This window comes from Odontesthes bonariensis, chromosome 10, assembly GCF_027942865.1.
Source record: "Odontesthes bonariensis isolate fOdoBon6 chromosome 10, fOdoBon6.hap1, whole genome shotgun sequence".
Taxonomy (NCBI): Eukaryota; Metazoa; Chordata; class Actinopteri; order Atheriniformes; family Atherinopsidae; genus Odontesthes; species Odontesthes bonariensis.
In genome coordinates this window covers 17,287,697-17,556,637 of record NC_134515.1, presented here as the reverse complement: position 1 = coordinate 17,556,637, position 268,941 = coordinate 17,287,697, and the positions used below count along the sequence as shown (strand labels likewise).

At 41.6% G+C, this 268,941-nt stretch overlaps 5 protein-coding genes and 1 long non-coding RNA gene across 14 annotated transcripts; 3 read left to right on the top strand and 3 right to left on the bottom strand.

Annotated features, from left to right (window-relative positions):
- Positions 1-51,054: 51,054 nt before the first annotated feature.
- Positions 51,055-103,012, top strand: samd11 (sterile alpha motif domain containing 11). Of its 4 annotated transcripts, XM_075476560.1 has the most exons (14): positions 52,243-52,300; positions 53,095-53,166; positions 53,394-53,485; positions 64,731-64,900; positions 72,743-72,852; positions 80,302-80,394; positions 84,687-84,851; positions 90,415-90,568; positions 96,837-96,952; positions 97,716-97,794; positions 97,967-98,751; positions 100,003-100,136; positions 100,971-101,081; positions 101,301-103,012. In XM_075476560.1, the coding sequence occupies exons 3-14, from the start codon at positions 53,414-53,416 to the stop codon at positions 101,583-101,585; spliced, it is 2,274 nt and encodes a 757-aa protein (XP_075332675.1). In that variant the 5' UTR covers positions 52,243-52,300; positions 53,095-53,166; positions 53,394-53,413; the 3' UTR covers positions 101,586-103,012. The 4 variants fall into 4 exon arrangements, with proteins under 4 accessions (XP_075332672.1, XP_075332673.1, XP_075332675.1 ...); XM_075476557.1 differs by lacking the exon at positions 53,095-53,166 and having other exon boundaries at positions 51,055-52,300; XM_075476559.1 differs by lacking the exons at positions 52,243-52,300; positions 53,095-53,166 and adding an exon at positions 52,323-52,579.
- Positions 103,013-103,987: 975 nt separating this feature from the next.
- noc2l (NOC2-like nucleolar associated transcriptional repressor) lies at positions 103,988-120,247 on the bottom strand. The gene is made up of 18 exons (XM_075476552.1): positions 120,180-120,247; positions 119,689-119,808; positions 119,409-119,592; positions 119,086-119,329; positions 117,897-117,987; positions 117,720-117,798; positions 117,376-117,486; positions 117,166-117,279; positions 116,806-116,994; positions 115,553-115,692; positions 114,802-114,913; positions 113,001-113,114; positions 112,111-112,212; positions 111,740-111,883; positions 107,309-107,422; positions 106,936-107,071; positions 105,080-105,181; positions 103,988-104,292 (listed from the first exon to the last, which is right to left on the bottom strand). Exons 1-18 carry the CDS (start codon positions 120,197-120,199, stop codon positions 104,150-104,152), a joined length of 2,259 nt encoding a protein of 752 aa, XP_075332667.1. The 5' UTR covers positions 120,200-120,247; the 3' UTR covers positions 103,988-104,149.
- Positions 120,248-120,508: 261 nt separating this feature from the next.
- On the top strand, positions 120,509-133,994 carry klhl17 (kelch-like family member 17). Of its 4 annotated transcripts, XM_075476555.1 has the most exons (13): positions 120,509-120,690; positions 121,343-121,479; positions 123,089-123,353; positions 123,991-124,112; positions 124,226-124,447; positions 128,022-128,138; positions 128,283-128,496; positions 128,626-128,770; positions 128,994-129,161; positions 129,326-129,414; positions 129,564-129,637; positions 129,784-129,965; positions 131,439-133,994. In XM_075476555.1, the coding sequence occupies exons 3-13, from the start codon at positions 123,140-123,142 to the stop codon at positions 131,665-131,667; spliced, it is 1,776 nt and encodes a 591-aa protein (XP_075332670.1). In that variant the 5' UTR covers positions 120,509-120,690; positions 121,343-121,479; positions 123,089-123,139; the 3' UTR covers positions 131,668-133,994. The 4 variants fall into 4 exon arrangements, with proteins under 4 accessions (XP_075332670.1, XP_075332671.1, XP_075332669.1 ...); XM_075476556.1 differs by lacking the exon at positions 121,343-121,479 and having other exon boundaries at positions 120,549-120,690; XM_075476554.1 differs by lacking the exon at positions 120,509-120,690 and having other exon boundaries at positions 120,820-121,479.
- A 7,256-nt stretch (positions 133,995-141,250) lies between these two features.
- plekhn1 (pleckstrin homology domain containing, family N member 1) lies at positions 141,251-154,405 on the top strand. Of its 2 annotated transcripts, none has more exons than XM_075476551.1 (16): positions 141,251-141,461; positions 143,038-143,128; positions 143,302-143,463; positions 144,387-144,467; positions 144,948-145,038; positions 146,842-146,975; positions 147,648-147,797; positions 148,790-148,870; positions 148,974-149,049; positions 149,790-149,935; positions 150,260-150,412; positions 151,034-151,276; positions 151,746-151,901; positions 152,213-152,455; positions 152,688-152,748; positions 153,560-154,405. In XM_075476551.1, exons 1-16 carry the CDS (start codon positions 141,388-141,390, stop codon positions 153,742-153,744), a joined length of 2,127 nt encoding a protein of 708 aa, XP_075332666.1. In that variant the 5' UTR covers positions 141,251-141,387; the 3' UTR covers positions 153,745-154,405. The 2 variants fall into 2 exon arrangements, with proteins under 2 accessions (XP_075332666.1, XP_075332665.1); XM_075476550.1 differs by having other exon boundaries at positions 152,210-152,455.
- Positions 154,406-156,943: 2,538 nt separating this feature from the next.
- On the bottom strand, positions 156,944-163,532 carry LOC142390251 (uncharacterized). The gene is made up of 4 exons (XR_012770446.1): positions 163,444-163,532; positions 159,508-163,070; positions 158,212-158,328; positions 156,944-157,803 (listed from the first exon to the last, which is right to left on the bottom strand). It is a non-coding gene; the product is annotated as an uncharacterized LOC142390251 (long non-coding RNA).
- Positions 163,533-226,183: 62,651 nt separating this feature from the next.
- Positions 226,184-228,116, bottom strand: her9 (hairy-related 9). 2 transcript variants are annotated; one of them, XM_075475642.1, is made up of 4 exons: positions 227,797-228,116; positions 227,542-227,637; positions 227,346-227,433; positions 226,184-227,235 (listed from the first exon to the last, which is right to left on the bottom strand). In XM_075475642.1, exons 1-4 carry the CDS (start codon positions 227,902-227,904, stop codon positions 226,652-226,654), a joined length of 876 nt encoding a protein of 291 aa, XP_075331757.1. In that variant the 5' UTR covers positions 227,905-228,116; the 3' UTR covers positions 226,184-226,651. The 2 variants fall into 2 exon arrangements, with proteins under 2 accessions (XP_075331757.1, XP_075331758.1); XM_075475643.1 differs by having other exon boundaries at positions 226,184-227,232.
- Positions 228,117-268,941: the final 40,825 nt, after the last annotated feature.

The following is a 268,941-nucleotide window of genomic DNA, read 5'->3' as shown; positions in this document are numbered from 1 at the left end:
CTCTCTTTTCTTTCGCTCCACTGGGCCTGCCTGCTGCAGAGCGTGATGCTCAGTGGCAGCGAGGAGCCTACACGCTATTAGTGCATTCAGTCGGAAGGTAGCTGTGCGGCAGCTCTGAAGCCGAGCAGGTCCCCGTGTGTCTGAAAATAAGCTGTACTGACACAAAAAAAAGCAAATCTGCTGCTGTCTGAATTTCATCTAGAAGAAACATGATACTGTGTCTGATATTCTGCCGAACACCATCATCCCGTTTGTTAGCTTCATTGCTTGTTGTAGAAATAAAATCTCATTCACATCTGGACCAGCGTTCGGACTTTTATAAAACAAGCAACCTGGTATTTATGTGAAAACTCCCCTCGATAAATGAAGCCCAGCTGTAGGAATTTGATGAATGCGATTAAGGGCAATTAACAGCATCTAAAATGCAAATGTCTTGAATATGCAGGTGTGTGGATTATTTAAAACATTATCCCTGCATTTCAACAAACTGAATATATCAATGAAGCAGCCTTCGTTTTTCAAGGAAAGGTCAAAGCGATGTTTTCCTGTTTAAAAAAAAAAAAATAAATGGTATACAGTAAAACTGGGAGAGTGAATGTTCAGAGACAAAAACATCTAGCAGGCCTGCAGATCATTGACCTCTGAATTCCAGCCCTGCTCTCATCACCACTTTCTTTTCATCTATGTGAAGCTGAGCCTCCTCGAGACCCATTTGTGGAAAAAAAACATAAAAATGGAGAAATCTTACCTGAATTTTAATGGTCAAACATTTTGGAGGGGTTTCTTTTCCACTCAACAACCATAAACAACTTGTTTCGTTCCCACCACCTCTATCAATCTTTCAATTTTTTTATTTTTTTTAACATTCTTGTGGTAGCTTTTATATTCCCTCTATTCGCCTTGAGGGCACAGTGCTATACAAAAGCCTTGAGCCACCGCTCATTTCTTTATATTTTGCTTCTAGGGAGCCTGATTTTCTTTTTTTCTCTCATCTTTTAAAATGGTTCTGCAGGCTTTCCGAAGGTTTTCTTTGGGCATTATAAATTTTCAGTCCAGTCCTCAGACCTTTTTATTAGATTTTTTTGTGAAGGGTACCATTCAAGCATAATAAAGGCCTCTAACTTAGGGGAGGAACTAGTTTTGTGTCTGACATAACGGACGGACTACTCTGCAATAAGCTCATTTAAAAATGTATCTTTCTGTGCTTTGTTAGTAGGAGCTTGACACAAAGAAATTTCATTTGTTTCAATTTCTTAAGTTACATTCGTAAAAAAAACAAAACAGTTTTTATAAAATAATATCTTTGCACTAAGGTGATTATCGGAAAGCTGACCAAAAAAAACTTGACACATCTCAGCATGGTGTGCAGTCCGTGTGCAATCTGAGGAACTGGACAAGTGTAGTACAAAACCAGAGGCAGAAATCTCTACAGCAGCTGAACATCATCTGAAAGTGATGTCTTTAAGAAATAAGAAAAAAATCCAGCAATGAAGCTGAAACAGGACCTGAGAGATGCAGCTCGACCTTCAGTTGATCCATCTCCTGTTGGCCGACGCCTCGTCAGAAATGGTCTCCATGGAGGGGTGGCTGTCAAGAAGCCGTTCTTAAGGAAGGAAAACGGGGAGAAAAAGGCTGAGCTGTGCCAAATGACACAAGAAGTGGGCTGAAAATCAGTGGCAACAGGTCTTTTGGAGGGATGAATCCTCCCCAGAGCCCGGAGCTCAACATCATTGAAGCAAAGTGGGATCATCTTGACAGAGAACGGAACAAAAGGCAGCCGACATCCAAAGAAGAGCTTTGGGATGTCCTTCAAGAAGCCTGGAGAACTATTCCTGGAGACTCCTTAAAGAAGGACAAGAAAGCTTGTCTTGAAGGTGCTCACACCAAATATTTACTTTTTAAGCTTGTTACTGTTGAGCAAACTGTTTTTGCATTTTATGATGTATTTACATTCAGATTTGCAATTACTTCACTGCACATTTCCTGATTTACTGGCAGTACATAAAGAATGCGGGGTGTCTCAGGACCGTTGCAGAGTGATTAACATCTTTGTTTTAGATGGTAGTTTATCGCTCCAAGGTTTGCTCCAGTTCAAGCTCGGTGTTTCAGTGCATTTCATTTGAAATGAGTTATTTGATTCTACATTAATGTGCCAAGTCCCATCTTTGATGCAAGTTGCCAAACATTAATGTAGACTTTATATTTTTTACCCGTGATGCTCTGCAGCTGTTGGATTGCAGCTGAGTCAGGTTGAGATATTTCAACTCCTCAACCTGACAAGCTCTTTAGTTCTACATTTAGGATCGTTGACCTGCTAAATGATTTAATGTCATCCAGTGAGTTTGATGTACATGGCTGAATATGAGCACAGAGAATACCTGTATATACACAGTTTCTTTATCCTGTTTCCACTACAGGCAGTGACACAATCAATAAATAAAACAGTGTGCCAACTCTGCTGCCAGCATACATGCTGAAACGATACCAAAGCCGTGTTTGACAGATGAACTGTTCTGCTTTTGGTCATAAGCTGATTGTTTTTCCACCATTTTTACGAGAAATTCAACATCAACATCTAGTACTGTCTTCTTTTTTTTTCTTCTGGATGTCGAGAACTGCAGCCTGGAGTTTCTTTTCCTCACATACATGAGGACATCACATACTCCTCACATACTCCTCTTTACTTCTCAAGTTGACAGACAAATCCATCTCAACCTGATAATGTGAACTTTCAGGCTACTCTGAGCCACACGTGAGCGCTCTGAGCCTAAACTAACACAGAGACCACACAGCTGTCTGTTTCGATTGAAATTAATTACCCAGTTTCACACAAGTCTTTTTTTTTTTTTCTTAAACTGATGTAAACCTGCTCAAATTCATCACTTAATTGTAGTGTCTGTTGTCTTAAACGGAATGTACTGAAATGCTTTACAGTGACTCTGAGGTACAAAAAAAAATCAAGAACCCAAGGCCAATATATTTTCTCTTTTGTTGAATTGTGCATTAAGATTTGCAGTTCTTCTTCCCTTTCTGATTTTATGTTCTGAAAAGATCCGTTTTGTTGTATTATCTGAAATGCTGTGCTTCCCTTTTTTTCTCTCTCTCTTCGTATTCGTGTGTGTTTTGCACCTCAGGGCCACCACGGAAGAAAAAAAGACACCAGAGGCAGGCAGAAGTCCATGAATCCTGTAAAGCTTAAATGCCAGGCCTTTGGATGTACACATAAAGACGAAGGTGAAACAATTCAGAGACCAGGCACAGAAACAGGTGACAAAAACAGCCAAAGGATATCGACAAAGAACACAAACAAGAAAGTGCAGAAATAACCAGCAGTAACTGTCATGCTCTTGTTTGACCAACAACAACATTGTTGTGTTCATAATAATCTTATCTGATAAAATGAGAAATTGGGTGACACGTTACTGTGGTTCATCTTTTAACTATAATGTGTTGTTTTCTCCACTCAGAGCAGCACCGAAAGAAGCACGAGGGAAGTTTTGTTTTGTAGATGTTTTAAAGAGGGATTTTTACTTCACACCCGATAATCAGAAAGATCACGGAGCCCTGCACAGCGCACCATACTATCCTGTGTCTCGAGTTAGGATCTGCTGCCATTTTGACCAGATTAGATACTCATTTTGTCCCTGTGTGTGTCAGTTTATCTGTTTGCGTAGCTGCCTGCTGTATGTTTGTGGCTCCTGTGCTTCTAATGATATCCTAGTCTCACATTCCTATCATAGCTAATCTGGATTCCCCCTTGTCTAGCGGATCAACCCAGCGCGGCCACTGGCACGGCCTGTGCATTCCTGACCCACTCCCAGCACACACACACACACACACACACACACACACACACACACATAAACACTCTAAAGAGGCCTCTGCTAACGCCTACCACAAACCTCACACACCCTGCCTCTCACACTCACACACATCCTCTGCCGTCTGTCTCTATTGTCTTGAGTTTTATTTTCAAGGGAACGGCCTGAAGTCAGAGGAGCTCTTTGTTCAATAAAGAGTGCCAGGTTTGGTTCCTTGTTGGCAGAGGAGAGGCAACGCAAAGCTCAGTCACTAGACTTCCAGGCTCCTCTTTAATGTGTTGTCATAAAGCATGCAGCTGGCAGAAACGTAACGTTCAGTGGGACTCGGTGCCGCTGCAGCTCACTCAGCCCCAGGTGGTGTCCCTCCAACTGTCCTCTTATATGTTTCTTACTGAGGCATCTGTACACTGTCAGAGTTACAGAGACCTGACATTTCAGCTCCTTCACAGCACGGCATTTTGATTCACCATTTCCACAGCAGGAAATCTGGAAAAATAAGGGGCTGCAGTCTTCAAAAAAAAAGTCCTCCTCTGTCAACTCAAAATATTGGGACAGTGGAGGAAAATTGGCTCTTTTGGCAGCGCACTCTGTCATAAATTCATTTTTTGAGGGAAAATGAGACTTCAGGCTGGGATGTGATTTACTTCCCCTCCTCTCAAAGGGGAGAGAAACCTAAAACAGACTGTATACTGCCATGTGGCTAACCCTAAGCCCTTTAATGTGTAGTCATGTGGACTTCATAACCCTGTACAACTCAAAAACAGATTTGTTTTAGTCTTGCATTTGCAAACACGTTAAGTCCCAGAGATGATACTGTATCATGCATTTCAAACTGCTTGATTCTTTGTGCAGGTGCAGTATGTTTGCTGCCCTTGTGGATTATACAGAGAACTTTCTGGATAGATTTGTTTATCCCAGTCATTCAGGTACTGGTGAATATAGGAACTTAAATAGAAGGTGTATGGTACATTAAGATCATGTTGTCACGGGCTTGTCTTTGACAGTGATCTCATCTTAATTCAACACAGAATTATACAGAATTGTTATTCAGTTCATACTAGAATAATCACTGCCTCTTCAACGTGAACGTGAAGACAACAGTCATGTAATGCCTACATTTGGGCACAGCTGCTTCCAGGTTGATACTCATATCAGCATGGTAACAGGCTCAGTGTTAACATCTGAGCAGTGATTTTCTTCATCATGTTCCCTATCACAGCTTCCCTCTGTAGTTTATTTGGCAAATTGGCAAGAAAGACAGCAGAGCAAGGGCGGGAAAACCATCTTATTATTTTCATCTCTCTCGGTGTTAAATCAGAGCGAACAAATCAAAGTTATAGCTCATAATCCAGCACAGGAAGCTCATAGTTTAGCCAGACATGAGTCGCATGCATTCCTTTCTATATCAGCTTTATTGACTGTATTCAGCTTCCTGTCACCAGAGCAGATGCAGGCCAGAGAATTAAAGTGTGTTTGACCTGATAGCAAATTATTTTTAGCCTACTGTTAGAATACTTTTGGAGATAAAGATCTCTCTTTGCAGATGAACAGCATTTACTCTCCGTGTTTTGATCTTAACTGCCTAAGGGAGCTAAATACATGTTTCACTATCCTGTTAACAGACTTTTGTGTAATTTAAGCCAATAAGGCTCTTTGCGGCTGTTGTCTCCAGCTGTGGATCATTGGTAAAGACGGTTTTCATTTGTGAGACTCTGGATGCAGCGTCTAAATGTCTGCTTCTTCTTTGATAGAAATCACACTGGGGCATCGAGGTTTAGACACCCTGTGATGGACCCAACACATCTCTGACTTACGCTGTGAAGCAGTCAGATTCTCGAGAGATTCACATGATCACAATGACCACATGAGAATCAATATTGCCAGTCTCCAAGCAATCCATTTGTGGAGGATTCCAAAAGTTTGGACTACTCAGCGTTCTCCAGTAGTAGCTGCGATAGGGTTTTAGGTGTGAAAACCATCAACAATGGTTATTCACTAAGTGGTACATGTGGTTCTGCTCGGTTCATCAGATTGGTTGTTTATCCAAACACTTGATAAGCATCTTTTAAAGCAGCTGTCCTTTTCCAGACAGTTTCTATGGAGGACTTAGCAGTTTCTCTGAAACAAAGCATTCTGAGCATCAGGTTACTCAGCTCAAAAGACTCCTATTCAACAAATGTCAAATTCTCTCTACTCAATCAGTAAAATTTCCCCATGACATTATGTAAGCCTGAAGACAGATTTACTCCTCCTAATCAGTGGCTTTTCTGGCAGTCACCATGGTTACATGCACAGCTGAGTTGAGCTATATTTGGAGTTTGACTTGGCATTATGGGTAAACCCTAACCCTGTGAACTGTGTGAGAAAACGTTCAAGACAATCTGTCGCTTTTAACTTTCTCTGTGGCCGATCATCATACATGTAAGTAAAGTCGGAATCACTGCACAGATGATGTCTTAAAGTTACTTGGACGATGATTGTGTCAGATGAGACTGCAGTTATAAAATCAATATTGTATCACAGCAGAATGACAGAATGTCTGGCAATGCTTTAAGCATGAGTTGACAGATAGTATTAATGGGTTCTGTCACAATTTCTGATCTGTATTAATATACACTTAAAGTGTACTGTCTTTTACAAAGATATGCAAAGAGATGTAACTTTATAGCTTGTGTGGAGCTCCTGGGCCCTGTTGAAGTCAGCCTAAACTTGTCGCCCTTGACACTACTCGGGCACCTAATAGACTCACTTCTTGTGTTCCCTGTCTCTGTGAGAGTAAAATTCAGATTTGCCCGTGTTCTTTGAACCATTTATAAACTACTCAATGCACCACACACCAGCACAGTTGCAAGGGAAGCTGTCAAAAGATTGTGTTCACCCTCTATCAAGTCTAGACGCTTGTGCTAAGTCCCCCAGCATAGGAACCCAGCATACATCACAGTGATAGCTAGCAGATTAATGAAGTTTATGAATAAATTGATGGCTCCTACAGGGCCACTTGTGTCTGGTTAAGTATATAAATGCAGGAGTGATTCGATCTGCAAACACATTATCTGGATGTGTTAGTCTGGTTTTTGAGAGCTTTGACTTTTCGTCCAGACTAAATTGTTTACATGCGTTTTAAAGTCGGTGTTGGTCTAACTGACAGAATGATTAGCTTTCCTTTTGGTGTCATGTACTCGTGCTGAGTAATCACATGACTGATACCATTTTTTGTCAGAATAGAAACAATTTTTTTTTGGTGTTGTTTCGATATCTTATCGCTCTCAAGTAACTCTCCCTAGCTCCGCCTCCAAAAAGTAAGCAGGCGACACTGAAATGTCAAACATACATATCTTGCTTAACCAATTCAAACAAGTATTTATGATATAGGATACTTGGTTAAATGAAAAAAGTTGAGTTCCTGCCCATCGTCAACATCAATTTCTGACTGATACTCTTTATCTTTGCTGATGTCCATTCTGCTCGTCAGTTAATTCCACAACAAATCCCAAAAGTACAATATTAGTGTGAATATCTACGATGGAAAACTGGCAAAGCGAAACATTCAGTCTACACACTAAAAAGACTTGACTTTGAGTGTGCTGTTGGTGGACTCTGCTGTCACGTGTTGATGGGTTAAACAAAGAAGACGGGGGAAGCTGCTCACAGCTGGACAAAAAGTGGAGCAAATTGTTGATGGTGCTTCAGGAATGTCTCACTAAGGCAATAAATCTCAGGAAATATTTTGGTTTGGTACCCACAGTGCATCGTTTACTTTCAGAGGAAAGTATGTTGGCTGAGATTTGTCCATCTGAGCTCATCTGATATTATAATAGTAATTTATTGTCTGTCTGTCTATCTATCTTTTTTTTTGTATGTGTGTGTGTGTGTGTGTGTGTGTGGGGGGGGCATTTAATCCATATACTCTTTTTTTGGACCATGAATTATGATCATTGTCATTATTGATTAAATATTGATTATTTGAGTGGTACGAAGACCTTCCCAGCAAACCCTCACAAATGAGAAGTTGGAACCAGTGATGGTTTAACCTGAAATCACAAGTGGGATTAAGCCTAATGACGAGCCTCAGTAGCAGTTATCTTAATAAAGTATTGGTGAATCTGTCATTTTGTCATTGAGTGCATAGCTGTATAGCTATTAGCTATTTCCTCCGGATTAATTCAATAACATCAAGCACGCTGATGTGATCTGGGGATCAAATGCCTCCATTAATACCTGACTGACCTAATGGTCTCTCATTATGCAGACAACCCTGGTTCAACCCATGCCTGTCATACTTGTTGTGGTGGCTCTATAAAGCCTGCCTGTCTCAGGGTAGCAACAGCACCAAACTGGATAAATCACAGCCAGTAAATGGCTTCTTCTCCTTAGCAATTTCCTCAGCTATCATCAGTCTGTGGGCCAGGACTGATAGCATGCTGTCAGTCCCCTGCTACCTTGAAGTAACCCTGTGCTGGCTTTCCCTGTGGTGAGGCGAACGGTTAGCCTCACCACATGTAGTTCCGTAGAATAAAACCAGAAGGAAAAGGTGGTCTGATGGCCGACCAAGGGTTCTGAGGTGCAACCGGGGCTGACACACTGTGCCTAGAGGTCCAGCTGAGGCACGGAGCACCCTGACCTTGTGTTTGTGTAATGGCTGTCCCTGTGATAGATGGCATTGCCAGTGTTTTCACCTGCCGCGCCGTGGGGTTGTCCACTTGCCCTGACACAGATGGATCGGCCTTTGTTTTTTCCCCTCACCTCTGCTACGTAATTAATCTTCAGAGCGACTTCATGGAAGAAAGTGCTTTCCACTGTGGGCTGTCGGCAGATAAACTCACCGGCGGGCGGGCGAGTCGAGGCAGCTTTCAAGGCCCCGAGGACACACACCACCAAGGAGATGGCGAAAGAAGATGTTTAAATGCACGCTGCCCCAGGCCTCCTCCCACACCTTTGTTATCAAAAGCAGAGGCGGCGAGCACAATATTTGTCCCTGCTCCTGAGTACAATTCATCTTGGATGAAAACAGCGTCTGTGGGAAGATTCAGCAGTAATAGACCATCTCCAGCACCACTGCCATCACATTTTTTCACTGAGGCCTGGTTTTTCTCTGTCTATTGCTTCACCCCAACCACACGTTTTCTGCTCCATTTCACAAGATAATAAGTCTGTGGGCTAAAATGGCTTGAAGCAAATGGACATATCTGTGCTGCTACTTTTTATGTTCTGTTTGAACGTGTAAGTATAAAAACTGAAAATTGGCCGTATTACACTGAAATAGTTTGGTTCCACTAAGGCTACAAAAGCGCAGCTGCATTTTTATGGACAGCCATACAAGAAACATAATGATATATAATTCTTATAATACATTTTCCCGATAGATTTAACATTTTAATATAGCTTTAGGAGCTTAAATTTCCTTCCTGCGATAGGGGTTCTACATTTATAGTAGTTAAAGTCTAACAGATGTTCCATAAAGTCAGATAACTACTGAAACGGTGTGATACTGTATTTATTTATGTGATTATCCCAGATTATATGAGTACTGTGGTTTTATAGATTATTTGGTTAAATAAAGCGATCCAGAGCTATAAATATTCATATAAAGTGAAATGACAGGAAACTGTGTTGATGTCTCTATAACAAAACTAATGATTGTTGCATCTTTTTAGCACTGCGATCTGTCAGTGTTTGTGATTTGAGTATAAAATCCTACTTTGGGTGCAGTGGTAATCAGAGGATGTTGTTAATCCCTTGGCTGTGGAGCTTTTCACCAGCTGAAATGTGTGAGGTTGTGGACCCTTGAAGCAAATCCGGGCAAATCACTGAGCCTCAAAATGAGCCACACAGAGACAAAATAGAAGAAGTACACTGCACATTTCTGTCTTTTTTTTTTTTTTAAAGGAAAGTCCTCATAAAGCTGTTTTTAATAGTGTCCAGAGGGACAGGTCAGTTTAATGAGGTGATGTGAAGCCTGGAAATGAACAGTGCTATGATATCCTGCTGCACACCAAATAGAAGCACTGGGAGCCATTGAGCTCCAGAGCCTGAGGTTCAAGGCAGCACTGCAGAGCAAACAGACAGAGTGTTAGTTCATGTAATGATGCAGAATGAATGTTGGATTATCACCGCACTGCTCATATACTCTCCTCCAAAGGCACTGTGTTGAGTAGACGGACGGCATTTTCTTTATAGCACTTCACTTTACAGGCAACCATTATTTCATCCAAATGTTATATTGAGCCAAATGAATTTGAACAAATAGTTTGGTTTGCATTTTTCAAACAGAGCAAACTGGAAGTGCACCCTCACCCTGATGATCTATTTCCATGTTGAACATTTCTCTGGAGCAGCTCCCAGGGTTACGGTGGAACAGTGCACGGCTTAGTCGAGCCCTTCTCCCTCCCTGCACGCCCTCCACTCTGGTGGCTGGCTGCAGATTTAATGGGCTTAGCAGCTGTTGAGGAAAAGCAGTGAGGGCTTGTGGCATATGCTTTGGTTAGAACAAAGAGCAGCGAGCACACCGCACGAGATACAACTGCCTGAGCTGCCACAGGGGCTGCAGCCAAACATTAACCTGTTTTACAGGCTGCGCTCATTCAGTTTATTTGATTGACTTTTTGTTAATCTCCTCCTCTGCATTTGGCACGCAATAAGAAGTCTTTTTTAACCTTTCCCCGACAGTTTACTGAGAAGAGAAAAGAGCTTTATCATTTTTTAGGTGTGAGGTAAATGTTAGCAGGACAGGACGGACTTTCTCTTGACTTATTGTGTAAGCTGTTGATTCATGAAACAAGAGCAGAAGATAGTGTATCTGAAGGTACTTGACAAGGCCGCCCCCTTCAGGGGACGCTGTAATCCTCCCAACACATCTGCTTTCAGTGTGGCTCGTGGTGCCATTTGGATAGAAAGCGGTGCACAGAGTCCTCTAGTGGAATACACACACATATGTCTGTCTTTTGTTTAATGCAACATGAAAGTACACTTTTCCTCAGAGGTCTGAGCAATACAGTGACACTTTACTTTGATTTTACTATTTTCAATGCAACGGAAAGTCGTGAAACTTAACTTGCACTAATTAACATTTTTTTGCCTGGAGCATTATTTGATTTGATTTTGGCACGGTGCTCTTTGCTGCTTGCAAATATGATCAGATTATTAGCTGAAAACTAATTAACTCAGGCAAATATATGATCCTCAACCCTCACACACTGAGAGCATGGGGCAGAAAATGTCCCCCTCCCATCTCTATTCATCTTGAAATATTTCATACAGTGTTTCATGGGCATATAAAAATCTTACAGATGGAACAAATAGTCTTTCTACACATAAATCCCACCCACGCAGTGTGGTTACTCTCATAATTACCAGCTGTTAAGGACACACACAGGCTGATGTAAGTTTTATTGCAGTTTGCACAGTTCCTCAGTGCATATATGAGCTTCAACAGGCAATATGTGTAAACAGTGATAAGGTTGTGAAGTGTGTGTGTGTGTGTGTGTGTGTGTGTTTGTGTGTGTGTGTGTGTTTTGCCGCGACAGTTAGCAAACACGCTGCAGTGCCGTGTTCTCCCACTCACTGCTGACAGAAACAGCTCAGTGGCTGTGTGGGAGTGAAGTGTGGCAGGTTCCACTCTGTCTGCGCTCATAATGTTACATTATAAGGTCTCTAAATCAAGAGGCTGCTTCCTTGTGTATGTCAGTAGGTGTATTATGACTAAGAGAAGACAGTGAAAGCACCTGCATTACCTACTTGCTGGAAATGTCCTGGCTCAGCTGCAAGAAGTATGTTTGAACAAACCAAATGGCTTTCAGCAGAGCAAACTAACACAGTAAACACTCTACTTTGTGACAGCAAGAGATACAACAGGGCCGAATGTGAGGGAGGGAAAATGATACAGAGCGACTGGGTGAGCCAAGGCTTATCATGTGTAATCTCCACCAGTGTTGCTTGTTAGTCTCTTCGTGGCTGACCTTGTCTGGAGCGCTGCTTTATGCGTGACTCTCTGTCACGGCTTGTCTGAGCGAACCCGTCACACCTTGTTTGTCTGCGATCCTCTCACCGCAACACCAACCAACCAGCAACATGGCCTCTGTGCGCGCTTCACTTACTTCAACAGTGTAACACATTGAAGTGTAGCTGAGGAGAATAGGTTACATGGGAAAAAAGTGTCTCAAAACCAAGATTGCACATAGTATATGTTGTTGTTTTGTTGCAATATGGTATAATCAAAAGTGCAAAAAGAGCCACTCACACTATAGGGTTAGAATCAGTGTGAGTGCATTATCTGGGACTTTTTCTGGTGTGTTTTCCTGTGTATGTGCATTGTGGGTGGGTAGTAAAGCTAAATGGAATAACAAGAAACAAAGAGTGAAAAAAAAATCAAAACAAAACTGCTATGTTGTTACTACTGTAATCCTGTAAAGTCACGTTGATCTTGTTTTTGCAACACAGCCTTACACCAGAGTGTGGGATGGCTATACTCGTCCACAGCTCAGGTTCAATATGAAGGCTCAAAAATGGTAGAATTACTCCACTTTCTGGGCTGCAATGTTGTTATATGCCAAAGCCAAAAACATAGTATCCAAGAGCAGACTGTGTAGACTATCAAAATTGATCTTTTTTTCTGACATAGCTGGTAAATACAGTATTTAGATAAATATTTAGATGGGATTTTCACGCCTATTAAGATAGAATATTTCCAGAGAGACTGTTCATGTCCAAAAGTGAATTATAAGTTAGTTTTTAATTTACTAGAAACTGTTTTTTGTCTGGTAACAGCAGCTTAATAAACACAGTTACAATACATCAAACTCCTTTCAGCCCTTAGTGCTCATTAGTTCATCCATTTTCTATGCCAGCTTCATCCTGTTAAGGGCCACAGGCGGATGAAGCTTATCCAAGCTGACATCTTGCGTGATGGTCTTGTGTATCGCAGGTCCAACAGAGATGGACAACCATGCATGATCACACTTTAATGTGGAGCTAATTTAGAATCGCAGATGAACCAAGCATGCATACCTTTGAAACGTGGGAAGACAATTGTAACCCTGACCAGAGAAAACCCATCCAGGCACAGTGCAAACAAACTTCTTCTTCAGGGAAGTGATTCAATTTCAATTTGGAGTACAATGATACAATCCAGAATAAAATGGGTCAAAACCAGCACATTATTGTTAAAACAGAAAGGATAACATGCTGCATGCCAGCATCTGTTGAGCGAGTTTCACAAAGCTGAACTGACAGAGTTAATTATTGATCAAAGTATGCATCTGTGCCATGACTGCAAAATCGACAAAAATTCAAATTTCTACTGTAATCTCCTCCATATTTGTCACTTTGTCAATTCCTGCAATTGAGACCCACTTCAAGGTAATTGCAGAGTGCATCGGTAAGTGCTTTAATCATATTTATGGCACCGCTGCGGTACGAGGTATAGGAAACACTGTCTACTGCAGCATGAATCACTGTAATGACAAAACCGTGTTCTGTTGTTCACAGAAAGAATGACAGTAGGCTCTTCGGTAAGTCTTGAGAAAAATTAGAAAAATCAAGAAAACCTCAAAAAAATGTAATGCTTAGTGCTCATTTCACTTTGGGAACTTTGGATAAGATGATTGTGCTCATAAATGATTTCCACACATTTTTGAAGTTTTGTTTTTAATGGCACACCGTTCAGGTGATGGAGGTGAAGGTGGTTTGATCCTCAATTCCTCTGTATGCCAAAGTCTATTTAATCGCCAGCGTTTTTTGTAAAATCCGAAACCTGGCTAAACGTTATACAAGGACACACCTTTTATCACTGAAGGGGAGTCAGCTTGTTAGACCTTTTAATTCAAATGAAGAAATAAAGAATGAAAGAATAAATGCCCATTTTTTCTAAAGCAATCAATTCCAGGGATACAGAAATGATCAAAAGTTATGTCAATTGGCTCGAGACAAGTCCGACCACATGAACAACATAGATGTTTTATTGATCATAAGCCTCAAACCGAGTACCTTCAAAGAGCTGGTAGTGGTTCAAACCTTGCAACTACTCATGAATTAGGATTGGACAGATCTCACACGGCCTGACATACTTGTACAGTTTACAAAGATTTTCGTTCTGCATTGAAAAAACACCCACTATTTCTCTATCATCTGAATCTCCGATAACATTTTTGGAAATAATTTGTGCTGTTATCTAAGATGACCAAGAGCTCTGATGTTGCCATAGCTGTCAGCTGCTTTCAGTGCCGAGTGGCCAGGAGAGGGTGCCAGACCACCATCTGTGACTCATGTTTGAAATGAATTGTCTCTGTACATCAGTGACAAGAAAGAGGGCAAAAGAAGAAACATTTGTGGACTGTCAACTAGACCTTTGGAGGTTTGATGAATGATCGTTTATCAGCAGTGGGTCAAAAACAAAATGAAAGACCAGTTACTAGATAATCATTCGTCTCTCAAAGGTGACAACACTTGGGTTAATGAACAGTAAATAGAAGAAAAATATTGAATCACCACACATGTAAGATGTTGATTCAGCTATTTTTCATTTTATTTTGCAAAATAAGATAAACAAAACACAGATAAGGCACAAAACAGTTTTATTTTATAGCTTAATTATGGAGTCACCTTATAATTTACATTTAGAAACAAATACCTGGGCAATTCTAAAGATGTCGAAGTCTGCTGGTAAAATTGAGTGCTTAGAGCTTGATGAGCTGTTGCACCTGGCTGACTGGCTGGAAACATCCCCAACAAAAGAGCTGTCAGCAGAAAGAATGAAAAGGTTTTCAAGACTCCTTCAAGAGGGTAATTTACCATGAAGTGTGTCATAAAGATGTTGGTTGTATCTAAAACCTAAAGCAAGTATAAACAGAAGGTGAAGATTTGAAGGGAAACATTCATGTCGGGACAGACAACTCAAAGCAGTATGCCTTAAATTTAGAAAATGCACGACAAAGGAAATTATAAACAGATGAAGGAAATTGGATTTACATCCAGAAAAGCCACAGATATATGAACACTTAAACAGAAGAAAACAAGGTTACAGTGAGCTAAGGAGAAGCAGTCATGGACCGTGGATGATTGGATGATGGTGATATTCAGTGATGAATCATCAATCTCCATTGGACAAGGAGATGATGTTGGGATGACTGCCTTAAGAAAACAATAAAATTTCCACAGTCATTGATGATGTGGGTTGATGTCGGGTAAAGGACCAGAGGAGGTGGCAGTCGTTACCTCTACAGCAAATGTACAGGTGCACACTTATCTCACTTTTTTCATTTTTCGGGAGGATGATGAACCTGGCCACAGAGCAAAGAGCGTTGGAACTTTTCTTCAAGCTTTTCCTCAGGAAAAGACATATCATCTCAATGACACGGGGCAAAAAATAGCTCAGACCTCGACCCCATGGAAAATCCACGCTGGAAATTGAGTTCCATGACATGGCTCCATCCTGCAAAGCTGATCTGCCAGCTGCTGTACAGGAAAGGTGGAACCTGATTGTTGATAAATATTTTTTTTCATTCACAAAGTCCACAAAGAATTCAAGCTGTCAGGAAAAACATTCCTTATTGTTCCTGTTTAATCAGGAAAAAAACAAAAGACTATTTCATTTGTTTATTTTTAGGCAGGCCTCACAAAGCCAGCATGTTCAGCTATTGAATTCAATTTTTTTGTGTCGTTTTGTTCAATTTTTTGACAAAATGAAAAAGCTGAATGAACTGATCCTGCAAGACTGGTGATTCCATTATTTTTGCCAGGGACTTTCTTTTACAGCAGATGCGAGCATCATAATGTCTGTACTGTCAGGTTGTGAGAGAGAACATTTGATCAAAATAAAAACTAACCTGTCGGTATCAGAAGAAGTAAGGCACACATAACACAAAGATTTGGGTCATTTTGAAACACCGTCATAAATATCTTGCTTGGCAGAGCGACTCAGTAGAGATTTTTGCTGAAAACCTTATGAAAACCATGCACTACCATATGTTTGCAACTTGTCAGTCCTAAAGTACCCGTAATGTAAAACATACCGTTCTCTCAAGTCTATTTTACTCTGAATGGAAGTATAATTTACAGAATAAGTGTTGTGCTATATTGAAATAGACTCTAAACTAGAAATTGAGAGTATAACGTTCATGTAAAAATCCTAAGAAGCAAATCATTTTCTCATCTGTTTCTATGGACTTTTATAGGAGTCGCCCCCTGCTGGCCATCAGTAATGATGCAGGTTTGAGCTTTTTATGCTTTAATGTAATCTCCAGCTGTCACCAATATGAGCAGATTGTGCAAAAATAAAAAAAAAGGAACTTGCTCAAGATTTTGGTGTGCGTTGTTTATCAATACAGTATAGTACACACACTTTATTATAAGTGTTTGTCCATTTAAGGTGCATTGATAGATTTGGTATCATCACATTCTTTAATTTTGCCAGCTTGTAACAAAGGAAGGGCTTTCTGCCACTCAATGGTTTGATTGGCTTTATCCAATGATATCTTCAGACTACTCTCCCTGTGTTTTAGTCAGCACACACACACACACTTTTGAGTATTTGTTTTCATGGCGCTCATGCCGCTTACATTGTAATTTACATACAACGCTGTCCAAATAAAAATGAAATAAAAATATGTATAAATAAAAATGAAACCTTTTGCTATACAAAGGAAGATAACCTCATCTTGTATTCTGTCACTTGTATTACCCAAAAATGAGTATATGATATCATACTTGGAGATAAGATATGAGCAGGTGTAAGTTACAGTGATATTTGCTGCTCGTCTTCAACCTGTTAAATCTGTTCAACAGTACCTGATAAACTTGGAATCATATATTTATTGAATATTTTCACATTTTCATTATTCTGCAAATGTTTGAGCTGTTGTTCACAATTGATCAATTCTCCCTGACAAGTATAAAAAAGCTGTTTTTTTTCTGTGCAACTTTTAAATTCCCCAGTAAGTTAATTGCAGTTAAGGAAATGTGACTTGATCTCATGATTACTACATGGAGATGAGATGTCTGGGTCTCTCCACAAGATGAGGCTATAGTGTTGTATTTTGTTTTTGTTGTTAAGGAGGTCCCTCCACTTCACTGTAGCTTGGTCATATTTTAAACAGCAGGTGGTGCTGGTGCTTTGTTGTGTAAGTAAAAAACATGCAATTGGGAGTTTAAACTATGAATAAGCAGAAATGTTTAGCACTTAATATGTTCCTTTTGAGTAACTATAACTTAGTATTCAGGAAAATGAAAGCTTTTGCCCTGCATAATGTCACTGAACTGAACTCTGACTGTTGGTTTGTCTCCACTCCAATTAATCTGTAACCTCAGCCCTTATGTATTATTTTTATTGTATAGAAAGTTTTTTTTATTATATTCTTAATAAATCATTACAGCAACAAAACATTTTTTTTTAACAATGAAATGTTTAAATATACCTAAGCAAATATACATTTGTTATAGACTGTCCCAGACCTACACAGTCTGTCAGAGGGGACCTTAAATGGCCACCCTACTGTCATGTAGGCTACCCAATGCCCAAGAGACAATTATAGTCATTTCCACTGAGATTGGACTGTAGGAGGAGAGAGAGGCGGAATATGTGTATGTGTTTGCATGTTTATGTGCGTATGAGGTACCGGGGTCATCATTGACATTCATTATAATGAAGTCTTCAACCTTTCACCTCTCCCACTGTTGCTAAAAGCATTGTACCCAATGCTGGTTTCAGTGGGGGGAAAGTCCATGGAGATCTGCATTACACATGGCCTGACATCTCACACCCTAATTCATCACACTCTAGAGGGCTGTCGTAATGTACTGCATGCTACACTTTATTCAGTTCTGGTCAGAGGTTTACACATACTCACTGAGAACATGGATTTCATGGCAGAATGAGGTTTTCTCCGATTCTTTTGAACTGTTCTCTTTGTGACGCTGTGTGATTGTTCAGCATTATGATTTGTTGGAATAAAGAACAAGAATTTACTGCGTAAAATTTTCATTCATGGTGGGATTTCTGACATTAAAGATTAAATTTACAGGCTCCAAAATATCCATACACCCACTTAGATTATTAATTCAGTGAGGCAGAGAGTCCTGTAATGTCTTTTAACTTGCCAAGGCCACTTCAGTTCCAGTTGGTGATCATGATTGACTGCAGCTGGTAGCTTCCCTGTGCCAAAATAAAAAAAAAAGATTTATCTGACAGCACTTATTAAGCTGACCAACACAAAGCGCAATACAACGAAAAACTCTTGAGGAGCCTAAAGGAATGTAGATTTGCACAAGTCAGAAATATCTCTCGGTGTCTTTCTTAAAAACTGCAAATGTCAAGACTGTCACAACACAAGGTCAGTGAGTGAAGGAGCGAATGAGTTGATTGATGAGTAAATAATGGTCGGAATTATGGTCAGAAGAGATGAATATTTTTTGTCACCTACTACGCTGTGAGGAGTTCAACTTTAAGAACACCGAAGCGACTGTTAAACATGGTGGTGGTAACATCGGGTCCTGGGGCTGTTTATGCTGTTTATTATGGGTAAATTGCATAAAGTGAATGGAATAATGAAGAACACTGAGCAACTCTGACTTATTCATAACCAGTACTTGAGCACAGTTTAGAAGCTTGTTGACGGCTCATTTTCTGGTGCAAGTTGCACTTGTGTTTTTATAGAAAAAAGAACAACTGGGTGCCGAATTTTTTAAAACCTCCGATTTTAGGCCTCATTTGACATTTTACACTCGGTGCCACTTTGTATTTTACAGCCAAACGTGGCTTATTATTGAAAATGACCTTATTCACTTGATTTATTCAAATGGAGCTTGATTACATCGATCCATGAGATAAGACTGAATGGCTCATTAAATTGTGGCTGCAGTATTGATATACTGTATGTATAGATGGTCATAGCCATCGTGTCATCATCATTCGCTAATTTGAAGCCTCAAGTTCAGTATTTAGCCGACACCACCTTGGTTTTTTCCAGCTAGGAGAGACATCTGAGTGAGAAGCTGAGGACACTATGAACATCCACCAGGTCACTTGCGTGTCATTCAGAGCGCTTGCTCTGAATAATGCGTCATTCTAAGTTTTAACATTACTTAAACTGGTGAGTTTAAAATTCAATTAAAATTGACCCTTGAGATACATATTTGAAACCAGCCTCAAACGACTCTTCAAGGGACTGACAATTCTTAACTCTTCACTATTAGCTTCATGTTTGTCACTCTGAGGTTACCACTTGGAAAGTTGGAAAAACTCTAAACTCTATATCTACCTTTTACTTCAAAAGTCTGAGCTCAGTATCAGTGTTATGCCCAGTTAAAGTAACCAAAACTCACACCTGTGCATCAACAGGCAGTTCAGATGATCCAAACCTGCTTGTCCACAATGGTTTAAAATAAGATAATGTTGCCTACCGAGACCTGTGTCATCAAGGTGACAGAGCTTAGCTGCACTTTTGGAAAGTTCTAAGTTGTCATTTATTGGTTTCTGAGTTAGAAAATGCCTAAAAATCTCAGGCTTTGCTCAATTCGCCTTCTTCATTGTGGACTGGTGCCGAGCTCTTTCCTGTTATTTTACTGAATATCCACTACATCTCTACTTTTGCCTCCAGAAGTGTCCATTACTTTTTTTGGGACTTGATTGAGAGAAGTTCTCCTACTAACTACCTGAAAGTTATATGAAAAAAGTCAAACTTTTCCAGAGTAATACAGAAATGTATTGAAGAATTGGCCTGAACTCATGGTACAGTATATTGTATGCAGTACTCTTATGGGGTCCTGTGTGTACTTCAAACATCACTAATGAGGGATTTTTGCCTTTAGCTACCAAATATCTGAGAATGATATTGATCTTTTGTATGCCATTTATGTTATCATTAAAGAGGGTTGTTTTCTTTCTCCTCGGGTTACAAGATAACTCTTACCCTTTTGTTACATCTCCCCAATTAGCTGTGTGGAGTTGATTCACTGAATATGGGTGTTTGGTTTCTTCCTCTAACAAACGTATGCATTTCCCTTTTCATCCTTGTGCGTGTTTCTCTGTTTTTTGTGACAGTGTCCTGAATGCATGCATCGTTATATTGCAGTGCATGCTTGTGTGTGTGTGAACAAGTGTGTGCTTGTGTGTTGTGGGTGATGTTGACTTCCTGAGGCTGATCACCACCTTCTTCCCAGCGTCTTGTTTTTGCCCGTCTCTCCGCGCCTCTGTGGAAGTTGTGTGGGCACCCTCTGGATTGCCTCACTGCCGAAGCATGCCGGACCCTGTTATCCAGCTATCCATCTGTGTTATTGATTTTTCTTTTTTTTTTCCCTCTTTGTAGAGTTTCATCTTTCCTCCACTTTTCTTTGGAGCGATGGAGAGGGAGGGGGTGTAAGAGGGAGAGGAGGGGCCGGCGAGGGGGCAGAGCAGAGATCTGAGAGCTTGTAGAAGAGGGGGGGGGGGGCATTGGAGGAGCAGCGGTGGGGCTTCTGAGCGTAGGGGTGTGAGAGGTTGGGAGGGGGGGCTCAGCCTGGACTATGGATGAGCAGAGAGAGCGACTCTTGAAGTGCTGGTGCTTTTCTCTCTCCTAGTTTCTCTCCATTCTCATGGGAGCCACCCCCCCTACCCCCCCCACCCTCCATCCTGCTCCGAGGCGCCTCTGGTACACACGCTCCACTTGCCACCCCCTTTCCCTTCCTCCTCCTCCTCCTCCTCCTCCTCCTCCTCCTCAAACACCTCCTCCTGCCTCTCACTCCGTCCGCCTGCCTGCCGTCTTTGCTTCCCGGGGGGCCCGGGCAGTGCTGGCGGCACAGCCGTGATTTGCAGGAGATTTGTCTAAGTGAGAAGCAATTAGTGTGCCTAAGCACTGCTAATGTATGCATGCCGGAGCCGCCGCCTTACCCGCTTGGCATTGCCAAGAAGCAGGGACAACCAACATCAATGTCTCTCCTTTAAATGTTTAGCTGTCATCTAACTCCCACTGCCCCTCATATGACCCTGTCCTGTCTGAGATATGGCCGCTATACTTAGTTAACCAGTGGTTCTGAAGTTTGTGTTACCATTTACCCAACCCTTTATGGCAAGTACTCAAAAGTATGCATCCTGCAAAACATGACAGGGTATGGAGAGGCTGTGAATCTTCTAAAACTTAAAGTAACTTGTGTCCCTCATTTTCTCCCACCTAAGTTTCCACTGTAGATCCGAAGGAGGCTTGAGTAACCTGTAAATTTAAGTCTGATAATGATAGTGAGAGGCAGCATTATTTGAGCGCAGTAAGCCATCCACACACTAGTGTACACACTCAACTGAACACGCACAGATCACAAACACACGCATGTCAAAGTGGAACAGTTGTGGGTGGTAGGATTCCCTTTGAAACCAGCAGGGTAGAAAAGCTTGTTTGCAGTGAGCATGCATGAGGGACGTTCTGCATGGTGCAACTCCCAAACTACTTGAAGATGAACTTTGCCCTTTTCTACACGTTCACTCTCTCTTACTCAGACAAAAACAAGATTAAGTCTGCTCATCCTTACTGCTTTCCAAGTGGGAGCCAGCATGGGCCGTGGGTGGTTTTGAAGCGAAGTTCTCGTTAATTAAAGATAGGCTAATTACTGGCGCTTCTCAGCCTGGCTTTTGGGGTGCTGATAAGAGGATAATCCTGGAGAGAAAGGCGGAGATCGAAGTGGTCCTGGGTAGACCAGGCCTCCTGCTCGACTGGGCCGGAAGAAAACACAGCCCCATCCCTCCTACCCTCGTTCTTCCTCTGCCTCTTTAAAGAGCATGCCCAGCAATCAGAGTATAGAATATTCAAGCAGGCAGCACTTCAGCGGGAGGAAGCCTACATAAAAGGCTCAGAGACATTGGCCATCCCTTGTTATTTTGATGGCTTCTTTTTTATGCCCACTGGTCCAGCTGAATTTGGCTTAAAAAAGCATAACTATGTGCTGTGACTTTTTTTGATTCCTGTTTCAAAATTCCCCTGTCACTTTTTTTTCCTTTGTGAAAAAGTCACATTAATCATTGAGCTTCATCCCTCTCATTTTGTGATTTACTGGCTTAGACACACAGAAGAAATGTCGAAGTCTGCTAATTCTGATGCTTGTTTGTGGTGAGTAACAAAATCTCACTTGTATAGCCACTGGATAAACAAGCATGTGCACACACAAATGCATACATGTAAATAAACACATTTACAATCCACCTCACACCCACATGACTGGAAGGTTTCATGACCTAACTGTCATTCACGTGTCTCTAACCCATATTTTGTCGTGGGGAGTTAGCCATTAGTTCTCGCTGGGCTCTTCCCATATGCTGGATCTCCACAGATCTATAATTCAGAGGTGGCAGATGTCTACATGCATAATTCATTAGTGTCGTTGCATGCCGGGCTAGCAAGCGAGCAAGCGGTAGAACCGACTCAAGGTCCTTGCCTATAGAGGATCTGTTCCACGTTGACCTGCGGGTGCTGCTTTCCTGCAACAACTTCTTGCAGACGTTTCACTGCAGACTCTTCAGGCAAATGGATATTGATATCCTCATACGATTAGATATTAACAGACATCGGTGCTGTGGTGATTGGGATTGTTATGAAACAGGAATTTTCTTCTTTATGAAGACCTGAATGGCTTTTACATGTCAATGTGAGACCTTATGCAGGAATGATCAAACTGTGCTGATGTTCAGTAAAACAATTCTACAATCACTGCTCATTAGTTATCAGTCATAGGCAACAAATGTTATGTTTTCTTCTATGTTATGTTTTCTTTAATTATTTAGTCAACTACACCAACACAGAAAGTTCAGCACTTGGACTGTTATGAACAAAAATAAGCATTTTTCTGCAAGCTGGCTACACTGTTTACGCCTAGAAATGATCACAGATTAGCTAGTTATATCGAGCACATTTACAGTGCACAGTGAAAATGAGTACACCCCTGTTGAAAAGTAACATTTTGAACAATATTTTAATACACACACAAGTTATTCCCAAAACGTGCATAGAGTAAGTTTAATACAACATCTGTTCTGCTTACAACAGAAAAGAAAGGTCAATAATATAACTTAAATGACATATTTGTCCATTTTTGTGAAATTATGCTGGTGCAAAAGTGAGTACACCCCTATGTTAAACTCCCTGAGAATGGGCCGTGTTGGCCCGAAATGTCATGAAATGAAAAGGCATTAAAAGGGAGGTCATCGTTGTGCGTTTCATCCTTGCCTTACATTGAAATTTTACATTTTGAGTCTGCACCAGGCTAAAAGAGATGTGTGTGAGATTTGACTGAAATCCTATGGAGAGTATCATGATCTGCTTCAGTAGTCACAGTACATGTTGACAAGCATGTTTCTTTTGGTGAAATTCAGCTTCCTACTGTTGATGGCATCCATACAGCCCCAAACCATGTCACTCCCACTACTATGCTTGACTTTAAGCATGGGGCACTTTTCTTTGTACAAATCACTTTTTACCACCACACATGCTTGACACCATCGAAAGCAAATTTGTTTATCATTGTCTCATCAGAGACAAACAAACTAAGGATATGGATTGCTGGAACCATGTCCTGTGATCTGATGACACCAAGATGAACAAATTTGCTTTCGATGGTGTCAAGCCTGTGTGGTGGTAAAAAGTGATTTGTACAAAGAAAAGTGCCCCTTGCTTAAAGTCAAGCATAGTAGTGGGAGTGACATGGTTTGGGGCTGTATGGATGCCATCAACAGTAGGAAGCTGAATTTCACCAAAAGAAACATGCTTGTCAACATGTACTGTGACTACTGAAGCAGATCATGATACTCTCCATAGGATTTCAGTCAAATCTCACACACGTCTCTTTTAGCCTGGTGCAGACTCAAAATGTAAAATTTCAATGTAAGGCAAGGATGAAACGCACAACGATGACCTCCCTTTTAATGCCTTTTCATTTCATGACATTTCGGGCCAACACGGCCCATTCTCAGGGAGTTTAACATAGGGGTGTACTCATTTTTGCACCAGCATAATTTCACAAAAATGGACAAATATGTCATTTAAGTTATATTATTGACATTTCTTTTCTGTTGTAAGCTGAACAGATGTTGTATTAAACTTACTCTATGCATGTTTTGGGAATAACTTGTGTGTGTATTAAAATATTGTTCAAAATGTTACTTTTCAACAGGGGTGTACTCATTTTCACTGTGCACTGTATATGTTTATATCAAGTTAACCAGTGATGTAATAGTTTGGTGACAGGCAAGTTTTTTGTTTGACTTTTTTTTTTCGTTTTCCCAAATTCCTTACCACAGCTCATGTTGTAGCCTCTATAATTGTAATAAGAATCTCACCTTCGCCCACTACCATCTCTAGCTTCGAGCCCTCCATCAGACAGTGTGGACATGGCGTGGTCCTTCAAGCTGTGCTTTGTCTAAGAACTCTTCTCTTAATTCTGTTCTTGTCGCAGAGTTTGCACCGGTGTGACATACTTAGTAAGAGTAGTGATAAGTTAAGTGTCTCAGACAATATTATAGTTTCAAGGTAAACAGTATTAGCTCAGTCTCACTCGAGATAGTGTCCTAAATAATACAATAAAGCAACAAAAACTGTGGGATAGTAATGTTTTATGTTGCCTGTTGTTTTGTAGAGGGCAGCGTCATGTGACGTGACCCCAAGCATGCATTGTTTTCATTTCTGAACTTAAGTGTTTTGTTTATTTTGCTCGTTGCAACTAAAAATGACAATAAATGAATGAATCAAAGGCATTGTCTTTGTAGAAATAATGCCGCTGACACTCGTTTGTCTTACATTTTGGGCATTCTTACGCAGATGGTGTTGTTCAAAGTAACTTTCAATATACAAATACTAACCATAAAGAAAGGCTAGATGTCAGTTAAAGTGGTGCATCTCTTACAAAAAATCTTTCTCAGTGCTACATTGAAAGTGCCTGAAAATAAATGAGTAAAAGCTCTTTATATTTTACTGAATGAACATTAAAAACAAAGCTGTATGTATTGCTGGACACACCAAAGTGACGAAACATGTTTAAAATTCCTCATTTAGTCCTGTTTCCTGTAGGGCCGGGTAACACAGGGTAGATAATAGGTGCTTTGCAGCAGAGGAAGAGTTAGATTTTGTGTGTGTGTGCTTTAGAATGAAGGGTCTATACTGCAAATGACACCTACATACCTGGAGAGACATCAACACTGTGTGCCGATACAAGGAGTGGGAGATAAAACACACACAGGCACCCAAGATCACAAGCTGCCGCCAGCGCCAAGCCTGGCCGGCGCTGAACCGGCAACTCGATACCTCCTCCGGAGCCCTGCGGAGGGGGAGAGTGGGTGTGGGAGAAAAGCTTCCATAAAGTCTGGTCGGCCGTAACCTGAGATCTCAACAGACAGCCACGGTGCCTCGCAGTCATGCACGGAAGAGTGTGTATGTTTGTGTGTGTGCATGTGTGTGTGTGTGTTTTGAGATGGGATTGGTGACATGCTGCCACACGCTGGTTACGGCTCTTGGGATTGGGCCCTTGTGCATATGGCCATTACAAACACAACTCCACACTAAGACCACCTTGATTTTCTGTCTTTCTCCCAACATATCATGTTTAAATCCCCATAATGATAAATGTATTAATACATTTAATATTTTTCACAATGATCCTCCCCCTTGAAATTGATACAGATCATGAGATGAAGGGATCTATGTTTTTGAGTCACTGAGCCCTTCTCTCCTTGGGGCTTTATCTTTTCCTTCTTTACCCTCAATTAGCTTCCAATGTGACTGTCATCCAAAACATCCAAAACAGACGTCAGCGAGCAAAAAGCTGCCATCAGCTGCCATATTGCTCGCTGATCTTGCCAGAGAGCTGCCCTTTACACATGTAAGCGCAGTGCGTGTGGTTTTGGAGAGAATTTTAAGAGGAAGAGAAGTGGGGTGGGTGGAGGGGTGATTTGCTTGTCTTTGGACTGGCAGAGGGACAGGAGCCCTTTGTGTGGTTGCAGCGGGAGAGGAGGTTAACTGAGCCACAGCAGAGCCAAGATGCTGCCTGGGATATTGACAGGTTGGAACCTGAGGGCTCCTGCAGGATAGGAGCACACTGCCAGAGGCTTGGTTACCACCACCTCCTGCCTGCCTCAGAGGGAGGGAGGGATGAAGGAGGGTCATTTGGAAACAGTGGGTAAAGACAAGAATCTGAGATTTCTTGCTCCAGTATGGCAAGGTTGAGGATTATGGAAAGGGCATGAATTTAGAGTAATTATGATCGGTGATTATTATTTTGTTTTTTGCGGTTAATATCACATTTCATTAAAATGCTAATACACTGTAGCATGCAAATCTGTTATTTAACTTAAATATTTAACTACTTGGAAAAAACACAACACCTTTCTGGGCATTATTGTAGATGATTAACCCTGCTGGCTTATAACACTGCTGAACTAACATTGTTTTTTTTTTTTTTAAATAACCAAGCAGCTTCGCTCCACTTTTCTGCTTTCACTTAGAAAACTGAGCTAAGCTGAGTATATGGTCTGTGCAGTTCAGGGTCATTTACCATGGTAACAGTGGACCAGGTCAGAAGGTGATTGGCTTAGCTGAGGAGGGTGCTGGCGGCTGTTTGTTGATTCTCTGATAGGGGTGACCTACCCCTGACCTCCACATGGATCAATACTGGCTTCTTAAACTTTCATTTGTCCTTGTTTTGCTCACACTCACTCCCAATTGCATTAAATTCAAGTGGGGATTTTTTCTTTAAAAGAAAACGTCTCTTTTGTTCAAATTTAATTTGGATGAAGAAGTTATAATGCAAAGTGACCCTAATTATTATTCTTATTATGTTGTTGTTGAATTGTGTAGAATTGCTGTGTGTCTAAAGGACATTTCGGGTTAATTCATTCATAAACTAGTCTGATGTTTGTTAAAGTAGGTGAATATGAGGTCAGTATATTTCCATCGTCACTGTGATTTCAGAGAATAATCTTCGTGCTGTGTTTTGCGTGTGATGCAGGGAGTCCCTCCGACGCAGGAAAGCCTTTGAGAAGCTCCTTCCTGTCTGTTTACCTCCTCTTCATTGCACTTTCATTTCCTCCCCCATTCTCACCCCCTCATTCTCACTTTCACTACCTGTAATCCCCAGTGTTGTCTAACAGGTTACGATGCTCTTGTGCAGAGCTGCAGGTCTGTGTGGGCGATTGTTTTTTTTTGTTGTTGTTTTTTTTTGGGTACCTCTCATATGTATTTCTCCATTCTGGGGTCACCCTTTTCCACTCCCCCACACAGGGAATCACCTTGTAGAAAGGCGTTTTGGTTGATTTAGTGGGCAGTTCCTGTGAAACATGAGTCTTCCACCGTGTGAGTGACATGAAATGTAGCACTGTCAGTTCCCAAATCCGACAATTCAAAATACTAGCACAGTATATCCCTACGAGCATTCTTATTACTATATTGGACTCGAGCTGCTGCACTGCCATATCATTGTAACTGGCAGGAAGTTGCCTCTGTGCTGCTCGGGTAAAAAATGTCAGCAGCAGTAGACGTTATCAGCACAGTGTCACTCATTTCTGCTCAACAAATACTTACCTTGGATTGTTGTCATTATAACACGTTTATTGGTGTTTTGCATTACCCTTTTGTCAAAAAAGTACGAAATCTGAATTCTATTTTACATTCACTCATTGCTCTTCCTTTCCTTACAAACAAAAGGAAGAAAACTCGGCACTTTTTGGTTGAACATTCACGTGGGAATGGTTGCTGCTTAGAAAAAAAGATATTGTCATTGATTTCATGATTTCAGTGTCACTCACTTCTCGGTTGTCAATGTGTAGCTGCATAAAAGAAGACACCTATTTGGGAGGCCACAGATCATTAATGTATATCTTGTTATGGTGTCATTACCCCCACTATTTGTTGTTTTTGATCTGTAACATACCGGGAATCCATTTTAGCAACATTACAGCCTTATTGATAATCAGCTGGTCTGTCTAAATGTACAGTAGATAAATGATCGTGCATTTGGGTGTGTATGAGCTGCAGTATATCACCTCTGGAGAGTTGAGCTGTCATAGCCTTGGGAGGGCTGTGTCGTGGCCCTGGCTGCGTGGAGCAGCAGAACAGGAAACGCGTCAAAGCGTTCAGAGCTAACTGGAACCAGATGTTTGAGGCTACCGACCGGGGGATTCTCACTGTGGAACAAGAGCGTCAGCGGGGGAAGTTCACTTCCCCTGACTGTCTTGCTGTCTTCTCTGCCTGTTTGTATCTCTAAATCTTTTGTCTTTGGGTTGTTTGCCTATTTCTCTGTCTGTTAATCTACTCGACAGAGAATGAATAAAATGGACAGGAGGAAAAGGAAATTGATTTTACTCATCACTTCTTGAATATCCTGCACAGCTGAAAAAAGGACACCTTCCTTTGATTCTCCTCATGGAAACCAACTTAGAACTATTACATTCACAAATAAATGAACATATTGGTGCTATGAATTGAATTGTGTGGCAGTCAGTTTAGTAAAAATCCATCGTAAAATCTCTTGTTATACTGGCCCCTCTCTTCATAGTGGGAGATAGAGTTGGCCTCCTTTCTGTGCCTGGGAGCATTGCCTGCCCTCCTCTGCTTCACTGCCCCCCGACTTTCTCTCACATATACTGTACACACGTGCATTTCAGCACACAACCCCCCCCCCCCCCCCCCCCCCCCCCCCCCTCCACACACACACACACACACTAATTCACTCATGAACAGCAATCATGCATGCCACTTGCACATGCATCATGACCCATGCACTGCTGATGCTGTATGTGCATGACTCCAGCTGAGCCCCCAGTCTACCAGGGCTGCTAAAACTTTGCCTTGGTCTTAGCCTGGCCTGTTTGCTATGGGTGGATCCCCTAATGCCGGCCACTACGTGGCAACAACAACACACAACCACACATCATCCTGCGGTGACAAGTGTTCTATATCAACTTCCAACTGGTAAAAACAACAATGACGATCGCCAATTTGGGGCATTTTGTGACAGGAGAAAAGTTGCATAAACACAAAACACTTGTGTGTGTAAACACAAGTCTATGAATGGCAGTAAGACAAATATTCCATCGGTGTTTGGTCAGAGGTGCTTTGTTGGCTGCTTGGAGGTGAATTGACAGCCTGAAGGTCCTGCATAGCTCTGGGTAAGAGCAGCTTTCAGCAGGCTGTTAGTCTTATCATCACATGCACACGCTCACACACACAAACGCTGTCCCCTCTGACCTCGGCCATTTCCTGCCCCTGGCTGATCTATTGGCTGATGCCTGCCCTGTGACTGTAGAGTGGAAGAGAAAAAGAGGAGGGGAACAAGTGTGTGTTTGTGTGTGTGTATGTGTGTTCATGGCCTGTCCCAGTGAATCGATATCCGTCTCGTATCCGTGAGCTGTGCCTGACCCCTGGCCGACCTTGCTCAGCGTTGGCAGTTGGAGATCGTTTTTTCTTTTTTTTTGTTGGGGTCTGAAAACGTGAGAGGCACATTGAGTTGTACCCCATCACTAAAAAAAGGTCTGGGGCGACTGGGGAGTGTGAAAATTCCTGCCTTAACAGCAGCAGTCTGAGATGGGACCAACGACTGATTAGAAAAACACTGAAATACGAGAAAATACTTCTTGTAGTTGCTCATGATTTCACAGTTGGTCATTGGTCAGTTGGTTAGAAGTTTTATTTAGTTTTATATAGTGATTTGCAAGACACAGTAACTAGCTGCAATAATGAATATTACCAGTGTGGTGTATCGAGGATGGTCGCCTTCAAACAGCCTATAAATGGTACAGGAAGAACTCTGCTGACACAGCCTCGGTCGAACACAGAAACCTTTTATTGACAACCAGGTCCGCAGCAGAATTACAGAATGATGCATCAAGTCTGGAGAGATCTTCAAAGCCCAAATGTCCCTGCAATCTTGTTTCTTCCCTGAATTAAGATAAAACCTTTCCCTATTTGGTGACCCTGAAGATGATGCGCAGCCCCGTCCACAGGAGCATAGCCAGAAGATAAGGTATAGATTACATATCTGGTGAGCCTGCCCTGGACGCACTAATGAGGTGTGTTATTCTCAAAATGTTTCATATTCGACTTTATGAATTTCCTATCTTGAGACGCCCAGTTTCCTGCACTCCTTCGCACAGCTGGTAAGTATCAGACACAACACCGGCATTTCTCTTTGGAGGCTGAGTTTTAAAGCTGGCAGTAGAGTCATTCATCCATGCTGGGAGAAAAAAAAAAGTTGAAACAAAATTCTATCTTTGCTTAGATTTTATATGAATGACCGTGTTGTGCTTATAACTGACACACTCAGTTCGTGTGCGTGCAGGCACAGAAACGTGTGTGCGCGCCTATATGTGAGACGTACACAGAAGTTGCTTTGACGTCAGTTTGCTAGTTGGACTCAGCCTTGCGTGTTGCTGTGTACTGATAGAGGCTTCAGCTCCCGGGCTAAGCAGGGCTACGGGTGCTCGCAGCCGCCGGCACTAATTGAACCCTGGCGCGAAGGTAAGGGGGGAGGAGGCGGCTGTCAGCAAGAGAGAGAGAAAAGGAGGGAGAAAAAAAGAAGGCAAAAAAAAAAATAATGGAGTGAGGGCGAAGTGCCCCTGGGGGGTTGGGTCCCTGCCTGCCTGCCTTTCCTTTTCCAGCTCATACCCCCTCCCCGTCTAAATAGCCGTGCCGGCGCTCCAGGGCTTCCTGTGCCTTATCTGCTGATAATTGGGCACTGGAGCTCCACAGCTCGCTTATGAAATATAGATTCCTGACAGAGGGGAAGGATTGGGGGGAGGGGGAGGGGGAGGAGGTAAGGTGGTGGAGGGAGTGTGCAGGCAAAGAAAAGCCCCTGGTCGTATCAGCGAGTGTAGAGCCTTGTGGGCTCCACAGTGCTGCTCTGGCTCATTTAGCAAACACAGCCCCAATAGTTAGGGCGAAAGCCTCTGTGTTGAGCAGCCCACTCTGTCTCAGACAACTGAAACACAAAGCTTTGTTCCTATTGTTCGTTGTACCTACAGGGTTCAAAGAGCAACACAATGTGGGGGGTGATTGCTTGTTGTGCAGTTTATGTCAGAGCCAGTAAAACTGAAGGCATTTCAAACATGTTGCTGAGAATCATCGCACATGTATCAAAATAAATGAAATTTTTAATTCACATTATTTTAAGTGTGCTGTACTGAAAATAATAGCTTCCACTGGTACAGTGTACGTCCTGATGATGAGGCTATGTTATGAAACATTTTATTCCTCTGTGTATGAATGAGAATGTTCCTGTAGTTAGGTTAGGGCGCTATCCACAGTCTCTCGGGGGTAACGCTATTGAATAGCAACGTGAACATTGTATTCCTGGGAGAGAAAAGCAGGGAATGCTGGTTGTTCAACACAACATTGCTCCTTTCCAAGACTACCGTTCTATCTTTCACTAAAGCTGTTCATATCAAGTTTAATTTCACAGGTGGTCCAACGTATTTGAAACAGATTTTGTCACCCCAAGAGGAAATCAAATTGTTCTGCTTGTAAAAATGACGCACTCTACAAGCAAATTGTCTATAATGTGACTCGCAATCATGCTCGAAGTCTGTGAAGTTGGTTTTTCAAAACGCCTCATTTCTTAAAATGAAGAACTACTTGAATACAGGATAGTTTTGGCAGGACAGCTTCAAGCCTACACACCTCCTTACTTACAATATGCATGAAAAATGAAGTTCAGCAGTACAAAGCAAATCAGACAAAAACAAATAATGTGACTTCCTCCACCTGATCTCTGCGTCTTCGAATTGATTTAAAACACACATTCTCGCACATCCACGCTCCAACAGGTCTGTGCATGTCCTGGTTAGTTGGAAAGTATTTAGTTTGATGAACGGGAAGCTAACTGTGCTATTGTGCCAATGAACAAGAGGTTGGAGCACAAAAAGGATGTAGCTTCCCTACAACAAAATGGCATAAACATGTCGAGCTCATGTCTCAGTTTGGCAAAAAGTGAGAGAACCCTATTCTCACATTTTTGTCTCCCATCATCACATTGAGCAAAGTTACCACAAGGAAACCAGCACCTGAAACACATTTTACCCCCAAACCATCTTTACTTAAGAGACACAAAGACTGGCAGTGGGTACTGCATTTGATTTGCCAGTTACTTGCCACGTTCTTTGTTTCATTTTGCTTGAGCAATGGGGCTTTAGTGGTGTATAGGAAATGCAACTCCCTACACCATGGCCCAAACTAATTCATTTCAATTGCAATTAGCATTGAAGCCCAGTAGCTGATTTATAGCCTTGTTTTCCTTCCCGTGTGTTCCACGCACATTAATCACCTCCTGCCTGGCCCATTTGATCCTCAGTTCATCTCCCCGCCAAAGCAGCAGCCTTGCTATGCAGTCCTGGATCCCATCCCCGCCTCCTCCCCCCCTTGATCTCATGTCTTCCTTTTCTCTGACTGCAGGGAACTATGGGGGTCCTTAACATGCACCTGATGCAGACCGGAAAGCAGTGCTGCACTTGACTCGGTGCTGAGATGTCTGATCAGGTGGTCATTTACTGTGTGCTATAAGCAGATGCTCCCGGGGGGGAAATCCATGAGAAGCTGTGGTTTGATCTCAGTATGGTATGATTAGATTTTCTTGAATTTGAGCCTAAGGATTGAGACTTTTTAGGTGTTTGCAAACACACGTGAAGGATACACATAAATCAAGTCCCATGCTACCACCTGACTTATGCTCGTGTTACAGGATGGACATGCCCATTACATATTTATGAATGCTGGGCTTGTGCTTCGAGCCAAATATGGAAGTTTTCTGTCTCGACAAGGAAGTTGTGTTAAAACCACCAAACACCCTGATACCTTACCTGACATTTGGTTACCACCAGTCTGAGTTTTGGATAGTCTGGAAATTGTTTGAGACAAAGCAATGTCTGTCTAGTCCTCTTGTGCTGCGTTGGAGGCTGAGTCATCTACGGCCAGATGTTTCCACTGGGATAATGTCCCAATTCCTGGTGGCAATCTTCATTTTGTTTATACTGCTCCGTCCGTGGCCCCGTGGATCTGGCAGCAGCTCACTTGCTTTCAAAGGTTGTCCCACTCTCTGCTCCTTCATCCTTTGACGTTGTACCTCAAAGCCTCGGTGTGTGTTTGTGTGGGGCATGTAGGGGTGGTGGTAGTGACCAAGGCAAGTGGTACCTCTGTGGAAAGCCAAGACACTCAGAGTGCCAATTAAAACAGAAGATGGTGTGCTATTCCGGACAGACAAAACATCTGCTCTACCAGTGTCCTTCCAAGGAAGGTTTCAGAACATTTCTAGATATTAGTTAGGTTTATATCTGTTCTGAGATGCAGATTGGGCAGCAAACTCCTTTGGTCAAAATGTGAGTCCCATTGCTGGCCTTGCACTTACCCCTGTTGGATGGAAATCAAAGCAAATTGACTACATATACAGCATTATATTCTGTCTTTTAGTGGTACATCAACAACATGAACAACCATTGTAAAAAAAAGAAAAAAAGAGAGTTTTCTGATATTTTATTTCATGGCCTTCTCTTCTACAGTGGAAAAACTACCCTGTTTTCCTCATAGACCAGAATTGGGGAAGGTTTTTAGAATTTTTGGGGGTGTATCGATTATTTTACCGTGGTTTATGTTCATGGGCAATGTAGACACACTTAGTGTGATGACAAACAGAAAAACACATATGCAGAGGGCTTCATATTCTCAAACCATACCAGGAAGCTTGTAATACCATTACACTAATGGACTGCATCTGCTTTTAAGTTACTTGAATATATTTATGTATCAAAGTAGCCCTGCTACTATTGTTTTGGGAATTCTAAATATTATATAAACTGTCCATAATATTGTTTTCTTCTGTAATTAATACATTACAGTTTTGCAAAAGCCAATTACAGGGTCTATAAACCCGAGCAACCTTCCTCCTGTGTAGATGTGTAGTTGTCTATGTCTGTCTGAATCCCTGACCTCTAACCCTCCTGAAAGATGACCGCAGAGGTTCCACATTTACCTTATTAATGACAAACTCATATTCATTAGCTGGGCACTTGATGGCTTCATGTAAAGTGGAAAAGAGTAATTAATATTTGATTTGGTTCCCCACTTTGCAACAACCCGTCGAGCCCTCAGTTCTGAATGTTAATAAGCATTAATAAATTATTGTTGACTGAGATGCTCTGTAGCTTCTTCTAGAGGCTCGTCCAGTGTGTAGGATGTTGCCTGATTAGAGTCAAATTAAACTATGTAAGAGACACACCAAAAATATCTTTGTTCCTTTGTTACTCTTGTATGAGTCCCATGTATATTGGTTAACTATATATTGTGATACTTTGCCTCTAAAGCCAGGTGTACACGGTGGGATTTTGGGCGCTGCCAGACCAAGGATTACCAGCATGAAAAATTCGTAGCGATATCTCTGGCCATGGCTCAGAAACTGTGTCACAAGGTTGAAGTCTCGCAACCAAAGAGAGCCTCAGGCAACATCTTCATTGTTTAAGAAATCCAGTTTTAAAATCTATGAGTGTTACTGTTGCTTGGGCCTAAATCTGGGAATCAACCAACAGGAATGCAGCAAGCCCCTCAACTAAGGAGTGTTTCTGGTTTTAACATACAGGAAAAAAGCAAACAAACAAAACAAAATCAGTATTTGGAGACTGAACTGTACGACCATGGATTTAAATACGACCTTCAGTTTGTCTCAGTACGATTTAAACGTAATTTTGTTTTATTTTTTTACTCCTACGTGCTGGTTAGGTTTAGACACCTTAACCACTTTAATAGATTTAAGCATTAAATCAAGAATCCAAACTAGTTTTTACAAAATAATCAGCTCAATAAGGAATTTCAAGAGCTCCGTGTTTCAGTTTTGGTGATGATAACGCTCTAGTGTGACACCCAGAGGTTGTCATACATTGTGTATCAGACCTTTTAATGTTTTTATGGAGTAAAAGAATGTGCATTTGGACACTAATGTGAAAGGTGTATTATTAGTAATGTCATAACACAGAAAAAGAAAGATAGATGCGTTGTAAAAAAGAGTGCATTTTAGCACAAAACATGATGATTAGTTTTGGTTTCTAACCCCGAACTAATAAAGTTGCTGTCTAAACCCAACCAGGATGTGACAAGGTTGTTTTTTTGTTATATTAACAAAAATTAACTCAGAAGTGAATAAAACTCATCACGAGTTGGTCTTAGAACACATGACTGATTGAAAGCATCTAACTGTACTATCCAAACTGGGCTATGAAATTGTTGGTTACTGCAGTTTTAAACTAGCCTGACTACGTCATACTCACGATTCTAGTCAGAATGTGAGTCTGATACTGCTCAATAGAGTTTTGGGTATGGGGCATGTTTCAAACAACCAGGAGAAAAAATGCCTCTTCGTTCAATTGGATAGACCTACAACCAATCAGAGCAACGTAGTATGTGACGTAGATTAAGCGACACACACTTGTTGTAGGAAGGACGGCACAAAACATATTTTCTATCGATAAAAGCCTTTATCGCGTTCCTCTGTTCGTCTTTCAAAATGAATGCAATGTGGAGATCCTGTAGAACAGACTCGATGGCAGAATCTACACACCCTAGCTCTGCAGCGGCAGCCATGTTTGTTTCAAACAAATTCAAACCAAGCGCTCTTTAGTGACGTAGTCGATAATGTCCCTGTTGATCATCTGTCCATCATCTTATAAAGCCCGCCCTGGCAATCTGATTGGGTCGACTGTTTTGATGTCGAGCATAGAGATTTACCAACTGAGCAGAGCCAGACCAAACTTCCCGACCAAAAATTTTATGGGCGGGGCTATGTTCGGCTGGCACCCAGGCTAGTTTTAAACAGCAGCCTCTCAGTAACCTCTAAGTGTGTTCGTAGTTTGGTTACTACTTACAACAAAAGTAAAGTTGCTTTTATTATTTTGGTGTCAGTGATGGACAAAATGATCATATTTATACTATTGGGCCGAAAGCAGGTGAGTGAGTCTCTGTGACGCCAGAATGTCACTTCTGGGGATTATATTGGGTTTGAGCTGGGCTCTCAAGGGGAAAGGGCTTTTGGCCTCTTCAAAGGTGAGGTTTTTCTTATGGGTTTAGAAAGAGAAACCGGTTGCTTTAGAATAAGGAAATTCAGTGTCTCACCAACTAATTTATTTCTGCTTTAACACAGTTTGAAAATGCCACAGCAATGGAGAAGGTGTGCTGGTCATCTGAGGATCTTGACAGAATATGCTGTCTTATAATACAACTTTGGATCCTCAAAGAGTTAAATGTGTTGCAAAGTGCCAGATGTCAACAGTTGTCCACATCTGGTTTGATTTTATTCTGGGAAGTGATGCTTTCACCTGACCTCTGCGAGACCTTGGCAGCCTCCCCTCTTTAACACCTGGATGCTGAGTGAGAAGGATCAGTCTCACCCTCTTCCACACAGGAAATAAGCTTTCCCTGTCTACAAACAGTACAGGAATCCATAGGATAAGCAGAAAGAAGAGTGTAGCTAAGACTCGCAATCTTCAAACAACACAGGAAGGTGATATATAAGTGGAGGCGAGAGCAAATGTTGCTTCTCTTTCCTTAAAGTATTTATGAGGATCTTCCACTAAGACTGGAATTGTCTGTTATAGACTTTAGTGTCTTGCATTGTACAACAAAGTTCACCTGCTCAAGCTTATAGGGAGAATTTTTAAATTCCATGTAGGATTTTCTCTGAGAGCATACTCGTCAAAACGAGCAGATAAATTCTAAGTCAGATGTATTGTCTGGTTCTTCCTCTCCTTACAGTAGAGCATCACTTTAAATCTGTTCGCATATTTTAATCGGTACATGTCATTCATATCAATCATAATCCAGTCAAACACTCAACATCTCTCTTTCTCTTTTAGGTGATTTATCACAGGATCGGCCAGTGCACACAAACCCCTTCCTTCTCTGCTCCTGTTCCTCACCCCCACACATTCTCATTGACAAACAGATGAACATGAAGACAGGCATCACACGCACAGAATAAGCTGAGAGGGAGTGCTGTATTGGGTTTTCTTTAGGAAGCGCAGCTCCTCCAAAGCTCTGGTCAGATGAAAGGCGAAGAGTTGTATCGATCGGCCCAGAGCGGGCGGGGGGGGGGGGGGGGGTGGAGCAACACTGAGTGTGTGTGTGTTCTGGTAGGGGTTGGTGGGGGGGCAGAGCCTGTGCCTGTGTGTCTGCATGATGCAGGGCTGCCAGCCAGGCGAGGAGCAAAAGGCCAGAGGGGTATGGGGGCTGTGAGGGGAGGGCAGTGAGTTGTCGCAGTGGCCCTGTTGTTCCACCGTAACCCCCTGGCCTCTCCGTGGAGAATGTACAGCTCGCACACACAAACATGCCTGCATGCGCACACACTTCCAACACCGGTCGGCTGTTGTTGATGAGAGCTGTCAGAGAATGAAGCAACATGGCTATGAGCAGGAGAGAGCAGGCTGAAAAGCACACAGAAGCATCCAGTTATGTTGTGTTGCGCTTAGCTGGGCGCAGAAGATCATTTCAAAATTTTCAATACTTAGCTGTATGTAAAATTGATTCTTTACTTTGGAAAATCTTTAATAAAATCTATACCTACAACATTTGATAAAAAAAATATATATATTTTTTAAAAGCTGAAATTTTCTGATTCTGCCTGACAAGCAGCTGTAGAAGAACTACTGTTTGAATTAAACGATTCAACATGGCCACAACTTTTTGAACCGGGAGCTATCTGACTGCAGATAATTCATCAGAATCTTGTTTAAGATTATTAATCTGACCACACATTTCATGTCAGCCATGAGCACAAGATAGAGGTTATGCCAGTACAGCTAACTCTATTACTTTAAGCAACTTAAACACAATGTAAGTATTTGATTTGATATGGCATTTTGTTGTCATATGGTGGTAATCTGACATCTGAACACGGAAGCTGTGTGAAACAATAATCTGCCAAAATTCTGTACCATTTCTTTGTCTTTTCTGCAAAAATAAATTAACTTGTTTCATTCTCCTTTCCCTTGATTAAAAAAACAAATGACACGTATCCATGCAGGCATTTTGATGGGAGCCTTTCTAACCTACTACCCGAAACAATTTTAGTGTAAATGTTAATATCGTTTTAATCAGCTATTCGTTTGTTATAGCCCTACTCAAAGAGATACAGTTGTAAGTGTTATGGTTTTGTAAAACTAAACATAACTGAGCTATGAATCCATACTTCTCTCTGCGTTAGACAGTGTTGTTCTGGATGCACTATAGAATAGAACCACTTTCTGTATATGCTGTTCATATAAATAAAACTTACACCATTGATAAACCATTATTTGTCTTCCAAATGATGCCATGTGTGCTGCAGGTGGCTCAAGTAGCAGCAGTTACGTTTGGTCTCCCTCTTTACAGGCAATTAGAGTCTAAAAACATATGGTTTAAGTTTGTATTTTGTATTGATGGAATGTATCTAGAAATGGTCCAACAGCCAGCTGTGGCATGTATAAATTCTCCCCTCTGTGTCTTATCAGATTCATTTGAGCGAATGCATGACCATATGCTGACTTGGGTTAGGTGTACCCGACCCTGTGTGCTCTGTGCCCCGGGGGAGAGATCGGCCTGGGCGGCTCGCTAATTGAAATGTGTTGGCGACTCATTGACGTCTCGGCTCCAGTTTCAGGGCTATTTCGAACCGCAGTGCTGATTGCTGGTTTCACATCGCACGGGGAAAAAAAATAAAATAATCAATAGTAGCTGGGGAAGCTGGGGTTTATTCTTTGCAAGCAGACATTAATGCTTTGCAGAGGAAGGTTTGACATTTATCATTTGTCATTTTGTCTCTGCAGATCAGTCTTAACTGTAGAATACATCTAAATTGTAGAGACTGATAGCTGACACTACCAGTGTGAAGAGAATAACAAAAAATAGTGGCTTGAAAGTGCAGATTCAGGACTGTGTTCCTGGCCAAGCCACTATTTCACTGTACCTGGAAACTTATTCTTTGTTTCTGTTTGAATTTTTTACTTCGTTTTTCACTGACAGGAAATTTCTTGACCTCTCCAAAGCACCAAAATGGCCTTGCAAAGGAAAAGTGGTTCCTGTAATTTAAAGTCTTCACTTTTCTAAGAGCGGCATCTTTGGCCATCTTCCAAGGGCTTCGCTATGCTTGTAGTCTATTTTCTTTGTTTAATTTTGCACTTCATTGGACAGAAGATAGCTATTTTAACATTCCTAATCAGACGTATTATTTTACGACCAAAAAGATCTAATTTGCCTAATGTTTAAACAAAAACAAAATGATACTGCGAGAATAAGAAATTCTTTCAAATGATAGTTTGGAACACACTGTCCACTTTGGTCTGCCGCTAAATGTTGTAAAATACCTGGAATATTAGAGGCCTTGTGACTTGAATCTGCAGTTACAGTGCTTTGTATTTTACTTGGTGATCTCAAAAGTCTGCCCTTATTGTAGTGGCAATCATTGCCATTTTTTGATCTTTTGCTGCATTCCAGAGGCCTAATTTGGTCGTAAATTATGGTCATATATGGCACTGCCCATATCTATGTGTTCTGTGCATATTGCATTGTTTGAAATCGCTAAGTCGGATCTCTTGAAGGCTAATGTAGCCTACTATCTGGGCTTTGGCTGCCGGCATTGCTACCCTTCAAACACAGAGTGAGCCCTTTGAAAAATGGATTGCGGAAGAGATAAGGAATAATTTATGTTCCTATCACTGCCTCGCACAAATATGGTGGGGAATACTGTGCCAATAACTCCCACAAACTCAGAGAGGCACGCTATCTTTTACTGCACAAATTATTAACGGCGCTTGGGAGGAAGGGGAGCCGGTGTGCATTTTTTGCTAGATAGACCTGGCTCATTGCTCGTTGAAGCTAGGAGTTCACAACAGAGCTTTACAATAAAAAATAAGGACTCGTGAACTGTAGAGTGGGTTTGAATACAAAACTGGGCAAAAGATGATGTTGAATTTTAACTTCTACAGTTTTTATCAACACCTTAATGAGTGAAAGTTTCATTTAGACCAGATGAGAGGCTGTGAAAGCATTATTTTCTGTGTATGTGCGTGCAGTTTCTGTGTGCTTGTGCCTGAACAGGGGATAGAGGGAGGAGGGGTGGGTGTCCAAAGGGGAGTGTTGAAGGAGGATACTCGGGGTCGGGTGTCCGCTCGCCTCTGTCGGCTGGCGTTGACAGCTACAGACGCTGGTCTAAAATGAGAATCCTCTTGGGCCGCCTGCCTGCCCATCCAACAAGAAAATAAATCCCATGTGGAAGAGCCGCTGTGTGGGATCAGAGACAGCCGCCTGACCCCCCAGATCCACTGGGGGAGGCCAAGGGCGCCAGCACGACAGCATAACCCCTCCTCCCAGCCCTTCTCCTCCCTTCTGGTTTAATGTTACGCTGCCTGCTTGCCAACTCTGAAATTCTGGAGTAACAGGACTGTGTTCAGAACACTGGTTCAGTTGAAAAAAAGATTTTTGGGCTTGTTTTTGGATGAGTGTTTGTGTGAAGATTTTGCTTACGGCCTAAAACTACAGAAATAGCAGACATGTCCCACTGTGCTCACAGGTCTAAACACTGCTAAAAATGTTTTCAAGCTTAAGGTCAAGGGGGAGCACACAGTGGCCAACAACACTGTCTGATGAGCAATTAGAGACAAACTCTTAGAAAAAAATATATTTTTTAATTAGTTTAGCACAGATGGATGAAATTGAAATGCCAAATCTAGTGCTTTCCAAAGACCCTTGTCTGAAAATCAGCTCTTCAATCCACATATTTCCCCCTTCTTATTTGTGATGTTTCTCCATGTCTGCTAACATGGTGCACTCAAGGTCGAGAGACTGTATCCCCTGAAACGTTTTCTGATATTAAATTCCACAAATTCCAACTTTGGAGTGCTAAACTCCCACCACGACCCCTGAGAAGTTTCATGTCATGATAAAATGAAAACGGGTCAGCAAAGGTAACGTTTTAAAGGCGCACGCACATCTAGTATAAACGAAAACAGAAAGTTGATCTGAAGAAGAAGCACCATGAACAAGGATCAAAGCGATTTCTACTGTCTGTGTACATTTTATCAGAGCCTTGATATGTGATTATTTAGTTATTTCACCTTTGTAAGCAGCCCAGTATCACTGGGAATTACATTCTTTGTCAATAAGTAAGTTGTATGATCTTACTATGTGAATGTACTATAATAAATGTATGGCTTTTAAGATCAACATCAGCTTTAGCTGTCCAGATGCAATATTTTAAAATCTTAATATGTTTTCGTTTTCATCATATAATTGGAAATCCTCTAACTTGTAGTAAGCCATTGTTGTTTACATCACAATGCCCTGTGGGCAGCAGTGACGTAAAATATGTTGAAGCCGTAATGACTCAGGTCTCCGGAAGCTGCGGTGGGATAAATGACTTCTGTTTGGCCCTTTGCATTTGATCTCAAGCGCAGTGAAAGTGGTGAAGACGACACTCAAAACATTGCAGGAAGCGTACGCCAAGATGAAGAAGATCAGAGAAGTGGAAATGTGAGGCTACAGCATAGTCTTCGGTGTCTTTCAAACAGCTTCATTACAATCCCAACAGATAAGCTCCGCCTTCAGTCATCAGCTGTTCAAGGTAAACATTATAAGGAGCCCACAGTTTCACTATGGTTATGACTTATGGCACTTTCGGATCCATTCGTTCATCAACTTAATCCTCTTCAGGGTCATCAGGGGGCTAGAGTCTATCCCAGGCGCCATTAGGGCGAGAGGCAGGCTACTCCCTGGACAAGTCCATTGCGGGCACGGTTAAATTCAAGCCCATCGTTGTTGTTCATTTGGGATGCAAAATATGCAAAGTATGATTCTCTTAGAGCAGCCTTAAACATAACATTGGGTACCAGTACCAAAGACTCTTAGGTTTACAGTATACTGTGAGGAACAGAATCTTAATGATGGTGTTATTGCAGCTGTCCATGAGCAAGAGCTGCTGTTTGTATTAACTTTGTTGAAAGCAGAGCTCCCTCATCTATTTGTAGTAATTGTCCCCGACTGCAATAAGAAAAATCCGAGAGCTCTTTCCTGTTTGCACCAAATGACACAGGTATCATATAAATAAGGAAGTAGTGCAAGCACAATCTTTTCGTTATTAATGAATCTGTGAAGACCTGTTTTTTATTAAATGTTGTTATCTTTCGAATACAAACCACAACCAAAAGAAGTACAAAGTGGCATTCAATCAATGTCATACCTTTACTTGTTACAAATATTGGTTGCAACTTAGTTGAAACAGTATTTTTGAGCTTGAACATTTTACATAATCATCAACCCAGAAGGGCTTTCTGCACACGCGTCTAGTGAGATGATGTCATCGACGCGCGCCGCTGCAGCACAGCTTATTTACTCCGTGCACGGTCGGCTATCTTCAAACGGAGTTTGCTGCTGCTAGTTTTGTGCAACATGGCAGAATATTTATCAGATTTTAACGACGTGGATGACAACTTTGAGTACAATGGAGTGAATGAGCTGTGCTGCAGCGGCGCACGTTGATGACGTCACCCCACGTGTGCAGAAAGGCCCCGATAACGACAAGGGCAGCCCTGAACTAACAGTGCAATAATACGCATTCATTCATTCATTCGTTCGTCTTAAAGTATTGGTGAAATAAAGACAGAAAATACATGACAGTATTGTCGATGCCCGGTTCACTCTCGTTATATGGATATATACACGGATCTCGCGTGATCTAAATAGCGTCCAAAGGACGCCGACTTCCACCAAATTGTTATCGGTGAGTAGATGAACGTTTTTTATGCCAGAAATAAGGTAGAGGTTGAAAAAAACCGAACTCCCCCTTATAGGTAACGTGCTTTAAAGGGTCAGTGAACTTTTCTGCAGTAATGCTGCTATCACAGAAGCGTAAATGAGCATTGACAAGAGCACTGATACATCCGCGTACCATCAAATCTACCAAATCTTGCTTGCTGAATCATGTGACCACGATGGTGGTCCATTCCAGATGCATGGACAAGTCGATGCTGCCTCTAGACAAGGTTTACGTAATGCTTCTGTTTAGCACAGTAAGCATTTAAGTGGCATTTGTGATTTTAAATCTGTATCGTAGTGCTTGACAAATATTTCCCACAGGAATCCTTTGACCGTGTGGTCATATCAGCTGTTAATGAATGACAGTTACTGAGGGGTCATCTAAGGTGGTGGAAATTTAACACCAGCATGTTGACACAGATTGATGTCATTTGTACTGAAATAGTTCAGATGAGACATGCAGATGCTGAATTTTGTGTATAATCCAAAATTACATGGGCGTTAATTATGTAAAATATAGAGGTAGAAGTTGTTGGTGATTTAAAAAAGAAAAAAGACTTATTTTTCTTCTTTATGCCCTGAACACAAATATTCTGTTTACATTAATTTCATTTGTGTGGTGGCAGAAATCTAATCACATTCTTATTAAACTGGTTACATTTTTTTAAACGAATCTCTCAGAAAAAGGTGTTCTGTGAGCGACACACAGGAGGTGTCCAGAGACGGCGTTGGAGCTGTCGGTCATCCATCTGCTACGCTCTACGATTAACACTTCTTGATGGGAAAACAACTGGTTACTGTCCGGCAGATTAAAGGTAAAGAGACGATGTTGTAATTTTTCATCAACCAGATCCTTATTTCCCCTTTTGGGATTCTGAACACAATCCACAACTTTTGGATCACAGTTTTTCTCGGGGCCAACCTTGACATTTAATGGCTGCCAGCAGGTATTTCTCAACTGCAACTTGGCTGTGCTCCGCTGTGTCCCTCCAACCTCGCTTTCCAAAACAACTTCCCAAAAATGCTGCCTTCTTAAAAGAAAAGACTCAACATGTAACAGTACCGACTGTCAAGTGCTTTTAGAAACAATTGCATTGAAATGGCATCCAATTACAAAATGAAATATGTTCGCAGTTAACATACTGTTAATTGTGATCAAGTACTCAGAGTAGTTAATAAGTTGCTGTTAAAATTTTACCCAGCTTCAGTCGTCTCAGAGGAAAAAAGCCATAAACAACAGCATCAAGGTGACCAAAGGTAGCAGGGAGATTGAATTAGCACATAACGTGTCAGTAAGCCTGACACACCCAGATAATGCAGCTGGGGATCAAATCACTCTGAATGACAACATCTTTGCTCCACCCCAAACAGACCTTTCCTTTAGAGCAGTGATACTCACTATTTTTTTCACAAGAGCCACATTGGCAGAGCAAAATCAAGCGAAGACCCACTTTTACGACAACATACTGAGTCCCCTTTTGCAAATATGCATTTCCACATATAAAACATCCCACAAAAAAAAAGAAACAACACAGCCAATACATTTTCAATTAAGACCACATTTATCTTAATACTGGGATGAGCTGGCATGCATGTCCTTGAATTTCTTCATGTTGTATTTGTAGTTTGTTGTTGTAATCATAGTGAGACATTCAAGATGTGCATGGTTTTTGCCCTTTTCTAATTAAAAACCGACCCATTGTGCCTGCATCTCGCGCTGGCTAAAGGAGCTAGCGTGCACTGCAGTCAAGTGTGACGGTGGTTTAAGCGGGCTGCGTTGCCAGGTTTAACAGTTCCCCCTTTAGGAAACACCATTAAGCCTTAATTTATACTTAATAAAAATACTTAATACTGTGCAGTATTCGCTGTATGTTATTTGAAAAAATGTATTGTTATTGTTACCATATTGTAATAAGCTACTATGCGAGAGCGAGCCACCAATTAGAGCTTGAGGAGCCGCATGTGGCTCGCGAGCCGCGCAATGAGTATCTCTGCTTTAGAGCATTTCTATCTTTTCTGTGATAGGGTCCAAAACACAAGGATGACTACAGCTCAGGTTGTTCCACACATTTTTGGGAGCCCCCAAGCAACAAATAGCAACAATAGGTAGACGTGTATTGGCAAAGCTGTGTGTATCACCAGCACAGAGCAGAGGCATGACAATCAGTCGGTTTATGTTTAGTTATGTCAAGCTTTGGCAATTGGTCAGCCGAGTCATCTATTTGGACTACTGTCCAAGTATCCAAGCATAGAAGGGGAATCTATTGATAGTATAGAAAGTATGTGTGACACCACTGTGATAGGGGGGAGTGTGCCCCCTTTAAGCTTGTTAGTATTGGGTTGTCTCTGGTTGGCCTATTACATCATGGACAAACAATGTGGGTGGTAGCAAGTTAGTTCAATAACGAGCAGGTGAACAGTCTCACTCAGAGCACAGTCTGATGAATCTCTCACGTCTTCCTAAGCCATGTTTGCACCTGTTCTCAGGTTTCACCCTTGCCCCCAAAACTGTGTTCACCCCCCCTCTCATCTTTTTCTTCGCTGACTGGAAACATGGAGACATGAATCTTAAAGAAACGGTGTGTTGACAAATAATGGGAAAACTCTGGTGGGACCCAATAGTGTCATTAAGACGTGTTATCTTATGGCGCTTTTCCACTAGCTCGGCACGGCTCGGTTTGGTTGTGTTTCCATTACAAACGAGTATACTTCGTGCCTCCTCGACGTGGGCGGGGTCGTCGTAACACGGCTGTGCGTGTTGCTGCTCACCCTGTGGCTTTTTGTCGCACAGAAGGCAAGAGAAGAGAGCCAGAGAAGACTCCTGGCCGCCAGAAAAACAGTATTGAAAAGTACCGGAGAGTTTTGTTACGAGCTTCAAAAAGACGACGTTTGGAGGTAAGCTAACAGTTGCTAATGCTAGCTTTTATTATCCACGTTATGACGCTTCCAGTGACGACACTCATCGCCCAATCAGTGGAAGGCAGTCGGCTGATGTCACGTTTTAGTAACGCTTCGGCCCGCTTGGAACCAGGGCTGAGGTGGTACGGAAAATCGTCCTGGTTGCAGGTACGGCGTGCTAGTGGAAACACGCAATAGCGGGCCGAGCCGAAGCGAGCTAGTGGAAAAGCGCCATAAGACTATATTTAAAGATAGACCACTGAAATGCTCGCTTAAAAGTAGCGCTAAAATGTCTGATTCCCTCTCTGGTGCCTGGCTGCAGTTGAGGCCTTCTCCTCTCCAAGTTAAGAGAGGACACATTGGCTAAACTTAACTATTAAATAAATATAAATAAATGCATGCATTGTATGATGATATGACACTCCATAGCTCTCCGTGTCAACATTATTGGTTAAATGTCATCAGAAAATTATGTTTACATGGCATGTCTTAAGGCCCATTTATGCCCTACGTTAACTACGGAAACGGACGCTTTCACCCGGTTCCGGGGGTCGTTTCATCCGTCAGTTTGTCCGTAGGTCAAGAGCTTAGCAATCCGGTGAGCTCCGGGCAAAACGGAGCAATACCAGAGGAATTCGTGGGGGCAGTAGAGAGTCAGGTGCGTGTTGGCTCCGGAAGTTATGGAGGAAGAAGAAGAACGAAGAGTAGGAGATTAAAACATTTTAAGATTTAAAAATGCCAGGTAATGGAGGAGAGGATTTGTGAGATGGTCAGGGGGTATATACATTTGTATGACTGCAACTTCCTCAATTGACGCCATGTTTCTCAAACCCGCGGCCGACAATGACTCAATATATAATACCGCCCTCTAGAGGATTTCTTACGGACGTGCGCAATACGGACGGAGGCATAAACAGAAGCTCCGGGAGCAATGTATGGACCGGACAGACGAATTTCGTCCGGTTCCGTAGGGCATAAATCGGGCTTTAGGCCTCACTATGTTTCTCCGTCGCTATCCGTCAATGCGTCTCCGTAGTCCGTCCTTTCGAAGTTCTCCGTCGGGCTGTCGGATACCCAAGGCAATTCACCTCCCGATCAGTAGGTGTCGCCAACGACCCAATCTCCCGAGTCTATCGTGAAAGTCGTTGATTGATTGTTTACCTTCCGGCTCGTTCCACTCCTCACAGTGAACGATGGCAACCGAGAGAAAAATACTGTCGTTGGAGTTGGAGCTTGTTGAAATTGAAATACAAATAATTTTGTTTAAAAAATGGAGAAGGGAACGAGAGTGTGGGAGTGTTGTTGTTGTGAGTGGAGGGTACTAACTAACCGGAAAAGTGATTCCGGAAATGATGTTGTAAAATCAGCCGACCAATCACAACCCTTGCGGTCTCCGTCGCCTCGATGGATAGATAGAAATTTTGGCCGACACACGCAAGCTACGGAGAGCGTCTCCGGGAGGGTCTCCGTTGACGGAGAGGGCTCTCCGTAGGCGACCATAAATCAGCCTTTATTGAGAGAAAGGTGTTATTCCGGTTGGTATTGGAACATTGTAAATTTAACTGTTGATACAAGCCACCAAAGAGTGGAGTCAAAACAGAGGCATTGTCTTTTTAGGGATGAAGCAAAATCTGTGTGAAAAGGGCAATTATTCTCTCAGGCGTTTCATCGTGGACTGAAGGCTCTTCGAAAAACAACATGGAAAGAATAATCTGGATCCAAGAATAAGTGTTTTAAGTATTCATTTCAGTGAGTTAGCGAAAAACTAATGGCCCTTTAAGAATTCATTTTCAATTGAGAATCTTAATATTCACAGAGACAGTCGTATTTACACTAATAATTTACAAGTTTCAGTCTTTTAATGAGTTCAATTAAAACTCGAGTTGCTGTTTTTGTCTTAACTCCTCGTGTTTATGATGTCCCATATTTATACGGCGGGATTTGACAAGGCGCAACCTTTCAATAGAAATTCATACTCTGCTTTAAATAGTTAATTAGTCTCGGCGTGCAGTCTCCGACGGTGTCTCGATGTGGATGTCGGGGGGGGGGGGGGGGGGGGACGGAGACGCTTCTGTCTTCCTTTCCTTTTTCCAGTAGGGGCAGGCATAGCCTATATATTTTGCAGTTCATGTCTGAAAGGCTGGCTCCAAGCGCTAGGGGTGGGCTCTCGCTCTCTGATGGTTTTCCAGTGAGTATTTGTCAGGTCAGACTGTGCACCGCCCGGCGGTCTCCGCTCCTCTCCCCGGGTTATTTATTACCTCTCTCCCCCGCCGGCAGCGCTGCGGCTCCGGGGCCGCTGCCAACAACGGCGCAGAGGCGGGGGCCGCGTTAGGGGGGTTCCCGATGGACGATGAGGAGAAGCAATGGACGAAAATTGCACTTTGAGGAAGAAGGCAGTAAAGTTGTTGCTTCAGTTCATAACTAGGCAACCATGCTCCGCATTTTCTGTGGATTTATTTTATAGTAGGATAGGGGCTGATGTCAGAATGATTATTTAAATTATTGTCATTGTTGCTGTTGTTACATTATAGTCCAAATTGTAGCACTGTGGTAAAAGAGTAACTTATCCACTAAATTACCCTCTCACTAGTGGATCAACAGAAAATAACTACCAGCTTTTTTTCTTTTATTCATAAAAGTCTTCCACACAACTTCAGGTTCCTATTTTTCACATGCAAATATTGTCGTCTGAATGTTTATTTCACATTTAACTGACATTTTATAGGTTTAAAGATATTCAGAACTAATCATACTCATTCTATGTATTATTGAAGGATTATCCTCTATATTGTCCATCAATATTTACCGTCTGAGTGAAAATGATTGGAAGAAATCAGATCATAGAAGATCACTGACTGAAAGAAGATTTTGGTAACAAAAAGTCAATTATGTCAAGACATCAAAAATTGAATATTAGTATGTTCATCTTTTTTTTTTTTTTTTTTTTGCAGGCTTGATCACTTTTTGCCTGTGAAACCGTCTCCATCAACAGGTAGAATATTTGGCTGCCGGGTTATGTATCTGCTCTAAATTGGTCCACAATGTAACTACGGTCTTTGACTAGACTAAAGTCTTTTCAGTTTTAGCATGCAAGAACACAAACGCAATATGATCTGGCTGTTGGGATACGGTAACATGATTCATCTTTGCTGCAAAATTGTCATGTTAATGTTGGGGTTTCCTATTTCATTGTAAATTTGCAGGGTTTAAGAGCAGCTGTGGGTGTTTTTGTGGTTGTTTTTTTTTTTTAAACTTTTTTGCTGCAGAAGATTCTTTCACATTGTAGAAAGAGAAGTAGGAACTATGAAAAGGTTAACAGGTTAAACAAGGTTTCCAAAAAATCACAAGGATTTTTAAAGAAGCTGCAAAATGCTGATGGAAAATGACACTCATTTAACACCAAACTAAGTTTGAAATGAAAGCTTGAGTGTCGTCACCATACAAGTTTGGGGAACCCCTTCGCGATGAGCCATCGAGAGTGACTCACGACCAGGGAAGCGTCGTGGGTGCTGCCATGGGTGTCCCCTTTATGACTAGTTTCATCAGGGCTCTCCTGATGGTGCAACATCCAGCGCCAACGCTTTTATCAACGAGGTTTCCACTGAGACATTTCGATGTGGTTTGATAGAGAGAAATTCAGAGAGCTTCTCATCTGAAATGTAGTGTTCCACTTCCTTGAAACGGCTTTGTCAACACACTGTAAATGTCAGCAGTTCGTGATTTATGTCAGCACGACCAAGTGTACCCGACAACACGTGGAAAGTGACTTTATTGTTAAGCTGAAACATGGTGCCTTTCAGTTGAATCTTTCAGACTTCAGAAGCTATAACTTTTGTATGAGTGACGATGGTTCACCTTTTTGGTCACTCTTGGGTGGAAAATCTACTTGAGTCTCTTCTTAATGTGCAAACCCTTTAACTCTATACATTATCTTCAACCATCACAGCCTCTCGGATCCAAAAGGAAAACTCTCAGTCTTTCAGTCCTTCGCTGTCTTTGGTGAGGCAGCTGCTGGCGTGTGTTTCTGCACATGTGTGCTATGTGTTCGTCTGCCCGGCTCGGGCATTGTACCAGTTCTGGCCAAGCTGTGGACTCTGGTCGTCTCATGCACAGCTTCCGCCTGCGGTGTGGCATGCCTCCTTCCTGTGTGTGTCAGAGGCAGTTTGGCCTGATTTATAGGCTCTTGACACACAGTGCTTTGGACCCCTCCTCTGCTCCTGGAATGGCTATTCCATGTGTTGGTGGTAGATCCACCTGGGTGGTTCTCCACTGATGGGGGTCAGATGTGGTTTTTTCTCACAAGCTTGAGGAGCTCAGGGGACCCTGCCCTGCAGACAGCGTGGAGGAAAAAGTACTTTCAGAAAACGTGTTGAAGGTTCAGGCTTCACTGCAGTTTAAAGCAACATGTTTGCACGGGCTGCTCATATGATCAGTTTTTCTTACATTTTCTGTATCTGCTTGTAACCCAAAATTCAATCAAATACATGTCACAGAGCATAAATTAAGTTTAGTTTTTTCTATTTTAAAGGTAACCTTTGCTTACCAAAGTGTTTTAGCTATAAGGAAAACTGTTGGATTAAAAATAATTCTTTGTAATAGTTTGATAAGTCATGACACATAACCACACCATCCATAGTTGGATTGAAGTCAGGCTGGACCTTTTCCTCCTCCGTGTCATACTCCAATCTCTTTTCTTATATATATATATATATATATATATATATATCTCATGTCGACATCACCACCCCTTTATCACAGAAAAAAAATAAAAATGCGAGTAATTCAACAATATGAAATAACATTCTGTAAAACAAACACATTTTCGGTCTTTTTGGCCAGTCAGCGGCCCATCTTCATCAACAGGACATTAGATTGACAACAAAAGAATGGCTAATTCACAGTTTGTGATGCTCAAATGTAGCCTTTAACGTAGAACATGTTTTAAAGTGGATTAAGTCTGGCACCGCTGCACTGCAGCAGCTGAGTAGTTCTGTGTGGCAACACAGGCCAGGGTGAGGTCATGGTAGGTGAGGTTTAACAAATAGATGGTTGAATTCAGACGCAGGAGGAGAACATAACACACCCAGTGCGTGGACCTGTGGCTGCAGCCTTTCAAGGATATATTTGGTCGGCTGTGACATCTGTTCAACGCCTCACCTCTTTGTGTGTGTTCAGTGTTGAATGTCTGACTGATTTAAAGCTGTTGAATTACTGTATTTGATCAAGTGTTTGTACATTTGTAGAAACTGTTGACTTAAAAGGTGAAGGCCCGAGCTGGGGCAGGCGTTACTGACCTTTACTTTAATCTAAGATGGCATCTTTTTGTTTGTATTTTTACGGAAACTCATCAGATCTTTGTTGTGCAGAATAATCTTAGAATCAGAAACCATTAACAAGAAGATGGAGCTGAAATGAGTTTTAGATTCAGTTGAGTAGGCGGACGCAGGTTACTTCCTCGTGCACAGAAATCATGGTTCCTCCATTTTACGCACCGAAGCGCCGTCCCTCGCAGTCCCCCCCTTCTCCTCCTCCTCCCCCCTCCTCCTCTGCGGGGCTCTCGCCAATCCTCCGCTGTTTAAATGGGCCAAGTTGAGAAGCGGCGGAGAGTGCAAATCTTGTTTGGTCTGGGTCTGTGAACTTCAGCGTGACTTCAGCTACACACAGGAGTTTAAAAAAAAAAATCTAACAACTCTTTCCAAACTTTAAACGGTTTTCATGTTGCAAAAATACTCTGGAATACAACACCTCGTGTTTTCGGCTAATGATTCAGTTAAATAACATATCAGGATAGTTAAGGTTGTGTCAAAAGTGTTTCTTGATCTAAATTGGCAGGGAAAGTTATATATTGGCTACATTTAATCCCCAACTCCCCATGACGGAAGTATTTTGTTTGGCTTTTGTTGAGACTGTACAGCTAATTAAAAATGTTGCCTCATCTTTATTAGAATAATATTAGAAAATACATAGATTAAAAAAAAAGTAAACGTTTCCTCAAAACCAAACAAACCAAAAAAAAAAAAAAAACAAGAGATAGTACGTGTTGCTTTGACCGGTAGTGATCGCAGTAAGTAGCATAATGTAAGGGGCTCAGGGCTTCGCAGCATGTCAGGTATTAACAGAGCGAGTGAGATTAAATGTGGGAGGTAGGAGCTGTGAGGCTGGCGGAGAGCGCTGCTGCCGCTGCGAGCTGGAAACTACTGAATGGGAATCTATCCGGCAACTTCACCAGACCGCTGTCTCACGGCGACACGGGGACTCAGCGTAACACCAAGCGGCGCGTCTTCAAGTCTGGGTCAGCCCAACTCACACACGAAGAGGACGCTCAAGTTGGATCGGGCGAGCAGCTTTTCACTTGTTACCGGCGCTCGGCTCCCACTAACATGCCTGCCATCAAAAAGGAGCGGCTGGATGGGGACGACATGGCATTGACCGCGTTCAACCAGTCCGAATACCTGGCCCCTTTAAATGCCACCGCCATCCCCGTGGTGACCCCGCATCCGCCGCCCTACGACCACATTTTTGCCCATCACCGCGCGTACTTGGGGCTCCACGACTCGGCGCTGCATCACCAGCACCTCCACCATCACACGGACGACTTAATGCTGGAGAGGTTTTCTTCCATCCCCGACTTTCAGCCCTTTTTCGACAACGGGGAGCCGTGCATCGAGGTGGAGTGCGGGGAAAACAAGGCTTTGCTTTATATCAACAAACTGTGTCAAGGCAGTAAGGGACCCTCAATTAAATACAGGGGCGAGTGGCTCACCCCCAATGAGTTCCAGTTTGTCAGTGGACGAGAGACTGCCAAAGATTGGAAACGGAGTATTAGACACAAAGGTAAGAACAGCCTTCACTTTTCTCAAGGTTCACGGATGGGAGAGAAGACTTGCAAGACTACTTCCAAGCTTAACAAATGCCACTTTCGGTGGGTACTAACTTGAGCCTGGCGGTTCGGTACTGTGTTTTGGAGTGAAAGGGTTACAGCAGTGCAGTCAGTGCGTAAGGAGACAGATGAGTAGATACCCTCCACATGCCTCCGAGTCTTTGACATAGACTTTGGGCTGCTGCGATCAGACACTAAATGGGGGCATCTGGAGTTGGCTGCACGCGACTGAGGTGAATAGTTAGACATAGATAATTAAACGGGAGAGACTTGAAATATTTTTTCAACCCTAATGGGATGAAGCAGCTGTTCTCGTGCATGGCTGTTGACACTTTTACGCGTTGCATGTTGGGTTTAAGGAAACTTTAGATGGCTGTATTGTTGTTTTGTCTCTTTAACATAACTGTCAGTGCTTGTTGAGGGCATTTTCTCAACTAAATATCATTTTTTAAAAGTGTAGCTTTCAGACAAGTGCTGTACACGCTTTGTGTAGGTTTTCGGTAGGTATTTTCTGTGAAACAGCATTACCAGCAACTTTGTTCCGATTTTTTTTTTTTTAAATCTTGGTACGCGTAACTGAACATTTTAATGATAATTACGCCCGGGTGCACGCGCTCTCTCGCCTCACACTCACGCACACAAGGCTACTCGGGCAGAACTGATGCGCGTGAAGATGTGTGGGGGGAGGGTGCTGCCCCCAGGTCAAAATGATAGCCTAATAGTTTATTATACCGATTCTTCTGGGCAGATGACAGAAGGTTTCTGTCTCTTCAGCTGTCCATACTGGACCGTGGGCTCAGTTATTGACAACATTATAGAGGTTAGTTAAGTTGGTCTAGAGAGACTCACTCTCTCTGATTGCTTTTTTGCTGTTTGTTGATTGCTTTAGTTTTTTTTTTAAATAAAGATTTTGAGTTTTAAAGGTAATTATAATGTCAAGACAAATGCCAGTTAATCAGGTGCTTTGTCATGGTGGAGATATGTGTGTACTGCCTGGAGAATATTGGTTGGTACATGTCAACTCTCGTGTCTCTTGTTTGTTTCCAGGAAAAAGTCTCAAGACTCTTATGTCCAAAGGAATCTTACAGGTGCACCCGCCAATCTGTGACTGTCCTGGTTGCAGAATTTCATCTCCAGTGGTAAGAATGCTTCATCCGTCATACCAACGTTACTGCTGCTGTGCCATTCTCTTCTGACTGTGTTCTTATGTTGATTAGGAGAAGCTACTTGGAAAATATCTATTCTATCTTGTTTGAAGGGAACTTCTTTGCACTATGTATACAAGGTGAAAAGATTGGTGCTAACTGTGGTGGTCTAGAATCCGCTGCCCTCACTCATGTTGAGGGTTAAAACTTCTCAGAGAACAATGCAACCGGTCAGATTACAATACAAATATCTACGCTAGAAAAAGCTATTTTCAATTATTCTGAAGCAAGACAACTATTTTATATTTCCTACATTCACAGGGCATCTCGATTTAGTGAACACCCCCCTTAGCGGTCTTATCTTTTAATATTTTTTAAGCTTATTTTTAAGCTTAACTGGTCGATGCTAGTGTTATGTTGTGCTACCTTTTGTGTGAGCCTCAGCCCTTATACACTTCTGAGTGAGTGTGGAAGACTGAATGAGTGCATTTTGATTCACTGTCTTTGTAACCTTCACGGTGAAGACCCCACAGGCACACATGTCAACCCTGATGGTAATTTTTTCGCAGCATGAATATCAAATCCACTTCCAGCCTTTTACAGATGCAGAGTACCAACAGCGTTTTAATTAAAAAAAATAAAAAAGGACTTTGAACTGTCCATTATGGCCGCCTGACATCAGGTGAATTGTTGGTTGGACTCCTCTGTCTCACTGAATCAGCTTCCTCACCTGGCAGTTGAACTCTTGTTTGCCTAGTTCTCTCCTCGGGGCTTGAACCGAGGGCACAATGCCAAGCCTTGGGGCCTTGCAGGTGTGTCACGATTATGGCATCACCGCGCTGTGTTTTTGTGTGTGTATATGTGTGTGTCAGCTTTGAACGAGAGCACTGCTGCCAAATCTGTTCACACAGGTGCAGGGGGCTGTGAGTGTGTATCTTTGCGTGCGTGTTTTTCTTTTTTTTTTTTTTTATCACCACGAAGCGCATCTGTCGTCGCTCCCAAGCACTAATCTTGAGGGAAGGGTGTAAGAGGCTTAGCGGGCTACTGAGCGTGGCTACTGCTGATTATTGTGTGTGAGGCACGCAAGGCAAAGGCGGTTTTGATAAGCTGGAGGTGTTTGAGTGATACAGGTAAACTGGTGACATTTCTCCCAGCCGAAAATGAAGACCTGCACCCTGACACAAAGGTTTCAGCCACAACAAATTGCACCACGGAGTTCGGGGGAAAGAGGCAGCCAGCAGAAACGCTCATGTTTTATTTTTTTCACTGAAGGATTTGCGATTCAGAGCGTGTTTGCTTATGTTTTGGCTCATTACAGATATCAGACTGATTGGCTTTTGGCTTGCCATGGCTTGTACGGTTCCACTTTAATTACAGCAGTGACGGAGAAAACTTTGTTATTGACGCAAGCAAAGATATGAGAGCCTTAAGGTTGTTGTTGTTATAGACAACAACTCTCGTGCTCGCCTGTGTGGTGATGATGCCGAAAGCCTTACCCACTGAGTGAATATACCTATGACACACACACATCTACACACAGGCTGAGTATGTTGGCAGTTCCATGTGAGGCTGTGAGGGTTAGGCGGAGGAGAGAAGGCTGCAGGACTTGTATGGCCTGTACTGGCGTCTCCTTCTCTCCCCACTGACTTCCCTCAGGGCATGGCAGCCAGCACTCCCTTACTGATGAGCTCTTACATGTACACACACACACTAGCATGCATGCCTACTAACACAAATTACCTCATGCCGACATTTATTTCTAAAGTTTGACGGCTGAACTTTGAGTGATCTTGTTTCACTTATAGGCGTGAGGCAAGCGATCATAAAGTACAGCAGCTGGTGGGAAGACGTTTCACCTGCCTGTGTGGAAATCAGGGAGGGTTCATTTGCTCTGTGCCTGTGGACAAGCTGCTCATTGTGACTCGAACTGTTGTAGAGTTTAAAAATGTTGATTATCAATATTATGAAACTAAATCCATATTTCATGCGATAATCAGGAGCTTCAATGATTCCTGTTTGATAGCAGCTTTAACTGTTATTGCTCCTTAAAGTCATTAGATGGAATATAATACCCGATCCTCTCTGTGCATACGTTTGGGTTACTTTGGAACTGTGTCTTTTGTCTGTGATTGTTTGTAAGTGCAATGCTGGCTGATTTGCCAGCTTGCCAGCGTGTGTGTGCATCAGTGTGTTTGTGCATGTGTGTCTCCTCCCGGGAGAGCTGGGCTTCCTCTGCTCTGTTATTTCAGCGGAACTGGCGGAGGCCGGGAGGAAATTACACTCCCCTCCTCCGGCTCGTAAAGACCTCCTCCAATCAAGGCTCCTCTTGCAAAGTGGAATTAAACACGCAGTTGCACAGATCTGCACGAACACACAAAAAATGTTTTTGCTTAGAACTTGTGGTTGGTCTTAATACCTTTTTATGATTAAAATGTATCATATTGAATGAAGTTATAGATGCTGACTTGGTATGTGATGGATTCAGGTTTGAAGATTATCAATGGATTGCGCGATGCCTCAGTCTTGTGTACATGTTGCTGTTCCTGTGTTGCTATGGTAACACTTGAATTGGTCACTGGCCCATAAGTGTGCAGAACTGTGGTGATGCCAAGTGCATTTGTGCACTTTGTGTGTGCCTCTGTGTATCAAACAAACTAAGGACTGAGCCAGCCTAAAGTTATATATGTGATGCATCACTGTGCCATTTTTGTACCTATTTCTATCTTTTTATCCATGATTTGTTCATTTAAAATAAACTTTTTAATTGAGCAAATCAGCGATTAGCCTCTGCTGTTGTCCTTTTTCAGTAAGATGCTAAGCTTTAAGAAGTGAATGTGTATGCACATGATCTGTAGCACACTGTAAGAGTCTGTGTACTTGGGAGTGAACCCTGTTGAGATACAGATAAAAGATGTTGGAGCATCTGTGTATTAGCCAAATGTGGTTAATTGAAACTACGCCCGTGGCGTTGTTTCTTGAAAACCCTCCTCCCCAAACATCTGTGTTCACAGAAATATGTTTCTTTTTTTTTTACCATGTGATTTTCTAGCATGTGGTTCACTCTGCCAGCACAGACCTATGCAGACAGCAAGACACGTATATTTGTTTGTAAGAATAGAAAAGTCATACCTACTATATGTGCAAGTATTTGTTTAGGCTTTAGCAAAAGTTTGGGGCTCACTCAGATGCCAGCTATTTTACCAATTCAGTACATCTTGCCACTTCTATATCAAAATCCCTGTTAAGTCCCTTTCCTGGTTGGGCTTTACCGGACCCTTCCACAATTTCCTCACTGAAGTTAATGAAAACTCTATTTCCTGAAATAAAAATGGTTTGGGACTCTCCCAAACCTGATGTGCATTAACTTAATTAATCCTGGTGCATTTATGAACCTACTTCTAATTTGCTGAGCTTGAATTGAAATTTTTTTGTACTTGTCAGGATCAAATTAAACTCTTCCGAGGACCAAGACAAGAGCACATTTTAGTTTAATTTACCAACCACAGCTTCATTCACGCCTCCACTTCCCCATAGTATGTCAGGGGAGAAAAAGGCACAGTCGTTACCTGTCTGTAAAGCTTCCTTGTGGCAACCTCAGTGGGTCTGTACAAACACACAGAGAGGGAAAGAATAAGGGAGGAAAGAAACGAGAGGGAGAGGGGAGAGCAAGAGGCGCGCTTGTACGCCTGACTGCACCAGCGCTGACCTCCCAGCGCCGAGCCAGCAGCCTCCCCTCCACCTCGCCGCCTCTCGCCCTCTGTGCACCTCCTCCCCCCTTGAGCCCCCCTTGTGCCGCTCCACTGGGTTGCAACTGCCCGCTCGGCTCAGCGCGTGGGGGCCGAATGTGCAGGAGAGCATGTACGTTTGTGTGTGTGTGTGTGTGTGTGTGTGTGTGTGTGTGTGTGTGTGTGTGTGTGTGTGTGTGTGCTGGTGAGACGTGGGTCTTGGTCGCATGCCTGTCTGCCCTTCAGCGCCTTCTCACTTTTTTTTTTCTCTTCCCCTCACATGGCTTCAACAACCAAGTGTTGCCTAAAGTCTGTATACATACCACGCACACTGCTATCTGGAATCAGATTTATTTAAGCCAAGTCCATTTTCACTTTACGAAGTTGGTTCATTGGTGCATGACCTCACGGCTGACTTATAGTTGCATTTCTGAACCAACACATGTTCCTTTTACAATATGAATGAAACAATGCACACCATGTGGATCTGCTCAGACTATAGCTTAACATCAACCCAGAGATCTTACAAGAAAACACAGTCTGTTTGTTTTTCTCTAACCAAAATGAATCTTGAATCTTGAAATGAAATTCTGTCAAATTTCGAGAAAGTATATTTATTCATCTTTATTCCAGCTCGAATGTGTTGAAACACCCCAAATCCCAGTTGTTGGCGTTGTTGCTGTTACTACAGTTGACATTTTAGAATGAAAAAAAATACTTGCTGTGTCAGGCTTGATGAGGAAACTGGTGGGTTTCTTCCAGTCAGAATAAATACATTTGTGTTCACTTAATTTGGGACTGCTGGAAAAAAGCTCTGCTGCAAACCAAGAACAACAAGGCAAAAGCCACTCAGGGGGGTTAAAATTGGACCCATTTTTTGCTTTATTTGACCTGAACTTTATCTGTTTGTCACCATAAACAATGACGTTGCAATATTGACAGGAAATGTTGTAAAAGTAACTGTCTTATGTTCACATCCTTGGGACATGCTGAACATCCAGCAACAGGCTGGCAGGTGGACAAACACAAAATCTTTAACTTTATTACTCTACATGGTAATTTTAACAGAAAACAGTTGAGACTTATTGGGTTGAGAGCACAGCTCCAAGTTGGAGTGAGTGTGTTTCTAAAAAATAAAAAATGAAATGAAATAGCACTGGAGTATAAATACGAATATGAATAAACATGTAAAAATCTGTGTGCTGTAGCACAGTAATGGGTTTGAAATCAGACATTTTTCATGCTGGTACACAATAACATGTTTCAGCTGTCAGCTATTTGTAACGCGTGTTTATCTATACTCTAATATTTGGTAAAAAAAAAAACCCTATTAAGCAAATATAAGGCTTGTCAGTGTTTCTGGGGCCGGTACGGCATAGTTAGCTTTTGCCTTGTGACTTCTATCTCGGCCATCTCTGACTGTGCACCAGAAGGGTCGTGGAGTACATTGGATGCAAATCGGTGTTGTGTTATAAGCAAAATTAGGTTTTGTTGTGGCTTCTGTTGAAGTAAAATAAAATGGCAAAATTGTAAAACAGCATTCATGCCACGAGTAATGCCAGAAGTAGTAGAGTTTGCATTGACACGATTTGAAGCATATAGAGTAAAAACAATAAACAGCAGCGTGGTCTCTTCACTTTAACCTTTTGTCTCCAACAGACATCACCCTCACAGTCAAACAAGTCACATAAACTTTATTATTGAGTTATTGGGAAAATCTGATTACCGTGAAGCTTGTAAACACTCAAATCAAACCATTACTTAATCTGATTATTCACAGTAGCCAGGTTGAAATGGGTCATGCTGAGGGATCTCAGTTTGACAAAAGATGACAAATTTGGGTCAAATCACCTTTCACAGATGCACCTGTGACAGCGTTGTGTTTGTGCATTTGATTCAGAGATTGAGGTTGAGGCTGAAGAAAGGGCGAATTAGGAGTTTTGGGATGGGTTGGATTTTAGGCCCATAAACACACAGCAAACAAAAATCATTTTGGCTTTGTTTCACATCTCTTATCGCTGTAATGACCGCTTCTCCCAGCCTCCTCACACTTGTTTCTTTCCTTCTCTGTAGTCTCCTCATCCACCCCCCCCCTCCCCCAGTGCTCGCGCCAAGTCGGCCCGCCATCCAGCCTCCACACACACACAAGTACAAACACACACATGCTGCGAGGTAACGGCAGACAGGCGCGTGACTCATTAGGCATTCGTCCCCCAGGGAGATCGCTGGGGGGGCGCGTGCGAGGGAGGGAGAGCGCCGCAGCTGCAGGAATGTCACGGGCAGCTACTGCTGTGTACGTGTGGGTGTGTGCTTGCTCATGCTAGTTGGAGCCAGCGGCAGGGCGCTGCACCTTTCAGGAAATAACGCAAGGAGAAAGGAAAAAAAAAAAAAACACACTCATTAGTTCACTTTTCCACCAAGAGTTCTTTGAAGAGTCTAAAACATTAGATTGTCTAACAATTTCTGCCTGCATCTAAACGGCTATGTTGGACTGGCTTACTTGTGCCGTACCTCTGAGTTGTTTTTCCACTGCTTTTCGCTTTGAAATCTCGAAATCTTGCTTTGATTCTTCGCAGGATCGGCATTAAAACCTTAAAAATGCTGATTCTAAATGTAGAATCAGGCCACAGACCGATTTATGGCACTTAGTGGTCAACGGACCAATGTAATATCTTTCATTTTAAAATCAGATTCTTATTTGTATCGGCCACGCTTTATGCCCATAATATAAACCTTACTTTGGCTATCCATTGATGCATTCTCAACTTAACCCAGATGAACCACTGGAGTACTGTATGACTACATATATGGAACATTCTTCAATGAAGAACTAAAGCTTTATTGCCCATGTTGAGCCATTAAATCAGATTCTAAGGAGCGGTTTTAGCCATACCATGCTTTTACTTTTTACCATTTATTCAAATTAGCTAATTCTTTTGAAAAAACTCTACTCATGTAAATCTCAGCCAAGTCAAGTGGAAATCAGAGCCTTTTATGCCTTTTAAGAGATTTTAATTGGTTACGGCCCTCTACATGACGTGGCGTACTTGACATGAGCAATTTGTTTCGGTTTTACCCAATGAGCAGTACCTTGTATAAGGTATTTTTTGTAGTGCTACCTCTGCAGAAGGTCAAAGCATGCTGAGTCGATACGAAACAATGATCTGAAAACACTACAGAACAAAGAGAGACTCCTCATCTGCTAGCTTGACAATGTAGTCACGTCCAGCTGTTTCATGCAATGGAAGAATGATATTAGGAGGTTTGCGGTGGCTCTTGCAGTGGAGCTGGGATATCAGTCTTAGAAAACATCACAGTTTCACATTATCATAGCTTTTTTTTTTCTTCCGTTATTATCAATGATAAATAGTTTGGTTTGAAAGGCTTCATTACAATTGAAACTGAAACAATGTTCTTCAGTGGAAATGTGTGCGACAGTTGAAAAGGAAACAAGGTGTGAAGTTAAGGTAGATTTCTCACTTTGTTTTTTCTTTTTATTCTGTATCATCGATGAGCAATCATAGACAGTTACACTGCCACTTTTCACACATAGTCTCACATTGCATATGGAGAAATGTTATGAATATTGATACAAAATCTGTCATACAGTAAATTACTTCTCAGCTGTAGTTATACAGTACTTGCTTACAATTAAACGTAATAAAATTTTAAAATGTCTATGACATTTGTCATTTTTAAAAAAAATTTGTCTGAACTACTTTTTCCTGGCTCAGATTTGACATGTAATCCACAAATTTGTGTAGAGTGAACATGCCGAATCTCTGACAAACAAGGATATTTTACATTTATTGCCCCTTTTTTTTAATTAGATTTTTTTTTTTTGTAAACTAACTGTACAGAGTAACACAAGTTCACCTACTGCTTAAACTAAGCAGTAACTGTCGTAACGTAAATAATCATCTCAGTCATCTCAGCTTCATAGTGTGGAAATGTAAACCTGGCTAAGTTCAATGAGAAAGTTCAATAAACTCGAGATATTAAGGCTAAAGTCTCATGGTCAGCTGTTGGAGACTGGTCCTGTTGATGTTTTTTTCTCAGTTTTTAAGGAGTCAATTCTTCATCTGGATAACTTGAGCCAATCTGTTCTCACTCCTAACTCATCAGAGTATGTCTGGCTTCGACCTGTAGTTGGATCATTCAAATCTGCTGACATCCACTTTGACTGATTAGCGATAGGGATGGGGGCAGTCGTCATGCCTTCTAAAGCTACATGATAAACAACTTAGACGTGGGCAGAGATGAATGATTCAACTCCACCTTCCTGCAAGTTGAAGCGAGAGGCTGCTCAACTCGTCTTATTTTGGTGCTTGGTCAGGAAGCTGCTGCATCAGTTTTGAACGCCGAGGATACCCCCGTTGCTGGGTTTCCCCAAGCTGGTAGCACGGCAACGCGGAACATGCTGTTGAAGCTTTCTGTCTAAAATATATTTGACTGTGTATTGTAACAACCTAACCTTAATCAATAGCTTTAAATGAATAATGAAATTCTACAGCAGTAGAGTAAAAGAAGTGGAAAAAGAGTGAAAGTTGCCATTGTTGTTTTCCTTTCTTCGCTCCTCTGACCTTGTGTGTCCAGAAACTAAAGAATAATGTTTTCATGTTGCCATTTACTGTTGGTTCAACCGATGCGTTCCATTGCAGACAGAAAGAAAACTGTCAGAACGCAGCTTTAGATCATATTAGATATTTAGTTGCATTTGCCTTTAATTACCGTAGTACATTAAAAAGAAGAGATCAGTTAATTCCATTAAATCCTTGTTTGGCATCCCTTTCAGCATAAATAGTACTGGCTTTATCTTGTGTGTGGTAGGTTGAGGTAAACCACTGCTGTATAGGCTAGGTCCGATAAACAATCATGGGTAAGACAAAAAGGTTTGTATTTAGGTCAGTGTTTAATGTAGAATACGTCTCTTGTTCGGTCTGACCTGTAATGATAAACATCTGTGATACACTGTTTTCCCTACCAGCTTGTAGTAATCTTGTTGAGCCATTCAGTCTTTCGTATCCGCCTCAGTTCATATTGTATGTGTTGAAAATTATTTTTAATTTATTTAAAGAAAGGCCCTCTGAATGTTCAGGTGTCCAGATATGATCATTTTACTTGTTCTCTTGTCAGTTTTGTTAATATTAGCTGATCAGTATGTGCATGGGCCTCCGAGTGTATGTGTCTTTCTTTTTTTGTGTGCAAATGTGAAGCCCAGATATATTTCTTGGCCGCCTGACTGTCAGACAGAAAGCGTGGGAGGCGATATTCATAGAGGTGCTTTTAGTGGGACTTTTATGAGACACTTTTTTCCATGGCTGAAAGGAGGTTGACCACACACAGTAAGGTTGCCTCAGTTCAGCACACACCCGTGTGTGTTTGTGCGTGCACGTATGAGCCTGTGTGCTCGACACCCTTCCTTTGAGCGCTCCTACGTGGGCTGCCAGGGGTGTGTTCTGCTTCATGTTTTGTTTCAAAGAGCCGTCCCCCGTGCTGCGGAAGTGTTGCCGGAAGCAGTGGGAGCTCACCCCCAGTTCTGCGTCAGTGCCACTAAAGAAAGGACTGGGGCTTTCCGGGAGGAGAGAGGAGGGAGGAAGGGATGGGGGCTGTCAGCCTGGGTATGTCATGGCCATGTGGGTGGTTGTCTACATGCGCACACAGGCGCAGTCACGACTGCTCATAGACGAGCTATTCCTGTATACACTGCATTACTGGCCTGCTCCAAGTAAATCCCCTGCTTTGGAGGGGAATTCTAAGGAAGACGAACAGTTGTGCGTGTTTTTATGTGAGGCTACGTCACATGTGCTCATGGTTGTTTTCCCGGAGAGTTATGACTGCAGTGAGGAGCCTTTGAGGCTGAGATTTTGTATCGAACAGTCTGTGTATCTGACTGCGCTTCGGTTGCGTGTTCATTTGCTCCGACGTGATGTGTCATTCCTGTTTGTCCCCTCTATCACCCCGTTTGGGCTCCAGGACTAAATTCCTTCATCCAAACCTTGTGTGGAAGGACCCTTGCTTTCAGAAAGTGATCTACAATTCTCAGATGCTGGAGTACAACTTGTAAAAAGCTCTAGCAGGAGAGGAAAAAAAAATGAGGAAGAACCTCTTATCTGGCAAGACCCACAGAAAGGAAAATGAGTGAAATGTGCAGAACTCTGTGGTCTGCTCATCCTGAGGGATGTTTTCATCTTTCTCTGCTCCCCCAACTCGTTTAATGTCTGCCATTTGAGAGACTCCAGAGGGGCTGCACCTGTTTGCCTCTTGGCTAGGAGCCCCCAAATCCCTCCCCCAGCCCCCGCCTGCCACTCAAGCTACCGCACCTCCTGGGATGGATGGAGCATAAGAAGGAGGGGATGGGGCTGAGTGAAGGAGTGTGGGGTTGCGTGTGGTGGAAGGGATAGCTGGAGGGCTTGAAGGCGTCCGGGAGTCAGAGCAGAGATGTAGGCAGGCAGAGTGAAAGAGAATATAGTTTCAAATCCAAGTCCACTCTCCCACACTGGACAGACCTTCCCTCTGTGGAGCTTTCTCTGTTTCATGTTTTGACCCACCACATTCTCTTTTATTTCTGTATTTTCTCTCATATTCTCTCTCTTGCACAAACCCACATCTGCTCTCCCTCTCCTCCGTGTTAGCCTATTGTTCCTGTGCTCTTCTCCAATTTCTGACTCATTCTCTTTTACTCTCTCTATCTCCCACCCCTCCCAGCGAGGTTATTCCTCTGCTCCCCTTTTCTCCCCCTTTGCCTATTTCTCTGTGATAGGCCATGGTAATCTGCAGTGACCCCTTCAGGTCACATTAAAGGTCGCCCAGCTTCACTTCCTCGCTCCCCCAGGGCCACGCTCTTTTCTTAATCCCTACTTTTCTCTGCTTACTCCCGGCAGCTTTGGAAAAAAATAAACACTGGATGCATAAACCCGGGGATCTTTCTCATTAGTTTATTTTTAGACTACAAAATAGTAATGGGACTTCTCTTTGTTGCTTAAAGAAAGCTGATTGATTACAGCAGAATTCATTTTTAAAACAGTATGTCTGTTTTTCATAATTTCTTAACTGGCATCACCCTCAGTGTGAATTGATTTAGAAAGTATTAATCCATTACATTTAAAAACTTACAATTTAAACTATTACTTTTTAGAATATTAACTGTTCATTCATAACTCTCATCCAACTAGTTAGGTTGTGTATCCTTCAACAGTTGTGATGTGTATTTCTAGTTAACTTAATGCTCAGGTGTAACTCAGTACAGGGTTATATGCATATCTTTTCTAAATCAAATTGCCGTTTCTGGATTTTCAAACCAGTTCAGCCCCTCCATGCCGAAGATGTTTCAATTGCAAAATGAGACACTGGGGACTTTATTCGTGCCTGGAAATTTGAAAACTGAGCCCAACTATCTCACAGCTTTGTTAAGAAGGGGTATTTTGAGGAATAGTAAACTCAATGTTTGCACCTCAGTGCCTGGCGAATCCTGTTGCTGAAGTGTCTTCTGTTCTGTATGACATGGTTTGCAGAACCGCGGGCGCTTGGCAGAGAAACGCACCATACCCCTTCCACCCAACCGGGTGCCCAAGAAGGAGCTGGCCTTCAGCAGTGACGACAGTGAAGGCAGCGAGCGGGCCAGTGGGGATCATGCCCACATCAAGCAGGAGGACGAGTTGCATTACAGTATCATGAGAAAGAGGTAAGGCACCTCTGATTTAAATGACCCCGTCTTCAAAGTGGTACAAGCTTCTTTGATATTTGTCTGCTTTTTGTGGTGCTCTTTTAAATGACACTTTCTCCTCACTTGTTGGATTTGTGCATTGGCTTCAATGCAGGTGTTGTGTAGTGAAATCATTATGTAAAGGAAATGTCACGTCAGCAACCGAGGTGTCACTTTTGTTTAAAAATAAATCCCAGGAGTGATTTGTCTGTTTGTTTGCTTGCCATGAGATTGTGTCTGATAGCAGATGAATACAGCTTTAAGAAAATACCAACAACTCACACGTGTGTGTTATTTTCATCAAGGGCAATGTCTCAAAAACACACATCTTACTTTTACTTTGGGATGTCTCATAGAAACCATTGAGCTTTCAAAGTGTTAATTGGTTTGTAAGTTTGCAAGTCTCGTGTATCTGTCCTGACTTGATACTGAAAGACTTCGTCACTGCTATCTGCCTCATCTCATCCTGGTCTCTGATGGGAAGGGCTTTGATCAGAGAGTGTCAAATAAAGATTTATCGCTTTTTTCGTTTTTCGTAATATTGCACCTTTTTAGCTGGTGTAAACATTTTACAAAATGTTACATTTTACACATATGTGTACATATATGTAAATGTGTGACTATATATATATATATAAAAATGTGTGACTATATGTATATAAATATATATATATATATATATGTAAGTATGCATGTATGTATATATATCTACATACATATAAATGTATATAATCTTCTGACATATCACATGGATTTTCTGATTGCTTGTTATGTCCATAAACTTATTTGTATCACTCAGAGAGATTATTGACAGATATAATGCAGAATCTGTCCATTGATTAACCTCAGAAAATCCCCTGCTGCATTATAAGCAGCTTGTGCAAACTCATTACAGGAGGGGATGTTTTTCATGTCTTGAGACTTGCGTGTGACACGGCAGACAGCACAGCAACTGTGAAGCTTTAAATGGATCCACTAACCTCGTTTAAGAGAGCCTCCCCTCCCCCTGACACTTGTGCCGCTGGCGTGTTAAGATGATAATGAATTTAAAGAACACTTATGAGTAATATGTCAGGCTTTTACCCTTTGAAAGGCGACGGACTCGCTGGAGCCGCAGCTCCGGTCTGTCGTGGGCATCCGTCTCAGCCCTGCTTTATCCCCCGCTGTGGGTCTGGACGAACAGGATAATGGGATGTCCAATCATGGAAATGTGATTTCCATTGACCACAGCTTCGTAAGTGAGTCGTAGAAGGGTCTTAACAAATTGGATTTGGCCAATGGATGTGAAAAATACAGGGCATCTGTATGCATGTGTGAGTGTATCTGTGCTGTCTCATCCTCACATCATCAGGGCTGACGGCAGCAGTGTCACACCCACTTGGCTTTAGCAACCTGCCCATTGTAACTGTACTGTAATCTACATGGGCACATCAAACTTGTCATGAGTCAGTTTTTAAATTTTATTTTTTTTAAATTTCATTACTTAAGCAGCAATTTAACTTCCGGTAGCATTACATTAAATGCCCACTGTAGTTTTTAGTGCAGGGTTAGATACAAATTACATTGATGTGTAACATTAAGAGTGATCGTTGTCCTGTTAAATCAGGTGACTATTGTGAATTAAAATAATTTGATCAGTCAATGTCAAATCATTTTTCATCCATCGCTCATGGTTTGTGTGTGGACAAAAAGACAATCCATCCTCTTTTAAACAGAGAATTGAAAGTTGTTGCTAGGTTTTTAGACATAGATCGGAGTTTGTTCTGCTGAATAAGCAAAGACAACTGACAGACCAAAGTACCATCGGACAGGAGAATCAACCAAATAATTGTTATCACAATAAGATGCATATAAGAGCATCTAGGGATGTCAGAACCTCTTGTGATTCCTGGGAAACACACAGGAAGTGGAGGATGGTTTGGTATTGCTTTGGTGGCTGTGGTACAAATTGTTTTGATGGATGCATATCATCTTAGGAACTTTTGATTTTCAAGCATTCCTCATGTGGGATGGTCATGGTTGAAAGGCACGTTGACTTTTTTGTTGGAAATAGGGAAATGCGCAGCGGCATCTCCGGTGTTTTGTCATTCATCCTGCGCAACTTCCTTGCCGTGTGGACTTTGCGGCAGTATAATTAGTTCACCTCACTTCCTCCTTTTCTCATATCACAAGGGTTAGGGTTACTGAGGTCACTGTCACAATGAAAGTCCGCTGTGGGTTAAATAAAGTGCATGCACAAACAACCTGTTTGTTTTTTTTTTGTTTTATTTCATGGGAGGACAGTCTGAAGATTTTAAGAGTCTTACTCAAGGGCAAAACAAAGCCGTCTTCAGAGTTTGTTTCAGTTGGCCATAGATAACAAAACTCGATCAAGAAATGCTGACTGAGAGTCTGGGTAATTACCTGGCAGCCATCGTGGATTTTATAACTTACACCTGCTGACGTCTGTCTTTCAGCCTGCAGCCTCCCTGGGAAAAAAAAGGAAAAAAACTCACTGTACCCACAATTCCCCTTTATCAAAACAAACACAGACAGGTTATCAGCTTTTCAATGAGGCCATTTACTTCTTGATCACTTTCATGCAAATGCTCTCTTTCACAAAGGGTGAGAAAATATTCACTGTGTGTATTAAGATTAAGATCAGATTTATTGGTCATGCATATATTACCTGACTCCCGCCCTCTGGTATTCGCATACCATCTGGGACGAGCCCAAAACCAACATGATTTCAAATGGGGCTATTTTTTCTAAAACTCGTGCATGTGATTGGATGAAGAATCTGTCCGTCATCTTGACTGACACGCCACTTCAGCCACTCCCAATGACTCAACCCGTGATGTAGCTCAGAGCTTACCTGACTCCCGCCCTCTGGAGCATGAATGGGCGGCCATAACGCGGCCATTCATCCAAAGTCCCACCCAGCGATTGATGATTGGCTCTGATTATTTTCTAATCGGACGAAACACATATGACTCCCAGGCTCCTCAGATGGTTGTGTGAGGAAAGGGAACGCCCCCGCGTGTAGTTGGTGAATGCAGCCAGATGACGTGAGTCAGGTTAATGCATATATGCATACACACGAAATTTGTCCTCCGTTTTTAACCCATCCGGGTTGTCACTACACACTCAAAGACAGATGCCAACCTGGAGCGGTGGGCAGGCATTCCTAGCGTCCGGGGAGCTTGGGGGTACGGTGCCTTGCTCAAGGGCACCTCGGCCGTGACAAGGAGGTGGACTGACACCCCTCCAGCTGTCAGTTCCACCAATCTTTTTTTGAGTGGCGAGAGTGGGAATCGAACCTGCCAACCTTCTGGTTATTGGACTCTAACCACTGAGTGACGGCCGCCCTATTATTATTATTGCTGTCTTTGTGGATCAAAACATAGCCAGTTGCTGAGCTTAAAACCAGTACTGTTCTGGTGAGAGCCATCTTTTCAGATGTTGATATGTTTAGGAGACCAAAAAAACCTGATTGAAGGAAGCAACATGTTCAATTCAACTGAACATACTGTCGTCCCATCTTATTTTCTTCACATATATAAAGATAGATAATTTACAAATTTATATTATATTTCTCTGCGAGAAAAAGATATTTTCATTGAGCAGCACCAGGTCACATTTGTTAAAATGTTTGTTTTACTCACACAGAGGCGCATTATTTGGATTGAACTTTTCCTCTGGATTTATTGGACAGCTGTGTCATTACCTTACGGCAGTTAGGGGTCACGGACAGTGTGATGTAACTGGAAATGGCTCCACCGTGACGCACTAATTAGTGAGCTTCGAGGGTTTAGAGCTTTTTGTGAAAACCTTTTCACTTCAAAAACTGTTGGTCTTGTTTGCATGCATTTACCATGGTAACAGAGTCGATGCATTTTAGTGGCTGTTTGGGCGTTGGCTAGCAGCAGAACGTTCATTGTTTCCACTTAGAACAGTGTTTTGTTCATGAACTCCCCATCAAAACTTGGGATTAACAAAAAGATGGTCCGCAGTGTTCCAACGATTTAGTCTCACATTTGGCTCGGAGCGTGAGGTTTATCATTTCCACCTGTAAAAAGCCCAGTGGTTATCATTCACCATGTCCCGTCATAGGGTATGCTGAAATAAGGTAAAGATAAGACTTTTGGCCTCATACAGTCTGCTCTGTGGAAGCTCAAAGGTATTACATCATATGTTGGCATAAATTAGACTTTTTTAAGCCAAATGTTTCTTACAACATAACGAATGTCTCTCCAAATTAGAAAAATCTGGAAGACAATAGCAACTTATAAAGTATATCTCACATGAGAAATCAGGATTAAAACTAGTTATGCGTTCAGGAGAACCTCAATACAGCATAGGAGTGTTGCTATATATATTGTATTTCCAATGTACTTTTTTTCCTCCCGTGGCTGCTTTATTGACCTCATGTCAGTCTGTATAGCGGAGGAACAACGGGGAGAGGTAAAGCTGGGCTACTCTTTCTTATTTATGTATCTATTTCTATATTTATTCATTACCCCCACTGCTTGCAAGGTTCCCAGTTGCAGGTTGCCTTTCGATTTGGTTGTAAGAAGCATGACAATGGTGTGCAGGTTGCTCAGGAATCAGATGAAATATGGAAAGGAAATGGAACGCATCTATACTGTGTCCAAGCAGACCAGTTCTAGGATGTGTTCTTGTTGAGCTCTAAGGAAATGCTGCCAGTGTCCGTACCTTGCTGTGCTCTGGTTGTTGAATATTACATCTTGCCTGGCATGTTTGATTGTTGCTGTGGGCCTCCTGCGCAGATTGGAGCAGGGTGTGTGTTCCAACTGTTGTCTTAAGCAGACGAGTGTAACAAACCTGCAAGTGCCAGATGTTACACAGCACTCGCAATCCATTTCTCTGTCTCTTCTGTCTGTTTCTCCTCCTCCGACTTCACATCCCCGCTGCCTGTCTGTCAGCGCTTACCCAGCGGTGGTGTGAGACATTGCGTCAGGGTGCCTGAGCCGCCAGCTTCTGCCAACTCACACTGTGACCTCCAGCCCCGCCACCTCAGCTTTATGTGCCAATGCCACAGCAGGGCACTACTGGGCATTTATACTGAGTGAACTCCCAGTGCCAGCAGAAGAGCTTTTTCATGTTGTTAGGGTGTACTATATTGTAGAAGGGAGCACAGCCTTTCTAACAAAAGATGGATTTCCTGGAATACTGGACGTTTTTGTCGCACTTTAATTTTAGCATTAGATTATTGTGAACATTTTAAGACACTGTCACAGAAAATTTTAAGATTAAGTATTAAATAGTGTGTGACATAATATGATTGGATTTTAATGGTAAAGGACATGATATTTTTCAGGAACCACACTAGCACCAATATTCAAGATGTAACACATGACAGAAAATGATCACAACGTTTGATATAATCAGTGATGTTGAGTAATAACACATATTTGTTACTGCAGTGTCTGGGGTCAGTGCCCACTGATGAAGGGGCAGTATTGATCAGTTTAGGGATGAGCTGAGCATGAGATGATTGTCTATGGTGCACCTGGGTGATAAGAAAGCGGCTCATGTCCTTCTTTGCGGCTCATGTCCTATCAGGCCCAACAGCCAAGATATAACCCCCCTCCATCCTCTCCGAGGCCCCCGTCCTTCCCAGCTAACCCTGGCTTTAGGAGCTCCTTAGGGAGCGCTGACTCAGGTGACTGGGTTTTAAACAGCGTCCCCATCCCCCTCTCCATCTTCCATGGCTGGAGTGTGACCTTGCCTCCACCCACAGGAAAGAGAAGAGGAGGAGGAGGGTTTGAGGGAGGGCAGAGTTGGGTGGGGATAGGGCTAAGCCCTCATTAGCCCAAGCTGAGGCGGGACAGCTCAGGAGAAGTGCGCTAATTACTCAACTAACAATGTCCTTGCCGTTCATGGCTTAGAGCGGCCACTTCGCCACGGGATAATAACCCCATCACCTCTCTGAGAAGTTCAGGATGGCATTATCATGATCACTTTAAATGATGGACAGAGGGTGGTGTTATAATGCAGCGAGCTGACTGATGGATTTGGCTGCAGCTTCTTAAACTGGGGACATATAACTGCAGTATCTTTTTGATTAGTAGCATGTTTGCTGGAGTCACTGGGTGGCACACATACCTTATTATATGACTTTGAACAAACTTTGAGCAAACCTTTCCTGTATCTCATTTTCTTTTTGAAGAAAATCGTTGGGCACCAGACACAGATAGCTACCAATTTTAGCAAGTTACACCCTAAAAGAGGAGTCTATCATTAGTCTCAGAAGTTTGCAGTTGCAGTCCAATCAAGCGTCTCCTTGCCTAGCAACCGATGGGGACTGTTTTGTCTGGGGCTTATTTCTGAGTCATTGGTTCTCGGTGACTGAGAGGTGACTGGTGAGGCCAGCATGAGGCCCTCAGCACTACCCTTCATCTTTTCTGTTAGCGTGTGGAAAACAGCTTGGCGACCGACAGCCTGACATTACAGCAGGAGCCTGTAATCATGGGACTGTAAAAACCCAAATCCAGCAGCCACAAACAGTGTGGCCTCGTCACGGTGGTGGCAGCTAAGAACCATTCGCCGCTTCTGTCCCATAAACTGTGCTTGCCGTGTCATACCAGACCCCCGTCACAGATGACCGAGCTTTCAATAAAGTTGCCAGTTAAACCTATAAAAGTGATATCTGCTCGGAGAAGAGGATGCTGATATCATGAAACTGACATGTGTAAACGCTGCATGCATTTAGGCTTATAATGTAAACAAAATTACTGTATGGAAGAAATTTCACGTACATGCAAGCTTTCTAACAGTCTCTAGTGTAACTTATGTGTCAAAGTCACGTAACAGTAAATTATGTTTAAACTATGAGTTAGGAAATATTTAGCTTTCTAGCTCTCTTACCATACAAGCTTTTGCCATTACACTGACTATACTTGTGCTGCCCGGCTGCCATACTCCCCTCAAATGCTAAGCGCCTATTTCCCATCATTATTCCTCTGTAATGCGATCAGGATGGTAATCAGATTGCAAATGAAATACCTCCATGACACAGTTGTGTGGGTCCTATTGGTGTGGGGAGTCTAGAAAGACAGTGGATGGAGAATTTGGAAGGACAGAGCGGCTCCAACCAAATCTAGGACTAATCTGTAAACCCTCCCTCTGCTCCTCCTTTGGGTGCTGAAGGGCAGGACAGGGTGTTTGACGGATTCTTGTGGCCTGTTTTTTTTTTATGAAGTATTTTTTTTTTCAAGTGTAGAAATAAAGAAAAGAATTCCTGGAGCTCAGTTTCTTTCAATCATCAATGTCACATGCCACAGTTTTAGTGTTAACCTCAAGATAATACACCTTCTGCAGTTAGTAATATCAGTCCAAGGCTGCTTTGACATGTATTTTCTTAAATATTCTTTGTCTGTTTTTTACATTATTCAGCTGCCACATATTTTCAAAGAACCGCCTGCGAGCAGTACAGTTTGAAAGGAGGCACAATAAGGTTTTAAGCTGCTAAACTACTTATGACTTGTGAATATGTTCATTAATGCATCTTAGTGTAGAAGATGAGTGAGGATGAGACAGGAAAGTGCTGGATACAGTAGTCTGTCAGAGTGTATTACACACAGAGCTAAGAGCCAGTTGACAGGACAGCCACTTGTAGTTGCGGGGTCCGGGTGGCAGAGCGGATTTTATAGAGAACAGGTCTGTCTTGATGAAGGATTTCTGTGGTAAGTAGGTGCAAAATGGTTTGACGTGATACAGTACTACTTGTTTTACGTACTGGTTTGGATTTTAAGGTGAAACTAAATTGCTTGTAGCTGCTTTTAAATATCTTCTCTTTCCTGTGTGTGTTTCTTACAGTCGTGACAGTGACCTCTCTACAATTATCTCCAACCTACACCACACCAGACAGCACGGCATGCCCGAGGGCCAGTCAGCTTCTGACCACAGCACCAGTACCGGACACACAGGTAGGATCCACATAACGCTGCGAGTGTTTGTGTTTAAAGGTTTGTCACTATGCATATGTGATGCAGCTTCTCATTCTCTCCTACCATCCTTCCATTTGTATTTCCTCCTTTGCATCTAGGGTGATGATATATGCCACCCTTACATCTTCTGTAACACATGTACATGTTTCATTACCCATAATTAACTCTAATTTGTGCAATGGGGGGGAATTAAATCTAAGCGTATTACTCATTCCTAAAGGTCGCTCTTAAGTTGATTACTTAATATTCTTCCCACATTCTCTGCCGCACTCCAGGATTTTTGGTTAAACCCCTTGTTTTAAATTACATCTGAATAAATAGCTTTGTTTGCCTTTAATCCAGTTTCATGTGAGCAGAGGAACCATAGTGTGCATTTACTAAGCTAAGAGCTTTAAGAACACAGACCACATTTAATCACAGCTATTTGTCAAGTAGCCTGTTTGAGGATATTATGGAGCCATCTGTATATCACTATTCACCTATCAAACCCTCTATTCTCTATGTTGCTGCCACACTGACTTAGTTGTACATAGTTTCATGGCAAATATTATGTTTGTGTAGTATACTGTATGATCCCGAAAGTAAATGATTGATAGCAGCGACGCTACACAGGAAAAACAACACTAGCGACTCAAACAAATTTCTCACATTGTCACATTAAGATGCAAAACTACAAACTTTCTCAACGTTGGTTTTGATGCTGAAACAGCACAGTCAAGTGTGTTTACAGACAGATCAATAATATCTTTCTCAATTTGTATAAAGTATATTGATTATAATGTTTTTTTAATCTAATTAATGATAGCGGTGGCTGTCATCTATATAGACCATACCTGTTCTCCACTGTTGCCCGAAGTTCGACCCTGTCCACTCTTATCCCATTAGCTAGAGGCACAGCAAGTGGCATAATCACCCCAGACTCAACACCTCCAAACCCTCTCCCTGTGTGCTCACCTCCTCTGTCTGCCAGATTAATTGTCCATACGGTGCCTGTGATATCGGGTAGGGTGGGTGGAATGAGGAGGATATTAGACTGCTCAACAACGTGCTCAGTATCTCAGACCTCAGTTTGGGACAGATTTCCACCAATATTCCAGCCTAATCAGCTCCTAAACTTAGTTTAAAAGTCTGAGCCCTGAATAGTTTTCTTAATGTCGGAGGACAAGAGCGGATAGAGGTGGTTATGGGGTTATGATGGGGGAGGGTGTTAGCATACTGTGGCCAACGCCATAGGGGGTCCAAGACCCTAAAATCTGTCCGTTTGAGCATTAAAGGGAGATTTAACAGGCTGCCTAAGCGGCTCGCTTCGTGTCTGTAAACAAGTCCAATCCGATCAGCCACTGGCTCTAATTCTGTCTGCCAGTGAAATTAGACACACGTGCATTCTCAAACACACAATTATGCACAAATAACACATATTTATACAGATGCATGCCTACGCAAAATCAACACAGGTTGAAATTTGCATCCAAACACTTACGTGGGTGAGATGTGAAGCACAGCAGTGGATTATTTGACTTTGAGATGGATGAGATATAAAAAGAAGCGTCCTGCAATCATATTGTCTGTACGTTGTCAGTCAACTGTACCATTTGACTTATTATCCTAAAGTGTGTACTGTGGAGGCAAACAAGCAGTAGGACAGGTGAGAGGTAAAAGAAAAGTCTGAAAAGTAAGACAGAGATTCACAGTTGAAGAAATGTTTGAGAGAGAAGAGAGAGGGATAAAAACTAGTGTGGTCGTGGTATCAGAGGAGGGCAAGTAGCAACTATGGCGGTGGATTGCATGTGTGTGGGATGGAGGTCAGGAGCAAAGGGAAGCAAGCTTGCCGGGCTGTCTATGTGCCGGGGTGGGCCGTTAATTAAATTTGAGGAACAGACAGGAGGGCTGCCTCCCTCCTTCTCCTCCGCGCTACATCCCTCCCTCCACAGCCACTGGCGATTCAGAGCCTCTGGGATGGAGGAGGAAGGAGGGGGGTGCAGGGCGCCGACGCTGACGCTAAGAGTCTGGCTTCCTGTGGAGACTGTAAACCGTGGCTCTGCGGTCAGACCTGAGACTCAAACAGGCAGATAAGGTGTTTTGGGGCCGCCACTCTCTCCCTCTCTTTCGCTCCTTATGCTCAGGCTCCCTGAGCAGGCTCCCTGAGCAGTTATAGCCTGTTGTCGTGTATGTGGTTGGGGGTTGCAGCAGCGGTTGGGAACATTTTTGTGTGTGTCTGTGCATGCGCATCTTTGCGTGTGTGGTTCAAAAAGCCTGCTTTTAGATGTTTGCTTGCGTGTGAATCTGCAGCCTGGCATGTCCGTGCAAGACCTCTCCTTTCAAAATAATTGTGAGTGAGGATGGTTTTTAAAGTATTACCAGCTCCTTATTACATGATTAGCATAGAAAGGAAATTCTGCACCAAAGTAAACACTCGATGTTTCTGCGCTGATGATAGCTCTGTCTTACAGAAGCAAACAGAGAAATGTGGTTGTAAATATTTTAAAACTGTTAGCTGCTTAACGGAGATGTAATTACACGTCATATTAAAATAAAAACAAATTGGTCAAGCCATAGAATAATGTGAATATAAAGTGGTGCAAAGAGTGGACATTTTTTTTCCCTTATGCTTATAGGAAACCACTATTTTATGTTTATAGTCTTTGCCATTTTCTTATTTTTTATTTTTGGGGTGTCTCTATTTTTAAAGACACCCCCACCACACACACACACACACATTTCTGTTTCCCATACTGTTTTTTTTTTTTTACATTTTTCTTGCATCCACCTTGTCACCTTGAGAAAATGTCCCTGCACATGTCATATGATTATTTGATGATACTTTTAAAACATAAATAGCCTATGATAACCCGTGAATTGTGAGTTGTTTGACAGAAATATTATACATATTCTGGCATGAATCGTTGCTTAGCAACAGTTGCTGTAATTGACAGTAGACAGATGTGTGTTTAGATGACGAACTGAAAGATTTCTCATAGAAAGCAGTAAAACCAAGAATGAGAGAGGACAGATAATTAAGCATTCATTGTAATTTTGTTACGCAGAATTTATTAGCTGCAAAACTTTGATTGTTTGATCAACATTGGGATGAGGTCAGAAACATTGGCTTGCTAAGGTGCTGACGGGTTTATTTTGCCACCATGCATGCTCCTTCAATTCTATCAAAACATGTACAAAAGATTTATATAATTCTGTAGAAGTTGTAATCACTGCTCCAAACTGGTATGCAAAGCCATTTGAAAATATAAAGTCTGCACTGGAGTTAATGCCTTCAAGAACATTGAAGGCATTAACTCGCCACATGGCGACATTTTAAAATTCAAATGCTCTTCTTTTGTAAAAAAAAAAAAAACACTTTCAAATCAAAACTCTGGCAGCACACATGATAAGAACTATTGTCCTACGTCAGGAGGGAGGAACTTTAATAGAAAAAATGTTTTTTAAAAAGACAAAAAGTTCATTTTAGAGTCCAGAGTCAGAGTCCAGGGCTTATTTGAAAAAGCCACTGTTACTGCCGATGGAAACATTACTGCTTCTGCAACACTACATGTGCAGAAGAGGTGATGTTTCACTTCATTTTAAAACAGAGGGCTGATTGTACCGATGGGAAGATTGTACTGACAGAAGGCATGTAGGATGATGAAAACAAAAGCTTACATTTCTCTGTAAGTTTTTATATTGTAACAACCATGATGTGCTTCAAATGGGCCATTTAAGTGTATATAAAAGCCACAGATGTTCATTTTAAGGTCAGTCGTGATTTTCTTATATTTCATTCTTTTCAGTTCGTCTCTCATAATTTCCTTCCATCTTAACAGAAAGACTTAGATGAACACAGGTGCTCTTTATGTATAGCAGTGTTACTGTTTCATTTGCACAGAATGGTGGTGGTGCATCCTACTCTCAGCATGATCAGAGTTGGCTCTCGCCTCAGCTCCATCAGCCGCCCCCATCCATTCTTCCCCCCGCCCTCCCCTCCTGTTCCCAGCTGCATCGGCCCGTAAGCCAATCAATGGCAGGGCTTTCAGGGCCGGCGGAGGCCCCGACGCACGGAGGGGGATCAATAAGTTATTAGCACCATTCTGTCAGCTGTAATGTGGAGATTGATCGGGGGGCTGCGGCTGGCGGCCCACCTCACGTCCCCACCTGTCACGCCCCCGCCCTTCAGCTCCTCTCTCCACACAGCCACCCCCCCTCCCACCTCCTTGGCCTGATAAAGATGACAGATTAACAGAGTAAGAGAGGAATTAAGGAGTCTGGCTGTCTGAGCTGTCAGCACGCTCCATGGGATGGAGAGAGGAAAAGGAGGACGACTGAAGTTTGAGAGAGAAGAGGAAATCGGAAAAAACTGAAAGCTCACCTGCCCGATGGGCGAGTCGCTTATGTCCTGCTGTTTCCTCTTTCTCTTTCCCTTCCTCTGTTCTCATCCATCTTTCCTCTCTGTGGGAGGAACAGCAAATAAGGAGTAGATGCAAGCGAGGAAGAATTGAGCAGAGGCTGAAGCATAGTGTCCTAATATGAATAAGAGTATATCATTGCTGCTTTCTGCATGGAATAATTGCACTTATTTGACAGTGGAAATCGCAGCCTTGAAGCTAAAACAAAACGCCTGACTCCACAATCACTAATTCCTCTGTGAAATTAACAAGCAGGTGATAGGAAAAGGCCTCGGGTCGCAAAGTTGACTGTAAGCGGTGTTAGTCGGAATAAAAGGGTTTGTATAGATGCTAGCAAAGCTCAAAGTTTGGCATTAAAAGGGAGCGCCGGTGCTCTGAGAAGCCCCATTTAATTGGCTTTAAAAGCTTTCCACCCTCAAATCTCTGGCCCTTAGGCACTCGCTCAGGAGACGCGGTGTCTTAAGTGAGGTCGGCTCAAGAGATGTCTCGAGTGTGTATGTTTGATCATGAGAGGCTGAGTGTGAGTGTGGGTGTAAATGTATGTGTGTGTGTGTGTGGTGGAAGAGGGGTTTAACTAATGGGGGATCACTAATAGGGTAGATGGAGACAATCAGTGATTTTTTTTTATCTCTTTTTTTTTTTGTATAGACCAAAGAGAGAAACGAACTAGCATTGGTTTGAAAATGAGAAGGAAAATAGAATGAGAGATCATAAAGGAGATGACAAAAAAGTAGAAATGGTGAAAAACATTGTGTGTCTATACGTGCTGTTATCCATTAGTACTCATACCATCTTCCCCTCTCTGTCTCTTTTGGATGGTATGGGGAGTGTATCTCCTAAGGACCTGAGTGACAACATCAAACACTGGATCATTAGTGAACCTCCTTCCTTCCTCCCTCTCTTTCTGGCTCAGTTGCCCTCTCATCAACACCAGTGGTCCTTTAAGAGCACAGCAGAGTCCTCTGAGTCCCACCTAAATCGCTGTCTCCTTCCCCTCTCGTATGTTTAGAATTTTTAAAGAGATTTAAAGTAAGTTATCCAACCCACTAATTTGTCCAAATGGAGATGCAGAAGGAGACCATGGGTATACCATGCTAAGGCAACTCAGCAAGGATAGCAGCGATCATTATTGGATACATTTTCATCTCTGGCAAACATTGATCCAAACAACCTGACCGCAAAAAGTTGGAGTGCTGACCTTGCATTACAGATTCCGAACAAAGTCTCCATAGTCCTTATAATGTCTCTACTCCAGCCCTATACATGGACATTACTAACTATTTTGTTTTATGATATAAGTAAGAGCTGAACAAGCTTTAAACTCAATGAAGCTCAAAGATATTTCAACAGTTGTTTCGAAGGACTGCAACAGCAAAAGTAAGATGACTGTAATCAAGGAAACTTGTGCCTCATATAGCAGGCTTCAATTTCCCCCACTATAGATGTTATAAACAATATGATAAATAATCCAAATGTATTGCATATTTAGGCTGTAACGATGTTGGTGAAGACATCCTACAGTGTATCAAACTCTGATTATAGTTTGTGTTTATCTTGAAAATGAACACGTCGTCACATGTTCAATCAGAACTCATAAGACACAAAATGATGTAACCCCACCCTTTTTGAGGTATATCATTTCACGATCACATAAGCATACCATTTTACCAATAAAAGGAAATACTAGAAAATGCTCTAAATTGCATTAGAACTTTATGGACCATAAAAGTGCCTCCAAGATGGCATTTAAACCCAAAAGGCACTTAAGTTAACTTAAGCTTTATGTCACCTGTCAAAGACTGCCAGGTTAGAGGTTAAAAGGCAGATGCCAGAGTTGGACACGTAACACGACACTTTGCCACTTCGAAAAAACATATTTTTTAACCCCCTTTTTATTTTATTTTTTCTCAGTGCTGTTTACACATGCTGTGCAAATGATGAAACATTGCTTTGTTGAATAGAAGAGCGTGCGAGAGAGGAACCATTCTCCTTGAGGGTTGAAAAAAAAAAAAACACTCCCCCATCCCTAAAAATATGCATTGTAAAGTGAGAAAGAAGAGAACCAGTCGCTGTTTTGGCTTGGCTGTTTCTGTGCAGGAAGAAACAGAAGAGTTGGAGAAAATCAGAGCTGCATGAGAGAAAAATAAGTGGAGATAGACAGAGCGATGACAAACGGCTCTTTCCTTCCTGCCGGCGCAACGCGCGATGCGCTCTGCATCCCCTCCCTTCGCTGATTAGGCCTGTATTGATTTGAGGCGTGTTTGAGGGGGTGGAGGTGAGGTGCCGGGGCGGGAAGGAAGAGAGAGATGTGAGGGGAGGAGAGGAGGGGGCAGCACTGGGGGGTTTCTGTAATTGTACACTAGATGCTCCTCTTTGGCGGCAGAGGTGGAGGCAGGGGGACAGCAGGAGGAGGAGGAAGAGGGTGTTAATGGGAGGGGAGAGGGAGAGCTCCTGGTGGGAGAGGGGCTCAAACACATCGAGATGAGAGCACAGGGAGATGGAAGCAGATGGAGAAATGAGTGTTTATGAGGGGAGGACAGCAAGGGAGGGAGGTAGAAAAACTAAAAAACACATGATGTAGCCATATTATCAGCTGACAGAAACTTATCAAGCAGAAATGGGAGAGGATTTCATGGAATTTAGTTCAGTCAAAGGCTGCTAAAAATCCGGAAAAAAGAGGACGAGAGAGAGATTGTGATAACGCTTGGGGACAGACTGTTGGATAGAGACATTGGAGGAAACACAGGGAGACAGAGCCTTGCCTCAAACAGACAAACACACATGCAAGTTAGCTGGGCTGGTCTGTCATCCCCCGTACTACAAGCTTCCTCCTCATCGCTGACAGAACAGGCACATCTCTAGATGCCCGTGGCTTGCTTCACCTGCTTTGTTTCTCTTTCTCTCCACCTATTGCTTTTCTCCTTTAGCTGCCATGTATACCGGTACAAACAAAGAGTGGCAATATCAAACCCTCTCTTTGGTCTTTTGTTTTCTGACTGCTCTCTTCCCCTGTGTGTTTGTACATTTACAGATGGCCTTCTAGGCAAAAGGAGAAGCTTTTCTCCCAACAGAAGCAGTGAGTGTCCCTCTGACAGCAAGAAGTCACGCAGTGTATCCCCAAAAGGTAAGGCTGAGCATGTACGCAATGTCCCAACATACAAACATGCTGCAAAGACTGAAAGGAAACGCGTAAAAATGGCAGGGATAACAGTAGTATCAAAGTGACAGAAAAGATTGAATTTGCAGAGGGAAGAAGATGCTTCTCTAAAGATACATGAAAACCTCTGCAAATCTCTGCAGATCTGTGCCAGCAAAGGGGTTTTGAGTAACAGCCGGCCCAGAGAGCAACCCCATGCGAAGCTGTGCGTCAAGTAATGTGATTGGTTGATCCACCTTCCTGTCGGGAAGGGAGGCAGTTTGACATGAAGAGGAGAAGCTACAGTTTCTATATTATTTCTCTATGAGCCAAATCCCTTATCCCTATATAGGTATAAATTGTACTAACATGGAGTAACACTTAAGTCCTTAAGTTAAATGCTGAATTGTGTTTCTGCAATCTTGATAGTCACATGATTATGTTTTGCTAACAGAAAAAACCCCATAAAAATAAGAATTTCTGGTGCTTAGAACATTACAGACAGCAAATATTCTTTCCACGTTGGAATCACTTAGGTCAACCAACAGACTTAAATTTGAACAATTTTCTTTCAGAGATGAATAAAAGCTGTTATTTGAGGGAATAACAGGAAACCAGGACATGGTTGACTGTCCTGCCTGCTTTCTTCCAAGCACACAAGCGTACACTGTCATATTAATATGCACATATTTTTATGTAAACCCTGTACTCTCTTCGTATGCTCGCCAGGTTAGATTAGCACGGCAAAAATGTCGGCGCACACCGTGGCGAAACAACGCCCCTCTGTAGCGCTGCAATCCCATCGCTGTCCTCTATTATTCATATCTCCCTCGTGTGGTGTGAAACCAGGCGCCCGGCGTGGGGCCGGTACCGCCACCGAGTCTGTCCCTTTGGGCTCCTGAGGAACACTTCCTGGCTGATGCATTATACAGCAGGCAAAACCAACGGACACAAGCGGTCCCATCTCTGCAGACACACAGACTCCACGCATGTGCTCCACACACATCTTAGAATCTGAAATGCGCATAAAATCTTCAGGTATGATGGTTACATTTGGTGTAAGACTTTATTAGGATAAAGTATTTGTGTGAATGAATCTGGAGGTCGGGTAGAGCTGCATACAGCTAGGCATGAGCCCTGCTCTGACCTTTGCCCTCTGGGTGACCTGTGACCGGCAGCAGCAGCCCTGCCTGGAGCCTGTTCCTCTCTCTGTATATAGAAGCACTCACTCCGGACCATTATCATCTCAGACAAACTTCTGAAAGATGCATGGGTTTGTTACTGGTTGGAAGTGAACTTGTGTGTTTAGAAGTATGCGGCTGTTTGTGTACTGTGCCTGAGCTTTTCTATAATGGCTAATGGGCTATGTGTGATTTTATTTTGACTTCGTGTTTTTGTGCCTTTCAGAGTACGTGTGTTTTTTTTTGTTTTGTTTTTTTTGCTTTGAAATCAAACAACCGCCGTATGTATAAAACTTTTCCTTGCTGTATATTCACAGCATGGGAGAGAGAGATAAAGACCGTGTTTGTGTGGCTATGTGTGTGTGCGCCGCCTGCTGCGCTCAGAAAAGCCATTTCAAAACATTGCTGATCCTATGTCTTAACCCTGAGCTCTGTCCACACCCAAATCCTGACTCGGCACCTGTATGTGTGTTTGCATTTGTGTTCTCTGGGCTGGATGTTACTTCTTGCCCTTTAGTCTGGCGACTGACGCTATCCTTTAATGACTTATGCAGGTAGAGAAATAGACTAAAAGAGAGCCTGAGAGAGTAACGTATAGATGGAGAGAAATTGGTTGTCCCTGTTTAAATGATGTTTGTTTTTCTTTTAGCTGCAAAGTCGGCACCTACTGCTGTGTTTAGAGAGCAGGAAAACTTAAGGCAGGCACTGACTAGTTTCTCACACACACATGCACACAGACACATACACTTTAGGACCTTGGGTGGATTAGCAGGAGCTTGGCGGCGGAGACAGAGATGCCTGCATGTTGGCTTCCTCCCTCACCATCTCCACCCCACCTCCGCTCCTCAGCGCCACTCCTGCTCGCCTGCCCGGGGCCAGACTCAGGTTTCAATAAGGAGGAGGTGGTAAAAATAACCCCTGCTTTCCTCTGCTTCTCCCTCCTCCACCTCGTGCTCTCTCTCCCTCTTCCAACTCCTGAACCACCTCCCCATATATCCCCGACCACCCTTACCTTAGATCATGTTACTATCGACAGAATGAGGGAGGAGGGAGGTCAGAGAGAGATTAAGTATGTGGACTGACAGCTAGATAGATATACACCACATCGTTTAAACCCTACAGTACAACACACATATCATATATTATATACACACGTTATTATTATTATTATTTTAGTTTTTTTTAATCTTTACTATATGCAGTCAAAATACAGTATAGCACTGTTAGCTTAGAAAGTGCCATGCTTTATGTCAGAGAAATTGTTCCTTCATGATGGGGTCAGGCTCAGAAGACTGCATGGCTGTGTGTGCACAACTTCATGTGATGAGGCTTCCAGGCTTCTCAACGAATGATCTGTGTAGAGGCTTCTGACTGATATGTGGGGAAGGCTGAAGGTCAATGATGGCAGCGGTCTAAAAAAATCCTAAACTGTAGATGTATGGAATATTTCTTTTGCAGTTTCTTGTTCTGTGTCTATCATGTCTCCCTTCACTGTTTTGAACTGCGATTTCATCCTAAAAATACACCTGTCTCTTCAGCTCAAAAACAGAAAACCTATTCCTTCTCTCAGATTTTGGACTGAAATGCAGGTGTTTAAGATGGAAACTTTTTAGAGGATTCAATCTGAATGTAACTTAAAATGGCCTTTTGGCTGCTTTTCCACCAGTGGTATCTGTTACTTTTATCCCTGGGGCTTTCACCAAGGACGTAAGAATATTCTCTCCGACCACGGCTGCCTGTGTTTCCACAAATCCTTGGAAGATGAAGCAAATCAGTCCAGGAGTCTCAGCTGCAGCACACTCTGAGCAGGGAATGGATGAGTTGAATGTCGTTTACAAAAGCAACTGTTCATGCAGTACACCTTAAAGTTAACAGAATTGGTGACGATTGACTGTGAGAAGACTGAGACAGAAAGGCGGAGATAAAAAACAGCTGGCATTACTTGACCAGTAAGTCATGCTTAGAGCGACAAGCTCTACCCTCAATGTAGCAGGAACTACAAAAAAAGGGTCACTTTTGATGGATAAAATATGTTCCCAGTATTCTCTTAAGTGCTTTGTTACCACAGTGGAGTTGAAGAGGATGAGGGAGTAAAAGAGATTTCCACTGAAGAAAAGTAGGGATGCACTATTTCATTTTTCCGCATCAATACTTCAGTGTGCATATTCGGTCTAATTACAAGGCAAGGAATGTGAAGTAAAGCAAAATAACAAGACATGTTATGTTGTGTTTTTTTTTTTTGCCTGATAGAACATGGCTCCTGTTTTCCATCAGGAATCTGTAAGAAAGTCTGGCATAATATCATTTATTTCAGCTTGGTTCTTAGATAAACAGAGCGATGCTTTATTGCGTTGTTCCTCTTGTCACAACACAAGGCAACATCACATATTTGTTTAAACATTTAAACGAAGCTGTGAATGAGTGTTAACTGTAAAGTCAAGTCTGATTGCCATCCAAAGAAAAGAAAACTATCATGGCATAAATAGTATGTCGGATTACTCTCTTTTGTATGGATTGTCAGATTGTCATTGGATGTCTTGGTGAGTCAAGTTTCGCTTTCAGTGGGTTAAAACAGTTTTAAGCCTAAAGTTCAAGAACGGTTAAAAAAATGTCATCCGAGTAAAAATTGTTTTTCTGTGCCGCTGCACTCGCCCACAAAGTGATTCATGTATTCTGAGTAGGTCCCTTTAAGTAATCACTGTTTTCAAGAAATTGAAATATTGATGTCATTTTTTTCCCAACATACTGCAGCCTTAAGTCCCTTTGTCTACGGGCATTAGATAACTTTGTGTTTCATCCCTTCTCGGGTATATCGTGTTTGCCAGAATGACAAACAGCAGTTCCTGACATTGTGATTAGTAATGTCATAAGATCCTAAGATTGAGTTTTTCAGCTACAGATCTGTGAATGCTGGTTACCATTTCAGGCCACTGATGGTCATGACTGGTGGGGAAATGAATGTGGATGTGGGGATATGCTGAAAATGCATTTTTTTTTTATAAAACACTCGATCAGGACCAAGTTAATAGTGCTACTGTATCAAGCTAGTATTTATTTACCAATGACTTGGACGCTGACAGTTGTTTCTTCCTTCTTCAGAAAACTCCCAGAGCCCGGTGGTGGAGGCAGGCGGCAGCCACGGCCACATGAGCCCCGAGGAGCATTACAGGCGTATGATGTCAGCGCTCAGTGAGCAAGGGTCCTATGAGGAGCAGCAGCAACGCCTCTACCAGCTAGCGAGCAGCATGGGTCTGCCCGGCCACGGTCAGTCTAAAGGCTCTGCATTGATATTTGTTATGTATGTGGTTATCATCATCCTCGCCATCGTAACACGCACCACAGATGCTTCAGTTCACAATTGATTCTTAAATAGTTCTTTGGCAGTGAGAATTGATTCATGAAGGCTCTAGATGCACTTATTTATTTCAGAGCAACTTGAGATTTAATTCAGACTGTAAGAGCTTCCTCTCGACGCACTCAACAGCTTCTTTAAAAAGAAGAAACATCTCCCATCACCTGTCAACAAGTCACTGAGGTGCAGTGCTGCTTTGTAACCCCAGACCGAAGCACTGTGTTCAGAGTACCGTGTTAGGTGTGCCACCCTGCTGCTGTGGTAAAACCCCAGCCATGGAGACAGCTGACATTTCTATTTGCAGTGCTTGCCCACCCAGTGTCAAAGTGTCACTCCGGGTGATTTCTGACCACCCTGGCTCCCCGCTGTTAACAACACCCACATGCATCAATGCCATGATTGATCCGGGAGCTCTCATTGGCTGCCTGCCAACCCTGTGAATCTCCTAACACCCGGGAAACTGCCAGCTTGTCACATATTTACTCAGTGTCTGCAGGCATAAAATTTACTGGTTTTAGCTTGAGAATTGTTGTTTGATTGGAAAAAAAAAAAAAAAAAAAAGAGAGAAAACTTTCCTCATTTGTATTTTATAAGTTGGCGTTCTATTCATTTCATTGTCACTGCCATTAAATGTTAACATTTCCCTCATATTTTTCAGTAAGAATGTAACATTAAGTCATACCCATCTTTATGAGCTCTTTCACAGTAGCATAAATCCAATCGATGCTCTGGCTGAATCGTAGTTTGAGCTACTTTTATTTTTATTTGATTAGTAATGATTTTTAATTGCTGGCTGCAAATCTAGGGGGCGAAGCCTATAAATGCTTTAATTGCCTTTTGCCTGTGTCTTAGAGGATTTACAAGCAAAATGCGGTGGATTGTGAAGGTTTTATGGCTCAGGGCTCAGTCTGATCGCTGGCTTCCTTTCCCAGAAGCCTTGCCGGTTTTTAGATAGGCACTCTGGCACAATGCAGAGATGCTCCCCCCCCCCCTTCACTTCCATTTCCAAATTGTTTGATAGTTTCCACTCTGTCCTTTATTCTGCTCACGTGCGTTCTTCTTCGAAGCCACACTTAAAAGATGCCTGTGTGCAGAAGAAGAAGAAGACGCGACAAAGGTAAAGAGACACCAGGAATAGGACTAAAGAAAAAAGAAAGAAACTAAGGAGAGAAATGGTCAAAGAAAACGACGTGGGAACAGAGATGTGGGAAAAGTGAATAAATAACTTCTCTTGCAGCAAGAAATCAAAACTACACAACAAAAACACATAGATACAAGTTTGTCACATGCTTAAAGACGACTTCCTGTCAAGATTTCCATATCGTTACATGCAGTGTGTGTGTTTACATCCTGTCAGGTCCTTTAAGTGGTAGAGGCGCCCTGTGCAGCAGTCCTGGCAACTTCCTCCAGATATCCCCCAACTGTTTATTTACAACACATGTGATAACACTACCTCCACATCTTCCCTTTCTCCAGTAAACAGGTGGAGCTTGTTAAAAAAGTGACACTCACACACACCAACGGTGTATGAGCTGGGACAGGGGGATGTTTTGTCTCTCGAGAGGCTGATCCTCAGTGAGAGCCCCTTGACATTGACCTGGTGTCCAATGGGGCTCTTGTGACCTCCCCCTCCCTTCACCCTTGTGCCCCTCATCCCTCCTATACATCTCTCTCTCAAGCTTGCCTCTACAACCCCTTCCCCTCCTCCTCCTTTTCCTTACCGCCAACTCTCCCTTTAGCCTTGGTCCCCGCAGAGCATCCTTTCATGTGTTTGAAGTGTAGGGCACAGAAAATGAAAGTGCGTGTGCGCCAAAGAGGCGGGGGTGAAGAGGATCTCTGTGTGCCTATGTGTCTGGATGTGTGTGTGTAAATGTGTAGGTGCAAGGTGTTGTTTGAGAGACTCTCTCTGGACCTGATGGGCAAAGGAAGAGCTGGGAAAAGAGTGTGTAGGGGGGGTGGAGGTGGAGGGCTGGCTGGGTTGGAGAAATGGCCAGGAGGGCTCTCTCTCCCCCTCCATATGATGAAAGGAGACTGAGGGAGAGGGAAAAGAAAATGAGAGGTTGGGGTAGCGATCCAGATGAAAGTGAGAGGAGGAGCAGGATGGAGGGTGTGTTTTGTTTTGTCCGCTGCAGTTCAGTTTGCACTGAAACACGGAACTGTAGACAACATCTCTTTGTATCATAAAAAAGACGAGATTGATCAAAGAACAAAAAAAGCTCAGAGAGACAGACTTGTTACATTGCAGCCATGCAGGCTTAAGTGAATGGCTAAATACCACTTCCTGAAAAGATAGCTAATGTTCTGGTGTATGCAGAGCTTCGGTGGATGGTTGTTGCCTTTTGTGCATCTGCCAGTCCTCAAAATCCAGCACTAGGCCAGCCAAGCTGCACCAGCGCAGCGCTCGCCTGCATTCTTCTGCTGAGGAAAACCCAGCTTAACTGAAGGGATTTAGACCCAATTCCAGGAATGATTATAGTGAGAAAATGGGACGGCACATATAAAGGGATTGGGTCCAAATGGCAAACTGGAACTTCCCAAAACCCAAAATAACTCATGCAAAGTAAGAGGTATGAAAGTACGAGAGTGTTTGTCCTCAATTAGGACTCTAATTTGCAGTCAGATGGACTCTCCTCATGTCCCAGCAGCTGCAACACGAGACAAGAGTTTTAGAGGGGAAAATTGTGAGTCTGACTATATACCCTGTGCACACAAACACGTACACAGAAGGGCAGAGCCCCGAGTGACCCTGCTTCTCTCAGTTCACATAAAAGAGAATTAAAGGGAGGGAGAGAACAAAATATGGACCCAGTGCCGCAGTGAGGGTTTTATAAGCGTGGGATGAATGAATATAGAAAGGAAGAAAGAGAAAAAGGATCATAATAGTTTCTACATTTTTTCACAGGTATTGTTTACATTTAAAGCAACTCTTTAGCTGTTTTACCTCAAATTCAAGGCAAGTTTTTTTTTGTCATATGCACAGTTAAAAACAAGTTTTCTTGTACATGGAATTCTTTGCTGTTCACTCTAAATGCCACAGAAAACACACAATATAGTCATAGAATAAGAAAATATTTGCACTTTAATTTACAAAAAGTCTATGAATAATACCAGATATTTGAATATATGCAATATTATACTGTTATAAGAGCATACATTCAGTGCTTCAGTATTCAGTTTTTTTTCTTTCTTAGACAAAAGGGCTGGGGTTTAGAAACCAATTAAACAAAATTGCATTACCTAGAATAACAGATAAAATGGGGGGGGGGGGGGGGGGGCGCTTTTTTGTGGTAGGTTATAGTTTGGTTAAAGCTAATTTAGCTATCACAGTAAAAGTAATATAACTAAGCCAGGATATGAGGTATCTTGGTTTGAGGATTTTGTTAAGTTTATTGTAAGACGAGAAGGAAGAATCTTCAAAACACCATGATGGTAAGTATCCCTTTTTGTCAGCTCTGTGCCACACTGGTGCTAAAAACTCAATGCCCTGCAATTTAGGAAAACACGTGGTAAATAGGAAGAACACACAAAATATTCTTTACCAATCTGAGAACACGTGCTGCGTTTAGAAACCACAACTAGACTGAAAACACTGCAAGGGTAACTTGAATCATCACCAAAAAAGCTTGTAGCTCATCCTCCAGCATTAACCAGCATCAGTATCTTCCTGTGTCACCATGGCAACAACTACAAGCATGTCCAGCTGTGTTCATCCCTTTTTAGTGTCCCTAAAATTCTGTTTGTGCTGTGACATTGGTGACGACGTCTTCTTTGCTTGGTGATGTTTCCTAAATAGTTGTGTGTGTGTGTGTGTGCTGTCCTTTTTAAGGTCTAAAGGCAAAAGTTAGTCCAGAGGCTGCCGAGCGATCAGGATGCCTTTGCCTCTGCAGCATCGATTCTTCTTAAATCCGTTACTTGGAGGTCCCCAGACTTTATGGAAGTGCCATATTAAAAATTGCTAAAGCTCCCCTTTAACTGAGCCAGTCATACAGAATAATTGGTGAGGTGGGATTCTGACCATAGAAGACTCAGAGGTCAACTGTTCCACGCTGTCACAACTGCACAACAGATTGTGTGTGTGTTTGGGTGTGCACTTTGGGGCTTCAGTTCCCTCTGATCCCTCTCTTATCTCTCACCCCCCCCCCCCCCCCCCCCCCCCCCTCCCCCCACTTTACTGCCACACACTCACACACTCACACTCACGCACACACGCACACCCTTGTCTGCCGCCAGCCGAGTCCCCTGCGGCCTGGCGCAGCAAACAGATCGATACACCGGAGCTAGGCTGCATTAATATCTGTCGCTTCATCCTACCCCCCCCCCCCGCCCTGGCGCCCACTCAACTGCTTCAGCACACACAACACACAGTCAGGCACGCACACGCAAGCACCTAAATCACGCAGACACACAGAAACACACATCACACCCGTACCGGCGGCGGAAATGGCCCCTAGCTCCCGAAGGATCTGTCTAATTAAAAAAAGGGTGGTGGAGGGTCGGAGGGGTGTGTGTGTGGTGGTGGTGGTGGTGGGGGGTGTAGATAGATTGAGGCAGGGAGCAAGAGGGAGGAGAGAAGGCAGGATGGATTTTTCTCTCATTAGAAGCCATGTCTCCTGGTGTGGCCTGGCCTGGCTGATAATGATGAGTCCTCTTCTCCTACGAGGGGGAAAGGAGGATGAAGGAAGGAAGAGGTGGAATGAGGCGAGTGGCCGAGGGCAGGAGGTGGAGGGAGAGGGCAGGCAGAGACGGCATGATGATTATGGTGGTGGGGAGGGGTAAAAACACTGTGTGCTTGTTGTTTTGATTTCAAGCTGCTTTTCGCTCATGTGTACAGAACACAGTGGACATGTTTGGTTTTGAAAAGTTTTATCACATCTCAACTTTTCACAGTATATTTTGAGCTATTTCATTTTGCAGATCCAGTGTTTATGTTCTCACATTTACTCGAAACTGGTTTTTGAACACCATTTTGCTTATTTGGCACCAGTGTGCTCATACCATGCCTTCTTTTTCTTTGCTCAGTGTATTTATATATTATCATAACTGGGATTAGGAAATTCATGACCAATAGTTTAAGCATTAAAGTTGAATGAGGCGAGTGAAGTTTTTAGAATGACTTATTCTGTGTTTTTATGAGCTGTCTCCATTCTAAGACCTTCCATCCATCACTACAATAAATAACTTCTAAAAGTCCATGATTTTTTTTTATTCTGCTACAGTAAACCAGCAACATATCTAGCTAAGATATGATACACCAATCTTACCAAGCTGGTGACTGTATTATTGGCTGAATCTACAAATGTTCGATATTTGTTGATATTGTCGCACAAACAACAACAGTCGGATGCTAAACTTTTTACCCTCCCCTGTGCGTTTTTTCTCTGAATCCACATCTCCCTTTTTGTCTCAATTATAATCCATCATCGTTAACATGTCACTCAGTTGTCATCCTCCACTTTGTTTTTCCTCTCTATCCAGACCTCCTGCGTGCTCGTCAGGAGGCATTGGCTGCAGCAGTGAGGAATCCGGCAACCTTAGAAGCTCACCTGCCCTCCGCAGGCAGCTCTTCATCATCCAGCCAGAGACGCAAGCAGGGTCTGCCGCAGCATCGGGACGCACATTACACCGAGAGGTAAAAACCTGCCATAGCGAGCTGCAGTTGTTGAAACCACATCCCTGTACTGCCTACTAGCAATACCCGCTTTTTTTCATTGTGTTAAAAAACCCAACCTCCTCCTCCTCCTCCTAACACACATATGGTCCATGCTGTATAAGAGCTGAAAGAGTTAATAGCCTGTCAGTTGGCATCAGTACACTGCTGCTGTCTTCCTTTCATTATTTCATTCAATCTTCACTTCCTGAACGAGATTTATTTTTATTTTATTTTTTTTAAAGTGAGCTGCACAGTGCTTGTGTGAGCGTGTGCATTTTCACATGCATGTCTAAAGTAAGGCTCCAGAAACCTCTTGGCTACCAGTGTGGAGTTGCACGCCTGCACGTCAGCCCCCCCCACCTTCAGCGCTGCCCCCTGCGCCTCCCAAACAAAGCCGGGGGCAGCGGGAGTGGGCGGGTAATTGCTTGTCGATTATTTATGTGGCGCGGGGAGAGGCGGGGGATCGATAATGGGCCGGCGGTGCGGCAGCAGGGGGTGTGTGTATGCTTGTGTGTGTGTGAGGCAGAGAGGAGTTGGTGGGGGGTAGGAGGGGGAAATAAGCAGGAAGCGCAGCGGCCAGGCGCTGTGTGGTGCAGCTCTGGGAGACAGTGGGGGTGTATATATTTTGTGTGTTGAGGCGAGGAGGGGGACTTGAGTGGTCTAAGCGTGTTTGTTTGCTCCATTTTTCAAGCTTGCAGTCTGCATGCCTGCTCATCTATGCGGACTGAATCTGGGTTTGTTTGTGTGAATATGTCTGCTAATTTGTGCGTCTGTGAGCGTGAGAGGCCAGTGGTTCAGTGTGAATGTACTCAGTGAGCCGTGGCCGTTCTCCGACAGCACACCGAGTAATTAGTCTCACAGGACTGGGAAGAGTTAACCAGGCCTCAACATCCATCCATCCATCCGTTTCTGTCTTACTCTGTCCGCCTCTCTCCCTGTGAACTCCTAAACGCCCTAACTCACAATGTGCATGTGAAAGAAAAAAAAAAGAAAAGAAATCTGAATGAGCAAAATATGTTGAAAAACACTCGAGTGACTGCAGAAAGAAAAGGGAAAGAAAGTAATGCAAAGTCTTTACAAGGTTGCACCTGTTTGTGATAATCTGAACACTTAAGACAGCATGTAGACAGCAGTGAGCAGCTGATGACTTAAAACTTGGATCGGAAGTATTGCGTATTATTTTATATTCTAAACTGATTTGTTGTAAATTTGAAGAATTGAAATGAATTGTATTTCTAATTACAATTAGTTTTTTGAGATGTTTGAGGAATTGTACATCTCTGTAGCATATTCCCAACAGACTAGGGGAACCTCTGTCCATATTTTTCTGAAGCATTTTTTTTTTTTTAAAGTCTTTCACCGACAAAAAAACAAAGGGAGCATGCACACTTAGTCAGATGTGTCTTATTAATCATCAGTAAATGATAATTTGCGGCAAAATGGAGCCTTCAAGCGGCGAGGATGATTTTTATGGTCCTCTGACTTAGTTAAAGAAAAGTAAATACTGGGTCCATTCTATCTCGTGTCAAATGTAAGGAAAGTTTCACAAGCTGATAAACGAGCTGCAGAATGATGTCAATATGTCAGTGGTCCAGTTTGATACCCTGCTGGCGATACTGGAACCACAAACATTAAGAAGATTTTTACATTGCTTAACATAAAGTGCTTGGTGCTGGGAAACTAAGTGAATCAGCATATCTATGTACAATTGCTCTGAGAAGTCGGATGAAAAAATGATTAGGTGTGAAAACAGGCTCAAAAATCAACCCTCTTCCAGTAATTTTAATGATGAACAAAAGCTTTGGGACATATATGAGCTTTAAGGTTAAGTATATAATATTTATTTCAGCCTTAATAACGCAGCAATTATCTCTGTTTGCTGTATGAAGATATTGTAGAATGAAGGTGTTCTTATGAGAGAGAAGTCGCTCCCCCTCCGTGTTGTAAGCTAAGCCCCTCTGCTCTACGGTGTGGCAGCTGGTCCAACTCAGAGTTCGATGCTAGTGCATGTGAGTCCTTGAGCAAACAAACTTCTAGATTTTCCTCCACTCAATCAAATACATTATTCATCCACCAAGCCTCATATATACGGAGAGGGATAAGAACAGAGTCAACCCTGCTGTTTTTTTTTGTTTTTTTTTGTGAGTGACGAAGATCTATGAGCTGCTTGAAGTGCTCTAAGTTAGGTGTGCAGTCAGATTTGATTTTGTTTGTTTTGGACTGAGGTTGAGCTTCTCTGGTGACACACCCAGTGGCTACCAAAGGTTGTATATCAGGACCTCTTGCGATCTTTAAATATCGCAATAAATGTAAGTAAAATAAAAAAGACATTTCATGCTGTAAACCTTAATAAACCCCAGTTGTGACCCTTCCCTCGTTAGAACAACCCTCATGGTGTGCAGCTTGTGAAACAGTCCATTGCCCAAACCAGGAACCACTCACATGTGAGGAGAGTGCCACCATAGCTGTGGGTCCACCCCAGAAATATGAGGCAGCAAGGTATGGGTCTCCTCACCAGTATGTCCCCTTGTCCAAATAAACTGTCCTGGGATACAACAACAAGCTAATGTTTGAAATGGCTATCTCAAGTTCAGGATGAAATTTGGAACCTATTACGAGACTAACACCTTTGTTATGTTCTGGTTGTTGATTGGTTAGGGAGGACACCATCCTCTGAAGCATCATTTTGCATTTATTGGCCCTTAACAGATGAGCATAAAAAAAAAAAAAAGTTGTACATTAACTTATATAAGGGATGCCAGCCTAAGATGGCCCCCACTATCATTATGGTCTGGTCCCCTTATACATGTGGCTGTTGTAGGGGAACCTCTTCTTAAAAGGTGCAAAACAGAAAAATAATAATTTTAAAATAATACTAAGATATGGTGATAATATTTCAATATATTTTCGTCTTCCTCTTACATCTCATAGATAAAAGAGGAAACAAACATTTCCACGTGCTTTTAGTCTTGGCAATGTTTGGGGTGATGCATTTAGCTTCAAACAGACAAAACATCTTAATGACACAGCACAAGATATTCTTGAAAAACTAGCGTGCTTTCACCAAGATGGCAACAGTTTAGGGAAGCTCCCCTCATGTTTAAACATGACTATGTCCTTGTGTGGGGTCCATTAAGAAACTTTTTTTCCCAACCACACTTTTGGAGCCAGGCTCCATACTCTGGAGAAAAGCCTTTTTGGAAAGACTGAAGGCAACACATCGGTGCCAAAACATTTTAAATGAGACATTGAGAGGTATAACATGGGTGTAAAGTTCACACTTTTAGCTGTGTACCATAAAGTGTATTTAGAGGCCAGACAGTATCAACCATCCATAGGATACACAGAACCCAGAAGAGAGAAGATTAAGACATTAGCGGAGAGAGTGCAGAGTGAGGATTAAATTCAAATCACGGTAACTGCCAAGTAAAAGCAAAAAAAAAAAGAAGCAATACAATGAAAATAAGTGAGTTGGAGATGAAATCTGTTTTCTCTCTAACTCTGTAACTCTCTCGTAGCTCACCTTTCCATCGACCCCTCATCATTGATTATCTGGGGCCCATTAGGGCCCATTGTTAAAAACAAATCATTAGGGCCGCTCGATGGGCTTAGAGCGTGGCGCTCCATTTGTCTGGCCTTAAATGGCACTAAGCTTACCGAGCATCTGCAAGGCAAATAGGGGATGGATGGAGAAAAGTGAAGAGAAAGGTGAGACGGATGAAGAGAAAAAATATGAAACGTGGATGAAGAAAGTTAGTCAAAAAGAGATGGCGAGGTGAGGGAAAGATAAACCAAAATAAAGAGCGAGGAGATCGAGCGAGTGTGAGATAAAGGGGGGGGGGGGGGTGCAGGGGAGTGACTGAGATAGAGGGAGGGAGAGAGCAAGCGTGGAGGGAGCCTCATCCATTTTAATGAGCTTCCTGTGTAAATGTGTTCCTGCGGAGAGGGAGCCGAAGGCGGCCGCGCGGCGCTCCTAATCCCCCCACGCTTCAGTCATTAAGGGCAGCCCTGTCACACACACACACACGCACGCACACACACGCACGCAAGTGGAGCCTGGGCTGTTGCGGGACGGCACCGCTGTCGCCACTCTGACAGGTCGCCACACACCAGTGAATTCCCCAGGAGCCCGTGGCCTCACTGCAGGCAGAGGCAGACAGAACCCAATGATAGAGTTTTGTGTGATTATGAGTCCACCTTGCATTTGTGAATGTTTTTTTTCGGTCTCACGAGAAAAGTAGGTGAATGTTTTCGCCCCCTTTTTTTTTATATAGAATGTCAGTGGTTTGCCAACAAAATGCACAGATAGTGCAAAAAGAAAACCGCGCGCTCGCTCGCGCGCGCACACACACAGACATGCACACACAACACACACACACGTCCCCAGAGCAAAACGACTAATGCCTGCCACTCCTCCCTCAAAATTGCCTCCTATAAAAGAAGGAAGAGATGGAGGAAGGGAGAGGGGAGTGTCAGACGCACGCTCTTTCTCTCCTCTCCCTCTCTTACCCGTGATTAGGCCTAATTATGGTGGCGCAGACGCCTGGCAGCCCCAGTCATGCAGCTTTAATTGACCGTTATTCATCTGCGGGCTAACGCTCGGCAAGGCGGTGCACAGAGAGGGAAGAAAGAGGGAATATCAGAAAGAGAGGGGGTTGTGATGGGAGTTTGGCATGTGGTAGCCACGGTGGGAGTTTTGTGGACGCCATACCGTAGCCTGGTGGAACTGTGCGTCGCAAGGCTAATTGCTAGCCCTTAGGGATTAGGCCAGGTGATTACACACTGGGCGGTGTAATTACATAAGCAGCGGCTAGCGGGGCCCAGGCTAGCGGCTCCGGGGTCACGCGCCACAGAACCTCACCCAAGATTAATTGGAGCTGCCACTGGAGTGCGAGGCACCGCCGGAGAGAGCGGTTATACGATTAGTATTAACATTTCAGCGGCGGAGGCGATCGATGAACGCACACACACACACACAATCTCGGCTCAGGCTCCAACCCCCCCCCCCGTTTCATCTTCCTGCTCTGTACATGCACCCTCCCTTCGCAGTTCCTCTCTCCTCCCTCACCGTTTACAGAGGCGGGAGACATGCAGGCGCTAGCTAATTTGAACACGGTTGCAAAACAATATTTGCGGTTGCACGCGTCCCAGAGTTGGTTTTGACTTTGTTGTTTTCCTCAGCTCGTTTCCCATGTATGCTTTTGTGCAGCGGCAGTCACACAGCTGAGCTCTGATTGGTGTGGTTGCAGCTCAGCTTTGGAGGAGAGAAACAGGAGGTGAGTGTAGGGAGCGAGCCCCGGAGACAGCCGTGGAGAGCATCATCATCCACTCAGGGCTCAAAACTTCACTTTCTTTGACACCTGCAGAGGGTCAAGGTGCATATGCCTCACTCCTGTGACAGCTTTGTATGGGCTTCTTCATCAACACAACCCTCTAATGATGTGCAAGAAGCTCAGAGAAAGAGGAAGGATTCAGGAAAGGAATTGAAGGGATGAAAGAGGGGGGAATAAAAATAAAGGGGGGGGGAAATCAGTCAAGACAGATTTTTTCAGAGGTCACAGGGGAGTAGAGGCAACAATAAAGATGGTCAAGGCAGACAGAAAGGGAGAAAGGTGAGAGGTACCTTTCCCCCTCAAGAAGGACAAAAGACGGAGCCAATAATGGAGAGGCCCTTTCAGAAGGAGAGGTTGCAGGATGCTCCACCTTTTCAATGCAGCCGAGAGGGTGAGTGGGAGGGAGAAAAGCGTAAAAAATAAAAAAAAGGAAAGAAAAGAGGAGGGATGAGTGTTAATTAGAAGGTCCTTCAGCCCATGGCCCTGGTCAAGACGCAGGGGCCGCCCCAGCTGTCGGAGCATGACACACCGGCATTGTGCATTCAGCCCTCATTATGTGTGTGGATTTCGAACTGTGTATGTGTGTGTGTGTGTGAGAGAGAGAGAGAGAGAGAGAGAAAGAGAGAGAGAGAGAGAGAGGCGACGGGAAGGGAAGGCTGCAGTCCAGGGTACAGCAATGGCCAGCGGCGCTTTATGCACCGTGACAAGACTGATGAGGCGTTGGGGCGACATGGGGGCCTCTGGAGCGCCACTGATAAAAATACACCACATACATAGGTGTTGCTGCAAAAACACACACAAAGAGTTGGGATGTGCTGAGAACAGAAAACTCAATGTAACGAGCAAAGTATGCATTTGGCATGTTAACTAAAATCCGAATTGGATTAATATCTTGTTTCTATTTTTCTCTTCAGAGACCTGTCCCATCCTCCACCCCTCCTGTCGCCTCCAACTGCTCCTCACATCGCCTTAGGACCTCACCTGCGGCCTCCATTCCTGGGCATGCCCTCTGCTCTTTGCCAGGCCCCTGGTGAGTCTTCAGTGATGCTGAGAGACAAACGAATAATACTTCTAAGCTAATACGAAGGATACCAGAAGATTTGTTTTTACGCTCCAGCAGTGGTGGAAGAAGTATTACGTTTATTTCCTTAAGAAAAAAAAAAAAAAAAGCAGCATGGTAACAATTCTACATATAAAACTACAACCAAAAGTAGATTTCTAGTAAGTAAAATGCATTAAAATGTTCCTCGTAACTGTTGTTGATAAATTACACAACGTTTATAACTCCTGAAGTTGGAACTAATTTAAACCACTTTATCATCCGTAATTTTTTTTTAATGATTTTTGGATTATTTCATCATTAAATTAAAATAAACTGTGTAACAAGTTTAAGGGAAGAATCACTATTTTGAGGAATCGTTAACAACTTGCACATCTGAAATGTGACCACACAATGCTTTTTGTCGGATATCAAAGGACATAAAAGCTGGAAATATCTGGTTTAATATTTGACAATGCGTTTTAAATGCTTGTTACATGATCAGTTGTGGAAAATCTTAAAGCTGCCAAATGATTAATCTGAAGTAGAGAAAGCAGGTGTTCCTTCCTTCGAAAATGCAGCCTATCATAAAGTAGCATTTGATGAAAATATTATAGCAAGTAAGTAAGTACTTGATGAAATGTACATAGTACATTTCCACCACTTGTTTTTCGCATACTGTGACACCACATATAACTAAGTTTTTGCTTACTGGTGTGTTTTCTTTGTTTTCTTACTGTTTTTTTTTAAACAGGTTATGGTTTCCTCCAACCAGCTCAAGCTGAGATCTTTGCCCGACAACAGGAGCTCTTGAGGAAGCAAAATCTGGCAAGGTGTGTGTTGCAGTATATGAACTGATAATCACAGGCTATATCACCATAGCTACAATTATTTTGATCTGGGTTTATTGTCATGTATAGAATAGAAGTAGCTTCAAGGTAAAAACCTAGCACTGTATTGTAAATATTTGGCCTCTGTGTTAAAGCCTGCGTTTCATTGCCTCAGACTTGAGATGTCGGCAGAGCTGCTGAGGCAGAAGGAGTTGGAGACTCTCCACCAGCGACAGCAGCAGCAGCAACGTCTGCTGGGCTCCGACCCTCTGACTGCTCTGCCTCCTGGCCTGCCCCCTGACCATCCAGCCCTGCGGAGTCTCCATGACTTCCCAGAGGGACATTCGCTCCGTGAAGAACTGGCCCGCCGCTCAAATGCAATGCTGGTACTTCGCCATGGGGTTGCCACACCCCTCCTAACCCTCAACCAGCAACCGCAACAACCAGGGGCGTCCTCCACGCCCAAAGATACCCATGCCCAGAGCTCCACGGCTGGGTTAGATGTTGAATCCAGGAAGGTGGCCCGCAGAGACCCCCAGACACCTCTACACATTGTGGACCACAGAAGAGGAAGAGTGGACAGAGGAAGGGGGGAAGACATGGAGGTGCACGATGAGGAGATGAAGGACTCGGACAGCGAGACAGAGATGTGTGAAGAGAGGCGGGAGGGTGCCAAGCTCAGCAGTAAACCCAGGGACAGGGACAGAAACAGAGGCAAGGAGACTGGCAGCAAGGGAGGATGTGACCGTGCCAAGGAGACCGGAGAGAGTTCAGGCAGGCTGAGCGCTCCTTGTAGTTCAGCAGGTACAGAGTCACCCAGTCGCCACCTTTTCACCCCTGGACTGGGCAAGGCTGACCTCAAGTACCACCTGCCACCAGGGTTCATGCCTCCGCTGCCTGCTTTTCACGCCCAGTCGCTGCCCTTTGGATTTCCCTACGCCAGCCCTTACTTTCACACGGGTGAGACACTCAGACACACACACACACACAAAGCTTAGTGCTGACATGTGAAACCCATTAGCGTCACTCTGTGTGTGCATGTCTCCTGTGTGGAGACCTCTCCTTGTTAGGGGCCCTGCCTCTGACCCCAGTGTGACCCACACACACACACACACTCACACACACACACCCCCACACACACCAGCAGCAGCACAGCCACAAGGACAGAACATAGTGGGGAGGGGGGGTTGTTTGTCCACACACAGATTTGTCTACATGTGAGGAGCTTCTCAATGACAAGGAAGGATCCTTAATGGCCACATCATAAAATTTCACCAAAGGACTGTTAGCAATGAACCCTTGAAGAACTTGATCCTTTTGTTTCACCCACAATCCATTGCGCATGTTGAGGATGGTGCAAATGGAGGATGAATTGAGGTCGGCATAATATGCATTCATGTTTTTTATTTTCACTGTAAATTTGTTAGCATGGTAATGTGTAACAGAGGCAAGCAGTATATACATCAAAAAGGAAGAAAAATAGTATGTCTGGTGCATAGGCTTATTAGAGGTTAAAACATAGTTAAAAAACTGATGAGAACAATCCAGTTTAATGAAAGTTCAAGATAAAGCACATAAGAGCAATAAGCCTTCATCTGCATCAAGGGTGTATTCCACCAAAAGCCAGACAAGTATAAACTGTCAATATACAGTAAATTAGCGGTAGATGGCCTGCTAACATCTATTTAAAACCAATGTCACATTCTTACTTGTTAGGACTGTTCCTTTGTGTTTTCTGAATGCTTCCCAGCCTAAGACGGATGCAATTTGAAAGTACTCATCCTACCAAAGAAGCATGCTAGATTTTGAGAGGGACTGTCGTGGACTAACGCAGCTGCAGTCATAGAATTTACTAGAATTCATGCAAGTCACTTGCCCGCCTCGAGTAGAAATACCAAATATTCTCTTTGTATCATGTCAGTGTCAGATTTCTGTTGCTGGGTTTCGTCATACGGCTTCAGTGACCTAGTGTTTCCAAAGCAGTCACTAAAAACACTTTTAGATTTATTCATTTCTTAAATGAACGATGACAATTGTGACTCAAAGTACACATATTTAAAGTTAAAGCTTAGTGATGAGACAAACTCACCACAGTTGACTATGTGCCATTTTCCTTTGAAGCAGCTCAAATAAATGCTGTCAGAATGTGCAACAGCTTTGGAGCCAGTGTATATATTGACACATCATTTTCACCTGCTGCTGCTTTTTCAGGCTCTTTGGGAGGTCTTTTCATGGATGGGGAGGACTCAGCCACAGCCAACCCTGTGGAGGACATCAGCAAGTGGAGTGTGGAAGATGTGTGTGGCTTCATAAGCAGCCTGGCTGGGTGTGCTGAATACACACAGGTGAGAGAACAGGAGAGGGAGGAGAGAGAGAGAGAGAAAAGGGAATGGAGGCCAGGGGCAGGCTGACTACTAACCATAGAAGAAGAATAGTGACAAAGATAGGATGAATACTCCAAAGCCACCGTAGTATTAAAAGGGGGGTTTTATTATGTTTAGGTAGAACAACTAAACTTTTTAATGAGAATGGGTGTGGACGCATGAATGGTCACATTCACAGTTTCAGGCAGATTTGTGGGTTTGTGTGAATGAGCGCGCGTAGGTGTACATGTATAGTTTGTGTGAATGAAAAGTGTGGAGCCATTTATTGTTCCAGAATCAATTTGGAAAATGCCAACACATTTGATATTTCAATCATACTCGCTTTATTATGTGGGTTTAAGGAGTTACTAATCATTCTGGATATCGTGCGAGGTGTCCGGATGTCTCACTAACACAACTCCACTGTAAAAAAAACATGGAAGAGCCAATGTTCCACATAAAAATTATTCGACTGGTTCAGCTGAAGGTATCAAGGTTGAAACTGTCCTTGATTTAGACAAAGCATGCATGTATATTTTAAAAAGGGACTCTTCCCTGTGTGAAATGGCTTCCTACAAACCTTAGATGAAATGTAAAATGAAAGAAAGTATTTCACATTATTAGTTGACAGCTATGCTTCTGTCATTAGACCACAATTGGATCGTCCATACTGTGAAAATGTTGATGGGTATGTAACATTTTGGAGTAGAGCAGCTGTTTTGTAGTCGGTGTGAGTGAGTATGTGTAGGCTGTGTGTGTGTGTGTGTGTGTGTGTGTGTGTCGGGGCTGTAGCTGAAGCGGCTGTGTCTCTGCCAGGTGTTTCGGGAGCAGGCCATTGATGGAGAGACATTGCCGCTGCTCACTGAGGAGCACCTGCTCAACACCATGGGACTAAAGCTGGGGCCTGCGCTCAAGATCCGCTCACAGGTACACACACCGTGGAGCTGTGTGTGTTTGAATGTGTGTTCTGTCCTTAGGACCAGGGCAAACTACTAGCATAGTGTAGCATAGCTGATCCCCCTAAACTAGCCTGCCCCCACAGACTACAGCCTCTCTTCTTCTCTCTCTGACATACAAACATTAACCCGCTACACACAGCTCAACAGGCTGTCCTGACAGTCATATGGTCTCTTCTCATGTCCTCAGGTGGCGCGTCGTGTTGGCAGGCTTTTTTACATGACAGGATTCCCGCTGGCGTTCCCGTTTCCACCGTCTGCCGCCCAGCGCCCTCCCGAGCGGGATAGGGACCCCCTGACCACGCCATCTGACACCCCCCTGCCTCTCTCTCTGTCTCTGCAACACCGACCCACCTCCACCAGCAGCAGCTCCTCTCCATACAGCGGCCCCACACCAGGGTGCTCTTCCCCCAAACAGGAAAATGGTAATGGCTCATCGGTGGTGGGAAGATGCGAGGCAAAAACTCCCTCGTAGGGGCGTACAGGCGGGGTCAGAGAGGAAGACCTGTATCAAGCATGTGCCTGAGCAGGGTCACTTGAATCATACAGCCCTTTTCATCCAACTCCCCTTACCTTGAGACCTTTAACCTGAAATTTATGGGAAAATACTGGACTGGAATAAGAAACTTTTGGACAGCCTCTGCAATAGCTGAGCAGAATCCAAAGAAACTGGGCTGGAAGGGAGAAATGTGAACTGACAAGAGGAACGGAGAAAAAGGAAAAGGAGACAGCTGGTCACAGACAGCCTGCCAGAAAAACAGGAGCAGAGCGACATTCTTGCAAGTCAGACAGACGCTAGCGGAAACTCTTCCTTCCTTCCTCGGCAGGAGGAAGCTCTTCTCTCACACACTTTCTTTCTCTTGTCTCCATCTGTGACTGAGCTGACCACAAGCCTCGCAGAGCCCAGAAATTAAAGAGAGACGCATCTCGCCACTTTTCTCTCCTTCCTTCCCTCCCTTCTTTTTTTGACTATTTCCCGAGGCCAAACGGCAGAGTGGCGCTGTCTTTATAGAGGCTGGAGTTGAAACACATGCTCAGCAGCAGTAGATCTGACCAGCTTTCTCTTCTATCACTGCAACTATGCATTCCACTGTCCCGATACCAAAGATGACCGGATGTGTGGAATTGGAACTATGTTTCACAATGTGTCCGTTTCTTTTTGCATTAATTGTCTCAGAGGAAGACTGGTCCAACAGGGAAACGCTAGGCTAGTGCCTCACATAATGGACTCACTCATGTTTGAGCTGACACCGGTAGAGCTGTCATTTGCTGACATACAAAAGGCTTAAAACTGGTCAGAATCGAGGAGCCTCCTCGTGTGTGCAGTCATTGTACACTTGTGTTGACTACTGTGGGAGGTAGGATAAACATGCAAAATTGTACAGAATCACGCTTAAGATGAAAATATTCTGATGGTTACATACGTGGTACTTTCACTTTTTGTTAAATGTAGTTGCACGAAAAAGGATTTCTTTACTGAAAAATGTGACTTGCTGAACTTTGGTGGTACTTTTGTTCATTTTCCTTTTTTTTTCTCAAAAAAAAAAAAAAAAAGTGTAATATTATAAAAGAAGCTCCAATCTCAAATGCTATTCCAGCATATAAATATGAGGACAAAAATATTTATAGGACTTTTGATGTAGTAGATAAAGCAGATATTGATATGTATAAAAATTAGCCCTTAAGATCGATTCCAAAGATACTTTCACTTTGTTTTCTCTTGGTTGCAGGGAAAAGAAAAGGCACAAAGCTCTTAATGCAAATGTTTTGAATTTGTTATGGATTTTCTTTTTTAACAACGCAAGCAATGAATTAAAATGGTCTTTAGATTTCTCTTCAAAGTTTTGTCTTCATCCTATTTTTCTATTCACCACAGTTGAAATAAATCCTAAAGAAATATCACTGCCGTCTCTTTTCCTTTGTGCGAGTGAGCTTTCATCAGACAACCTACAAATGTCTTTTCTTCCTCAGGTGTTTGTGGTTTTTCTACAAAAATATGCAGAGGGTGGGGTATGTGGTCTCCCTGCGTGTGTGAGAGGAGGTGGTGACCCATGATGAGCACAGATCAGGTCAACACCAGCTGTTGGAGTGCGAGGTTCAGCCGCAGGCTGAGGCCTCCCTGCCTGTGGGGGGCAAACCAGACCCTCCTCATATGCACACACACAGGAACGGAACCAGTCCTCCCTCACTTACCTTGCTCTGCACGCTCTGCTGGGACTCTCCTTCGCTTTAGGCAAGCTTTTCTGTACCTGAAGGTTCTGAATTTGCCACAAAAAAAAAAAAAAGTACCACTGAGTAAATGTGACCGGGTGAAAATGTTTCTGAAAATACATATCTGTCTGTGGGATATAGAACCATGTCAAACAACCACTCCACCTTGTCTTGTGCACCAGTGAATTCATGCAATGATCATTTCCCCAAGAAAGGCCAGATTCCCCTTTTAATTTAGCAGTGAATTTGGGTAAAACGTGCAGAGAAGTTGAGAAGTTGGAAGAGGAAAACTGCATCTGAGCATGTGAATACACAGACGGAAAAGACAGTGGTCTGGACAGGGGGTGGGCGAGGACTTGGCACCGAAACAGACACCGGCCTGTGTTGCTGCTCTACCACCTGGGCAGAGTTTTGGCACAGCATCAGACACTACCCTGCCAGCCTGGCACAGCACTGCTGCCTCAGGGCTCAACACCGCCTCTCTGTACCCATCCTCTCGGCCCGGCTCAGCCAGACGCATAGCTACCTCCAAATCGCCCGCTCTTATGAAGCCTGAGGGTGCCTACAGGTGTGCTCATGTAAAGACGAAACAATTTTCTTGCTTCAGGTGCACACAAATTAATCAGCATCCGAAGGAAAAAAAAAAAATATGAAGGTGACACAATCTGGATTCTTGAACTTTGTTTTACAGTTTCATAGCATGATGAAAAATGACATAATCTTGTTTGTACATATGAAGCAGTACAAAATTCTAAAGCTAAAAGCCACAAGTCCAAAAATATGGTGGGTGTAAATGTTGCAAGGGAGAGCGCACAAGCTCCACGAAGGTCAGTCGTCATCAGACAGCTGCAGGTCTTCCACCACGTCCTCGTCTCCCTCCGCCAGTTTTATCAGAGCTGCGGTAGACAGAGGCTGAGGAGCACTGGAGGCCTTTTCATCCCCTTCCTCCTCATCCTCATCCCCATCCTCACCTAGAATAGAGACAGGAAGCACTTACACATCACACTCTCACATTTTTGATGACATAAGCACATAAATGCATTTTACAAAAACACTGAAGAGGTCACATGACTTTTTTTATCCATTTTCCTTCAATGATACTTTTTTGTATTATGTAAAAGTTATCACTCCTAAAAGAAATGATTGTTTACCACAAAAAACGCTTCTCATAAACTGTCTGAAACGCTTTGTTTGAAACCCAGGCTTTTCCTTCTCTACCGAATGACATCACCGTGAGCTACAGCTAAAAGCTCCAATCCTTTGTGCTTATTTTACAGGACAGCGAAGGCTTCCTGTTCAGTTTATTTAAACAAAATACATTTATAGGAGTTATTTCTGGGAATTTAATTTCACAAATAAGGAGCTAGAATTTCTATGCAAACATTTGGCGAATTTCAGGGTGCCCTTCAAATTAAGTGCTGTGATTTTGATTACAGATGAATCATGCTTTTTGCTGTAATTTACAAGATCAGAAAACCATTAGAAATGTATCTTAAGGTTTCCCTCGAGTGAAAAGTGGCATCTTCTAACAACTGGTTTGTTTGATTGATAGTCAAAACCCAAAGTTATTGACTTAATAATAAGTCTGCCGCCTTATGTTATAATTCAATAGTTGCAGTGTTGTTTCCATCAGTAATCAACTTTTACCTTCACAAAGCTTCATAAGAATGACGAACTGTTAGAGCTGAATTAATAATGGTTGAAAACTTTGAAATGTCTGAAAACATGTTTCTGTTTGGATACCCATGATGTACAGACCTAAATCTCCACCCTCCATCCCTTCGCCATCACTTAAGTCAGACAGATCTTCAAGATCATCGTCGTCGTCATCGTCGTCTGATTCAGGGCTGCTCTTCTTATCTGAGGGGAAACAGTGAAAAACATCACAGCACACAGATTTTTGTCTAGTGTTACTTTCTTCAGATTTTCCTAAGTTTGCACTGGTGCATCGCTGACGTCTGTGGACTTTGGAGACGTGGATATGTGGGCCAGGTATCAGAGGCAGCTGGAAGTGTCTATTTCCTCCTGAGATGGAACTGAGAGTCGATTACAGGCGCCGCTGCTGCTGCACAAACACCCATGACAGTTTACTACCGGCAATTTCAGACATCTTATGCTCATGGCCTAAATATAGCAAATGGAGATAGCAGGCGGGTTCCAGAGCTACCGTGATGATGGCAGAGTTGGTGTGTGTGTGTGTGTGTGCTTTAGCATGTGCTAAAGAGAAGTTAGGATAGCACAACACAACTTCAGACAAACTCCTAAGAGTAATGTGTGTGTGTGTGTGTGTGTGTTGTATAGCCAAAAGGGACAACTGGGGTCCATGGGCTTTGAAGTTGAAACGTGATGAGAGGCTGACAGTGTGATGGAGAGAGCCAAAGCAGAGCGACTTCCTCTGTGTGCAACGCTGCTAACACACACACGCAAATAAACAACATCTATTAAAACATCAGGTACTTCTCCCAACTGAATCTAACACAACAAACTTGCTCTCGCTAACTTCCACCCTTTGTAGCTCACATGGTGCGAGCAGATTTCAGTAATGCCTCAGAGGTTGCCCTGAAATGACCTGGATGACTTATTACCACCACAAACACACACACACACACACACACACACACACACGCATCACTCTAAATCATCAACCCACTCCTCTCAGACTCCCCCTCTTTCCAGAAGCATGTGAGACCACAAACAGCTTTGGTGAGCTGCCCAAAAGCTTTTGGCTCTTCAAGACTGGACAACGAGGTGGTGGCTGTGCATTTGAGCATTATCATTGAAATATGCGTGTGTCTGTGTGTGTGTATGAGAACATGCGAGGGCAGCTAGTTGAAGTCCATAGAGCCAGAAAGAGGAATAAAAAAAAGAGGAGAGAAGTGGGAGCAGCCACCTCTGGCTGTTCCAGTGGGCTGGTTTGAATTAGGAACCCCCGCTGGGATCCAAGCCTGTACTTCCTGTTGGAGGGGTTTCAGCTCGTGCGTGTGAGCCTTAGGGGTGGGGCAGAGACGAATGAAAGAGGCGGAGGGCGGGGGAGCCGCTTGCCGGCAGCTGCCCATCCGTTTGTGGGGACTCTTTTTACAATGAAGTCCAGATGCATTTAAAAGGAAAAAAAATTTAAAAAAATCCCCCTGACGCCTACTTCTTTCCTCTGTACAGAGGTTTTTTTTTGTTTTTTTTTTCAGATTGGAGCGTGTCCGAGGTAAAGCTGTGAAAGAGAAGTTGCAGCTGCTTGTGACCTGCGGACGACCCCGAGTGGATGAGACACACGGGGGTGAAAGGATGAGCTGGCTCCTGTTGCCGGGCTGTGAACCAAGCTGTTTGATAAGTGGAGGTTTTCTCTTTAGTTCGAGTTGGGATTTAATTATAATTTCAAGAGAAACAGCCCATGTGGATGTTTTTAATGTCAGGGCCCTGTGGTAACTGCGCTGCAGGTGATCTGCCACATGTAGCCAAAACTTTAAGACTGTGAGCGCCCCAGACACAGTCATTAACTTTTAACTTTGCTTTTACCCAGTTGTGACAAAATACAGCCCCCTAGAGGCCAAGATGGGCAATATATCAAGACTATATGTATGTCAAGTCTGAGAGAAAGCGGTACGAGAGAGTTTGCTTACTTTTCATTTTGAGTCCTGAGTCATCTATGTCGGAGTCGCTGTCAGACTCAAACAGATCCTTAAACTCTTTCTTGTCCTCCACCTTCTTCTCTTGAATCTTCCTCCGTTTGATCTCCGGCAGGTCCAGATCCTCCATCTTTACAAAAAAAGAAATATAAATAAAATCCCCATAAACTTGCTTTCATGGCTTCTATGATGAAAATAAATGAGCCAATTTGCCAGTAAAATGTTCTACTGTAGAGCATGCCTGGTTTGTGATTAATGTAAAAGAGTAATTCTTGTGGGGAAATGATGACATTCAAAGAGGTGAATGCCAGAAGCGATTCAAGGTGACTGAGGCAAATGATGGTGGGCTTTTCAGATGGATAATTACCCTTTCTTTGCCAGAGATCTCCAGCTGGATCTCCTTCTCCCTCAGCTTCTTCCACTGGGTGTAGTACCTGCTGAGGGGAGTCCCTTCCTCCTTGAGCTGCTTCTCCCAGGCCGCCTGACAGAGAGCACAGATGTAGAAGTTATATAGAGGTGTGGACAGATATCAACTGGACTGGATAACAAGGGTTTTATACAATCTGTTAAATCTTTCAGCAGGTTGACCCAGGCTCTAAAATAATCTTAATACATGCAGCTTTCAACAGCATCCTCATATGAACCAGAAACAGACGAGACAGTGCTGAGAGTCAAGAGGATACAGAAGACAAACTGACTGAAGAAGCCTGAAACAAGAGATCTTCTACAGCCCCTAAAGGTCTGTGTGGATGATATTGATTAGGCCCAATCACATTATCTGACCAACAAATCCAATAGGGTGAACAGGCCGCGGCCTCCTTTATCCGTCAGCTTAACGCCTATATCACAATTTGCTGTGCAGCTATGGAGATAGCCGACATGGAAGCGCGCACACACACACAAAAAAAGATATGCTGCTTATAAATTCAGTCATGCAACTTATGCACAAAAAGTATTTCCATGAACAGATAACACAAACGAGAAGCAGGGCTTCATGAATCGGGCTAGTTCTCAGTTTTGGTGACATGTTAGCAGGGGGCTGGTGGCCGGAGGGGGGCCGTGGCCTTTCCACGGCGGCGGCAGCAGGGCTCACCCCTCTCCCTTGCCTGCAGTGACACTTCTACTGCTGTGATGCCAGGGATTCGATGCCATGGTGACAGCCTCCGCCGAGCAGAAAGCCGGGGCGGCAGGCACTGTCACAGTGCCGTTTGAACAGTTTACACACACACTTCCATGTGTGTACACATCAGCTAAATTTACACAAAGACCCTCAGCTTTAATCTAATTATCCAAAGCTTTTAAATATTAATCAGCGCTACACACACAGCCAAGCCATATAAAAATGTATGTGTGTGTAGAGGGAAAGAGATTCTCTGTCTAACACACACACACTCATAGATTCACAAATGGCTACTCATTAAAGGGATAGTTCGCCTCTTTTGACATGAAGCTGTATGACATCCCATATTAGCAATATCATTTATGAACATTGACTTACCCCCCGCTGCGTCCTGTGAGCCGAATTCCAGCTGAGTTTTGGGGTCCACGAAGCTAGTCCGGCTAGTTGGCTGGGGGCACAAAAATAAAGCGTTTTGCTTCTCAAAAAAATATGCATCACAAAATCGTTGTCCAGGAAAAAGTCAGACCTCACTTCGCTTGGCGCTATTTTTGCCTCCCTTGATATCAATGCGTCCAATGTAAAACTGTGCAGACCGAAGAACAGACCGAGCACTCCCTAGCCACCTAGCGATAGCTGCACCTGTTACGGTGTTACTGCTCGGAAGCAGGGGACTGCTCGGTCTGCTCTTCGGTCTGCACAGTTTTACATTGGACGTATTGATATCAAGGGAGGCAAAAATAGCGCCAAGCGAAGTGAGGTCAGACTTTTTCCTGGACAACGATTTTGTGATGCAAATGTATTACTCTTTTGAACGGATATTTTTTTGAGAAGCAAAATGCTTTATTGTTGTGCCCCCAGCCAACTAGCCGGACTAGCTTCGTGGACCCCAAAACTCAGCTGGAATTCGGCTCACAGGACGCAGCGGGGGGTAAGTCAATGTTCATAAATGATATTGCTAATATGGGATGTCATACAGCTTCATGTCAAAAGAGGCGAACTATCCCTTTAAGGGCTCATTTATGTTCAATGTTAAATTCACAGACACATACAGACAGAGCCTTCTGTCCGTCCTCTGCGTTCATTTCGTGCATACTTTGGTACGTTCACAGAGACCATGTGGATGCGTACCCAAACACAGCAAACAGAGCAGTACCACCGGACATCGTGGGAGCAGTACTGTGTGCAGTATAGCTCACGTGGGACCAGAATAAGGAACAAACGAAGACAAAAACAGAAAGGGCAGAAGTGCCTAACAACCATGCCAACGTAAAGCACGCATGGAAGTATGTGGGCAGTGGCGCCTGACAAAGTTTAAAATGGATGCGCCCATTTACATGTGTAAAAGGAGCATAAATGAAGCCTTAAGGCGGCATTGCCTCTGGTTCAAAAGCCTTTAAGAGCTTCAAGTGAACGGTTCCTTCTTACATCAGCTCTGACTTTACACAGGAAACTATCTTTCATTAACAGTTTCGCCAGCAGCACCTTCGCTAACTGAACTGGAGCCCAAGGGGGATATTTCAGGGTTTTAATATTTGTAATTCAGTAAAAAGTAACAATGTTGATTCTTCACTTCTACAGTTTGGTTCACGTTCTTCCAGTTCACTCCTCATCAAAAAACCTTCACTAGCTGTCTAAAACCAAGTTCAGACTACAAGATTTGTGTTGCATTGTTTACACTATACATGTTTCTACTGTGTTTTTAAGTCTTATTGTGTTCACACTACACACCTGTTCTGTGACGGGGGGGGGGCCTCACACTCCAGACAGTTTTTCTCCAGTGACACAACAAAGCTGTCCTCCTTCTGCATCACAGCTTATGTTTATGAACTGAAATGATGGACTTAACTTTAACTACTTCCTTACTGTTTTATCAGCACCTCTGTTATGAATATAACAGCTAGAATGACAGTGGCAGAAGGAGCGTTTTTGGGTGAATGTGGACAAAACAACAACCAAAGAGCGGTTGAACAGTCAGTATTTTGCTCGGAAATCTTCCTAACTGAGACCCGGAAGTATCCGAGTAGGAGCCAGATAAGAGCCGTTTGAATTCTCTGCATCCTTAGCCAAGGAGCCTCAATGTGTCCTTGCTCATCTGCTTTAGCATTGGATATTGGACCATCGTTTATGAAAGAAAAGAGGCAATTCCATCCCACAATTCCTTGCAGCCACACATTTTCAGGGCAGCACTCGATCATTTTCATCCCGTCATATTTACTGTGTGCATAAACATGTGGAAAAAAGAGTATACGCCAGTGGCTTGTGTGAGCAGCACTTTATTTAACTTTTTAAAACAAATTATTTTATTTTTGTTATGATCTTCAATAATAAATATTCTATATTATCCCTAATATGAAATGCATGACATAACCTTCAGATAACAGTGTGATAAGACTGCAATAGACAAAGCATCTAAAGCCCTTTTTGTAAATGATCTATAAAACCTTTGTAGTTTTATTGATGCAGACCTACATCACAATTTAGTGTCTATGTGGTCTGATTCTCATTGCAGTGTGGTCGTCTTTTCCTCAGTCCTCGAGAATTTCTCCTACCACCTTTCCTTTACCTCACAGTGTTTTCCATGCTATACCAGACAGAGAGACACTAACTTCACTGTTGCTCCATTCCTCTGTTTACGGTTTTAGCAGCTAACATAAAGAGCTGCCGCTTATAGGATTAATATTTTACTATTCTTTGTTTTTGTGACGGCAATTATCAGAGATGTTCTGGTGGTGCATTCAATGACAAATTGGAAATCACAATCGCCAACTCCCCGTGGTTTAGAAAAAAAAAATTTAAGAAAAAAAAGCCAATTAAAAGTAAAGTATCAGCTTGTTTGTTTCTTCAGCTAGGGGAACAAATGCAACTGTAATATACATGATAAATGATGAGATCTGATGTTAATATCGAAGCAAAAAGCAAGATTATCAACATCCTATTTCTGGAGTACAGCGAAAACATCTGAACTTTAAGCCAGATGGAGATAACGAGAAGAGGCTGGATAATCTTGTCAAGTGACAAGTGACAGGTTTCCTTTGAAACTCTGAAAACTCATATGACGACTCATTTTCAAACATATGAGGCCTAAATTAAAATACCAGGGTAGAGATTCTGAGTTGGAAGTGACTTCAAACAACCAAACCTTGATTCTCACATTTGCCCAATTCATTTTGTGATCGAATCTGCACGGATAATCAGTGAAATACTTCAAACTAAAATTCCAGAATCTAATAGTTTAAAGCTCAGAACAAAAAAGTTCCTTCATTGAACAATAGTTTAGAGCTTAAGACGAAGTAACTAAACAACTATAAGCAGATGTGTGGTACTAATCTCTACATCTGCTGTAATATTTTGACATAGATTAATTATTTTGATGTGAGTTTGTGCAATATGAACAGCACGCAGCCTCTTCAGAGGCACGTCTCAATATACCAGGTAGTCTGAAGGCCTTTTAGTGTACCAAATGAGTGGAATACAGGTGGTGAGTGGTTAATGACGTGAATTAATAAGGTGCACTGTTGCAAAATAAACTGAAATGAGTGTAATTGTAGAGCACCACCCTCTTACTTTACACTTCACAAAAACTTAACATGAGGAAACAGAACAGCCAAAGAGATGAGGCAAATGAGGAAAAAATTCCTGGAGATGCAGCCCGTCTTTCACAGCACCTCCCACACTCACCACAGCGGCGGCATCAGCCACTCCGAAGGCGGCCTTCTGTCTCCGTCCTGTGATGTAGTTGCTGTTCTCCTGTACTTTCTCCAACAGCTGGCGCACCGGCTTCGAGTAATTGGCCACTTTGCATTCCTTCAGGAAAGCTTTCAGCTGCAGGGACACAGAAAAGGAGCATGAGAAAAAAGGAAATGCCAAAAAAGTCCCCCCCCCCTCCCAAAAAAAATGCATTACGTTGGAGGATTTGTGGTCATTTCCAATGAAGGAAGCATATTAACAGGACCTGAATTCTCTATACAGTACATAAACTCTAATTATGACTTTCGACATTTCTCATGTATAATTCTACAGATGAGTGGAGATTTAAAAGGTTGAAATACCTGAACAACGGTGGGCAGGGCCAGCTCAGGGAAGCCAATGGTGCTGGCCTGGGTATGAAAGTATTCCAGCACCAGGTCATACAGTTGGTCAATCAACCCGTCCTAAAGTCAAACAGAGCCACAAAATTCACACTTTGCATTCATGTGTATAATTCAGTGTACTGATATCCTCTTTATTCTGCAGACTACGTACTCAAAGACAACTCACCTGGTCAACAAGCAGCACAAAATATTAAAAAATATTCAAGCCAGACTTTGAAACCTCTGTGTAACAATGACTAGAATAAGCCTTCTTTGTCTTTATATTCCCTACCAAGTAGAAAAGTGTGAGAATTAAAAAAAAAAAAAAAAAACAACAACCAATGACACGACATCTTTTTAAAGAAGGTCTGAACCCATGTTGTACTTCATTTTCACCAAAGTCGAGCAACTTGACAATAGTATAAATCAACAATTAAAGCCTTCAGCAGAGTAGGTGCTAGAAGCGTAGCTGCTTCTCTTTGTGAATACAAATGCAAACGTTTCAAGCCTGCATAGACCAACTTGTTTCCAAATTAAGGCTGATCTGTTTGCTCAAACGGGTCTGTTGTGAGTTTATGAGGCAGCTACCCAGGTGACCGCAATGTGAACAGTCCTAGTGAGCGGAGTGCGGGGGATAATCCCCGTGATTCGTCCTGCAATCCTCTTGGCTGCGGCACTAAGCACGGCGACTCAGGGACAGTTTTAGAGCCCTGACAAGGGGCTGTCAGCGCTGCCCTCAATCCCCTTATGCAGACACACAAGCTAAGTGAGCCACTCAGCTCACCTCAGCCTGATCAGCTGCTCCTTCTAAGAGCAATAAAGATGCAAACAGCTTCCACTCTTTCCCAGCTGGTCACAGTAAAGATTACCTTGTAGGCTTTCTCCATTAGGTTGATTTTGTTCAGCTTCAGGATGACCGCAAAGTTGATGGGTTTATTACTCATTCGGCCTGGTTTCCTGTTAAAGTCCACTTGTTGGAAAATCTGTGAAAGAGAAGCAATCAGGCAACACTGGAATCTGATATTCCTGATTTAAAAAAAAAAAAAAAAAAAAAGAGCAACAAACACACCCTCGCATGAGTTCATAAGACCAGCACACAAAGCAAATAAAAGTTGAACATTTTCCACCATTCTTTTTGGTTAACTACTGCTTGTACAGTGGCAGTGTACTACCGACGCAACATGGACGTTCTTTGATGTTCACTTAAGTAATTCCCACCACCCTGCTATATGAGAAACTCTATTTCGGTTTAAATAAACACTAATTCTACATCTCTCTGTCTTTTCTCCAAAGATTTTACAGCCTCTGGCCACATTTCATTTGCTGTATGTTGAACATGTTTTGACAATTACCATTCAACGTCTCATTTTAAAAACTGCAGCGTTACCGAGACGACATATTTCTATCTTAGGCTGTGAAAGTACATTCTAGCCAACGTGTGGGCCATTTGTCTACAAGCTTCAGCTTTCACATCTGCCTACAGTGTGCAAGTGAAATTCTGTTTTGTATTTGTGTATTGAGCTATTTCTGTCTCTCTGTATCTGTGTGCGTGCGTGTGTGTGTGTGTGTGTGTGTGTGTGTGTGGCCGTTAATGTTCACTGTGTGCGCAGCACAGCAACGCTCCTGGCCGGTGCTGTCTGTACAAACATAGGATGTGGTGGCGGTCTGCGGGGGAGCCAGGGGGAAGTGGGAAGGCATGGGCCAACCCTGGTGTGCTCACACACACACACACACACACACACACACCAACACGGCACAGCTACTGAAGCAGGAAGCTCCAAATCATACACCCCCCTCGGAGACACGAGAACACACACAGGCACAGACACACAGGAGGAAAGAGGGCTGCTTCTGCTGCTCTAATTAAAACAGTAGCAACGTACCTCAGCCTGCCTTTAACAAGGGGAACAGTAAGGGAGAAAAAACACAGGAAGTACTGTGCGTCACAAATAAACACAGCTTGCTGTTGGGGGTTAGGGGGAGGGGGCTATGAGAGTGCATGTGCGGGGGGGCATAGGCAGAGAGGATGTGGTCTGCACAGCATGTTAGGACCAGAGTGTAAACCAGTACCGTGCTTTTATCGGGTCGGTCAAACTGCTGCAAGCTCACACAAACACACACATTTTCATAAAGCGTACACTGACCACTCCCAGTGGGACGAGCTTGTTGCTCTCGCCAGCACACTGCTCTCCTCCGAAAAACCACAACAAAGCTGTGCAGCATGTGCAGTGCACAACTCAGACAAGTGCGTAGAACCATGTGCTTCACACCTGACCCCGAGAGAATGTTGTCAGTTGGTGACCTATGATTGGTCTGATAACAAAAGATGGCTCTGGCACAGCTCTATCCTTCGATCATTTCCTCCTGAGCCCCTTCAGTTGTGGCCGTTGAGACCATAATGCCTTTCACACACAGCTGATGTTTTTCCACAGCAAACCACCGACGGAACATTTCATCACATCTACCTTTTCATTGTTTCCATTTGTGAAAAACGCAATTAACTGACTGTTCTTTATTCAAGCTCATTTCAAACTATTGGAGGGCTTCAAGCTGTGTTTTGATGTGAACAACTTCAGTTGAGAACACTGGAAACTTGAGTTGACTCCCTTTTAGCCTCACTGCTCATATAAGATCTGTATTGTGGTTAGTGGAGATGACATGAGGTCTTACCTCTAAGAGGAAAGGCAGAACAGGCACAAACGTGTTGGTGCTGCTCGACAGCAGAGTGAGGGCTCTGCAGCAGTGCATCCTCAGAGGGTAATATCTTGCTGTTGGCACCAGTCTGAAAGAAAAAACAAAAAAACAGTCTATGTCTCCACCTGCTGTTGGTAAAATGTACAGTGGCTTGGGCTCACACTGTCATAATGCCCAAAATTAAAAGCAAAATCCAGCCAGGATTGAAAGCATGAATTTATGACCGATTGAGACTTTTGGGCGATGACATTTCTACAAACTACATATAGCAAGGCCCAAAATGGGTTACATTGCAAACAGACTGTATGCAGTCTGTTAAAAAAATATTTTTTTAAATTTGCTTTTAGTGATAACATTGTGCACTGGAGACCATCACATTCCTTGTGTGCATACCAGACAATTAACTTAATGACTATAAAACTGTTTTAAACAGCTAAAACATACTCCTCATGTATTTCTAATGAGCAATCTTCAGTATGTATGTCACTGTTAAAATTAAATAAAAGTCGTACTATCTTTATGACTATCTGAAATTATTCACACAAAGTACTATAAAAGCCAAACTCACAGAGAAGCACCAATTCACAGAATGTTAAACACTGTAAAATAATCAATAATTAATGTAATTCACAAAGGTGACAGAATTAACAAGGAATCTGGATATGTTGCAGATTTATTTTATGGCATATCATCTACTTTAATTAAGATGATACGACTGCATACTCACTTGATGGTGCCAATTATGACTTGGCAGAGTGGATAGATCAGAGGTTGGAGAACATCACTGGGGTGCAGGGTGCTGAGGACCCGACACCACAGGTACAGACAGTGAATATACTGCCAGTTGTACACCGACTGATACGTTTCCTAGCAACAATCAACCAAAGGAAAAAAAAATAAAAAAATGTCATACAAGATCAGGTGGGTGTGTTGAAAACATTTAAGTATAACAGATTAGCAGTGTAGTCTTTAAACATCAAGTCTATATTTTCAAACCAACTTTAATCAAGGACAGTTAGACCTTCCTTTTACATTTAATACACCTTTTGAATAGGGGGGGGATTCAGGAAATACACAGGCACTAATGGAATAGAATTACAAATAAATTTTAAATATTCAAAAACCCAAATTACTGAACAATACTTCAGTAATCGTATCTGTTTCATCTGGGACTGAGACTTTTCCCAGGAATTAGGGTCTTTTGGAGTCTCCAAAATCTTCGACCCCTTGCATTTGAGCTGCAGAGATGAATGAAGGCAGTCCCTGTGGATACTGACGACAGAAACCGGTACTTTTGGGGTGGAGCACCCAAGAATAATTAATAGCGTCTGCCAAATGCATAAACACGAACAAGTGATTCTAGCATTTTAATCATCTCATGGTCAATTTTTGCTCCAAGTATAATATTTGCTTTAATGGGAGGTGAAGCAATAATTCTTGCAACAAAAACAAAAACAAAACAAAACTTGGTCATCAGGCCAGCTAACCCATTTGAGGAAAGAGATGAAACAAAGCTGTAGTGTTAATGTGGAGGTGCAGCATTAATAATGAAAATAGATAAGTGAATTACAGAAACAGAGTTTATCATCTGGTTGTTTCACAGTGGCTCTGCTCTAAAGCACAAATGGAAGCACGACACCTCGGCTCAACCAAGTGGGAAGGTGCTTCATCTGTCAAGCGCAACTGAATCGCATTTTTTTCCTTTTCAATGTAGCTTTCCTACGTTCTTTGTGAACTACAGATGAGTACCTCTTTTTAAACAGAAGTGCGGCTCCAGCGTGCACAGGCGAGTGGAGACACACTTTTTATACAGAAAGAAACTTATCTGCCAAAACTTTGCAGAACTTAAGGACATTTATCAGTTTGAAAAGAAATGTCTGCAGAACTGAAAGAACCGGTTGCTTTTGGTTGAAAACACTTCTCCTGAGGGCTTTTAAAACAGACCATTGCATCAAGGACATACAGAGTAAACGAACAAACCTTCTTCTTCATGGTCATGGCGTTTCTGAGGTGAATAGCCAGCTGTCGGATGTAGATGAAGGCATGTTGATAGGTGGCCTGTGTGTCCAGGGCATACATTTCTGTAAGAGTTCTCTGCATGAAGTTGATCAGGGGAAGCGCGTTGGGAGATGTAAACTTGCAGTTTTGTACATAAGACATGTACATTTGCTGCAAAGAGAAAGAAAACTGGCATCAAAAGCAGAACAGAGTGCTGCGGAGAAAAATAGATCAAAAGAAAAAGTTATCTCCTTGTGTTTTGACTTGACTGTGCAGGTTTCCCTGTTCCAAGTCCATTTTACACCCAGTTCTGCTTCGTATCTCCCCAGTTAAGCTGCTCACCTTGAGAATAGGGTTAAGATGCGTTGCCTGCTTGTGTCTGCAAATTTTGTTGAGAGCCAAGAAGGCGAGAACCCGACTCGTCTCCTCCCCTGTGCTCCACTGCTTCATTAGTTGCTAGACAGAAAAATAAGGAGGTTACAAAAGGAGACACTTGAAAATTTCCAAATGAACAATCCTCTCAATCCAAACACTTCGGGGTTCTAAGCTTACCTTAATGAGGTGGCGACACTGTTTGGGTAGACACAGGTAATAAGGTATGAGCTGATTGGCATGCTGTAGAACTGCGCTGATGACTGTCGATTCCGTTAGACAGGATAACAGCTACAGGTAGAGATCAAGAAAATGAAGAAAAAAAAATATGTTTATATATTACAGGGATGTTTTCAGGACAAAGAGGTAGTGGAGGAATATTCAAGCAGATGTTCAACTCTTTAATATAATTACGCTGTGTCAAAGAAAAAAAACACAAATATTTCTATTCTCTCTTTACTGTAAATCATGATCAAATCAAAGGGGGACAAGCTCACACACACAAAACAGACCACGATACAAACCTGAACTACTCCACTGAGATACATCTTGACATCAGTCTGATTCCTTGGCCATTTTGAACTAGATGAAGGGAGAACCAGCCTGACGGCAAAACAGAGAAAAAGTTGGGAGTTGAACTGCTTCAGCTTCACTGACATCAACATGACATGAAATCAGCAGATGCTCTGGTACTTTCATACTTTTTCTGCTCCTTATCTGGCTTCAGGTTGAGCATCCTCTGCAGGGTCGCGTGAATATCTCGGATACAAAACAGGACCAAAGCGTTGAACACTGCAGAGACGACAAGAAAAATAGGCTTACAATGAGCCCCCGTAACTGAATGTTAAAAAAAAGAGAAATAAGAAAATGTGCTTGGGGAAATAAAAAGGGTCGGAAATGGTAAAGCGAAACAGGGAAATAAATAAGTTAGTTTCATTCTATTTCAGTTCCATTTATTGGCAAATCAAGGTATTTATTGAGCCATTTATATATTTGTGATTATGGCAGTTTCAGTCCTCCATAAAAAAATATATATATACTAATTTTATACTGACAGGAAAAGAAATACAACAATAAAAATAATAACAATTAATAAAATCAGCAGACCCTTAATTAACTTAATTGGAATCAAAGAACATTTTTCAATTCTGATAAAATGATTTGATGGACGAATGGATTTATTATCAAACCATTTCAGCTATAAAGGGAAGTATTGACAGCTAAAGTCACATGGCTGGCCAGATTTATAGTCTTGTTTGTTGATTCTGGTCTCAGATACAATTCAAAGTTACAGTAACTTTATCAAAGACCAAGAGAGAAAGAGAAGATTATGATACTGTAAATCGTGTTTCATTTTGTATCTGATCCCTTTGCCAGAGGAACTGTACGTGTTCTTTCACATGGGAGAACATGAAGCTGTAAAAGGTAAAGGCTCGGTGAATAATAACGTACACATTTCTGAGGATGGTCGAACCCTGCACGATATCGAAACATAAATGGTTCATAATCAGAAAAATGATGCATTGTTGTTGCGCTGGTAATAAAAATGTTTCAAACAACAGGCTTCTCTGACATTGTTACTGATGGCCAACGTTACTTTACTGTCACTGACGTGTCCAAGTGGGAAACAAACAGAGCGCACATTACTCAAATACTGTATAAATGACATCAGCCATATGCTGAGTTGAAACACGACAGTAAACTTAAACGTTACTTAAACCTCACTGTAACTTTAACTTAACTGCATATAACATCACTGACAGTCAATACATATACAAGTAAGTTGTTTTCACTTTAAAATCAATCTACAGTATATTCCAACTGCTGTATACAGCAAATGTAAAAGACAAAAGGCAATTCACCCATGAAAACACCGGCACCATGACCTACCTGAACTGTCAGCCACTTTGTACCGACACTGAACCCCTCCGTCACCCTTCGTCGTGGCGACGGCAGCCTTAAAGGCCTGAGTGACTTCTCTGAAGAGTCGAGGTGTGGGTTCTTTCTTCAGAGCAGCCCTCCAGTCTTCAATCATTTTATCTGTGACTTTGATCGTCTCCACAGCCTTTTTGGTCTTCTTAGAACCTTTCTGACCCTCTTGGTTGTCTTCATCATCGTCACCGGAGCTGGCGTCCTGCAAATAAAACATGCCAATGTGAGGTTCTTTACAATTCAGGACTCACCATGAATAAACACACCAGCAATTGGTTTACCTCCAGTGCAGATGGTAGGTGGTGGTACTTTTTCTCATCTTCATCATCAGAGCTGTCTGTGTCGTCAAAATTTAGCAGCGTTTTGTCATTGTCCTGCAGAAACTTGTAGAACTCAGGATCTTTGTTCTGCAACCTGGACAGCTGCGCCTTGTGCTGAGAAGCTTTACCTTTCTTCTTTTCATTTCTGTAACAGCATGATTTACAAAGAGTTACAAGTCCGCTCGAGAGGTTTAATCTTACCAGTCTGTAGATGTAAATCATCCCATAACAAAGGACTCACATTTTAGAGTTCACGTCTTTCTTTTTCTTCTCTTTGGGAGTCTCTTCTTCTGAATAATCTTCATCTTGAGACTCAAAGCCTGACAGCAGGAACTCGTCCATACTGAGGTCCCCTAATTTCCTACAGGAGAGGTAGAAATTGAGTTAATGCAGGTTGGCACACGTGTTTTCGTCATGTTGTAAAGCTTCTAGGGTTAGTGGAAACGATTGTTTTTTTGGGATGCCCAGTAGAGAGTTAGCTGAAAATATTTTCTTTTCTACTCTTGAATAGTTTTTGACAAGAGAAACAAACTTAGCATAGAGTGGTTAGCATAACCACTCAATGCTAACGCTATGGATAGCTTAACACAGTCGCACCACGTTAAAAACATTCTCGCAAATATCACAAATTCAACAACGGACTGGACAGCACGTAAACTTTTCAATACAACATCAGCTATAAGCTAAATATCATTATGTACACACAATAAAACAAAATAACTTCCAACACACCTTTTCTGTTTCGCTGCCATGCTGGAACCAAAACGTGATGCTAAAACTCAATACCCACAATCCCCTGGTGCAAAACGAAACAATTGGTTTTATGTTTCATGGGTTTCGGTGTGATAAGGTCCTTGATTTCATAATCAAAATAACTATCGGGACCCAAACTATTTTCCATCCAACACCGAGAGACACCTTTGCTTAGCTTTTAACAAAAAGTGAAACAATCAAAGTTAATGATAAACAATGAGATTTTTTTTTTTCTAAATGGCGAGGCGTTCACGGCAACCTTAAAATTTTACAGCCAGAGATGCTCAGACAAGAACAAGACTAGTGTTTTGATGCTGCACGTGAGGTTTAAATTAAATGATCAGCTGCGTTCAGGAGACATAAGAGGCTGAGGATCCGGACAGGAATATTTTTGGCTTTTGATGTATTTCTGCAATCGACCACACACCTGGGCAATTTCACAAACCAGAAGAGATCACTGCTGTCATATCAACACCGAGAGTGGCTGCGGGTGAGAACCACCTGCTTTAAATTTTCCTTATGTTTTTTTTTTGTCATATTATTAGCCTAGCCGGCTAATACACACGGAGGCGAGACATTTTAACTTAAACAGCCATAACAATGTTTGCATGTAATAACAGAATGATACATGCACAATTTAGACTTATTCATCATATTCAAAATCGGAAATGAAAAGGTTCTATACATTATTGAACACCGTGTTTATGAGTTGTTGGCTTGTGTTTGATTTTTTTTTTAACCAAAATGCGGAATATATTAAGTTCTGGCCAACCATTGGGCTGGTATCTTAAGCACCGCCCTCTGTGACAGTGAAGATGTATTAATCGAACGCACTTCCGTACTCTAACCAAACAAAAGGTGGTGTTTAAGGCCGTTTTGTGTGACATTACTAGATAAACGAACACGCATCGTAAAGGGCTTGCAAATCGCAAGAGTGAAACAACTTTCAATATATTACGTATGCGTGCCTTTGTCCCCACAGAATTAGATTTAAACAGCACCGGCAGCGTTGCTGTTTCCAGCTAAGGCCGTTATAGCGCTACCTTAACAAACCGATGTCAGCTTTCATGCAGTTTTTTTTGCACTGACGTCAATGCACACAGCACAAAACAGAGGCTTTCTTCATATTTCCTATGTTGTAGTCAGAATATGGACAGATACCCAGACGATAGCACCAGTTTTAGGCCAATCTGACCGCTGACCGCTGACAGCTGTTGATTTGTCTCCCATCACTTCGAGGAGGACACTGTGTCCAAGGATAACTGCAACACAACCACCGGTAAAGAAATGACACATTCATTCTCTATTGCTGCTGCAGCAGCTGCAGCTGATAGCTGCTGTTATTTAAAGAAAAAGAAGAAAAAAAAAAACAGAAGAAAGTGGAGTGGGGGTTGGGGTGTCCTCGGATCGTTTAAAGAGGCTGATGTGTGATTAGAAATATGCATTTGCTCGAAACGTCTGTGTTTCAACAAGATTGTCCACATGCTGTCAAACATCAGCCGCAGAGCCTGTGTGAAGAGACCGGTGAAACGAGACAAGTGCCTCACTCTGTTAGCCTAAACCGTGGTAGTTGTGTTGTCACATCTGTGTGAAACTCCTGGGTATGCATATTTCAGTTTGCAGCATTGTCTCATTGTTATTCCTCTGGGCATGAGGGGAGACTGTTTCCTGACAGAGGAGCACAGCCGGTGTGTGTTTTAGGTCTATTATGTTTTGGAAAATGGAACCTGGAGCTGGTCGCCAGGCAGCTGTGATGATATTTGAGATGGTGGTGGGACGATGGAAAGTGTGTACGTGTAGCAGAGAGAGAGACACACACACACACATGCACACACAGAACAGATGGGAGATATTGTCGTGATGCACTGACTCCCAGTGAACAGTGTCTTTAACCAACACCTATAGGGATCATGCTTTTGTGTTTGAACAGTGTGTTGGGCTCCTTGGACTTCAGACTTGTCAATATTCGCTCCCGATAAAGGTTGTTGGAGCTGCACATTTGTTCTGGATGTTTTAGGCTTGTGTCATTTTTCGTACTAATCTTTCTTTTCATTGACAAATGTCAAAAATGAATTCGAATTTTAAATTCTGCTTCACTACAGGGTCAGATTATTCCAACACCATACCGATGTACTCACTCAAATGGTGAGCCACATGGTATGAGAGGCTGCGTGCGTTTGGTGGTTCAGAATGTGGTGCACTCCTGCATGCATGTATGTATGTGTGTGTGTGTGTTTTCGTCTTGTCAGGGGGTGTAATTCTTATGTAAGTCATGTGACTGGTGTAAAGTAGAAGTGTGGGGGTTGGAAGGAAGGCCAAAGAGTGGTTCTTTAATTGGTTTTCTATCCATACACTGGGGCATGTTTCTGTTTGATTAAGGCTCCATTATTGACAATAACACAGAGAGTCTTAGGCCATGTTTTCTTTCAATTTTGTTCGTCTAGGCGAGGACGCCTGTGCTTTATTCATACATCTGAAATATTCATAACACAACTTTTAGGAAGGCAGAGTCCACACAACATGCTGGTGCAAGTATTTAGCCATGACAAAAGCCAAGGCAATTTAATAAATTAATCAACAGCAGCTTTTGCAATAGTGCCTTTAGATCTAACCACACTTGACATTTAGTGTCAAATAATCAGGCCAGCAACGTCGCTTCACTTTGCAGTTGTACTGAGACTTTCTGCCATGCTGGTAGGATCTCCCGTCATAGCTGACAGGGTGGGTTCTATAACTGTAACAGTAGATAAGATGATGGCTCAAGACACTTGTCAACACATCTGCCTCTTGCAGGTAAATGGAGCTCTCAAGACTTTACTAATAACCAAAGAAGAAAAAAAATGAATAGGCCAGAGGCATTTGTTTTAACAGTTTTCTTCATGTTTCAGTTGCCCAGAGTGCGGCTCAGGCAGGAGCCCACAGCTGCAACATCAGGCACCATGATGGAGGGGGGCATGCAGCTGCTCAACCGTGACGGCCACAGCATCTCGCACAACTCAAAGCGCCACTACCACGACTCCTTCGTGTCCATGAACAGGATGCGACAGCGTGCCCTGCTTTGTGACATTGTGCTCCATGTCTCCAACAAAGAAATCAAGGCACACAAAGTGGTGCTGGCTTCCTGCAGCCCCTACTTCCACGCTATGTTTACCAGTAAGTTTTTGGACTTAATGCCATACAGACAGCCTGTTCTGGCCTTTTTGTACCTGATATTCCTGAAGATCAGCACGTGGCACATACAGCCTAAGCTCTGACATCAAGCTTCACATTATTTTGCTCTATTGTTGGGGTTTGATGACTCAAACCTTTGTGCACAGTCAAGGTCATTTCATGAGTTGTAGTTGATATAATTTCCTTCCCATTATCTGGTGGACAGGTAGTCAGAGAAGTTGTGTGAGTTTCCGATTTCCTACCGAACCTAGACCTTTTATGATTATACAGTGTGTCTCCTTTGTTTGGAGACTCAGCTACTGGACGTCCTCCCATCTGAACCAGTCACTAATAGGACTATTGAAATATAACAGAAAAGCTCAGTATCTGTGTTTGTGAGTTGATGTAGAACCTTCCTAGATACTCCGGCTGGAATTTTAAAAATCTCGCTCACTAAAAACACCGATTAAAAATATGGCAACAAATGAGCTGTGCTGACATTTAGCCGCAGCACTGTATACGTTAGTAAATGCCATGTGTCAGCATGACTGAGTACAGAGGTGGTTTTTATCAGCCAGAGTTGTAGCTGTTATAATTTGCAGTGAAAATGCTTCTGCTTATGTTCTGTGTGGTCATGCAGATGAGATGTCTGAAAGTCGGCAGACCCACGTGACCCTTCATGACATCGACTCTCAGGCTTTGGAGCAGTTGGTCCAGTACGCCTACACAGCAGAGATTGTCGTCGGGGAAGGCAACGTGCAGGTAGAGTCGAAGTTTTCAGATTCATGGAATGGCATTTTGACCCGTATTCACCATAAAAGCACCAAAAAAAAACGGACTTTGTGCTTTTCTGCCTGTGATTGCACTCTTCGCAGACGTTGCTCCCAGCAGCGAGCCTGCTGCAGCTGAATGGGGTGAGGGATGCCTGCTGCAAGTTCCTCCTCAGCCAGCTGGACCCCTCTAATTGCCTGGGCATCCGAGGCTTCGCTGACACACACTCCTGCAGTGACCTCCTCAAGTCGGCGCACAAGTATGTGCTCCAGCACTTTGTGGAGGTGTCCAAGACAGAGGAGTTCATGCTCCTGCCACTGAAACAGGTAGGGGTGGCGCTCTCTCAGCTTCCTGCAGTGTCCTCTGCGGAGGGAGTTTTAACGGTGGCGTTTTCATGGTGGGACATAAACAATTGGTAGTTAATCTGTCCACAGGAAAAAGCCCCCTGTGTCTGTCACACGGGTAATTTACTTAAGATTAGCTCGGCAGTGTCGTTTTGTTCAGTCACCACTACTCTGTTGCTTTTCCTTGATTTGCTCAGCTCTTAGATGACTACCAATAATTATGAATTCATGAAAGACAACTATTAAACCTGTGGATAACCACTTGGCGCTTACACTTCCCACATATTGTTAATCAATGACAGCCTCATTTCTACCACAGAGTACAGGTAAGGGAGGTGGCTGTGGGCCTGCTGTTGTTTTTTACATTCTTTTTTCCGTTCCATGCTTATTGCATCAATCACTGTCCCTTGTCATTTTATCATCCAACTGTGCGGCCACTGAATACTTTATCTTGCATGTCAACTCAGCCAAACTATCACTTATTCATCAGCTGGGCTCAGCAGTGTCAACACTGTGGTTCCAGTCCTGAAAGTGGTAATTAGGCGAAGCTGGTGACATTTTCGCAGCTGCTCTACGGTTTATAGACCAAATAACACTGTTTACTCCTCTGATACATCGATAAAGGTCTCTATTTTGGCTCTCATATTTTACTGTTCCCAACCTCAGCTGAAGTTTTTGGAGACCTCTCTACCATTAGTTGTACACATTTATCCTTCCAGGGTTGTGTGGCCCTGGAGCTTTTACTAGCTGACAGTGGTTGTTGCTAGTTTGACTGACATATTGGCAGGTGAAACTGCCTGTTTAACTGTTCAGAAGTGTTTTGGTTACACTGTGGTCTTCTGATGCCCCTTTTGCACTAGAAAAAAAAAAGGAAAAAAACAAACAAATCTAAGATCTGTTGTTTTGGGGGTTTATTTTGGTCATTGGTGTGAAAGATTACAATTGGTCCTGCTTTAAATGAGTATGTCACAGTATTTGTTGGCTCCAGCTCTCACCAGTGGGACTTAAAGATGACACCAAAGCACACACAGAGTGAGGACAACCCTGAGATAAGTTTTAAAAACACACAGTTACTGGTTTAAGCTTGTGTCATGGAGGCTCTTAGGCACCCGGGAGAACCGACCTGGGGATAAAAAGATATGCCGTGGATCAGTTTCACCCCTCCACACGGCCGCTGGCTGCTGGCGCGCTTAGATTTACTCTGTAGACCCGACTCCCACAGTCCAGTCGAAAATATTAAACAGAAAGTCATGTTTATTAGAAGTTGTGGTCCACCACAGCCTGTGGGATAGTCGAATGCATTCCATTTTTATTTATAGTTGTGTTCAGGGTTATCAGCCATCTGAGTGTAAGCACATTGCTCCTGGCAGTGGAAAACAAGTCAGTGGCCTTGTGCAGCAGGTGCACCCAAGTTTACACGAAAAAAGAAGAAGAAGAAGAAGAAGAAACTGCATAATGATGTCTATTTTCTTGTATAAAGGGTCTTGATGTCAATCTAGTGAACAGGATGTTACTAGGAAAAAAAGCCTTTGCTAGAACCAGGAAAATCTAATTCCTATGAAGATGAAATAAATTAGTCTACTATAGAAACCGTGATAGTTCATTCTGAATTTGGTACTATGCAGGTGTGGGCATCAAAGTCATGGCCAAAAGATTCCACAGTCATTGAAACTCCTAGCCTGAATTTTATCGATCACGAACTACAAGCAGAACAAAATCTTTGCAAATATGAATAATGCCAGGACTATGAGCTCCACCTTGAAGGCCCCCGTACCTTCAGAAAGCACCTGATTCTCCAGAAAGGACTGGAGAGAGCACCCAAGTGTTGCCTGGAGAAAGTTAATGCAGTGTAAATATACCTGAATAACCTGCCCGGACAAAGACTTTGTTATTAAATAACACCCAAAATCTACCCGGGGGACTGAAGCTCGCGCCCAAACAGAGCTTATGCACAATTCTGATGTAAAAATCGATGACTGGAGTTGATTAAGCCTCCAGTTTCAGTATGATAATTTAAACATCTTTGTGTCTATTTTGAACTCCAGTTAAAATTAAATTTATTTAATGAGCAATTTGCAAATGGGTTTATTTGTTTATTTTTCCTTTTTTGAAAGGCTTGCGTTGTGTTTGACTTCTGTTTAATGACTTCCCAATGTCAGAATTTATCACCAAGCTCTGTATTAATTTCATGTTTCATGACATTATGTCTTTTGGAACAAATGCCTGTTGATCCTTTTTCAGCTGACAGTGAAGTAAATGGCAACAAACAGCAGCTGGTATCACTCTCACTTTATGTTCTCATCTCGCTAAAACTACAGTGAAGTCACGGTGCTCCATGGGAGTAAAACACTGAGCCTCACTCTGTTTCTGGCCTTCAAAAGCCCTCGCACTGAATCTGCAGCCAGCGTGTGGGCACAGTCCATTAAAACAGCAAAAGTTAAGCTGCATTAAAGCAGATTAAAAATAGAACATTTTCTTCGATTCAATTCTTCTCTCTTCCCCTTGGCTTCCTGCCCCATTCTTTCTGCAGCTGTTTTGTGGCCGTCATAAATGTCCTGGCTGCTCGAAAGGACTCGGAGCTCATGGAGCTGTGAAATGTGTCCCTTATTTTCTTCCATCCTCTGTGAGGGAAGTGGAAAAGCATGACACGATCATGACTAGTCAGCTCGGTGGATGTTTCACTGATGCAGCATCACACGTGACATTTTGAAGCACGATAGTCGCATCCTAATTGCATTTTATGGTGCATAAAGACATCTTAAGCATCTAGATGTAGATGTAACCCGTCAATCAAATCTCCCTCATTCTCGCTGCCATCCTACAGTACAAGGATAGTTATCACACGGGCCTGTTCTCTTTTATATGTCCTCTGCACAAAATGCACACTTTGATGCAGTATGTGCATGCAGATGTAGGAGTGACTGCAGGGTGGGGCAACAGCAGTCTCTCTCTGTGTGACTGTGGATTAATGGGGGCTGCTAAGTATGGTCCTGCTCCGGCCAGGCAGGGCGGCAGGAACAGCAGCTGTCTGCTCTGTTCCCTCCCTGCTGCACCAGCTTAGATTTGATCTGGGAACAGTGCCAGCCAGCCACTCGGGTTGCAGCATTTGTCGTACCACACATACACACATGCACAAGTAATGGCAGCCTAAGATATATAGCGGAACTACACTTGCAGAACATAAAATAAGCATTAATGTTTGTGCATTGTCAAGTTTATTTTCAATCGACTGATTCTATTTGAGCGTCATTTCGAAGACATTTTGTTGGACAAACCAAGCAAAGCAAGGACCAACAAGGAGAGGAAGTTGTTGGGTCGACATTAGAAGCAACCTACAGGAACTCGTACTGTTTCTGGCCAGTGCAGTGCACTTCCTGTGTGTTGACATGTCTGGCTGAGAAGCTTTCACTGTCGTATTTCTGTTTCTCCTTGTGTCAGAGGCAAACACTTCTGCAAAAGCTTATTAATAGTTGAAGCTGAAAGGCATTTGTTTTGAATTTTTGTTAAATTATTATGTAAAACAGTTATATTCATCGGCCCTGCCCTTTCCATACAGGTCCTGGATTTGATCTCTAGTGACAATCTCAATGTGCCATCTGAAGAGGAGGTGTACCGAGCCGTGTTGAGCTGGGTGAAACATGATATAGATGGACGCAGGCAACATGTACCTTGGGTGAGTCTTTTAATCCTGTCACTGGAGAGGATTTCTCAGCCCACACACTGATTTTTGTTTGCATATTTATAACTCCTCCAACATCATTTTCTCTGTTCCTCTTTACCTCAACTCACCCACACACCCTCCGGCTGTCCCCATCAGCTGATGAAGTGTGTGCGGCTGCCTCTGCTGAAGCGAGACTTTCTGATGAGCAACGTTGACACAGAGCTACTGGTCCGTCACCACTCGGAGTGCAAGGATCTCCTGATAGAAGCTCTGAAGTACCATCTGATGCCCGAGCAGAGGGGAGTCCTAAGCAACAGCCGGACACGCCCACGACGCTGTGAGGGCGCCAGCCCTGTGCTCTTCGCCGTTGGTCAGTGTGCCCCCGAAGGTACCCATTAGGGTACTTTTAGACCACACATGAATCATCTTTTTTCTCATGTCTGCAATGAAACGTAACAACATTAACATGGTTGTGGTTTCCATGGTGTTTGTATCTCAGGTGGTGGCAGCTTGTTTGCCATCCATGGAGACTGCGAGGCGTATGACACCAGGACGGATCGCTGGCACATGGTGGCCTCCATGTCCACACGGCGGGCTCGGGTGGGTGTGGCAGCCATTGGGAACAGACTCTACGCAGTTGGAGGGTGAGTTATGATAAATGTAGTGTTTACCCTTATTCAGACAGGTTAATATTCCCAGGAACACCACTTCATCTCTTACTAAAGCTGTTAATAGCTTTCCTCTGTGCAAACTGTGTATTTAACATGGCTGCTGGCCATGCAATCAATGCAATATTTGCTCAGAGATTAATCAAGTCAACATGCTGACACTTCAGTCCAAACCTTTTCCATCCACATTTCCCTTAAGGTATGATGGCACCTCAGACCTTGCAACTGTGGAGTCCTACGACCCCATCACCAACTCCTGGCAACCGGAGGTTTCCATGGGAACGAGACGGAGCTGTTTGGGTGTAGCTGTTCTGCACGGCTTGCTGTACGCTGCTGGAGGTTATGACGGCGCTTCCTGTCTCAACAGGTACACACGGACTTACATTTTGATGATAAAAGCGAAGAATTGTGATAATTCAAATCTAAATTAAATACACATTTGTTTTTTCATTTTCTATGACATGTTGACTTGTCAGCGGTAAATTGAAGTCTTGTAGAGTCATTATTGTAAATAATTTTTCTCTGTTTCAGTGCAGAGCGCTATGACCCTCTGACCAGTACATGGACCTCAATTGCTGCTATGAGCACCCGGAGGCGATATGTTCGGGTTGCAACTCTGGGTAGGAACTTGCGAGAAAAAAAATGTTTAGATAAGCTGTTTTACTGCATGTTTAGATTTCACATTAAAATATCAGAAATCAACTGGGAGTTGCCATCTTGGTATTTGACTGTATTTACTTCTCAGTATTTACTCCCCTTTCCCCTGCAGATGGCAGCTTGTACGCAGTAGGGGGTTATGACAGCTCCTCACATCTGGCAACGGTGGAGAAATATGACCCTCAAGTAAGCAGCTGTTAAATTTATTTTCAAAATAACTTGTTTGTTACCAGGCTCAGCTCCACTGAATGTTGTTGAAAAAATGATACACGGCAGCTGAATCCGGAGGATGAACATGTCGCTATTGCTCACTTTCTTAATTTGATGAACAGAGTAACACGTGGACAGCCATTGCCAACATGCTGAGTAGGCGCAGCAGTGCAGGGGTTGCTGTGCTGGACGGCATGCTGTACGTCGCTGGAGGCAATGACGGCACCAGCTGCCTGAACTCAGTGGAGCGGTTTAACCCCAAGACCAACACCTGGGAAGGAGTCTCCCCCATGAACATACGCAGGTCAGCCTGCAAGCCAGAATTCATTTTAAGCACAAACGCAAATGGCAAGTTCAGGTCCAGGGACTTTCCAAACAGTTCTAACACGAGCAGTGGTGAAGTAAAGTCTACCGCCTGTAAACAATGTGGGCAACATGTTTGTAGACCCTCTAAGCCAGTAAGGAAGCCGCTTTTAGCCAAATTTATTATTACAAAAGTGGAGATTTCTCAAGTTCATTCACTCATTAGCATATGGTTATACTGTAATCAGTAGAATACATGGTCTATATGTTGCACTATGTTTACTGGTCATGTTTTGAAGGGAAAAGGACAAAAAAAAAAAAAATACAAAAGTGAAAATGTGGGAGAGGAGATGACAAATGACCTGTGATGAGTCCAGGGAATTTAATTAAATGAAGCACACCTTCGTCAGCTGGGCCAATAAGATGACCCAGTTCCGCTTCCCCATTTGAAGGGCTTTAAGTCACAGAAATGAGATGCTGAATAGGCTTTCACGTCTTCAAACTAACTTCAGACTAACTAAAGTCTTTCTAATCCAATGCCCCTTTCTAATGATATGCCAACTGTTTGGTGAAAAATAGTCTAAACTGTTTTGTCCTGATAGTTTTTACTGTGTGAGAAAGTAAAGTTGAATAAAACCAGAACGGCTGTTTATCTGAGGCTTGCCAAAAGCCAATGCCCTTTGCAATTTTTTTTTTGTTGTTGTTCTGTGCCAAATCCTCCTTGTACAAGGCAAAGGATTTGAGGCTTTTATATGTCTTCTTTACTGCTTAAACTTTCTTAAGACATGAACATGAAAATCCCCCAAAAAGTCCATATTTTCTTATTTCTTAGTGGATAAAAGCTAAAACTTGTCGTACGGCGTGACTCATCGCTGGCACCCATGCAAACACTTAACAGCATTGCACTGTTACAGGATCTGCATCAGGGAGATTTGGAGACATAGCAGTCTTTGTGATCACATCAGCAGATACACTTGTACACACACACACACACACACACACACACACACACTTGGTTGTGGGTGAGTCAGAATAATGTAGGAACAGGAAAACCTGACAACAGTTGACTGTGCAGCTCCATGAATAACGCATGCGAGGCTTTGAGTGCGCAGCCTATCTGGTTGCTGAGAGGCTCCATTTACGCAGTTCTAAACATTACACTGTATTGATCAATAATCTGTTTCTGCTTTTAAACCTCTTTATACATATTAATATAGTAAAAAGCCTCTTGGTCAGAACCAATCTCAATGGATTGTGATGTTCTGAGTTGTGTTTTGAAAAAGAACATAATTAACTATTTTTGGCACTTCCTACCATCTAAACCAAGCTACACACGTCCTAAATCTGGAGTCGGCTACATTGAGCAGATCACATAGAGGATATTAATTAATCCAGACGGGGGTCAATGAACTGAACTTTGATATTGTTTATTAAGATACCGAGAATTTAGATCTATTCTTCTTTTTTCTTCTAGGAGCACTCATGACCTGGTGGCAATGGATGGCTGGTTATACGCAGTGGGAGGTAACGATGGCAGCTCAAGTCTCAACTCCATCGAGAAGTACAACCCCCGCAGCAACAAATGGGTGGCAGCCTCCTGCATGTTCACACGGCGCAGCAGCGTGGGCGTGGCAGTGCTGGAGCTTCTGAACTTTCCACCACCTTCCTCACCCACCCTCTCGGTTTCTTCCACCAGCCTTTGACACGGGGTCACCGTTTGGCTGACCTCAGCCTCTGCTGCTACAACCCCGGCTGGCTCTGGGAAAAGACGCAATTGTTCGGTTTGAGACGTGGAGGAGGAGGAAGAGTAAGAGTGTTGGGAGAGGTCAGGTAAATGTGTGGAGGGGAGGGAAAGAAAGTAGGACAGAGGGAAGGAGGCCCCTGGCTTGGTGCAGTACGCTTCAGAATTAGCAGCAAGTGAGCCCGCTATGATTAAAAAAATAATTTTAAAAAAGCAATGAACCTCATTCTAAATATTAAAACAGTTTCTTTTTTTTTTTTAAAGCTGTTATATGAAGCATTCTAAATGTTCACATTCTGTATATTCCACAAACAACTCCTCTTTTACGAGCAATCGGCAAGGAAATTCTTCAAAAATCTGGAGAGATTTAAGATCCAGTGCACTTCTGCACAGAAAAACATAATTCTCATCAAAATATTGATGGATGGCAAGAAAATGAGGTTCTAAGGGCAAAAGAAACCCTGCACTCAGCTTTGGCTAAGCTAAATTAAAATAATTATACTAACAATCCTTTAAGATGTATCTTTTATGAACATTTCCTTTTGGGCTGCAGTTTACCATCTTGCTGCTCATTCTGATTGCACTGTATCTGGTCTCAATGCCCGAGGGTCCACTGTTTATCTCCGCCATACATATACCACCGCCCTCATTCTTCAAGGTATATTTCTGGAAAAAGACATGACTTTTTTTTTTTCTTGCCCAACAAGATAAGTGTTTGACACACTGACCGTGAAAAGTCGGCTTGTCAAACATCTCAACTCCGCCGTGTGTGTTGTAAATGTTTTCGGTTCGATGTCGTCCTCTGCAAGGCTTTTCTTTGATGTCAGGAGTTTTTGCAATAATGTATAAAAAAAAGAGAAACTGAATGATTTTACTTTTGGAATGTAGCGTTTTAGTGGTTGTACCATGCATGTTTACATATTGGCACAGACTCCCGTGAAGATAAATGTTGTAGTTCTGCTTTGCCACGCTAGGTGGCAGTAACGGGCAACGTTATAAACCCATTTCACACTGCAGGAGCGCATGGACACCAACAACATAGACGAGCTTAGCCCTCAGAACTGTAAATGAGTTTGGATCCTTTTTATATGTAAACAGAGAATTAAGTTGAACTATAAATATTTATAGAATCTAATATATTCTGTTTCAAAGATGCTCACAAAAGGAAACAGACCCAAGACATGCCTATTTAAGAGTTTTTTTTTTTAATTTTTTTTTAATATATATTTATTTGGATGTTTGTTGTGCATATCGTCGGTGGAAATGACAAAGAGAATGTCTTGGCTCGAAAGAGGTAGCTGTTGAGTTTAGGAGGACTGATTGCGGCATTTTATTTGCATTTCTTAATGTTTCACTGCCACAAGCATGATCTCACATGACACTGTACCTCATGTCCGCTACATTTGTGAAAAAGGCTTTAGTCGCTGGTAGACCTGTTGACCAGTTAATGAGAGGACTCCATATTGTCTTCAAATCCATTTTGAAATCATTTAGCAGAAATGGAGTGAAATGATCTTTTTGACATGAAGGCTTCCAATCCAATTAAAGAACTAGTTTACACAAACACCAACTGATAAGTGATGTCACTGACATTTTGGGCTGTCATATGTCCTTCGTATTGTTACCATGTTGTTTAAACTGATATAATTCTACAGGAACAAAGCTGAACTAGAAAGGACAGCATAATTAACCACAGTCCTACCAGCTACAGAGTTTGTGGTGGGTAGTTCCACCAGTGAATCTGCTTTGTCTAACATAAATGGATCACTGAATATTTTTGACTCGGTTATGAGTCAGTATCTGGGTTCAGTTCAGCTCACCGTGCAGTGCAGTGATACCATTCCAGACTTCTAAGAAGTTGCCTTTTCTCCTTATTTTAAAGGATTTAGTTGATCCTGGTTTTTTTTTTCCTGAAACTACTTTGCTTTATGTGCAGGAGGGGTTGTGGCAGAATTGAAGCAGTGGTGGCCTTATTGAGATGCTGTTATTCAGTAAAGTCCAAGAGAGTCAGGGACAGAATTTAAGACAAAGGTGCACAAAACCACACAAGACTTTGGCCTCTGTTCTGCTAATTGAAACGAACATAAAAAGACTGCTCAAGTTATCTTAATTCCATTTGTGCAATTTCAGTGTGACTGTAGCTTTTTTTTTTAGTTTGTGGTTAATGTGGTGATACTTGTTTATTTATTATATCTTTGTTATTTATGATATATTTCAAAAATATTGAATTTTGCACTATTGCGAAATGGAGCAATACCACTTCAAAAGATTAAATAAAGATGTTTTCAAATGTGACAACTGTCCTGATGTGATTGAACAGACTTTACAGGTTGAAACACAACTGACAGCATGCTCCGTAACTGAGGTTATAGCCCTTCACATGTAAACAAATGCAACTCTGGATAGGAGACGCAGCTAAATTACATTTGAAAATGCAAGCACCAGAGATTGTTGCAAACTGAGGTTGTCGGTTGTTTCGCTGTACACAGTTCCTTGGTAACTTCCAAACATACTCCTCTTTCACAGTGATCTAAGCAGACAGCTGAACACTCTCACTTTACTCTTCTTGACCTCAGTCACATGGCATTCACACCTGTGGCTGCTCCTGCAAACACTCAGCCAGATGAAGTCCTGTTCTCCCAAAACACATACAAACATGGGCCGAATACTGAGTGTGGGGTGAAAAGGGACAACATGGGAAAACGAGTATGTGCGTGTATGCTGTGGCTTAGCTAAATGTGTGAGATTAGATGGAAAGAGCAAAAAGATTTTTGATACTCCAAATGTTTATGCAGGGATCGCAGATGAAATGGACTGATTGACACTACAGTAGGTCTCTGTAAGATACATATGGAGCTTCAGGTGTTTCTTAAGCTTAGGGATAATTCAGGAAATGGGGGGGGTTAAAGTTAGCCTCACTGTCTGACAATAATATGATCTACCAAAAAGCAAAAAATGAAGCTAACATGATTACACAAGTCAAATTATACGCTTGCCCTGTCTGTTTGTACAAAAGTGTAATGTCAAATGTAATAGCAGCCCGGTTAATGCTTTGGTTCCGGTTATAACTGTATTAGGAACGACGGAAATGTGAATGTTATAAGCGAGCCATGCAGCTTTTATATTCAAGTGAAATTCAACCCTATCAAACAGTCGAGTACAGGTGGTTTATCTTTTTTCCTCAGGAAGAACTGTTGCGTCCCCAGTGGGTCTTAGTTGAAAATAGGTTTGTGCACATTTTTTTTTGTTTACAATCTTTGCCAGAATTGGCACAGACGATCTTCCGATAAAGCCTTAGAAGTGTTATTTATGGATTTTTGATTTCCTCATGCTACCAAACAGGAAGTGGAGAAGCATTATATATATATATATATATATGTATATATATGTATTGTATGTATGTATACAAACAGGGAGATTTCTCAATAGTTTATTTAAAATCCATAAAAACAACAAAAGATTATAAAGATATGACTTGACACTTAACCGAATGTAGAGAAAAATTGGTCACGGTTCTACAATAAAAAGCAGTTCATGGTTCATAGTCTGTGATATGGTGAAGCTTAACAAGAAATACTTCATTTTCGTTACCTTTGAAAGCTCCGTTTATATCTGCAAATGTTGCAGGTCCTCTTTTACAAAATATGCCATGTAGCACTGCCATACTGCGAGAGGTTATTAAGCTGAGACATTTCACTTTACAATGTTAACTGATGCTATCACTGTAATGGTTTTCCTCTGAAGCTTTCAAAGAGAAAAACAAGAATAAACAAAACTCACTGACAGACTTTTTCCTAACTTCCTGAAAGTTATCCTATAGATTTAAAAAAATGTTTGTTATAAGTTTCTGTTTATTCCAGTCAATTGAAATCCAACAGCAAGTGGAGCGCTCAGCAACAACGGTTGTTCAAACATGTTTTTTTTTCTCATATAAATACTCAAAGCTTTCACACGACATGTCACATTCAACCATTCACTCACACACTCACACACTCATACAGCACGCTATACAGTGCTTTTTCTTTTTGTTGTAATCATTCATACGCTGATGGACGCATCAATAGGCATTGATAGGCAACGTTGGGTTCGGTGTTTTGCCCAAGGACACTTCGACATGTGGCCTGAATATCAACATTATCCTGCATGATCAGCATTTCAGAGATAGTTGTCTGAACATCTATGGCAGCAATGTAAACAGGAATACCTCATTTTGCATACTTTCAATGTGACAAGAGGCCAAAAAATAAGCAAATGTAGGGTAAAAAAACAAAGGGGGCATCATTTGTAACATATAACTTTCTGGCTTCATTGCAACCCACAAAACTGGGAAATTGTAGTTCCAATACTTGAAGCATGATAATGCTTGATCAAACTGGTAAGACAGTGAGGACTTTGCAAATATTAGCTGTGGACCGATTTTACTGATTTTATATACATGTACTGTAAATGTTTGCAGACTGTTACTTATCAATGAGAAAATTCCTTTAAAAGATGCACTTAAAACTGTGTTGATGTCACTTTGATATGTGTGCAAGTACATGTGTTAAAATTCAATCAGTGGGTGTCCATCTCTAATAGATAGCTGCGGGTTACCTCCTTTGCTATGAGTATATCAAAGAGTTTACACCCGTCTAGACGAATGTGCTCACTCTGTAGGAGCTCCTGCACCTTATCTGGGGGAGGCTGTCTGTCCTCCCAGCATTCCAACCACCACAGCCTCTCCTCTTTCTCCTGGTGTCAGCATCTGGCCTTATCAGGCCACGACGATGTTGTCACCCTCTCTGTAAAGACCAAAGTGTCAACTCGTCCGATTCCCCTACTGTGAAAGACTCATACATCTTTTGACCTGCTACTATTGAAAGGTTCTGTGGGCTTCTAATGAAAAATCTTTCATCCCAATAAAAACTTGTTACGCCTCATAATAGTGTGTTTGGAATTTAAAAAGGCTTTTATGCTTCCAAGAGAAGGCGGTGTAGTAACTACTGTAAATCAGCATTTAAAAGGCAGCTTTACTTTGGAGAACAATAAATAATGTATCAGTTCTGCGGGATATTTGACAATCCTTGCAAAACTACTTTCAAATTTTCTTGAAGAAATGTTTGTCCACCTGAAGAAAGACAAAGAAACTAGATGGTAAATTAGGTATATGTGTTGGTCAAGACCCAAAAAACAGGAAAATGAAGAAAGAAGTTCAATAAAATGGAGTGTGAAGTAATAGAAAGGTCAAATAAAGTAAGCCTCTGATGATATTTAATGAAAGGAAAGTATGAGGATACATATTTATTTCTAAACTCCATTCTGATCATTGCATGGGCCGTGTAATTTGTTTGCATTGTATATTGAGTGATATTTATTTCTTGACTGATATCTTCAGGGCTCAATAATGCAACTAGGTGCCCCTTGATCAAAGTAATATCAAATGGTGTTTGCAAGATATACATTTGCATATCAGACCCTTTTTTGTGGTGGTGCAGACTTCATAGTGTGCATGCGTGGTATGCCTCATTCAATAAATCCCCATCTACCTCGTATTGGACATGCATCTTTCAAGCACACTACACTACACCAACCATAAGTGGGGGCTATGTTGCATTGACTTTACACAACGTGTAGACAAGTCCATTCCAATTTGTTGTGACAGTTTGAAGTAGATTCTTCTACACCTGACCTGCACATGTATGGGGCATGTAAGTGTCCATGTATGCATCTGCACGTGAGCATTTTTGGGCTTCAGGATATATATACCGTACATACATATATGTGGTTGGAATAGTGTACAGGCGCATCTGTCCTGAGTATGGGTTGGAAGTCCCAAAGTCAAAGTGGGAGATATTTTGGTGGAAAATGAAAAAGCTAAGATTCTGACTGGTATTGGACCAGCAGACATCGTGGTGGTTGACTTAACTACAGAAGAAGGCAGTAGTGATAGATTTAGCAATTCAAAGTGATAGTTGCGTCGAGAAGGAAGTTGAAAAGGGGGCAGTGAGGTCAACAGTGGTGCCAGTGGTAAATGGAGCACTCTGGGCAATTACCTCCATACTGGGAGACTGCAAAGGCTTTAATTTAATTTCCATCCATCCATTTTCTGTACCTGCTTAATCCGCCAGTCGGATCAGGGGGGAGCTGGAGCCTATCCCAGTGGTCATCGGGCACCCTGGACAAGTCGCCATTCCATCACAGGGCCACACAGAGACAAACAACCACACTCACTCCTAAGGACAATTTCAGAGACACCAATTAACCTAACATGCATGTTTCTGGACAGTGGGAGGAAGCCAGAGAGAACCCACGCATACACGGGGACAACATGCAAACTCCACACAGAAAGGCCCCAGTCAGGAGTTGAAACTGTGAACCTCTCGCTGTGAGCAAACCGTGCTAACCACCATACCACGTGCAGTCCTTCATTTAATTTGTCCACCATAATCATTTGACTGTGCAGTTTAAGAGTTTAGAAACTGAGCCTGACTGATCTTACCTTCAAAGGAGGGCCAGTGCCCAATTAAGGTTTCTTTACGGTCATTCAGCGTGAGAACGTTGGCACATAAGATTCTCTGTTGGACACCTGATGTTGGGGGCCTCGTATCCAGACTCTGTTTTTGTGGCCTGAGGTGTGACTTTAGCACCAGTGCTGTCACCTCCTGAGTCTAGATAAACACAAGTGGCTCTCATGGAAAGCCAAAGCTCAACCCACCACACACGGAGAGAAAAGGAAATAAAGAGGAATAGGAAAGATTTTCTTCTTTTGAGCAGATCTGAGACATACAATCAAATCAAATAGGTGGTTTGAAATTAAAGAAAACCTGGATTAAGATTGTTTTACAAAGATAGACTGGCAGGTGGGTCTGAAAAATGGAAACATACCAAATAATAAAATACCTGATTTTTAAACACTACGGTTTCCTTATTTGGAAACGATTTTCATAAAGCGACAAGCAGTAAAGCCTGCACAATATTTATACACCAACAATTATGTCATTAAATGATGATCGTGGTTATCTTGCTAAAGTGGCTTCATTCCATAAGTTATCACACAGTTATCACAAAAAATGTGTTTATTGTGGAAAATAAAATTGATTAAAAGAAAACTAAAAAAAAACATTTATGTTAACAAGCTTATGTTTAGAAAAGCTCACAGCAGTTATGGTAACATGCTAATATCTTTATGTAAAAAAGCTAAAAATCAAACAAACTGTTCTATGTTTGTATTATTTAAAAAAAATACAGTTATGCTAACATACGTATGTTAATTGCATTAATAAGTGTATTAGCAATAGTTATCATGTAAACGTGCTAACATTTAAATGTTTTTTTTTTTTTAAATGATGACAATGTTAAGTACATTAGGATGTTAGTACATACCTAAACTGCTTTTAACATTTTGTAATCAAATATTAACGCAACAATATTTGTATAAAGTTCGAGTTATATTTTGTTAGTATTTCTTGCTTCGGAGTTGCTGCACAGGGTAAATGCAGTCAATATTTTAGAGGTCTCCTGTTTTGAAAATGTGTCAAGTGCTCAAAGTTAAGACACGGTTTGGTACAGTTGTTGCACCGAGGGATGGAAAAATATTGTTGATTTTGTTCATTCGTGAGAAAGCCTTGAGCAATGGATAATGTTTTTCATGGGAAATTGACACAAACAGGAAACACTCACCTGAAGCTGTGTAGGTATGACAGAAAGTACTTAGGAATCCACGGTTAGGTACTTTTGCGAGCAGAAAGGTGAGTCATTCTTTTCTTTTTTCAAGCCTTCATCCTGATTTTCCTGGATGATGCAGAACCGGAATGGAAAAATGTTCCATTCGTGAAAACGAAAGTGACCTCTACTAAAAAATCGCTGGCTGAGGTTCAGTGAACACAGTAATCCTCAACTGACTATTGAGATTACTTTTCAACAAAAAAAATTAAACTCTTAAGGAGTTTTTAAGGCTAAAGTGTCATCTGTCATATGCTGTTATCACACTGCATGGTAGCAAGATGTTTTGTAACCAGAGGAAATTACAGTTGACATTGTTTCCTCTTCACTGTTTCTGGTTTAATTTGGTGCAAAAATGTACAGAAGATGTTGTGAATATGACCAAAAAAATCTTCATCAACATTCACACTTAAACATTAGTGAGTATTCATGCAAAACTTATCTAATACAGTGTATTGTAATGATAAAATGTACTATTGTCTATTGTACTCAGATTTTTCTAAACTAAGATTGAAGACATTGTCTTTATATGTAGTTGGTCTCTTATATTTGTTTTACATTTACTCTAATCACCTCCCTTATTGATTGAATTACTTGAGCTGTCAAAATGAGAGCATTATCTTGGAGGCTGGAAGTGAGAACGACTCCACAGTTAACAGGCTGATGACTGTTGGTGCCTCAGGTGTATCCCTTTCAACAACCAGTTGAACTGGTTGGAATTAACTGACAAACCGCAGCGTATATTTCATGCTATGACGAGACTTTAGCGGCTCACAAAAAAAACAATGACCTAATTATTGGGCAAACACAGCGTGATCATGAGTGTTTGACTTCTTTGGTGTATTTGATAAGCTCACCTGACACTGTCCTGTTGTCCTGTTGACCAACTCTGGAAAATTACATGTTTTCTAGTGTGAGTCAAGAGTAAAGCAAACGGGAATCTATAAACAAGACACTAAGTGAGGAAGCTAAAACTCAAATCTGACAAAGCGCTGATTAACATTACATAATGTTGTCTGTATTTATCATGGAGGATACTATTCTAATGTCGATACTTCAGGGACAGAATTGTGTGTTAAGAAGGCAAAATTTAGATTTTTAGATTTAGAAATGATAGCTTATCCAAGTCTGGTGCTTGAATTAGTTAGAGTGACACATTACGGTGGTGAATATTTAATTCAGGAGCATCGTCCCCATATGCAAACAAGGTGTGTTTGCATACACCTCTAACTGTATGAAAATTTTGACCTTTGCCTTGAAAAGTCTCTTGTTTAAACTATCCCCTCTTCACATCTCCAATAGGAGAACACATACAATCCCATGTTTGAAAACAGTGTGAAACCAGATATAGTCCCCCCCCCGGGGTTAAATGTCATAGTGATTTTCTATTTTTAACTGTGCTTTATATGAACCTCCATTAAATCATAAAAGAAAAGCAACATCGAAGCTTTCCGTAAAACGAAACTCCCAAGATACTTATGTTTCAAAATGACACGTATGTGATGAAGGCCAGTAATAAATAGAATACTCAAGTGTGGAGGAACTTTCATGTCAGGGCATGCCAGTTGAAGTCCCCATCTTCTTTTTGATTGACACTATCCAGTGCATTTAATGACCCACTCACTGCACTTGTGACCCAACAATGAGCTCCATTTGGCTCCTGCAAGGTGTGAAATGGCACACTCCAACCGGAGCCCTCTGCCTTTGTTGCTGGGATTGATTTAGCAGACAGAGACAGCTCACAGGGAGTGTGAATCCTGCTGCTTATTCACCAGGCAGACTGTGACACAGCCCTGAGCTCCACCCCTTTAACGCAGACACACTCTCACAGTCTGACTTTACAACCTTCTCCCTGCCCACTTCTCACTCAGTACAAGTCAGACTGCAGGGAGTGCACGGTTCTCTAGGATTACACTCATTCATCACAAACGGAGTACAGTTTGTTGACAGAAAAGCGTAAAGCCCCACAGACCACGCCAGCATGGGGAGCAGCATTTCATGTGTCCCCCAGCACAACTTCAGTTTCTCCAGCAAGAGTTTCATTCGCAGAAACAGGTAAGGCAATTTTGACCTGTCCAGGTATTCATGCTGTACTTGTGTCAGTGAGTGCACAGAGCACATGTCATGCCCCTGACTGCTCTTTGTTATTTTAGACTCAGCATTTCAGCTGGAAGGAATTCTCAGGATTTGAGTTGAGGGGTTAAAAACCACTTGTGAATTTTGTCAGGCTGGGTTAAGGATCATATAATAATACTGGATAGTCCCTAAGTCGTGCCTGAGTGATACCTGTTTGGCCAATGGTGTCAGATCCAGTTACCATTTGCCCTTCCCTTTGCATCTCTGTGAACTTGATCTGCCAGCTGACCATTAATCTGGTTTTGCTTAAAAAAATTTTTTTTTTAAATCTCTCACCCCATTTGTTATCTTGATCTCATGTTGGATATTGTAGTTTTTAATCGTTAAGATCTGGTTTATTACGTTTAGATTTCTATCTGGTTTTCTTTGACCCTCTGGGATTATATGCCTGGGCATGTTACAGAGGGACTATGCTGGACCATCACACCTGATTCTGATTAGCCCCATGCAGCTCCATTCCTATGTGCTGTGCTGTGTGATGATTCAGGGTCTGGTTTTGTCAAAGATGCTGTGCCGCTCTTAGTTTTCAAATCAAAACAGAGCGGGGAGAAAGCTTTGGGCTTATAAAAAAACTCAACGGCTTCCAAATTGGATCCATGGTTAAGCACAAACAATGCATTCAGTATTCCTGTTTCCTTTACCCCTGTGACTCTTTGTGTTATTGAATCAGGTGAGTCTCAGGTATTCCCCAAAGAGAGTGGGAGTGAGTGGTGCTGAATACCACAGACTTAGAGAATGTTGGGTGTGCAAATCCACTACCTATATTATACGAAGCACATTCCTCTTTCACTTTGCAACTGCATACTGCACCAAAGTCTGTCGTGTTCATACTTTTCTCAGTGAAACAAGTACATTTTTAAAAAGGGGTTTAAAGGGAACAGTATCATTCACTTGACACCCATGAATGATTAATGCTGATATGGGCTTCCTGAATAGACAGTCCTTGATTCCCACCACCCAAACAAAAGCTTACGTTGTTGCACACTGGGGACGCTGGCACACAAATGTACAGATAAGCAGATAAACAACAAGCTGGGATTGTAAAAGCAGTCCCTCGCCTTATCTTTGCAGTGAGGGCACTTCCTCATAAAGATTTGACACTAATGGTAACAGATGAGGGACATGCAAAAAACAAAGAGGCACATTGAATGCTGATTTTCCTACACATATCCTCAGTGTCATGAACACAAAACCTGACTGTTCTTATCATTCAAATAGCTGTCATTGATGGAACGAAGACAAAGGAATGGGCTTGGACAGGAGTCACAAAACATGATTAAAAGTTATTGATCTGTTGTAATAACTGAATTTGAAAAAAAGAGCAAAAAATATGTTTATTTGCATATCTTCTCTCCATCTAACAGCATCAAAGTGAACTTTCAAAAACAGGAACTATTCTTTGTTCAGTTCAGAAGTGAATTAACTGCAAACATGAAATAGATGGTAAACATTGGAGAGTGAGTGGTAAAAATATGTCTTTTTCTCTCATGAGCAGCAGTCGCCTGCTTCGCAAAAAGAATCCCCAAGAGGGACAAGAGAAGTCCAACAGCATCATCAATATCCTGAACATAGTCTCCCCCAGGAAGGTAAGAAACTTCATCGACATGGTGATAACATGATACTCCATCATCTGTACGACAGACAAAAATGCTCTGCTATGAATGTCAACGTGTTCAATTTTCCCTGCAGTCTTTCAGATTGCCTGTTCAAACATTTTGTTCATCTCAGTATTTGTACCAACATTTGTCACTGCTTGTAGGAAATGTCGCACAAAGATCTACAGACGATAGAGAACATGAAATGGGATCCTCCCTTTCCTTATGACCCAGCCAGTGGTTGGAAGAAGAGCAGTATCAACGTGAAGAATTATGGACGGATGATTCACAGCTCCAAAGTTCGTTTCCGCTTTTCCCACTGCCAGGTGAGTGGAACAGTGTCATATAGCAATGAATGTATGAGGAAATATCAGGAAGGCAACTATGAAAGAATACAAACACAATGCGTTCAAAATCCTCGCTGTGGTTTTAACCAGTAGCCAAGCCTATAGTGACACATCATGTCAGTCATCCATGTGAATCCAGTGAGTTCCCAAACTGAAAAAAAAAAAAAAAAAAAAAGAAACAACAGCGTAACAGGATGTTGCTCTGCCTTTGGGACGCACTGAAACACATGGTTGGCTTTGCTGTGGTGGCTGGCTGTGAATAATCCAATCATTTTCTCACAAAGGGGACTGCAGTCAGTGTTTGGACATGCTTATTTCTGCTGCAGTTGTGAAACATCCCCAACAGGGAACCTCAGGGTAGAGAGAGTTCCTCTGATCCCATGGGCTGATAAAGGACATGCCGGCTCCTTGCGGTGGGAACTGCAATTTTTCTGAGCCGTGACACAACGGCACTGTCAGAGCGCAAAGAGAAAAGATTGATGGGGAAATGGCGTCATGAAGGCTAAAGAACACACTGTATCATAACAGAAAATGTTCCCCCAAAAATGTCCAGCTTATTAAGCCAGAGCATTTGCGTGACTCAGCGGAAGATACGTGAATAAGCCGTTACAATACTAAATAACCTGAGAGACATAGTTCCTGTCAAAGGTTTCAGCAATGCTTGTCAGGCTGTGGAATGAACACCAGAACAGACAGTAACACACAAGTCTACTGTAAATGCATGCAAGGCTTCTTTCCATCAACTGTAAACCAGCAGATTTGATCTTTTTCTGATTATAACAGCGATACCTGCCACATAGGGATAGAAGTTTTGGTTTCCATCAAAAATGAATATTTCAAAACACATTTTTATCACGTGTTATCTCTGAATCAGCTTCATTCTTCTCTAAATTTCTCTGCAGGAAATACATGACTGCTTCCTGGATCTCTTCCAAACACATCTTCATTTTGTCTCCAACAACACAACTGGACTCACTTACCAGGTAATTGTTTCATCCTTCAAGGTCACAGTACCGCCACCACAAAGAATATAATTTTTTTCAAAATAGTTTCATATTACGTCATTACCTTTGTCATAGCCCCCTGTCAACCAGCTGGTTGTTGGTAAACAGAAAGTATGATTATGGTTCTTCATCTGTCTCGTAAAGTGTGAGCAGCCATTAATCATCAATCTTCGTACCTGCTGAGAGCTCGACTCGATTGAAAAAGAGACAGCTAAGCTCCTGCACGCAGTATTAGTCAGACTACAAATGACCTCAAATTGAAGACGCACATGAATACATCACTTGCTTGGATGTCTGACCCCAGTTCCATAGTGATTCATTTATTTGTTAGAAATTTAGAGCCGAACAGTCTGCTCTAACAGAGCACAACAGTGAGGTGGATGCTACTGTTAGCCTATGAAAAGTAAAATGTCTTTGTCTGAATGATTAAGATTCAGCCCCGTCTTGTTTCGTGTTCAGGGGACTCTTCCACTGAAAGAACTCACCATCTGCAACCTGCAACAGAACTGCAATCACAGCCAACCCCAGGAATTCGCCTTCCAAATAAACGGTAAGTTTGTCTTCGCTGAAAAGCGTCCAAGTGGCACTTGGCATCGAGCCCTGGTATGTTATAATCAACGTTTTTTTGTTTTATTGGCTGTGTTGAGTTTGACAAATCAATCAATGAGAATATAAAAGAATCAAACAGGTTTGTAAAGTTGTGGCTGACTTTAAACATCAGCTAAGGTGTGAGAACTTGGGCTGGATGTTCTGCTCGCTCTTTTTTTTTTTAAACTTAGATTAGTGCTCACTGTCTTTCTTTCTTTTTTATACCTCTGCCGGTGGTCTGCTATGTCTCTTAAACTCATCAGTTATGGATCAAATTCTCCTCGCTTAAAAAACCAGGTTGCAGCATTTCCGATGTTATCACATTCCAGTGATTCAAAGGTGCCGCGACCCTCCTCACCTCTTCACCTTCTCTCAAACCCAAGACTAACTAGATCTGTGCCCCCTAGAGCCGTGGTCAGGGGGCCAAACCGGCCTTAAAGGCCCTCCTTGTTAGACAACAGGTGCACTTCAGTCAGCTCAGCTGTCGTGCTGAAAAGCCCAGCTACCGCTCTTAGCCTTGTCACTGCATATAATCTATGGCACATTCCAAAAAGTGCTCAAGCTAATGTCTTTTAAAAATGCCACTTAGGTGATAATTTCATTCTGTTAAGAAGAAATAAGCTGCTGTTATATGAAGTTAGCTTTAGTTATTTTCTAGGGATTAATTCAGAATTACTAAGTGAAAAAAAAACAAAAAACCCACAATAGTGGGAAAATCCATTCCAGTCTTGACGGTATAAGGTTTCATTACTATCTTACTAAAATCACTGCTGTCAAAATATTGACGCTCATTGGTGTTTTCTTTATCATGAAATTGGTTAAGTCATTTCCCAGATCGAGCTTATTATCTTGTGGTATAGTCTTTCAGCTGCTTTTATTGTCAGTATGAAACCTTATGAACCTTTTGCGAGGAATCACTGACAGGAAACATGCAGAGGAAGTCTGACAAAATTCTGAGTCAAGTGAGAGATATGATGTAGAGATTCCCCGTGCGAGGCCATTGTTGGTGACTTAGAGGGTGACAAAGCAACTACAGCCAAAGCGGATGTTTAAGAATTCCCGGACGCACTGGCATGGTTCGAATTTATGTGGCTGTGAAACTTAGCTAATGACAGATAATTACTTTTAACAATAGCTAATGACTGCTGTGAGTTAACTTAAAGTTGGAATGAGAGTTTTCACTGTGCCTGTCCTGCTGGGACATGTGAAATTAACTTTTTAAAATAGTAAAAGAAATATACTTTTTTTAGGGAGTGCTGTGGTCAAGGACTTTAGTTATGAGCCAAACAGATGAGACTTGAATGGCTGCTTACTGAGGAGCAGCCAAAATTCCAGTTGTGGTTCCAAACAATTAGAGTGGAATGAATATCTGAATGAGTATCTGTGCTGGTTATCTCTGGTATGTGTGGACCTGATAGGCAGAGGGAGATTGCAGCTCTGATCATCCCTGGTCCTGTTCATTCCTCCTGGGTGAGCAGTCAGTGGGAGGGAAAATCTGCTCCAATCTTTAAATGCCAAACGCAGCAGGTCAAAGGGACATTTTCCTTGGCAGGTCTTACATGTGGTTTACTGTCCTGAACATGTGTTAACGTTTATTGTACTTGTTGCATAACTTGCAGTAAACAAGGAAGCAGAGCGTAAACTCCACCGATGGTTTGGTAACATGACAGAAACGTGTTTGATTAGGAAAAAAAAAAAAAGATCCTGAATGAGAAACCTGGGTGGCACTTTCTCTTTCTGACTTTGTGATCTTTATACTCTGAAGGTGTCAGTCTTAACCCCATCATCGTATACTGTGCCAACCAAGAAGAAATGGACCTGTGGTTTGGCCTGCTCAAAGAAAACATTGAGGCGAATGGAGGCACTGCATTCGCCCCGGAAAACTTCACAAGACTTAGAGTAAGTTCAACAACAGCTTCTTTCTGTGACATTTTGACATGTGGAAGAAGCAAAATTGCTGATGTTAGATAACGTGTGCATTCGATTTAGGGGAGGTCCTGCTGTTTTGTGTGCTGCTTGGATGTTGTTGGTTACCAGGGGTTCCTTTCTGGAACTAAGCCACGATTAATTCAACCTGTGCTTTGCTCACTGCGACTAGTCAGAATACAAATTCAAACAAGTACTTGATCATGTTTTTCCACCTCCACCTGACGGATTAGTTTTGCTTCCAACCACTCCTGATAAAACAGGATGTGTATGCGTGTGTAAGCTGGGTGAGTCATTTGGGTCACTGCTGGCTCTCCCTGAGGCCAGGATACTAGGGAGCGGCCTTGACCGCATTACAGCCCACATCAAACTAACCTAACATCTGTACAGGGGTTGAAGTGCTGACTATACCCACAGGTGGGGAAGTGGCTGATGAAACTCAAAAACTTAGTTGTGTCATGCAAGAAGAAAACAATTTAGCTGAATAAGCCTTAGCTTAGAAGTGTTTTGGATGAAGAAACATGTGAAATTCCTAGGGACAAACCCACATCAATGTGTTTAAGTTTGCTTATTGTCAGCACTGTTCATATTTATTTAAGAGAAGATTCTGCCTAACTCATGTTCTCCGTTGTTTGCTTTCTTTAGCTGAACCAGGTCAAGACTCCCGAAGGAAGAGAGGAGCTGAGAAACTCCATCAACAGAGAGCCCATCTACGAATGGGAGGGCTCTCAGCGGGACAGCTTGGGCCTCATCACCTATGTCACCAAAGTCCGCCTGCAGCACCTGCCCTGCCAGGTACCACTTCACTGCTGCTTATCAAGAGTGAATCACTATTACCGCTCACTTGCCTGTAAATGGAACAGTACAGTGCAGCCCACTGTAACGTGTAATATAAACATGTTTTCAAACTCTGGGAATTTTTCACATGATGAATAGAAACAGGATAACATCAGCTCTAAATCCAGGTGACTCACATAGTTTTCAAATTGTGCAACTCACACACATTACCTCAACACAATGTAAGGAGTGAGTGAAAAGGGTGGAGTCCATACCAGGAAGTGACACTTCTATGCAAACTATATCTATACTGTATTTACTTTCCTGTCAAAGAGTTCCACTAAGTAACACATATGTAACCAACTGACAACCAACTGACAGATACCTGACTCCGACTAACTAAACTGAGACAAGATCACCAAATTAACAACAACAAATTATGCTGATACAGCTTCACATAAAAACAGTAGTCATGACACAGCTTGCATGGATATCTGTTCATTTTCTATGGGAAGCAGCGGCAGCTCCATTGATGTGATTTAGGGCCTGGGTGTGTGAGAAGCATTTGCTTGGCTCACGCACTGACTCGACTCACCTCACAGCTGGAATGTCAGCTGTCTGTTCAGACACACCCTCTAAGAGCGAGGAAATATAAACTCTGCCGCACCTTTAAAGGTTCCACAAACTGGTTTGACTGAAGATTTCACTGGAATTTAACATCTACTATCTACTATCCAAAACACAGTATTAGAGGATAAAATCAGTAGCTTCGAAATGTTTGCACAAGGTGTCACGGTTGCTTTTGTGCCTTGCCTTGTTTGTTGCATCTATCTTTTTCTATCTAATGCAACATCAAAACTGATGCACAAACTATAGACACAAAAATATATTCGGGAAATGTAACACTGGAATTTGGCTCCTGGATAAGATGCATTGAATATAGATATATCTCATGAACACACAGCGACTGCACAGCCTTCATTAGGCTCCCTATAATCTTGTGTCCACAGGAACAGAGTGAAAGACTGCTGGTGATGTATCCATCAACCCTGATCATCCTATCAGAGGAGAGCGATGGGCTCTTCTATAAGGTACCACTGACCTCCTTTCACTGTTGAACTTGAAATGTATGCAACCGGTACATTGCATGTATTTGCATACGGGAGTTGTATTAAACAGCCATTCTGATTACAGGGCAAACTTCCACTCAACATGTTCACGGTCACCACACCCTGTCAGGATGTCAAGCCCAACACCTTCATGATTGAAGGTAGGTACACTGAAACAGTGAACTGCTCCTTGACATACTCACTGTGTTCATATGCATTTATTTGGACTACTGTCCTCGTCCCAGAATACAAAAAGGGAAAGTGGAATCAATTTATAACTAAAATAAGTATGTTTGACTCCTCTACGATAGGTGATGATTCCCAGCTTGTTAGTACTGAGCTTTTTTCAGTCGACAACAATTTAGCTTGCGGGAAATAAGTCCTATGCGTGTGTTGAGTTGGACATATTTACAGCTCTGTTCATGTGCTGTGTGCTTTGCTTTTTTTTAAAACAAATGAGATGGTGATTATTCTCTGTTTACCATCTTCTTCTTTGTCATCTGTGTAATACTTTCCGACACCACTATCTGTGTGTCTTAGTCTGACATTGAGAAATTGAATTTAGTAAAATTTTAGTTGGACTAACATGCCAATAGCATTTTAAAAGTCCAATTCCAGTTGGACTGGACACATGTGGACACAATAATTAGAGTTTTCAAGCATCATGAACATGTGCTGACTGTCATTTAAACAGACATGTTAAAGGCACTTTAATGAGTGCACATTTCTATGCGTATTTTATGCTAAAGGGCCTTTTCTACGAATCTACTAACGTCACAGAGAGCAACCCCTCCATGAATGAGTTGGTTTTATCCCTGGTGAATAAGTCTTACTGTAGCACATTCCATTGAGCAAGTAGACCAAATGACAGGCTTTGTCCTCTTCTCCTGTCTGTTACCAGGCAAGCTGATCAACCCCATAGTAGTGTCCTGTCTGGATAGGACAGAGTTCTGTGACTGGATCCAGCATTTCAAAGCTGCTGACGTGCCTGTTCTCACTCCCCCGCCCCCAGTGTATGACATCATCTACACCCCAACAAACAGAGAGGTGAGGGCTGCACGCTTTCCTTTCCCTGGCCAGAACATTACGTTTTGTCCACGGTTGCTAATGATCCATAACTGAATGTATCATTCCTTGTAAAGCTGCAGATGAAGTGGATTTAAATTAGTGTAAAAGTGATAAAGGAGAGAGACAACTTGGCCTTGTCTCTTTTGTAAACTGACATTCTACATGCCCATAAATGTCCTCTATATTCTGTACCAACAATTAAACTGATCAGCAAAGGATCCAAATAGATAAAAGTGTCAACGCTTTTGCCCACATTTAAACAATTAAAAATTTTAATTCAATTTTGTGTCCGTCAATCTTTAGGCTCCACGGTTCGACAGATGGAGTGGAAACAGCCAAGGAAGGGTGGATTCTCTGAAGTTCAACCAGCCACAACATGGACATGGGTCCCAGAACTTTCACACACCCATTCATGAGGACAACCCTCTGTCCCCTGGATACACTGAACCCCTCTATGTAAGTTAGCTGTGTGCTACAGCTTAAGTTCCGGTATTCTTGACCTAAACAATACCTGCACTTAAGCAGTTCTCTGCAAAAAGACTTGCACTTGTTGGTGGAGATGAGCAACACCTTTCTTTTATCAAATTAATTATAAAGTAAGGTGTGGAGAACAAGGTTCTACTGTTATGACTGCTAAGGTGTTAATTATTGATTCTTTTGGAAAAAATGGACCAGGCAAAAGAAACCTTTTGAAATTATGAAAATAAGAAGTCTCAAAATCCTGTTTCAGCAATACAAACTTTTCTCGTTAATTTCTGAGTCCTTAGAAAGTCCCGAAACACTTTCCTTTATCAGGACATTTGACCAAACTCCCCCATGAGGGGAAATGTTGCTGTTCAACTTCTAACCTTAACCATCACCACTCTCCCAATTAATTTGATGGAGACATTTCTCATGTCTTTGTTTACTAAAAACAGAAAACAGTACGTACTGAGAACTAACACTGTAGATACAGAAGCCAGATAATAAGGTTTGCCTCCCAGCACTTGGGTTTTTAAAGTCCCTGATGCAAAACGTGTTGTAAAGTTATGCCCCTTGGCTGACATCTTTCTTTTGGTACGTTTGTTGCATGTACAGCGCAGTTCCAGCCGTCCCTCCTCGACTGAGACTGCCCGACTTGGCAGCAGAACCAACAGCGTGTCTTCCCACACGAGGCCAGAACGCGACCCACGACCTTTGTCACTGCGCTATTCATCCCCCCAGCACAGCGCCTACCTCCAGCCTGCAGAGAGCTCCGTGCTGTCTCAGGTCTACAGCACGCCCTACTCCGCCATGCATCACGCCAGCCCGCAACGGCTAGAGAAAGCACCACTTGTCAAGGTAATTCAGTCTGGCGTCTGACTTGATAACCGAATATTCCCTTAGAGACTGTTGACTTACTTTACATGCCACATGCACTGTAACTAAAATAGGCACACCAAGCAGTAGGCTGAGAGGGGACATCTTATACGGTATATGGTGTTAACAGATGGAGTAAGATCGGCATTTATGCATAGTGAGGTTGAAAGATCAATCTACTCAATGTTGCACAGAATAATATGTCTGCTATGATCCATAAACAAAGTAAATCCCAGGCGGAAAATAAGTTATTGTGCTCAGTGGACATCTCTGCTTCTCCACTGTTGCATTTCATAGCTGGCATTAATCCAAAATTCAACTTAGAGACAGTTTGTCAACCAGCAAGCTAGGCATGGATCTCTTGTTTTCTTTTTTCATCTCTCTGACTTAAAGCCTAAAAAATGGTCTCTTCTCACTAACATCTGATATTGTTTGAATCCTCTATGATCAGTCTAACAGCTGGAGCACACCACAGACATCCCTGAACTACTCGCTGAACACACCGCAGCGCCATTCAGACATGTGCGCACCACGACAACCTTTATCGCCTCTGTATGACGAGCCCTGCAGCCCAGAAATCTACTCCCTGGAGGAGGCCATGCCACTGGTAAGTGGGTCAACGATACTGGATCTAAGGTCTCAGTTTTCACCTGCATCTGATATCAAGCAGTTCCTACCCACATAAACAGATATGAACGTCTTTGTTCAAGTTGTTGATGAGTTTCTTTGAGGATGTTAAATCTCTTATGAAAGTTACCTGAAGTAAAAGTTTCATTGCAGATTTCTAAATCTAAATGTGTTCGCAACTTCTTTAAAGGGGTTAGATCAGATGAGATCAAAATGTCCTTTTACATAATTGCTCATGGCAGTCTTCAGAAGTTTGACCAACGAACAATTTCCGTCTCTGTTCTTTAGCAGCAGAGCTGGCATGGACCGTTTCAGCACAGACACCACCATCAGGACCCCCAGCTCCTCCCCTCCTCCTTCCAGCTCCGCACCCCTCCCTTGGGCAGACGTTGCAGGAGAAGCCTGGTCCTGACCAACTCCAAGGGACATGCTTTCAGCCAGGAGTCAGAAACTCCTCTAAGCCAATCAGAGCAGAGAGCAGAGGCCGTGTCAAAGTTAAAGCTGCTGCCAGCGCCCAGCCAAGTGCAAGAGCAGGTGAGAAGCACAGAGATTCTCATCTCCAAGGACACTCCGCATTTTGGAATGCTGAAGTACAAAGTGAAATGCTGGCATGCTGTGTGGTAGTGAAGCAAGTATATATATAGTTGTGCTGCAGGTGATATTTAAACAGATGCTTCAGATGAAACACATATTTTAGGAAACATGAGAATGTTTGTTGTAGTTCATTGCAGGAAGTAACTTTCTCTGTTTTCACATCTGCGGACAGATACGTCTCCCGTCGAGCTATGTGAGGAACACTACTCAGATGCCTTATGGTTACTCACCAGGTAAGCACTGAAGGCATGCAATCATAAACCAGATGAAACATTGTTTTATGTATCCTGTGCCTCTGTGTCACCTCAAGAGTCAAGTGTGTATAGTAAATGATTATATCCCTGTAGTCCTAATTTGAAAAAAAAGAAAACTGAGTGCTATTTTGACACAATGGCAAGATGAATTTACAATTCGAATGGATGTGCTTTCAAATCTTTAATGCTACTGCATCATATTTCCTCACAAATGTGAGCTATGAGAGTCAGCACTATGATCCGCCTTCCTACATACCATCAAGAACATTGCTTACTCTCCAGTGCATCATAATTTCAATGCGGAATGCACTTGGATTGGATTGTTTGAACTCTATGCTGTCAGCAGGTAGACGGTTTAAAGGTTACAGAACTGAAGGTTCATGAAGTGTGTATATGAAATGGAGCTAAGTGCAGCTCCTTATGCCATTTGCACCACTGTCCCAGGAGGAAGATCAGTGCAAGAGAATACTGTTCACACAGGATATACTCCTCCACTGTGACTGACAGCACACAACTGGACACAGCCTTGAATTTATATCACAGATTATTTCTTAGATGTGCGACTACCGTGTCATTTCAGTTCTCAGGTTACATGTTTATGTGTTAATAGAAAGGGTATCACCAAAGAAGGAACTATGGCATGTTACACTGCAGGTTTTACAGTAAGGTTATGATTTGAGACAAGACAACTCACTCCATAATTACTTTGAGACTGTTTACACAGTCAGGGCTGGGCTTGTCTTTCATTGCTTGAAACTAAAAGCCTGGGAATGTTCTTTCACTCTTATAGATCGACATTCGTACCTTGAACCCACGGAACCAGATGACCAGGAAATGGACTATGACAACATTTGGGAGTACGACGGTGAGACTGGAATGATTCAGCCAGCGTCTGGAATTTCAACACAGTGGACAGGATTAAACTTTGGGGCCAGAGGCCTTGATGCCATGGTAACCCAGCAGAGATGGTCATAAAACATAACAATAGCCCGGCACTCGTCTGGACGTGTGCAAACAACAGATCGTTATCAGAGGGATAATAAATGCCAACAAGCACAGCCCGAACTGCTCCTAGTGTGTACAGTATGAAGCAACAAATCCCAGGATCTGCTTCGTCAGATGTTGGGTAGGAGGAATGAGGAGCACAGGTATGAAAAAAAAAGCAGTACTGTATGACCGTAACAGACACACAATTCAGTTTTCTGTTTGATATGTAGCATTCAAAAGAGAAGTCAGCAGACTGTACTGTACATAATGTATAGTTTTAATAATATTTTTGTATGTATGTGTGTATGTAAGTGCAGCAGTTTAATATGTGTTACTTTCAGAATATTCTAACCAGCTGTTCATGTTACATATGTTTCATTTTGTTTCAAATGTACACAATACAAAGCATTCCATCACGGCTTGTGAAAGTAAAGAATATATGTATATTTCCTGTAAATATTGTAGATTTAATATTTTATTATGTTGTACTGTTAAGTCAAATAGATGTGCCTTCAACCGACTGTTGGAAAGATGCTAACATTAGAATAACCATTGCACAGTGCTGATACCTGTATGACTTTATCATTTTTGTTTGATGTGTTTATTTATATTTGGAAATAAAACAATAAAATGTACCAACCAGTTTGCATCTGTTTATCGTAAATATGGGTTTTCTTTCATGTACAAAAAAAAGGCCCTAAAATGAGGTAAATACTACCTCAGATTAACATCACATGACATATTAAACGGTGACAGTTAAATCTAAGCCAAAATATAGAAGTAGCGTGTGGAAAATGAAGTAAACAAAAAGCAAAAAAACTTAAAATAGTTGTTTTCTGTTTGATGTTATCAGTCTCTTACATTGTTGTGGAGGATTGGTGGGCCACTGTTCTGTACAGCATTGCTTCACTTCATCGAGGTTTGCTGAGTGTGTTTATGCACAGCTCTCTTAAAGTCCCGTCACAGTATTTCGATTATATTAGGGTCTGGACTTTGACTAAGCCATTGCAACACCTTAATTATTTTCTTTTCCAGCCATTCTGCTAAACGCTGTACTACGCCTGCAAAAGAAGCCCATAGCATCACCCTTCCACCACCGTGCTTGAAAAATTGGTATGAGGTGTTTGTGCGGACACATTATGTTTGGTTTCTCAATGTGCTACTGAGCCTTATGACCAAACATCTCTACCTTAGTCTCTCCTTTCCATAAGACATTGTTCCAGAAGTATTGTGGTTTGTTCAGATTAATTTTGCAAACCTATGCTGTGCTGCCATGTTACTTTTAGAGAAAAGAGTCTTTCCCCTGCAAGCCCCTTCCAAACAAGCCATACTTGTTTAGTCTTTTTCGAATTGTACTGTCGAGAATGTTGACATTTAACATGCTAAATGAGGCCTGTGGCATCTGGGATGCAGTGTTTAGATTTTTTGTAATTTGTTTGAGTATCGAACTGCCTGCCCTTGGGGTGAAGCTGTCCTGAGAAGACTGGCAACTGTTTTGAATGTTTTCCACCTGTGAATAATTCTTCTCACTGTAGAATGATACACAATTGTTTGGAAATATCCTAATAACCCTTCCTGCATTTATGGGCAGCAACAATTACTTCTCGAGGCTCATTGCTGATGTCTTTCCTCCTTGGCAACACCCACCTGACTGCTCCAGACCCAGCAAACGGCCAAAAATTAGACTGTGAAATAAATAATGTCATGTGCTGTTCATATGAGGGATATATTGACTTGAATCTAAGACCTGTCAAGCAGTGTTTCCCAACCCTGGTCGTTAAGGTACACAGCCCTGCATGTTTCCATGTGTCCTTGCTCCAACACACCTGATTCAAATAAATGTGTCAGCTCTTCAGCTCTTTGAGCTTTGCAAGAGGCAGATGAAGACCTATCCATTTGAATCAGGTGTGCTGGAGCAGGGACACATGGAAAACATGCCGGGCATTATGCCTTGAGGACCATAGTTGGGAAACACTTCTGTGGACAACCAGATGATCTTTTTGTTGTGTCCTGGAAGATAAAACCTTCAAACTAAAAGGGTGTAGTTTTTTCACGTGATTATATTCTAAATTTTTGAAACAGTAACATGACCTTTTTAACAAAGGAAAATAAAATAAATTAATAGTAGGAGGTGATAGATCAGAGACGGAAGAGTGAAGATTAATTATCAGAATGAAGATTAAACGTGAACATGAATGAATGAGACAAATTACACTTTAGAATTGTTAATAATACATAACAGGGTTTTTTTTGGCACTGGCTTTACTTTTTAAGTAATAATGTCTTCTTGGCTTGAAAAGATATTTTGAGCAGTTGTTACATAACAGTTTACCAATTACGATAAATATTTTTTCTGACCAATAAACCAGTGTATGTCTTCACTCAGACCTGTTACCGTGGAAACAAAATCACATTCTCCGTAACCTCCAATAGCTGCTCCTTGTTTGCAGATTACCGTTAGATACTGAGTACCCGGAAGTCACAGGCTCCTGCTTATTTCCACACGCCCGTGTATCTTTATGACATTATGTCACATCTATGCACATAAACGTTTCCACATGGGTGTTAGATTTCCTCTGATGACCAACTAAAAAAATTGACTTTACTCAAGCTTTCTCTTCAAATCTATGTGGAACATACTGGGGCTAGTAATGGGTCATCTTAAATGTAGAATCATATATATGTGGATGATTGAGTGTTTAGATGCACACATGTACACATTTTGGCTTTATTTCTTTATCATATTGTGAAGCATATTCAGCTACTTCTGTATGTTTTAGTGGAATACAATCAAATTTGATTTGAAACTTGATTAAGAAACCCCCAGTATCAGTGACGAATCAGTGACGCTTTGAATTACATTGGTTTTGAGTATATTTCTTGTATTTAGTTGATAAATTTAAGTTTGCCATCTTCTGGAGAAAAAAATAAAATTCCCGTAAACAGTTTTATGAATCTTCAGCATTACCAGTAGGCACAACAGTATGCCTTATTATGCTAATTAGTATCCTAAAGTTTGAATTTAGTTCTAAACTTAATTCTTTATAAAAATCACTTGTATCGCTTGACACAGATCAGGTTTACATTATCTTATGTCGCCCTCTAGTGCTTGGAAGCTTTCACTCACTCCTCAGAGAGCTTTTTGAACAAGAAACAGGACACAAATCAAAGATACTGTTTACTGTAGGCCAGCTAAAAGAAATCAACAGCTCAGAGTTATCTAGAGTACAAGGCAACACTATGCATTCATTTACAAATGATCCATCATGAAAATGAATAAAGTGCCCTTCACAAAATTTATAGCTGATACTGATACAGAATGCTGTCCTCAAAATGACTTTTTGAAGGGAGCGTTGTTAAATCGCCACATTTAACGCTGAAGCAGATGCCACTCTTATATATCTGTAAAGTATTACAAATAATTGGCGGTGAGAATATCTTACAAACTTTGGACAAAAAATATGCTACATAATATTCATGATATGGAAACATGAAGGCTCAAAAAAGGCCACATTCCTCAAGACCCTCAAGTTAATGAAATAGCTCATTAATCTATCATCTCAAGTCTGTACAGCTCTGAGTAAACCTGCCTCTAATCTTCCTGCAGAACATACTTACAAACATTATTTACAAATGTCTAAACCCTCCTCTCAAATGAACAAACATGTCTCATTCTGCCTTTGGTCACGTCATACTTCATATGAATCCTCTATGATGTCAAAGGGTCTCCCAAAAGTCTCCCACAATAATCTAGGAAAAACTTCAATCATTGGAATTTAAAATGTTCCATTCCGTTGAAGATTAAACCGACGTAACTGTAGCGCGAACACATCCAAGTTTCCTCCGAGGATTGAGGTCGTGTAGAGGCTCGTATCAGGTATTCATGAGAAAATGAGGCATTGCAATCATGACGTATTGAGAAACAGACAGATCAAGGATATGTTAGTGCAGGATAATGCAGCTTCGTCTCATTGGTTGCAGCCTCCACTTTGACGTACTTACGCAGGTATCGGATGGCTGAGAGAGCACTTATGTTTGCCAGCAGAACTGTGTGAAATTAAAAGGAGAAAGTGCATCATCGCATAACTCACCAGACTGAAACAGTGACTGCTTTCGGTTCTTGTGAAGTTCACTTCTTCTGAAGCTGATTTCTGTCATTGTTTTGACAATGTTACCAGAGAATTTTTTTGTTGGAAATGTTTTAAAGCCGCAGAGTATGAATAAATCAAAGAGTCCTTTCATTCTCTAAAGAACTCCTTTTTTCCTATTAATCTCACTTTTTCAAATGTTGCATATGTTGCATGAATAGGAAAAATAGAGACTACATAGGCACCTGCTTTGTAACATCAAATTAACATCTAACGTTTTCTAAAGTTTCAAAAGGTGGATTTGCAACTTTAACTTTTCTAATGATTTTAAGTACTTCAATGTTACACATAATATTAACATGCTTACCAGCCTTCCAGGCATCTCCAACTTGTGGGTTTGCAGTCTTCAGCACCCATGAAGCAAAAGCAATGCAAACTAGACACATATCTGACTGTTTGAGGGCCATGAGGGGTGCATCCAACCCTTGAATTAGAGGAAATTTTTTGAGTCATTGAACAATTCATGCAAATGCAAAACAAAGACTGATAAAAATCCATTGACGGATCCACTGACGTCCATTTGAAGGTTAATGTATTTTTCATTTGACATTTAACGTGCCAACAGCTGTAGGAATGCTCCCAATAATACAGTACGTTAGGACCTTCTCTGTCACACTAGGATTTGGTAAATTCTTAACACCTGGCTAAACTCCTGCTAAGCAAACATAGAAGGCCTTTGGGGGCCTTTTCGAGAAGTAAGTGCTAAACATTAGATGCTGCGTTAATAATTCAAATCAGGGAAGGATTTACATAAAGACTCGTCAAGACGAGTTATTTTTATTTCTCTTCGCAGCCAGATATAAATTAGAGTGTTCTACTGGCAGCTTACAGGAGACAGTCATCGAGGGAAGTCAAGTTATCACGTAGTATCATTCCTTCGGGTTGCAACACTACGTGCTCGCAGAGTCGTCTGACAGCTGAGGAAAGAGAATCTGTCCTGGTCATGACTGTAACAGCTGAGTGGGATGTGTCTGCATTACAACTGTCCACATGTGAAGCACAAAGAGAGCTTTCTTGAAGAGGTCAAATATGGCATGTGCATTGTTTTCTGTGACTGTCAGCCAAAGGTTCCGTAAGGACAGAATGGCCCAGAGGATTACACTAATCCTGGTTTTGTTCTTTGAATGATCACATTGAAATTAAGGTTGCACAAAGTCACTGAGATGTTTTAAGCTTGCAGTGGGCCAACCCATGATAATAACCACCTGAAACATCACCTGATGTTGATGAAATGTCGTGGGTGGAAGTTTTAGTTCAAACATGATGCAAACCATCTTTAGAGCTGACGGCTTTGTGAAAATGTTGGAATCAGACATTTGATGCTGCTCACCTGGATGGTGCTACACTGAATTCGGTGCTCACATCACATTTCTCTTGCCGTTTTGACCTTTGCATGAACTGTCTGCTGTTGAAGATTTGTGTTGTTTTGTAAAAAACAAAGTAACTGTTACTCTGAATCAGGTGTTGTCAAATCAACCTAAATTCACATGACATCTAATTTAATAGCAATAAAGGAAACATTCTGATGACTGCAACAACAAATGTTAAAGCCTCATGAGCTTCCACTGTAACCGTATGAATCCCTATCTTACAGTGGACTTACCTGGATTTGAAATAGTCGCCTGTAAGTCTTCGTATATGAAAGGCTGCTGTGCGAGTTGTCTGGAGATCCTTTCGTCCAAGTGGTAGAGCAGCGGATCAGGAACCATTACATCTGGGTTTCCCAGCGCATTGAGGTGAGGATCAGCCCTCAGAGTGGATCTGCAACTTCGCCTCACAGGTACAAGAGACACAGAGTTTGACCTCTGCTTCTGAAAATTAGATGCTGAAAATTTGATGTTCCTGAAGGAAAGTGACTTCAGACAGAAGAATTGATCTCTAAAGTCAGTGTCTGTGAAGAAATCCTCATATATGTCAGTGTTAATCTCAGCTGAGCTTTCCTTACGACTGAACCTGCTCACGATCCTCACAGGAGGGCAGTTATCTTCTTCATCCGATTCCACAGAAGAATCGTCAGACGAGGAGGATGCAAAGAAATACTCATAGGCCTCTGGGAATTGTAGATTTCTTCCAGCTGAGCGAGAACAGGAAAATATAGGAACTGTCTTGTCTTGTTTTTTTTCTTCTGCTGTTATGAGAGGGTAGAAGAAGTTTTCTGTATCAAACTCTGAGAAGAAGTGATCATATGTTTCAGGGACAGAGTTTCCACCAGTGTAGAGGGTTGATATGTCATCTGTAGCAGAGTGGTGGGGAACTGACTGTTTGCCTCCAAAGAGATACTGAAATATATCTGTGAGAGAGATGCTGTAACTGTCAGAGGAAGGTAAAGATTTCACATCTTTGTCTATCTTCGGTGCACAGTCTCCAGTGAAATCCTCAAATTTTACAGACTCACTTTCATCAAAGGTTTGTAAAGGTTCACCCTTCCTTGCGTAGCTGAACGACTCAGATTCCAGAGCCTGTAAATTGTGCACGCTGATAGCTTTGGAGATCTTTTTGAGACATTTTTGAGCCCTTTCACTGAGAACAGGTTCGGAAGTGTCAGTCACAGATGCCAGTAGCGTATTTACTGGGTAAATAATACCACCATGGCTCACTGGGACAGGTTCACTGTCCCAGGTGACTTCACTCCTTGAAGAATAAGATTTAATAACAGAGGTCTCCTCAGTGGTTTGCTCAGTTTGCTTGGACTCATGATTTTGAGTAAAATTTCCTGGATCACACACAGCAAATATGTCAGTTTCTTCACTCTCCTGAACAGGTGGCAGAGAAGCTTTGCTAATATTACGTAAACCCAAAATGTCATTTATTGTCAGTTTCTCCATCTCTCTCCAAAAAGAAGACATGGCAGACCCCGAATTCTCCATCTTTTCAGGTTCGTCTGAAGGTTTTGATGCAGTGATGGCGTCCTCTGCTTCACCCAAAATGTCACACTTGCATTCTGGTTTGCTCTCGGGTCCGGATGAAAAGTCTTCTTGCTCCTGTTTTACCAAGATTGGCACTTTTTTTTCACCTTGACTTCCAGACTCATGTTCACTGGCAGATGAACTATAGCTTAACGACATGTCTGTGAGGTTTTCATTTGAGAATGACATGACAGAATCTGTGTCCAGAGTACAGCAGGATGACACATGGGTGATATCTGAAGGACTCATTAGTAAGTCTTCAGATAAAGACAGTTTGGTTTCTGTCTGGCTGTTGCTTGTTAAAACCAACTTTTGTGATGCTTCTGATGGATTTCGGATGTTTTTTTCTGATGAAATGTCAGAGGTTTTAACCATTGGATGATCTGTTTGCTGTTCTGGATCTAAACTGGACAAATTTGTAGGCACATAGCTTTTGTCATGTGGCTGATTGATACAATCTGATGTTAGATTGGTGCCGATCACTTCATCACTGATTTCCAGTGGTGAAGATTTCGCATCAAGAGTGTGAGAAGTGATCAAAGCTATTGTGGAGGCAGAAAAGTGAGCGTTTTCCAGTGTACGACTACGCTGATTAGTGTCAGGACAGTCCCTTTCCAGCTGTTGTTGGAGCTCACTTTGACACAGCATGCTTTTATCTTTGCCAGAATTTTCAGCCTCTGCAGCCAGGACTGACTTAGCAGCAGATTGTTTGACATATTGGCTGACTTCCACAGGTGGAGCACATGACTCTGCACTTGGTAAAAGGCTGACTGATTTGACCTCTGCTGGGGAATAGTTTTGATATTGTTCATTTTCACAGCCGTTGGCAGAAGTATTCATTTTATCACACTGCTGGAGATCCCCTGCTTTTACGACATGATTGCGATTTTCATTTCCAAACAATCCAGGTGATTTTTCCACCTGTGGTTTGCTGCACAGCTGTGAAAGTGTTGCGTCATTAGTACCGTTGCTCGCAGACAACATTACATTGTCATCATTTTGACTCATGGGGGATGCTGTCTTGTGGTTAGTCAAATTATTTTCAGCCAAGCCTGTTGCTGTACACCTCCGTCTAAGTACGACATTTGGCAAATGCCCATTTTCTATTTGATTAGCAGACATGTCCACTGGCAAATTGCTGGTGTTTGAATATGGAGTAGGAAGATAGGTGAGATTTTTTTGTGGTGCATTTAAATGAAGTGACTCCTCTGATAAACACAGACCTGCTCCTTCTCTTGATGCATGCTGCTCCTCCTCTGAGTCAGTCTGCTTGACTAAAGCCTGCCTCTCACATGCCTGTCCTGCCTCCACACTAAGTCGTCTCTTCTTTTTCTTCTTCTTCCTGAGAAAGGAAGATGGAGACGACTCCTGGTTAGGGATGTAGTCCTCTCTCGTACCAGACTTTTTCCTGAGTATTACTTGGCTCGTCAACAAACCCTCCTGCTCATCCAGACTTCTGCACATTTCTACACTGAAGGACTGAGGTGTTTTTTCTGAACAGATAACACTGTTTGTTGAGTCATGAGACTGATTCCACTGTGTTACCTCATTTACTCCTGTTTCTCTACTGGGTTTCTCTTTAATGAATAGTTCTATTTCAGATGGTTTGCAACTCTTGACCTTTGAGTTACTAAAGGCTGCAGGATCAGAGGAAATATTGGACTCAGCTTTGATTTTTTCCTTTGTCTTTAAGTTCCCACTGGTGCCGACGGGCCTCATGGTCTCTGTGCCAAGTGCTGTTTCACTCCTGGCAGGCAGCGTGTTTGACTTGGGGAAGTTTTTTAGCAAATAGTTTCGACTGGCTTGTTGCCCATTACCACAGTGCTCCTCCTCTTGTATCGCTTTGTTTCCAACTCTCTCTTGGCTCGGCTCAGCCTCTGTGACACTTTTCAGCCTTTCAAAAAATATATTGACTGACTGCAAGTGTAAGTCCTCCTCACTGCCTGAGAGAATGCTGTCAAGGCCTCCGATGCCATGCTTAGTGAGGCAATGCTCCACAGGGGATCCCTCATATTCTATGGTGTCATCAATATGATGCTCATTCTCTGAGGAGTCTTGTGTTGGGTCGATTCTCTGGGCCTCTTGTGCAAGACAGGACCCTGTGTCATCAATGTCGCTCATTCCTGAGTCATCCACGCCCGCTAATGAAGGAGGAAGCAGATTACACTCCTCGGTCTCGGCAAAGAAGCCCTCCCAGTCACGGTCACAGATCTCCACACTGTATTCAAAGTCATCCATTTAGACTCAGCCTAAAGGCTTCCTGCAATAAAATGTATAAATTATAAGAGCTAATATAAAAAAAATAAAAGTGTAAAAGTAGATGTATTACTTAAAAAAAGTTTAGTGTCCTCCAATGAACAAATATTGCATAATACGCGCTTAAATACAAACCTTGAGAAGTTAAAAAGGCAGATTAAAAAAGCCATAGTGATTTTAACTGGAGACATCTTTTGCAGCACAATTCAATCATGCAAATGATAAACTGGAAAATACAACTTCTTGCAAAAGCTGTGGCTATAAACAAAAAGGTAGCCTGCATCTATATCTGAGCTCACATGAAATGAAGCTACGCAGAATGGCAGCAATTCGTTTTCTTTTCGAATGTGTAGTTTTCCTCTGCACAGGTGTCCTACCTGCTCTGCTTCAGCTGGTCGGGCATGAGACACGGTTCAAGGAAGTCGCAGCAGCCCCATGCTGTATCCACTCTCGTGGGCGTTCTTGTGCCTCAGCATGCAGTGCAGCAAGCCCCATGATTCGTTAAATATAGAGCGGTGCTTCAGATCACGTAATACACGCAGTGTTCTTACAGCAGCCATCTCCAACAGAGGTATAGCATTTCAGAACTTTAAATAGATTCTCCACTAGAAAACTGCTTAACTGGTTAGTCTTAAATCAAGTATTATTTGGCTTGGTGACATGTTGCTGTAATACAAGATATTTGTGTTTAACCTATTTTTATTCATTATATATTGTGATTTGTGATTAAACGAGTACTATAGAGTTCAAAATGCAGCAGGGCCTGCAGAAACAAGTCTGACATCAGATACTGCAGCAGCCCCCTCAGCAGATATGGGCATCATGTGAGGTGTGTGTCAGTCAGCTGATTGTGATGTGACATCATGGCTTGAGAGTGGATCCGAATCTTTCCAATGCAATGTTTCCAGACACAGCAGGAGAGCCGGAATAAGGCAAGTGGAACTTCTTAATGGGAGACTGGTGGCTCCTCTGACATCATGCAACAGGCATCCAGACCCAGAATTCAGGTTTACTACCCTTGAAAGAACAGAAAATAGGTGCTTCTTGTCCAAAAAGTCAAAATAAATTATTCTTAATGAGGGGGGATGATGATTCTGAAACCAGAAAGTTGAGTTCATATTCATCTATCAGTGGGGGAAATAATATATGCCTTCTAAAATAAACAGCTGGATATCATCATTTGTTCATATATTACACCACTCTAAAAGCCCATTCATTTTTCACCAGAAAACTCTCTTTACTTGCTTTATCAGTGGGCAAAGCATTGTAATAAAGGGTCCAGACTGGATTGGTATTGAAAGATTTACTGTTGTTTTTTTCACTGTATAGGAACCTTCATCTTTGTAATTATGTTAATTTAGGAGCAACATCTCTGGATGTTATATTCAACCAAGTGGAAGTTTTTTTTCTTGTCTTGTTATCAGAAAAAAAATGTCATCAGATATAAATTGCCATTTGCTACAACAACTCGCCTACTAACCTTTGCTTTTATATGTCCGAAATGTTTGGAAAATGTCCTGTCATCTAAGCGATTTTTAAAAACGACTATTGTTTAAGTAATAACTTATATAACAGAAGGCTACACACATTTACATTTGTTGTGACTATTAAAAGCTAACAAATTAACACCCGGCTCGCAGTGGCGCACACTTAAAGTAAATTGAAATGACAGCACAGATGTCAGAGCGTATTGTCTACATGAATGTGAAATCTGCTTTTAGGAGGGCGGCTCAGGGGGGCTGAGCCTTTGTTTATGGCTATCAGTAAGACTTAGTAAAAACAATGTGATTACGGGACCATCTTTTCTGTGAAAATGTCACAGACACTAAAAGATGCCAAGATAACCAATCAGTCTTGATCTCATTATGAGCTGTTAAACTGCACTTAACTGATGCCTAATGTGCCTTAATTGCAGCTGAATGCATTGATTAATGATGATGGGTCGTCACTGACTATTTAAAAGATCGGCACCTCATATGATGGATTTTACTGCTAGCTAGCAGAGCTGTTATGAACAAGTAAACGAACAGAATAATCTCAATCGAAAGTCGTAGATTTGCTTGAACTGTCCTCACACTGAGTCTCAATATTTCCGCCCTGCAGCAGGTCAAGCTTCAGACAACATGGTGGTTAAAAGATTTTGAAAATTCCTGCATTCGTGAAAGCACACTTCAGCCAGATTTACCTACAGTGTTGCCCTGCTTTGAGAATTCGCTTCTCACACTTTCGCAAGCTGTAATTACAACCTTTATTTGCCTAATTTTCATCACAATAGATATTTATGAGAAAAGAGACCATCTAATTAGCCGAACCACAGTCTGGGCTGTGTGCCCAAGAGGGTCCTCTCAATTCATCCTGTGTGATGAAGGAAGACAAGCCAGAGCCTGTGTGTGGCTACTGCACCTGGGGCAGTGGGCCGTTTTGACACGGGTGGGATTCTGTTTCCATCAACAGGATTAGGCCCCTTATGAGTCAGCTTGCGGACTTAAGATTTGGATCTATGTGGGCTGTTTCACTGCCGCTAAAGTGACAGAATTTCACCCTGATTGTTGACTATGTCAGGCAAGGGAATTCAGCGTTAATTAAACAAAGACCAGTAAACAGATGCATTCAGCACCAGCTCTGTTATGTGACATTTAAACAGAGAAGTGTTTGTGCTTGGTCCTGTTACCATGCATCCTTGGTTAGTGGCATCTGCAGTGTAAAGACTTAATTATAGTAAAGTGAAGGTCAGAAAACAGCAGACAAATATTTGTATCTTGGATCTTCTTGAGGTGGTATAGAATGGGCATCGGCTTTTAACAATTTAGAAATGCCACACACGATAAAAATATATATACTGTGTATGATGAGAGATTAAAAAAAGCAGTATACAGGTGTAAAAGCATCAACTAATTATGAAAAGCTACATTTTTAATAGGATATTAGGAGTCACTTCAGAGTTTAGTGAAAACACTTCAGGAAATAGGGTTAACAGAATGGGACAAAGCTTCTGTAACTGTTTTTCTTTTCTTCAGTTTAGTTTCAGAAGTGCTACGTGTGGCACTGACGGAGGAAACAAAGTTTTACAAATTCTAATACTGGAATATACCGTTCGTCTTTATTCCAACATTTGCAATGTGACAGCTAATGTTCATAAACTGTAATATTTTAGCCAAATAGAAAAACAACCGGCAGCACAATGGCCAGCTACACTTTTTATCTTTCTTCATGATGCTGCAACAATCTGGCACTTAGACATTTTCTTGTTCAAGTATTCACCAGTAGTGGAATGCAGCTTAATGCATTTATTCAAATGCACTGTTGAAGCACAATTTTAATGTAAGTTCACAAAGTATTTCCACGACATGATTCTTTCTGCTTGTTCTATTTCTACTTTTTGCCCACTATTGAGCAAGTTGGAGACATATCTTGTCTAACTTGGGACTCCACTACGTTGGTGTTCAGATTTAGTTATTTGTTGTGTTGCAGGTTTAGATGGCATACAAAAATGATGCAAATTTTAATTAACTAATTAATTAATTAAGGAAATTATACTAATATATTAGAAACACCAATAACACAATGGAAAAACAGCTAAGGATGTTTAAATAGTGCTATTTATTGTAATGTATTCTTTATCCCAAAAGATAAATAATGATCATCTGGTAATAATGAAAATATGATTAATACATTTAATTTAATTGCATTTCTTTAAGTCTCCTGCTCCTTAAACTTTTATTTTGAGTTAAATTCATTAGTCAAAAATAGACTAAACACAGAATAAATTGATTAGGTTTATGTATATATATATATTATTTTAGTTATTGTGACTGTAATTGTGTACAGACAATCTTACATATTGACTGCCCTAAAATGGGCCATTCTACATAATGATCATTTATGCTTTACATTTAAGTTTTGCATTATTGCTTCTTTTAGTGAAATTATTGATTTTGACTTTTATTGTTCTTTTTTCACCATTTAATCAGTTCGTGTCAGTTTAGCATGAGAGTAGATTTGTGTTAGAACAACAAAAAAATATGTTAAAGTATATGTAAACTAGGTGATCTACTGTCTCAAAACACCAGGAACTAGACTGGTCCTGAGATAAGATTCAAATTGGTCTTACCTTGTAGCCTGCAGGTACTCAGGAGAATCCTGAGGATTAACGTGAGATTTGATCAGGCGGAGTAACATAATACCAAAGTCGCCAACGGTATTGGCCTCTTTGGGGTTCACGACAAAATCCACCTTCTCCATTGTATAGAATTAAACTACAGAACCCATCCATCCATCAATTATCTATACCGCTGAATCCGTCGGTCGGGTCGCGGGGGGGGGGGGGGGGGGGGGCTGGAGCCTATCCCAGCAGTCAATGGGCGAGAGGCGGGGTAAACTACAGAACCGATATTTACATTTGATTAATCTAAAGAGTCTTGGAAGTTCCATTTATTAAAACTGGTCAAAGGTGACGACAAACATATTCCTTTATTGTATTAATTGTGACATCTGACACGGAAATATCCACAACATATAAATTACGCATGGAATCTATTTAAAGAGATTTTCAAACTTTGGGACGAAGTCGATACCTTCTTAAAATAACGTAGTACTTCATGTTCACCACAAGATGGAGACAAACAACCACAGTTTGACAGTAAATCGGTCACGAAATGTAAATCTGAGCTCAAAAAGACATCTAAAATATAAATGATTTGCTGTTGTCTTGCACTTCAATAAAAATGATCAATACGAAACAATAAGAAAAAATTCACTCAAATTCACTCAAGCCACTCAAAAATTAAATTTGAGTGGATGGCTTTGAAAAGCTTTGTCAGCAAATGCCTGTCAAATATATAAGAACTTAATGTTGAATACTCTCTTGTCAATATTGACAACCTTGGTGCATGCGGGCACAGAGATAGAATAATATTTTGGAGAGTTCTAAAAGGTATTAGGGATGTGGTCCAGGCAGGGAGTCTCTGAGAGAAGGTGATAAAAAGTGGACTGAGCAATGTGCTCATCTGCTCTGCATTTGTGACATAATTAGTTATTTGTACAGAGTTCAGAGGATTCTTAAAGAACCAGCTCAGGCAACGCCTATTCACCCTGCTGCTGTCAGGCTACTGAATCAGACTTAGATTCAGTTTCTTTTCTCAGACTGGGAGAGTTCTGCTAAATTCATGCCCCACACTCTATCATGGAAATAGTTTGTTATTATTATCATTATCATTAACACCATTTATTCTTTAACGCATAACTCTTGTTGTGCTTACCTCAAAAAGACTAGAGCTGTAATTTTGTTTTATAATTCTGCGTTGTACTGAATCTCTCAAAAATTCCACGTCAACTTTTTCTGTTTAGCCTTCTCTTCTCTAAAGGCATCCAATGGAAATTTATGGACTCGAGCTGCATTTCTCCATGGAGAACATATTAAAATGCAGTGATTCCATCTGTGCTGAAATCCGAAAAAAATGTCATATTTCGCAGTCATTTCTTATCTTACTTCTATTCCTATTGAGTCCCTATGGAGCAGTAAGTCTCAATAACAGTACAGAAAAACTTAAACTTGCATGTTTTCCCCAAGTGAAATATTGATTTTCAGCAGCAAACACCTCGTCTTTGCCATAAATAATACATCCCCGCATGCGGGTCTATAAATGTTCTTTTTTACATGCTGTTTTTAATGGTAAAATGAGCAGACATGCAGAGAGATTTAGACTTCTTTGACTGTGTGCAATCATCCAGGGTTATATTTACAAACCTGGTGATGAAGCCTGTTGGTTCCATCTCCATTGCTTCCTTCCCGCTCTCCATTAGACATGCAACCACATCATTGCACATTAGCCAGTGTTTGAGTATTTTTAGACCTCCAGACAGGGGTAGAATTCTTCTTTCACACTTGAGGCAGTCTGTCTGCCTGCACACAAGACAGTTTGAACTATTTCTTCCCTTGAAGTGAAACAGCCACAGTGATTGTCATACAGGCCAAGTGAGAACCTTATGTAAGTGCAGCTGATCAGTGCACAATTAAGGCAGCGCTCACATGACACAAGCCAATTGCCTGAGGTGTAAAGAGTGACTCTGGCTGACTCTCGTCTGACTATGCCAGTTCCTCATACGGCCCTGTGGGCCTCATCCACTGGGTTAGTTAGAGAGAGTTCACTTCATCTGCTTTTATCAACAGCTTTTGACAGTGGTAATATCTGCAGGACTGAACATTTGCTCTGAATCAAAGTTCAGTCCTACACGGGAAGCTCTTCATTCATTCGACATCTGCTCTGCAAAAGTGGAACTGACAAATGTTTTGTTTCAGATGTAAGAAGACATTGTGCCAAATTTCTGGTCAAACAGTAACAGAAGAAATATGACTCAAAGTGCTGAGTGAATGAAAGTATTTTTTTTATCCCCCGTGCCGTGTTTGTATTTAGTCTCCTTGGAGAGTATCCGGCCTTCCTTGCAACCGTCTGCTTCTCTGCAGAGAGACGCCTAAAAAGCTGTTTACTCTGAGTTAACCATACGGCGAGCCATGTGAGGAATCATTCTTCTCAGAAGACTCTGCGGGTTAATAAGTTATCAGAGTACAAAGAGCTGACAAGCCCACCACCACAAACCAAGCAATGGCCTTCCTTCCTTTGCCCAGGTCATAGAGGTTATCAGTGACAGGGAAACAATAGGAAGTGGTCAGACCAATCCCAGCGCAACACATCACTCACCTCCTGCAAGCCTCCACACGGCGCTCCAGAGTACTGCTGGGAAGCAGAACTGTCTGTCGGCGCTGTCACCACCACAGCCAGCGTGTCACATAGCATGAAACAGCCTTTTGACCTCTCATTTATAACTTCTCAGTGCCTGAGGTCAGTAATGATCATGACCTGGTGTCAGTTTCTCTTCAGGGTATCTGCACAGCATCCAAGACCCACCAACAAACTCGAAATATTGGAGGAGAAATACAGCACATGTTGTTTACAGCTTTGTGACTTAGAGCTATTTCAGTGTATCACCATTCAGAAGTCGAGAAAGTTCCAAGAGAAAAATCAGTAAAAATAAAAGTCAAACTATCTGCATGTGTATTGACAGTTAATTCTCTCAACAGAATCGTTTATCAGAACAGAATTGTTTATCCTATTGTACATGAGTGCATAACTGAGGTGCTCCTGTCAGTGTTGTTATTCCAAAACCTCCACAGATACTTACTGTGTGGATCTAATAAATGAAAATCATGATCATTACAGATAAAAAAACAGTGTACTGTACTGAAAACTAGCTTAATCCTGACACAATTACACCGTGAAATGCAACTGAATCATGTGTAACTGTTTTCTAGCAAGTTTGCTTTGGTGATGATTCATCCGCTTTGTGTCACCAACTGGTTTTTGCTGTCTCCAAGTGGATATTAGTAACGGCAGGTTTACAGGTGATGAAAGAAGCTGAATAGAGGCAAAGCCACTGAGTTATATCTATTTGTTGCCCCCAACTCCCCAAGGACTTTTGGATCTTTTGATAGAAAAGTTTTCAAAGAGAAACTCATTGTTGGGAGTTTAACATCACACGGCGGACAGACAGAGCTAGTGGCTAGCTTTTGAACATTAAAGAGCGTTACAGTACTGCCTTCAGTCACAGCAAGCAGACAATACCATGGCGAAGCACTCCCGCATTGGAACTGCCGTGCACCAATCAGGGTGTCCGGGTTTCATATGTAACAAAGCTCATAAATCTATCCTCTCAACTTGCACATTGGGGCTAATTTGTCAGATCAGACCACTGCGAACAAGGAAGATCAGTGTGTCACAAAGCAGGATCGCAGTATATTTGCATTCAAGTGTAAATAATCTCCATAAGGCCCTTCTGTTGGGCCAAGATCTTATCCTTTTATAATGATTGCTTATTATTATCAGTCACTGGCAGATGTTTTGCAGGGCTGGTCAAAAGCGAAAAACATTCAAACATAAATACGGACTCATTCAGTGAGTGCATGTTTTTCCGAAAAAGCCACTGCACATGACTCCAAGCAAAGGCACTTAATTGCTCCAAGCACTTGCTCCATGATGTGTGAACAAACGAGCTCCAGGGAACACGAAAAAAGTTTGCTGTACTCACAATGTCAAAAAAAGAAAAGAAAAGAAAAGGAAAAGGAAAAGGAAAAAAAAACCTATGGGCCACTTCACTAACCCTCAAAAGCATCGTCACTGTAAGTGTGGTATGAATCAGTCTAAGATCGGATGATTTGTGTGATACTGTTGCTGTGCCACATATCGCTTTGCACAAAAATTCTGTGCTGTTGTCAAACCTCGCCAGGGAACTGACAAATTGGGTTTGTTTGTCTAACAGGGTTAAAATTGGTGTGTTTCAACTTAAACTATGATCTGTTCACTGATCTAACCTGTAGTTTAGGTGCCTAAACAAACCAAACAGCAACTAAGAAAATGGATACATAAAATTTGAAAAGCCAAGGCTAACTAAAAGTCCAAAAATAACAGTCTCACAGGGACTTTGCTCTGACATTTGACGGGATCAAAAGAGCTTGAATAAGGGCAACTTTCATCTTTCAGCCGAAAGGCTTCTTCAGTTCTAAACCTGGGGAGGAGAGATATTGTACCTCCCCAGGCAGTTTCACAACCATTCACACCTTGGATCCTGTGAGCAAAACTTGCCCTTTCAGGTAGATGGATAATTCTAAGATGATAATGACTTAAACAGCGTGCACGGTGGCCAGGGGGTTCAGTGACACGTGTGACTGTACGACCCTCTCTGCTTATAAGCCGATACTTACCACCATCAAGCTCAGAACTGAAGAAGAGAGGTGAAACGTCTTCAAGATCCCAGAAGAAGTCCAGTTGCCCTTATTCAAGCTCTTATGATTACCATGACCTGGATGACTGAGAACCTTCACCAACATTAGGTGGCATCGATTTGTCAAGAACAGAAAAAACTTCTGTGGGAATTATACAAATTTTTTGTGTTACCTATGCAATGAAAAATAGCAAACAGACAGTGGAACGATTTTTTTTAATTGATTTTTTTTTGGTCATTTTCCAGGGGAGGGTTCAGCATCAAGAGAGTTTCTGTAAACATGGAGTTGACAAGTGGCACCTAACCCCTTGCAGTAGTGTTATCTTTAGATTTGGGTAGTAACATGAACATGCAGGGAGTTTTGAGGGTGTCTCCTCTCCAGTAAGGAAAGGGCGCGAACAGCACAGGTTGCAACCTTGTCAAAGCCGGCTTGTAAATCACAGTTGGGCTGCAAAGTTCACCGAGCACCACCTCAGAACAGGAGCCTTTCACATCTGAGTAAAATGCCTGTTTGCATGTGCTGTGCCCTGTCTGCCCTCTGGTTCTGAGTCAGCCAGCTGCTGAAAGAGGACGTTGAGCTGTTGTGGGCATGGGCCATTCCCTCAGTAATCTTTGTATGGGCCTCCACAACTATGTCATCGGGCAGAATGACTGAAAGAAGCCACAGTTCCTCCCCTCACAGTGAAAAAAAGTCATTCAATTTGTGCTGTAACAGAATATTCCCCCTTCTAAATCTGTGGTTGTTTGCTTCCTGTTCATGTGGATCACCCACCATGTGAAACTGACTCTATCTTGTAACCATTCAGTGTATAATATTATCAGTGAGCAGGGTGGTAAACTAGTCTTTAGCTCACTAGTTTGTTTAACCACAACGGGTTGTCTGTTGCCTGACATTTGTTAATGATGCGTCGCTTCGAGGCTGAATGGCACATTCTTGCACTGACACTTCAGATGTTTTTAACTCTGTTGCCATTGAGTCACAGAAGACTTTGGATCAAGTAGGACTGAAAGGCAGCTAAATTAACACAACCAGCCTGTCAATGCTGGCCTTTGCCGCCCGAGAGTGTGGAAGAATTTGCATTGAGGCCACACCATTCATGCCACAATACAGCAGATCCCTGACAAGTGCTCCTGTGCTCGTCTGGGTCTTGGGGAGTGCAGCTCTCCAAGGAAAAAGACTCTTCACTTGTATGACGCCAGAGGCCAAATGGAGAGCTTAGGTAGTAACAAGAGGCAAGTTGAAGCTATTTGCTTGGTAGTTGCCATAACAGAAAGGGTAATAAGAAACACAGGCTGATGTGTTCCCCTACTTAATAAGGCACAACAAAAGAAAACGGTCAGAGGTCAGCATTACCAATGCCGTTAGCTCCTAAAGCCTCTCAGAGCTACAATCCTTTCACACTGCAGAATAATCAGGTCCGACTGTTGGGACTACATACTCAAATGGACAGAATGTGTTTAATCAAGCTGAATTCACAAATTGCGGAATGGGAAGAAGAGGAAATCCTTCCGTAATGTCAGCTTAAGAGCATTCATGCATTGCGCACCAAGTTGGTTATCCCCACTTTTAGCCTTTAGGTCACCGCAGATAATCAGCCTAAATGAGCTAGTTTTGTTGAATTATCTATTTGCTAGGGTCACTGCTTGTCTTGAGGCGGTGAGATGGAGAGCAGGACCAAAATGTAGACCACAACGCTGAGGTTGCAGGTGAAGAACAAATTCAACTTTTAACAGCCTCCAAATTGAAAATCAAAAGCAAAACTGGAGCAGGGTAACTAATAAATATATTTGGAGAATATATCATAGGAGGAACATAAATTAAAAAAAAAATCAGATGGCAGACAGGAGTAGGAAGGAGCAGGAACTGGGAGTAATGAACTACACTCAAATACAATGATCTGGCACTGGAAAAACCTGAAACTAGACTATATATTGAGGAAACTAATTAGATGGCAACAGCAAACACAAACCGGGGCATACTTGAATAGCTTTATCATCTATCATCTAAAGTATTAGTATATAAAATAATACCATATAATCACGTTTGGTCATTTAAAAAGAGGAAAGAAAAAGGCTAAGAGTGAGAGATGTTGTTATCACAGGCTGCTCACACTCACCCTCTAATCCTTGGTTTTATTTATATAATAATAATAATAATAATAATGATAATAATAATAATAATATATTTTATTTATAAAGCACTTTACATCAATTGAATGACCTCAGAGTGCTAAAATATGAATTTATATGAATTACAGTTACTACGATGGTATAGATACAGTACAATAGAGAGCTGCTTTGGAAGTTGCAGCTGAAAGGAACTGTGGGACAGAATTATCTCCTTACCTTTATGTAGGATGTAGTTATGCTTAAGGAGATAATGAGGGAAGCACTAGAGCTCTTTTTTCTTAGTTTTTAGAGAAGTGGGTCAGCTCTTATGGCTGCTCATTTTTGGGTCATTTAGCTCTGCGGGACCTTCCTAAGCAATGATCATAATAAAACCTAGATAACCTAAACATGACATCAGAAATCAAGACAGCAGTGGACACAATCCTAACCTGAATCCCACAGGCCATGACACTGCATGTTATATATTTTTTGTTTGAGGAGGAGAAGATATTAAGAAATGAAATAAACCTTATACTTGACATTAGTCATTTCCTGTAACTGAGGAAAATCCATGCAGGAGAAACACCTGCATCTTTTGGCTGAGCTACTGATAATGTTGATGTGATTACTACCCCTGCATGTTCTCATCTTCTCATCCACACTGTACTGTTGCACACGGTAACAATGTTGTGATACCAGTCTTTGCCTATGCAAATATAGCTACTTTTGTTTGATGCTATTTTCTAGTAATTTTACATGTTTGTGTTTTCTCCATCTGGTCCACACAAAGATTAAGATTAAGATTGTGGCTTTGTTTTGTTTGCAATATTTCATCATGGATAAATGACTGTCACACACAGTCAGTTCTGCTATGTGGCGTTATTTTCACCACAAACCTAGTTTTGATTTGAATGGTGCCACCTACACTATGTTTCTTAGAACACTTACACAAGAAAAACCCCCACAACGGATTCTTGAGGGTCACGATGCCTGTTTTTAAAGGAGGGCACTTCTCAAGAAGCTGAGGTGATGGTTATCAGGAAGGAAACAAGCCAACATAAACCATATACTTGAGCAACTCGCTTCAGTTTTGATTTAATTACACAGAGCATGGGATGCTGGGAGAAAGCCTACCCCCACCGTAGCCTGGGAACATGCCAGCTTGTCTTGAGAACTTCCAAACAATCGCTCCTTCCCATCCTGTCCTCTCTGAGCTCCCACTGTGTTGTAATATAACCTTAGAAGGGGGTGTCTGGGCTGTGAGAGGTTAGTGCTGTCAGTGGGTACATTATAGTTGAAGCTGCTGGCGTACCGCACAATATTACTAAATGCTCGCCGTCTCTTTGAGGTTGCTGAGGTGAGCTGCTCGGTTGTGGCAGGTGGGGAGCCGGGCGGGGCTTGGGCTCTCACAGTTGGCTCTGGTTGATTAAAAGTGTTTCAGCACAGTGGTGACCGGTGGTACCCAACTGCTTGCCGTGCTGAAACTAACAGCATTACATATTAAAATGATCAGCTGGGGCTGGTGAATGTTCCCACATCAATCAGAACATGAGAAGGCAAGCATGCGGAGACAGAGATTTAAAGGAGTACGGTCGTTTTAATATCGTCCTTCTGGGCGGATGGAGTCGATCTGTTTTATGGGCTCAAAGGTTGGTCACTGCACATAATCAGTTAACAGTTCAATGAGACATTTACATGTTTTACAGATGCAAAGCTACAATAACGTGTGCACAATGTGGTAAGTGGGTAATTTTACACCGCACTTCATTCTCACTCCCAGTTTCACATATGGATGCTTGATCAGGACTCCTTGTTCCCACTTTTTATACTGACGCCGGGCAAGGGGCCCACCGGGTCAGTTTTTAACACGGAGGGAACCCCAAAAGTTTTCGACATACAGATGAAGCATGATGCGTCACTCTGGCAACAAAGAAAATGTCAGCTAAGATTCACGTAACGAAATGTTGTCAATTTTTAAGTGTCCCATAATGCCTAACCGTGACGTTTTCCCAACTTTCATGAAGTACTTGTAAATGCGCTTTTAAGGTGATGGAAGTCAAAAAAGTGAAAAACAGTGGTCTTGCTCTTGTCTATCCACCTCGTCCGGTTAGACTTCATTAGACAGTCCAGTTACTTGTTTATAAGACAGCACTTTGATGTCTTTCTGTCACAGTTTACTTTTCAAGTGTTCTTTAATTCGCCTTTTTCAATTAAATGGTCAGTTTGAGCTACAAGTGTAGCTCATCAACAGTGAGTTGAGAGCAAAAAGAATGTGTTTCCTAACATTTGCCATCATGTTTGCCTACCAATTACACAAAAACAAATTCACCCAGACACTCTTTTACAGAGGCTCCATCACTGCATCTAAGGCAATTGTCTTTAGATAAAGAAGCACAGATGAGTCAAATTGGGGTTTTCCATCTGTACAAGAATGATAAAGCGGTGCAGCTACACCGCTTTCAAACTATACATCTTATTCCATAGTGTCTAAAAGTTCTACTGCCCAGTAAAAAAAATCAACAAGTCCTCCAAAAAGAACACCAATATACACGTTGCAAAATGACACCTGAAGGCATGAGATCCTGTTGACGGAGGGACATTTTTTTAACTTCACCAGTTGTAGCTTGGTAGAGTTTAGGGAGAAAAACAACTGAGGGCAGGAACTGAGGTGGTTCAAATTAAATGAAAGCGCCACTGACTGTCAGGAGGAAACGGTAATCAGATGGATCTCAGTTCTGCATGAAAAATACTAACTTTATTTAGATCAGTGACAAAATACAAAATACTGGTAGCACTGTAATGTGAGTGGGTGATTTACTTTTTACCTGGTGACAACAAATTAAAAATACGATGAAGAGAAAATTGAATTAGATTAAAAAGAGGATTAATACCAAAGGAAATTACAAATAGATATTTAGGTATGGCTAACAGATGGATGGATGATCTTACTGCATAATTTCTTATAGCTTGCTTTTGTTAACGTCAGGCTTGGATTTTTGCAAATGCACAAATTTGTATGAGTAACTTGTGTTCCACTGCTGGTTGGAGAGTATTGCAGATGACTTCTCCCCACAATTCAACTCCCTCAGGCAAAAATGTCCCTTTTACTCATGCTGTTTCACCTTCTCATATATGACCACCCCCTGCTTTCTTGCCATGGGCCAACCCGCCATGTAAAAAACCTTCCCTGTGGAGGAATTGGCTCCATAAGAGCGGCCTGAGGACGAGCACTCCCACTGTGCAGTGACACACACTCCAACACTGCCCTTTCCCTGGTGAAAGCTAAAGTTCCACCTTTACAGTCACTGCAACATATGCAGGAATGTTCACACACACTCAGTAGAGAGAAGAACACAAGATGTTGATTGGTACATTCATGAAATGTTTTTTTGTTACATTTTTTTGCTGGAGATGTTGAGCCACAAGTCACAGGAAAAATACCAAAAAAAGCATGCTTTAGAAAAGTATGAGGACTACTGTTTGTTCTTGTTGCCACAGCACTACACCGCCGTCATGTTGGGCAAAGCGACAGAAGCAAGACTCAGATATAGATGGCTACGCACTTAGGAGCTTCCTGCTGCGTCTTGCTTTCAGCCTGGAGCTGTTTCAGATGTTATTGATGTGTCGGCCAACTGGGAGCTTTCTAAACAACTACCCTGCTGCAACAGGTTACAAGTCCGGCTTCCCGCTCATTAGGCTCTAATTGATTGTAATCTGGCCTTTGAGAAGTGCTGGCCCGCTATGGGGTTGTTCTGCACATGTGAGTCCCCCTACTGTCCTTTCTACTTGTGCACCTCACTCACCAGCAGGGTCTGGAGTACAGACACAATTGGTCCTCTCAGATGCAATCATTAAAGCGGGTGGGATAGCATGAGTTCTTTCATATGTCGGGCCTCTGTGGACCAGCTTGAGACCAGGGACAGTAGCCGCTCCGCCTGCCCAGTGGGAGAGCCCCATCCTGGGCAGGCTATTGTTGGCCTCAGCCCTCGACCGGCTGCCTGTGGTTCTGGCTGCATTGGCTTGATTTGTATGCCAAGGTCCTGGACTAAAGAGAGTCATGCAGGGGAGCTGGGTCAATATTGGTTTTGAGAGCTGGAGGAAAAATGTCAAAATGTTAAATTCTATTGACTTCCCCCCACTGCTATTTGTTTCTGTGGCAAAAGGCCTAGTGGGCCATTAGTGTAAACAGGGCTTTGTCTTAGGGATCAGCTTCCAGCAGGAGGCTCATAGAACAAAACCTGGAGATTGTGGGTCTGGTCTGGCTTAATAGTGGCTGAGCTATGGGGCTGAAGAAAGACCTTAAAATGACAATGAAAGAGATACAGCAAGTATTTTTGAATCTCTCTCTGACACTGTAGAAATATGTCTGCCATCTTTCCAAATGATGCTTCTTGGAAAAATGTGAACATGAGTGAGATCTTCAATCTTAGAATGATCTCTGCTCCTTTAAATATAAAAGGAGTTTGCAATGAGTATCTACAAGGGTTGTTAATAATACAACTCATCACTTTCTGTGAGAATGTCCTTTGCTTTTCAGTATCATAAGTATGTCATGCTCTTTCTACATGCAAATTTCACATCTGTGCCTTTGTTCGAAGGTTCACTGAGTAAAAGTGAAGAACAGCTGTTTTACAGCAGGGCATTTCCCTTCCTGTTCCTCTCAGCTCTGTTTAGTCTCTTTCAGCCCTCCAGGAATATGGGATTCTTCATTTTAATTAATGTGGATCCATAAAAACCTTTTCCTTGAGTGTTTCCCCACCCTCATGCTCTTTACTTTCTGTGGTCCTCCCCTTTTTCTTTTGCTTGTTTTAACCTAACTTTATGAGGTGGCAGACTTTTGTGTCGCTTCAACAAGTCACTTCCTCCTTGGGGAAAGAGGGAGGGAACATGGAAACGCCGAGAAAAAAGAACATAAAGGGGCACCATTTTCACTTAAGCAGAGTTGACATCTCTTTTTGTATCTACTCACATGTGTCTCACGATGTGCCAACTACACATGAAATTAAGGCTGCGGCTACATGAAAACGTTTTTCACTGTAAACGATACTTTTTCTTATCGTTTCACTGTCGCGGCCACACGGAGCCGGCGTTCCCACTACCCCAAAACGATAGTTTTTGAGAACGGGTTCCAGAGTGGGAAGATTTGAAAACGAGGTCGTTTCGTTTCCATTGTTACAGCGAAAACATTTTTGCGTCAGTCAATCGTTGACGCTGTGAGACTTCTCCATTGTCTCACAGCGTGGCGTGAGACAGTGGCGTGTGTACTTCATCGTTTTCATCCGTTTTCGTCTGGACCTGAGTCTTTACAGCAGCGTTGCCGTGTGGTCGCAAGAATTTTCGTACCCGTTTTAAAAAAAAAACTCGTTTCGTTTTCGTGTAGCCGTAGCCAAACTCTTACTACTAATTGATTACTTAGCATGCAGTTAAACTGTGTGTGTCATGGGTCTCTCTATGAACACCAATAGAACAACAAAGCACACAGCGTGTCTACTCTGACACTACTCTCTAAATTGTGCTGTAAAGCAGTCAGATTTACTTAACCCCACAAACAGCATTTTTATTTATTTGTGTGGAAGTGCAATATTGTATCTTTGACTTGACTATAGAGTAGTAAATCAAAATGATCAGCATGAGGTGAAAGTGCTCTACCTGGTTTAGAAGATAGTGTATAACTGAGGTAAAAATAAGAATTTAAGCACCAAGATGGCATACAGAGTGGGACACAAAGGCTTTTTTTTTTTTAAGCAAGGTCAGTAGGTTTATTCATTCAGTGGAGACCTGGCCGGCCTCCTGGACAGGAGCAGACCTGCTCTGCTGCTTCAGAGGACAATAGAAACAATCAAACTATCCTGTCCTGGCCAATCTGTTACCAAACAAGATGGGTTTGAATTCATATACACAGCTTCCAAGTCCAGACAGGGTCAGATGAATACAAGCTCTGACTGTCTCATCAACCAAAAGATGCTCCCAAGATTCTTGCAAATTGTGAGGAGTGGCATAGAAAAATTACATTTCACCTATTTTCACCTGAGTAGACTTTCATGGGTAAGAATTGAGTTTTTCAACAAACATTTGGGTCTTTTGATGAGTGATAAGTCTTCAGACACAATAATATGCCACTCCAACGAGACTTCCTGGATCGATGCTGGAATAATTATATCGGCAGGTGATAACATTTACATTAATGTCAAAAACAGTATGTATTCACCAATGTTGTTATGGTTTCCAGTGCTTGCTCACAACACAAAGAAAGAGTGGGCTGAGATGCCTAAAACCTCTGTTTGTCGTGTACACAAAGACACACTGAGCACAGAATCTTAAAAAATCTTCACTTCCTCATTTAAAAATGTCATATCTTTTGACTTATAAAATTGTTTGCATGTGGATTAGAGATGCAGAGGAAAAAGTTTGCATTGCAAAATATCTGTTTTAGTGTGGACAGAGCCTTTACTGTCCCAAAGTACAATCAACTCTAATAGATGTTGATATTCATTTGAATGTCGTGACATGTGATGATGAAAACTGATGAGTAATAACTGACGTTGAAATTGGTAGATTTAAACTGTGTTGTTAATTCACCCAAATTAAGGCTCCAGTGTAGAATCACTGTTCGATAATGACGGTTTTTCAGATTTGGTCTAAAATGCATTAATAGACTAAATTAAATTATCTTGTACATGAAGAGTTTCCAGCTCTGTTTAAACATAGTAATTTTGTGAAGACAGTACATATTTCATTCTAATAAATTTGTTATCCTTCCTTAGCATCCACAGAAGTACTGCTTAACCTTTAGTAGATCTTCCCTCTCAACAAGCGACAGTTGTGCATGAGGATATATTCTGAAAGCGTGTGTGTGTTTGACTCAAGAGGACAAGAGCTACAATACGGAGAGAAAACATCTGCCGCCATGGTGAGTACGCACACGTCAAAGAAATTTAACAGTTGTGAAAGCAGGGCACATTTGGTCATGGCATGGCCCCAAAATCCCCATCTCTGCGCCAACAAACAACCCACAATTCCCTTCAGTAAGGTTGACTTTGCATGAACATATTTGCTCATTGTGATTGCCAGCTTTCTACCAGCCCCTTCTGGTGAGAGAATGAGCAAACATGTCCCTCTCCCCTGTGGACCTGCTGTAAACCAAAGAGTGAAAGAAAAAGAACAAAAGAGGGGAAAGAGCAGCCAGAAAGGTAAAGAAAAGCAGACTGAAAGCACTGAAGCTGAAACAGGGAGGATAAACAGACTGTGTTTGTCTTCACTGCTACTGATACCAACTGTAGGGCAAAACGAGAAAGAAGAAAGCCCTAACACAAGTAGGAAATGCTGTAACTTTATCAGAAACTTCTTGCCAATAAAAGGCCTTTTCATTACTGGCAAGAATAACTGTTCCTTTTTTGTGGAGTCTTCACTTCTAAAGTGTCAAAGGAGTCAAAAGCCAACCGGCATGTGGGATGAAGTTGTAGCCCAGAATGACTACTGCATCAATGCCGCAGGGAAGTGGTGGGCAAAACCAAAGTCTGACACCTCACTGTGAATGATCCCCTAAACACAGCACATCCTCCTCACCCGGGACAAATGAACTGTTTTGATGGGTTTGTCCTTTTCACCTTTATCTCTTTGAGAATCACCATTGATTTCATACTTTCAAGTTTTAGCAAAAATATTCTCACTTAAAGCCATTTCACAGTTTGGATACACATTTATGGAAAAGGTTAGACAAGAGAATTAGGTTGATAAAATGTATAGAAGTCCTCGCGACAACAGGATTTACTTGCTGATTTTGACAAGATTCCAAAAAATAAGATTCATGAAAACAGAAGCATTACTTCATTTAGTCCAATGAAAGAAGAACATAGGAAAATAGAGGTAACAGTCATCTTGAAACTCAAGATTCTGTAGCTACACTACAAAATGACATCATGAGAAAACACCTGTTGTAGGACACAAAAACACACTGCTTGCCCAGGAAACAGCTGCCCATCCATTGTTGTCTACAGTTTTGGTTTATGGACAACCTCTCAACAAAGCCAAGTCCCTGTGGATGACAATGGCCTAAGTAGGAGGCAGTGTGAAGGACATGCAGTTTTAAATGAAGTGCCATGTCAGCCATTTACTTGTTTTATTGAGCAGTCAAGTTGGAGGCGCAGCTTTGTCGGGGGCAGCAGTAAAAGAAGGAGGGCAGATTCTTTCACACTTAGAAGTGTCACACTTATCCAGATGACAGATCTATTGATGGAAGAGTCTACACTTAAGAATGAGAAAATAAATACAGAAACTTATACAGATACAGCTCCAGATATAGAGATTTGGTTGTGATGGAGAAGGCTAGAATTGATTTTCTGTAGCAACATCACCAGTTATGGATGTATTCAGAGTGGTGTAAGCACAGTCATGTTAAGTTTTGCTTGTACCAAAAATAACGTTTGTTGTCATGTATGACAAAACACGTATGACAAAACACGTATGAAAAACAGGCGGAGCCACAGGGAAGAGAGTGCGCAGGTCTGTTTCTGTAGGAATTGGTATGCTACATCCAAACCCAAGAGGGTACAATTATTGTGGATTTTACAAAAACATTAAAAGAAAAGTTTAAAAGTCAAACAGAGAAGTTGAAACTGTGTAGTTATGTTTGTGTGTGCATACTGAACTTCCTTTAACACTTCTAGTGTGGGTTTATTTAGTTTTCTCACACCTACAGATCAATGATTAGGAAGAAGACTGTAGTGAGTCCAGAAGTTCACAGTAATGAACGGTTATGGTCCTGTGTTGACTTCACAATTCCCACACACTATGGCCAACTTGACAAGTATAATTGCAGCTTCGTTTTGCCAACACAGAGGGCTCTTCAAAAGCTGATTAAAATTGACCAAAACAGTCTTGCGTTGTGAATTTCTTGAAATATACTGAATTTAATCCATAATTTCATTTGAAATGATTTTCCTTTTTTTGTGTACATCAACATACAAACTCATCTTGTAAAACTTTGTGTTTAATGGCAAACAATGTTTGGCCTTTTTATAGCAGTGGCACCTTATTACCACAAAAAAGGCGTCCTTGTTAAGCTGCTTCACACACAGCCACATAGATGCTGCCCAGCACTGTATCAACATTGGTTTTTGGTTACAGTGATGTATGGGATTGTGCCGGTTTGTCCTATCACACAAAAAAAATGACTACATCTATTGCAAGCTCAGAGGTGTAGCAGCTGCACATGAACTCTGAGCTTCCGTTATGCCTCTGCACTTAAGAACAGGACACTGATGTGCAACAAAGGCGCATCAGCCCCAGGTTGAGTTGGTGAAAAGGACTTTTGTCACAGAATCACGAACCAACACAAAACACAACTTTTAAAAGGAGCAGTTTGCAGGATTTAGAGACATTAAGTGATGAAGCCTAGCCCATAGCCTCAACCTCCAAGCATGTAGAACAAATTATGGTGGCCACTGTGTTTGAGAAAAACAAGGAAACCTTATTTAGAGCCAATGCTTGGTTTGTTCTGTCTGGGCTATTTTAGAAACATGGTGGTAAAACAATGTGACACCAGAACAACTGTCAGTATAAATGGCTTATTTAAAAGTAACAGAAATGCCAGGATTGTTATTTCCTATGTGAGGCATTGTTATCACTATTGTAAAGTGTTGATTTCTCATGCTAGACTTCTTAGATTTGTGTTTTCTTCTCAGAACACACCTTCCATCAATGTGGCCTCTAGTGCAGGACTGATTCCTATCTGAGAAAACCAAAATAAGACAGGAAATACATGCGAAGTACGCCTTCCATAGCAAGTATATACTTACTGTTATAGATTTTTACAAAGAAACATCACTTATTACTCCTGTGAGACAAAATCTGCTAGCAAACACATACATTACACCAATTTAAGACAGAACTGTAAACATGAAAATGATGAACTGTATAAAGTACAAGACACACAGAAGTCAAGAAAATTGAGAGTCCTCAAAATTTATATTAGAGTTTTGGGTGGTTGTTATTATGAAATAATTATTGTTCTGCAAAGTTGCTTCTCAGATGTTTACCTTTTTGCACAAAGGATATAAATATTTGCTTGCTTAAAGTCATTTGGACGGATATTTTATTTGCTCTGTTGCCTAGGTCACCAGTTTTGGACTTTTAGAACCAAATATCTAATTTCAGACTAGGCTCCATCAGTCTTTTTGCTTGTTTGTCTCACAGGATCTGGGAGCACAGGTCAAATTGCATATCAGGATGATCAGAATAATAGATTTATAGTTAAGATTTGTAAGAATCACATTAAAACACAAGTAACTGTATCACACAAACACAGACAATTTCATATATCTTTTTGTTGTGAATTTAATAAAGATAGCTCTGAAGCATCAACCATAATAACATTATAAACATACGATACCATTTCGCCTTTTTTCTCGGGATTGATCTGTAAGATCACCCCAATCATCCTTCATAAGTCCCAGCTATATTTGGTGAGCATGCACTGGCCTGTGCCTCTTATTCAGTAAAGTTAATCCTATGACTTGAACATTCATGAACAATAAATGAACTCATTCATTTGACAACACAACAATGAGTTCAGCTCTACTGGTGTATAATCTACACTATGCTGCCTTACACAAAAAAAATTGTATAAGTTGACCAAAGTGCTTCACAGAAAAAAATGCAACAACCTTTAAAAACAACAATGAATTATAACAATTTTTAAATCTGCTGGGATGACTGCTCAACTCAAAGGGAAGGCTGGGAAAAAGAGCTGGGTTTTTAGTAATGACAAATTGTTCAACAGTGGGTGCAGGGGCGGTCGGTGGCGTAGTGGGTTAATGTACAGTGGCTACAGTCCTCGCTGCAGCTGGCCCCGGTTTGACTCCCGCACTGAGCAGCCCTGTACTGCGTGTCTTTCCCCTCTCTCTGCCCCCTGCTTCCTGTCTCTCTCCAACTGTCCTCTCATAGGCAAAAAAAAGCCCCAAAAAATACTTTAAACAAAAAAAAACAGTGGGAGCAGATCTAATACAGAGAGGTAAGCTGTTCCATAAACTGGGGGCAGCGACTACAAATGCTAGATCTCCTTTTGTTTTTAGCCTGGTTACGTCAAGGAAGAGTTGGCTGGCTGATTGCAAGTCTGTAGCTGGGGTTTGTGCATTCAAAAGGTTGATAAAGTAAGTAGGAGCCTGTCCGAGGAGGCATTAATAAGTAAACAACAACATTTTGAAATCAGTCCTCTGGTGAATGGGGAACCAGTGGAGGGAGCGCAGCACAGGTGTTACGTGGTCCCTTTCTTTTTTTCCCTCTCAATAGACGAGTGGTAACACTCTGAACCAACTGCCAGCAATGATGGGAAGACTGATCTAATCCCACATACAAAGAATTACAGAAATCTAGCCGGGAGGTTATGAAGGCATAGATCACCCACTCCAAATCTTAGGGGGAAATAAATGCATCACTGGTGAAACACTGAAGGAAAATATTATGTTTCTCAAAAAATGAACCAAGGGACAGCAGATACAAAGACAAGAGCACGGGGCCCAACACAGAACCTTTAGGGACACCACAGGTGAGTGGGAGCTTTTCAGAAGAGTAACCACCCAGGAGGACAGAGAAACTTCTGACTGATAAGCAGGTCTGAAACCACCTGAGTGCAGCACCTTTTAATCCTACTAGGTTTTTCAGTCGTGACTTGAGAATGGAAAGATCAACGGTGTCAAAGGCAGCTGTTAAATCCAAGAGTACCAGGGAAGACTCTCCTGAAACTACAGTTAAAATCAAGTCATTAAAAACTCTTAAAAGAGCAGATTTGATGCTGTGAAGGGGCCTAAGCCCAGACTGGAATTTTTCATGTACATCATGATTAATAGAAAATATATGCAGCTGAGTAAAAACTACTTTCTCACTACTTTTACAACAGCATGTTTAAAGGCAGCTGGAACACAGCCAGAGACAAAGCTGGTGCTTTTCAATGACACAATACATGGTCAGACTGTATCAAAGACTTCCTTGAAAAGTCGTGAGGGGATGCAGTCAGGGACAACTTGTGGGCCGTAAAAGCTGAATCACCCTGGACAGGAAGGACAAGGGAATGGGCTCAGACGGCCAAAGGACAACTGAACACTTGCTAGAAATAGAGAGATCATGATCATTACATTTTGTGAGCAATGGAGGTGGTTCATTTTATTTTTCAATAAAGAATTCAAGTAAAGAATCACAGAGGTCTAATAGGACTGGATTTGCACGTGTATTAAAAACACTAAAAAGGATCGTCGGTCTGTGACAATTATTCGAAACAAGATCAGAAATAGACTTAGTTTTAAAAGATTTTTCAGGCTTCTGGTAGTGAGAAAGACACTACTGTAAAATTCCATGGTCCTTGTTCTTGCTCAGCTTGCCAACATGCAAGTCTGAGTGCACATGGTGTCCATAATTTAACCATGGCTGTGATGGCGCTTTAGTGCGCCGCATCCTTAGGGGAGCAACAGGATCCAAACTGTTTGTGCAGGCAGAGTTAAAAAGAGTCAGTATCATCTTATACTAAGAAAATAAATACATAATAACTTGTTAAAAACTGAAAGCTGGAAGTTATTTTTACCAAGGCTTAATTTATTTTTGTACTGAGGTAGGGAACTGTTGGATTTATTGGATCATCTGTAGGTGCAACTAACTGAAGGATTCAAGTCTGAATAAAATATACACATGTTCATATCTGTAATATCTGAAAGTTAATTACACCTGAATAATAAATGTTTATGCCTTAAGTCAAACTGTCATAAAGTCACCAAAACAATCAATACATAGGACCAGCATTTATCAGCACATCCTCATTTTTTCCTTCAACGCATTAACGTAGTTTAAATGAAACAGGAATGTGTTTGCTTAAAAAAAAATCTAAGCTTTTACAGCTGCTCAGCACAAGATTTAATATGTTTTCAGGCAGAAATGTTGAATGAAAAAATAATTCTAGTGCTTATTTTAGCACACAATGAAGAAGCAGATCCACTAATCCAGTGCCACAGGTGCACAAATACCTGTGTAAGCAGAGTTAATACTCATAAAAGCTCCTGAGAGAAGAAAAAAGGAACAAGGAAGAGTTCCCACACTTTGACTGTTTTGTTTCTCTGTGTCCTTTTTTGTTTTTTTTCAGTGCTGCCAAAATGCAAAGCAGTGTGCCAGTCATGAATGAAAAATAATGATGGGGGAGTGAACAAGAAAAGACTGGAGAAAAACCAACACTGACTCGTGGAACTCACCTGTTGATGAGAGTTTTTGTTTGGTGTTCATTCAGACAGCAGGCGGCTGGGCGGCCCCTCCCTGAGGCTGCTTCAGTTACCAGGTAAGAGAGGAGAGATGGGTGGAGAGTTCCCACCACACTCCCTAACCGTTCCCACCACAGCTCATTGGTCGGACGTTGCCTCATCGCTGAAACACGACACTCTTGCAGCCGTGCGGGCAGGTGTATGAAGCTGCAGGTCAGGGGGAGCAGGAAAGTGTGTGTCAGACATGAGGACAAAGAGACGTGCGTGGAGGAGGGTGATGAGAAAGTTTCGCTTAGATTTGCCATACCTTCAAACTCTCTAGGTATCACACATGTGGGGCGTAGTTGAGCATGTCTTCGGTAGCACTCACTTTATCTTTGTGTTTTGCAGCTGCTCCACTAACCTGAAGTCATGTGTACACAAACACTGGGTATTTTGCCAATACATAGGCAAATGAACCTCTTTATTCAAATGATGTTGGTTCCCACACAACTTACCACAATCACGGTTTGCCTCAAAAAAGAGAAAGAAAAGAAGGACATTTTTATTTTTCATTTTTAAGTTGCCTGTCACAGATCTTTTCACTCATGATCCCTCTTATATTTGATCTATAAACAACAGAAAACAGTTGGAAAGATATTTCAAACTCTCTTGCTGTGCAAAGAGTGCAGTGTGTTGGTCAATGCCGATTGGCTGAAAATGAGATCAACACAAGCAAGCCAGAAATTTTGGGTCACAGATACTCTTTTCCAAGTTTTTATCTAGAATTTTATCTAGAATAGTGGGGCAGCTAAGATAATAGCGATGTTGACGTCTATTTCTTAATGTTGTGATCACGCAGCCACATTAAATTCATCTGCTTTTTCAAAAGTAAAAAACAAGTTTATACCATTTATGTTTCTGCATGTAAATGTTATTTCCTTTTCATCGTTCAGTACGCCACATGGTGGCGGGCTCAATTAACTTAGTCCTCTGGTAATGTCCTTCACTGGAAGCTATACAAGGCAAAGTGCTATTTGAGGCTGTTACCTGTAAACACAAAAATAAAGCAGGTGGTTGTCCGGCACACAGTCAGGTCATGACTTGTCGTCATTGAAACTGTCATTCAGCACTGTTTTCCACCACAACATGCCATAGCTAATTAGCACTGACAGTGTAAAAATGTTGCCGGTATAGTTACTGTAACCTCAAAGCTTTATTTGAATTTTATTTGGAAGTGTTTGTTGTGGTATTACAACAGTTTAAGTTAGTATGTTTGTATATCATAGTCTCTAATACTGAAAGGTAATAGGTGCTCTGACATAACATATGATGTAAATCTAAACTGAATTTAACTGAAACCTCATGCTGCACTTTTTTCATTAATCAATACACCACATGTAGAGAAGGATGTCACAGTTTCAGGTCCATCTTAAGAGGCTGATGCATACAGGTGACCCGGTCAGTCTGACATTTTGTGAGAAATGGAATTTGGCTGTGACTAATATTCAAATAGATTGTGCTTTTTTCTTTCTTTCTTTGGGAATGTGTTTGAGGTCAATGCAAGGTGTGAGGTTCAATAAGTCAGCTTTGTATTATCTCAGTTGAGCCTGGTGTTTGTATCTGAATGGAAAACAGGTATAGCTTGATATGATTAAACTTGCTCAGCACCCGGGCATGTCATGAACTTCTGTGTGGCTTCCTGAAATCAGCTCTTATCACAGGATATTGCTTCAGCAGTGCACAGCCACAGCTGACTTCCTGGTGTGGCTTCCGAGAAGGCACGGTTCTCATGCTTGGCACTGGCAAGCCCCCACCTGGAGACGTGTTTACCAGCACCTGAGTGCGATTAACAAGGAGCAGTAACAGGTGGAATTTGAACATTTACTTAATGCTTTCATCACGCAACTAAAATGAATTGGTATTTTGACAAAAGGTTCCGAATCTGATGTTATTTCAGTCCTCCAACAAGTGCTGTATGTGAAAAGCTTTGGACTCTAATTGCTGGTCATCAGCTTCCATTTTTCTTTCCGTACTATTTCCCTTGTGTTAAAGCTTGAATAAGCGGAATAAATCCCTTTCTGTTGCCAGTAGTAACGTTTTTTTTAATGCTCTGAGAGCTAAAGTGAAAAAAAAAGAACAGAGTTTCAACCAGCAGCTACTTCTCCTTCTCAGGGACAAGCGTTAAGACAGTGAGGAATGACATTGCACTGTATCCTGCAAGCTGTGGTAAACCACCATTTCTGAAAATTACAACTTTCTGCTATTATTATTCTATTATTTTTGAGTGGACTGTGGACATGAACCTGTCTTAGAAACGGTAAAATGTATCAGTTTTTGTCTCTTTTTCTGTGGGTTGTTGCTGTCTGTTTCAGAGCCTCCATGTGAGGTTTATGGTCAATAACGTGTTTCCCTCAAGAAAAAGTGAGCTGCTCCGACTCACCACTCCCATGCAAGGTTTTGAATTTTGAGTTCTACAGTTTAGACCTTTTTGTTTAATTACGACTCCTATATCGTGACTGGACATGGACAAAAATGCCCACCGGGGCATGTGCTGGAAAGAAATATATTTTCTGGAATCAAAAGCTTAACCAGAACAATTGCGAAGAACTGAAGTCCTCTGTATATCTTTCACAAGATTTAAGGAATTAAGAGTGTGTGGGTGTGTGAACCAACAACTGAATGTGTGCATGTGTGTGTGTGTGAGAGAGCGGGTGCCTCTGGCTTCTGCCTCCTTCAGTTAATGTGTGTCAGTCTGCAAGCGAGGCAGTGAGCCGGGCTGTGTGCCTGCTGGAAACTGCACGTGTGTACGTGCGTGTGTGTTTGTGTGTGTGTGTGTGTGGTTGCTGACGGGACCTGTCACTATCAGGCCCACACATCTCTGGCACTGTCTGTGTTGACACTCTGCCCGAGGGGGAACGAGCCTGCAGAGGTTGAGGAGAGCAGCAGTTTCCCACGGCTGCTGCTCTCGGTCTCGGCCCTGCCTCTGCATTCCAGGACTGCCAGCGCTCTGTAAATGTTTGGACAGCCTTGAACAAATAACACACCTTGAAAGGCACAAGCACAGGCCCTCTTTCCCTCTCTGCACACCCCTTCTCTTCATCCACCTCCTTAAGCTCACATAACTAACACCCCCTACCCACCCAAACCACAAATCTACCTCCACCCGCCCCACTTCTGTCTCTCTCAAACTTTCCCAGTTTCACTCTCAAGCACAAATAAACACCATCCTGTACTGTGTTACTATCGTACACTTGCATATATAAATATGCAGACACACACTTGTGTACGTGTAAATAGACACACATGTCTGTTATTCCTTTGAAAGCAGGTACAAACTTTTAACTTTGCAGGATTACACAAACAGAACTGTAAGAGAAGTTATTTTTGTAATGTGTCGTAAATGCATTTTGATATACCATAAAGGCAAAAACAAGCTCACTGTTTATAGCTAATATTTTTAACTATGAATGTGTCAATGTAATCTTTTACTCAGGGAGACTTACATTTTTGTTTGTGGATGGAATAAAATAGAATAAAATAAACTTTCAGCCCACTACTGTTCCTAATTCAGATCTGTGTGGGGTGATTTACCAGACACTGCTGCTAGGAGTCACTAAAGTCAGAGTACTAGTCTGAACCCAAGGCACAGTTAATAAAGGAAGTAAAGGCAGATCTGTTTGAGCCAAAGGCGTAGCAGAGGAAACTGGTCTTTCCCCGGATTCTGGTTCATTCCCAGCAAGTAGTTTCCAGCACGGTTTGGCACGTTGGTGGTGACATGAATGACGTCCCCTGCCCAGGAACATAAGAATTCTGTCTGTGTATGTTAGATTATTCCAGGCTATATAATTTATGTTTTTTGAAAAAAAAATAAATGTGCTTAGCAAAGTAGGAGCATCGAAGTTAGCTTGTAAAGCCATTTAAGAAATCAGAATTTACATTGTGCTAAAACACTTTTTTATGTCACTATGATCCTCTGATGTCCGTATTATAACTGATGAAGTGTTTTTGTTGCCTATCCTTTGCCATAACCTAACCTTGTATAGCCACAGCTATCACCAAATATGTTGCAAAAGGTATACAATAGCATTGTCTGATATTGAATATTTTGTGTTGCGTTGGAATGGAACGATCAAGTCCTTGTCATTGAATCAGTGAAACCTACTAGCTGGTCTTTCAAAACAACGAATGGGCCAACAGCCAGACTGTTAGCAGAAAAAATAAATAAATCGATCTTTCACAATGAACGGGTCTTTTCAGCTGTTCAAGCCCTCTGTAGGCATGTTGTAAACATGTCAATCTGACCAAAATTGCACAAAATCGAGTTTCTCATAACTAAATAACTAAATTTTCCTCCCTTGCATGTATACTGATACAAGGACAGTGGACCAATGAAATGGCCAAGTTGAGCTGTAGATGTCACTCAACTGTGCCGACTGTGTTGAAACGTACCAGCTACTGCAAATTAAAGCATCCATGTCATTAGGATAAATGCCAGTATAACTCAGCGTGGCCCTCCTTCATTCACCCAGTGTGTGAACAGCGCATTCACTGGGCACCAGACCTGGTGAACAACAACAAGGCACAAGCAAAGCTGAATCCATATGAATTCCCACACAGCCACCAACGCTACACCCTGATGACTGCCAGCAGCTGTGGAATCTGGAGTTTCTTGCTCATAGCAAATCCTACAAAACATAATGCTGTACAACTTCCACTGCACGCCTCAGCTCCGGCACCAGCCACTCAAACGCGCCTCTGTTTTCCTTGTCGGGAGGCCTCGGGGTACATATTTCTGTAATTTGGCTTTTATGCTCAGCAGTTTTGCAGCTGTGATGACATTTGGGTGTCGCCCCCCTGTTTCTCACGATCTTGCTGCCAACGCTGCACTGGCCACTGGTCGTCAGCCAAGATAGAGGTCTGTGTGGAAGCCCCCACTTCTTATGTACATATGCACAGTCTTAGAAGGTGCTTTTGAATAAATATATTCCTGGCAAATGAGTTAAACCACAGTGGACTTTTTTTTGTTTTCCAAACTGCAGTTTAATGGTTTCAGGGGAGGTACATGCACAAGCCGTCATTGTTTTTGTGCCATGTAGGCGGTGTGGGAGATTTTTCTTTTTTTTTGTCTTTTGTTGACATAACTGCTTCTGATGATGTTTGATCGTGAGCCTCTGTCAGCTTTTAACTTGTTTGCAACAGAGCATTCTGTGATGGTTTGTTTCAATGTCAATGTCAAGGTTTCAAATAATCACTTTTCTATCTTGTCTTCTTCCATATAAACAAACATTCTGAGAGGATATCCTTGTTGGGAGGGACTAATGAACAGGGAGGGAGCAGCTTTGAATCTGAGAGGGGTGATAATGGTGGGAGTTCGCCACGATGCCCTCGTCTGCTTGTTGTCAGCTGTCCTCCCGGAAACCTCGGTCCAGCTGCTGCCCATTACACACGGAATGTATCCTTGAGTCAGATGCCAGGAGCGTGGTGGCACATTAATGAGAGTATGATCACGGGTCCTAGCCACTTGTGAGTTATTAACATGGCACACTCAAATCCTTCCCATGCCCCTTGGTTACTCCTCCCTGCACCACCCACTTTGACAGCAGCTGCCGGACTCCGGGTTTCCCAGATTCAGGAAGCAGGGAGTGTGTTAGAGAGAGTGTGTGTGTACTGCAGGGTGGAAAGTTTATGGGGTCATGGTATCCGATTAATTGGTCAGATATGCATACCAATGGTTCCTGTTTTGACTGTCATGGTTCAGGCCGATTCAACTAATCACTTGACACAGCTGGGATGTCATGTCTGGGAAAAACTGAAGGAACAGCATCAATTATCAGCAGGCTGGGGAACAGTTTGCAGAGACCGAAATTAATCAATAAATCATTCAACTCACCAACTATTTATTTCAACAAAGTTATGCAAGATGGAATGATAAAATAAAAAATGAACAATACTTCAGTCATTTTATGTAAGAGTAAGGGTAGACGGACTGTGGAAAAATGTGAGCTTTTTAATTTTAGGAGAAGGAAAACATCTAACTTACTGGATGTGGTTATGAATGAAGTTGCGCACTTAAAACCACAGCATGTGACTCACTTCCTGGCTCTTCAGCATCAATAGTAACCAAAGGTCTGAAGTGCCTTTGAAATGTCAGAGGAACAGAAATAATTACTCTCATCTTTTAGGACATCTCTTTAAGAATGAACTCTGTATGGAGTCTCAGCTGAATGTACATGTATTATATGTATTGTCCAAACATAAAACATGCCAGTCATTGTTTGAACTGGCTTGATTGGAAGGAACTAAGAACTTCACTCATGCCGCTGTGTATGAGCCAGAAAGTGTGTTACAAGGCCTGAAAGCTCATGGATTGCAGTATTTCTTTACATAATCGCTCTACATATTCAGGCAGTGAGCACCTGGGCGGACCATTTTGGTCTTAATGATATGGCCAACAAAACAACCTAAATGGTACTTGAGGAAGTTTTTTAGAGCTTGTGCCTAATTACAACATTGCAGAGAAAAAAAAAAAATCAACCCACCCCTCCCTTAATTGGATTCTTTTCCTTTATGCTTCTATATCTGTCCATTCAGTCATGAGAAGGTGGCAAACAAAACCCTTGGTCCCTCCTTGACGCAAAACACCCCTCTAATTGCCACTGCAAGGTCAGCTACTGCTGTAGGTGGACTATCCTATAGTAGAGCGTCCGAACACTAGAGGGAACTGTTCCAAAGAATCCATACTTACTCAAGTGTTTCATCTGCACTTTTGCAAATGTTGTGCCATACAGACCCAGAGTGGCATACAGCGTAAGATAACAGGAAAATGGTTGGTGTCATGTGAGACAGACCACTTCCCTGATTCAGTAACTTGCATGCAAACAGTATTTGTTGCTTTTACTATTCTGGAGAAACCATACTCTCTAAATGCTAAAGCAACAAAATCACTGCAATGCTCATTCCGATAAGATTCATATCTATCCCATCTTGCAAAGACTACTGGTTCAGTGGTCTTGACCTCATTTGCCTGTTGGTTTCTCATGCATTACAAAAATCTGAGGTTTCTTTGCACGCTACATGGTTAAAGGTGTCTATGCTTCCAGCATCTGTTGTCTAGGTCATGACCTTGAAAATTCAAACATATGGCACCTGCACAGCAGGCACATGCCAGACGAGCGTTCTGCCAGCAATACGACTGACAGGTAAAGGAACAGCAGGACATCCCCATATCAAGAGTCTTCTAAAGGAGACTAGTGGCTCCATGAAGCAAGTTTTCAGTAACTTATATTACGAGGCTGGAAAAATATTGTGAGAAATTTCTTTCTTTTTTAAAAAAAATCTTTCCTCCATTAGAGGACATGAATCACTCATTCACACAGAAAGCTCTGATGAATACGATTCACAGACAGACAAGTGGAGGAACTGTAGACCTGAGCTGCATTGAGGCCACCGTGTGGGATCCTCTTTTTACTTTCCTCCCCTTGCACGGCTACCTCTAAGCACTGACCCCCAACAATAAGATGCATTCAGAGTCCATCAAACGACGAGCTACTGCACCACCAGCCACGAACCGCTGGGGGGAGAACCATGGGAAACACTTTCTTAATTGTCCCCCAAACCTTTTTAAAGAATATTAAGCTTCATTAGCTGCATGAGCCTTTCTTCATTGGGCATTCTTCAAGACAGGGCTACAGCAGCCCACTCAGCCAACAGACCATTAAACATGACAGGTCTTTGTAAAGAACAGAGGAACAGACAAACTCAGAGGAAAGCGCTGTTAGCTACCCCCTGCTTTTAAAACAAAGGCACTAACAGGTTAGTTAGCCCTTGCATCTGGTTTGAATCAAGCTCTCTGTGCAGTCTGGCTTGCTCAACCAGCCTCAGACCTGTTAGGGGCTATTAAGTATCCTGGTCGAGTGAGTCTCTCCAAAAGCCTGGTGAGGCAAATTTGTACAGAAACAGTGTCACACAATCATAAATCACTAAAGCAACTCTAATGACGCCATCACTAAACTTCTGCACATTTCCCTGCTGACACTACAACACGTTGAGACAAGATGAAAAGAAAACCTGAATGGAATATTCATTTTTCCAAAGGCCTTCTCAAATTATGTATGAATTCATTTACATTCCTCTAAACAGCCCGATTTACCAGTTAACTCTCATGGTGTCAGCTCACAAAAAAGTTTTCTTTTTCTTTTTGGAGAATTTGCATTACCTTGTTATGTATAGATGACAGCAAGTAATAAAAGCAGAATACAAACAAAATATGAAATAATTAACAAATCAAAGATGAGCTCCAATAACACCAAATTAAAAAAAAAAAACAATAAGATTTAAAAGTAATTGATTCGTCAGTAAGTGGTGGGAGAATAAACTCATTTTGAAAATGCATTTCAAAAAGACAAATGACTGGATTTGTACACTGAATTAAGAATTCAGGTTTTAATCAAACATTCAACAATTCCCTCTACAGTTTGTATTTCTATTTACCTTTTGGAAAAGTTGAAAGCATCAATCCATCTTTATCACGGCTGGGTCAACACACTTATCTCTTAATTCAATATTATGATATTACATTAGTGTCAATTTGATTTAAATTGCAAGTATTGCCATTCAATATTGTGACTCATTCCAATTTCAGTTTTATGTTATTTTAGTTATATCCTCGTCTAAACAGAAATTGGGTTTTGATTTAATTGGATTATAACAGGATTGAACTGAATTTTGAAAACTAAAAGCTTTTAAAAAAAATCCTATTTCAATAAAGAGGGTTTGTGCAAACTTTCTGAAAATCCTCTATTGATCTATGCACAATTCAAGCCACTGCAACTTGTGACCACATTTGTCTTCTAATTCTAATTCAGCCAACACAAAAGCCTTTGCATAGCTACCTTCAAATCTAAGACATGCCTGCAGATACAATTAAAGGATTTGCTGCTGTAAGTGTCAAAATATATTCCTTGATTTGTCAGAAATGAGTTGCATTGGCCCCCGACCAGGTCTCCCTCCAGGGCATTGCTATATTATCCTTCACATTAGCCAACTTAAGAGGACTTCATGAGCCTGGATGGTGTGAGTCATGTGTTGAGGTTGGTGTTAAGCTGCTGCACCCTTTTTGTGCTCAGGCCTGAACTCGCCTTGTAGCTCTGAGTGACATAGAAGGAGGCAGTAGGACAGGATAAACTTTCAGGAAGGCCTCAGTTTAAATCAATACATCCAGCAATCTCTGAAGCATTTCTATTTCTTGTCAAACTGGTTTAATGAGAGACCATTTAGACTTATGTTTAATCTATTAAAGGGAATGACTTAATGTGAACTTTAACTCCGGGACAACTAAAGAGGTAAAACAATCAGGAAAAACATGTTTGCTCAGGAATATCATTCTAATTCATCTCTTTAAACACATAAACAGTGACTTAAACACATTTACTTCCCACCAGATGTAGGACTGAGTGTTCTTTTACAAATGGAAAAGCTCTATTTCTTCCTTTGTTTCACTCATTCTGTGCTTGAACTGCACACTCTGACCTTGTGACATCATTACTCAAAAAAAATCAGGGAACGTGGTCCTCTCATTGGACCCTGAAAGTGGCATATGTTAGACAGAATGGGCCCTCCATTAATCAAATGCAGTTAAGCGCTAAATAGGCAGATCCTAGATGAGGAGGCAGGACGAGAGATCCCGTCTCCCCAACACAACCACAGTTCATATCAGCCAACGGAAAGGGGATTCATCACTTTGTCATCCTGAGATAATAAAAAGCTATGAGGCTGTGTGGGCTGATGGGATTGGGATGAATGCGTGATTTTGTGATGCAGAGGGAGTGAGAGCCGACGGTCAGGAATGGGCAGGGCTTTCTTGTTGGCAACACAAAGCTGTTGCTGTGCAATCAGCTCGGTGTAAAATCGCCACTCTGTGGCCCTCACAAAGGCTCACAAAGGCAGGGGGCTGGTGGCTGGGGCGGGAGTGCAGTGACACAGCTGTGAGCAGAGCCTACACATCCCGGCTCAATATGGGCTCTCCTCACATCTGTAGCAGCCTGGCCCCTGCTTCCGCCAGGTCCCAGGACAATGGGGGCCCTCAGCCCACCCCTTTGTTGCATAGTTTTTCAGAGTTCCTTTTTAGCCTAAATCTTAAATATTTCATTAGGCCTCCTTCGCTCCAGCTCCCCTTTCACTACCATTTTGAAGAGCATCGCCGGGACCTCTAGTCTGTGCCCCCCTTTGCTGTAGTAACGCCCCGGAGACAACAAAAGGTTTCTTCTAAAACTGTTGGGACCTGCTGTTGCTCAAAAACAAGCAGTGTTTAAAATTAAACAGTGGAAAAGACACATGCAATGTTAAGTTTGGGACAACCAAAAGAAGAATTCGAAGTGATTTCTTACAATAACATGTAAAGAGTAAGTTGGTTCATGACTTTAAACACATGTTATAGTTGTAGAACACCATTCTTACACACAAATATGACTGTATTTGTGTTTTATTCTACTTAATGCACCTTTTTCAGATTTTTCCTTGTGCTTTTATTCTCTTTAAATGTTGTAAGTGTCTGATGTGCCTGAAAAAACTTTTTGCCCACTTTCCTTCCAAATTTGAAACTTTATCAATAAACCTGGATTCAATTCTGATTTTTATTACTCAGCCCCTGCAAGCTAACCTAATCTCCTGTGCATAAAAGACTCCATACCGAAATTAATGTGTCATGTACTTTTGTTTGATGGGCCATTGCTTATGCATGTTATGCTGACGTTATGCTAAGCCTTGTGCAACTTTTTGAATAAGGTTATAAGCATTTATAGTTTCCTGTGAAGTGAATGAACATTTTAAAGTGACAATAAAAGCTGGAACTTTATTGAAACTCAAATGTATTTGCATTATATGGTCACATTAGCAACACAGAGTGACATTATTAAGTGTTAAATCACAAGCTGCTTTGTGTATACAAAGGCCGCACTTAAATGCCATATACATAGAAGAGGTGACCAAACACTCCCATCCAAATATTAAACACTTCTTAATAACTTTTCCAGCCCTGGAGCAGAACTTCTGTCACAACGGACAAAATGGACTGAAAAGGATGTGCCTTTATGCTAAGCCTTAAACTAGCGTGATTGGATGGAGGGACAAAGGGAAGCTTTTTTTTTTTAAAGAAGAAGAAGAAGAGAAGGGGGGTTGATTTATCCTGCACTTTAAAAGACCCTAATGAATAATTCAGTGTTATCATTCAACTTGATGCTCAATTATTATGTTTTTCTTCTCTCTTCACACGTGAGGGACCCCGGCAGACAGGGGGTATCATACAGGGGCACCTTGGGGGAAGTAATGCGCACACAAGGACAAAACAAGAAAGGCTACGGCGAAGTCCCTCCGCTGTCAGCTTGATAAATATAATGTGTCACCAATTAAAAACTCATTGCCATTCTTTAATTCAGCCAAGGCCTTGTTAACCGCTCCCTGGCAGGGAGGCTACCGGAGTAGCCACAGCCTCTCCGACCAGCACCACCATAATAGAGGCCCCTGCTTTCCCATCCTTTTAGAACTATGGCCCTTCCCTTTGGCATGTAAATAAGACATTCAGTCGGCAGCACGTTACCAATTGAAAAAAATGACCATCGATGTCTTTGATTTTCATCTTTTTTTCCACGTGAAAACAAAGAATTCTATAGTTTTAGATTTTTATTCAAAAAAACCCTTTTTGAGCCTTTCTTTGGGAACATTCTCATGTTAATCATGTTGACTCAACTTTGTGCAACGTCGCTATACAACGCATATGAACCCTAGCAGGAGTCCATTACAGAAATACCATTTAGCAAGCTGTTTCTGTGAGAAAGTCAAATGTTTGAGGGGCTTTTTGTGCTGGCCAGGGACAAGGGTCTCAGAGAAGCAGCAGGAGTCCTAAGAAACTTCAGTGAAAATAAAAGCCTCTCAGGTCTGAGATAGTTCCCAGCTGAAGTCAAAAGTGTCAAAAATGCAGAAAAGCAGGTTTTCTTAAGCAGTGTCTGACTTCTTGTCACCCATGACTGCTATGCTATTTAGCAACTTTCTTCTTTGACACTGGATAAGTGGATGTCATTCGCCTTTTACCTACACACAAGAATCACTTACTTTAAAGTTTTTCATTTCAGCATAATTCTTGCTGTTAATGAATATAAAACTACAGTAAAACAGCAAGCGCACGTCTCCAATTAAACAATAAATCACAATGTCTGTCTATTCCCTCTGGACTATTGGACAAACCGCATCGTTGATCTACACCCTCCAGAAATCACTTTGTTTCTGATCTGACACGGTTATGGTTAAAATTCTGTAGGTTCAGCATATAAACCCAGTTTATGGTTGCAGACAGATTGTGGTTTGGGTAAAAAAATAAAAATAAATCACATACAGAATCAACTTTAATGGTCAAATAATAAAAAAAAACACTCGCTAGGAATATGCCTCAGGCTGCTGATGCCTGCTAAGCAATGCACAAACTCTAAATACAATTTACTACTCACAGAAAACATAATATACAATCAACCTACAGATTATACTTAATAACACTTACTTCTTGCTCTCTACTAGAAAGCCCCTCTACAGTGACTTAAACTTTATGAATGTTCATGAATGTTAATGTTTATGAACCTAAACATCAAGCTTTTCCTACATCTAACCAAATACTTTGTTGGTTAAACCATGACAGACAACTAAAAGTGATTAGAAAACTAATTCTGAATGGAAATATTCAAAGTACGATTCCACCACAACTCATTAACTGGAAGGAGTTGCAATAAAACTATACCTCCCAACTTCCTTTGCCCTGAAGACAAACTTCTCTTAATAATGGGCACCATCACTGCATCCTTTGCTTAGCACAGCCCAAAACAATTGCTAGCTGGTTTAAGGAAACACAAATAAGGTAGAATGTCTTTTAACTTATACCAGAAATGACAATGGATGCAGACAAAAAGTGCTTTGGGGATAGGCCTGAGATCAGCTTGTTTGAAATACTGAAACTAACTGAACTAACTTTTTGAAAGTATTGATTTAAATTTAAAGTAAAAGGGTGTATTTGTTGTAGATCTAGAATTTTTGCAGTTGAAATCCCAGGGAAAAGAGTGCTTGTCATAATTACAGTCACTAGAAAGGTGTTTCCTTGTACGTGAACATTTATTTTTATTTTGGAACTTGCTTTTCATTTTGATCGGTAGAGCTGTCTCACAGTAAAACACAGTTATTGGAAATGAAAAGACTTCAATCTATATACTCTAAAAGCAATTTATAGTATGCAACAACATTAATGACAGCGGTGAAACATAAGGCTAACTAAATGAGGACATTAGTGTAATGGATAAACGGCTTCTGAGATCACAAAGTCAGCCTCTTTGTCCGGGTGTCGACTCCGTCTGTTGAGTCACTCGCTCGTCAGATTTTATGTTTATTTCTCCCACATTCTGTGTGACACACTGTCCTCAGCAGCGAGGGAAAGAATTTGGACTTAGAAACATTTCTAAGTGTTGAATTGTAGGAATCCAGGGGTCACACTGGAAATGAATTCCAAGCCTCTGAGTGTCCCTCATAAGAGCCATTTGAAATAGTAATGCTGGAATGCAACATATGCCATTCAACACTAAATGAGCCGGGTCATTTGGAAACATTAAAGTACGGAGTAGAATATAAAAAGAATGAAGTGTGAACATCTGAATGAAACCAAGACTCAATTTCCAGCCCCCACCTCCTTCTCTATGCCCGCTCATTATCCCTGTCAAACGGGACCAGAACCCACTTGGCACAGTCTTGTGGACTTAATTGAATTAGACATACCCGCTTGTTTAGGCATTGTGTGGTGGCATGAGAATCTCCCAGCGATCTCCACGAAGGCAGAAGAAAGGAGAGGGATCAGCAACACTTGTCGGTGGATCTGAGAGTTAGAGAATTTTCCGGGATGGAAAGGCTGCCGCAAAACAGAGGACCACCAGTCTCCCATTGTGCCCAGGCTCAGTGCCAAGTGCAGGGGAGTCACTTCACTCAACACAGAGGTGTGGCACATCCCAGCACCCAGGAAACTCTGAAACCCTGTCATTGTGTAGCTTTGGGAACACTAGCTATTTAATTGGTAACACAGCACAGTGACTAGAAGTTTTTCTTCCCAATGATCAGCTTCATAGTCGATGTGCTTTACTTTTTTTAATATCTTAATTGACATTGAATATACTGATTTAAAGTGAATTATTCAATTTAAATTGAAAAAAAAAGCTTATATCTAATGACTCCATGAACGCTGAGATGACATGCCACATTGATTTGCAAATCAGGGCAAATATCTGCATCACAAAGGCAAATTGACAAATTGGTGTGAAATAAACATGTCTAACATGTTTTGTTCTTATTTTAAAACTTTATTTATTTTTGCAAAAACCTAATTAACTCTGACAGGAGAAAAATGGCAGGGCATATTTGTGTTGAAAAAGCACTTGTCTGCCATCTGCTTTTGGTGCTTGTTCTTCTAAAACTAGTTGATGCAGCTTTTGACATCAGTGACATCAGTGACCGTGCCAGCTTAACCCTCTGACTTCTACCTTTTCCAACCACCATCTTGGGCCTGATTTTAAAGTCAAGAGTCAGTCACTTTGCGATTAGAGATTTCTTTCTCTCTTTCTTTTTTCGCTTTAAAATGGAGAGAAACCTCCTCTAATGTGATTGCCCTTTTCCATTTATCCAGAGGAGTTCTAAATGGAAGTGCTACAAGGGGATGCCAAGGCACTGTGACTACATAACGTCACCTCCCTCACCCTTGGGGTCAGGGCCAGATTGACACTATAACCCACATCCCTGATTCTCCTTTAGCCTCTTTAGAGGTGCACCCGGCCGGCAGTAATACGGCCCGCACTTTATTCATTTAGGGATCAGCCAAGCTGAAAAGATAAGCTCTGAATAATTGGAGCCCATGGACCACGGAGAATCTGATGGGATATTCCAGTCTTTAACTTTTTCTCCCACTCTCCTCCTCTTTTTTTTGCACTCTTATAACTGGAGGACACCCCTTGTTAGATTTAGGCAGCCAGATGGGCGAAAGAGGAGTGGGATGATCTTAGTGCCTCAGAGAGAAGGATGAGGCTGGCTGCCGGGACCTGTCACTCACTTTCGGGGGGGGAGGGAATGTGGAGCTTAATGAATCCTCCACAGCCACCAGTGGACAAGACAGAGCTCTGTGTGGACACCAGACAGCCAGACAGTATAGCATCCTGCCTCCTTTTCAGTCTTTCTCTTTGCCACTCTCATGGCCTCGTGCCCTCTTTAATTCTGGTCCCAGAAACTTTTTTTTTTTTTGCAGTCTCAACACAGGTCATAAAATTTTCATGCAATCAGCATTTAATCTTGCTTTTACGTCGTTTTTATTCAAGAACTGGTAAACTAAACTAAACTAAGGTTCCATATATGAAAAGAAGAGTGCCGTCCACAGAAAACATTCTGCGCACATGCACTCCAAAATAAGTCCACATGGTCATTAGCAGATACATTCACATAGGACCTTATTTACACAGTGATAACAATCTTTTTGTCACCACATGGGATTCTCACATATTTGTGGTAATTCAAAGCTTAACATCTGCTTTAAAAGTGGAATAAGGCTACTCTCCCTCATACACAACAAGACCATCTTAAAACTATCGATTCCTATCCTGACCTTTGTCAAGCCAAGTTGGACAAACATGTAGTTCATTTCTAGGTGTCAGATTTGTATAAGTCAATGCGAAAAAAGGCCTATTCATGCCCTTTGTGTGTCTTTGACCATCCCTGTGAGTTTGCATGTCGTAAATTTATTCATCTGCCCAAACTGGCTGGGCCTAAAGTGGACCCGTTTAGAGATGATTGCAATCGTCCCCAGACAAGTCATCCTCTTCTATGGCTATTACTTCTACCCTCCCTGGCTATTGCTTTTGTTTGATTTTTTTTATCACCCCCCCCCCAAAAAAAAAAGTAAACAGATTGATAACCAATGTTAGTTTGCTGAGTTTTGCTAAAAAAAGTCATTTGTTAAGGTGATACTGCTACTAAAGACAGTGCAAACCACACTAAGACTTAGTGGTCTTTGCATATGGATATATATATATATATATATATATATATATATATATATATATATATACATATATATATATATATATATATATATGGATATAGAAACCATAAAAAAAAAGGGGCTTGACTTTAAGACGGAAGGGTCTTCCCCTCAAATATGAGCATGTACACTTTGTTTGCATTTGTTGTTTGGGTACCTGTCATAATATCGCTGATTTAATCATTTTGGAAAGAATTTGGAATGTAACTGCCAAATAAAAAGTAACAGTGAGTTTAGTACATTAGTCATTAGATTAATATGGTGAATATTTAAAAATTTTAAATATTTTTTATACGAAATAATCTTGTTTGGATGCAAGAATTTGACAATTGAGACACTTGTTAGAATATTTAAATATCTCAGAGATTAAAGATACTGTAGACTATTCCTTATGAAAATTATAGCAGCTGTAGTTAATCATGCCATTGTCAAATTAGTAATCCCCCTGCCCTGCATGAAACACACCATAGCAGAAAGACAGGGCACCGTTAGCAGCACTGTGCAACAATGGGCTGGCAATGGGGAAGCTGCAGCTATACTGGTAATGTCAGGTCCCAGGTCAGCTTGGTCCACAGCCAATGGAGGTTCACGCTGTGCTCTGCATGTCCAGAGCTGGCATAATGGAGCAATTTACTGTATCAGACATGAGAGAAGACAAGACCAGCCACAGTCTCTTGAAAGCAGGCACAACAACAGAACAGCACACTCACATCTAATAAACATCATCGGTTGTCATGGTTTTTCTGCAACAATAAGGGCACTGTAGAATCAAAGACTCTGAAAAAGAGAGGTGGGAGAGTTACTTCTAAATTGGGAACTGCTGCAGATTGAATCCTGCCTGTATGTTTAAGTAACCAACTCTCATCACTGAAGTGATCAAATTAAAATTCTTTTAATACCCTTGAGCGTAATCATCACTTGGTAATGAGATAGAAAATCAATCACAGATCACTTGAATCCCTTCTGCTCTCCAGCCTGTTCTTCTACAACACTGATTGCATCAAAATATATTTTTGTTGCCATATGCCCCTGATTGTATGTGTTTAATATCAGTTGCATCATTCAGGATTTTGCCCCTCCAAATCTAATACAATAGCAAAACTAAAGTTGTTCGTTGAAAGGCTGTGCTGCAGCCAACAGTGGCCTTCAGAGATGTATCCGCCAGTCATTTCCCCCCCTTTGTTGGTCTGCACCTTTACAGAAGCCACGCAAGGTTAAACATAATAATCCTGATTATTATAATAACATCAAACGCCGCATGTGCCATTGAACCGGGCCGCGTGGCATGACAAGCTCAGACAAATCTGCAGCCACTGAGTGAAGCAAAATATTTTCTCTGCCCAATCACATGGGCACCTTGCTTCCTGTTCTGCAGATAGTGTCACCCAGTGGCTCCTTGTTTTCCATTAAAACTTGTTTCCTGTGTTACAGGACATTTTTATGGGGAATAATGATATCATACTACCACACAAAGCACCCACTCATGCCCCGTTTAATTTATTGAAACAGAAATGATTTTCATCATGAGAGAACAGAGAGCTGAATTGCTTCTTGAACAGAAAATTTGATTATTGGTCATCTGAACTTTGGTTTTCCATCCATCAGACAGAGATCTACTGTTGACATAAGTGAAGCCTGAGTGTAATCAATTAATTGACATTGTAATAGTACATATTGACTGATTTCTAAATTATGAAGAGGGCACAGAAAAAAATGAATACCATTATTTGTGCACCTTTGTTCCATGACCATTTTGGTTTAAATAACCTAATGATCTGTTTGTCTTATAAAAGTCCTCAGATATTTTCTTTCTGGCTCAAAATTAACAAATTCACAAGTTTTAAAATGTGTATATTTTAACCACCTGACTTCGCATGAGTAATAAATAGGCGATGTGTAGACAACTGGAGTGGTCCATATTATAAATCAATGATGGTTTGTAATTCTCTTCATTTAAACAAAGGGCAAACGAATAAAAACTCATTAAGATGACATGTGAATTGGCAAACAAACTGTTTAATTTGTGTCTGCTGTGTGAAGGCGGCTTTCTCTCAGTGGGGTTGGGGGCAGCCCAAATTTACATCTGATTGGAGTTTAATGGCCCATGGCAGCTTTTACTGCACAGTCACTATGGCAACCAAGCTTTTCTCAAGATTTTCAACAGAGTAAAATGTCCTTTTTTTGTCCATTTGAAATGTGTCATGCAAGCCAAATGGGCCTGGGGCTTGTATGTATCAATTTGTTTCTGTTGCGGGGCCCATGGCAGCCCTGCAATGAATATATGGCCCATTGAATCCTCACATACAATGGCCGCAGCTGATGCGGTTGCCACAGAGACACGCCCACACAAAGGGTCGGAATGATGACATATGGTCCAAACCTGCCCAGTTGGTGGACCCCCAATAGGTCGACTGCAATGACAGACAAAACCCCACGTTAGCCATTTATCCGTGCCTACTCATTTCATGGTAAGATAAACTTTTTATAAAGTTTCCACAGCCCATGCTCAAGAAGTAAATGGATGATGAAAAAGCCACCATGTAAAGTGGGGGGAATTCATCATTAAGTGATTAACAAAGGCTGCTTTACCACCTGCTTCTACATTAATACGGACATTAAAGGCCCCTCTTTTTGTTTAAGGTGAAAGAGAGAAGATGGAGGCAAAAAGCATTAACTTATGGAGGTTGCTGAATGAAGCATATGTTGGTAGTTTCAGCACTTAGCTCCTAACTTGCAATCATTGAGCTTGTTCCACTGAAAATAATTTATTATCGCTACTCAAGCAAGTTTTTTTTCATATTTTTTCATATTTGGTAAAGTTAATACTTTTTACATTCACATATTGAAGTTATAAAGTACTTGTTAGTTAATCTTGTCAGCATTTTCCTTCTTAATTTTTGTTTCAAAAGCTCAGATGTGGAAGTAAATTGAAGTTGATCAAACTGTTTATTACTGTGAATGTATTTATTAAATTATATTTTTACTTTTCTTCTGGGAAAGCAAAAATACTTTCATAACGTTAAGTTTATGTTTATTTTATCACATGTCCAATTCCTTATTTAGTTACTAAGAGTATATAACGTGCTTTGAATACCATTTAAATTACGTTACACAATCAGACTATGTAAGTTGTGCTTATCTATTATGGAGAAAATAAGTCAATTACAAGAAATATATTTTTCATAATCATAAAAAGCACGTTTTCCATTTAAAATACTTTAACAGTTTATTCACAGACCCTCTTATTGTGTGAGGGGAAGTCCCTCAGAGAACACGCGTGTGGATAGAAGAAACCCAATTCCATTACAAAAGATAAGGAGTGTGTGAACAGACATTTAAGAGTTGACATGCTTCATTATTACTCACCACTAAAATATGTGATGATGTCATCACAGTCTTTGCATGGTGGGAGAGCTGTTATGGAGCAGATACGTGCAAAAGTCACTTAAGGTAGTGCAGATACTCCACTTACATCTGCAAGCATGGATATGATTTCTATCAATTGAGGCATTAAGTTTAGCTTATTTAAACCAAGAAAGTGAACTATTTGCAAAGTTAGCACAGAAATAGTGAATCAGTTACTTGACACACTATCGACCTAAGTTTTCACTTCTCTCTAACATGGCGTTTTACTAACAGCAGCACAGCAAACAACTAAATTCCCTTCAATGTTTTTATAGTTTTGTAAAATCCCTACTAACATTTATGGGTGTGCTGATCAATGGGGCATCAATCATTACCCGCCTAAATTATTTGATCAGTGGTCTCTCTTTCTATTTTCTAACAGAGAGGAAAGCGTTCTGTCTCGAGCAAAGCTTGTTTGAGGGCAAGGTGCCTCCTAAGAAATGGACTTAATTTAAAAAAAAAAAAAACATTTATTTTTTGCTAGTGAGGCTTCATATAAAGATCCTATCACACACAGAATTTTAAACAAAACAAAATTGTAAAATCTCAGTTTCCAACATAAAAGTGCTTTTATTTTGTAGTCTCAGTATGATTTATGACTTGTTCTCATTTACCTTTTATTCAAATTGTTATTTCACAAAATGTTACTTATCTTATATTATTAGAAAAATATATAATTTTAGTAATACAATGCACTTATAAACTATAATATAATATATATAAAAAATATAATAAATCAGCAGCTGTCAAATCAAGATATTCTCTCCTCTTTTTATTTGGTACCTCTATATTTTTATTAAAAGTAGTACATATGTAAATATTCTTACATTAAATCAAAGGATCAGCATTGGTATCAGCTAATCCTGCTTCCAGCAGCAATTAATGGTCTATCTTAGACCCCCAAAAATCCTGACTGGAGCCCCCTTAGTAACATTCATAAATTATGTTGTTTTCTCATGTTTAGAAATAGGTGCCATGCTCAAAATTGGCGCAAAATCATTAAGTCAATTCTACACCGCAATTAAAACAGAAAGGTTGTTTATAATGGTTGCCAAGTTGAGCCTGCTTCAAGTTCATGCAGCAGAAAATGCAGTTAATTTGATAATGTTATCATTTTGATAAGAGCATTTACACCTCTGAACAGGAGCAGAGTCCATCAAACCGCATAGTGTCTTCAGGTTGTCAGTCAGTTCCAATACTCACTTGTCACATCCATTTTCGAAAAAATCAAGATGGTAAAAGCCAAAATGATAAATTCTCTCGTCAAAATGTTAGTGTACAAATTAAGTGAAGTCATGATGGCCATTTTTATATACACTTCGTAGAACAAGCCCCAATCAGACATGACTCTCTTCCTTAATCTGGCAGCAACTAAACTTCTAATGAGTACCCTGGTATTTCCTGTAACAAATTGTGACTGTAAACTTAGTAGATCGAGCCCTAGTAATGTTTGTGCTTCATTCTTAACATAGCACAAGTTTAAACAGCATGCAGTCACATTAACAGATAGGCATACCCAAGTGTAACTTTGAGTGTACTCTCTTCCCAAACTCAACCCCATGAGTCATTTGCTAAATTTTTTTTCATTTCAAACCTTTATTTAAGCCTCGAAAATCATTGAGGTTTCCCTCATTTACAATGATGTCGAGGTACAACAACAGAAAAAATGCAGACAAATCAAAGATTAAGACAAAATTAAAACATTAGGAGACAATACTCAGTACTCCTTAAAACAGCTGCACACTGAAGTAAGGTGGTTTGAGAGCAAAGTCTTAAAATGTCCAATAGTAGTGAGAGTGTCATTCATGAGAATGTTTTGAAGATGGTTCCATGCGGTTGGTGCACAAAAACGAAAAGCAGATTTTCCTAGTTCAGAGTGGACCTGTGGGACTTTAAGTGTAGGATAGTCAGCTGAGCGGGATTGGTAAATTCCTGTGGTCCAGTCCAGCATGGGTGATATATATGGTGGTAAGTGTCCAGTGACAGCTTTGTGAATAAAAAGATAAAAGTGTTTATCCCATCTCTGTGTGATAGAGGTCCAGCCAACTTTGTTGTACAGGGAGCAGTGGTGAGTATTATAGGGATCTCCAGTAATAAATCTGATGGCAGAGTCATAAACTGAGTCGAGGGGTTTGAGATAGCAGCAGCTGATAAAAAGATTTCCTTGACTATACTTTTCCTACAGTCCAAGGGGAAACTGGACCTGTTTCTATATGAGAGTTTTTGCCGGAGTTTTGTGACAAGATTTTCAATATGGTGTTTAAAAATAAATGAGTCATCGAGCCAAATGCCAAGGTTTTATATTCTGTGACTCTCTCAATATAGCAACCATTCAGTGTTGATAGGTGCAGACAGCTAAAATCAATACCTCTTGCTCTAGAAAAAAGCATGAACTTTGTTTTGCTTGTGTTGAGTACCAGTTTAAGATCAACAAGTGCATTTTGAAGAGCAGTAAAAGAGAGCTGCAGGTTCTCAGCTGCAAGTTGTACAGTGTCAGCAGAGCAATACAAAACAGTGTTCGCATTTCAATTTTCTAGTGCAGAGGCAATATCATTTATATAAAATGTAAATAAAACAGGTCCCAGAACTGATCCTTGAGGAACACCTTTCGTGATTGATAAAAATTCTGATCGGATGTTTCCGGCTTTCACACACTGAGTTATTTCCCAAAGGTAATTCTGAAACCATCTACAGGCAAGTGAATGGAACTCAATATCAAATAATGTCTGAATAAGCAGAGAATGATCAACCGTATCGAAAGCTTTTGATAAATCAATAAAAACAGCGGCACAGTGTTTCCTTTTGTCCAGAGAGGTAACAATATAATTTACAACCAATGTGATAGCGGAGATTGTACTGTGCATAGGTCTAAAGCCAGATGGGTAAGGGCTCAGAACAGAATGTCTTAAGAGACATAATTTGAGTTGGTTATTCACTAGTGATTCCAGGTTTTTTGCCGGACAAGAAAGTTTAGATATTGGCCAGTAATTATTGAGATCACTGTTTTCTCCTCCTTGTACAGAGGAATTACATTAAATGACTTCCAGATACTAGGAATTACACCAGTTGAAAAAGAGAGATTAAATATGTATGTTATGTGCTCAGTGATAAGAGGTGCTGAGAGTTTTAAATAGAATGGATCAAGATTATCTGCGCCGGTTGATTTCCTGGGATTAATTAAGGCATTGGCTACATCACTGGAGGAGATGGGTTGTAATGTGAACTGAGAGACATGATTTGGAGTGTAAGAAGAAGCAATATTGCCAGCCGAACACTGTATAATTACATTTAAAGGATTTGCAATGTCCAGTGGTCATAAGTTCACATTTATGTGAATTGTAAAAATGGCATCGATGAGCAAGTATGTCTGCCTGGAAGTTGTGTTTGGATCATCCAACTCAACCCACATTCAAATTAACTGGATATAGTTTGTGTCACGATCCAAGTATTTTTTGTTTTTTTTCTGGTTAGTCTTTGGTTAGTCTTTGAGTTTAGCCTTGCCATTTCCTCAGTTCCCTCCTGCCAGTCGTCAGCTCCACTCCCTTCACCTGTGTTCATTATCCTCAGCTGTACCCTCTCACTAATCACTCTCCCCACAGTATTTAGTCTTCCAGTTCTCTTCATTCTTTGTCCTCTGTTAATATACCCACGGTTTTCACCGTCTGTCTTGTTCCTTTTCTATATGATTTTGTTTCTTCTTAGGTGTTCTTTTCTAGTTTAGCTTTCTGCTATGATTTTTTGTTCTGAATTAAACAGACTTTAAGTTTCCTCCTGGCCCCTGTCCCGTATCTGCATGTGGGTTCTCCTTCTTCACCTCCACCTCCAAACCGTGACAGTTAAGGCTAGCAGGCATGGCTTTTATAGTAATGTGATAAATGATTTGAATTTGGGCGGCGTTGAATGGTCGAACACCACCACCGTCCTACAGGTCATAGCAAGGGGCTGCTCCCCATGAGGGTGTTATAAAAAAAGGATGTATTTTCGCTCAAACATGATCGTTTTCTAACTATTTCCAAGCAATTTTGATTTCTAACTCCAATCCCATTTTTGTCAAACGCTAACAAGGAAGTGACAAATACTTTCTGATGAAGTGTTGTCTCCTTAACTGGTTCAGGTCCTACTTAGAAGGCCGGAGTTATTTTGTTACAATTGGCAGCTATGAATCTGAGCGAGTGGCCATGACTTGTGGAGTCCCCCAGGGGTCAATTCTTGGACCTCTTCTGTTTAACTTGTACAGTATATGCTCCCTTTGGGTCAGATATTGCAGAATTTTAACATCAATTGTCACAGTTATGCAGACGATACACAACTTTATGTGTCTCTGTCACCGGACGACTGCAGCCCAGCAGACGTACTGTGTCAGTGTCTGGAGGAAGTAAACACCTGGATGAGAGAGAATTTTCTACAATTAAATGAAGACAAAACTGAGATCATTCTGTTTGGTAGCAAAGAGAAGAGGGTCAGCGTTGGTAAATATCTTGAGACTCGGGCCCTTACAATCACTGACCAAGTTCGGAACCTCGGAGTGTTGATAGACTCAGATCTGACTTTCAGCAGCCACATCAAAGCTGTCACCAAGGCAGCTTTTTACCATCTCAGAAACATCAACAGAATTAAAGGTTTCCTCTCCCAAAAAGACCAGGAGAAACTCATCCATGCATTCATCTCCAGTAGACTCGATTACTGTAACGCTCTTTTAACTGGACTTCCCAAAAAGAGCATTAAACGTCTGCAGCTCATCCAGAACGCTGCTGCTCGAGTTTTAACCCGGACTAAGAGATCTGAACACATCACACCAGTTTTAAAATCTTTACACTGGCTTCCAGTCAGTCACAGAATAGATTTTAAAAGCCTGCTGATGGTTTACAAATCCCAGAACGGTTTAGGCCCAACATACATCTGTGATATGTTCAGAGAATATAAACCCAACAGAGCTCTTAGATCCAAGGACTCAGGTCAGCTGGTCCAGTCCAGAGTCCAGACTAAACATGGAGAAGCAGCATTTAGCTGTTATGCTGCCAACAAGTGGAACAAACTGCCAGTGGAGATTAAACTTTCACCAAATGTAGACATTTTTAAATCCAGGTTAAAGACATTTCTTTTCTCATGTGTCTATGCATGAAATATCTTTTAACTTATCTAGACTGTTGCCTGTTTTTAAATTCATTTAAATGATTTTATTTGTTTCTCTTTATATTCTTTTATGTATTTTTAATGCTTCTTGCACTCCCTGCTGCCATGCTTTTATTTTATGTAAAGCACTTTGAACTGTTTGTACATGAAATGTGCTATATAAATAAATTTGATTTGATTTTGATTTTGATTTGATCCTTATTGATTGAACACAACTGAGGTGGAAAAAACGATTGTAGTAATAAGATATCCTTTGGGTCACTCGGTACTGAAACTACCAACACATGATTGCATCAATAAATGAATAGATATGCACCTGGTTTTCACAGTGCTTGAGCCAAATGAATGGGAAACGTTTTTCTAGAACTGACAGTCTCACAGTGCAATACTAATCGACCAAGTATGAAAGTAATCAAAATCCTTGCTCAAGAAGCTCTAACAAGTATAAGAGTGATTTTCAACTGCTGTCATACTAAACAACTATAGAACGCTTTTGGTTAACGTTGATTGTTAAACTAAGATGGAGTGACGAAATGCCATTACTTTAGCAGACTTTTCATGTTACATATTCCATGATTGAAAAAGGTTTTGTCTTCATAAGCAATCTGCTGAACATCAGCTAATGGATATTTCTCATGATACATCTCTCAGTAATTGGACGATCTGACAGCACAGAGCATAGGATTTACTACGGGTGGTACCGCAGGAGTCCAATCACGCACACAACTGCACATGAACACACACACCCATCCATACAATGGGTCCTACAACCAAATATGCGCTCTGCAGAAGACAGGTCAAGTCAGTGTCAGTAGATGTCAGCTAAGTTGATGGGATGTGTGTGAGACCCGGAAGCAGATCTCCCTTGGTTTGATTTAGAGGTGACAGGTCCTTCTGGAAATGACCTGTCTATTCCGTCATTTCACCCCAGCCATCCACCTAACCGTCCCCTGCATGGACGCCTCCATTGACTGCTGTCAGAGAGAGGGACCTGGAAGAGAACATTATTCTGCAGGGTCAGAGACCCCCAGGTGACCCGGTGAAGCCCCTTTGAAACACTTCAGCGAACAAGTAGTGTCCACACTGGATCAGATTTGAACTGACACTTTGGAATCCAGTCTTAAGCTGTCAAGCTGAAAACAGTGGGTAAACACATTCAAATCTCAACTGAATTAAAGAGAGGCAGAGAGGCCAGTCAGTGATGCTCCATTTCTCTTCTGGAAGGACAAAATGGCTCTGCTGAAAACATATATGATGGTGCTAAACACACATGTACGCACACACACTCTTTTTGTTATCATCTGAGAAGATTCCCACACTTCAGCATGAATGTAGAGACCCCACCCTTGGACCCCACACTGCACAGCATTCTGCAGAGCGCCCTTGAATTCACACAGAGATCTAAAAATACCGCGAGGGAGGAAATCCCCACATTCCCCAGCAATGGACCTGCACTACAAAGACATTCAAACAATAAGCCTCTCCTGACTCGGAATCATCCCAGACAATATAGGAAGACTGAGGCATCAGAGAGTTGTTTTTCCCGGATAGACTGTTGTGTCTAGGAGTGGAAACCTCTGACCGCTGCTGCTGACTCATGGCAACTGGCCATGTGTGAAAGAATAGGCTGCAGCATGGGATGAGCACATGTGGGGAAACCAACTGACGTCCGAAATGGCACGTATCCATACTCTGGCAAGTGGTGGCGGAGAAATGAGAGTTACTGGAAGTGACAGATTTTTTTTTTTTTTTTCAAAGTCACATCAAGCTGCTGCCAAAAGAGTAAAAACTAAATCAATTCAAATAGTGTCCATTACAGCAATGACATTGAAAATCTGACTGCAATGGGAATAAAGCAAAATTGCACCTTCTCCCCCATCAGTTTAAATGATTTTTGAACACACATATATATGTACATATATGTACATTTACTGTTCACAAGGTCACATTATTGTACATATGGCAAAGAAAAAACAGACACCTAATCACAAGCATCTTAGCCAGGAAAAGGCTGACTCATTTCTTTCTTGTGAATCTATGAGATGTAGCCGTGTGCTGATGTCAGTGGGTTAGAGCTTTAGATCAAATCTCTTTGAGAGTCTGGCTCACGTCATCCTCACTGACTGTGGGCACAGCAGGGCTCAAACCAAATTCTCAAGAACAGAGCTCACTAATTTGGGCAAAGGAAGTTTAATGAGTCGAAAGACTTTTATTTCCTGACAGCGTGATGGGCACTGCATTGTGAGAACCAAAGGAGTGAGGCAAAAATACAAGCTATTATTTTGCAGTTAACTTTGTTGGGAGGAGGTTTGGTACTTTATGGGTAGTGCATCAAATGTGTGGGCTTTTACAAATTACAACTAAACAGTACCAGAAACCTCCAGTTAATTCAACACATAATCTATGCAATTCAGGACACACGTTTTTTTTCACAGTATTTTAATTTGGTATTAATTCAAGTTTTCAAACATGCAGACACATTTTTGGGGGTAAACTTCCTTGACATCACCAGTGTCTATCCTTCTGCTCAGTGCTAATCGTACTTTTTCAACTTGTACTGAGTGTGCAAAGCAATACTTTTTTGCTTGATTGACAGCTCAACAAAAGCAACAGGACAGAGTGATTTGTCAATGGTTAAAAATCACCACAAAGAGCTATTGATTAGTGGGAGAGACAGAGACAGGGGACAATAAGTGTGGCTGTGAGATCTCCCCCAAGTGATCAATACTAGAGTTCTGCATGAGAGAACCATCCCCTTTTTGCGTTTATACAGTCAGATTCAGAGCAAAGATCAGCTATTGTACAGCCAGACTGGTGCTGTCACTCAGCGCAGAGTAACACGGCAGGGGGTAGTCAGCCATCTCTATCTCACACACACACATACCCACCCACCCACCCACACACACACACACACACACACACACACACACACACACACACACACACACACAAAGACATCATCTCCAAAACTCACATCAGGTTGCAGACTGCAGACATTGCAGTGGGTAAAGTTTCCAGAATCTACCACTGCCGCCTTAACAAAGAGAAGACAATATTTGACACACTTTTGTCTTGGTATTAGCAAGTATATTTAAAGCAGTCACTATCAGTTAACCATAACCGAGTTGTTCTAATGTGACCAAACGGTATGATGATTTATCGAAAAGACAGTTTCACTTTTTCGAAAAGTGAAAATACAGCGTGAACAGACTAGAAGGAACAAAATAATATGTATGCCATTGATGTTCCTCGTCCAATCTTCTATATGCTAAATGATAAAACTGATTTAGTGCATCCAAGAAATATTCTATAAACTCTCACATAAAACTAAAGATTAGATTTCAGACTTGATGCTCAAACAGAAAAAAACATTACATGAATTATTATACGTGTAAACAAGAATTGAAAGGTACTAAACTGTATGGTCTTGTTGCTTCCACTACTTTCAAACTATCGGATGCTCTGTGCCACAATTCAATTTAATTTATCATACAGGACAATCACTGACACTCACCACAGGCTTGAATAGCCATTGCTGTTATCTAGATTGCATAAACATATGTATGGCTGCATGTATAACACTACTGTATCAAAACTGCTGAGATATTGTACATCTATAACTAAGTTTAGATCCAACAAAAACATCCTCAGCTCATAAGGGAGAATTTCTCTGAAAGTTCCTCAGGAAAAACTGAATCGGGGAAAATTGGTGTCCCGAAAGGAGCACATTATAATCGGTATTGTCGAAACAAATGTGCAGTTGTTTTGAGTGAATGAGCTGCACATTTTGTGCCACTTCTCAGGTACGTCTTGGAAGACAGATTTTTGACATAATCGAGATTTCTTGAAAAGTAGTCCAAATAATTGTTAAAAGTGAAATGTGAAAAAATAGTTTGACTGGCACTGCCACACAGGGTAACATCAATCAACTTCGCCCACTTTAATTTAATTCGTTTGTCACATCAGTTTATTTTATTAGCAGTCAACATTTCATACGACTAATAAAAGTTTTTTTTGACAGTACTTTGTGTGTATTGAGCACGCACATAAGAGACTCTGGGGTTACACGTACATTTGAATTGTTTATCTGTTGAATTAATCAGAATTCTTTCTCTTTTGAGTTGGCTTTGTGGTCGGAGGGCTCTTCCTGGTTCAGCAAAACATACAGCTGAGAGCTTTTCGAGCGCAAGCATCTGCTGCCAATTCATACTAAGGATGTGTTTTTAGTAACATCAGTTATGTGTTTACTTCACTGACAGTCATTTCTGTTTTGTTAGTCAAAACGACTGTATTTGAGCTCTCATGTGTCATAGCTTCAGGTCAGTTTGCTTTTAATTGTTGTTAACTTGAGTGTAGTCATGGTTTGTTGACTTCTTGTATAGGCCTAGTTATTAAAGCCCTTGTTTATATTTTGTTTTTGTGTGGGAGTCAATAAAGATCCACATTTATTCAACAAATTTTCTACTTTCTCTTTGGCTCACTGCTTAGTTCCTGACAAATATCCTGATTCATGATGTGAATATATCAGTAACAGGTGGCATATGAATCAGTCACACATCACAGTGTCCTAGCCAGTCATGAACTAGTCACCTAATTAAATCAAGGCATTCATGCTACCAGAAACAAATTTTCAGTTAATTCATGTTAATGATGAAAGTGATTCACTTCAAGTTGAAGGTTGTACTGTAGATGGAGCAAAGCCGGAAATACAAAAAACAAACTGTAGAAAAACAAAAAACAAAATATCGACATACCAGAAAAAGACAAGACTTAACTGGAACAAGAACTACGGACAGGACAAGGGGTAGAAACTGTAAGGATCTGACAAATGCTGTGAACGAGCCGGGAGACTACTGTGGGGAGAGTGATTAGTGAGAAGGTGCAGCTGAGCATAACTGAACACAGGTAAAGCAGCGAGTGGAGCTGATGACTGGCAGGAGGGAACTGAGGAAAGAGATGAGGAGATGGCAAAACAGAGACCAGACAGAAAAAAACACAATACACAGATCGTGACTAGAAAACAGTTTCCATTGTAAAAGGGTATCCTTTAAGGGTATTATTCAATCACAATCTCTTCCTAACCCTCACCAAGCAGTTCAAATGCCTAAACCTAACCAAACAGCTAATGCAAATCAATGTTAAGTGTTAAAATGCTACATGGATGATAAACCAGGATTGAGTGGTTGAGTGTATTGTTCCATCATCACCCCTTTTAAAATGGGTAGATTTTTATCATGGGTTTTTCAAAATGGATGAATTTTTTCCATAAGCATGAATCAGTTGATTATAATTTGTGATTACATCATTAACTACTATGAGACTGTGTTGCCAGTAAAACTTCGTCATGACCACCAAGTCTACCACATGTATAAATTCCCTTTATCTGGTTTACTGGATGGATGAGCCCTGCCCCATCTGCAGAGGACAAACATAAAGGTGCAAACTCAAAAGAAAAAACCCAATTAAATGCATTAATTAGAGAGTGACACTCACTGATTTGTTTGAATCTAAGACTTGGCATATACCGTCCTCATTGCTATCTTCAGGATCAGTCAGTATTTGTGTAATAGTGTTAGCCATCAAGATAAACAAAGACTCATTCATCCTTGGTGGAGTCCAGTCCAACATGTCTCCCTCACCTGTACAGAAAGACAGGTTGGTCTCCATGCAGCTCTTCAGAAAATGGAGAACTAGTCCTATCTCTACCAGATTTACTAATGTTTTCCATTGCTTTTCTACATGCAGGCTCAAACTATCTAATTTGCCTCTAACACTATTGGCATAAACAGTTGTACCCATTGTGCTCAATCTTCTTCATATACTGTCTTCTGTATAGTCATACACTGTGTGATTGTGGTCAGAGGCCTCTGACTCTGAAAAGTCAGTCACATTTGAACTAAAATAAAATGACATCCAAAATAAGCCATTTTAACATGTGATCTGCAGCCCTGACATTTTTGAGACATTTTAAGAAGGACTGCATGTGAAAACGCAAGCATCCACAACATTGTGTCCATACCTGTTTCTTCAGACATTCTCTGGTGCTCACATTTGAAAACGGCTACACAGAGGGAGACAGGCACACACCAAGACAGGGAGAGAAACATGGCCAGACACTCACAGAGGGAGGGCTTCCTCCATGAATGGGCTTCGGCTAGGAAAAGCATGTTAGACGGTGCCTGATGTGTGTGTTTGCCCCATGCTAATCTTATCATGGGTTTATTCATCATGAGGCCCGGTCTCTTCAGCACTGGAGAGCTGGAGATGAGTGCTTGTGCAGGATGGGTGATCCATCCTGGAGCGATCAGCACCAGCAGACAGAGGGACACAAGGAGGCTGCAGAGGCACTGTTTACCTTCTGTCAGTCCTTTGTTAAGTGCCACTAAAAAGCTGTTTGCTATATCAGCAGAGATAAGAGTATGACGGAGGGGTAACTAATGTGTGCAGAGGAGGCTGAAAGTGTTGATGGAGTATGTGTTTTGAAAATTTTATGCATTTCAGGCTTAGCTTTTTAAACTATATGGTTTCTCTCGCCACTTAATTACAAGTTGCTGAATGGCTGAACTATTGCTTCTTTTGTATATATCAGTAGTTAAATGTTTAAAGAGTTACTGGTTGTTGTACCATGGGCTATCTCATCTCATCGCTGGGATATTATAGCATGTTTATGAGTTTTATCATTGCAACTGGATCCTCTATAGATATAGAAACCTGTCTGGGTAGAAAGTGTTCTTTTTTTCACACGTACAATGAATAATAATCTCATACTGTATCTTGTCTAAAAGATGGCCTGAGGGAGTTCAGCATTAGAAGTAATTTATTTGTGTGTGTGTGCGTGTGTGCATGTGCGTGTCTGTGCGTGTGTGTGTGTGTGTGCGCGTGCGTGCGTGCGCTTGTGTGTACCCAGCTGCATTCTCTGCTCTCTTTGCCCATTCTTTGAGCGCATTTGTTTGCAATGAACCCATCCACTTATTGACACTTGTCTCCCTTGCCCCTTGCATGACAATCCAGGCAATAAAACCACAAGTGGAGTACACACTGTTCAACTGTTACCATAAGAACAACAAGAACGAAGAGGATGAGTGTTTGCCTTCCCATGGTATGAAAAGAAAAGGAGAGGGAAGGATATAAAAGAGGGAAAAAAAGATAAGAGTTTGTCATGTGTGAAGCGCAAAGACACACTGACGAACAGCATGCATTCATTTCCAGTGTCCCCCTTGGCACAATGCATCCAAATCTGAAAAAGTGGAAAAACTTTATGTTTAAAAGAGAAAAAAACAAGTTGATCTAGTGGCACTAAAAGGGAAGGAAGGGCTCAAAAGTTGACCACATCTGCTGTAAGGATTTACCCCACTTTCCCCAGACAGAGATATACACACACACACAACAGAACAGCCCATATGCGATGGGATCAGACACCAGGACATCCTGTTTGCCTGTTTAGGGGACAATGCCCTCAGCGCTAAGGTGATAATGCTCTTGCAACACTATGGCTGTCACCACCTAGCTTAACCAGGGTCCAGAGAGGACCACAGGTCTCTGCACAGTGGGATAGCTGATCAGGAAAGGATGCTTTTCAACACATCCCAGAGTAGAATATCCTTTTGTCAAAATGCTTGTATTTCATTTGTAAAATATAAACCAAGCACTCAGACTTTCCTTGCTCAACAGTAATATGCTGATGGAATAATGTTTAAAATGCTAACTTTGCATTTTTATTAATGCAAGGAAGCACAGTGTACTTGTTCCTAAAACAGGAAATCTGCGTTTAAGAAACCGCGTTTATTACAATAAAAACGATTAAAAAATCAGTCCTGTAACAAAACCAGTATTAAAGTAAGCACAGAGGAGGATGGGAAAGAGGTATAAAATATCACCTTGGAAAAATGTAAATATTCTCAAGTCAACAAAAGAGTTTTGGAAAACAATGGCCAACATTAAATTGGCTTAACTACATTGTACTGTATGTACAGGTATGTCATCTGCATTAGTATCTGAATAGTAGTTAAACTAATGTATTCAACAGGTCAAACAAGTTAGACAAATCTTAGAAACTACAAGCCAATTTGGGCAAAATGAAAAAAAAAAGACATTTCTTTTTATATACATTTGACCACTTTCTACATTTTTACCATTCTTTCTTTTTCTCAAACACTTTAATTTAGCTCCCTTAGATCTGTCCACCCCACCCCCCTTTTCTGTCTTCCTGACCGCTTTGAAGGCATGCCCAGGTGATGCATTTAAGAGACAAACACCAGCCCAAAAAAATCATTATGATAAAAAAAAAAAGCTAATGCTAAACTGGAGCTGTGGGATTGACACCGCTGTCTTTATTTGTTAAGGATATGAAGGCCCAAACAGCAAAGTATCCCTCTCACTTGCTGTCTTTCCATCAACTTGTCAGATTGGTTGAACAAACTTTTGAAATGTTGCATCTAAATTAACAAGTATCAGCGATGATTTCATTCCATATTGGAGCAAATAATTTAGGCTATTTAGTGTAAGTACGGAGGCCAAGTTCTGTAAATATCATGAAAAAAGGATCAAATTTTGAATCAGTATCTCAAAATCTTGGTTTAATATCTCAGAGCCCTGACGTAACATCTCAGAATTCTGATACAGTATCTCAAGTGTCAAAGATACAAAGACACCATTCTGACTTACTTTCTCAGAACTCCAATTTGAATCAATGTCTCAACATTTCTAAGTCGGTAACTTTAGATAATTTTTAGTTTAGTTCAGTCTAGTTGAGCTTTGTGTGTGTTTTTAAATGGAAAAGGGCTTCCACACAGAAGACTATTTTATACAAGTTTGTAAAAAAAAAAAAAAAAGGCACAAGCAACACAACCTCAGGCAAGCACAAAAAACTTTTTGGGAAATCGATGGCCTTCGTTCAATTAGAATTTTTTTTTTCCATCAGCCTCTTGTTGTCTCTACATTTTCTCAAACACAAACCTTGTGCTGTCTCATGCAATATGAATGGAAAACAACTGCAGTTATAAACGATTTATTAACATTTAATTCTATTTGTGAATCATGAACCAGTCCCATACATAGTACAGTTCAACCTCTATCAATAAAAAAAATCACTACATTTTTTGTATGTTGATGATACAGGGTGGTGCATTGATATCAGCTGGTAAATCTGGAAAAATCCCACTGTTTTCCTACTGCTCCCAACAGTAGGTCAAGTGTAAACAAATAAATGCATCGTTGTAACACATGTGTGATGAAAATTGTGAAATTTGCTGGAATATCAACACCACCTACTTACACCATCAATATCAATATCAATATCCTGTCTTCTACTGGAACATGGACGATTACCAACTCCTGCTTCAGAGGCGTGTGTGTGAGCCATGGTAGAGCTAAAAACTGTTGAGCAAAGGTTATTTTACCTATACAGAAAAAAAAAAAGAAAAGGCACTAGTGATAATGGTGTGTATGATGTACGACCACATGACTGAGGTTGGGAGAGCTATGAAATTGAAAAAAAAAAAAGCCACAATGCCAGAACACATATTACCATTATGAGCAAGCAAGGTTCAATTGCAACCATACTGTGTATATGCACGATGCATTACACACAGATGTTGCACTGTCTGCAGTACTTGTAGGTGCTGTGTATGCGATACAGAGGAATAAATAAAGGATTGTTTTTTTTTTTCAAACAACTTTCCATAACTCATCTGTTTTTGGTTTAATTAACCTAACCAGTTTTACAATATCCAGTCAGGAGCTGCACCTTTATCTCAGAACACAAATAATAAATCATGTAGCATCGAGGTTCACTTTTATTCTTTTGAAAGACAACACTAGTGTGAAAAGTTTTTTTAATATTCCTCCAATATGATTTATTTTTCTGATTTTGGCACATCTGGGGGGTAAAAAACACTGACTTACAGTAGCTGTAAAACATACATTTATCTTAAAAAACCCGTCTATGAAATAGATTAATGGCTGTTTCTCACAGTCAGCTAACCACACACACACACACACACACACACACACACACACACACACACACACACCAAGAGGAAAAGAATAAAATGCACTCACACATAAACAACAGACACAGACAGAGGCATCATGGAGAGACTCATGAGTCAGAACACTGTGCATGATCCTAAATGTCAAACACAAGTCAGGGCCTGCAGTGAGACATAAGACCACGTACGTACACGCGCACACACACACACACATACATTACCACATAAAGTAATCTAGGGAGGTTTCATACACTAGGTGGAGATATTGAGTCATCTACTTGAATTGATTTTTACTTGTAATTTTGTTTGTAATTCACCGCTTAAACCACCCGAAACAAACAACATGACACTACACGGTTGTGAAGTTTTTTATCATAACACTTACCTCATAGCTGGACTGCAACAGAATGATTATATGTTTGTTTGCCTGTAAGACTGAGTAACTTGTCGTCTCTAAAAATATGTATTTGTTAAACAGAGAATTAACCAAATTAACAAAAGGGACTCACAGAACACAGCCCATCTATCCTTAGAAACTGGATACAGGATAAAAATTGATTTAACACCATGGATAAAAAAGGTTTCATTTTGACATCTTGCATTCAATATCTCTGAAGAAGTATACTTAAAGGGGAAAAAAAGTGCTGACGAACTACAACAGCTGACAAAGCTGAAGGGGGACGACAGGGATGGAATCATTTTTAAAAATGTCCACATTTGAAGACATTGCTCCTCCAAGGCCGCCTCGGTGTCAGCGGGGTGACTGTAACCCTGTCAGAGGACCATTAACTTTCTCCTGTGGAATTTGCATCAGTGGCAAAGGCTGTAAACCACAGGCCTGATGCCATGAAACTGAAGAAGCTGCTGAAAAGCCAAACCTGGCTTCAGACGTGCGTTCTGTAGACAAGCGTCGAGGATCAACGAAAAGCTCGCGGCACCCGGACCTTGTGACATTTGATCAGGCTTGACACGTCTGCTCACCCTAACCTCCACCGTCTGCACACACACGACAACTCACACCCAGCCCCGGGGATAAGTGGTCCCCAGCTATAAATACAAAGACAGGATGGAAGCCTGGTGAGAGCCAAAAAAGAGCAGGCAAAGGGAAGAGGAAGGTGTGTATGACTAAAACATAGAAAATAAACACCTGTTAATAAGGTGTCAGAGTCAGTGAGGTCACTAAAACTGTCAGCTGGACATCTCATTTACCCTTTAAGACCCTTCAAAACTAACACCTGCAAATGTGTCCAGTACTTTCCTAAGTTTCAGCACCTTTTTTTCCCTTTTTTTTTTACCATGTCCCCAGTTTTCTAAATCCGTCTGTCTGTCTCTTGTGCTGACCCGCCTCTCCCTATCACCCTCTCTGACTCTCAAGAAAACAGGTGTGAGGAGGACTGTCCACACACACACACACACACACACTTCATTGCCTGGGACCTTCTCCAACCCCTCCTTTCCCCTTCCACAACCTGCGGCCAAAGCATGCAGAACATTTCCTTCTGTCCGAGTAGCTGCAGCGTCTTCAGTTTTAGGTGCAAATATAGCCTGTCATTCCTGTGAATGCCGGAGCTGGGGAGCTCCCAAACAATCCACGGACACAGTCCATACCGTGGCCAGTATTCCTGCATTCAGCCTTTAATCAGTGAGGAGGAACTAACCAAGGAAATTCCCTTCTCTTTCATTCAGCGAAAACAATCTTGGTGCTTTGTGGCAAATGGTCGCCTGTACAGGTTTGAACATTTAAAAAGGCGTTAAGTTACCTCCTCCCAAAGGTTAGTTCATAAAGGACCACACTGGAACACAAACAGCTGTTGGCTGTGGTCAGCTTCCTTTCTTGTCTGTGAATGAAAATGTGTTCATAATCCTTTGGTATGGTGTTGATATTCTATCAAATTTCACAATTTTCATCACAAATGTGTTACAAGGGTCAGGTGTGAACAAATAAACATAAATAAACATGTTGTGAGCAGTTGCTGTCCTTATTGAGAACCAATGTGGAGGAGAGAGCTGGAGGTTCGAGTTGCAGCACCTGCACGTGTGAGGGGCGCAGCACTCACTGAAACTACCTGCTGCAGAAAGTGCACACAACAAGCATCAAGTGCCGCCTAAACAGGGCCTAATGCAACAATGGCCTTTGTGGAATTGGAGGGAGACGTGATGTTAAATGTTTGGCGGCAACGTTGTGCGCGCGTTCCTCCATTCAATCGCTAATGAGAATGATAATTTGTGGCTCCTCTGATGACCCCGACCCCCTTCAATGGTGACTTCTCCCGAGGGACGTGATTGCGCAGATCCCCGAGGGACACCCAGACCTCTGTAGGAATGCTTTTTATCACTAGGCCTATTGAGGCATTCCCGCCTTTTTCGGTTTTATAAAGTGGTTAATAAACCAAAAATTTGCCTCTATGCTGGACTGGTAGTTCGGAGGGTTGAGGAGTGGGGAACAGCACTTCTGGTTTAAATATTAAAGTATCTAATATCTGGATGGTGTTTTTTACTCCCATAGAAATAAGCTTTTTTTTTTTTTTTTTTTTACTTTAGGCTGAAATTTTCAACTTTTGTTGGAAAAACGTCTCAAATTTGACAAAAACTGTCAGAACTACATTCCTTTTTCTCCCCCACACACACATTTCCCAACACATGTCTGCAGAGCAGACGCAGGAGGTTTCACATTTGCAGATTACTACAGAATGTTGCCATGAAAATATTAGAACCTGACTGTGTATGCTGAATCCAAGTCTCCCTCGATCCTTCGTGTTTACATCGGACCAGGCGCCCTTCTTGGCGTCCACGCGTTTGTGTGTTCGCCTCCTCACCTCCGCAGAGCGGCTGCACGACCCGGCCTGCCAGCGGGGATTTACTGACTGGCGCTGTGCCCGGCCGCAGGCAGACTAGTTCGCTCAGTTCTCACGACCTCAGCTTCACAAAGGCATCTCTGAACTATTAACTCAGACACGAAGGCAGTAGGAACAACCGCAGAACCCACACATGCTGCCAACTTGTGTTTCAGTTAGCCTCCGCGCAGAAGGAAGCTGCTGAAGCGTCGCAGACAGCCGAGTTTCAGTATGCAATTTACTGGTGGTGTCATCTGCAGGGCACTGGCACTCTGGAGGGTGAAAGTGAGAACGCAAGTAGACCTACACGATTTACCAAGGAGCCCCAACTGTAAAAGGAAGATTAATACCAGGAGTTGTATAAGTGAAAAACACTCGTTACCAGTCACGTACGCATTTGATTCTGTCATTGAAATAACAGAAAAGAAATCATATTAAAGGATTGTTTAAAGAGTGATTACTTTACTTTTAAGTCTTCACTGTGTCCCTATATGCAAAATTAATTGTCCACATTCTTCACAAGCTCTAAAAGACCTGGATATTTAAGTTTGGAGCCTTAATATATTGAATGTGCTGGTGACTCAAACACTCTCAACCCGTCTTTCTGAAGGCCTGTGCCAGCCATGCGCACCTTAGGCGCGCCGGTGGAGTATTAAATGTTAAGGGGTTTTGACCAGCGGTCTCCAGGCTGTAACCTTATCACGAGTACAGGGGCCTGCTCACCGCAAGTGGCTGACACCCGGCTGCCTGACACAGAAACACAGCCGTCAGTTCCGTCCCCACTAACAGGGGGAAGATAGGTTTACGCTCAGATATAAACGAAAACATTGGAAAGCGGAGGAGACCTTTGGCATAACGTGTTTAGAGCCGTGAGGAAGAGGCACCTAAACAGGTTTAAAGCCACATAAACAGTTTCAGTCTCTGTGTGAGTCTGTGTGCGGAAGATTCAAGTTTGAATTAAGTTTCAAATCTTCCAAAACACGCAACAGGTTTATCTGCCTCGACGTTTTTTTCTCTTCTTTTTAACTGATCTCCGAAAGAAAAGTCTAAGTTCCCTCGTTCCCTCCTCCGTGGAGGTGTAGGCCCACTGGGAGTGGGATTGAACAATTGATGCACAAAAGAAAGCGAGGATCCTTCCATATTCTCCTTTCACTGAGGCAATCTGTTAGTGACATTAACCCCTGAGCGCATTTCCCAGGCTCATGAATAGGGTTTAAGACTTCTTAAAGCTCCCGCTGCATACAGGATGAGACCCCTTTCAAGCTTTTAATTACCTTTATAGCAATAGAAAAATACACCCCCATTGTCCCAAGGACCATTCTCCAAAAAAGGCCCAGATGTAAGGAGCTCCCGCCAAACCGGTGACAAGGTGCCCACTTGAAACCTACAAGGCAGGAGCTTAAAATGGGATGATAAAATGCATCTTCATGGTTTTATCTCCAATTAGGAGTGACTTTTCCGCACTTTTTTTACGCATCAGGTTAAAAAAAATGTAGGAAAAATACACTCAAAGAGAGCAAGCGCGGCAGAAAGAGACTGTAGACAAGACATTGAATTTCAGAAATCTCATTTATTAAAACAATGGGTTAGCACCCAACTTCAGTTTCCTTTCCTTTCAACACAAAATGCAGAATATAAAACACAGCTTTGGTATAACAGTCGATAACACCTCTGTACAAAACTAAACCTTTTCATAAAAAGTACTTCAGAAAAAAAGTTTCCTATAAATCTTCCATCTGCATCTTTACCATTGACATCCAAATGTTGGAATCAACAATAAATTATAAAAAGAAGGGGGGGTGGGGTGGGGGGTGGGAGGTGGGAGTGCCGTTTAAAGCAGCTCTGTTCCATAAAACGAAACATTGAAAACTACTGGGGGTATAAAGTGGTTAGAGTTCCCATCCCGTAGCGGAGAAGTCACAGGTTGAACTCCCGCAACAGTTGTGTGTGCTGCCAGTTAAAGTCTAAACTGACAAAGTAATGCAAACTGGTTTCACATGAGTGTCTGGTTCTTGAAGCTACCAAGGCCGCCACACTGGCTCGCTGCTCTCGGGGCCGGTGCTCAGCCCCACGGGGCTCACTGCCTGGGACCCCCCGGAGAAGGAAGTCATACCATGGACAGGAGATGCTGCAGTCGGCGCAGAACTGCCGTGTACCGGACTGGCGTTAATTGAGACAGGCACCCCTGCGTTCGCGTAAAGAGGGATGACAGGGGCCGTGGCTGAGGCAAAGGCTGGGTTTGGGATCAAAAAAGCGAACTGTCCATCGCTCGCGGGAACCAGCTGAAAACCACCAAAGACTTTAGGTGAGACGGCCTCTGCAGGACTGAGTTTGGAGCTCATAGCAGCAGCACTGATGGGCAGAGTGGATGGGAGCTGCACATGGAGAGGCTGAGCCAGGTGAGTCTGCTGGGACGGGGTCTGCTGCGGGTAGTTCATGGACATCATCTGGCTCATGCAGCTGGACAGGTGGTTGAGGAGCCTCGACCTCACCTCCGTGTTCACCCCTTCAGAGGTAGACAAGAAGCGGGTGACCTCGTTCATGCACTCGTTGAATCCGGCCCTGTATTTGCTCAGAACCGTGGCATCAGCTGAGAGCGCTGCTGGCATGAGAGAAAGAAGGCGGGACATTAGTGACGTTTTTATGGCTCATCTGGCAAGGTTTTGGTTTCATTAAAACTTCTGACCCACTTGTGTGATTAAATGAACTTACCGCTCATCTGCACGCGCTGCAGGTTCCTCAGATGTTTCACCGTCATCTCCAGGATGTCTGCTTTTTCCAGCTTGGAGTGTCTGGAGCTCTGCAGGAAACAACGTGAAAGTTGGAGTCACTTACAGGCAGGCGCCTTTGGTGCGAAATGACCGCTTATGAAGGGTAGAGACTTGAGAGACCATCTTTCTCAACTTACATCTTTCTTCAGTGCATCCAGGATGAGAGTCTTGAGCTGCCCTAGGCTTTCGTTTATTCTCGCTCTACGGCGTTTTTCCATGATGGGTTTGGACGACTGCAACAATAAACAAATGAAACAATTGCAGGTCAATATTCTGTTTGCAAACCACACATCATGCCACAAACCCAACCTGTTGACGAAATGAAGCTTTTCTAGAGCCCTCTATCTTAATGACATTAAATGATGGGGCTTATGAAAACAAAAAATCCTTACTTTTCTATGCTCGCTGGCATTTTTCGGTTTGTCCGGTGTGTGCGATCCGTTTGCAGGGGCTCCGGCAATCGGAGATGCCGTCTGCTTTTCCATCGTGTCAGCTGGCATTATTGATCAAAAGGGGTAAAAGACGTAAAGACGTAAATCCTCTTTGTGCGGGAAACACAAAATCACTCGGAGCCACTGCAGGACGTATAAGATGCGCCTGACTGTCGTGTCCCAAAGATGAGTCTCTGTCGTGCCGCTTGTTATCACTGAGCTGTCATCCGAGTACGGGAGCGTGCGGAGTACCGTGCACAGCTACTCTCCACTTCTGCCGCCGACACACGCCGCTGTGCTACTTATAGACGGCTCGCGTGCTCCCAGTTCGTGTGAAACCCTCTCTGCATTCTTTCCCACACTCGCCTCAGCCAATAGCAGACAGGACTCACCCATTGGGCGCGGGGCAGACCGCTGATTGGACAACACCCCCGCGGGCCGTCAGTCACGCGCTGCTCAATCAGCCCTGCAGGGACAAACAACAAAGCGGAGCGAGCAACAGCGGCCGGGCTGGGCTGTGAAGAGATAAGAGGGGGGAATGCGCTGGATGTTTGCTTCTAACTTTGCTCCTTGCTCGTCAAAAATGTTACAGGGCTTCATATGAGTGTGCGTGTTTGTGTGTTTGTTGGCCAACGGGAAGAATGCAGAGTCTGTCTGTTCCGACCCAAGAAGTCGCCCAACTTTGTCAGTGTGTTTTTTATTCCGAAAACGATAGGGATCATTGCGTTTATTACATTCTTTCATGACTCCACAGTAATTATTCATAATGAGAGAGACAGTGCGTTTTGGTGACAGCCGTTAGAGGTGTGCTTATAAAAGTCGACATCCAGATCAAATTCCAAATAAACTAGAAATTTACCCCCTCACCAAACTTGAAAACAAATACACTCTTTATCTATTTGGAGACTCCTCTTTCGCCTCCAACGAGAAGACGTCTGTACTGGCACGCGAGGCGGTCCGCAGCAGCACGCACCAAGCCAATGGCATGCGGCCACTTTATGCAAATAAAGCAGCGCGCTCTCCGATTGGCTGTGCAACGAGCTCTGTGTCAATCATCCCAGAGCGGGAGCTGCTCAAAGTGGTGGAGGAGGTGAAGGAGGGGGCACATCTGTCCGCGTGCCATTTGCGCACGGTCTTCACCGGTCTGCGTTGAGCACGTGCCAAAATTTGTAGATTACAGCTTCCAGACCCAAGAAAATAAAAAGGTTTATAATCTGGAAACAATACATTTAATAGAATAGAATAGAATAGAATAGAATAGACTGCATTGTGCAATCTAAGAGCCCCTGTTCCTCTCATAGCCATGTCGTCAATCAAAATTATATTATTGGGAGAGCTTTGCAGGTAAAACTATAAAATAGTCCAAACAACAGGTATTTTTGTCAGCACCTCTCACACGATCTATTTTTAGAAAAAAATGGGGGAGCAGGCCATTAGTCGTAGGCCTTCGGTGCAATCATCATAACACAGAGACCTTTAAACCAACACGTTGACATCTTCCCACCAGCATACTTGCAGCCAGTGAGTGAAGGAGGAGGGCACCATCTAGTGACTCATGTGTGAAAGTCAACCAGTTTAAAAGGATGGATCTCTGGTCATTGAATAATCTGCACCTGCACTAAATGTTCAGCTCTTTATCAACTCTGATAGAAACGTATATTTTCATTGCAAGCATGCCTTGCTGCAGAATTAGGCCTGTTTTCTGTGAACGCTGTACAAGAGCCTTGCTTGGTGTGTCATGGAGGAGCATGGATACTGTGCACTGAGTAACTTTTCTTACTTAGTGAGTTTAATTTATTTTCATTCTGTATAATCCTGTGACTTTCGAGTTTTGTTTTGTTTTTCAACGCTAGATAAAAGAGGTATATGAGAACCAAGAATAAGGAACGAGCCTCTGGAGTGAGGAAAGGCTGTTCGACATTCTCACTTTCTTGATATGACCACAAGGTGGCACATCCCTGTGTACATGACTAAAACTTGTAAAGGAGCAGTGGCAGTAAAAACTAAGAAAAAAGTAACACTGTGTTGTTTTATAATGCACTTCATATAGATGTTATAAACGTATAAAAAAATATGAACTGTGGGTTAAAAAAATCATTTGAAGAATTCTTTAAAAAGAAATGTTATTTAGATACATAATACTGAAGTTATTTATATTTATTTGATCATATTAGCATGTGTTTTAATGCATTTCATTTATGCTTTCCTGTTAAAAGAAAAACATTCACATACTTTCATCTGGATCTGTTATAACTGTATTATCATACAGTGATGTAGCTGACACTCACACACACACACAAAGCATACGTGATGTTCGTCATCAGCAATAACAACCTCATAACAGTTGGTCATTACAAATATGTTGTACTGTGTTGTACTGAAAAAAAAAAACTGAAGATTAAAACAAAAACAAATGAACAAATCTAGTACCAAACATTTTCATGGAGAGACACATTATCAAAACATTGAATTTTGAGATTGAATCCAAGGAAGACAGAGTGTAAGATACTGACAGAGAAAGAAGGATACAATCTGACACATGGTGTTTCTACAAGTTTAAGCATCAAATATATGATAAAGAGCTGGAGCAGGCAGATAGTCAGACAGCTGGAATCAAGACTAATAACATTTTTAGAACATTAAAGCTATAGGAAAACAGTGATTACTTCCTACATCAAAAAGGATTGAGGAAAAAAAAGTGGGGAAAGTAATGTGATGTTTAAAAATCATCTCTCGGGAAGATTCCACAAATTGTTAAATTATTTTGAAACGGGTCAGAAAAAATGATGGGGTATCCCGCAAAGGCTATCGTTGGGAGTCCGAAATGAGGCGGGAACTCTGCACTCTTTAACACACTAAAGACTGATGTTTATCCATGAGAATACGGAAATAATGTGAAGATTCATGGAAGCATATGCTGCCATACTAGACGACTTATCTTTCAAGGAAGGTGTTGCTTGTTTCAGCAAGACAATGACAAATCACATTCTTCACTCCAAACACCTACATGGCTCCTAGTAAAAGAGTGTCTGAAATGTGCAACATTTTGAAGCTAGAAATATGAAAATGGAGGCCGTAAGCTAGTGAGCAGCTGAAATCATCCCCGTGTATCAAGCAAGAATGGGGAGGTGGTTTCAAATCTAAAACAATTCATTATCTCTGTTCCCAAATACTTACAGTGTGATCAATTACATATCAGGTTTAAATCGTTTTGCAATCTCGCTTTTGCAATCATCCTTTTTTAATTTACATTTCACACGGTGTCCCAACTGTTTTGGAAATTTAACACACAAGCCCATGTTTAAAGGTATGGTTATTAAGGATGTGAAGACTCTCTGATTTGTTTTGATGTTGATGGGATTTACCTTGTATAAACATTAGTCAAGGTTGTTTTTAAGGGTAGAAATTAGGTGAAATCAGTCTGAAAACACATACACAGCAGCTGTTGGTTACTCTCAAATCTACAATCACAAAACCAGATTCAAAATTGCAACAGCAGATTTTCGTGTTAAGTCAGCGGGCCTCTTGCAACAATAGCAACATCACAGATTCCAAGGAGGTGAAAGCCTGTGATCCTCTCTTGGTCAGGAGTGTATTGCAACAAGCCAGAAGTAATAAAACGTCACTAAGCCTTGCAGCAGTCCAGTCTCTAGTGGAGTAAAAGTCATTGTTCAGTAGCTCATGTCCCCCCATGGGTGAGCTCCGCTAGGGCATCCTGGACACTTGTTTACCCAGGATCCTGAGTCTTAAGGGCCAGCTGTGTGTGCTTGGGTTCACATCCCTTTTATTTGCTTTTGGATCGACCCAAATGAAGCAGAGCTAATTCTACCCATTGCCACAGAGATTACACAACTGTTCCCTGCAGCAGTGGGGTTAATGGGTTTTCGATTTGATAACTCTGTATAGGTGGAGTAGCACCTGTTGAACCTGATCTGAAGTCGGAACAAGTCTAACAACTCATGGTATTTCCAACCCTCAATAATTCCCCCTCTTCATTCTTGCTTTTCAAAGTTATGGACTCAGAAAACAAAGACGAGACGAATCCCCATTGAACTGAAAGAAACTTTTTGTGTGACTCCGTCATAAAAGCATCATTAAAGCTGATGCCGACATCGCTGGGCCAAGGAATGTGGACAAGAAGAAACTGCTGATGATCAACATTCACCAGACAAGAGCCAGAAGTACTTGCTTTTGACTTGGCTTTATGAGGCAGAGGTCTGCAGTAGGAGATGTCGGGGGAGATGAAAGTGTCCCAAAAGAGGGAGAAGCTGTGTTTGCAGATTTAGCAGAGTTCAGTCGTCTGTTGTCCACATTCTCTCAGAGCTCAGCGGCTCCTTTTGACTGCTGCCTGCTTAATTTGTTGTTGCACAATGAGTCTGTGCACTTCTCCAAATCCATGTGCAGAATGCAGACGGAGAGTCAATTATATCTGTATTAACTGGTGTTGGCTGGGCAATCCCTTTATACACACTCCCAAATCAAGTGCTATAGGAGATGTATTCACAACAATGAATCCCCGACACTGAGAGGTTACAATGCTTTGTTTCGGTTGCTGCAGCTATTTCTGAGAGGAAACACAGAAAAGTAACAAAACAGTGTGCCGCTAAACCGCTGGAATCATTACTTTGGTTAACAGTCGCATAACAGTTTCCACAAGATTTTCAAGTTGATCTTTATTTTGTGGGAACAAAGTACATTAATTCAAATGTTGCATTGTATTTGAGTATTTCCATTTTGTGCTCTAATATTTCTACATTTCATTGGGAAATACTGGGATTTTTCCGTATTAGCTGAGTTTTATTTATTTACTACTAAATGTATCAGTATAGATGTGTAAAATGAGCTTCACTTCACCCTGTTTTAGGCTTGAAATGTATGGTGGTCTAGAGTAGCTCTTGACTCAATCTGCTTCTCGTGAGCAGTTTTAAGCACAAAATAATAAATTCTCTCTTTTTTATATTCAATTCAATTCAATTCAAAAATACTTTATTTATCCCAGAGGGAAATTAAATGTTGATGTAGCTCAATTAAATCAAGGAGTTATTATAGATGCTAATGGCTGTGGGCAGGAAAGATTTCATGTAGCGGTCCGTTTTGCATCCAAACTGAAGAAGCCTTTGACTGAAGAGACTCTGTTTTCCGATAACAGTCTCATGGAGAGGATGTTCAGGGTTGTCCATAATTCTCTTGATTTTATGCAAAATCCTTCTTTGCATTATTGTCTCCAGAGGTTCCACAGTCGTCCCCAGAACAGAACCAGCCTTCTTTATCAGGTTGTTGAGTCTTTTTAGGTCCCTGGTTCTGATGCTGCTGCCCCAACAGATGACGCAAGAGGAAATGACGCTCTCAACAACAGACTTGTAGAAGATCTGCAACATCTTGTTGCAAACCTTGAAGGACCTTAGCTTCCTCAAGAAGTACAGTCTGCTCTGTCCTTTCTTGTAGATTGCTTCACTGTTGTGTCTCCAGTCCAGTCTGTTGTCCAGATGAACACCAAGGTATTTATATTCCTCAACCACCTCCACTTCTTCTCCCATGATGGAAACAGGGTTTGATCTGACCCTGTTTCTCCTGAAATCTACAATCATCTCCTTTGTTTTGTTAACATTCAAGATGAGATGATTGTTCCCACACCATGCCACAAAGCGGTCCACCAGCTCTTTGTACTCAGCTTCTTGTCCATCTCTGATACACCCGACAACTGCAGAGTCATCTGAATATTTCTGTAGATGACAGGAGTCTGACTTGTACTGGAAGTCTGAAGTGTACAGAGTGAAAAGGAATGGTGAGAGGACAGTCCCCTGTGGTGCTCCTGTGCTGCTGATCACCTGGTTAGACACACAATTCTTCAGTCTGACAAACTGTGGTCTGTTTGTCAGATAGTCATTAATCCAGGTGATTGTTGAGGCCTCCACCTGAGTCTTCTGGAGTTTCAGACGAAGCAGATCAGGCTGAATTGTGTTAAATGCACTGGAGAAATCAAAGAACATGATCCTCACAGTGCTGCCTGCTTTGTCCAGATGACAGTGGGTTTGTTGAAGCAGGTGTATGATAGCGTCTTCAACTCCAACTCCATGGCGATAAGCAAACTGCAGGGGGTCCTGATATGTGCTGGTTTGCTTACACAGGTGGGTCAACAGGAGTCTCTTTGGTACCGGAACCAGACAGGATGTCTTCCACAACAGTGGTACCTTCTCTTGGGTCAAGCTAAGGTTGAAAAGGTGTTGCAGAATCCCACAGAGCTGCTCTGCACAGGCCTTCAGGACTCGGGGGCTGACACCAGCTGGACCTGCAGCCTTGTTCCGGTTCAGTCTCTCCAACTGCCTCTTCACCTGACTTCTAGAAACAGAAAAGTGGGAGGGGGGGGCAAAGGGGACAGCAGCATCTCCTGATTGGGTTGAAGACAAACTAGTGGAAGCAGAAGAATCCATGACTGAGGTGGAGATGTTACAGGAAAGCTGTGAGTCAGAGGAGGGTGGGATGTCTCTTTGGCTGGGAACAGGAGGGGAGGATGGTGAGCTTGTTCCTGAACTGAACCTGTTGAAGAATGTGTTCAGCTCATTTGCTCTGTCCAGACTTCCATCCATCCGATCCTCCCTCTGCTTGAGGCCTGTGATCTTCTTCATTCCTGACCACACATCTCTGATATTGTTCCTCTGCAGTTTACTCTCAAGCTTCTTTCTATACACCTCCTTGCTCTCTCTGATCTTGACTTTGAGCTGCTTCTGTATACTCCTCAGTAACTCCCTGTCTCGCTCCCTAAAGGCTCTTTTTTTCTTGTTCAATAGTTCCTTTAGCTCACTGGTGATCCAGGGTTTGTTATTAGGGAAGCATCTCACTGTTCTGGTGGGGATGGTGTTGTCCACACAGAAGTTTATATAGTCAGTCACACACTCAGTCATGGCATTAATGTCCTCTCCATGTGGCTTACAAAGAGAAATCCAATCGGTTGCATCAAAACAACCCTGTGAGGCTTCTTCAGCTTCATGTGACCACTTTCTAACAGTCTTTTTTGTGACAGGTAGTCTCTGGACAAGGGGTTTATATGCTGAACAGAGAAAAACAAGGTTGTGATCTGATTTACCCAGGGGAGGTCTTGATTTCGAAATGTATGAATCCTTGACATTTGTGTAAAACAAATCCAATGTCTTGTTTTCTCTGGTAGAGCAGCTGACAAACTGTTGAAAAGTTGGCAGTGTAGCAGAGAGTGAGGCATGATTAAAATCACCAGATATTGCCACAAAAGAATTGGGGTGTTGTGTCTGTATCTCAGCAACAACGGAACTGATGACATCACAGGCAGTGTCAGCAACAGCTGAGGGTGGAATGTAAACAGCCACCAAAACAACACTGGTGAACTCTCTTGGCAAATATTTGGCGCTCCGTACGCCTATCCGTTAAGCTTTTTCTTGAACCATTTTATCATGTTTCCAATAAGCTTTTTATGGGTCATTTGTCCTAAACTAATTCCATTATTAGCCCATCAATGCCTCTTGTGTTTTCAATTGTATAACTCCACCCAGAATTGCTTAAAATATCATATTTTTTAGCAGATAAAACGGAGAACCGAGCTTAAGTTCCAGCCACAGAAATGTGTTGATAAAAGAATAATACTCACATGAGTACCCTGGTGAAAAATGATTGTGCTAAGCATATTAGATTTTAGCATACTTGAATGTAGGCAGACTAATCATTATATTTAACTTTAAATATCATCATATACAGTGTGGTAATAACTAGTTAACTTGAAAATAACTATTTTGGAACAACTAGTTTTGTGCTATATTAATTTAATTTACAATTCAATTGTAGAAAAGTAGAATATGAAGCGTATTTATTGTACTTTTGTGTGCTAAAGTAGAATAACTTAAACTACACTGTATATGATTGGATATGTACTCATTTACATGCTGATATGTTCCTACTCTATTGCTCAGTCATACTTTTCTATTAGTGAAAATAAGTAATTGATAGTAACTCACCAATGTACTTTGCTATTACTTTAAGTGTGAAAAGTGCACCTTAACTTATGCTACAAATGCCATTTAAAATATACTGAATCTTTGGGGTGTTACGAAATATATCTAAGAAATATGCTTTCAGAGCTCTTATACAGTAATACATTTCAATTTAAAAGAATACATGAAACTGTATTTAACTAAATATCAAATAGAAACACTTTAGAACAGATAACTTAAACTTGAAGTATATTTTTGAATTATGCTAAAGTGTGGGAAAAGTGTTATGAAAAATAGTTTGATGCATACTTCTCTTATACTTCTAGATAGCACACTTTTTTGTTAGTACACTGGCAATATATTATTGAAAATATCTGAAATCCAATAAAGCATACTTATTTTTCACCTGGGTATTTTCTCTTTACTGAGTACTCTTGCCTCCTTACTTATGCAGCATTTTCTATGTAAGACTTAAAATTGTGATGTTGCATCCTTCAAAGGCAATGTGACAACTATTACTGAAATGAATGATCTGAATACTTCCTCCGCCAGTGGTGGCGCTTCATGACAATCTGGACACAATCATTTGATGATCTGTCTCCAAAGTGGAGATGACAGCAGGACTTCAAAGGTCCTGTTAGTACCAGTTAGTGCTGTGAAGTTTTTGAGTAAAGTAAAGCCAGAACCCTGACACCAGCAGATCTAATCTCCCAAGTGAAAGGACTCCTGCAGCTCCTGCATCCACCTCTCACTCTGATGAGAGGGATTTGCAGAATCTTCAAAAACATAAGCACGATGGTTCATTGCGGTGTATGATTAAAGTAAATGTTGAAGAATTAAGGTTAACACGTCCCTGTGTGGAAATATGAGCCCTTTCCCTCACAGATGTTGGCAAATGATCTGAGAGAGCTTTTTCCTCCCAAAGTGAGATATTTCATGTGCTTTGTTGCTAGGGATTTCACAAATCTGGGAGTGGCTGGATGCATAAAGTTTTTTTTTTTTCTTCACACCCATCATTTGAGGTGGTATTAAAACAGCTGTTTCCCTGTTCAGCCACTCTGTGTTTGATGTATTACCAAGACAGCGGGGTGCTTTATAAGAAGTCAGCATTTGAATAAATGAATATGAAACTGGGAATATTTCTCATGGCCTTACAGGGGTGTGTGCTTTCAGTGAAAGGCTTCAAAGCGACGTGTTTGCACCACAAACGTGAGGGAGAGTGGTATTTTTTCACGGACTTTCATTTTATTATTCCTTAATCTCATTACTCCCATAGCTGTTTTCATACCTGCAGGGGGAAAAAAAATCCTGTGATCAATTATATTTGCCTCACTTTTCAGGCGGCTTGTTGTCATTTTGCCATCTGCAGACCAGCATGTCCAGTACAATGTGGTGTATTCACTGAGCCTCTGTGGCTTTCTGAACAGAGAGAGACCCTTTTCTCCTGCTCCTCGCCCCAATTCAAGGCTTTCTTCTCCCTTTTAAGTGGGCTGTTGATGAGGTTAGTCTAATCAGATTAAGTCAACTCACATTGGTCTCTGCAGTTTGTTTTCCTTCCAAAGGCGTCCTGACATCTCCTATACTTTTCCTTTATCCTCTTCTTGGCACTTTTCATCCAGACCTCCAGCCAAAAAAAGCCTTTCAGAAGACGTCCGAATGGACTCCTTTATAAACAGCAGTTCCCCAATGATATAGGTTATTTAGAATGGGTCACTAAACAGCAATACATGGGAAAGGCCTTTAAAGTTGTGCAGTGACGCATTTGGCCATTTTCACTGGTGTCTGCTTCAATGCCAGAGATTAGGTAAACACAAAGCACTAAATCGAATTTTGGAAATCACTGGAACCTTTAATTTGATTCCTAAATAAATGTTTGAGGTATGTTTTGTAAACTACAAGGCTAATGCAATCTCCACTTTTATCTACAAAGTACTTCTTTCATGGCTCACGTGTTAAATAGTTTTTAAGTGAAATAAGTAACATTTGTTTATTAGATTTCTCGAGATGTGACGGCTTATACTCAGAGGATATCGACATTAGCTTGTGATGTCAGCATTATGGTTTCTCTTGAAGAAAGTCCATATTAATGATAGTACATTTCTTTTCGAAGAGTTTGAAATTTCCTTTTTGGTGTAAACTCTCCGAGTATTGTGAATTCTGTTGAGCATAAACGATGCAGGAAGAGTAGTGAGGCAATTATTGATTTTGCCTGTCTGGATAGAGACCTCCAAATAGTCCACTTTCAAACCGATTTTATTATTTTGAGGCAAACGTTTGCAAAGTTCTTGATTCCATTGTGACATCTTTTTTCCTCAACTTCACTTTGACTGATATGCACAGTCTCTCAGTTAAGTATACACCCCCACTTGTATCTGATAGAAATCTCTGAAGTTGTCATCGGCAGAGTGCTGAAACTTGATTCCCCCGCTAATAACAGGCTTACAAAGACAATGAGCACAATGAGTACAGAGGAGGTCTTTTCAGATGACTTCAGAGCCCCCCCTTAGAAAAGACATGGCAGCCCACTGACTGAATGGGGGCTGCAGAACCATTTCAAGCTAATGGATCTGAGAGACTGTCCACATAATTACATTACAGCATTTCAGCAGGCCTTTGAGCTCCACCCTTACAGCTCCGGCACACCACAGCATTTCATTCATGGTTCCACAGTGGAATGTGCTATGACAGATATGGCGCTTTTGGGCACTCTTGAACATGGTTGAACTCCATGGGACTGGCAATCCCCTCATCCCTCTGCATACAAGGGCCTAGATTAAAAAAAAAAAAAAAGAGGGTGGCTATTAAAAGACAAAGGATCAAACATGGGGGTTGAAGAACATGAGAAATTGATTCAGAGTCAACGATAATACTGCTTGAGTGCAACAGTGCGAGTATTTTTCTGTCAACCTTGATCTGGTCAGTTTATTATTCTTACTGGCTTTCACGCAACATACAACAGATTTAGCAGTTTATGGTTAAAGAAAGTTCACTGACATAAAGGCTACACAAAGTGCGTTGGATGCTTTAGCTCTGGTTTTGCATAGTTCTTTTAACTCTATGATGAGCCACAAACATTGGTGCTGTGTCATTTTTTTTTCTTATTTTGCTAAAAGCCTATCTTTCTTCTTTAAATGTTCATTGTTGAGTGAAACATCTGTAGCTATCATGTAACCGTCAAAGCCACAGATAAAAATCATTGCAAACTGCTTTCTTGATCAAAGTTCCTCTCTACCTAATGTAAGGGTGATTACAAACAACACATAAACACTGAGAGAAATTAGGCAGAAAATGTCCTTTTTTCACTCTTTTGGTCAAAATTGAGCTTGTGTCTAATCCATTCCACCCAAACCAAATGGACCTAAAAGGAGAACAGGATTTTTCAAAGGCTGTGGCGAATAAGTCAAACAGACAAACACAATGTCGAAAAGGGACCATTTGTTACTGCATTAACATACTGGCTCCACAGTCCGTTTGGATTTATAAAGGGCCCATCCAAACCTTCACAGGCAAAATTATTCAAATTTAGACTGATGTCTTCTCAATTTGTGACCAAAAAGCGTCATTTTCCACACAAAAGTCACAGTCAATCTTTGCCTACAGAAGATGTGGAAAATCCCTCAAACTAATATAACACAAAGCAGCACTTTTGAGATTTACCCTCTTGATTTTATACCATATCAAAGTTGCCATTGATCTTTTTGTTCAGTTTTGTTGGTCATAGAAATGCTTTGCTCGGTCGCTCTTCTTCACAAAAATGACTCCTTTTATGCAGGAGCAAAATCAATGCAAATTAATCCTTTATTCAATTCCCTGTGAATAATTTGAGTCTTTGCACTTTTGTCTGGGGCCCGTGAGCTAAACAAAATCATAAGAAAGGTGGAGAATGTGAACGTTTATTGGCCAGTGGAAAAGGGAGATGACCCCGCTCATGGGTGACAAAGACTCCTTTATGGAGATGGTTTGAAGCCATGAAACAGGGGTATTCCACTCTGACTGACCAGCACCACAGGAGATCCAACATGTGCGAAGATGGTGCCCCAGTTAAAACAAGTCTTTTTACGCATGTAAAGGAGGTTAGAGAATCAAAAAGAGACATAATCTTTGTCTGTTCTTGAACGCGGACTCTGAGCGTCTAGTGACAGGTCGGCCGGTTACAAGAGTCTGTGTGGCTATGACTATGACACCCATAGATTTGTCATCAACTCTTTATTGTCAACAGCAGGATACATAAAAAAAAAGATCTAGTTTTGTTATTTTTTATCAAGATACCCATGTGTTTATTTCCTTATGCCTTGATTATTGTAATCTTGGGACAACTTGCGTTGACATGTTTTGGCAGATTTTAGAGTCCCAATGCATTATATGTGAAAAAGTAGTTCCAGCACATCATTGTCACTATAATATTGTGTACCTGATGAATAAAACTGAATTCTTTAGCTTATGACCACAAACCAAACCAAAAATACTCAGAGCTATATTTTTTCCAGTTCATTGCATGGTTTAAAAAATAAAAATAAAAGTATTGAAGCTTTGACTATCAGGTTCATCTTGCCTAAAATTATCGTTTTACAAAACTGCTTTTGTTACTACTGGCACAAGTTTTTCTTCGCTGATGAAAGGACAGAAACCGCTGTGAGAGCAAAAGATGCTGACTTTGCAAGATGCTGGTTTCGTACCAATCCTTGACTTGATCCTTTATGTCATAGTTTTCTCTCTGAGTCTAGGCTCAGCACATTCCTTCACAAGGCCAGAAGTAAACCAAAGGACAAAGACTACAGCAGAACAAGTTGATGAGGTATTTTTCAAGTCCTAACGAAAATGATGTTGGTTATTGCTTAAAATCATCCGAATCTAACAATAACCTGCATTCCAAAAGGCTGAAAAGTCAGTCAAGGGCTTATGGCACTTCCGTGTTTGTGGTCACCTCCAACATCATCCCATTATCAAAGTCTCCCCTGGACCCTAAACACCACCGCCCTTCCTTTTCACTGTGATGTGGAGATTCATACACTTCACAGAGAGTACCCTCCCTTTAACTTTTATTTTGGGCCAAACACTGCAGAGGAGACGATTTGTATCTTTGAAAACACACGTATCAATCAGATCAAACGCTCAGGAAACAAAAGTGCAGGCTGGCAGCATCAGACAAACACTCCCATTAGTCACTGCTCTCTCTTGTATAACGTTGCAGATGAGGGAGGGCTTGTTTACTCAGGAATATCTCACACACTGTAAAGGCAAAGAGAACCTACCGCCTGGCTCTTTCAACAGCAACAAGTGGAGTACTGTGTGGTCATTTACAATAAACACAGATCAAAGAGCACAAAGTGGACTTCTGTTTAATAATGCACCATGTGCCACAACCTTTTTTCTTGCGAGGCCCTCGCACTCGATCTTCCCACACTCATGTACAAACTCACCATTAATAGGGTCTGAAAAGTGTGATTTTCAGTTCTCGCTCTTGTGTTCTTCTTCCTTGTCCCATCCCCAGCCCCCTGCATGATACTGACCCAGCCAGCAGACCCCCCACCCCCCCTGCCCCCTCTGTGGCCCCCTCCAACCCTGGGAAGAAGAGGCCCATGGAGGAGCTAAAACTGGGGCTCATTAGCAGGGCCCACCTGGAGGCTGGATGGAGGTTAACAGGGGACCAAGGGGGCCAAGGCCTTGATCTGTTGGCTGTGAGCAGCGTTGTGGCACACAGCAGGGACAAGACTGTTGCAGCATGGTGCTGTACAGTACAGAGCACCATCAAACAAACAGTGCTCCAACGGTCAGTTTAATCTATGTAATTGTTCCTTTGGCAAAGACACGCCTCTGTCTGTCTAGCTCCCTTTCAACTTGTAAAAGTCAGACGTTCATGTAATAATTGTTGGTCTTGATGGTATCACCACAGTGCAAACAGTGTGTAAAACAATTATGGAGACAAGAGTGTTTTGTGTTCTTTGAAGTCTAAACACCATATGCAAATTCAGAATGTCATTAGCAACACAGTGCTGACTTTCTCTCATCACTTGGACCAGCAAATCTTAGCCTTGTTTGAGGGGCGTTGTTTGCAGTTAAAGAGCATTTATCCCATCAGATGTGGGTTTGGAGGGATGATGTTTAGTTATGTTTGTGGGTCTATGTGTTTGTATTATGATGGTGTGGAGCCCCTGTGGTCAGTCATCCCCCATCTACAGAGAAACAAAGAGATTGCATGGAGGGAACAGCAAGCCTCCTGACACATGTGGCTCCGGTGCAGAGACTGCATCCAAGGAGTCATGCTGGTTGACAACACAGCATCTAAAGGAATTTTGCAGTACTTTTTAAAGGTTTTGCACAAAGATAAAAGTGAAAATACTTGAAATATTGTCATAAATGATTCTTATTGATAAAATGACTTCATATGTAGTTGAGTAAAACTAAATCAAATTGATATTTGGTTTGAGCTTCCCTTTAAAACAGCACCAGTACCAGCACAACACAGCTTGTTCATGCATGTTGTCTCAGTTCTGGACAATGATACTGATGATTAGGGTTGTATTAGGGCCAAAAGGAGTCCTTATTCCTCTTATAAGTCAAGAAAGTTCTTCATGGCTGTAATTTTGGGGGCGGAATTTGGGACCAATTAGATTTCTTTAATTGTGTATTAGATAAAAATCAACATATTTATTATATAAAGTTTGAATAAGATAAAAAACGTTTCTCAAATAATATCATATAAGGCTGTTTCAAACTGGAAGCATTATGATTTTGGTGTTTGGATTATCTAACCTGAATTATCATTATCAGTCTTGTCATTTTATTGACAAAAGAAAAGACATCAATGGTATCTAAATTGCAAATATATGTGATATATCTTATCATTTTGTGACAGGTTTACAAGAAAGTAAACACATACCAGAACAAAATATCCTCTAACTGCACAAAGACAACAAAGTTTCATGGCAGTTTGTGAATAAGTCAGTTGATTCAGTTTTTTTGTCTGGAGCTTTCTCTTTTCATGTACACTGAAAGAAAGAAATTACAGCTGAGAGAGTTTTGAAAATAACCAGTTGAGGTGGGTAGCTCAAATGGTTGGGGCACCCGCTAGTTGAACTGGTTAAGCAGAGGTCCAATTTATTGAAGCTGGAAATTCTGCTCATACCAGGCGTGAGTTTGAGTCTGTGACCCTTTTACTTTTTCTTGTCCAGTCTTGACTCTTAAAGGCAACTGGAGCCCACAAAATCTTAAAAACAGGAAAATTACTGTGTCACACTTAGGAGGCTGGAGGGGTGATGGTGGAATAACAGAAGTGACTTACATCCAGGAGAACTGGGCTGACATAATCTAAAGAATCATCAATGTTTTCACCTCATTTCATTCTGTTTTCACACTTTCAACTGTGTCAACAACAACGGTGTTTGATTAGATAACAAATTAAAACTACTTGGTTATGATTTGAATAAACACGGCTTAGCTTAAAGTACACACCATGGTCTTTCATGTATTATGGCTCTTAAATACCAAACCGACATCAATAACCAGCGGCAATGAAACTGCCCAATGCTGGGTTTTCTAGTGCATGGACCAAAAAAAAATGCAACTCGAACACACCTCAAAGACCATGTCCAGTTGTTACCTAGGATGTACCATCTGGGCCTGCACAAGAGGACATAACTCTCCATCGCAGAAGTGGGCGGTAGTCGAGTTATGGTGTTCAATAAGGGAGGAACGCATAGATTAAAAGTGTAATTGAAGCAGTTTTTGCTTCTTATCACACCGTTTGGTCAACAGAGACTTATGCTTAGTGAGAACTTTGCAGTGGGAGTATCGTTGCCAATGCTTGGCTGTAGACATGAAAGAAACTTATAATAAATATTAAATTTGTCTGAGGTTTGTGCTGAATCTATCTGTACAGATATCAAAACAAACAAAAAAATTTTTTTGTCAACTATGTTAAATGTTTGGCCACTCAGAGGGGGCGTGCTTATGTTGTCTTGATAGAACAGTTACGACAGTTCAGTGATTTATGTATAGTGATGATGCCTAGTGAGGTGTTTTTTTCTTTGTTTAACATTGCCCTTCTAAATATTTCCACTGAGGATCACATGCCATGAAATCTCTTGGATGAAATTGTATGTTGAGCATCATTGCTTTATGCATCTAGTAAAAACACCAGTAGTGGCCACCCTGCTTGTTCCATGTTGGGCTTATGACTGGTACATTAAATCCAACCTTCGTCAACAATAAGATGTTTCCCTCTCTCATTTTTCACTTATCCACAATGAATACAAAACCTCTGAACCTGGGATACAGTGAGTGTTTGGTTTGTCAGATCAAAGAGGAAGAGTCTGGGTCACTGGGGATGAATATGAACAATGGATTGGTCATGATGACTGGTAAATCTCAGTCACGGACCACTACATCAAGGACAATTAGCATCAGCTTGACTCTCCAGGCTCGCCCCTTAAGCAGGATGGAAAAAATGGCCTGCTGACTTAGCACATTCCACCTGCAGCCGGCAGTTCAAAAAGCTCCCGTGATGATCACCCTGTGCAACTCACTGCTCTGCTGCTATCCTGCAGACCACCTGCCCTGAGGCAAAGCTCACCCTACTCCACACCGCGGGTGACACAGTGCTCCATCAACAACATCTCTGCCCATTCATAATACGCAGAACTTCTCTGACTGCTACCTGCCAGCTAAGTGCCTCAGGTGATGTTTGAATGGGCTTCTCTTAAGAATTAACCTCAACCCCCCCCTCTCCCAAGAGACAAGAGAGAGGCAGCATATGGCCGGCATGGATGAATTCCCCTACTGTTTCAAAAAGCCCTCATAAGCCTTCAGGGAGATCGGAACTTCACGCTCCCCTTTACTAGATTAAGTCTAATAATCTCCCAGTAACGAGACCTTAAATCCAGAGCGGTAAAACACTGAGCCTAAGGGTTCACCAATATTCTGTGCAAGCTTTTTGCCTGCAAAGCTTCATTTTATGACTGCAAGTAAGAGTTATGTTCCTCATCAACTTTCTCTTCATCCATAATTGGACGGTGATAAACTGGCAGAAGACAAAGACTGCACAAATGTAAAAGAGATGTACTGAATTATGGCAACTAAAGCGTCAGAGAACCGCAACACTGCAAACAGGTTATCAATAATTCCCATTTGTTTAGAAATGAGGTTAAAAGTTCATTTCTGACAAATTTTAAATGGTGTTCACCAACCTAAGTTCCCAAAATGTTGGGACACTGTGTTAAATAGAAATAAAAACAGAATACAATGATTTTGAAATCTTGTAAACCAATATTCAATTCACAATAGAACATAGAAAAAACAATCAAATACTGAAAGCTGTTTAATGAAAAAAAGCTCATCTCAAATTTGAAGACAACGACACATCTAAACAGTGGGGGCAAGGGAAACAAAAGGCTGGAAAAGTAAGTGGTACCAATTAAAGAACTCTGGAGGAGCATGAGGCAGCCAATTATGTTTAGTGGCAACAGGCCAGTAACATAATTGGGAATTTAAAAAGCACCTTAGAGAGGCAGCATATCTCAGAAGTAAAAATGGGAAAATGTTCAGCAAAACATTGTGCAGAAATTTCAGAATAACGTCCCTCAATGCAAAACTGTGCAGACTTCGAATATTCCATCATCTATCACCTACATGATATTAAAAAAAAAGATTCGGAAAATCTGTATTGATTTTCACAGCTGAAAATCAATACTGGCTGGCCACGTTCTGCATTGAAAACAGGGATGATTCTGTCAGGGAAATCACAAAATGGGATCAGGATCATGCCCAGAAATGATTGTCTGTGAACACAGTTTACTGCCTGATCCAAAAAAACATGTCAAAGCTGTATCATGCAAAGAAGAAGCCATATGTGAACATGATCCAGAACTGGAACTGCTCATATGAGCTATATTTCCCTCCTGACTCGTGTAGGGACAGTTATTATAGGTTGCTGTTATGGGACATATTTAGGATATGAACACATGACCTATCTAGCCGTTTTGACTTGAGTACTTGCTGCCCTTATAGGGCAAAATATGCCAACTTTGATGATAACCTCAATTTTCAACCCAACCTCATAACACATCATTTGACAGCCATATTGGTCCACACAGTGAAACACTGTAGTTTCACCATAAAGGCTCCAAAAAAAAATAGTATAATGATTACGCTTTCTTTCCTTAGTTGCCAACAGAGACGCAGCTTATGTAAGGGTGCCCATACTTTTTGCTGTGTGATGACGTACATGCTCAACTTCATGCTACATTTCTCCAAGGTGATGATCTTCATTGTCCACGTCTAACTACATAATGAATTAAGTATTTTCCCACTGTTGTTTTGGCCACTAACTTAATAAATAGGAATGGCAGAAATAGGTACTCTGCAGATTTCATTTCCATGTAAAGTACCACTAGTTTGAGGCCAGTCTCTCACAAATATATTGACAAATACTAAATGTGTGACTTGTTATGACTCCAGGAGTTGTTTTTTTTTCTCTACCAGTTTAACTGGAAGATAATCCTGCGTGTAAGTGTAACTGAATTCACTGCGCTGACATTGCCCATTGGTTAATTGAATGGTGATTTTGTCAGATGATGCTCCGGTCATAAAATCAGGATTTTGGCCATTTGACAAAAATAACAGTGAATGTGAATAAGAGCAGTTTTATGGGGAATTCAGCTGTGTAAATACAATACACACTAATGCTTTACTGTTTTTACAAAAAGATGCAAAAGGATGCAACTTTGGAGAATGTGGCGAGCACCTGGACCCATCTGAGTCTGGTTGAGTGTGTACATGCAGGAGTGATCGTAGGATTTTGATGGACTGAAATGTTCAGATGCATGTTAAAAGTCTGGTTTTGGCCAGACAAACACAATAAATGTTTCTTATTTTCTCACGTCATGTATTATATGCTTACCAAAAGGATGGGCAAAAAGACCTCCCTTACTTTTATATACCTTCTATGTTTTTGAAAGTTCGTTTTGTATGTTGTTACTAAGAGTTCTTTACAGCACAAATGAAACTTTTTGATGTGGTGGAGATTTTTATTGAAAGGCTGAGCCAGAAAGGCACCAGTGTTAAATTCATTATTCTTCCAGCTCAGAGTGAAATAAAGACAAGGAAGCTCTTGGTTACCTCTCTGGAGAATAACTGTTGTGTTCATAATAAAGCAAGTGCTCCCACTGCACTTGTGATTGGACGGATGCTTTCACTGGGCGACAGGGCCGAGCGTCAGGCCCGTCTCCTGCCCTCCAGGGACTCAGTTCATTCATTAACTGTAATTCATGCCCAAGATGGACACAGCCAAGGATGCTGCGCCCCCTCTCCTCTCTACTCATTTAAGTTGGACTGAAGCAGCGGAGGCAGGAAGGAACCCCAGCGATGGAAGATATTAGATGGTGAGAGGCTCCCTTGAAAGGAAAATCTACCCTGGAAACAAAACTCATGATGTTTTATTACACTGCTTGACTGGCATTTAAGTCTGAAATATCAGGTAATTTTCATCTTAAAGTACACAAACAGTTGAAAGCCTTATATGTGAGAGTTTTGGACTTTGAGCTACAGTATAGCCATATACATAAATATGTATCCATGTGTCACACACTGAAAATGTCTTCGTTGGGCCCAAAGTCCAAAACAAAAGTTTCATAATGATAAAGGGATCATTTAGTAAGCAAAAAAGAAAAAGCCTTTTGACTTTTAACCACGAGTAATCACATTACTTGGTGTTGTTCACCATGAATAATCACAAGTGAATCAAAAATTAAAAAACACTTATACTTGTAACACTTGTAATCCGCTCAAAATTGATCTGAATGAAAGAATCAATGTATTCTCCAAGTAAAGAAGAATATTTTCTTTTGTTTGACCTAGTTGTGGTTGTTGTGGGATCTGAGCATGAGTTAGTAGTGGCCTGAAGGTGCAGTACAGTTAAGAAATATACACAGAAGTGAATCAATTACTCATAATCAGCCATTATGTGTCTACTATAGATTCTAGAATACCTGTTATCTAAATATTGAACTGTTAGACCCGATTCTTTATGTTGGAAGCCCAAGAACAAGCTGGAGGAATCTTAAGTTAAACAAAGTATTTATTCGTGGTCACATGTGAAGTTTAGCCGTGCTGAACTCGGAGAGACAGAGCCCTCGCAGGGCCTCCATCAGAGAGAGCCCCGATATCTGGACACATTTCATATTTATGTCCACCTTTATCTCACAGAGGTTGCACCTACATTTGACGACGCATCATTGAATACTTACTCATGCTGTGAGCAGGCCATCCACCGTCTTTGTCATGTTGTTTGGATGTGATAAGCGATGTGTGTGTGTGAGTGTTGTTTCAGGCGTGCATCTACTGTACCAGACCTATCTGTCCTAAGAGCCGCTTTATCTGACCCAGTTATTTTATCCCGCTACGTCATCTTAAAGTGTTGGACATACATTTGCGTTGTATGAGCAGAGTGTAATGTACAAACTAGGAACATAGATTATCTAGAGAACTACAGAATATGAATACATAAAGTCTAAGAATAAAGCCAATTTAAAACAGAACACTGTGTTCAGTCTCTCAGAAGTGGAAATAAACACCAGGTTGATGCTACGACACTAACTGTATGTCCCTTCTCACCACTAAAATATTTTTCATGGTATATATGTGATCTATAGTAGCAATTTGTTAAGATCTTCTGATTTTTTTCTGATTCATCTAACTTTTATTGTATTTTTGCTTGTGTCTTGCTGCTGTTTGTGTCTAGTTACCATTTGTCCCTGATAGAATGCCATAGTGGTACAATTTAGTAAGGTGAAAAGGACAACTTGCAGTGTTTTTGGACTGTTCATTCTAAGGTGATAAATTGTCGGATGTTGCTGCACTAGTTGCAACCAGTCTTTCTTCGTGTCATCTTGAGATTTTCTAGGAACCTTTTTCTGGGAAAACCATCATTCTTTAAAGAACTTTCTATGCTGGTTTGAATGCTGCCCTGTTGTCATGATTTCTGTTGGAGTTTTTTTTAAGTGTTTATGAGGCGTGACTCTGCCAGCAGGAAAGTTGTTTAGATAAGAGCGAAGCTGAGTCCAGATGAGTTGAGGAAGAGACATCGAGGATGTCAAGCAGAAGCAAAATGGAATTGAAGAGGGAAATTTCAACCATTTCTTTGTTTGTCATGGGGACTGTGAGATCAGTGAGAGATCAAATGAATGAGTTTGGAGCCTTGGTAATATGTGGAGTGCAATATTGTGTTTTTCACTGAGACATGGCTGCAGTAACACATTCTGGACTGTAAAACCTAAAGACCTACTGTGACTGCAGACAGAAATGTAAGAGTAAAGGTGGTGCTTTTGCAAGTCCTGATGGTGTAGATGGTGTAATCCTGGACATGGTACTGTGAAGAAACATCTATGCACCCAAGATATTGAACTACAGGGTGTGAGTTTTTGTTCTTTTTTTGTGTATTGAAAGAGTTCATCTGTGTTACCTGCCAATGCTGCGTGTCATCAGCTCAGTTGTTTCCAGGCTACAAAAACAGCTCCAAAACGCACTGGCGTCAAATCAGTTGAATATTTGATTCTTTTTTGTTTTCTTTATTTATGATAATGCTTATCTTTATTCTTATGTGATCATATCACGCTACACTAACAGACATAATTGCTATCTTATTTTATTTAATTTTTAACAATATATCCCATGAATGGCACACAAGGGAATGGCTCATTGTTGGGTCTATAGCCGTATGTTTAGCACCATAGAATAAGAAAAGGATTGAACTTTTATAGTTTTTAGGAGAATAGAACCACATTTTGTGAACGACAATAATAGCTATTTAAAACAGGTTAGAGACAAACAACTGATCAGACTTGTTCTAACTGTCTTTGACCTGCATGAAGCACCACTGTGAAACTCCACAAACTTTCCAAGTTTAATGATGTTGTGTGTGTGTGTTTTTAGTTTTAGTGGCCCTATAAACAAATACCAACGCGTTCTCCTAACATTGCGACAGACACGCTTGCAGCAAAATGTAAAGAATAAAAAATACCTTTTGGATGACATTACGTTGAAAAGTTTGCTTTAAAGTTAAATGCTACAAATGATTGTTCAATGCGTTATGTGTAACAATGACATAAATGAAAAAACTACACACAAACACATGGAACAGAGTCTGGCACACATCTCTTTGTTGATAATATTCGACAGTGCTTCAGATAGCTGCGACACTGGTTTGGTTTCTTCATTAGTTTGTTTAGGTTGTGTGCCGGAAAATGGGCTGAAGACAAAAGCATTCCAGTGTGGAGACAACTAAAGCCTCCTCACCGTGAAAATGGCTAAAACAAGGTTTCTCTGCTTGAAGGTGTCTCTTCAGACCTCGTGCCAGACAGCCGACTGGAAATGCCAGGAATGCTAGACTGCTGCTCGATAGGAGACCATGTTCAACTTATTGGCTACTGGTGGGCAGAGCCGAGGGGACAATGTCCAAGATGAGTTCCCACACAATAGGAACAAGACATTTATGACTCTTCGACCAGGGCAAAAATGAGAGGTTCACACTCAGGACACTCAAAGCTCTTGTACTCCCTCCGACACACAGGGAGAGATGCTGCTCTCAGCTGAGACCTCTCACATTTTTGGGTTGTGTCTGGAATGCCGAAGAAAAGGTCTCCTCTGAGTCCAACCAGGCTGTCCCATTTCGGGTGATTTAAATGGCTTGTTATTACATTTCTCAGCCATTGTCTCTCTGTCGGCATGCCTGTCTGTTGATGCCTTTAATTATTTGTTTCATTAAACAGGAGCCAGCATAACTCTGACTTGGTATTTCTCTGGCATGTAAAAATGACTAGTGATAACCCAGGCAACCATAGTGAGAAATTCTGTCGCACTTGCACTTAGTCAGGTAAAATAGAGATCCACAGAGTATAAGATTCTGCTTTTTTTTGTTTTTGAGTATCCTGATTGGCAAAAAAGATCATTCTTGGGATGAAATTGCAACAACGCTGCACAGAAAAAAAAGCAGACCAATCAAAAATAAATAATTGATTGTTCATGAAAGCAGTGAGAATCAGAGAGAATCTCAAGTTTTTGTCTTGTCAGAACGTTTAAAACTAATCAAGTCGTTTAAATAATTAGTAAAAATGAAAACACATAGAACTTAAAAGTTAAGCTAAAACATTGGATATAATTAGTGTGATATGTGTATCATAATTGCGAAAAAAATTTCAAGTTTTCAAGTTCTTTACATAAGAGCAGTTCTTAGACTTTTTTTTTGTTTAAAAAAGTTTCAAATGTTGTGCAGGAAAGAAAAGAGGCTTAAAAAAGGCTCATAGAGATAACACCGCTTTGCTGATAAACCAGGGCGAATATTTATTTTACAAAAATGAAAGAAGCCATATACATCAACATAACAAACTGCTGAGAAAACAACTGATAAAAAAAAAGAAAAATCATTAATTGAAACATGTCAATGTCCAGTGAAAATAATCCCTATGCATTACGAATTTTACCAAATCCTATAATTTCAGATGGAAATACTGTACTCTGTTGACAGAATCACATTTCCAATGACTGAGCTGTTCACAACTCCACCAAATCCCAATGATTTTCCCTCTAAACTTCACACATTGTTTAATTTCATGTTCACATTATTCATTATCTCAGCAACAAATAAGATTCAGAAAAGATTCGCATAAACTGTCCGTTGTCTGGTTTATTTTATGGTGTCTTGTTGGAGAGCGTAAACATTCATGAGTAATCTCAGCATCCACTGAAATAAAAGTCAACTATGATAACAAGTTAAGTCAACTTATAATCATGCAGCAAGTATGGACCACAATGAAAGACTTGAATGAAACATGAAACATGTTTGCATGTCTACCAACTGTGATGCAAACACCACCATATTCACACAAGAAACTTTTTGCACCTCACAAGCTGCTAAATATAAATGTTTTTAATGAAGATAAGTCTCGTGATTTCTTTCCAGAGGGATCATTTAGACTCTGATGAGACAAGCCCACTCGTGCCACCGTGTAGCCTTTAGATCTGGACTGCCACCTACTGGTGTCACATCATAAAATCAGCGACTGCAATGAATTCTGGAGTGAGTGAGCTAATATAGGCATTTGAGTTTAGGTTATTAGTGCCAGAGTCTAAATTTCAATTAAGATTTAGATATATTCTACGGCTTCCTAAAAAAAAGTGAAATGGTATGATATTTATGTTTCTGAAAACATTGTTCAAGAAAAGAAACTTGTGGACTATATCATTTCATACACATTTATTTGAAACATAGTTCTGCTCAATAGAAAGGTGTGTAATTAGTTGCACTAAATGATGAAACCATTTACACGTTTATTCTTCCAATTTGGAGCTAAGGTACCAAACCCTTTTCATGACACTCCCATTTCCCCACTGATATCCATTGTGCTCTTCAGCTGGCCCGCTGCTATTTGAACCCCATATCCAGACCTTTCCCAATTAAACCCACCTTCCACTTTGAGGTTTACTTACTCCAAGACGAGCAAAAAAACAGAGTCTTTTAACAAGTGGGCCCCTTACTCTTGTTCACATGGGGAAGTTTACCCACATCTGTCTCAGCACCTAACCCCTGGAAGAGAAGGGGTCAGTGCCAAGGCCAGAGGTCACCACTTGTCCCATTGTGAGCTAGAACCAACATGAAACCCAATCGAATACTGCGGTCAGCGGGAAACAGTGCTGGGTTGGTTTTTAGAGCCATGGATGTGTGAACTGAACAGGAGATGTGCTTTGAGGCAGCTTGCTGCACGGAAGCGTTTGAAAGGGACTCTTCAGGTTTCTTAATTAAGTAAAGAACAAATAGTCTTCCTGCTTTGTTGCTTCTTTTCTGCATCCTCAATGGCGTGACAACAAATAGAAAGTAAAGCAGCGGCTGGAGAATTTGCAGGTGTGCACGGATGCGTGTGAAGTTACTGGAAGCAGTCTCACCATTAAAAGGAAAAAGTTTATGTGGCACTCAAGGGGGAGGTCTGTGTGAGAACAGATCTAGTTAGGAGCATCACAACAGATCCGACAAAGCAGGCGGTCAGGTCAGGCCAGGCTTGCTGCACTGACCCAGCAGTATTCATCCAAATTATATGTATATGAAAAAAAAAACAGCAGTCCTGCTCCCTTCTCCAGGGGCTCCCTCTTTCTCCTGCTTGCTTTCTTTCACTCTTATCAGCAAGCCACCATCCATAATTGACCTGATTCCCAGATTTCTGTTCCTCTGACCACCCTTACCGCAGCATAAAAATGGGCAGCATAGGTGGCAGAAGACTGCCTGGCTGAAGGAACAAGGAACGTTAAAGAAAGTATTCTTCTAACGTCTTGAAAGAAAAAGGAAAATCAGCATAATGACCGTGCTCCCCTACCACACATTCACCCAGGCCCTCCTCCCACACCCACACCCATCCACATCCAAATCTTGATTAACCTCCCTGCTCACTCCTCCTTTCCCACCCACTCACATTCACACACACACACAGTGCCTCAGAGGCCCCCTGACAGATGGGGAGAGGGGTTTCGGGGGGTTCCTCTGAACAAATGGCACCCTGGTTTAGTGTGGTGTTGTCAGGGTTTGAATTGATCCCTGGGACTACAGAGGCTTCTCTCTGCCAGCGTGTCACAATGGCAACAAGTGTGTAGAGCTGGGAGCAAGCTTGTACAGGCATGGGACCCATACCTCATGAATGATAGCTTAGTAAATGGCCCTCCTTTCACTGGCTTTCATTGTAGGGCCATCTCTCTTTTTCTTTCATACCCTACTCAAAAACCTTGCCCAGCTTTGTTAGTTTTATTGGGTTTGATTGGTTTGGGATTCAGAAACGTGTTGGTTTTTGTGTGAATTTGTATGTGTGAACTTTGGAGCATGGAGGTGGAGAGGGTGTGTGTCTGTACTTAATGGTGGTGGTGTTTGGATGGGGGTGTATTTTTCTACATTTCTGCTTGTTAAATTGATGGGCGCTGTGGTCTCACGGTACGGTCTGAGGAATGATGTAAAGCTATCTGTCACTGGCCGAGGCAAGTGAATGTGATTCGGTTTTATATGAATAGCACTTCCTGGGAGGTCGGGATTTTTTCCCCTCAACGAGTTAAACACTGTCTGCAATTTTCACAGCTTCCCATAAATTCAGACGCACAGCAACGATACTTTCACATACTTATAACAGCGGTAGATCTTTTCTCATCATTTCAGATATTCGCCTCAAAAATGAGGGGAACTGATTCACTGCTGCAAGTAGCATCATGTTAGTTTAGAATAGACTTGAAATCCAATACATTTTACCTTAACTTTAGCTCTCATGTCATATAGTTGTTCCATAAGGTCTCATATATCAGCATAATGAGGCTCTGTCTCATCAAAAGAACAAGCTGGGCTAAAAAGTGTGACCCCTCAGCTGACCCTGGGTTGCAGTTTACAGGCTCAGGAACAATCGTCCTATTGGCAGATGACAACAGCATCATCCCTCCAGGCTCATTTCGTCACTGTCACTTCTCCTCTTTCTGGTTAATGTTTCACTGCTCCTCTATGTTTTGCTCCTCGGCTTGCAGGAGAGGGGGATAAGGAAAAGGAGCAAAAGGAAGCTTAGTTAATCACAAAAGGAAAACAGGAGTTGATCGATTGATTAGTAAACAAACTGACCGGACAGAGCACAGGGGGCCACAGGAGCTAAGGCTGCTTATCTTCCACATGTGACATCATCATCCATCATACCTCATTATCACTGCTGTATCACAAGGTGTTGATTGGGCTGATGATCTGCCTGACATGCAACCGCCAGATGCTACAAAACAAACAAATAATATGTGAAAATGGACTGTAAATATGGATAATAATTTTTCTTTTAGGACTTTTTAAAGGACTCAGTTGTACAGTAATGTGTGGCCTGCATAAAGGCCAATATTTTAATGACCTATGTGGATCTGTAAAAATTGGCCTTGTTCTTAGACATTATGACTATATTCTCCACGACCTAAAGTGATCCAGGATGGACACGAGACATGACCTTAACTGAGACTGACCCAGACAGAACTGGGAACCCTGAGAAACCAGGTGCGGAAAGCACACACACATTATTTGGGTTACTCAGAGACATTATTTGGCTTATGACGAAGAACCTACTCATATCCAATCATATTTGATCAATAAGGGATCCAACGTGTGAAACAATGAGACATATAAATACAAAATGTTACCGGAAATGGGAACTCTGTCTGACGGATTCCTGCGAGAGTTCTGTCATACCGAGTCCAGCGCTGAAATACTTAATTTGTTGCCATCAATAAAGACTTCATTTTCACTTGAATTACTCCGGTCCGTTCTTGAGCTTCCAATTAAAGAATCGAATCTAACAGATCGGACCCTCAAAAATATTGCATTATGCATCTCTGATTAGACCCCATCTTGCCCTCTATATATATTATTATTTCCAACTTTGCCTGTTGTCTGAAATGCAGGAGGGAGGCAATTCTAAGTCTCTTTCACCCTGAAAAACCCTCTCAGAAGACTTTTCATTGGCCGAATAATATTCCTGGTTGAAATGTAAAAAGAATTTAATGTTCACGATCTCTGGCTTGGCAACAATAGCAATATACACCTCAGTTACACGATGGAATGAAACTGCCAGTCGATGACTAACAGCAAGTTGTTCATTATATTCTTCTCATAATGTATACTAGTAACTTTGGGCTAAGCATTGAGTTTATCGATCTGCATTTCAAGCTGCATGAACAATAATAATGTGCAAAAAGCAAGTCTGAACTTTACACACCTCCTTCATTACATAGTTTTGAAGCTGATAATGTTGAACATGCCAGATTATTTAGATGGCTTAGGAGAATCATTTGTCAAAATTCTTCCATCGCTAGGTAGGTGAAAAACATTGAGCTTGAGCTCTTTTCTACAAACCATGATTGACGTGTAGTGTGTTTAAACTGCTGAGAAAGTGGGCCACACCCTGGGCTCTGGTCTGAGCCGCAGACTAAAGGTTCTCATCTCATACATAACCAGGTGTCAGGACAACGTTCCTCCCCTGCTCCCTTTTGATGCATCTGCTCTGCATTGCAAAGGCAAGCACAGAGCAATATGTTTGAACTGTCAAAGTAGAGGGGCGAGAAATGTTGCAATGTTGAAAAAGGGAATGTCTGCATATAAAGAAAAAAAAACAAAAACACGGAGGGAGAACAGACAACTGAAAGGGCCTTTGAATGAAAATCAATTAATTTTCATTTACCTCCATTAGCACTGGGCAGGGATTTGCATGTGAGAACCCACTGCCACACTGGCAGTGGCCTTTTTACTTTAGGGAGAGGGCCACATTAAGCTAATGATGGGGGGCAGAGGGAGAGACAAAAGGCTGTATGTGTGGAAGGGGAGGCCTGGCCGTCCTCTTCTCTCATTAGCACCTCAGCACCCTGCTCTGCTGTCACACAGCAGGCCCCCACAGCCACGCCATTAACTGTTAGCTGAGATACGAAAATACTGATTGCAAAAGTGTAAAAGGTTTTTACTGATTGTACAAATTTATGCAATGTTGGAACATGTTCATCTTCAACTATCAGCAACATCAGCATGGAGTAAATACGTTTCTGTCCTTTACCACAGCATTTCTGAGTGATTCAGACCTAATGCAACATATGCATCCTTTTACCTTCAAACCCTGACCTGACTTGGGCATCACCTCGATAATTTTATACACAATTGGAGTTTTTTTTAGATAGTCATAAACATAGCAAACTAATTAATATACAAAAGCATTTGAAGGTCGAACCTCTCAAACAGTATAATTTCATGATTCTGGGTTGTTAAGTTGCTGGGAAATAAAAGTTTTAACCTTTCAAAGACTCTTAGCTGTTATTAGGCTTTTTTCAGAGGAAGCCTGACATCTGAATGGGCTGAGCAAAAGAAAATGATTAGAAAAACTACTTTCATTATCTGTGCCACAGCACACCTGACCAAAGCACTTGATGCAGGAGGTGCACATGCATGTGTAAAAAAGGCTAATTTTGATTGCATTTTATCCATTACTGCATCACATACTGTAGTAATCCACAAAATCTTTCTCTAGATACACTGTTCAAGTTCATATCTGAAAACTGTGTATTTATAGACCATTATCTGAATCAACAATGTTTTCAAGGGACCATCAAGTGTGTATAAGCTACCTTTGTGCACCAACACGTTTTATGAGTGAGCAGAGGCGGATTCACTGAAATTATGAAAAAAACTACATCAGCTGTGGATCAGACATGCAGTGAAAGTAAAGGGACACTGAGCAGCAACCAAGAAAAGCTGAAAAGGTCGGCAATTTTGCTGCACAGCTGCACAATGCAGATGAGGAAGCAACAAGTAATGAAGAGCAATTCGATAGAGAAATGCTCTCCAACTTTTTTTTTTCTTCTGAAGTATTTTGTGATAGAAATGTAAAAGTAGCACACATTTAAATTGAGTTTTGTAAAACCCTTGTTCTGATTACAGCAACAAAATTCCAAATACAAATGAACAAACCCCCCAAAAGGAATACAAAACAAATCAGAGATTATTAACACTGAATAATCAACTGGTAGAAATAAAAAGGAAAAGGTTCAAATTATGCCACAATCTGCAATTTTACTTTATACAAGTGATGCTGTACATGTCAAACACAAACCAACCACCTGCAGCCAAACCTGCTCTTTTGATTATGTTGCTGAGTTGCTGAAAGATCTGAAAATACTTAGAATTCTTCCAAGTCTCCCAGTATGACAACCCAAATGGTTTGTTCCACTAAACCATCAAAGTTGTTCAAGGAAATTGTTGATAAACCAGAATCAGCTGGTGAAAATAAGTAACATGCTTATATTGCATGTAAGGCTATAAGCAAGTTTTCATCACTTTATGACACACATGGATGAAAAAACTGCAGTAGATATAACCTCGAGGTGCAGTATGTGAAAACTATGTGATTAGTGGTATGATGTCCTGCCTTCAGTCCACTCTGTTCAGATGCCACTCTGGTGTATTTTGAGTGGTAAGATTTTCTGCTGTTTTGTACATTTGTACATTTGTGCAACTCAGACAAAATCCAGTCCTGATTTTCCTCATGTTGTCCTAAAATCGTGAGTGAAATTGTCTTAAGGAGTACAGACCTCCAATGTTGGGCATTTATCAGAATATCAGATTGTTGGAATGTCATAATATTCACAGAAACAGACAGTTGTGATCCATTATTTCACCCTGAGGCAAAACTTTTTTTCATCTGATCACATAGAAAACCCAGTGAATAAGACACCCAAGTTATATTTCATGTTATTATTATGCATTTTTTGTTATTTCGTATGTTATCATATACTACTGTCAAAGAGTGGCACTCTGCCATAAACTTTCACCCTAACCATTTCTTGTGTCATTTAAAACCATACTATTTAAAAAATATTAAAAAGGCTGCATAAACGACACATAAAATCTGCCTAAAGTGGTGTGCTATTACATAATTCCATTATATCATTTTAGTATGTAATAGGATATTCCCTCGTTGGTTGTTTTGATGTTGGTGGTGGAAAGGTGATCTTTAGGGATCCTTCTTTATTAGGTATCACTTTACTTCACTAGTCTTTAATCCCAGAATTCATGCTTTTCCTTTTAATATGGCAGCTATCTTTTTTCATCAGTGTGGCTCTGGAGATTCGGAAAAAGAAAAACTGCAGTCCTTGTAGTGAAGTAAGAGCCATGATTCACAGACCGTGTAACTGAAGTATCAGGATCAGAACACGCTGAGAAACAATTCAGTTTATTTTAGATTTTTACTGCGGCAAACAGCTGCATTTCTGAGGAGGAGGGTCAAATTAAAAAAGGATTAGACACGTGAGCCTGGTCATCTTGTTGCAGCAGCGCCGCGTGGAGCCTCGCCTCCACGTGTAGGGAGAAACCTAGACACTATGAAATTGAGCGGAAAGTATGAGCAGAGAAGAGGATGAAAGACAGAGTGGGAGAAGAGAGCAGACAGGGTCACAGATGTGACATTACATTAACAATAGGACAGGCTGGGGGTGAAAGTGGGCAGACATCCCAAGCAAAGCTGTCTCCCAGCTGTTTAGTTCACCTGTCTATTAAAAAGGAACATATTTCACGCTGTATTCAGAAGAAGAGACACATTTATTGGGCCTACAAGGAGGAGGCCTTAAAGCAGTTTGATTATTAGACAGGGACCAATAAATTACTTTTTCTCATGCAACTCTCCACAAGCATGTTGATTGATCAGAGGACATATAGTTATTAACAGTTAGCTGATTAATAAACAAGTTGTTGATAGCAAGAAAGATTATATATATATATATATATATATATGTATATATATATATATATATATATATGTGTGTGTGTGTATATTGTTGAGAGAGTTTTTCAGTCTAATATCGCTTTACGTTAAAGCCCAGACAGATATTGAAGTGACCTCATGCCCTTTGCTGTACTCGGGCAGCTCCATTCTAAAACAAAGCAGACATGACCAGGAGAGGGGAGAAATCAGATGGCTTAATTGTTCCTCGACAATTAGACCATCACTCAACAGAACACTGAAAAACCCAGCAAAAGTAGAAAAGGCAGGAGGCGGTTAAAGAAAGGGATGAAAGCAGAGGGCACTAAAACACCCACTGAGTTAGAGGGAGTGAGAGGCAAAGAGGGAGAGGGTCCTGCTATTGAGGACCCGACAGGGCAAAAAGGAGCAGAAAGCAGTTTACAATACTGTACAATGCTGTTCTGCACCATTAAGTGGCGTGGAGGGCAGGGCCAGGACAATGGGCTTCTGTCCCTGAAGAGAAGGCCAGCAGCTCCAGAGGAGTCCTCCCTTTCAGCCCATATGGCTGTGGCCGCCTCACAGGATGCTCCTCTTGCCATGACCGCATGCTCAGCATCTGGACACGTGAGATTGCTCCTCAGTGACCAGTGTAGCGTTGGGGAGGGCAGCAGGGTATCCATGGTAACCCTGCTGTGATACACAAGGACTCAGGCAGCAATCAAGAGATTAAGAAAAGGAAGTACTTCAGGAGGGATTTTATTGGATTTAAAGTCACAAAAATCACACTGCAAATGCCCCATCAGGACTGAAAAACAGAAAGAAGAAGTGAACCGAAGTTAATCCCATACCAATAAAAAGCTTAGTTCATTCAAATGAAATTTACAAAAACAGCCAATAAAACTTTTGCAGAAAGTTTGCAGTACAGATTAATTAGTTGCCATCCAAGCAGTCTCTTCTTTACTTTTGAAAAGCATATGAAATTACAGAAGTAAACTCCATATTTTCTAACAATAAATCTTCCAACAAGATACTAATAGCTCGGACATTTTGGACTTTTTGGTATTTTCACGATGTCCCCTTAAACTTTTTTCCCTTCTTTCTTTCTTTCTTTTTTTTTTTTTTTTTTTTGCATGTCACCATTTGGCAGTTTGTAACACAAAAACCTTTGTACAAAAACATCCAAATGCTTCTAAACACAACCAGATGCATGTCCAAACCATTTACATTCCTTTAGCCAGTGTATTTTTCTCCGTCCCCAGTTCAGCTGTGAGTCCTGTCTTCTTTGGACCAGAAACAAAGAACTGTCGGAATGATGGATTATGAAGCTGCTGCCTGAAACTCAAACAAGAGGCCTGTCTTCACCCCTGTCCATCCTTAAACAGACGCAAAAACCTCCCCAAAGAAGAGAAAATATAAGCCAAGTGACCACAAGAGAAAAGAAGTTGGGGGTGAGCCGAGAGAAGAAGAATCTTAACAAGTGTTTACCCTCTTTCTGTTGCCAAGCTGTGCAGCAATAACCCACCGTAGCGAAAGGCAGTGCCTGATCCAGGAAGAAAGGCCTCAGTCTACCGGGTCAGGGGTCACTAACTCTGCCATTGTCTCTGACAGGGCAAGCACACTCCAGCTTTTCTCCGGCTTTCAAAGACCCCATGATGGGGGAGGAAAGATAGGCCTGAAAACACTGGGTCAGGACCAGGGACTTTATGGTAGTTGGGGAAAAAAGATTCGGACCCCAAAGGTTAAATGAAGAGCGAAAGCCCCCTTCTGTCCAATTACCGAGGGACAAACGCTCTATGTGACCCAGCAAGGTCAGAGTTCAGCAGAGCCATTGGTAGCGGCACACTCTGGTGTTTTGTGGACCAGATGAGATGAACCTCCACTATGTTTATCTAAGTGACACCCTGACCAATAGTGAAAGTATAAATAATCAGGGGGCTTGTGAGCTGCCACTTAGCAGAATTAATTTATAGACCAGAGCTGGGGTAAGTGAGGCTTTTTGACACTTGGATACACACAAGGGTAACTATTGAAAAGGCTGAACATTCACGGTATTTGTCCAAAAAACTAAATAGAGAATAATCGAGCGTTTGAGCACAACAGATAAAAGTAGTAAAGTGCTTCAATTAGTTCTAAAAAAAATTCCAAGATCAAACCATGTGAAACAAAAGTTGCACAAAGTTATGCACTGGTGATTAAAACCTGCCATCAGCTCCCCGGTAGTTTCTTCTAATCGTGCGCCCATCTCAGTCGCAGGCAGCACTTGTGGTGTTAATACCTGCTACAAAGGCCCAGTGGAGCAGAGGGGTGAGAGTGTCCCATATCCGGAGATGACTGGATTAGAGTGTTCCTGAACCCATGGGCTGCCGAGGATTAAGTTTTAATCATCTACTCTTGTTAGGTTAACAAGCACAAGATTCATCTAAAGCCCTTTTATTTTCTGTTTTCTGGGTTGGCTGCAATGTTTAGGCGTAGTTTTGGATTTTCAAAATATTTATTTGAATGACAGCAGTTTTTTTTCTGCTGTCATTCAACCTTAAACCAATCGACTTACATCCTGTAATTTTGTTTGGCTTTCAAGGAGCTCAAATTAAAAGTGATGCATTATCATAGTATTTGATGTGTACATGTATGCTTTAGCATGCAGGAGGACTAGCTACTCGTTTTGCCCTTATTCAGATTGATTAAAATACAAGTATTTGAAAAGAGTCCGGTGGAGTGTTGTACTGGTGTGGCTGAAGCCATTTAAGATTGCATACAGGGCATGGAATAAAATTTAAACCCAAATTCCAGTAAACAATTTCAGCACTAAACAGGCCACCATCAAATCTCTCAGAAAATCCTGATATGAACCAGTGAACAATCCATCAAAGCCCAAAAATGCAGCCACCTGGAACACACTGAGGGCTATGAAAGCTTTAAATCTCTTCCTCTGCAGAATCCATTTAACATGGCTTTGCCACACTCCACCAGGGGGGTGCTTGTACTGGATACCAGGCGTGGTAGCACCAGGTTAAATTATGCATCCAGTGTGTGTGTGTGTGTGCGTGTGTGTGTCTGTGTGTGAATGTAAATCTGTGCTGTGGATGTAGAGGATTTTCCCCTCTCTAAGACTCCTCTCTGCAGGTCCTCTCCACCCTTCTTGAACCAGCATAAGCCTGTTGGACACACATCGGAGAAGTGAAGGGGAGTCACTGGGAGTGAGCCAAGCTCCCAGGGTCTTACAGGCCCTTAGAAGGAGCGGGATGACCTTTAATCAGGGATCAGGAGCCCGAGCCTGCAGCTGGAGGCCTGCAGGGGCCCTGACTATGGACGAGCATCAGACTCCCAGCTTGCCATCCACCTTGAGCCAGCACACTGAGGCAGCATCAATGAAGCTCGCAGCGAAAACAGGAGGTGTACATTTATGATGTAGTCTTAACGTTTATCTGCAAGGATTTATCCACACAATCTGAACATCATCAATAGTAATTAGTTTTGATCAACTAGATTTGGTCCTTTGTTCCAAGCCACTCTTTTTAAGATAGTTTCTTCAACTTCTCATGTCTGAAATTTACATTTTGTGTATGATCAAAAGAATAAATAAAATGTTTTGGCTTTGACTTTTCGACACACCTTTCGACAAGATTGATTTAATTTCTGTCATGGCTGAAGAGCACGGGAGTGATGAGATTTCAAACTGTATGATATACTCACAGGAGTTATAAATGAAAGAGTGTTCAAAATCAGAGCTGCAGGGAATAGTTCATCCAGGCTGTCAGGATATAAGTGTCAATTAAAAAAAAGGATCCTGATCATTCTCAATTATCAATTTCAAAGCATTATTCCTTAATCCTGAAACAAGGTGGCCCTGAGGTACAAAACACAGCAACGAAACAAAGAGACACAACATTTCAGAAAGCACAACAAAACACTAAATGCAACAGCAAAATAGAACATTGAGTCAGGTCTCAGAAAACATGACGTGTCTAAAAGCACAACAACACTTTAGACACTACAACAAAACCAAAAACTTAGCCCATCAGAAAACACGGTTCTTCAGAAAATGTGTCAAGAAAACCGGAAACACTACGACAGAACAGAAAACTCAACAAAATTCATAAAGTTTTTATACTTAAAAATTACATTCAGAAAACACATCTTTTTGAAAAACTCTTTGTTGCGTTTTCTGAGCTGCTATGGTTGTTATTTATACTCATAAATATATATATATATAAATATATATATATCAATACTGAATGATGGCAAAAACACTTTGTTCTTTAGGGATCTTTCTTAAAGTGCCATCTAATTTTTGATGCAGTAGAGGTAAAAGATACAAGTACAACTCCAACAGATTAATCATTTATGTACCAAGCAGCATCAACATGGCCACCAATCACATCTATATAGCCATAAATAACCTTTCCCCTTAGAGACAAACACCCGCAGACATCCTACGACACTCTTGCCTTCTAGGGGAATGCAAACCACCCCCTCTGTCACCCACCCTAAGGATTAGTCCCCTTCCCCCACACCCTTGTGCACTACCAACCTCTCATGCCCTATTATCATATTTGATCCACACCTACCCCCCCATGCACCACCAGCAAGGCATGCCCCTTTTTCTTTGGCCACTCTCAGGGAGAAGAAGAGGAGGATGAAGAGCCAGGGTCTTTCATGGGGAACAATCTGCCAGGGAGCCGAAGAATGAGCGGGCACTCAATTAAGAGCTGCCCATTGAGCTTGCGGAGTGAGTCTGAATGTGGGCCCCTCCAAAGGAATGGAGTCCTATGAATAGATTGTGGGCCTTCATGAAATATTAAAGAGCGGACGGATTTCCCACAATATTTGTACACCTCCCTTTGTGGGGATTTCTCCCTCCATTGAGCCTGAAACTGTTAACACATCCGCTCTGGAGCACGGCGCACAGACTGTGCTAAAGAGCACACGGTCTAAGCATCAAATGCTCCCCGCCCTTTACTCACTCTTGCTGTTGCCCTGTCTGTCTCTCTCCTTTTGTTTTTCTTTCCCCATCTCTCTCGTTCACTTTCTCTTCTTGTCTTCCTGCCCCTGAGATATTCATGGAGGGGATTAAAGCAGTTTTAATGACCACCTGTTCTGGCCTCAGCACTGTTTTGTGGCCCGCCAGGCCAAGCTGCAAGCATCCTCCTGCTATTAAAGGGTCACTAGTGCTAACTGGTGACCCTTGTCTCCACTATCAAACTAACTGCCAAAGCCACCGAGAAACGTTACAAACAAAGTCACACTTACCATTAATCACCTTGAACTTATTCACTGTCCCTAGTGTGACAAAACAATGAACAAAATAAGTATCTTGAGCTTTCCCTCACTGTGTAAAATACCCCATTACTGTACTGCAGTATCATTCTTAACTAACAAGTGCTTTCTCCTGGCACGCTCATCTTGTCACTTTTCCCTCCAACACACACACACACACACACACACACACACAGTGGAATCAGGTTGAGTGGAGCTGTATAGAAACTGAGGGTTATGTGGTTAAGTAGTTGGCTAAAGCTTCCATTAGCATCAGAATGACCACATATTCTACCATGAGTCAACATTAGTTCATGTCAAAATAGAGGGGTTAAAGACAGACCAGAAAACTAAAGCTCACTGCAGATGATGCGTGTACTTACTTCATAGTTCGATTCATGGGGCTGAGATGCTTTGAAAATGTGTAAATGAGGGTGCAACCAGAGCTTGGTTTTATGAATCAGTCCTATCCTATCCAAATTCCATCAGGAATTTCAGCATTGGTGGTTTAGTGATAGTAAAATGAAAGTCCCTTAAAATGAATTTGGAGATAAACGTGACATCTACAACATTTTACTTTAATTTTCTTAAAACTCCACTCTGTGTGACGTCCTTTTCAAAGATTGCGCTGCATTCCTTTCCATCTTTTTTTTAAAACAGTGTCTTATTGAGCAACATATTGATATCAATACCATTTTTTATGACCACACAGATACTTAATATATAAAATTTGATAATTCAACAGCCCCTGAAAAACATCATTATTATATTATATCTTGAATGTGCCAGTCATTTTTTGAAAGGGATATGGAATTAAAATAGATTTATCGTGGGCTACAATATGCCTACTGTTTTGAAGGTGCCATTTCTTTTCAGTTGTCTAGCAAGCAAGAAATTAGACAAATAATTAGAGAAAAGTTGAGAATCTATTAGTATTAACACAGCAAAGTGAATACTTTGTAGCTGTGAGTACATGTCCTTTATCACTCTTAAAGCTGCAAGTCTCTGGGTCTGTATGTCTCTGTAGGTAAGTTTCAAACATTAGCCATGAGGAGTTTTGCCCATTCCTTAAGACAAAACAATCCTATGTCCTACAAGCTGGACGGATTCCACTGGTATACAATAAATTTTAAGTAGTCCCACTGATTCTCAGTTGGATTGAGGTCTGGGACTATTCCGAGACTGCTAAAATCTGTCCCTGTAAACCCACCGGTGTGTTGCTTGAGCACTAGTTTTGTCATGAATAATGGTGAACTTTTGCAAGTTTTTAGCACCATGTGTCAAATGTATGCATGGTAATACACCCTACCTCAACCATCAATCTAACGCAACCTAACATAACACTAACACACCATCCACGATGTCTCAATTATCACACATTTTCCAGGCTCTGCTGATGAAAACCATCCCTACAGCATGTTGCTGCCACCTCTATGTTTTCCTGTCAGTTTGTGTTCTAAACACGATGAAAGGTGTTGGGTTTGGACCTCATAAAGAGTTTTCTCCAATGGTAAAGATGTAATATTGTATCTCTTCTAAGCAGATTACCTTCTTTCAAATGTTTGGGAGTCCCACAGACGTTGATGACCTGTAAACAAGCTTTTTCTTCCATATGTCCGGCTTTGGAGAGCATGACTTAAAGTGGTCCGATGGTTAGACACTCCAATCTGTGCTGTGTAGCTTCAAAGGCAATTCACAGTTTCCTCATCTCTTTGTCCGTAAGGCCAGTACGATGGAAATTTTGTCATTTGAACCCGTCTGCGAGGTTCCACTGGGTCCTTCAGTGGCAGAATGAATGCAGCTCAAATGTTTCTGACTATGTGGATATCTAACCCAAAATTAGAACAAACAAGTGAGAGGCTAAGATCCAGTTTTTTTTTTTTTATGCCTTTGGTGGCATTTTGCTGGCATGGTTTTGATTATTCTGTCCCTTTGGAGCGAATTGAAATTAAAATGAAAACAAAGTTGTTCTGAGCAATAGCCTTTATCCTAAGATAAAACATTTCTATCATGATGGGAGTTGTCTTCTCCAAGATGACACTCAGTGGGGTTACATATCACTGAAAGGATCGGATTATTGGCTAAATTACAATAAGAATGAGTTGCTCTTTACTTGAGCAAGGGTAATTATCCTTGGATATATGGCGGTGAATGAATCGGATCAGAGGCACAAAGCATGTCATACTCCAATACGATAGGTGGCGCTGTACCCAGTTCAACTATTGCTAATAGAGCCACTTCCGGTTGAACGCTTCACCACCCTCAACAACAACTTCAAACTCAGGCCTTTGAGAAAATGGCGAATGAAGAGCTAGATGAAGCTACATCCCTCTACATTTCATTTGCGATGAGCTTGCTTATTGCACAAACGCGATGCACAACGTTGCGCATTTCTTTCCGACGGCAACCACAACAGTAATATCGTCTCTTCCGACTTCCGGTTCACGACCCCACCGGGAAATAATCTCGAGCATGCGCAGAACGCAACGTCTAATTCACCACGTGCTTCAAGCACGTTTATTTTGACTTTCAACCGAGTTATCTTCTTAATCCGATCACGAGTAATCCAATCCGATCCAATTTCTTGTCCAATTAAGGACTCTACATGCACTTAATAACTCAATCTTATTGTAATTTAGCCAATTATCCGATCCTTTCATGCCATGTAACCCACTTCCCATCAATAGGGTACAAGGAATCACTAAATTGTTCAGTCAGAGTTAAAATCACATGAGTCACATGCTATGGCTTTTCCTGTCCCCGGATCTCAACCTAGCTGAACTAGATGTCTGACAGTGCTCCATCACAATCATCCAAATATGCTTTGGAAGAATGCTTTTATCCTCGAATAGAAGGCAGACACTTCGTTGACCAAACACCTTTCTAAGACACTTTGTGTTGGTTTGTCCTTGACTTTGTTACCAATTGGTACGCAATTCATTTGCTGTTCTGAGGTGTTCTGATTATGCTTATCATAACTTCCCCCAAATGAGGAGAAAAAAAGGACCACAGAAAGAGAAAAGACCACACATGTAAATCATAAAACAAATGAAGGCTGAGTTGCATCTATCTGCGGTTTTAGGATAGTGGTAATGTGTTTGCTTGTTCTCTGTCATGGCTACTTTGTGGCACAATTGACAGTTAAACACAACAGACAGGTATCTCAAAACCCTTTTTAATGAATGAATTGAAAAAAAAGCATCTTGATGGCCTGATATCACTGGAAGCTGATAAGAAAACAGTCCTCATGACGATTGGAATAATAAACTCAAAAACCTGACAAGCAGGCTCTGCGCTCACTCCAGCTGATCTCCAGCTGAGGAGCACATTTGAGAGCGGGCCACTTGGCCTGGCTTACATATGCTGTGGTTAGAGGTCCAGGCTGCCTGTGTACCCCCGGCACATGGAGGGCAGTTGGGGGTGTTGGGGGAGTTTAAAAGGGCAGCCGCCCCATCAGCATTGTAGGAGTACGAGAGCTGGGCAGGACCCAGCAGGAGGATGTGGGGGGTAGTGGATGGCTTTTCTAAAGAGAGATCAGCTTTTCTCACACCCGACGTACTTTTCCTTCTCCACATCTACTCAGTCTGATTCTCTCCTCCACCCTCCCCTCCATTTCTTGGCAGATTGATAGACTGGCTGAGATGTGATTTTCATTCCAACCCTAGCTTCCCCATCCCACCCACTTATTTCACCATAACTTATTTTCTTTTGGAACTGAATCAAGCTACGCTGCTTTGTTTTTCTATCATCTTCTTCCCATCAAAGTCACTCATGAGAAGTTGGTAAAAAGGAGGAGGGGGCCAGGGATGAGACAAGTCTGTTTGGCTTTTACCTCACACAAAGCTTCTCATTTGAATTTCCACATATTTAGATGGTCACCAGTCTGAATGGTACCCCTGATGAAGTGTTGTTTTTTGTGGTTCTTCACATGAATTCCAAAGACCCCGGGGGATACATATTCTCTCTTTTTGTCTTTGACTTCAAAGTTATCTGAAATGGGATGGCTGGAATGGAGAAACGTCACCAGGTCCACCACTGGATGTTGTTTACGAAACCTGTTACCAAGTTAAGGAGTATTTAAATTATGTAGTCCCCACAGTGCATGACACAAAACATTTTTCAAGCGCTGAAGTGTTTTCATGGCAAGAAGACCCCTTTGTTTTGATGATCTTTATGATGGGTTACACCCCACAGTGCATCAACACATAAAGGATCATCCAGCCTGCATCTTTAGTCATTATGTTTGATGTTTGAGGTCATGGTATGAGGTCAAGTTTGGCATAAATCTGCTTCACTTCTGAACAGAATAACAATCTCTCCTCCTTTTGACATGCAATGCTGGATTCGCTGCTATGGTACCACAATATGACGAGTATTATCATTGAGTTCATGGTTATATTAGTTTGCTTTTTGATGAAAATGAGTCATGTGTGAGCATAAGATTGATCTAAACTTTTAAACTATATTTGAAACAGAGAATAGCACAACAAAGTAATCAAATATCTACAGGAATCACAAAAATTTGAGCTATTCATGCTTTTTATTGCAGTCTTGATGATCTGCTGCCCCCTCCTGATAGAATATGAGAAAACAGTTGAAGTAGAAAATGCAAACATTTTAATATGAATGAT

Bases quoted from the DNA above. Each gene is read 5' to 3' on its own strand.
- samd11 (XM_075476557.1), top strand. From the start codon at position 51,601: ATGTGGGAGGTAGGAGCTGTGAGGCTGGCGGAGAGCGCTGCTGCCGCT. The intron at 52,301-53,393 runs GTAAGAACAGCC...GTTTGTTTCCAG, and splicing joins ACGGAGTATTAGACACAAAG to GAAAAAGTCTCAAGACTCTT. The intron at 98,752-100,002 runs GTGAGACACTCA...CTGCTTTTTCAG, and splicing joins CAGCCCTTACTTTCACACGG to GCTCTTTGGGAGGTCTTTTC.
- noc2l (XM_075476552.1), bottom strand. From the start codon at position 120,199: ATGGCAGCGAAACAGAAAAG. The intron at 119,330-119,408 runs GTAAACCAATTG...TTTTATTTGCAG, and splicing joins ACCTACCATCTGCACTGGAG to GACGCCAGCTCCGGTGACGA. The intron at 114,914-115,552 runs GTGAGTATGCAG...TTTTTCTTTCAG, and splicing joins GTCATAATTGGCACCATCAA to ACTGGTGCCAACAGCAAGAT.
- klhl17 (XM_075476553.1), top strand. From the start codon at position 122,889: ATGCTGGTAGGATCTCCCGTCATAGCTGACAGGGTGGGTTCTATAACT. The intron at 128,139-128,282 runs GTGAGTCTTTTA...TGTCCCCATCAG, and splicing joins GCAGGCAACATGTACCTTGG to CTGATGAAGTGTGTGCGGCT. The intron at 129,162-129,325 runs GTACACACGGAC...TCTCTGTTTCAG, and splicing joins GGCGCTTCCTGTCTCAACAG to TGCAGAGCGCTATGACCCTC.
- plekhn1 (XM_075476550.1), top strand. From the start codon at position 141,388: ATGGGGAGCAGCATTTCATGTGTCCCCCAGCACAACTTCAGTTTCTCC. The intron at 144,468-144,947 runs GTAATTGTTTCA...TTTCGTGTTCAG, and splicing joins CAACTGGACTCACTTACCAG to GGGACTCTTCCACTGAAAGA. The intron at 146,976-147,647 runs GTAAGTTCAACA...TGCTTTCTTTAG, and splicing joins AAAACTTCACAAGACTTAGA to CTGAACCAGGTCAAGACTCC.
- her9 (XM_075475642.1), bottom strand. From the start codon at position 227,904: ATGCCAGCTGACACGATGGAAAAGCAGACGGCATCTCCGATTGCCGGA. The intron at 227,638-227,796 runs GTAAGGATTTTT...TTATTGTTGCAG, and splicing joins ATGCCAGCGAGCATAGAAAA to TCGTCCAAACCCATCATGGA. The intron at 227,434-227,541 runs GTAAGTTGAGAA...TGTTTCCTGCAG, and splicing joins TGGATGCACTGAAGAAAGAT to AGCTCCAGACACTCCAAGCT.